The sequence below is a fragment of the Adelges cooleyi genome, unplaced genomic scaffold (assembly GCF_023614345.1).
Source record: "Adelges cooleyi isolate 19-005CV unplaced genomic scaffold, UGA_ACOO_1.1 ACOO_flye_CR_arks_rails_tigmint_CR_PRNA_574, whole genome shotgun sequence".
NCBI lineage: Eukaryota > Metazoa > Arthropoda > Insecta > Hemiptera > Adelgidae > Adelges > Adelges cooleyi.
This window is the reverse complement of record NW_026096268.1, coordinates 14,335,751-14,624,108: the sequence shown is the minus strand read 5'-3', so window position 1 is coordinate 14,624,108 and position 288,358 is coordinate 14,335,751. Positions and strand designations below refer to the sequence as shown.

The window sequence follows — 288,358 nt, the reverse complement described above, 5'->3', positions numbered from 1 at the left end:
TCCAGTTTACGTCCAAGCATTTTCTTCTGCATAACAGGGACTGCATTTTCAAATTATTAAGCAGATAATCATGTTTAATTTCCCTATTGTTTGTCCAGTGAGATACTAAAGTTAAAAATCGATGTTGTAACGATTCAGTTTTATTGATATCACCAGCAAAATATGTAGACCATACAATAGATCCATACTCCAAGATAGACCGAACAAGTGCAATATATAAGGTTTTTAAGCATGCAATATTTTGCTTTGTTACAAATATATGTGATGTGTTTCGTAAAAGATAAGTCACTAGATAGAAAAACTCCAAGATCTTTAACATGATTTACAGCAATGAGATTTCAGTAATTTATTACATACTGGTGATAATTTTGAATTTTAGATCTAGTAAAAGTAATTTGAAAATATTTACTTTCATTAATTTGCGATCCGTTTTTAAACGACCAATGGTAAAATGTGTCTAAAGCAGACTGTAGTTTACAAAAATAGCTTGTCGGCAAATAACAACAAAGACTTACAATGGTTAAACTTGTTACAAAGATCATTTATAAATACAATAAATAAAAGAGGAGACAAATGCCCATCCTGGGGCAACCCTTAAGATATGACGAAAACCAATTTATCATCGGATTCCCTATTCCCAACACTATCAAACGCTTTTTTTAAGTCTGTATAAATGGCATCAACACGCCCCCCTTTAGAGACTACGGACATTAAGTCCGTGTAATATACTAACAAATTAGTAACTGTTGATTTGGATGATCTAAGTCCATGTTGGTTCTTAACCACAACTGGATGAAATAAGTATGTAAGTTATGGCTCTAATAATTTTTCAAATAATTTTGGTAATACACTTAGCCTAGTTATCGGTCTGTAATTTCGTACATCTGATCTAGGCCCAGACTTAAAAATTGGATAAATGTAGCTAGTTTTCCAACATGATGGGAAAGTACCTGACGACAAGGATAATGAAAAAAGGAAATGCATAGGGCGAGTAAGGGAATAGCAACAATTTCTAAAAAAAAAACTCAGGAATTTGATCTGGACCAGCTGTAATATTCGCACGTAGCTTCAAAAGGCCATTGAAAACTTCCGGGATTGTAAGAGTACATTTTCTTAGATCGATACATTCAGACTGTATGTTATTAAATGATCCATTACTAATGTTACAAGAAGTTGAGTAAACTGAACCGAAATATTGACCAAACATATTTACTATATCATTTAAATTATCAGATTGAGAATTATCAAACTCTAAAAAAGTAGGTAAGCAATTCACCAATAAGTCCAAAAGTATTTTGGATTGGACATTAAACTCATAGGTGCAAATACGGGAGGGCTAGGGTGGGCTTAGCCCCCCCAAAAAATTAGGTTATGCACACAATTTTGAAGTACAAAAATATATTTACTTAGAATACATTTTAAAAAAAATTCCTGCCCCCCCCCCCAAATTAAAAATTGAAATTGCGCCTATGATTAAACTATTTTATACCTTACACAAATTATTTGAGTAACAACTTTTTGACAAAGTCTTGCATAAAGCCCTTGTTTCTGAGAATTCATTATAGATAGACGGTGAACCATTTTGCTTAAATTTCTTATGAAGCTTATTTTTTTACGAATTAATGATATTAATTCTTTAGAAAACCAAATTGGAAAACCATATTTTTTTGTATCTTTTATATGATTTCACCAATATAATACCACACTATTATTCAATGATATTTTGTCAGTCATTTAAAAAAGTATTTCCTACAAAACGGTTGGTTCACAACAAGCTAAAAAGTAATATATTGCTATGTGACGGTTTTGTAAATAGGTACTAGATACATTTTTTGTTTTTGTCAAACGGCAAAACAACTATTATTTTTATACGATTGATAGGCTATAGCCACGATTATTTATTTCAAAATTTAATTTTAAACTACATTGAACAAACAAAATTCATATGCGTTTTTACAACTTTTATACTTTTTACACTGAAATCGCTATGACAGAAGCCGTTTAAAAGAATAATAATCATTTAAGTTTTAAACAACGGCAGAACAGTATTCGAATATCTTTAGCATTGAAAAAAAACACACAATAATGAATTATAAAAATTGTATATTGTTTTTATACTTGATTGTTCATTTGTATACAGCAAATGCAGGGATTTGCGAAGATCCGTCGGTAATTAAAATTTTTTTCTATCTAATTATATAATTCATTAATAAAAAATGTAATTCTCTATAAAGCTATTGATTAATATAATAGTAAAAATTCGAGACACATCAATTCTAAAAAAACAGTATTCACATTACATATTAAAAATGTTAATAATTTTAGGAACTAGCCAGACTTTATAATAGCATTTTAGATCAAGGCAAACCTGTTAACAAGAGTACAACAAAAGATTACATAACGCAAGAAAACGTGCGCAGGGAATTTGATATTTCTAAAATCGATGACGATAAGATACTTTATTCCGTGTGGAGTACGTTGAATAATAATAATAATTTATTAATTGATATTGTAAAATATATATGTGAAATGTGAAAACTAATAATCACTTCGGTGTTTTACATAAGTAAATAGGAATAAATATCGATAGGTATTGGGTAGTGTGTTTTTTCCAACATTTCTGAGGGGTATTTATACTATTATGAAAAAGGCGTCGGTGGTAAAAAATAAAGTTTTTCAGCCGAGTCTGCAATCACGAAAGAGCATTTTCTTGTCTCGTTGAAGTACTGAATAAATTTAGAGTAGTGGTGTAATTATAGATAATGAAATAGTATATTAACAAGCTAGTATCTAAGGTTAGGTTAGATTAAGTTATCTTATATTTTAGAGTTTTCATAATATCTGGCATTATTCTCACCCCCAACTCCATTCCCACCCACAACCCAATTCCCACCCCCAATAATTTTCTACCCCCATTATTACTGCCCAATTATTTTCTATCCCTATTATTACCCCCCAAGTATTTCGGGACAAGTTTTTCATGACAAGTATTTCGGCTTTGTGTCAGAGCTAAGACATGAAAATGTCAAAAAAAAAATGCAGAAGGTGTCTGTAAAGGTAGTTAGGTAGAACAAGTTACTATAACAATATAAAACGCTTTTATCTGGGTTTTTTTACAAGTCGTGTTAGAATAGGAAACGTTTTATAATAGTTACACTAATTGTAGTAATTATTGAAGCATTCATATACCGACATTCCCAAAGAATTTTTTGTTGTCAACGCGATTGTAGTTTGTTTGAAAACTGAACTCCATTCGTTACAGCATATTATAGTTTAGTAAATTTTAATGTGAATACTCTTTAAATGCTTTCTAGGTAATACAATGTCACAAGATGAATTTATAGCAGTAATAACATCAAAATTTAATCTTTGGGTAATTATGATTTTTTTTTCATCCAGTATCCTAATATATGATATAATTAAAAAAAAACATTTTATGATTTTAGCAACTATATAATATTTTTACGGATATCCACAATTACGATTCAGTTAACAAGAGCACAGTTAAAGAGTATTTACGGAAGACACTAAAACTGGAAGAAATCGAAGTGATAACTGAACCATTAAAAGGTACGTAGAAAGAACAAGTTATAAAAATGTAAAACGCTTTTATCTTCTTTTTCTACGAAATATGTTACAAAACAATTTTATGACAATTAGACTGATTTTGTTTGATATTGAAGTATTCATTTTTTAACATTGCTCATGAAATTTTTTAACATTTTCATGTCTTAGCTCTGGCACATAACCGAAAAAGAATTACCAAAAAAAAAGTTTTTCAGCCGAGTCTGCAACCACGAAAGAGCATTTTCATGTCTCGTTGAAGTACCGAATAAATTTAGGTAGTGGTGGAATTATAGATAATGATATAGTATATTAAGATGCAGTAACATGCTAGTATATTAAAACATCAAGTTTCTGTCTAAAATTGTAGTGTTTAATATTTGGCTCAAAACAATTCATAGAGAATTTGGGCCCTTAAACTATTTTGAATTGATCATTTAGTTCCAATTTGAACGTTGAACGTACAACATATCTCTTACCTCATACCCCTATCTCCCAACCCCTATCTCCTACCCCTATCTCCCATCTCTATCTTCCACCCCTATCTCCTATCCCTATCTTCCACTCCCTGTCTCCCAATTCCTATCTTCTACCCCCTGTAACGCTTTTGTAATGCTTTGGTACAGAACGCTTTTGTTAAGAACGATTTTTTCGTTACGCTTTTTCGATAACGCTTTTTTCGGTTATGTACCAGAGCAATTACATAAAAATGTCAAAAAGCGTTACGCTGTTATCTGATAAGAGATAGGATATATTATGTTGTACGTTCAACGTTCAAATTAGAACTAATATTATAAATTCAAAATATTTTTAGGGCATAAATTCTCTATGAATTGTTTTAAGCCAGATATGAAACACTAAAATATTAATCAGAAGCTTGATATGTTTCCTAGCCACCTTAGATACATGAAAATGCTCTCTCGTGGTGTCAGACTCAGCAGAAAAAATGCTTTTTTGACACAATTTTAAATTATTCAAAAACTAAATTATTGATTTAAGATGGCTTTTCATAACACCCGTCATGGCCAAACTTTGTACATAAAAACGCAATAATAATAATTGCAACCACTCGACTCGTTACAGCATTGTATAGTTTGATAAAATTTAATGTAAATACTTTTTAATTGATTTCTAGATGATGGTATGTCATGGGACGAATTTTATAGATTAATGGTTTTTAAAAAATAATGAATACGCTACAACACCGGCCGGTGGTGGATTTAAACATTTACAACCCCCAGCCTAGTAAAATGTTCACCCTTACACATTTTTTGTTTATTCCTCAACTGAAGGATATTACATTTTATATAATTTTACATATTGTGTTATTATTATTGCATTGTTAATTTATTTTTATATCAATATATTAGGGCTACAAATTTACTACAACATCCAACATCCTATCGCCGTTCTCTATATTAAAAAATCAAATTAAATTTTTAAATTTAAGTTTATTTAAATACAAATTCAAGGTTTATGTATTAATTTTTAAAACTTTAGGGTGTGTGTTTTTTTTGTGTTAGTTGAATATTGTACTTTTTGGGTGATTTGTAAAATTGTATTTTTAAATATTATAAAATATAAAAATGTTAAATAACTAGCGTATTAAAATTATAAATTAACCTTAGCTGCTCCGTCTTAGTTTTTGATAATCAATATAGTATACACACACACACACATATATATACAACATTTAATTAGAGTAGTGTCAAAATCGGGAAAGGTTAGGTTAGGTTACTCCTTTAATATTTAAGAGCTGAAAATTAGACTGGAGTTATAGTCTAATCTGAATATGTGTTTATTTATAATACATTGATCAAAAACTAAATGATACATTAAAAACAAGGACACAAATATCCGAGAAAAGTGAATCAATGGTCAAATGCAAAAAGAAACAACTGTATTTAACCGTTAAAAACTATTAGTTTTGATGCCTCAAAAGTATTAGTTGTAACACTGTAGGTACATTAACATTTTATTATAGGGCGGTTGTGTAAACAAGTAATACATTTTTTGGTTTTGTCAATCGGCATAACAACTACTGCGTTTATAATTCGTAGCCCGTAGCCAAGATTATTTTTTTAATGAGTCATACATTTATTGGTCAGTTAAATATAAATAAATGCATTGAATTGACTTATTTGCTTTCAATAATCTTAAAATATATATTATTTGAATTTTAAATATATTTTTTCGCACTTTGTAAATTAAGTGTTAATATATATGAAATGGGGTATCAAAAATGAAGATGTTATAGTTATAATAGATTATTAATTATTTATCAGGAATGTAAATCTCCCCGGAGACAATGGCCTCTAAAATACCTAAAGGTGTAGTAAATAAGTAGAAAAATAATGCATGGTTAAAATAATGAAAAAAAACGTTTTAAAAGACACGGCAGGAATTGAAATCTGTTAAGATAATTTAAATTCTGCGTATCGATGAAACTCGTATGTGGTAAATTATGATGGCAAACTATTAGATACAGCGATGCCTCTGATAGATCTTAAGTTGTAGTACATAAGCAGAAAAATAGTATGTACATGTATTGTGTAAATAATAACATGTTTTCATATTGAACTGAAAAAATATGAAGATTACCTATAAACAAATTTATCGGTTTAAAAAAAAAACCAAAAAGCAAAATATATAATATTACTAGTATACATTTTATAAAAGCAATACCAAACGATCAGATTAAATATACTTTACGAATTCTTTTTGATAGGATACTAACAAATAACCATGTTTTATTTAACACCGAAAATATATTTTAAACCATGAAAGCCATGTATATTGTATAACAAAATTGTTTAGGGAACCAATTTTTTATATCAATCACAAAACATATCTTATCATCCCATTGACATGTTCTTAATCTATTTTTTTTACACGTTATCAGAATATCATAACATTTTAACGGTTTAATCAAAGTATTTTGTAGTTAGGTTTAAAAAATACTGTACATTTTATAATTATTTTAAAATGAGTCGTCAGGAATTGTAATCCATTATCAAGCTGTAGTACATAAGCAGACAATTTTTTTACACGTGTATTGTTCAAATAATAACATGTTTTCATATTTAACTAAAAAAAAATGAGAAGCTTCTTTAAAAAAGATTTTATCAATTAAAAAAAAATATCATGCTTCTAGTACACATTTTATAAAAACGATACCAAAAGATCTGATTTAGCTATACTGATTAATTCTATAAAATTACAAATATATATTTTATGATGAATATACTTGATACTTATATGAACAAGTGTATTTTGTATTAAACTAAAAACGTATGAATTTAACTAAATATGAATATATTAGTTTGAAGCGATACCAATAATTTTCTTATTTAATAAACAATACGAATACTTCTCGTTTAAATACTAACATTTAGGTAACTCATGTATAAATATATCGGTTTGAAAAACAACAGAAACTGTAGGAATGCCTACACATTTTATAAAAGTTATATAAAATCATCTGATTTGAATTTACGTTGAGTTAAACTTAGTTAAGAAAGTAAATGGTGTTCAAAAATAAATACAACTATGAGTGATTATATTATGAAAAATTTGATTCGATGCCAATCGAAATATTTAAAATATTTGTATGGAATTATGAATTGAAGTATACGGTGTCTAATAAACCTTTTTCGTTTAATATGTTATGGATACATAGGAGTTCTAACTATTGGCAAATTTTCTACTTAAAGGTCCTAAAATTACGGTTAAAAAACTAAAAAAACTTGTACCCCCTAGGTGGGTGGAAAATAGGTGTAATTAAAATTTGAAACAACTGACGTGTGCGGGCATACCGAAGACATCCTTCATTTACTTCCATGCCAATCTATAGGTGTCACATGAGGAATAACTAATTAAAAAAACCAGTACAGTGGGGTCGGGGCATAGTGGGGATGGAGCATAGTTGGGTGGGGGCACAGGTTTACAGGAATTTTTAAATCTGAAAGTGATAAAATCACTTTCGAATGATTTGATCAATTTTTTTTAAAGATTTTAGGTGTTTTTGTTAAAATATACGAAATCTGCGAAAACACAGTTTCCCGGCAGTTAAAAAAAAACTGTAGTGCCGAATTTTTTTCTCGTTTAATATGTTATGGATACATATGAGTTCCAACTACTGGCAAATTTCCAACCCAAAAGTTTTAAAATTACGGCTTAAAACCCCAAAAAACAAAAAAACTTGTACCCCCCCTAGGGGGGTGGGAAATGGGTATAGTTTAAATTTGACACAACTGACGTGTGCGGGCATACCAAATAATTATTTCTTATACATTTCAACTCGATCCGACCCTTTTCTCGAAATTAAAGCCAGTAAAACTTCTACCTTAAAAACTCGTACGGTTTTTTTTTTGTTTTTTTCAAATTTCGTGTGTGAAGAATTAAACTTTTTCAACTTTTACCCCCCCAAAGTACAAACTAGATAAAATTTGTGATTTATAGAGTTGCTATTCGAAGGAATTGGTCTAGTATTAAAAAAGTTACAGTGTATACAGCGAAAAAAAAAGCCCACATCAGAGTAAAACGACCTTCTCGCTTTGCATCGAAGTTAAAATCTATTTATTTATTATGGCTCTTTAAGTGCAAGGCTAGAATTGAGCAATAAAGTAATTGAGTAATTGTGTCTACAATTATATGAACATCGCTATTAATGTTTTAAAACACATGTCAGGAATTGAAATCTGTTAAGATAATTTAAATTCTGCGTATGTATGAAACTCGTTTAGGGTGAATTGAGATGGAAAATTTCAAGACAGATGCCTCTTATAGATCTAAAGTTATAGTACATAAGCAGACCTAAATCCCTTGAACTTTGTTTGAAAAGTGAAATAAAGAATAGGGTTTTAAAATTGTTTAAAAAAATCGTCAGATATTGAAATCTATTAAAAATAATTAAAATTTGGTGTAATGCTGAATCTCGTTTTACTTAAGGATACCAAAATTGTATGTAGCAATAATAAATAATGCATGTTTTAGCTTTGTAGCATTTTCGATTCTCGGCAAGAAACCAATAAAATGTCTTATTAAAAAAATTCAAAACTACAGTTTTTTTGAAATAACATTTTGGTTATTTTATAAATGTTGTTGTTTATTTATGACCGAAGTGTTCATATCTAAGATATTATTTCGAGAATTGAAAACTATATTGTTATTATCAAATGGTTATTTGTATAATACAAATTTTAATTAATTAATAATCCTATCATATAATATAATAATTAAAATTTATATGTATTGATTTCGTACATTATAAATAATGTGTTAAAATTTTTTTTTTTTTTTAATTATTTTTTAAAAACATTTACAATCTGTACATAAAATATTATACAATAAGCAAATATGTTAACAAAGTAAATATGTGACTTGGAGACTTTGGGTAGGGAACCTATCCAGTGATAGGACCCTATGACATGTTACGGCTAGAAATTAAACGGTAGCATTACAATTTAGGAGGTCTCGACACCAACGTCTTTTAAGACGACGAGAGGGGTTGTCCGGGATAGTAGCTGTGTGCTGGCTTGCTATTAAAGGATTCGAGTGGAGCAGTAATCTAGAGTGGAATTTTTTATAATGAGTCTTAACTAAATTTTCAACTGATTCGATGTGTAAGTCATTGTGAAGGGTGAGGATGGAAACATACCATGGAGCGGACGTGATTGTACGGAGGAAAATCGATTGGAAAGCTTCTATTCTTTTTAGTTGGGATGGTTTGGCACAACCCCATATTTGAGCTCCCTATGACCAAATTGGTTTTAACATTGACTTATAAATAAGAATTTTGTTATGAAGCGGGAGTTTGGATTTCAGTATAGGACGTAGTAAGTGCGAACGAGTATTTAGAGACTTCCTTTTTGATTTTAGGTGGGGGCCCCAGGTTAGTCTTTTATCTAAAATAATACCTAAATATTTGACTTGAGACAAGGAAGGGATAGGAACTTCTTGGAGGGTGAGAATAGGCGTATTTTTTTTATTGAGTGTAAAAGAAACATGTACAGATTTTTCTGCATAAATTTTAATTTTCCAGTTTGAGGACCATTTTCCAATTTGATCGAGGTGTTGTTGAAGAGCATTAAATGCTTCGGTGGAGTCTCTATTGGAGGATAGAATAGCTGTGTCATCGGCGTAGGTGGCTAGAATAGTGTTTTGGGTGTGAGGGATGTCTGAAGTGAAAATGTTGTAGAGGTCAGGCGAAAGATCACTTCCCTGAGGAACTCCTGGTAATATAGGAAAGAGGGAGGAAAAGGCATTACCATGACGAACTTTAAATGTACGATTTTCAAGGTATGATCGAATTAGTAAATAAAGAGGAGCAGGGAGGAATAATTTGATTTTATACAACAATCCGGTGTGCCAAACTCTGTCAAAGGCTTGTGCTACATCCGTGAAGACACCCGGACAATACTTTTTGTTCTCAAAAGAAGAAGAAATTACATCGACTAGCCTGTGCACTTGTTGTATGGTGTAATGTTTTGCACGAAATCCAAATTGCGCATTGGGTATTACATTTTGTGTTTCCATAATTGGTCTTAATCTTTTCAGGACGATTTTTTCGAATAGTTTTCCGAGCACTGGGAGTAGACTAATGGGTCTATATGAGGTTGCTAGATTGGAGGGTTTACCTGGTTTGATTATGAGAATGATTATGGATAATTTCCATACGGCGGGGAAATAAGACAATCTCAACATTAAGTTGAAAATAAAAGTTAAGAGGACAATTGTTTTTTTAGGAAGATGTTTTAGAATCTTGTTCGTTATCAAGTCATGACCGAGGGATTTATTAGGCTTTAATCTTTGAATCGCATTTACAATTTCATTTGGGGAAACATGTTTAGTAGGAAGAGACATAGGTAATGGAGCGTCAAGGAAGTTACTTAATTTTTCTAAATGTATGGTATTTGGAATAATGTTAGGATGAGGTATAGAGAGGTGTTCCCCAAACAAATTGGCTTTATCGAGGTCTGATAGGGCGAGCGACCCGTCTAATTTTTGAAGAGGACAGGAAAATTCTTTTAATTTGAGCAAGTTTTTTGTGGTTTTCCATAATGACCCATCCTGCGTGTTTAAAGATTTGAATTTTCTATCAAAAAGGTCGTTTTTGTATTTTTTAATTAAGTTTTTAATGGTGTTTGCCAGATTGTTGAAAGTAGTCTTGTCGGAAGGAAGTCTGGATCTTTGCCAGCGGGAGCGGGCCCTGCGTTTTTCAGCGATTAATGCTTTTATATTGGGAGGTAAAAGATAAGAATTATATTTTGGGTGACTGTGCAGATTAGGTGGGTAAGAACACTCTTTAACAGCAGACTGGATTGAGCTGACTAGTTGGAGCGCTGCAGATTCTATTTCATTGCATGTTTTAAGGGAAATTTTTAAGTTTGTATGATTTTCTAATGTCGTAGAAAATCGTTTCCAGTTGACTGGACCTTTGGATAAGGAGGGACGAGGAGGAATAAGAAGTGGAGGTTCCATAATGCTTAACATAACGGGGGAGTGATCGGAAGATAGGTCGCTTATGTTTTGAATAGTGTGATTTATGTGGTTGAGAATTGACGATATAAAAAAATCTAGTAAATCGGGTTGTCTATTCGAGTGAGTAGGCCAATAAGTAGGACCAGTGGGTGAAATAACTGAAAACCCCTTTACCTGTATGGAATTATAAAATAGTCGACCTCTAGGATTTTCAACCCGACTACCCCACAAGAGGTGTTTGGCGTTGAAATCTCCCCCGGCAATAAATGTACGCCCTAATGAGGATAAGAACTGGTCTAAATGGAGCTGAGATATACATGGCCGAGGAGGACAGTATACTGCTGAAAAAGTTATAGGAATATGATTTATTGAAATTGAGACACTTGTTGCTTGGATGGTAAGGATTTGAAAATACGGTAGTGGATGGTGTTGGATTGAGGATGAGATTAAAATAGCGGTACCCGCGTGTGACGTACCGTGTTAAAATTAAAGATTAAATATAGCAAATGGGTTATCAGCAATTTTGAAGAGTTTATAATTATTTTGAATAGACTTCTTAAAAATCTAAATGTGTAAAAAATAACGTGCATAAGTATTGTTCAAATAATAAACACATGTTTTTGTGCTTAAGACAAAAAAAATATTAAGGTTACATAATATTTGAAAACAACTACTTGTTTTTACGATTCATAGGCTGTAGCCACGATTATTAATTTTATAATTTCAACCTATATTGAAAAAACAATATACATATGCATTTATTAGGTTTTACACTGAAATCGCAAAAACATCACAGCCAGGCTAGAGCAGAAAAATATTTTGCACGTGTATTGTTCAAATAATTACCTACATGTTTTTGTATTAAACTAAAAAAGTATGAAGTTACCTAAATACGAATTTATCGATTTGAAGCGATACCAATTTATCTTATCTAATATACAATACGAACAGAGGCCTCTTAAAGAATAAATAAAGGTATGCAAAATAAGTAGAAAAATAATGTGCATAAGTATTGTTCAAATAATAAAAACCATGTTTTTGTACTAAACACAAAAATAATAAGGTTACTCATATACAAATATATCGAAATTTTAAGTTGAGAAATATGTACATATTTTGAAGGGGAAGGGGTGGATTTTGTTATTATTAGCCAAATAAAGTACCTACCTTCTTGTTGAGCCATCGTATTATCCAATAAAGGATATTATAAAAAAAAAATCCTTTCAGGTAGTATTTTATTACAATAATCCTAAAATAGATATTATTTGAATTTTAAATTTATTAATTTCGCACTTTGTAAATTAAGTGTTAATATATGTATATAAAATGGGATGAAATGAACCTAACCTATAGTAAATAAGTAAAAAAATAATGTGCATGGGTATTGTTAAAATAATGAAAAAAAACGAATTGCTACTGTAATTTTGTGCATGGGTAGGGATATAAAACATAGGAGAAGAACGAAGCGATACCTGTGGAACATTTATGGGTATCTGATTCAACATTTCTGGACAGTCAATTTTATTATTAAGTAAATTATAAATCCAGTTTACGTCCAAGCATTTTCTTCTGCATAACAGGGACTGCATTTTCAAATTATTAAGCAGATAATCATGTTTAATTTCCCTATTGTTTGTCCAGTGAGATACTAAAGTTAAAAATCGATGTTGTAACGATTCAGTTTTATTGATATCACCAGCAAAATATGTAGACCATACAATAGATCCATACTCCAAGATAGACCGAACAAGTGCAATATATAAGGTTTTTAAGCATGCAATATTTTGCTTTGTTACAAATATATGTGATGTGTTTCGTAAAAGATAAGTCACTAGATAGAAAAATAATAATATCAATATGGTAGTAATAGATACATTTTTTGTTTTTGTCAAACGGCCAAACACCTACTGTTTTATCAAATGTATTGATTTCGTACATCATAAATAATGTGTTAAAATTAAAGATTAAATGTATGAAATGGGTTATCAGAAATTTTGAAGATATTGTAATTATTTTAAATAGACTTCATAAAGATCTAAAGGTGTGCAAAATAAGTAGAAAAATAACGTGCATAAGTATTGTTCAAATAATAAAAAAATATGTTTTTGTACAAAACACTAAAGAAAATATTGAGGTCACATAATATTTAAAAACAACTGCTGGTTTTTTATGATTCATAGGCTGTAGTCACGATTATTAATTCTAAAATTTCAACTTATATTGAAATAACAATATACATATGCATTTATTAGGTTTTACACTGAAATCGCAAAAACATCACAGCCAGGCTAGAGCAGAAAAATATTTTGCACGTGTATTGTTCAAATAATAACATGTTTTTGTATTGAACTAAAAACGTATGAAGTTACCTAAATAACAATTTATCGATTTGAAGCGATACCAAATTATCTTATCTAATATACAATACGAATACTTCTCGTTAGAATACTAACATTTTTTCTAGTTAAAATAAATAATGATAATGACATTTTAGCTTTGTAAGATTTTCGATTCTTGGCTGGAGATAAATAAAATGTCTTATCGACCAAAATACAAAATTACAGTTCTTCTGAAATAAAATGTTGGTTATTTTACAACTGTTGTTGTTTATTTATGACCCAAAAAGTGTTTTAATCAAAAATATTATTGACATTTTCATGTCTTTACTCTGGCACATAACCGAAAAAATCGTTCATTACAAAAGCATTACAAAACCGTTACAGTGGGGTAGGAGATAGGGGTAGGAGATAGGGGTAGGAGATAGGGGTGGGAGATAGGGGTGGGAGATAAGAGATATGTTGTACGTTCAACGTTCAAATTAGAACAAAATGATAAATTCAATATAAATTAAGGGCCAAAATTAAGTTACTTGTGGCCAGATCATATAAAAATTTAGATGAGTTGTAGGATTATAATGAAAAAAAATATTCCATGGAGCTTCCAGTTACAGCATATGGTCAAGGAGATTAAAAAATTATGTACAATCAAATTTCTGGCTAATATTTTAGTGTTTTCATAAAATCTGGTTTGAAACAATTCGACCTGTTAAATTACATTGAATTTAATTTTGACATTTTCATGTCTTAGCTCTAGCACATAACCGAAAAAGCGTTGCCAAAAAAGCGTTACCAAAAAAGAAAAGGGGTTGGAGATGATGTTGGGGGTGGGAATGGGGATGGGGGTGGAATTAGCTGTGGCAAATAACCGAAAAAAACATAACGAAAAAAGTGTTACCAAAAAAAGCGTTACGCTGTTATCTGATAAGAGATAAGAGATGTTGTACGTTTAACGTTCAAATAAGAACTAAATAATAAATTCAAAATAAAGTAGTTTAATTTTGAACATTCTCTATGTTAAGTTACTTTTGGCCAGATAATAAACACTACAATATTAGCCAGAAACTTGATGTTTTAATATACTAGCTCGTTACTACTTCTTAATATACTATATTATTATCTATAATTCCATTACTACTCTAAATTTATTCGGTACTTCAACGAGACTTGAAAAATGCACTTTCGTGGATGCAGACTCGGCTGATAAACTGTTTTTTTTAAGAATTAAAAACATAGTTATTATCAAAGGTAGTTTCTAAAATAAAAACTTGAATAATTCTATCATATATACTACTTGAATTTCAAATCTTCTGATTTCGCACTTTATAAATAATGTGATAATTTTAAAGAATATATATATATATATGAAATGTTTCAAACCTATGTTGTATAGTAAATAGTAATATTGTTCCTAAAACGAATGATTAATATCGTCCCAAATGATATAACTAAACATCAAATTCTTTATAATTAATTTTTTTTACAAGCTCATACTTATAATTTTTAAATAATTGGAGTGATTGAGTAATCGTGTATACAACTACTTATATGCAGACGGTTTTTAATATGTTAAAATGAATCTTCAGAAATTGAAATCTATTAAAATAATATCAAATTCGGTGTAGTATTAAAACTCGTTTGGGGTGAATTGAGATGGAAAATTCTGAAAGACTTTTCGTGTATCTTTTCACCAGTACAATACTAAACTATTGTCCAAAGATAGTATGTTCAAACCTTGCTTCATTCGTTTAAAATATAGAATTAAAATCCCGGATTCCTAACTTGGTTAAGTTTCCCATTGTAATCATATGAAACAAACATAATACAAATAATAAAACGTCTAAAATAACAATATCAATTTGGAAGTGATTTGAAAAACAAAATTTTTCTATAACACATTTATTCTTCAAAAAGTTTAAAGACGGATGAGTAAACAAGTAATAGCTAAATTGTTTGTTTATGTCAAGTGGCAAAACAACTACTATATTTTTACAATCCATTGGCTATAGCCAATGGATATAGCCACGATTATTTATTTTAAAATGGAATTTTAAACTACATTGAACAAACAAAATACATATGCATTTATACAAGTTTTATACGTTTTACACCGAAATCGCTACAACAGAAACCATTTAAAAGAATAAGCATCATTTAAGTTTTAAACAACGGCAGAACAGTATTCGAATATCTTAGGCATTGAAAAAAAACATACAATCATGAATTTTAAGAATTGTATATTGTTTTTATACTTGTTTGTTCATTTGTATACAGCAAATGCAGGGATTTGCGAAGATCCGTCGGTAATTAAAATTTTTTTCTATCTAATTATATGATTCATTAAAAAAAAAATGTAATTCTCTATAAATCTATTGATTAATAAAATAGTAAAAATTCGAGACACATAAATTCTAAAAAAACAGTATTCACATTGCATATTAAAAATGTTAATAATTTTAGGAACTAGCCACACTTTATAATAGCATTTTAAATCAAGGCAAATCTGTCAACATGGCTACAGTAAAAGAGTACATATTACAAGAAGACGTACGCGTGGAATTCGATTTGTCTATATTCGATGACGATAGGATACTCAGTTCCGTGTGGAGTACGTTGAATAATATTTATAATTAATTAATCGATATTGTAAGATATAAGTGTGAAATGTGAAAACTAATAATCACTTCGATGTTTTACATAAATAAATATCGACAGGTATTGACACAGGTAGTGTGTTTTTTCTAACATTTCTGAGGGGTATTTATAATATTATGAAACAGGCGTCGGGGGTAAAAAAAAATGCAGAAGGCGTCTGTAAAGGTAGTTAGGTAGAACAAGTTACTATACAAATATAAGACGCTTTTATCTTGTTTTTTACAAATCGTGTTAAAATATGGAACGTTTTATAATAGTTACACTTATTGTAATAATTATTGAAGCATTCATATAACGACATTCCCAAAGAATTTTTTTTTGTCAACGCGATTGTAGTTTGTTTGAAAACTGAACAAGCGGACAGTTAAAATTATTGTTTTTAGGTCATTTTGATGTGTAGTACCCTCAATAACCAAAGTTAGTTCATAAAAACGCAATAACAATAATTGCAACAACTCCATCCGTTACAGCATATTATAGTTTGGTAAATTTGAATGTGAATACTTTTTTAATGCTTTCTAGGTATTAAAATGTCAAAGGACGAATTTATAACACTAATAACATCAAGATTTACTTATTGGGTAATTATGATTTTTTTTTTTATCCAGTATCCTAATATATGATATAATTAAAAAAAAACATTTTATGATTTTAGCAACTATATAATATTTTTACGGATATCCACAATTACGATTCAGTTAACAAGAGTACAGTTAAAGAGTATTTACGGAAGACACTACATCTGGAAGAAATCGAAGTGATAACTGCACCATTGAAAGGTACGTAGAAAGAACAAGTTATAAAAATGTAAAACATCTTTATCTTCTTTTTCTACGAAATATGTTACAAAACAATTTTATGACGGTTGGACTGATTTTATTTAATATTGAAGTATTAATTTTATAACATTCCTCATGAAATTTTTTTCGACGCGATTTAAAATTATTTTAAAACTAAATTATTGATGGCTTCTCATAACACCCGTCATGGCCAAACTTTGTACATAAAAATGCACTAATAATAATTGCAATCACTCGACAGCATTGTATAGTTTGATAAACTTTAATGTGAATACTTTTTAATTTATTGCTAGAAACTGGTATGACATGGGACGAATTTTATTCATTAATGGTTTTTAAAAGTCATCCTATACGCTACAGTATCGACCAGTTGAGGATTTAAACATTTGCAACCCCCAAGCAAGTAATATGTTCACTCTTACACGTTTTTGTTTTTTCTTCAACTCAAGGACATTAAATTTTATATAATTTTATATTTTGTATTATTATCGTATTGTTAATTTTTTTTTTTTATTAATATTTTAGGGCTACAATTTACTGCAACATCCTATCGCCGTTCGCTGTATTGATAAAATCATACTTTTTAAATTATTCAATTTAAGTTTATTTAAATCAAAATTCAAGGTTTATGTATTAATTTTTAAAACTTTAGAGGGTGTGTGTTTTTATTGTATTAATTGAATACTGTACTATTTGGGTGATTTGAAAATTGTATTTTTAAATATTATAAATTTATAAAAATTTTAAATAACTAGTTTTCAGAATATTAAAATTACAAATTAACCATATTTGCTCCGTCTTAGTTTTTGATAATACATATAGTATACACATACACACACACACACATACATATATGTATATATAACATATTCAAATTAAACTAAATATATATTACAGAATATATATATATGAAATAGGGTATCAGAAATGTTTAAGAGTTTATAATTATTTTAAATAGACTTCTTAAAGATCTAAAAGTGTAAAAAATTAGTAGAAAAATGACGTGCGTAAGTATTATTCAAATAATAAAAAAACGTGTTTTTGTACTAAAAACAAAAAAAAAATTAAAATCACATAGTATTTTAAAAAAAAAACCACTTGATTTTTACGACTAGGCTGTAGCCACGATTATTACTTCTACAATTTCAACTTATATTAAAATAACAATATACAAATGCATTTATTAGGTTTTACACTGAAAACGCAAAAACATCACAGCCAGACTAGAGCAGAAAAATATTTTGCACGTGTATTGTTCAAATAATAACAAATTTTTGTATTAAGCTAAAAACGTATGAAGTCAACTAAATTTGAATTTAATAGTTCGAAGCGATACCAATAATTATCTTATCTAATAAAAAATACGAATACTTCTCGTTTAAATACTAACATTTTTTCTAGTTAAAATAAATGATGAGTAATGAAATTTTTAGCTTTTTTTAAGATTTTTGATTCTCGGCTGGAAAAAATAATAATATGTCTTATAAACCAAATTAAAAATTACAGTTTTTTTGAAATAATTTTTTGGTTGTTTAACAACCATCGTTGTTAATATATAACCGAAGTATTTATATTTAAAATATTATTTCGAAAATTAAAAACGTTATTGTTATTATCGATGGTTATTAGTAAAATAAAAAGTATTATAATCCTATCATATAATATACTACTTGAATTTCAAATGTATTAAATCCGTACATTATAAATAACGTGTTAAAATTAAAGATTAAGTATATAAAATGGGTTATCAGCAATGTTGAAGATGTTATAAGAATTAATTTTCCTAGGGACTTAAAGATATAAATTAACTGTGCATTGTTTTGACACTTTACTATTTTTTCGTATATTATACAAACGTATAAATAACGTGCATAAGTATTGTTCAAATAAAAAAAAAACATATTTTTGTACTTAAGAGAAAAAAAATATTGAGGTCCCATAGTATTTGAAAAACACAACTTGTTTTTTACGACTAGGCTGTAGCCACGATTATTAAATCTAAAATTTCAACTTATATTAAAATAACAATATACATATGCATTTATTAGGTTGAACAAACAAAATACATATGCGTTTATACAAGTTTTATACTTTTTGCACTGAAATCGCTATGACAGAAGCCGTTTAAAAGAATAAGAATCATTTAAGATTTAAACAACGGCAGAACAGTATTCTAATATCTTAGGCATTGAAAAAAAACATACAATCATGAATTTTAAAAATTGTATATTATTTTTATATTTGATTGTTCATTTGTACACAGCAAATGCAGGGATTTGCGATAATCCGTCGGTAATTTAAAATGTTTTCTATCTAATTATAGGATTCATTAAAAAAAATGTAATTGTCTATAAATGTATTGATTAATATAATAGTAAAAATTCGAGAAACATTAATTGTAAAACAGTAGTATTCACATTGTTTACTAAAAATGTTATTAATTTTAGGAACTAGCCAGACTTTATACAAAGATTTTAGATCAAGGCAAAGGTTACCAAGGTGTTACCAAGGCTACAGTGAAACAGTGCATAATACAAAAAAACGTGATCAATGAATTTAATATTTCTACAAGAGATGAAAATAAGATACTTAGTTCCGTGTGGGGTACGCTGAATAATAATAATAATTTATTAATTGATATTGTAAAATATATATGTGAAATGTGAAAACTAATAATCACTTCGGTGTTTTACATAAGTAAATAGGAATAAATATCGATAGGTATTGGGTAGTGTGGTTTTTCCAACATTTCTGAGGGGTATTTATACTATTATGAAAAATTCGTCGGTGGTAAAAAAAAAAAGTTTTTCAGCCGAGTCTGCAGCCACGAAAGAGCATTTTCTTGTCTCGTCAAAGGACCGAATAAATTTAGAGTAGTTGTGGAATTATAGATAATGAAATAGTATATTAACAAGCTAGTATCTAAGGTGGCTAGTAAACACATCAAGTTTCTGGCTTATATTTTAGTGTTTTCATAATATCTGGCCTTAAACAATTCATAGGAAATATGACCTGTTAAATTACATTGAATTTATTTTTCAGTTTTAATTTGATCGTTGTGAAATGTAACGCTTTTTTCGATCATGTGCCAGAGCTAATTCCCACCCCCAACTCCATTCTCAGAACAAGTTACTATAAAAATATAAAACGCTTTATCTTGTTTTTTACAAATCTTGTTAGAATGTGGAACGTTTTATAATAGTTACACTAGTTGTAATTGTTGCGGCACGATAAGAATAGCAATAGCTGTACCCGGCCACAACCGGTCAACCAGCCCATCCCGCTACTAGCCGCCGCACTGATAACACGTACGATCACGTACACTGCCGGTCAGCTGTTCACACACACACACACACACACAGACTGACCGGTAAGTTAGAGCAATTGGTGACCCAGTAAGCGGCCTAATACTGTTCGCCCTGGGTCCGAACAGTAATAATTATTGAAGTATTCATATAACGACATTACCAATGAATTTTTTTTGTCAACGCGATTGTAGTTTGTTTGAAAACTGAACTCTATCCGTTACAGTATATTATAGTTTGGTAAATTTTAATTTGAATCATTTTTTAACGCTTTCTAGATACTACAATGTCACAGGAGGAATTTATAACAACAATAACATCAAGACTTACTTTTTGCGTAATTATGATTTTTTCCTATCCTAATATATGATATAATTAAAAAAAAAAAATTTTATGACTAGCAACTCGCTAATATTTATAATGAATTCGACACAAACTGTCCAGTTAACAAGAAAGCAGTTCAAGAGTATTTACTGAAGAGAAAAGACTATTATGAACTAAATGTCGATGATATCAAAGTGATAACTAAACCATTGAAAGGTACGTAGAAAGAACAAGTTATAAAAATGTAAAACACTTTTATCTTCTTTTTCTACGAAATATGTTACAAAACAATTTTATGACAATTAGACTGATTTTGTTTGATATTGAAGTATTCATTTTATAACATTCCTCATGAAATTTTTTAACATTTTCATGTCTTAGCTCTGGCACCCCTATCTCCCAACCCCTATCTCCTACCCTATCTCCCATCTCTATCTTCCACCCCATATCTCCTATCCCTATCTTCCACTCCCTGTCTCCCAACTCCTATCTTCTACCCCCTGTAACGCTTTTGTAATGCTTTGGTACAGAACGCTTTTGTTAAGAACGATTTTTTCGTTACGCTTTTTTGATAACGCTTTTTTCGGTTATGTACCAGAGCAATTACATAAAAATGTCAAAAAGCGTTACGCTGTTATCTGATAAGAGATAAGATATATTATGTTGTACGTTCAACGTTCAAATTATAACTAATATTATAAATTCAAAATATTTTTAGGGCCCAAATTCTCTATGAATTGTTTTAAGCCAGATATGAAACACTAAAATATTAATCAGAAACTTGATATGTTTCCTAGCCACCTTAGATACATGAAAATGCTCTCTCGTGGTGTCAGACTCAGCAGAAAAAATGCTTTTTTGACACAATTTTAAATTATTCAAAAACTAAATTATTGATTTAAGATGGCTTTTCATAACACCCGTCATGGCCAAACTTTGTACATAAAAACGCAATAATAAGAATTGCAACCACTCAACTCGTTACAGCATTGTATAGTTTGATAAAATTTAATGTAAATACTTTTTAATTGATTTCTAGATGATGGTATGTCATGGGACGAATTTTATATATTAATGGTTTTTAAAAAATAATGAATATGCTACAACACCGGCCGGTGGTGGATTTAAACATTTGCAACCCCCAGGCAAGTAAAATGTTCACCCTTACACATTTTTTGTTTCTTCCTCAACTGAAGGATATTACATTTGATGTAATTTTACATATTGTGTTATTATTATCGCATTGTTAATTTTTTTTTGTATTAATATTTTAGGGCTACAATTGTACTGCAACATCCTATCGCCGTTCGCTGTATTGATAAAATCGTACTTTTTAAATTATTTAATTTAAGTTTATTTTCCAATAACTAAAAATAATAATTCATGCATAACTGTCTGAAATCGGGTGAAACTGTAATTTTCAAAAGATATTAGTTTTTAGCTATAGAATTGAAATTTTTGGAACTTCACATTGCACCTAAGAAATATTGTAAGCATTTCAAAATTGTCCTTATTTTATTAATTACGTATATTAATGACTACGAACTGTCTGTTTATAAGTCTAAAATATTGTTAAAGTCTCCAAATACATTATAAGTTATAACTATTATTTTAATAAAGTTTCTTTTTTACAGTCTGGAAATTGTTTTCTGTACTTACTTACAACTAAAAAACCAAGTTCTTAATACTTGTACATTTGACAGCAATATACTTCCTGATATTTAATTTGAATAATTATTAATAAAATGAATGTTCTTAGAAATATCCAAGGAATCAAATGTCTATTTGGAACATGAAAAAATGAGTCATAGCGAATGTACACGTCATTATATGAGCTTTTTTTACACCGTCTGGTGTTGACAAATAATTGTACTACAATTTTGAGAACGTTAGGTTTTTTAAAGCCATGTCCAATTAAAGTTGACGATTGAAAACCGGTAAATTTTTTTGGGGGTTTTTTTGGTTTTGAGGTACTACACGAGTAAATTGGTTCACATAAAACAAATGTTATCGTGTTAAGAAAGGTATACAATAATAAAAAAATAAAATATGCTTTGTATTTTTCTAGCAAATGTATCACGGTTCTATCGAATATATTATCCAAGAACATAACAAAACATGTTTTGGCAAAAGCAACACTGAACCGTGAAGAAAATATTGTTTTACTGTTCATTCGTCATTCGTCTATGGTGCCAATAGTACTACAACTATATTTAATAGAATTCTTATTATAATTAAAACATTTTTTTACATAATATGCATTTCAAGAGCGCCATTATTGTCTGCGCGCTGTATTTCCTAACGTCGTCTTGAAAAAATGAAATAAAGAAAAATATTCTATCCCTTCTGGGGGAATGGGTTTATATTTTTTTGTTTTGTTAATGCTAAACGATAGTACTATGTTTGAAGAACAATTCATATAAGTTTGGAACTTTTTCGACTATTTTTAAAAAAGTTATAGAGCACCGTAATTTTAAGTTGAACAATGTGTACATCATAATCAAAGAACGAAAGACATGATTAAAATAACAATACTTTAGGTCACTGTCAAGAATGTAATATGATTTAAACGGAATATATTCTATACCGTCAAACGTTGTTAAACCAAAAACATATAATAAACCAATTCCTTGTGACGATGGGGTGGGCCCTTTTCTTTATATCACTTTTTTAGATTAAGTTTTAGGTTTAAGGTTCTGATAATTAGGCCGAAGGTAGATTTAGAGTGGGACTATAATGTATACCAATTTTTTTTTTAAATCTGTAGTCAAACTTTATTAAATATAACAAAAATTATCCGATGAATCATTATGAAAGGCAGACGAGTATTTTACGGAAAACAAGTGGTTTTTTCGCCATTTATTAGTTGTAGTTTTGACCTGAGACATTTGTGAATCTTTTAAGCCACAATACAGCCCTATTAGTGGGATATTTTTTAAAAAAATTTAGTTTTTTTGAAATTTTTGAGCTAGGTCGAAATTTTGGTTTTTTGTCAATTTTGACAATTTAAATCACACAAATGGGCAATTTTACCGGATTGTCTGATTAAAAACAAAATTCTCTGTATCCTTGGTAACCACAACAATGGTAACCAAAACCGTGGTAACCTAAGTAACCATAACCGTGGTAACCTATGTAACAATAACTGGGTAACCTTAGTGACCACATCCATGGTAACCTAGGTTACCACAACCATGGTTCTTCACAGTACAGTCCTAAAAGTGGGATATTTTTTAAAAAAATTTAGTTTTTTTGAAATTTTTGAGCTAGGTTGAAATTTTGGTTTTTTGTCAATTTTGACAATTTAAATCACATAAATGGGCAATTTTACCGGATATTCTGATTGCTGACAAAACTCTCTTGAGTTTGATCTAGGTGATTTAGTGTAAATAAAAAATTTCAAAAAATACCGCGCTAATAGGGCTGTACTATGGCTTAAAAGATTCACAAATGTCTCAGGTTGCTTTTAACGGATACATATGTGTAAATTAAACAAATATTTTTACAAAGCAAGAATAAACTAGGTTTAGCCAAGGTATGTCCAACACAAATAGCACACTGATGACTACTTAAATCCGCTCAAACCTAGATCAAAGTCAAGATAATTTTGTCTGCTATCAGAATATCCGGTAAAATTACCCATTTGTGTGATTTGAATTGTCAAGATTTACAAAATACCAAAGGTTCGACTAAGCTCAACATTTTCAAAAAAATGCATTTTTTTTCCAAAAATACCACACTAATATTTTTTAGACATTGACTGTGGCAAAATTTTAAAATAATTTTTGTTCATTGATTATTTTTTACATTGAATTAATTAATTAACTAACAATAGTTTTGAAATTGTGCCATGATCGATGCCTTGAAAATGTTATGAAGAAATTAAATGTTTTTTTTTAACTTAAAGCGAAGTATTCTTAGGAACAGTATGAAGTAGAAGCATATGTTTTTGTACAAAAATAGATTGTACACGCGTTATAAATATTGAAAAAAAATTAAAAGCTCCTTCTTTCTCATGGTATTATTTATGTTTAACAATTTTAGCTTGTGTTAAGTTTGAGTTAAAATTGCCCATATAATGCGCCTTAATAATATGCTATTTTTTTGAGTTTACTGAGTACTATATTATAATAATATAGTGTTTTCAAAAATTCCACACATGCCCAGAGAGAAAATTCAAGGAAATAGAAATACAACGATTCAAAAAAAAATACAGGTATTGGGTATTATTTCTTATCCTGCGCCGTTGCCCCAATGATAGGGCGTGACCTATCGGACAAACGGTGTACCAGCAATATGGAGACAGTCGCCACCTGACGGTGGTAAGTACATTGCTTAAAAAAGATTTCACATCGCTTTTTATTTTCAGATTTAAATTGTCTTAAGTTAAGACTATTAACTATGTGGCGTGTTTTAAGACACTGGTCTAGTCCGATTGACTACTATACTATACTAGATACTATACTAGATAAAATTCAAAATCATGTTTATAATTATTTTATATCAATTCCAGAGTTCTGTCATACAACTTTTTATTTTTCATTCTGATTGTACAGATGGCGCAACTGTATTAATATAATATCTACTATGATGGTCGTCCGTAAACAGTGTACCACTTTTCTTAGAAGAACTTCTACTTCTTCGCATTTTCTCATACAAAAGGGGCCAAATTCACTTCACAAATTTATCTACTACGATTACTTTATGATTTACAAACATCTGCTTGGCTTTATGACATCCAGCCACTTTTTTTTCGACTAATCTCTATCACCAGGTTTACTAGGTATTTTATTTTCCTTCCTTATTTAAAAATTGTATTCAATTAGATAGTATATAGAAATAATACGGCTATTAAAAGATAGCTGACAACTGCATATACTTACATTGCACATCCCACATGACAAATTTTATTTCAGATATTTTAAGGCGGAAATAGGAAAGGCAATTTATTGATATTTTTGCGAAGTCTGTAAACATTAGGAAACGGAGTCTGTATTTTTAGCCTTTAGGTCATGATTGTGCAAATACCATCAAACGATATTATTTGTTAAGGTTTCATGGAAACGGTATTGCGAGGAAAACGTAAAGCCGTATTTTTTAACTATGTGAACAAAATACCATACTAACTTTCCCATCCAGCAAACAATATTTTTATCAAACTTCTGTCCTTCCGGGTAAGAACTTCCCATACAATTGAAGACAACTATTTTCACCCGCCACTTCGGGTAATGAGGTTTTGTAAAATATTAATCTGAATGCGTTTGTTGCGTTTGCCTGATATAAAGACTATGTATACAAGTGATGTATGAGCTGCTATTATTTTATTTGGGTTTTAACAAAAACAAACCAATTTAAATCTTTTACCTTAACCTGCGGTTTTAATCCTCCCTCTAAATAACAGCCATAATTAAAAACAGCAATATATACATTTTCACGCTTGGGTTAAAAAATACTGATGAGATACGCAATTCGCTACAACTAATTTATGCGAACCATCTTCTAAATTTTTCCCGTTATAAGCGCCACAGGCCGCTTCCAAATTTTCTCTTATGAACCCCTTTTTTAGTTTCTTAACAATTTCAAGTATGTGTAATAGTAATTTTGTTGAATTTAGCGTTCAGTTAAGTGAATATATTTTTGTACTTCAAAATTGGTGCAATATTTCGTTTCAGTTTACTCAACTTCTTGTAACATTAATAATGGATCATTTAATAACATACAGTCAGAATGTATCGATCTAAGAAAATGTACTCTTACAATCCCGGAAGTTTTCAATGGCCTTTTGAAGCTACGTGCGAATATTACAGCTGGTCCAGATCAAATTCCTGAGATTTTTTTTAGAAATTGTTGCTATTCCCTTACTCGCCCTATGCATTTCCTTTTTTCATTATCCTTGCCGTCAGGTACTTTCCCATCATGTTGGTAAACTAGCTACATTTATCCAATTTTTAAGTCTGGGCCTAGATCAGATGTACGAAATTACAGACCGATAACTAGGCTAACTCATTTCTATCTAGTGACTATCTTTTACGAAACACATATATATTGCACTTGTTCGGTCTATCTTGGAGTATGGATCTATTGTATGGTCTACATATTTTGCTCGTGATATCAATAAAACTGAATCGTTACAACATCGATTTTTAACTTTAGTATCTCACTGGACAAACAATAGGGAAATTAAACATGATTATCTGCTTAATAATTTGAAAATTCAGTCCCTGTTATGCAGAAGAAAATGTTTGGACGTAAACTGGATTTATAATTTACTTAATAATAAAATGGACTGTTGTTTTTAAATTGGTTAATAAGACATATTATTATTTGTTTCCAACCGAGAATCAAAAATCTTTAAAAAGCTCAAAATGTCATTACTTATTATTTATTTTAACTAGAAAAAATGTTAGTATTCTAACGAGAAGTATTCGTATTGTTTATTAGATAAGATAATTTAGTATCGCTTCAAATCGATAAATTGGTATTTAGGTAACTTCATACTTTTTTAGCTTAGTACAAAAATTTGTTATTATTTGAACAATACACGTGCAAAATATTTTCTGCTCTAGCCTGGCTGTGATGTTTTTGCGTTTTCAGTGTAAAACCTAATAAATGCATTTGTATATTGTTATTTTTATATAAGTTGAAATTGTCGAAGTAATAATCGTGGCTACAGCCTAGTCGTAAAAATCAAGTGGTTTTTTTTTAAATACTATGTGATTTTAATTTTTTTTTTGTTTTTAGTACAAAAACATGTTTTTTTATTATTTGAACAATACTTATTCACGTTATTTTTCTACTTATTTTGCACACCTTTATTTATTCTTTAAGAGGCCTCTGTTCGTATTGTATATTAGATAAGATAAATTGGTATCGCTTCAAATCGATAAATTCGTATTTAGGTAACTTCATACTTTTTTAGTTTAATACAAAAACATGTAGGTAAATATTTGAACAATACACGTGCAAAATATTTTTCTGCTCTAGCCTGGCTGTGATGTTTTTGAGATTTCAGTGTAAAACCTAATAAATGCATATGTATATTGTTATTTCAATATAAGTTGAAATTTTAGAACTAATAATTGTGACTACAGCCTATGAATCATAAAAAACCAGCAGTTGTTTTCAAATATTATGTGACCTTAATATTTTCTTTAGTGTTTTGTACAAAAACATGTTTTTTTATTATTTGAACAATACTTATTCAAGTTATTTTTCTACTTATTTTGCACACCTTTAGATCTTTATGAAGTCTATTTAAAATAATTATAATATCTTCAAAATTTCTGATAACCCATTCCATACATTTAATCTTTAATTTTAACACATTATTTATGATGTACGAAATCAATACATTTGATAAAACAGTAGGTGTTTGGCCGTTTGACAAAAACAAAAAATGTATCTATTACTACCATATTGATATTATTATTTTAGACGTTTCATTATTTGTAGGTTTCTTTCATATGATTGCTTACCCAAGTTTAGAAAGGAATCCTAGAACTTATTTCCACATTTTTTTTAACGAAAGAAACTAGGTTCAAACATAATATTTTTGAACAATAGTTTTATATTATAAAATATTTTTTATTAACTTTTTAAATTAGGAATATTTAACTAAAAATTTTGATTGGTCGACAACCAGTCTTGAACCACAATTTTTAAATTTATGAGTTTAAAAATTAGGACAAGTGCGAGTGGGAACTGGGAAGTATGATAAAAAAATCACCCTATATATATGACGTTTAATATAATATTATTGGCCTAAAAACCAAATGTTACACCTAAAATATCGAAAAAGATGTGCGTGGTCAATGTTATATGATTAAAACATCTATTAAATTTCTATCGTTCACTGGTAGAGACTGCAGCTGATTTTCACTTCGCTTACATTGAATTTGTACATAACAATAGAATACCTAGGTGTTTGTTTTTACAATAATGTTGACATTTTTCATACAAATTCGATAAATTGTTATAATTTTTGTAGAGCAACCATCATTTTCCATGATTGTAAATTATTATTGTTTTAGTTTGTATATAAATAGATACTGGAGTTGTCACTGAATAGATTTGTAAATTTATAAATTGGATAGAAACGCTATTTTTGCATATTATTGCTTAAAACAAAGCGCCAGACCGACACTGTATTTCATTAGGTTTATTATGGTTATTATCTCATCTAATCATTGAGCTGGGTAAATCTAAAATTATAATCATATAATGTTGGAATATTACAACATTACATTTACAATTTTTATAGAATATATCAAATACGTTAATTAATATTTTAAAAACCAATATACTTGGTCAAATGAGATGGATCATTACTATTTACTCCTTAATAATATGTGGGCTGGCCGCAAAACAAACACCATCGTCTGTTGTATACAAATATTGTGAATGTTGGCACGACTGAGAGGCGGTAATGATAACAACAATGCATTGCAACAGCTGTTTCGAAAGAATTGAGAAAACAAATTTATGATAACAATTTTCTTTTTTTTGTGGTTAACTCGCGGCCTGTGACGTTTCACACGTTAGCCATACGTTAAAATTTGCCGACATCGTGTGTGTGTGTTCCGGAATTTTTGTACGTTGCACGTTGTAGAGAGAAAAAATTTGTACAAACCCTATAAGAAAAAGTAATACACAAAACGACAGTTCCATTCGTTGGTTCGAACAAAGTGGACCTGTTAAGAAGTCCAAAAACACGTAAATTTTCAGAGTTTTCCACAATATTTTTACTTTAGAAAAAAACTTGTGTGATTTGATGGGTGTTTCCATTATTTACATAAATGAAAATATAGTAATCGCCTTAAAAATATTTTTTTACACGTTCAAAACTATAACAACTGTAAACATTATTTAGATACACATACTGGGCTAACGTTGTAATAATGTGCACCTATCGTTGACAAAAACAGGCAATTTAGAATTTCATGGCCTACCTGACTTATTGTCGATTTTTTAAAATTATGAAAAACGACCTATGTGGATCATTTTTGGTTTTTATTACACAATAGCATTGTAATTATGTCCTCCTTTTGTTAGAGGTTTAGGGAGGGATGATTTTTGTATCTCTTATTGCAACCTTGGCGTTCTTCTTAAAGTAGCACTTCAAGGGCATACGGAGATCTAAACTAAATTCATACCGAATGGCTTAAAAATGTTTTATTTAAAAATAGATTGAAGATAGTTCTATAGTGCGGCTATAACATATTTCATTTTCTCAACAACAAATGTAGTCGAACATTATGGAAAAAGCGAAAAAAGCAATAGTTACATTTTTACCGTAGTAAACTTCTATGTTACTATGTATTAACGAGTTAACAGTCTACTAGTATCCAAAATATAGCTTCATTATGTTGTCGAATGAACGAATAATAAGGAAAGACAGACGAGCAACCCTAATCGTATGCACTAAAAAACAAACTAAAAATTCAGTTTTAAGCGAATTTTTGCCTATACAATGATTTGTACTTTTAAAAATGTATTGCTTTTATTTTAGAAAAGTACACCACTCTTTGACAGATTGAACTGCGGTCTTCGGTACTTTCGTCTGTCAAGTGATACTCATCTCATCTGACAAATCTTAAGTATGATTTCGAGGAAGTCCGTGGTCTTGGCACTAGGTCGGAGTCCCCGGAATGATTCTCGATTAGTTATGAATACTTTTTCAAATAAGTACAAGTAATGGAGTAAGTAGTGAAGAAACATTGACACTATATTTGATTATATTACGTTGATGTCGTTTTTGAGATCTTTAATTAAAGCAGATTCGTGGAAATTTATTTCTTTTTAATATTTTTAACATTTACAAAATAACTGAACGCAGTACTTCAAACGATCGATCAATTAACCAAACAATCAATCACTAGACTAACAATTAATGTAGACTACATGAAACGGATTTAAAAAAATCGGCATTAGTTTTATTTTTAGAAGCTTGGATAAATTGTGTTGTATAACAAATGTGGCGCGCATAACCAATATGTAAATTCGTGAACATTCTTGTAATAGGTATTTTGATTTTTTTTTTTTAATTAAAGTTAATTTAATTAAAATTTTTGTACTAAATTAAGTTAAAGATATTAAGTCTTCGATCAAATTTAAAATAATATATATAGGTAACAATTATTATTATAGAAACATTATTTTCACCGTCCATTTATATTACCTATCCAAAGACATTGCAAAAACCACTTTGATCGCTATTGACTAAAGCTACGAGACAGAGTTACCCCTTTGTCTTCGCATGGAAGAGAAAACGACATATTGTATTCATTATTCAATGTTAATAATTAATACTCGAAAATCACCTTTAAATATTAAAATCGTTGAGTTGACAGTTTTCTGCTGTCTTCCAATCTTGAACCACTCAAGTTTTACTTGCACTCCTTCTACCTATCTTTCTTATTCATGGTTTGACTGAGCTCTTCTCTCTGTAACAGCTTACTCTGTATTCTTACTTTGCTTATAAATACACATACACACACATATATATATATATATATATATAACCATCATCATAAATAATGTACCGCCAATGCAAAGCCAAAGCTAAATCGCATATAACTATTGAAACGAGTACATCAAAGAAAAAACTGATGAAATGAACTGTTTTGAGACCTTTGTAATTAGCAGTACTAACTGGATAGCGTTACATTATTCCACTAATGAAAATAACAACAATATATACAGTACACCTAAATGGTAGAAGACAATATTACCAACTATTAGAAGTTGGTTTAGACTTTGTAGGGTTATCTGTGATTGGTTCAAATACTGTGGTGGTTTTTATTGTACTTGGTTTGGACTATGGTGGGCTAGACTGTGCTGGTCTGTAATATGCTGGATTTTTTTCGACTCAACTTTAGTAAGGACGTGACAAAAACTGCAACTACTCTCAAATGCTGCTATTTAACAAAAAGCTTTCATGTCAAAAAAGTACGTTTAGAAAAATCTCATTACATACAGTCATTGTAGAAAAACATTACAAGAGCTTAGACAAATTAACAGTACCTTCGGCTAAACCTCAACTTAAGCTTTTTTCCTAACCTCAAAACGGATTACAACAGCCAACCGTTGTGTGACACATTGAACACACACAAAAAAAAACAATTCGTGTTTAAAATCCCCTTTTTTTAATGGCCTACTTAACTCTTGGTAAAATGCAGTTAGCTTAGTGTAAACTACTTTAATATAACAGAGTGTAACATAAATTCAGAGTACTTTTGGTGTGGCATTAAATCTGTCCTTAAAATATAAGTCTTGAGAGTATCATTTAAAAGATGAAATTTCTTATTAATGTCATAATAGGTAAATGGATAACACAAAGAGCTCAACAGCGACAACCCCATTTCAACGACTTCAGTAAATTCTGCTTTCATGTATTGTTAAGACCAATTTGTTATTAGAACTTTTTGATATCATCGAAACTATACAAGAAAAGTTGTGGACGCATTATCTAAACGTTTCAGTCTATTTAAGTTTCTCGAATACCACAATATGCAGTACTTAACAACATAATTAAGTTTCCAATGAAAATACAGGAAAACTTTTCCGGTTTGCTAAGTACCTATAATCCCATACAAGATGCTATAAAGTTTACTATACAAGTTGTAATAAAACACGGTTGTTTTAAATATTTACAAGGACAATTTTACGAAGGCTAAAAAAAACCAAGAAGAAAGTTAATTTTTTAAAGAACATCAAGAATACTATTCGAAGGATTCAAATCCAAACTATTCGATTATTCGAATGTTCGAATATTTCCCATCACTAGTATGTACGTTTTAAAGTAAAATATTCAGTTGTTTTTTTGTTAGTTTTTTTTTTATAAAACATAGGCTGTTTAAAAAATAGTTTACGATTTTTGAAAAAATAGGGTCGTAGCAGATGTTCTGTCTTGTACTACACATAAAAAAGCAAAATAAAAAATTCTATCTGGGAGTTATAATAATTAGTAGTAGTTTAACATATAGTTTTCTTATTAGTAGACATTTTTAATAATTCTGTTTGAACACAATTAAAATATTTGAATTAAAAGATGATAAAAATTGAAGTTTTTTTTCTGTATAAACCTATTTGTTTTTTAAGACGTAGAATATTAGGTACTACAACTTATTGTCTGCAAAATATTTGCTCAGCCCCATAAGTTGTCCACTTCATTTTTCTTTTATTCATATACTTATCGTTTGAACAATAGATCATATAACAAAAACATTTGTTTCATTCGATTTCGAATACACATAACTTATGCTAGAACAATATTTGTTTACAAACTGATAAAAAACGTAATCAAATAATACTTATATACTTATACACCTAACTAAATACTGATCTTTTGTTGTATTTGTCAGAACTAGGGAATATCTTCTCTACTTGTTTTTGTTTTGTATATTGTTATAAAGCACTTCATCGTACAACTAAACGGTATTATTCCAAATTACAAACTTGTATTCGTTCAATATGCAGAAAATCTATTTTGTTTTTATTGTAGTTATCATACTGGAAGCTTCATTGGGTAATATGGATTATATTATTACTAGTAGCAAGATCACGTAGTTTAACATTCGTTTAATTTTTCTTTACTATTTAATTTTATAAGCAAACAAAGATTTAACTTGTTTTTTTAAATACGATTACATTTACATTTACAAAATGGCCCTGCCAACGTTCTGGGAGCCTTTCATATTCAATCTTGAAGGCTGAAACTTGTAAACTCAAATTGAAGCCCTGAAACCTTGAAGATAGAAGATGAAGTGCTTACGAAACGTTGACAAATCCATTTTGTAAATATTATGTGTTTAAACGACGTATGTGTAAACCATAAGTGTTTCTAGTAGCCTTCACAAACTTAAACCAATTTATATTTATTAAATTATAATAATTTTTTTTCAATATTAACACTGAACCATACATGGCATTATTAACATACAAAATGACTAATTAATATAAATTTACTTGACAACCTATAATAAATCACTCATAATCTTATGTATGTGTACATGTAAAAATTATATTGATGTTTAATATATTTTATATATAGTCACTCGTGGCCTGCCGACATCAGGTAAGTCACTATTATGAATTAATTATATATGTCGTGTCAAAATTGTAAACTATAATAATAAGATACAAATGTATATTACATACAGGTACCTAAATTCAATAATAATAAAGTCAATAAATCTTTCAATTTAAAAGCATTTAAATATTTAGATACTAAAATTCAAATCTATAAGCTTATACTTAAACTAACTACCCACTTCAGACTTTTGGGTCAACTCTATAATATCTTTCAAGCTTCCTTGAATTTTCTAGTATTTTTTTGCTATACGTTCACATCTATTCTAGGCATTTTAGGCTTTTAATAAGTAATATAGTAATGAAATACATTTAAATGGTTCTAATGAGGGATACAAAATTATTTTTGGTAAAATTTAGTAAATTAATTATTAAATTTTAAAATATACCTACACCTTGGTAAAATGATAGGTAAGACCTATCTTCAGATTAAACTATAAATGTACAAAATACAATTGATGGTATTAATTTCACGCCTCTTAATATTATTTTTTAAAATATAATATATAACTATATATATATTAAGGTGGTTAAAAAAACCCTAATTTATTATGTTTTGTTCTTCTCTCGAAAATATATTAATCATATTAAACAAAATAAAAACTACTTTATTTGTTTGTGCAGAGCATGAACTGGTTATTATCTCTGATAATCGGCTGGTAAATAAACTTGCTAAATTGTTCGGGATATCAGGTTTGAGTATTAATTTATTAATAATTTTTTAGTATAGCACTTTAATTATTGAAACCAATTAAAACGCATTTAATATCGAAAACTAGCATCAATTATTAAAAAAAAAATGTTTAGGCAACAAGGAAGGAAGTGGATCAGGCGAAGGAAATGGATCAGGTGAAGGAAGTGGATCAAGTGGAGGAAGTGATCCATGGCCTAATGATTAAGCGTAATCGGTAATATTTGTATTAAGAAATACAAATTAAATTTATACTTCTAGAGTCTATATTTGTATTAAATGTTGTTCTATTGTTGCGATTAAAAATTCAAGTTGAGTTTCCTCTTGTGATAGTTTTATTTTCAAATTTAATTTTTATTTTTTACAGGAAATCAACAACTACGTCTCAAAAATACTCAATTTTTTCAAAATAAATATATAATAATAATAAATGTAATATTTAAAACACAATTGTTAACATTACAAAATCATAATAAACTGTTAAAAAATCAAGCTGTACTATTATGAGTTTTTCCTATTCCTGTAGAATTATTTGTTCAGTATTGTAAAATTTATTCAAATGGATTTTTCACAACTTTATTCCGATTCTACTATTATAATATATTATAGGTATGTAATAATTAATTATTGATAATCTAAAAAATGTGAGAAACGAATTGCAGTTTAAACATTACCTCACTATGTTGATATGTTATATTACCTTGGGAAGACAATACGATTTAATGGATATATGTATTATAAACGTATAATAGCGTCGTAAAATATAAAAGGAAATTGGCCTACATATTTTTTTCATGACATAATAATAATATATTATACTTAATGTTGTATTATCTATAACATCCTATAAGCAATACATAGTTTTAGCTAAACAACCTGTGAAAAAATATGAAAAAATATAATACTATAAAGTTTTGCTTATACTTGCCGCAATCAGTCTTTCCGTATCATTCGTTCATTCGACAACTTAATGAAGCTATATTTTGGATACTAGTAGACTGTTAACTCGTTAACACATAGTAACATAGAAGTTTACTACGGTAAAAATGTAACTATTGCTTTTTTCGCTTTTTCCATAATGAAACTAATGTTCGACTACATTTGTTGTTGAGAAAATGAAATATGTTATAGCCGCACTATAGAACTATCTTCAATCTATTTTTAAATAAAACATTTTTAAGCCATTCGGTATGAATTTAGTTTAGATCTCCGTACGCCCTTGAAGTGCTACTTTATGAAGAACGCCAAGGTTGCAATAAGAGATACAAAAATCATCCCTCCCTAAACCTCTAACAAAAGGAGGACATAATTACAATGCTATTGTGTAATAAAAACCAAAAATGATCCACATAGGTCGTTTTTCATAATTTTAAGAAATCGACAATAAGTCAGGTAGGCCATGAAATTCTAAATTGCCTGTTTTTGTCAACGATAGGTGCACATTATTACAACGTTAGCCCAGTATGTGTATCTAAATAATGTTTACAGTTGTTATAGTTTTGAACGTGTAAAAAAATATTTTTTAAGGCGATTACTATATTTTCATTTATGTAAATAATGGAAACACCCATCAAATCACACAAGTTTTTTTCTAAAGTAAAAAAATTGTGGAAAACTCTGAAAATTTACGTGTTTTTGGACTTCTTAACAGGTCCACTTTGTACGAACCAACGAATGGAACTGTCGTTTTGTGTATTACTTTTTCTTATAGGGTTTGTACAAATTTTTTCTCTCTACAACGTGCAACGTACAAAAATTCCGGAACACACACACACGATGTCGGCAAATTTTAACCTATGGCTAACGTGTGAAACGTCACAGGCCGCGAGTTAACTACAAAAAAAAGAAAATTGTTATCACAAATTTGTTTTCTCAATTCTTTCAAAACAGCTGTTGCAATGCATTGTTGTTATCATTACCGCCTCTCAGTCGTGCCAACATTCACAATATTTGTATACAACAGACGATGGTGTTTGTTTTGCGGCCAGCCCACATATTATTAAGGAGTAAATAGTAATGATCCATCTCATTTGACCAAGTATATTGGTTTTTAAAATATTAATTAACGTATTTGATATATTTTATAAAAATTGTTAATGTTATGTTGTAATATTCCAACATTATATGATTATAATTTTAGATTTACCCAGCTCAATGATTAGATGAGATAATAACCATAATAAACCTAATGAAATACAGTGTCGGTCTGGCGCTTTGTTTTAAGCAATAATATGCAAAAATAGCGTTTCTATCCCATTTATAAATTTACAAATCTATTCAGTGACAACTCCAGTATCTATTTATATACAAACTAAAACAATAATTATTTACAATCATGGAAAATGATGGTTGCTCTACAAAAACAAATTATAACAATGTATCGAATTTGTATGAAAAATGTCAAAATTATTGTAAAAACAAAAGAAAATATTTAGGTCACATAATATTTGAAAACAACTGCTGGTTTTTTATGATTCATAGGCTGAAGCCACGATTATTACTTCGACAATTTCAACTTATATTAAAATAACAATATACAAATGCATTTATTAGGTTTTACACTGAAAACGCAAAAACATCACAGCCAGGCTAGAGCAGAAAAATATTTTGCACGTGTATTGTTCAAATAATAACAAATTTTTGTATTAAGCTAAAAAAGTATGAAGTTACCTAAATACCAATTTATCGATTTGAAGCGATACTAAATTATCTTATCTAATAAACAATACGAATACTTCTCGTTAGAATACTAACATTTTTTCTAGTTAAAATAAATAATAAGTAATGACATTTTTAGCTTTTTAAAGATTTTTGATTCTCGGTTGGAAACAAATAATAATATGTCTTATTAACCAATTTAAAAACAACAGTTTTTTTGAAATAATTTTTTGGTTGTTTAACAACCATCGTTGTTTATTTATAACCGAAGTATTTATATCTAAAATATTATTTCGAAAATTAAAAACTTTATTGTCATTATCGATGGTTATTAGTAAAATAAAAACTTTTATAATCCTATCATATAATATACTACTTGAATTTCAAATGTATTAAATCCGTACATTATAAATAACGTGTTAAAATTAAAGATTAAGTATATAAAATGGGTTATCAGCAATGTTGAAGATGTTATAAGAATTAATTCTTCTAGGGATCTAAAGATATAAATTAATTGTGCATTGTTTTGACAGTTTACTATTTTTTAAAATATACTATCGTATATTATACAACGACAATTGAAAGTTTTAAATAAAACCTAAAACATTATCAATTGGAAACCCAAATTTTGGCCTCTAGATAAAGAAATCTGTAGACGTTAGGTGAATACGATTAGGGTTGATGGTCTGTCTATATAAATATATTGCTATAGTCATAAGTCTGCAGGCAAAGTGTTAGCGAGTTAATCAAGTATTGATTGTGCCGTGTGTGCGTGTAAAATAATAAGTATTGGTTATAAATGTGTGTACTTGAATATATATGTTGTCAATATGAGTGATATAAAACCTAAGCGAAAACGTAATAAACTCGAATGCTTAGCATGTGATAGCACATTTGATGATGATTATCGCCGTAAATACGAACAACAGGTGCATAATGGTCAGAGAATGAAGATGATCAAAATGGGTTATCAAAAATGTTTAAAAGTTTATAATTATTTTGAATAGACTTCTTAAAGATCTAAAGGTGTAATAAATAACGTGCAAAAGTATTGTTCAAATAATGAAAAACTAGTTTTTGTACTTAGACAAAAAAAATATTGAGGTCCCTTAGTAATTGATAACAACTACTTGTTTTTTACGACTTGGCTGTAGCCACGATTATAAATTCTAACATTTCAACTTATATTAAAATAACAATATACATATGCATTTATTAGGCTTTACACTGAAAACGCAAAAACATCACAGCCAGGCTAGAGCAGAAAAATATTTTGCACGTGTATTGTTCAAATAATAACATGTTTTTGTATTAATCTAAAAACGTATGAATTTAACTAAATATGAATATATTAGTTTGAAGCGATACCAATAATTATCTTTATTAATAAACAATACGAATACTTCTCGTTTAAATACTAACATTTTGTCTAGTTACAATAAATAATGAGTAATGACATTTTTAGCTTTTTTTAAGATTTTTGATTCTCGGCTGGAAAAAATAATAATATGTCTTATAAACCAAATTAAAAATTACAGTTTTTTTGAAATAATTTTTTGGTTGTTTAACAATCATCGTTGTTAATATATAACCGAAGTATTTATATTTAAAATATTATTTCGAAAATTAAAAACTTTATTGTCATTATCGATGGTTATTAGTAAAATAAAAAGTATTATAATCCTATCATATAATATACTACTTGAATTTCAAATGTATTAAATCCGTACATTATAAACAACGCGTTAAAATTAAAGATTAAATATATGAAATGGGTTATCAGAAATGTTTAAAAGTTTATAATTATTATTAATAGACTTGTTATTAAACACTTGTTTTTGATAAACAACGTGCCCTAAAATTTTGTATGGTATTATTTGTAAATTTAGCTGTGTGTTAAGACATATTATTTTGTACGTAACATTTTTTATAAAGCACGAGTGAATTTTTTTAAAAAATGGTTACTTATTGATATTTTAAATTTATACATTTAATTTGTAGATATTAAATCTATTACTACTGTCAAAAGTTGAAACCCTCGAAAAAAAGTATTCATCGTTGACATTATTGTAGCTCATTGACAATCAAGTTTATTTAACCTAAATTAAAACAATGGTTTTAGCCATTTTGATTGGTCGACAATCAAAATTTTTAGTTAAATATTCCTAATTTAAAAAGTTAATAAAATATATTTTATAATATAAAACTATTGTTCAAAAATATTGTGTTTGAACCTTGTTTCTTTCGTTAAAAAAAATGTGGACATAAATTCCAGGATTCCTTTCTAAACTTGGGTAAGCAATCATATGAAAGAAACCTACAAATAATGAAACGTCTAAAATAATAATATCAATATGGTAGTAATAGATACATTTTTTGTTTTTGTCAAACGACCAAACACCTACTGTTTTATCAAATGTATTGATTTCGTACATCATAAATAATGTGTTAAAATTAAAGATTAAATGTATGGAATGGGTTATCAGAAATTTTGAAGATATTATAATTATTTTAAATAGACTTCATAAAGATCTTAAGGTGTGCAAAATAAGTAGAAAAATAACGTGAATAAGTATTGTTCAAATAATAAAAAAACATGTTTTTGTACAAAACACAAAAGAAAATATTAAGGTCACATAATATTTGAAAACAACTGCTGGTTTTTTATGATTCATAGGCTGTAGTCACCATTATTAATTCTAAAATTTCAACTTATATTGAAATAACAATATACATATGCATTTATTAGGTTTTACACTGAAATCGCAAAAACATCACAGCCAGGCTAGAGCAGAAAAATATTTTGCACGTGTATTGTTCAAATAATTACCTAATAGGATATTATAAAAAAAAAATCCTTTCAGGTAGTATTTTATTACAATAATCCTAAAATAGATATTATTTGAATTTTAAATTTATTCATTTCGCACTTTGTAAATTAGGTGTTAATATATATATAAAATGGGATGAACTGAACCTAACCTATAGTAAATAAGTAAAAAAATAATGTGCATGGGTATTGTTAAAATAATGGAAAGAAACGAATTGCTACCGTAATTTTGTGCATGGGTAGGGATATAAATCATAGGAAAAGAACGAAGCGATACCTGTGGAACATATATGGGTATTTGATTCAACATTTCTGGACAGTCAATTTTATTATTAAGTAAATTATAAATCCAGTTTACGTCCAAGCATTTTTATTAAATTTATTGATATCACGAGCAAAATATGTAGACCATACAATAGATCCATACTCCAAGATAGACCGAACAAGTGCAATATATATGTGTTTCGTAAAAGATAGTCACTAGATAGAAATGAGTTAGCCTAGTTATCGGTCTGTAATTTCGTACATCTGATCTAGGCCCAGACTTAAAAATTGGATAAATGTAGCTAGTTTTCCAACATGATGGGAAAGTACCTGACGACAAGGATAATGAAAAAAGGAAATGCATAGGGCGAGTAAGGGAATAGCAACAATTTCTAAAAAAAATCTCAGGAATTTGATCTGGACCAGCTGTAATATTCGCACGTAGCTTCAAAAGGCCATTGAAAACTTCCGGGATTGTAAGAGTACATTTTCTTAGATCGATACATTCAGACTGTATGTTATTAAATGATCCATTACTAATGTTACAAGAAGTTGAGTAAACTGAACCGAAATATTGACCAAACATATTTACTATATCATTTAAATTATCAGATTGAGAATTATCAAACTCTAAAAAAGTAGGTAAGCAATTCACCAATAAGTCCAAAAGTATTTTGGATTGGACATTAAACTCATAGGTGCAAATACGGGAGGGCTAGGGTGGGCTTAGCCCCCCCCAAAAATTAGGTTATGCACACAATTTTGAAGTACAAAAATATATTTACTTATAATACATTTTAAAAAAAATTCCTGCCCCCCCCCCAAATTAAAAATTGAAATTGCGCCTATGATTAAACTATTTTATACCTTACACAAATTATTTGAGTAACAACTTTTTGACAAAGCCTTGCATAAAGCCCTTGTTTCTGAGAATTCATTATAGATAGACGGTGAACCATTTTGCTTAAATTTCTTATGAAGCTTATTTTTTTACGAATTAATGATATTAATTCTTTAGAAAACCGAATTGGAAAACCATATTTTTTTGTATCTTTTATATGATTTCACCAATATAATACCACACTATTATTCAATGATATTATGTCAGTCATTTAAAAAAGTTTTTCCTACAAAACGGTTGGTTCACAACAAGCTAAAAAGTAATATATTGCTATGTGACGGTTTTGTAAATAGGTACTAGATACATTTTTTGTTTTTGTCAAACGGCAAAACAACTATTATTTTTATACGATTGATAGGCTATAGCCACGATTATTTATTTCAAAATTGAATTTTAAACTACATTGAACAAACAAAATTCATATGCGTTTATACAACTTTTATAGTTTTTACACTGAAATCGCTATGACAGACGCCGTTTAAATAAATAATAATCATTTAAGTTTTAAACAACGGCAGAACAGTATTCGAATATCTTTAGCATTGAAAAAAAACACACAATAATGAATTATAAAAATTGTATATTGTTTTTATACTTGATTGTTCATTTGTATACAGCAAATGCAGGGATTTGCGAAGGTCCGTCAGTAATTAAAATTTTTTTTCTATCTAATTATATAATTCATTAAAAAAAAATGTAATTTTCTATAAATTTATTGATTAATATATTAGTAAAAATTCGAGACACATCAATTCTAAAAAACAGTATTCACATTACATATTAAAAATGTTAATAATTTTAGGAACTAGCCAGACTTTATAATAGCATTTTAGATCAAGGCAAACCTGTTAACAAGAATACAACAAAAGATTACATAACACAAGAAAACGTGCGCAGGGAATTTTATATTTCTAAAATCGATGACGATAAGATACTTTATTCCGTGTGGTGTACGTTGAATAATAATAATAATTCATTAATTGATATTGTAAAATATATATTTGATATGTGAAAACTAATAATCATTTCGGTGTTTTACATAAATAAATAGGAATAAATATCGATAGGTATTGGATAGTGTGTTTTTTCCAACATTTCTGAGGGGTATTTATACTATTATGAAAAAGGCGTCGGTGGTAAAAAAAAAAGTTTTTCAGCCGAGTCTGCAATCACGAAAGAGCATTTTCTTGTCTCGTTGAAGTACTGAATACATTTAGAGTAGTGGTGGAATTATAGATAATGAAATAGTATATTAACAAGCTAGTATCTAAGGTTAGGTTAGGTTAAGTTATCTTATATTTTAGAATTTTTATAATATCTGGCATTATTCTCACCCCCAACCCCATTCCCACCCACAACCCAATTCCCACCCCCAATTATTTTCTACCCCCATTATTACCCCCCAAGTATTTCGTGACAAGTTTTTCATGACAAGTATTTCGGCTTTGTGCCAGAGCTAAGACATGAAAATGTCAAAAAAAAAAATGCAGAAGGTGTCTGTAAAGGTAGTTAGGTAGAACAAGTTACTATAACAATATAAAACGCTTTTATCTGGGTTTTTTTACAAGTTGTGTTAGAATAGGAAACGTTTTATAATAGTTACACTAATTGTAGTAATTATTGAAGCATTCATATACCGACATTCCCAAAGAATTTTTTGTTGTCAACGCGATTGTAGTTTGTTTGAAAACTGAACTCCATTCGTTACAGCATATTATAGTTTAGTAAATTTTAATGTGAATACTTTTTAAATGCTTTCTAGGTAAACAAAAATTATCCGATGAATCATTATAAAAGGCAGACGAGTATTTTACGGAAAACAAGTGGTTTTTTCGCCATTTATTAGTTGTAGTTTTGACCTGAGACATTTGTGAATCTTTTAAGCCACAAAACAGTCCCTATTAGTGGGATATTTTTAAAAAAAATTTGGTGTTTTTGAAATTTTTGAGCTAGGTCAAAATTTTGGTTTTTTGTCAATTTTACCAATTTAAATCACACAAATGGGCAATTTTACCGGATTAACTGATTAAAAACAAAATTCTCTTGAGTTTGATCCAGGTGATTTAGTGTAAATAAAAAATTTCAAAAAACTGCATTTTTTTTCAAAAAATACCGCGCTAATAGGGCTGTACTATGGCTTAAAAGATTCACAAATGTCTCAGGTTACTTTTAACGGATACATAGGTGTTAATTGTACAAATACTTTTACATAGCAAGAATAAACTAGGTTTACCCAAGGTATGTCCAACACAAATAACACACTGATGACTACTTAAATCCGCTCAAACCTAGATCAAAGTCAAGATAATTTTGTCTGCTATCAGAATATCCGGTAAAATTGCCCATTTGTGTGATTTGAATTGTCAAAATTTACAAAATACGAAAGGTTCGACTAAGCTCAACATTTTCAAAAAAATGCATTTTTTTTCCAAAAATACCACACTAATATTTTTTAGACATTGACTGTGGCAAAATTTTAAAATAATTTTTGTTCATTGATTATTTTTTACATTGAATTAATTAGTTAACTAACAATAGTTTTGAAATTGTGCAATGATCGATGCCTTGAAAATGTTATGAAGAAATTAAATGTTTTTTTTTTAACTTAAAGCAAAGTATTCTTAGGAACAGTATGAAGTAGAAGCATATGTTTTTGTACAAAAATAGATTGTACATGCGTTATAAATATTGAAAAAAAATTAAAAGCTTCTTCTTTCTCATGGTATTATTTATGTTTAACAATTTTAGCTTATGTTAAGTTTGAGTTAAAATTGCCCATATAATGCGCCTTAATAATATGCTAGTGTAAAATAATAGTTATTATATATACATTTTAATATTATAATTCCCTGCTATTCGATGTTATGTATATTTCTTATTCTAGTTGATATTCTACTTCTGGACCTTCAATTATACAAGGCAAATTACCTTTTAAGTCTACTAAATTTAATGTTTTACTTTTCAAAGGATATCTACTCTTAAGTAATTAGATAGGTATATTTTAATTATCTAACACAGCTCCATTTTTAGAGTATCCTAGCCAAGGAGTACTCTTTGATGTTATAAAATAACTTTTAACAACATTTTTTTGAGTTTACTGAGTACTATATTATAATAATATAGTGTTTTCAAAAATTCCACACATGCCCAGAGAGAAAATTCAAGGAAATAGAAATACGATTCAAAAAAAATACAGGTATTGGGTATTATTTCTTATCCTGCGCCGTTGCCCCAATGATAGGGCGTGACCTATCGGACAAACGGTGTACCAGCAATATGGAGACAGTCGCCACCTGACGGTGCTATGTACATTTTTAAAAAAGATTTCACATCGCTTTTTATTTTCAGATTTAAATTGTCTTAAGTTAAGACTATCAACTATGTGGCGTGTTTTAAGACACTGGTCTAGTCCGATTGACTATCGTGGGCAAACAATTTTATCAACATTTTTCATACATTTTAGTTTAAAAAAATTGTTTTTTTAACTTTTTTTCTTATATAAAATACTTTATTTTAAAAGACTTGGTAATTTTATTTTTATTCCTTTTAAAATTAAATTTAAATACTTCATAATTCATTAAGATACACTAATTTATTTTTTCCGAGTAGTAGTTAGTGTAGGTAGGTAAAAAAGTATTATAAAACTGTACATTGAAATATTTGTTTAAGATGCATGAACAATTTTTCCTAATACGATACTAGATAAAATTCAAAATCATGTTTATAATTATTTTATATCAATTCCAGAGTTCTGTCATGCAACTTTTTAATTTTCATTCTGATTGTACAGATGGCGCAACTGTATTAATATAATATCTACTATGATGGTCGTCCGTAAACAGTGTACCACTTTTCTTAGAAGAACTTCTACTTCTTCGCATTTTCTCATACAAAAGGGGCCAAATTCACTTCACAAATTTATCTACTACGATTACTTTATGATTTACAAACATCTGCTTGGCTTTATGACATCCAGCCACTTTTTTTTCGACTAATCTCTATCACCAGGTTTACTAGGTATTTTATTTTCCTTCCTTATTTAAAAATTGTATTTAATTAGATAGTATATAGAAATAATACGGCTATTAAAAGATAGCTGACAACTGCATATACCTACATTGCACATCCCACATGACAAATTTTATTTCAGATATTTTAAGGCGGAAATAGGAAAGGCAATTTATTGATATTTTTGCGAAGTCTGTAAACAATAGGGAACGGAGTCTGTATTTTTAGCCTTTAGGTCATGATTGTGCAAATACCATCAAACGATATTATTTGTTAAGGTTTAATGGAAACGGTATTGCGAGGAAAACGTAAAGCCGTATTTTTTAACTATGTGAACAAAATACCATACTAACTTTCCCATCCAGCAAACAACATTTTTATCAAACTTCTGTCCTTCCAGGTAAGAACTTCCCATACAATTGAAGACAACTATTTTCACCCGCCACTTCGGGTAATGAGGTTTTGTAAAATATTAATCTGAATGCGTTTGTTGCGTTTGCCTGATATAAAGACTATGTATACAAGTGATGTATGAGCTGCTATTATTTTATTTGGGTTTTAACAAAAAAAACCAATTTAAATCTTTTACCTTAACCTGCGGTTTTAATCCTCCCTCTAAATAACAGCCATAATTAAAAACAGCAATATATACATTTTCACGCTTGGGTTAAAAAATACTGATGAGCTACGCAATTCGCTACAACTAATTTATGCGAACCATCTTCTAAATTTTTCCCGTTATAAGCGCCACAGGCCGCTTCCAAATTTTCTCTTATGAACCCCTTTTTTAGTTTCTTAACAATTTCAAGTATGTGTAATAGTAATTTTGTTGAATTTAGCGTTCAGTTAAGTGAATTCTACTTGGTGTCATGGTTATAAAAGAAATAAAAATTACTTTTGTTTTTTTGCCTAGATCCCAAGAAGGTATATTATGAAATGACTTTTATACTGTTAATTTATGCATGAAATAATTTTCGTGCACATACCATTTTTTCATGTTTCACATTGGTTGCCGATAAACTCCAAGCATATTGTTGGGGTTAAATATATTCCCTTCTTTAAGAAATTATGAAGGTAATATTATAATATACATTTTACAAAATATTTAAAATTCTACCGAAAAAAAGTTATCACTGATAGGTTAAGAAAATATAATTTTCTAAACCAAAACCCAAATACCGACTTTATTGAAAAACGGATAAGACATTCCATCTAAATAAACAGCGTTTTTCTTTTTCACAATAAAAGTTTTGGTGAAAAAAAAACTGATATTAAATATAATAGGTACATAATATAAGTATTAATAACGAGTCCTCGCCAATGTATACTAATAAATAAAAAGTTAATTTGATATACTCCAAATGGTAGAACTCGGTTCTAGCGGGTTCCTCAATATTAATTTGAGCAACTTAATCAAGTTAATATTAACATTCAACTCAAATGAGTATAAGAGTGATCGATGCTAATGATTTAATATGAGCTGTATCCAAATATAGGATCAATTTGGGTAGTTGTAAACGAGTGTGCCAAATGAAAAGACTCAAAAAATTTTGTATTATGTATGTACAGTAAGTACATTAGCATATTATAACTAAAAGTATATGGTTAAAATTGAAAATTGAAAAAATAATTTATTAAATATTATATTAATATAATGTGATAATGCGAATGTAAAGACTTACATTTTGTCCTTTTTCTTACAGTCATCCTACATATTAGACCCTACATGCTACACTTGTAACAAATTTGTGTACATTTTTTTTTAGTGGTTTTTCACTCAATTTTTTTGTAATTTTATGCTAAAAATGAATAAATTTAAATTAATGAAAAACACATTTATATACTGGGCATGTTTTCTAGTAGACTTGAGTGGCTGCACTGGTGGTTGCTTTTTAACGTGGCCACGTTCGCCGGCGATAAGGGCGACAGGGTGAAGTCGACCCCCTGTTGATGAGATACTGAACTAGAGTTCGGCGCCGGTCTTTCGGCAGTGTGCTTTCAACGGTCGGTCATAGTCGTTTAGAGTGCGTCGGTGTCGACGGCATGGCCAATATGATGCGAAAAATATAGTTGAATTTCGTAAAAAAAAAAAAAAAAAATCTACCCTGTGGATTTGTATGTAATATATAAAAAAAAACAACAATAAATATTTTTTTAACGGCGAGTTCCGACTCGCTTGCGAAACCCTTGGCGTGGTCACTATGACATAGTTGGTCAAATTTAATAATACTACATCATCATTATTGTCGTTCGGCTAAAAGACAAAAAATAAAAATCACCGTCGTTCATAATCCGGCGTGCCTATTTAATATGCCGATTTATTATCCACGACAAGCGGATCGCTAGACGAGCATCAAACGAGTGAGTACGGTTTGTTTTATTATTTGTTGCAATTTGTGTGTGTGTGTTTACTACACGCCCAGTGTTTTTTATACGTCATAAAAGACATAATAATACATACACCTACGGTCGTGTAGTAAGCCGGCCAATGCGCATAATATAATTTTCGGGGAAAAATAAAAAGTTTTTCAACAAAAAAAAAACCAGTGTCGCGATCAACAAAAGTACTACACGTTGCTCGTTGCAAACGGTTATGTTTACTTTAACCCAATTAAAAATGTATATTGTACAAATTTCTGGTTTTTTTATTATTCATGATTCGAGTATCAAATATCATTGAGCACCGAAAGGAACAAGGGCAGGCGGGACATTTGTCAATGGTCTTTCGATGTGTTTGGGCCCTCGCACTTTACATTGGTCTCGGCCCGTTTCACAAACACTGAAAAAACTCACCTAGGTCGCAGCGTTTTTATTTATTTTTTTTGATAACTTATACACAAACAAGCTATTCATTTGTAAAGATTGTATTTTTCTTTCTTTTTATTCGTTTGTTTATTAAAAGTTAGTGAGTTATATATATATATATATATATATATATATATATATATATATATATATATATAAAAAAACGATACGACACAGATAAAGTACTCTTTTTATGTATTTTGAAAATTGGGTAATTTTACTGAATACCTTATAAGTTAATCCCTCGATAAGCAGTTTTGATGAGAAAAAAAATTGTAATAATTTATCCTATAGATGTGACTGTAATAGTCTGACAAAAAAATAAATGACAATCAATAAAGAATCCTCATTACTGTATTAAGTAATTAAAAATAAGTATACGCTATAGTTGAAAATACATCTTGTGAAAAATTGCCTATACTTTACTCCTTAATAAATAGGGGATATCACGTTCAATTTAATTATTATTGAAAAGTAACTGCTAAAGGAAAAAAATATAAAAGCGACTTAACTAATGTTTAACCTCATTAAGCTTGTTGAAAGTTTAATTAAGTTTAACTTGTATCTGATACAAAGCAAACAATTTAACTTAATTAAAACAAGCTACTAACTTTTCGCAAAAAGATGCCGAAGGAACACATGATTTTTGGTAAGCTCAATAGCAGAGTTTGCCCGGGGCCTCCTAAAACTAAGTTACAGCCTTAATAATACTGTATAATGTTTTGAAACTAAAAATATTGCTAACATTTACTAACAATGCGAGTATTTCCTGTCGTTTGCACAAACATTATAAGTACCCAATTCATATGCGCAGAGCATTCACCAACATTAGTAATCAGCTTGTGCCATTGAGCAACTAATATTACTATAGCTGAAGTGAAATATCTAGACAATCACAAGCTTGACAAACTTTAGGAATTCTTGTATCTAAAAAACACGACCACAGCAGCTGGTATTAGGACACCCGAGAAATCAGAAAATGCACAGCGAACTGGAACCTAACCCGTAAATGTATACAGAGCTCAAGTGCTTTATGTTGCCACTCTGGCAATACTTTTGAGCCACGGCTGACGGGGATTCCACTAGACGCAATAGGCTCGTCCCCGGTTCCTTTGATTGATCAACCGATAAAAATATATTAACAGTAAGACGGCTGTCGTTTTTGAACGAATACAGTTTACCTACTGTTGAAGCGTCTGCACGTTTACGAGTTTTCAATGGCATTAATAATGCATTTTCAATTAAACCGTACCAATATACACGGCACTTAATTATTGCGCTTTCCTTTTACGACGGAAGATTTTGAATTTAAATGCAAATTAAGACTACAACAACAGGTACTCGTGGCGCTCTTGAATAATGCGATTATATTTCTATAAGCAATTCCTCTTGTCGTTCGACCTCTCTTGTGTTGTACCTCTGCCCATCGACCAGCTGGTGATATGCAAGTCTCGAGTCGCGACTAATAGATAACAAATATTGTCATCGAAGAAGTAAAAAAAAGAGAATTTTTATTTACTTAGCTGCTTGTTATTGTTGGGACGGCAAAGTTGCCAAATGGTTATTTTTGAAAATTTCACCGCCGTTTGTCACGCATAATGCTATGCAAATCTCGTAAATCGGTAAATATGAATCATTTCAATAGTAACATACAATTTACCGTTCTGCGGCGTTTCCCCTTGTTCTATATAAGAGGTGCCCATAAGCTGCAGGTGGTTGCGACGCGTCCAACTGAAGCAATCTATATAATATAAGCGAAAATTATGTTAAATGAATCGTACAAACGATTCGAATCCCTTCGACAATAGCTTTGGCACGTTCCTTCGCTTTTCCTTTCTATTCCTCAAAGAATACTGGCCTTGGCGTGGCGTATATTGTTGAAAATATTTGTTTACTGTTAACATTATGACAAATAATTCTACATTGTTTTTATAGGATAGCGGTAGTCTATACGCCGTTTCGTTTTGAAAATGGCTTTCAGACTTATATCCTTCAAATTTAAAATATAATTTATTGAAGTCTCGTTTTAAGGTTTTGTATTGAAAAAGTAGACAATATTTATTATTTCGAAAATAAAAACATTATTAGTTTGCGCTTTTGTTTTATTTTATTGATAAATTTCGGTTTTATACAAACAAACGGTATCATAAAAAATGTGTGCGTAATATCTGATAATTTATTTATTACAAAAGTTAACGTCGTACTTAAGACTTTATTTACTAAATTGTTTCTCTGGAATGTTTTTATCCGAGATGAATATACAGTTACAAGTGGTTTGCATTATTTTGAAAGTTCTTATTATTTATTATTAATAACGATTTCATCTGAAACAAGTCTCTACAGTATCATCAGTGCAAATCTAATACAAGTATAATATATACACAACGTTACTATTTTTATACTTTTTCGTTGCACGTGCACTGAGAAAAACGTCTTGTCATATCTTTTCAGTTCCTATTAGATATTTACATATATGTTGTACATAGGTTTTAACGGCTTTTCAGCTGTGATTAATTTATAAACATCTTGGCAAAATCAGAAAAAATCATTAAAAAAATACCTTCTCAGCTCGCATTAAAGCTAAACATGTCACAATATTTGATGAAATAAATGGGAAATCGGTTCCGAAGAGGACCTTTTAGTTATATTTTTTTAATGTAAAATTAATAAAATAAATTATAATTTACAAATTACACGAAAAATGCAAATTAATTGGTAATGTAAAAAATATGTATGCAAAAAAAAAATAAATGACACAAACGAATAATAATATAAATATTCCTATTTTTACACTTTGTCAAATGCGAAAAAAAAATTAAAAACGTGAAAATTGTTATACATTTATTTTAATATTTATATTAGGTCCTAAAAACATGAATGATGTTTTTTTTTCTATTTGCTGTATTTCGGAAATAAAATTATTATTACAAAATTTCGTTTTACAACGGTCCGCAACCACATAAACGTCATATAACCGGATATAGAACTGTAAAATAAATCAGTGTTGAGTTTATAATAATAGTGGCCAAAAACTTGTGTTATATTGCACCGTGATAAAACAAAACAAAAATCGGAAACTCTGTCCTATCTAGACGGTATTAATTATTAAGTATACTTAATACGTATAAGGTCAAAGAAGTGCGAAAAACGAGGAGGAATTGAGTTTGTTTTTTGTTAGGTAACGTTACTCGTGAAAACGACATAATATATCTCTATAATATATTTATGTATGTAGTCTTAACAAAAAAAAACGATACTTCTGCTATACAAAGGGTAAGATTTACACTTTCACCACGTAGTCCATGACGTATTATCACGTTATTACCGAATGTATAAGTATATATTTTTAAAATCAATATCACACCGGTGCGGCAGGTAATAACACATTCTAGTCGTGTTTGATTAAAATAGGATTTTCGTATTGGCCCGCAAGACAGATTTCGGTTTATCGCGTAAAATTGCACCCTCGAGAAATAGCTGTCCTTAATCTTTTACTCGGGGTGTAAAAAAGTATCTAAACTGTTAACTCGAAATCAACGATCGCCACCATAATTCAGTTTAGTCGAATCATCATTTTTTACGTTCCTTTTCGCGTTCAATTTTTTTTACGCTCTCGTGTTACGAGTTGAACGTTTATAGCGTTAAAAAAAAATATATATATTTACAAGAAACAACAAATTCTTTACCAAGATAAGAGATTCAATTAGTTTGTACCAACTGTTCGTATAGATACTGACAATTAGTGCAAAAATAATTGTGTGCTAACATAACAATGTCACCCGTCGTATAGTAAATAGGTTGGCACTTGAAAACCGTACTCAATATCGTTTTCAATGGTGTACACACAGTTTGTTATAATTTAATTTTACCCAAAACACTTGTTTCGTTTGTTGCAATCTAGAACGTTAAAATGCTTACATATTATAAACTGGCTATAATGAAATATTATAACAAATTGATCTATTACGGTCAACTTGATGGTTTTTTATTTAGATTGAAAACAGTTAAAGTTTAGACGTCAAGCAAATAGGAACTAATATTATTTTAATATCAATTAGTATTTATTTGATACCATTGAACTCAATTTTAACCAGTATTCACTTATCAGTAAACCCCAAATCTGTCGCCTTAGAACATCGTTTTGGGCTTTATTTATTTTTTATTTTATGCTTTTACCGATTTATGTACTCGTTTTGTTTGCTCGTTTATTCGTTTTATTTACTCGTTTATTAGATTTATTTACACGTCCCTCGACAAGGAGAAACATTTGAATCGTGTTGAATTAAGATTAGGAGTGGTTGGGTGCCATAAAACATACTAATGGTTCATATGTTTTACATTGGAGAGAAGGAAATTGGATTTTGTCTGGAAAAAGGCAGGCATTTGATTATAGTGTTTATCTATATAAAAATAACAACATAGATTTTTGATTTAGATAAAAAATAAAATGTTATATTTTTTTTAATGTATTATATAAAAAAAAATAACCAAATAAATAAAACATATTTCTTTTTTAATACGGAACACAAGCTTATGCTCTAATGAGAAAAAACTGATAAAAATCAACTACATTTCGTAATATTAACGAACGAATTAATATTATCCTTGTTTTGCGAGTTGAACGAATACCAAAAAAAAACATCTCTCCATGTCACCTGTTAATTATACACATATAATAATCTATTTCAAAAATAATATACTCTTTCTTTGCTGCGAATAATATTATATTACCTATATTTTGTACCCGGTATAGATGTATTTATATTATATTATGGTTAAAAACAATTAAGAGGATTGAGGAAAAATGGCGACCAGCTGCAAGTACGTTATTACAAGGTAACGATTGTGTTGTCGGTTGTGTGTTTTTATTTAATTGCACTTGAACGCCTCACTTTGTAGTTTGTCAAATACCTAGTCTTTTGATATTTTCTTTTGCACTCGACCCGAATGCGCGGTTTGTGTTCTATTGTAAACGAAGCATGTTAGTAAACCCAAAAACGTTTGAACAATGTACGTAGTTTACCGGATTTCCTCGAATGAACACAAACTCTTATAAGATTAGATTTCGTAATACGAACTGAAATTCCCCAGGGTGCCTACATTTACAAATAACCGTTAACGACAAATAGTACCTCACAAAGAACGCGGACTTATGATTTGATCGATACACACTTGTCCTTAGATGTCGTTAAAAGTTTTGTACTGTTGACGACGTTGTTGGTTATGTCGACGCTATAAACGATTATAATAAATTTACACTTGGTTGAAATTACAACTAATTCGGAACAATCAACAGGACATTGTTTTCTTTTATAATATTATCGACGATACGTTTTTAAACCATACTTGAACATATTTAGAACACAATTAAACTAACGAAAAACGAAAATTCCGGTGTAATATCGGCGTTTATCAACATAAAACATTTCTGTTTTTTTAGGGTAAAGATATTGTTTTCCTTAACGTGAAAATGAAAACAATATAATATAATTCAATTGAAATTTCGACAAAATAGAACAACACGGCCCCGCGCGGTGCAGTCGGGGGATGATATTGCGTTTTGGTGTAAAGAGGACACACCATATACATTTGGATTCCCTTAGGTCGTATTTGCTGTGCTGCTGTATAGAGTTTGTCAGTCACCATCTGTATAACGATTTCACGTCGCGCTGACCATATGGGGGGGGGGGGTGAGGGGAGGTGGATTTAAGGTAAAAACGAGTTTGTACATACCTGTGTATATTATAGTGTACTCTATAAAATATGCACAGACGTATTCACTATAATATTCATAAGTTTGTTTTTCGATTTTGTATGTAACGCAATTTTATGTTTTACGGTGCTTAGTGGTGTTTTTTTTTTTTTGCAAAAACCATGTTACGTTAAGTAAATGTTAAGATATTTAATCGTCGACAGCCATTTTTCCCCATTTCCGCGCACCGGGTAACTTATATAAAGCAAGAAAGCGAAATTATCTATGCGGATGTACGCCGACTGGAACAGGACGACTTTTAGGTGTTTTTCTGTCGACTTTTCCAACACTACTCGGTGGTTCCACTTGCCCAAACAAACGTTCGCGCGGCCGTGGGTCTGGACATTGTTTATCCCGTGGTAGATTGCCGGCCATTTCAAACGAACTACACTCGGCTTGTTTTCGTTCCCTTCGGATGCGGTTGACGACAACATTGATCCCAGCTATATATATATTTATATATATTGTTGTTTTGTATGATTTCTTCCCGTTCGTTTGTAGTTTTAGATATCGCCTTTCCCTTCTCGTTAGATTACGCAATAGTTGCGACCAAACGCCGTTATCTTCTTTATGTAAGCTGGTGGCATTAGTTTTGACGTTTTGCTCGGCGTCCGACATCCTAAAATGGTATCGTTTCTTTCTATGGTCGTAATCGGATATTTGTTTTGCATCGACGGAACGGGGCAAACCGCCAGTCAGCCCCAAGTCCTGTCCAAACAAATACTTAGTTGCGAATTTCAATGAGCCGAGGTTGTCGTTTCGTGCACTGCCGTTCGATATGCCACTTATGAGGTGACGTTATAAAAACGCTAAAAATCGTTCAATAACAGCTTTCCATAGTATCATATTATTATTGTCGTCAGTGTAAACGGCAATGTTGTAATGTAAAAATCGAATACCACACTTTTATGTTTGTGAATCCCAAAAAACATTTTCCTACGTCTGGTTGGAACGACCAGCACGGCGGCTGATGTTTTTCAGAGTAGTATCATATTATGCCACGACAAAAGCTCCAAGGTACTTGACCTACTACTAACCCTCGAAAAGTAACACATGTTTTGTCCGGAACGATGTTTTGATGGACAGTCCTCGTACAGTTCTTGAGTACCTATTTTCACCGAGCTATTTGTTTTGTATAGTCTCTGCGGTTTTATTGAACGTCGTGATACACATAAAGATTCCATTCCTTATGATTTTACGGAGGGACTGGTGTATCTATTTTATAAAATATTTTAAAACTCTACAGGAAAAAAGTCGAATTACTGAGTCGAGAAAATACTTTTTTTCTTAATCAAATGCCACTTTTTACTAACAAACATGTTTGATCGTCGTATTTCCAAGTACACGGTAGTTAAGTTATAAGTGATATAACACTCATATATTGGTACAAGTGATGCGTGTTCAGGTGTTCAGCCTCGTTGGTGGATTGCGCAAATAAATATGTAGGCAGTTAAGGGTTTTTTTGACATTTTTATGTCTTTGCTTTGGCACACAATCGGAAAAAATGACTTTTACCTTTTAACTACAGTTAACAGTTACCTATGGCAACGAAAGTTACCTAAAAACCTAACGGTCCTTATATATATCCTTTTCCAGGGCCCATACAAACGTATTAAAGCTTTCCGTCATTTTTTACTGTTGCTATGCCTCTGAAGAAATTAGATATTAAAAAAAAAAAAAAAAGGAATAAAAGTATTGCATTTTATCAAATAAAATAAATATATAATACAATCAATAATAAGTATTTTATTAAGTGATTCAATTGCTTATAACAATAAAGAAATATACTTAAAACAACACCAGTATAGCTATTTATACAGCGAGCAATTAACTTGGTACTTGGTGTGCACAGTTACAACTTATATAAAACTATGTAGTAGCTATTGAAAAAGCTAGCACAATCTAACATAGACATTTTTTTTTACTTATAATATTACCTAGAGAGCTCGGAAATATGTCTTGGTATTATCCAAACCTCAAGAAGACATAAAGAGCGATTTGTATTAATGCGAACCTATTAAATGTTTTTTTTTGATAGCGCGTAGGTACATGTCACGAACATTGTCATTTAATGTAGTAATTTATTTTATTATTTAATGGTAATGCGAAGACATTACGTTGAATCGCAAGTGATTAACGTTCACCGAACCGTCCCTTGTGGGGATTTCGTTCCTTATTTATAAATTATGTAACTTTTATTACTTGGTATAAAAAAATTAAATTATCATAAACAATATCTTTCGTTCTATGCATCTCGAGTTAAATAGTTAGATTCATATTTTATTTTGAAAACAAGTATTTATAGTCAGTATAATATTATATACGGTCAACCTAATTATTTGCTGTTTACTATTTTCTAAAATATTTTAATAATTGCGATTTCTTCACTGCACATTAAAGTTCAATGTTATATAAATGTCGTGTATGTTATTGGTTTAAATAATTTATTCTAATTAACGCTACCAGCTATCTATGAATAAAATATTATTATATTAACAATGTCTTAGTAAATTCGAGCAATAATTATTATATTATTCAGTATTTTACTTTGACTACTAATAACAAACCATTTACAGCCAAGTCAACGAACGGATATGCCACTGTTTTGTGAAAAATAAACTAATTAGCATTTCACTAAAAACTTAGTGAGCGCATTCATATATACATATGCAGCGAAACTGTGTGAGCATAAAAGGATTTACGGAATAATTCAATTTAAACATAGCTGGGTATTACGGAGGTGAGCTACACATGCAAACATAATATAAGTCGGGATTTTATGTCTACCGCAATAAACGAGCAAAGGAAAGGCATAAATCATTTAATTAGCAAAACGTTCAAATAGTGTACATTATGAAATCACTCTTCCTGTACCGTTAAACACTAGCAAGTTTTTACCTTCATTACCTCTCAGCCTGAAATCAATTTTCAAGTTAGCTGAAGTAATCAATCATTGTTTTACTAGTACTGTACTTTTTATATATTGTTTTTATACTTGTGTGACCCTGACCCTATATTTCAAGGGCAAACAAAAAAAAATGTCTACATTTACCCCTTCTAAATCAAGCAAGTTCCTAGATATCAATCATTTTCATATTACGGCACGATAAAACAGATTAAAAAAAAGTCATTCAAACATGTTTGTCAAAATTACAAATTTTACAAAATACAACTTGATAATAAGTACTAGAAAAACTTCCAAATTTTAATTGGGTATTTCTTAGCGTTACATATGAAAAACAATGAAATATGATTAACCTTATCACACACAAGTGTATTACTCTTGTTTATGTTTCAAATTTTAACTTGTTTATACAAGTTAAAATTTACTTATTAAGTCAATTATTTGACTGTATTATTGAAATACAGTATAATATTAAAATGTTTAAACTTTAAGAAAAAACGTATAGTTCAATGTATTTTCAAATGAAAATCGAAGGTTTAAAATTGTATCTAATATTATTACTAAATATTGATATAATGTGTACCTACTAAATTATAGTAAAGTGTATTTTTCTTAAAATACCAAAAATTGGTCGCTTTTTATGACTTTAATGTATTCAATGGCTCAATATTTACGACACTATTTTAATATTATCAGAATATGCGAATAAATATTAAATAGGTAACAAAATAAATATAGTTTATATATTAGCAACATAAGTGTTTATAATCGTTATTAAAACGATTTGTTTTTTGTTTGATTTGCTTTTTGTTATTAAGTACAATAAACTAAATTTAAAAATAAAATAATATTTAAATTTCGATATTATTGTAGAAAGTACAATTTCTTTAAATATAATAATAATAATAATAGTAGTACTATCAAATGAGTATTATTCCTATAAACCCTTTAACAGTTCAGAAAGTTTCGCACCATCACTACTATTTTTGGCTATTTGCCAATAGTTGTTTGATTGGTGTTTGTAACTAATAACGTTAATATTTATATCTTCTAGAATACAAATTTTATCTTTCACCGTAGCCTGAACTACAAAGTTATCTGGAAATTTAATACTTCTAAGGAATCCTAATAATCGACACATCGGCAATGAATCTTTGAAGTCTTGATTATCTCCCGCTAAAAAAATAAAAAAATTACCAAATTTCAGTTTATTTATCACTACTTTTCTTTATTTTCAAAACTCATGTATAACAAACCATAGAGAAATATGTTTTATTTCTCTATGGTTTGTTATACATACAGGGTGTCCATATTGTACAAACATGTTACTCCCAGTCAAACTTTTTTAAATACCATCTATATCATGATTACTCATCGAAATTGTAAACAAATATAGTTAAAAAAAAAAGAAAACCCACAGTTTGTTTCATAAATAAGTTTGTTAGAACTTGCATTTTTAAGTTTTACCTTGTTGAAGTGGATTGTATATTAAAAAAAAATGTCTGTTACCGATGACTAAATATTATTTACAAATTTATATTCTAATTATAATTTATTACGTGATTTTAAGAAGTAAAATTAGTTAAAAATAATTGACGTTAAAACCAAAAGACAATCAAAGAATAAGAACTAAATTGAAAATACAAAGTGCAATCATAATATTACCAAAAACTTATCGAAGGAAAAACGAGTCTAGTCAAATATAAATGTTGTGTGAGTTCTATAAATATATTATTAATTAAAAAAAAGTTTTTTTTTATTTGTTATAAAATTAAAATAATTAAAATGATAACAATACGTGTATTTAATTATATATATTATGTATTTTGTTATATATAAAACGGTAAAAATCTTTATAAATATTACCTAGTACACCTTCAATTACATTTTTTACAGCTTTTCCAATTACATCTCTTCTTTTCTCTCCTAATTCTAACAGAGTCTTTCCTTTAAATTGATCTTAATGAAAACAATAAAAAAACTCATTATATTCTCTTGGTAGAGTTGCATTACATTTAAAGGACTATAATGTTGCTAATTTTTTGTACAACCTGGTATTTTTAGCTATTCGTAGCCCACATTTTAAATGTTAAACTAAATTAATTTATTCGACAATTCAAAATTACGGTGCGCTATGATGTTTTGAAATGTTGTCGAATAAGTTCCAAATTTAGATAAATATCGTGTACATTTTCCCTCAACACGTGTATAGTAAATAAGCTTTGAATAGTGGAAAAATCACCACAACATTCATAGACTTACAGAGGCTCACAACACTGTTCAAACAGTGCTAGGCTACTGTTCAAATTGTTTAGAGCTATTTTAAAGTTATTTCATGTAAAACATTGTCCAAATCTAGATTAGTAGGCATATACTCGGTTACAAGTAGGAAATTAATATTTTAAAGAATGGTGTACCGCACGTTTCAATTTTTGCACCCCTTTTGATTAACTTGTACATGTTAGCGGTTACCAAGCTAAATCTCCAAAAACTTCATATATGATTGTTATTACCTTTAGATTTTGTCGTAGATGTATCGGAACCTTTAACCAAAATGTAAAATATCAAATAATTATACAGTTAATAAAAATCATTTAGTAGCCGTGGTTAGGTTAATGTTTTGAATGACGACCAAAAATAATATAAGATTATGACTTTTAACTTCAAACAAATATTTATCGTTTTATCTATAACCAGAAAATAAACTACAAAATCCCTTAAACAAGGGGTTCCCTTCTCGTATAATTCATGTGTTTTTATAAACCTTTTTTTATAAAAATGCTTATTGTGCAAATTGTACATGTGTGTATTATTCAACAAAATATATTAAAGCAAAAAAACTACATAATTATCAAACTCAATAATTATTCGTTTAAAAGGTTAAGTTTTATATTTACTTTCAACATGCGATATTTCTGATAGCACATAATACTGGCATAGTAACATTTCTAAAATAAAATAAAACAAAATAAACTTTAATGTACGTTTTACTTCAATACATCATTGCTTAAGGTAAAACTCATAATATGTAAATATGTGTTATTTTCAATACACTAATAATATGACTTTGTGAAAAGTAATGTAAGTATAAATTATAAAAAAGTGATTACGTCCTGAGGTGTCAGCTATACTTTCTGAAATTTAAGCAAACAAATAATATACTTAATAAATATCAAATAAATATGTGGACATATTAAAATTAAATTAATCATAAAATTAAAAATAATTACCCGGTACTACTAACATATTCGATATGTCCCCTGAAACATAAATGTATTATTTAATAACACTAGAATAATTTGTATTCTAATATAAATAATAAAACGGAAATTATGTAGAAAACATATTGTTTTATATAAAAACTTGTTTGGATCTATTATATTAAAATATGTAAACAATATGGTAATAAAATAGCTGAATTGAGGTAGATATGGCAAGTAAAATAAAATATAATAAAGAGATAGGTTAAATCAGAGTTGTTTGTCACAAAGATTTTATAAATTTGCATAAATAAAAATTGCTGTAATTCTTATACTGTTTTCAAAACATTTTTTTACTTGCAATCATTATCTTAAAATATTATTTTTATTATAGAGCTATAATTACTCATCGTATACTTCTGACTGGCACGAACAATATTTGTAATAATTTCCGGCAAGGGATCTAAAATAAATAAATAATGGTTTGAGCTATCGAAAAAATCTAGGAAAAACGTTCAAAGTATTTTTGGTTATACATAGTTATGAAAAAAAATATTATAGTATTTTAAATGAAATCCTGATAGGACGTCATACCCTTTAAAAATAATCGTAAAAAGTAAAAACGTGTTTTTTTTTTAATAATATTAAAACATATGATTGTTTTATGTAAAAAAAATGGGTTTCGATATTGAAAAAAAGCAAATTTAATATATTTACTAATAAGAAACTAAAATTTTTAAATGAAAATTGGCTTTCTATATATCATAGTAAAGTAGCCAAAGAATTCGAATCCCTTTACAGAACTGAAATTAGGTCATCTTAAGTAGTCGAAATTTTGTCTAGCTTTTTGACCTAAAATAAGCCAAAAGGACTTTTACTCATAGAAAAAATTATATAAATAAAAATAATACCTTTAGCTTATATAAATTAACCGGAAAATTATCTAACATGGTCATATTTATTAAAACCACTTTTTTCTTAAATATTGCCTTTACAAAACTCCTTAATAACATACCGCATGCAATCCCCTTAATTCAACTACGACTTATAATATATCAAATAATAGTATAATATTAAAAACTATATAATACTTAATACAACCAATAACACATTGTGTTTAATTTCATCCGCGTGTCCAGTGACACACAACATTTTTAAATTACTTTATTGATTTTGTGATATGGTTAATGTTATTAATTAAACTACAGTTAGAATTACTGTTTAAATTTATGTTTTTATTTAATGTAAAAGTGAATCTAATTGGTAAGATGTACCTACATGTAAATTTAAATTAGCGTTTATATCAAAATAAACAAATTAAAAAAAGCTAGGAAAGTGGGGTTGAGGAATAGGGGGACAGAGCATATTCTTAATATAAACAGATTAAAGAAACTATAATTTTTTAATTTGAACATCATTTGATGATCAGACAAAAATATAAAAAAAACAATTAAATTTTAGTATTTGAATTTTAAGTATATTTTACCTTTTACATCGTTGATACGATTGTCTGTAATAAATAGTATAAACAAAATAAATACAAAAAATTATTTCGTATGATAAAAATTGTTTACTTACTTACTATCTTAACCATTGCAACATATTCATCTGTATAAGAAATTGAAATATTGAGGTTTATAGTTTTGCACTACCTCGTATATTTTTTGTAAAAATTCTGATCGATCAGTATGATTAACATGGTTAAATTGAGATTCTCTACAACAGAGATCTGTGCTAGTTTTATTTTAACATCTTAATAACACGATTCATACGATTTTTTTTATTGATTTATTGTAATATAGTTATTTATTAACTATTTTTCTTTTGTTTTGTTTGATGTCAAATAAATATATAATTATTATAAAATTAAATAATCACCTAATTCAGCTACCAAAACATTTACCAAGGTAAACGATATTAAAATACATAGAAGTTTCATTTTTTCTGAAAATAATAATAAACATTATACATTTTTATATAAGACTCAAGTCACCATTTAATGATTAGCTTTAAAGTGGAGCAAGATGTTTTATTTTTGTGACTGGATCCAAAATATCTTTAAAAACACTGAATTAATATCATTATATTATAGGAATTATATAGAACAGAAATCATACTTAAAGGATATTTTCTTAAGGAATAAAATAGAACAATTTTACATTTTCTTTTTTAAAATCGAGGAAAAACTTAAATTTTTCATATTTTTTAACTTAAAATTACAAAAAATTAAAATGCTGTTCTTAGAAAATATTCAACATCAGTTTTTAAATAATTTGATTATATTTGAACAAAGTTAAAGCGTGTCGTATTTTTAATGACGTGTTGAATTTCAGGTGGATTTTCTTGTTATTTTTTAGGAAGAACTAACATTGTTTTTTTAACTTTTGGCCCTTTAAAATATAATTCACACTAACTATATGTGTAGTTAGTATGCTATGTCATCAGTATATAGTACTCATATAGTATATATATGAGTACTTTCTGTAATATAGACTTGCAAAAAGTAATCGCAAGCAGATACAAAAATAAATAATTAGTAAAACTTAATAAAATTGATAAAAATTAAACTTACATTGTTTGAAATTGTACTGTATTTCTTACTTAAATTATTGAAATAAAAATAACCAATTCGAACACCTTTATGAACGATTTGTTTTAAAGTGATTTTCTGGCGACTAGTGGATATTTTTTTATGTCGACCGTAGCATTAATATCTTGGTATTGTGTAGTTTGTGTCTATATTCAGTTATTTGCAAAGCTGTTGTTTTTCAATGTGACGTCATATTTACATTAACCCGACGAAAGTTTAGACTATATTCTTCTTAGTTTTTGGTTTACATTATACATTTACCCCATATGTTTTGTTGTGTACTTATGCTATTTTTTCGATTAAAATCGCAAAAAACGTAGGATTAAATATAAGTGAAACACAAGAATTCATTTTTTTCTCTGGTTATGATTAATGACCTAAGGCCTACACTTTCGTGTAATGATATCTTAAACGTTTCTTATCATTTAAAAAACTTACAATTATAATGTCGAAATGATTTCTTTTTTTGTACCAAATCTGCACTTGTTTGTATAAAATGAATTGTAACACGACACAAACTTATTGAAAAACCTAATAAATTGAAATGCGCTTCCATATTAAGCGAAATATTTTTTATTCGTTATGTGATTAAAAATCAATAGTTGTTAGTAAAATTCTAAGCCTCCTAATTTGTTTGTACTTATTGTTAGAATAATTAATTTTAATATTTTAATCTAGAAAAAACTGTTAAGCAAACTTATGGTTAAATATATAGCAAAGATATAAAATCTAATGAACCCTAAACCATATAAATTATACACTTCTTGCGTACACGTGTTACGACAACGATGTTGTCATCTTCAGCGCCAACAACAGACTGTTCGTTGTCGTAACACGTGTACGCAAGAAGTGTATAATTTTTATGGTTTAGGGTTCAAGTAGATTTTATATCTTTACTTAATATTTTAAGTACAAAGAGATAATATAATATTTTGGAAATGATGTATACTTATATGAAAAATCACAATATGTTTTGAGTATTTTCCTTTAACGTACCAAATATGTCTGCAGAGATCTCTTTTTGAGATTTTCTTTGGTGGTATAAACTTTTTGAGTTAGCTTTCGTTTTGCAACATCCTTATCTGCTTTGTATACCGACTTCATTCTGTGTGTGTATTTATTCATATATTAGCGATGGGCTGGATCGCATGAAACAAATTTCTTCGGTTGACTTTGTTGTCGCCTCCCGAATGTTGTTAATCAGGCTGTTTGTTTTTGTGTTGTATTTTGATTGCCTTCAAGGAACCAAACTTGAAACTTTTGGCGGCAGTTCCGCGTTGGACTTAACATACATTTTCTGAAGCTACCGAGTTCATTTTTTATATTAATTTTTGGGTCTGTTTATACTGCACGTGACAAGACCCGTATTTGTTTACTGATGATTGGCTTTATCATTCGGTTGTTCTCAGCGGTTTACTGTCATAAAAATTAGAATGGTACATATTTCGGTATTATGCATTGCTACGATACGTACCTACTATACTACATCCTACCTACCATTTTTTAATAATTGTGCCAACTGCTGTAGGCTTATAACTTTCGGCGTATGGTGTAAGATACTAAGCATTGATTATACATGCCATGTTATAATTATATAATATATTATAATCAATAATACTTAGATGTAAATCTGATTGCGGCAAGTATAAGCAAAACTTTATAGTATTATATTTTGTTATATTTTTTCACAGGTTGTTTAGCTAAAACTATGTATTTCTTATAGGATGTTATAGATAATACAACATTAAGTATAATATATTATTATTATGTCATGAAAAAAATATGTAGGCCAATTTCCTTTTATATTTTACGACGCTATTATACGTTTATGATACATATATCCATTAAATCGTATTGTCTTCCCAAAGTTACGTGACCATCATATCTAAAGGCTTGCCATAAACGCTACATGGATCACGATTGTCTTCGAAACTATGTAAGTTTGAAATATCTGTGTCGACATTTTTTAAAAATAAATAAACAACATTTATACCATTCACAAAAATATATCAAGTTGTAAATGCAACAATATTTTTACCTTCGCCTAAATTAGAAGTAATATTTCAAATAGTCATTACACAACATAATAGTATATGGTAATATAACATATCAACATAGTGAGGTAATGTTTAAACTGCAATTCGTTTCTCACATTTTTTAGATTATCAATAATTAATTATTACATACCTATAATATATTATAATAGTAGAATCAGAATAAATTTGTGAAAAATCCATTTGAATAATTTTTACAATACTGAACAAATAATTCTACAGGAATAGAAAAAACTCATAATAGTACAGCTTGATTTTTTAACAGTTAATTATGATTTTGTAATGTTAACAATTGTGTTTTAAATATTACATTTATTATTATTATATAATTATTTTGTAAAAATTGAGTATTTTTGAGACGTAGTTGTTGATTTCCTGTAATAAATAAAAATTACATTTGAAAATAAAACTATCACAAGAGGAAACTCAACTTGAATTTTTAATCGCAACAATAGAACAACTTTTAATACAAATATAGACTCTAGAAATATTAATTTAATTTGTATTTCTTAATACAAATATTACCGATTACGCTTAATCATTAGGTCATGAATCACTTCCTCCACTTGATCCACTTCCTCCACTTGATCCACTTCCTTCACCTGATCCACTTCCTTCGCCTGATCCACTTCCTTTGCCTGATCCACTTCCATCCTTGGTGCCTAAACATTTTTTTTTTAATAATTGATGCTAGTTTTCGATATAAAGATATTAAATGTGTTTTAATTGGTTTCAATAATTTAAGTGCTATACTAAAAAAATATTAATAAATTAATACTCAAACCTGATATCCCGAAGCATTTAGCAAATTTCTTTACCAGCGGATTTTTAGAGAAACCACTCTCTGCACAAACAAATAAAGTAGTTTTTATTTTGTTTAATATGATTAATAAATTTTCGAGAGAATAACAAAACATAATAAATTAGAGTTTTTTTAACCACCTTAATATATACATAGTTATATATTATATTAAAAAAATAATATAAAGAGGCGTGAAATTAATACCATCAATTGTATTTTGTACATTTATAGTTTAATCTGAAGACCTATCATTTTACCAAGGTGTAGGTATATTTTAAAATTTAATAATTAATTTACTAAATTTTACCAAAAATAATTTTGTATCCCTCATTAGAACCATTTAAATGTATTTCATTACTATATTACTTATTAAAAGCCTAAAATGCCTAGAATAGATGTGAACGTTTAGCAAAAAAATACTAGAAATTTCAAGGAAGCTTGAAAGATATTATGGAGTTGACCCAAAAGTCTGAAGTGGGTAGTTAGTTTAAGTATAAGATTATAGATTTGAATTTTAATATCTAAATATTTAAATACTTTTAAATTGAAAGATTTATTGACTTTATTATTATTGAATTTATGTACCTGTATGTAATATACATTTGTATCTTATTATTATAGTTTACAATTTTGACACGACATATATGTATAATTCATAATAGTGACTTACCTGGTGTCGGCAGGCCACGAGTGACTGTAATAAAATATATTAATCATTAATATAATTTTTACATGTACACATACATAAGATTATGAGTGATTTATTATAGGTTGTCAAGTAAATTTATATTAATTAGTCATTTTGTATGTTAATAATGCCATGAATGGTTTAGTGTTAATATTGAAAAAAAATTATTTTATTTTAATAAATATAAATTGGTTTAAGTTTGTGAAGGCTATTAGAAACACTTATGGTTTACACATACGTCGTTTAAACATATAATATTTACAAAATGGATTTGCCAACGTTTCGTAAGCACTTCATCTTCTATCTTCAAGGTTTTAGGGCTTCAATTTAAGTTTACAAGTTTCAGCCTTCAAGATTGAATATGAAAGGCTCCCAGAACGTTGGCAGAGCCATTTTGTAAATGTAAATGTAATCGTATTTTAAAAAACAAGTTAAATCTTTGTTTGCTTTTAAAATTAAATAGTAAAGAAAAATTAAACGAATGTTAAACTACGTGATCTTACTACTAGTAATAATATAAACCATATTACCCAATGAAGCTTCCAGTATGATAACTACAATAAAAACAAAATAGATTTTCTGCATATTGAACGAATAGAAGTTTGTAACTCGGAATAATACCGTTTAGTTGTACGATGAAGTGCTTTATAACAATATACAAAACAAAAACAAGTAGAGAAGTTATGCCCTAGTTCTGACAAATACAACAAAAGATCAGTATTTAGTTAGGTGTATAAGTATATAAGTATTATTTGATTACGTTTTTTATCAGTTTGTAAACAAATCTTGTTCTAGCATAAGTTATGTGTATTCGAAATCGAATGAAACAAATGTTTTTGTTATATGAACTATTGTTCAAACGATAAGTATATGAATAAAAGAAAAATTAAGTGAACAACTTATGGGGCTGAGTAAATATTTTGCAGATAATAAGTTTTAGTACCTAATATTCTACGTCTTAAAAAACAAATGGGTTTCTACAGAAAAAAAACTTCAAAATTTTATCATCTTTTAATTCAAATATTTTAATCATGTTCAAACAGAATTATTAAAAATTTCTACTAATAAGAAACTATAGGTTAAACTACTACTAATTATTATTACTATTATTTATTATAACTCCTAGATAGAATTTTTTATTTTGCTTTTTTATGTGTAGTACAAGACAGAACATCTGCTATGACACTATTAAAAAACGAGTTTTTCAAAAATCGTAAACTATTTTTTAAACAGCCTATGTTTTATAAAAAAAAACCACTGAATATTTTATTTTAAAACGTATACACTAGTGATGGGAAATATTCGAATATTCGAATAATCGAATAGTTTGGATTTGAATCCTTCGAATAGTATTCTTGATGTTCTTTAGAAAATTAACTTTCTTTTTGGTTTTTTTAGCCTTCTTAAAATTGTCCTTGTAAATATTTAAAACAACTGTGTTTTATTACAACTTGTATAGTAAACTTTACAGCATCTTGTATGGGATTATAGGTACTTAGGAAACCGGAAAAGTTTTCCTGTATTTTCATTGGAAACTTAATTATGTTGTTAAGTACTGCATATTGTGGTATTCGAGAAACTTAGATAGACTGAAACGTTTAGATAATGCGTCCACAACTTTTCTTGTATAGTTTCGATGATATCAAAAAGTTCTAATAACAAATTGGTCTTAACAATACACGAAAGCAGAATTTACTGAAGTCGTTGAAACGGGGTTGTCGCTGTTGAGCTCTTTGTGTTATCCACTTACCTATTATGACATTAATAAGAAATTTCATCTTTTAAATGATACTCTCAAGACTTATATTTTAAGGACAGATCTAATGCCACACCAAAAGTACTCTGAATTTATGTTACACTCTGTTATATTAAAGTAGTTTACACTGAGCTAACTGCATTTTACCAAGAGTTAAGTAGGCCATTAAAAAAGGGGATTTTAAACACGAATTGTTTTTTTTTGTGTGTGTTCAATGTAACACACAACGGTTAGCTGTTGTAATCCGTTTTGAGGTTAGGAAAAAAGCTTAAGTTGAGGTTTACCCGAAGGTACTGTCAATTTGTCTAAGCTCTTGTAATGTTTTTCTACAATGACTGTATGTAATGAGATTTTTCTAAACGTACTTTTTTGACATGAAAGCTTTTTGTTAAATAGCAGCATTTGAGAGTAGTTGCAGTTTTTGTCACGTCCTTACTAAAGTTGAGTCGAAAAAAATCCAGCATATTACAGACCAGCACAGTCTAGCCCACCATAGTCCAAACCAAGTACAATTTAAACCACCACAGTATTTGAACCAATCACAGATAACCCTACAAAGTCTAAACCAACTTCTAATAGTTGGTAATATTGTCTTCTACCATTTAGGTGTACTGTATATATTGTTGTTATTTTCATTAATGGAATAATGTAACGCTATCCAGTTAGTACTGCTAATTACAAAGGTCTCAAAACAGTTCATTTCATCAGTTTTTTCTTTGATGTACTCGTTTCAATAGTTATATGCGATTTAGCTTTGGCTTTGCATTGGCGGTACATTATTTATACATTATTTTTACAATACTGAACAAATAATTCTACAGGAATAGAAAAAACTCATAATAGTACAGCTTGATTTTTTACAGTTTATTATGATTTTGTAATGTTAACAATTGTGTTTTAAATATTACATTTATTATTACTATATATTTATTTTGAAAAAATTGAGTATTTTTGAGACGTAGTTGTTGATTTTCTGTAAAAAATAAAAATTACATTTGAAAATAAAACTATCACAAGAGGAAACTCAACTTGAATTTTTAATCGCAACAATAGAACAACATTTAATACAAATATAGACTCTAGAAATATAAATTTAATTTGTATTTCTTAATAAAAATTAAATGATTGAAATGCTGTTACAAAATTTTTAAATACCAATGTTTATAACATTTAACAAAACACGAATTGTATTGTTTAACTTAGATAAAAAGAAAGTGTAAAATCTATAATCCGGATGAATTGCAAATATGTTTAAATACAAATTTCAATCAGTACATAATAAATGTCAAAACTCGTAGCAATGTTTTATTCAATATTACGGGATTTTGCTCGTACAAGCTCCCACAAGAGGCTTGTGCAAGTGTATTATAATTTTGTAAAAGAAAAATCAACAAGAAATAAAGTTATGAAACATAAAATATTACCGATTACGCTTAATCACCACCCGATAACCAACTTCCTCCACCTGATCCACTTCCTCCACCTGATCCACTTCCTCCATCTGATCCACTTTCTGCTTCACCTGATCCACTTTCTGCTTCACTTGATCCACTTTCTTCTTCACCTGATCCACTTCCTTTACTTGTTTCACTTCCTTCCTCGGTGGCTAAACATTTTTTTAAAAAATGAGTGATTAGTTTTTATATTATTTGATTTTACCTAATAAATTAATTTGGATTATAATATCTTTTTACGACTAAAATAGCTTTTGTTGAATAAAGTTGAGATTTTTGACATTTTCATGTCTTAGCTCTAGCACATAACCGAAAAAAGCGTTACCACACGGAGATGGGGGGGGGGGTGGGAATGGGGTTGGGGTCGGGGGTGAGAATTAGACGGTATATAACCGAAAAAAAGTGTTACCAAAAAAAGCGTTACGCTGTTATCTGATATGAGATAAGTGATAAGGGTGAGTGATAGGGGTTGGGAGATAGGGTGGCAGATAGGGGGTAGGGGATAGGGGGAAGTGATAGGAGATATGTTGTACGTTCAACGTTCAAATTAGATCTAAATAATAAATTCAAAACAGTTTAAGAGCCTAAATTCTCTATGAATTGTTTTAAGCCAGATAATAAACACTACAATTTTAGCCAGAAACTTGACGTTTTATTATACTAGCTTGTTACTACTTCTTAATATACTATATCATTATCTACAATTCCACCACTACTCTAAATTTATTCGGTACTTCAACGAGACATGAAAATGTTCTATCGTGGTTGCAGACTCGGCTGAAAAATGGTTTCTTTTTTTCAAATGTTTTGTAGTTAGGGAACAATTGTGGTTTAAAATATAAAAATATGAATTTAAAAATTAAAAAAATCTAAAATATATCTTGATTTAAAAATACATCACTTACTCTTATTGTGGTTTTCATCCTTCGATCCATTTTCTTTATCAGAAGCTAAACATTCAAAAAAATATATAAATTATTGGTTTTTAGATTTTATACGGCATTGGATTATAACCCTTTTACGACTTCATTAGCTAAACCTTATTTAAGAATAATTTAGTAATTTGTTTTTACACTATAATAATCTAAAAATAACGTTTTTATGCGCCTAAAAAAGTAGAAAATAACCCTCCAGGGGTCTTGATAACCAAATAGGACAGGTGAACTAGAAAAACGTGGGGCGCATCTTTCTACTTAGATATTAAAACCTAAGCTTTCATACTAATGCATTAAGTTGTCTCTCATAATGCTGTCTCTCTAACCGAACGGATCAGAAAGTGATAGTATGACTTTTTATCGGAAATGAAATTTAATGGATTTCCGTGCCACTTGCCTTAAATTTCATTGCAAATTAAAAAGACTTAATTGCTATTCTTTTCAAAGTTTGTTTTATGTAGTTTGCATCAATTTTTTTGTTAACTACCTACTTGCTTAACATTTAAAGTAATATGGTGCTCAATTTTACATGGCATGTCATTAAGTATTATTTTATTTAGAAGAGAAAAGATGATTGTGCATGAATTATGAGTTAAGGTAGTTATTAATGAGAAGAGAATGTTATTATATATTCAGACGTGATAGCTAATCGGGAAGTGCTCGAAATTTGAGTTGCAAGATTCCACCCGGAACGACAAACAAGATTGTGAGTTCATAAAAACGTTATAATAATAAAAATACGAAGTTGAAAATGAAAAAAAAATTAACATCAATACCTATACTGCTGTGCTTATAATAAATGTCCTGTCTGCAGTTTTCTTAGAAGGGTCAGATAGGACTTTTACTCTTTGTTTAACCTAGAAAACTGTAGATAGGACGAACCTTTCATGAGCTCTAGAGACCTTTGTAATGCACGTAGAACGTTCCAAGTTGGATAAAAAAATAATACTCCCAAAAAAACTTCACAGAGAGCAAACATTTTCAAAATCGAATTTTTGTTGGTTAGGACAATTCTTCTTCTTAGCCATAGGCGCAATTTCAATTTTTAACTTGGGGGGGCTGGAATTTTATTTTAATTACATATATAAGTAAATATATTTTAAATTTTAAAATTGTATGCATAACCTAATTTTTTGGTGGGGCTATTTCTAGCATTGGGGGGGGGGGGCTAAGCCCACCCTAGTCCCCCCTTATTTGCGCCTATATTCTTAGCACGTCAGTACCATTGCATATTAAATTTGGTCTTTTGACACTGGCCATCTAACATAAGTTATTAGTTCGAACATTCAATTCCATTAGACATTATCGCAGTGTAAGTAGAATCTATCTTAAAAGGCGTTTCAAGGGCAAATGAACACTTAGGTGCTATCCTTATCGTTTTACAAGAAGTAGTCTCTCCCACTCCCGAAAGTGTGTCAAACGATTGACTTGATTTAAAATACATCACTTACTCTTATTGTGGTTTTCATCCTTCGATTCTTCCTTCGATCCATTTTCTTCACCAGAAGCTAAACATAAAAAAAAAATTATTGGTTTTTATATTATATACCTATCGTATTTATTTTAACCTTACACGCGGATTCGAATTATAACCCTTTTACGACTTTATTATTTATCACCACAAAATATTGACACTTTCAACGCTATCATTACATAAGCCCTGTTTAAGAATAATTTGGTAATTTTTTTCAAACAATAAAAATACGAAGTTGAAAACGAATACTTGGGTGATATCCTTATCGTTTTACAAGAAGTAGTCTCTCCAACTTTCGAAGGAGTGTCGAACGATAGACTTGAGTTAAAATACATCACTTACTCTTATTATGGTTTTCATCCTTCGATTCTTCCTTCGATCCATCTTTTACTTTTTCTGATTCACTTCCTTCCTCGCCGGCTAAACCTTTTAAAAAAAAAATAAATGATTAGTTTTTATATTATTTATTTTAACCTTATAAATGAATTCGGGTTATAATATCTTTTTACGACTAAAAAAATCCTTGTTTAATAAAACTAGTCGTGACTTTTGTTCAAATGTTTGGTATGTTTGGGAAACAATAGATTTGAATTATAAAAATATTAAATTAAAAATCAACATTATATCATTAATAGAATGATGACGCTCCTTAAGATATCTAATACGTTTCTGTCGCTGAACCACAAAAGAATTTCAGCTGTTATTTGTTAGCAGTGTGAAACATGCTAGTTTTTGTAGGTGTTTTCGATATGATAATATTAAATACTTTTTCAATAATTAAAGTGCTATACTAAAAAATTATTAATAAATTAATACTCAAACCTGATATCCCGAAAAATTTAGCAAATCCCGTTACCAGCGGATTATTATAGAAACCACTCTCTGCACAAACAAATAAAGTAGTTTTTATTTTGTTTAATATCATTTTATAATACATTTTAAAATGTCAAATCAAATTTCTATATAGCTATTTTGTAATAATTGTTATAAATAACTTTAAGTAAGTATTTGTTTGATATGTTTCATTTTATAGATTATTTTTTTTATTTTATTTTGACAATATTAAAATTATTAACATAATTACAAAACGATACATGTTATTTCTAGGGGCCACGAGTCAGCGGTTGTTAGCTCTATCCATTTATATAAAAAAAAAAAACTTAGAAAGTCATGTTTTGATTATCGGACCATGGCTGGCTATCGAACAGATTATCAATCGGTTTAATTTGTGTTAACTATAGAGAAAAACTACAATTAATTTTACTATAATGTCAAGACATACTAATATTATGGTTTTGATAAGTACATTTAGATAATTATTATTAATTGATGAATTGTACGTATTACTAGACATAGCACATACCTAGTATAAAAATATTATATGTTTTTATAAACGAGTTATATACCTGCTGCTTTTTCAGGAGGATCTAATAAAATATAATAGACAATCATATATTTAAATTATTACAATACGCAATATTGCTAATCTTTAATACATTTTTATTCGCTCTTTTCATACTCAAATTAATTAAGTATTTCATGTGTACTTGTAAATATCTTACTTTTCTTTTTTTCGTCTCCGGATTTACCTAAATAAAAAAATAGAAATACATTTAGTTCAATAGGTTTAACTATGTTACAAACAAAGCATACAAAAATCTATTTAGAGTAGAACTCGAAATAAAAGAGAGGTGTGAAATTATTCTATCAAAATATATGTTTTACACATACAGTTTAATTTGAAGACATATTATCATTCTTTATCAAATGATAATTAACATTTTTTATAATCAAATTTATGTAATTATTTTATGGAAATTTTGTAGATAACTCACTTGTCTTTTTTTCGCCTTTATGTTGCTCTACCAAAAAAAGTAGAAATATATTTAGTCAAGCCATACTAAACATTATGATTTTGATTATTACATTAGCTAATTATTATTTATTGATGAATTGCACATATTACTAGACTAGCAAATAACTAGAAACTATAAAAAAATATCTATATTTATTTTTAAACGAGTTACATACTTATTATTTTTCCAGCAGCATCTAATAAAACATAATAAACAATAATATATAAGACACATCATGAAATATTATATATTATATTACTTACTAACTATTAAAATGTTTATTAGAACGATTTAACTTATTATTTAGCTAATAATTATTTCTTGATGAATTGCACATCAAAAATTACTACACATATCATATTACTAGGTACTATAAAACAATTATAAATATTTTTTTCTAAACGAGTTACATACCTAATACTTTTTCAACATTATCTAATAAAACATAATAAACAATAATATGATATACTTAAATTATTACACTATGCAATATATTACTTATATTTAGTAAATGTTGATAAACATTTTTTATATTCAAATTAATTTAATTATTTTGTGTGTATTTGTTGATATCTTACTTGTCTCTTCTTTGCCTCTATTTACACCTAACCAAAAAAATCAAAGTATATTTAGTTTAATAGGTTCAAATAAGTTACAAGCAATGAATACAAAAATCTATTTAGTGTAGAAGTTGGAGGAAAATAGGGGCGTGAAATTAGTCTATCAACTTTTAACATTTATTCATAATACTTAATCTAAAGACATATCGTTCTATTAAGTCATACATTTAGTAATTTATTCACAATTATTAAGTAACTTTAATAGAACTAAAAAGTAAAAATATAAAAAAAAAAAGCTTTTATAAAAATATGCTTTCCTAAAATTTAGTAAAACAGTGAATTAAAAAGTAAAAAATAGTTTTACTACAAGAACAATTTGCCAATCAATTGTTGTTTTAAAATGTCAATTACTTTGACACAACCGAACATTAACTAAAATTTTAAATAATGTTAAACATCTTTAATTTTTGACTAAAACGAAAAGCGTGGGCCCTATTCAACAAACTCTAAATTCATTGAATTAAGTATTATGAAATATATGTGTCACACAATAAAATTTAACCGAATTAAAATAACAAAAAACTTACAATATAAAACATTATCTGAAATTTTATCTGAAAAATGTATTAGGGAATTGGTTGAATGCCCTATTCAACAAATTACGCTTTTCTTTTAAGACAAAAAAAAAGATGTTTAATATTATTCAAAATTGTAGTTAATTTTCAGCTGTGTCAAAGAAATTTACATTTAAAACAAAATGTGCTACAATTAATTGGTAAATTGGTCTTGTAGTAAAATTATGTTTTACTTTTTAGTTCACTTTTTTTACTATTTTTTAGAAAAGCATGTTTTTATTTATATTCAAATTAATTTAAGTATTTTGTATGTATTTGTTGATATCTTACTTGTCTCTTCTTCGCCTCTATTTACACCTAACCAAAAAAGTCAAAATATATTTAGTTTAATAGGTTAAAATAAGTTAAAAACAACGAATAAAAAAAGCTATTTAGTGTAAGAGTTGGAAGAAAATAGGGGCATGAAATTAGTCCATCAACTTTTAATATTTATTTATAAAACTTAATCTTAATATATATCGTTCTATTAAATCATACATTATAAGAACTACTAATAAAAAAATACAATGTCTATTTCATTTACTACACTTTACTACAAAATATTTTAGATCCTAGTTAAAACAATTGAAATTTAGTTGTTTACTTATATAGTACTTATAAGAAAAACCAAAAAAGTAATTTTCTGATTGCAGGACCGCGGCTAGATATAGGGAATATGTATAATATATTGTATATATATATATATATATATATATTTAAACGAATTACATACCTAGTACATTTACAGCATCTATTAAAACATAATAATTAATAATATAAAATATACATATACACATAAACTTTAATATTATTCTTTTATACCTACAGGGGATCATTTTATCGTGAACCACTTAATATCATATGTATATTAGGGTGGTTCAAAAAAACCTTAATTTATTATTTTTTGTTCTTCTCTCGAGAATATGTTATTCGTATATAAAGTTAATTGTTGTAATTTTTTTTAGATTTTTAAAACCATTTTTAGATGTGATTAGGGTTAATTTTATATTATATTTTATTGGATAAAAATTATCTTTCCATCCGAATAATATATTTTCGAGAGAAGAACAAAAAATAATAAATTAGGGTTTTTTAACCACCTTAATATATACATAGTTATATATTATATTAAAAAAATAATATAAAGAGGCGTGAAATTAATACCATCAATTGTATTTTGTACATTTATAGTTTAATCTGAAGACCTATCATTTTACCAAGGTGTAGGTATATTTTAAAATTTAATAATTAATTTACTAAATTTTACCAACAATTATTTTGTATCCCTCATTAGAACCATTTAAATGTATTTCATTACTATATTACTTATTAAAAGCCTAAAATGCCTAGAATATATGTGAACGTATAGCAAAAAAAAACTAGAAATTTCAAGGAAGCTTGAAAGATATTATGGAGTTGACCCAAAAGTCTGAAGTGGGTAGTTAGTTTAAGTATAAGTTTATAGATTTGAAATTTAATACCTTAATATTTAAATTTTTCTAAATTGAAAGATTTATTGACTTTATTATTATTGAATTTATGTACCTGTATGTAATATACATTTGTATCTTATTATTATAGTTTACAATTTTGACACGACATATATGTATAATTCATAATAGTGACTTACCTGGTGTCGGCAGGCCACGAGTGACTGTATATAAAATATATTAATCATCAATATAATTTTTACATGTAAATTTATATTAATTAGTCATTTTGTATGTTAATAATGCCATGTATGGTTCAGTGTTAATATTGAAAAAAAATTATTATAATTTAATAAATATAAATTGGTTTAAGTTTGTGAAGGCTATTTGAAACACTTATGGTTTACACATACGTCGTTTAAACATATAATATTTTCAAAATGGATTTGCCAACGTTTCCTAAGCACTTCATCTTCTATCTTCAAGGTTTCAGGGCTTCAATTTAAGTTTACAAGTTTCAGCCTTCAAGATTGAATATGAAAGGCTCCCAGAACGTTGGCAGAGCCATTTTGTAAATGTAAATGTAATCGTATTTAAAAAAACAAGTTAAATCTTTGTTTGCTTTTAAAATTAAATAGTAAAGAAAAATTAAACGAATGTTAAACTACGTGATCTTGCTACTAGTAATAATATAAACCATATTACCCAATGAAGCTTCCAGTATGATAACTACAATAAAAACAAAATAGATTTTCTGCATATTGAACGAATACAAGTTTGTAACTCGGAATAATACCGTTTAGTTGTACGATGAAGTGTTTTATAACAATATACAGAACAAAAACAAGTAGAGAAGTTATGCCCTAGTTCTGACAAATACATCAAAGGACAGTATTTAGTTAGGTGTATAAGTATATAAGTATTAATTGATTACGTTTTTTATCAGTTTGTAAACAAATATTGATCTAGCATAAGATATGTGTATTTAAAATTGAATGAAACAAATGTTTTTGTTATATGAACTATTGTTTAAACGATAAGTATATGAATAAAAAAAAAATAAATTGGACAACTTATGGGGCTGAGTAAATATTTTACAGACAATAAGTTACAGTACCTAATATTCTACGTCTTAAAAAACAAATAGGTATATACAGAAAAAAAACTTCAAATTTTTATCATCTTTTAATACAAATATTTTAATCATGTTCGAACAGAATTATTAAACATTTTTACTAATAAGACTAATAATAAGAAAACTATATGTTAAACTACTACTAATTATTATAACTATTATTTATTATAACTCCTAGATAGAATTTTTTATTTTGCTTTTTTATGTGTAGTACAAGACAGAACATCTGCTATGACTCTATTAAAAAACGAGTTTTTCAAAAATCGTAAACTATTTTTTAAACAGCCTATGTTTTATAAAAAAAAACCACTGAATATTTTATTTTAAAACGTATACACTAGTGATGGGAAATATTCGAATATTCGAATAATCGAATAGTTTGGATTTGAATCCTTCGAATAGTATTCTTGATGTTCTTTAGAAAATTAACTTTCTTTTTGGTTTTTTTAGCTTCTTAAAATTGTCCTTGTAAATATTTAAAACAACCGTGTTTTAAAACAAATTGTATAGTAAACTTTACAGCATCTTGTATGGGATTATAGGTACTTAGCAAACCGGAAAAGTTTTCCTGTATTTTCATTGGAAACTTAATTATGTTGTTAAGTACTGCATATTGTGGTATTCGAGAAACTTAGATAGACTGAAACGTTTAGATAATGCGTCCACAACTTTTCTTGTATAGTTTCGATGATATCAAAAAGTTCTAATAACAAATTGGTCTTAACAATACACGAAAGCAGAATTTACTGAAGTCGTTGAAACGGGGTTGTCGCTGTTGAGCTCTTTGTGTTATCCACTTACCTATTATGACATTAATAAGAAATTTCATCTTTTAAATGATACTCTCAAGACTTATATTTTAAGGACAGATCTAATGCCACACCAAAAGTACTCTGAATTTATGTTACACTCTGTTATATTAAAGTAGTTTACACTGAGCTAACTGCATTTTACCAAGAGTTAAGTAGGCCATTAAAAAAGGGGATTTTAAACACGAATTGTTTTTTTTGTGTGTGTTCAATGTAACACACAACGGTTGGCTGTTGTAATCCGTTTTGAGGTTAGGAAAAAAGCTTAAGTTGAGGTTTAGCCGAAGGTACTGTCAATTTGTCTAAGCTCTTGTAATGTTTTTCTACAATGACTGTATGTAATGAGATTTTTCTAAACGTACTGTTTTGACGTGAAAGCTTTTTGTTAAATAGCAGCATTTGAGAGTAGTTGCAGTTTTTGTCACGTCCTTACTAAAGTTGAGTCGAAAAAAATCCAGCATATTACAGACCAGCACAGTCTAGCCTACCATAGTCCAAACCAAGTACAATAAAAACCACCACAGTATTTGAACCAATCACAGATAACCCTACAAAGTCTAAACCAACTTCTAGGAAAGAAGTGGGATGATTTCGTTGGTCTTCATTTTTAAGAGTGAAGAAGTAAACTTTTTCAAATTTTACACCTCTATCCCCAAAGCGCAAACTAGACACGATTAATACTGACTGATAGGCTTGTTGATCAAGTAGGTATATCAATCAAGGGGCTTTAAAGTTAGATACAAACAAAAAAAAACATCAGCTTGTATTGAACTTAAAATTACTATCTAGAGAACAGAAGAAAAAATATTCGAATAACATTTATTCGTTATTCCAACTTTTTATCCAGATAGAGAAATATCAATAAACAATATAAATGTAACACCAATTTCGTGTTGCAAATATTAAGCTTGAAATTATTGAAATTTTGTTGGGTAGAGAAATAATATCATTTTTAACAATGATGCATTATTTTGTTTTTTACTTTGCTTATCACTTTATCAGAAATCATTATATTATAAAATAATATGTATTTGTTGGGTAAAGTTTATGCTTTCAAACAATTTTTAATATACAAGAAAAAAATGTAGGTATATTTGTTTGGAATGGTTTGTCTTGTATCTTATATCGTAGCGAATCGAAAACCACACAACAGTAGGTATACAATTTTGTTTTTTGGCTGTACGAAAAAATTAAACGTAGAATAACACCTAAGTAAATAATTATTGCCTTAACATGCGTCCCGACATAAAATTTAAGTTTCATAAAACTTGTATTTGTACTCTATGAACAAAACAATCAATTGTATTTCAACCGTAGTATTGTTTACATACTAATATTTTCTAAAAAATGTACAAAACACTTATGCATACCTATACAGGGTGTCCCACACAAATCTGACAATTAAACAACTATAGCATCGAAGCTAATATATAGAGCTATCTAACCTAAACGAATGGAGCTGCCCAGAGCTCTGATAAACATAGTGGTCAAATGTGATACCGAGAATCAATAAATAATTGATAGTCTTTTATGAAATAACCGTGGTGTTGGTAATATTGTCTTCTACCATTTAGGTATACTGTATATATTGTTGTTATTTTTATTAGTAGAATAATGTAACGCTATCCAGTTAGTACTGCTAATTACAAAGGTCTCAAAACAGTTAATTTCATCAGTTTTTTCTTTGATGTACTCGTTTCAATAATTATATGCGATTTAGCTTTGGCTTTGCACTGGCGGTACATTATTTATGATGATGGTTATACCGGGTGATTGGTTAACTATGGACCACTCAATATCTTAGAAGATATTAGACATTTTTAATTATTTTTTTTTTGTACTATTACAGTTATTAGGTAGGACAAATTTAATGTATTTTTCAAAATTTTAACACCATCCCTTATGCGTTAAAACCATATCAACTTTAGATTTTTAAATGGTAACCCCCAATTTTTTTTTGATGATCGTGTTTATTTTTTTTAAATTTAATTTTAGGTGTAAAAACTAGCTAAATCAGACAAGTACTTTTAAAGTTATAGCTTAGTACTACACTATTATAATATTAGCTTATATGAGATGCTTTTATAAGTTTTACAGCTAAAGAAAAAAATCGTATATCGCCGGATCTCACGTTTCACAAAATAAGATTGATTAACGATACGGTTGTAGATTAAAGTTAATAGTTGACGGTCGTCGGTCACAATGAAAACGAACTAATAATAAATCTATAATAATATTATATGGGTAATGTCTTCTTATCTGTTTTTTCTGTAGTGTTCCTAGCGGTGCGGTGTACCTGTACGTATTGAATATTAGGCATTAGCTGCTGTTAACAAACAATATTATAAGCCCTAGTAAATAGTTTTTTTTTTCAATTTCAACCATAGGTTACCGTGGTCTAATCACGGTCTTATATAAAGTGTATACCGTGGTTCTACCAAAACAATTCGTTACTAGCGTAGATTAATATCAACACAGAACAAATTATTATAAAAATACGACTACTTGAAAACTAATCAAAAAGTTCATTATTCTAATTTTTCAATTATTATGGTTATTTAGCGTCTTGGTTTTTACTTTAAATATTTAGCGTCTTGGTCTTAATAAGTATTACTTGTACTGGTGTCTTAACTAGTCAAATTATTAATTCTGTTAGTGAAAATATTTTTAAAAAAACTAATAAATAACATTTAATTTTTTGTTTTTTTAGTATAATATTGTATTACATACAGTTAATGGATAATATGTACAGAATATATACAGAAATAAACAAAAACTAAACTTAATATGTACAGAAACTATTTTAGCATTTTTGTTCGAACTGGTTTATGATAGGTACATAAGATGTCAAACAACATCTTTATAAGGCATCTATTGTGTTTATTAAAATGTTTAGATAACAAAGGATTCCATAAGAAATACGTTCATCCAATACTTGTGCACTAAAATAAATTTTCATTTTTATAATTTAAAGTTGTAACGCGTCAATTTTAACTATTTCTAGTTCAGTATTTTTAACTATTAAAAGCTGTACTTATTTATTAACTCTTTATTATATTACCACCTTAAGCCTTTACTGTATATATTTCATAGTATTGACTATTCTTACTTATTTTAATGTGTTCATATGAACAGTAAAAGTATATTTCTTATTTAATAAATGGTTGTTTTTTTTGTTGTACGAAGTATAAACAAAAATTTAGAGTGACAATGAAAAAGTACAATTTTTTTTGTTTTTGTATGGCTTTTTTAACAGTCATAAGCTTAAAATTCAATAATAATATTACAAACAAACATTTAAATACTATATTATGTTATGTTTATTATGATAATAGTAAAATAAAAAAACAAGTAACAAGATAAATAATACGCTTATAAGATACGAATAAACATTTTTATTTGCTAAATCATATTGGAAAACTAAGACTAAATAAAATTAACATATCTATAATTAACTTGTAAATAATAGAGGTACAACATATTGCTGTATATAGTGATGTAGTTATAGGAAGTTACCTAGGGCGGTAAAGTTTGTTTGATGATTTCCCACTAGAAGAAATCCATCTCCATTTACATATTTAAGTTAAAAAATATTTATAAGTATATTCATTCAGTTTACTTTTTTACACTTAATCCAATAGTTAACATTTTTTTTTTCTATTTTGTGTTTTATAATTTTATTTACTTTATTACTTATAAAAACTTAATCGTAAACCACTAGAAAATTGTCAATAAATTCTGTAATAGCTAATGTAAAAACTATGCCATCATGAAAATAATTTCAAGATTTGGATTAAGACAATAACATATTTTAGAAATATTAACATTCTCAGCAGCATTTTAGATTAAATTAATATTAAATAAAGAATTCAACATTAATAATTAATAAATAATGTATAATAATTATAGATATGTTAAGTATATGTGTGTTTAAATACTTTATGTCACTTTTAAAATGATAAAGTACTTTTAAATTATTTTATTGAATTACATTTTTAGCTGAATAAATAAATATATAGTTGTCTAATATTTGATTTGAACTTGTGAATTCATCTTATTCTTCTTACTGACTTAATGGAAAACCGTTATCTGCAATAGTGTGCCACAGTAACTAAAAAAAAAAATAATAATAATAATAAATTGTTAGTGATGAATTCATAGAAATTAACTAAATTATTGCAAGCTGATGATCTTATATATTTTACCTTAAAATAAAACACCTATAAATTTACTAAAAATTGAATACCACAACATTCGACAATGTATTGATGGAATTAGTTTAGACTGATTGACTACAATAATATAATACACCAAATTTGACGTTGGTAGTAGTGTAGTTGTAGACAATAACAAATATCAATTTAAGTTGAGATAGTCTATATTAATATTGAACATACTGAAACATATAATTAAAATAAATTAAATAAGTTTCTTATATACTTAAATAATCATATGGTTAAGCAACAAATATCAGTATACACATATATTTTTTATAATTATACAAGTATGATAATTTTTAAGTCAAACGTTAATTTTTAAGTAACGCATTATAATTAAACATATTAAGTATGATAAACATAAGTAATCCAAAAAATGTATTATGTAAAAACATTTTATATGTTCATGAATAATAAAAAAAGATTAATTATATTTTTCTAATAAAAAAATGTACTTATACAATACACCTATATCAATAAATACTTATCTTACCTATTATTGATTCAGTAAACGATGATTGAAGATTCAATTTTTTCATAAAAAATTTTATATTTTTCTTTGAATTCAGATACCAATATGTTAAAACACAAAACTACACATTTATAAGTTTCTCAGAACAAAGACATAATACTGTAAAAATAAAAGTTTTAATTAAAATATCATCAAGCATAATTCAAATTATAATAATATTTATTTTAAATAACATATTATTATTATAAGTACCTTTAATTTTGATATTTGATGTGCATACATTTTATAAGTAAGGTTTTAGGTTTTATAGACTTGTCACTTGAGCAAAACTCCATCTTGGTATTCACATTGATTATGGATATTTAATATCAATGTTATTATTTAAAACACAATAAATATTGACAAGTTCATAGATCTAGACTCTAGTAAGTTATGATACTATATTATTATAATATACTATGAAATTAAGACGTACAAATCGCATGAATAAACAAAATGTGTCAAATTAACCAAAACAAATAATTGTTAAATGCTGGAAAAATATACACAAGATATTGATAACAAATAAAACATACCTACTATTTTACAAAATAAATGTAAAAGTGTGTAGTGGTGGTATATTTTTCGGTCGATATAGCGGTTATCATTATTATTTACTATAGTTGAATTATTTACCTAAAGTAAATAGTGTTTGGTACGGTTATGATTTTTAAACGCTACTATAGCTATTGGCAAAGTTAATTGTCAATAAATAATAACAGAGAGCAGTCAAGTGTCACCTCAATATGTTAGCGTCTCCAAGATATTTAATTTATTTTTTACACTCCCTTTAATTTTAAAACTGTGTAGCTCGTTAACTACTCAATCGATTTAGCTAGTTTTTACGCCTAAAATTAAATTTAAAAAAAATAAACACGATCATCAAAAAAAAATTGGGGGTTACCATTTAAAAATCTAAAGTTGATATGGTTTTAACGCATAAGGGATGGTGTTAAAATTTTAAAAAATACATTACATTTGTCCCACCTAATAACTGTAATAGTACAAAAAAAAAATAATTAAAAAAGTCTAATATCTTCTAAGATATTGAGTGGTCCATAGTTAACCAATCACCCGGTATATATATATATATATATATATATATATATATATATATATGTGTGTGTGTGTGTGTGTGTGTATTTATAAGCAAAGTAAGAATACAGAGTAAGCTGTCACAGAGAGAAGAGCTCAGTCAAACCATGAATAAGAAAGATAGGTAGAAGGAGTGCAAGTAAAACTTGAGTGGTTCAAGATTGAAAGACAGCAGAAAACTGTCAGCTCGACGATTTTAATATTTAAAGGTGATTTTCGAGTATTAATTATTAACATTGAATAATGAATACAATATGTCGTTTTCTCTTCCATGCGAAGACAAAGGGGTAACTCTGTCTCGTAGCTTTAGTCAATAGCGATCAAAGTGGTTTTTGCAATGTCTTTGGATAGGTAATATAAATGGACGGTGAAAATAATGTTTGTATAATAATAATTGTTACCTATATATTATTTTAAATTTGATCGAGGACTTGATATCTTTAACTTAATTTAATAAAACAATTTTAATTAAATTAACTTTAATTTAAAAAAAAAAAATCAAAATACCTATTACAAGAATGTTCACGAATTTACATATTGGATATGCGCGCCACATTTGTTATACAACACAATTCATCCAAGCTTCTAATAATAAAACTAATGTTAATAGTCAATATTACATCAACGTAATATAATCAAATATAGTGTCAATGTTTCTTCACTACTTACTCCATTACTTGTACTTATTTGAAAAAGTATTCATAACTAATCGAGAATCATTCCGGGGACTCAGACCTAGTGCCAAGACCACGGACTTCCTCGAAATCATACTTAAAGATTTGTCAGATGAGATGAGTATTACTTGACAGACGAAAGTACCGAAGACCGCGGATCAATCTGTCAAAGAGTGGTGTACTTTTCTAAAATAAAAGCAATACGTTTTTAAAAGTACAAATCATTGTATAGGCAAAAATTCGTTAAAAACTGAATTTTTAGTTTGTTTTTTAGTGCATACGATTAGGGCTGCTCGTCTGCCTTTCCTTATTATTCGTTCATTCGACAACTTAATGAAACTATATTTTGGATACTAGTAGACTGTTAACTCGTTAACACATAGTAACATAGAAATTTACTACGGTAAAAATGTAACTATTCCTTTTTTCGCTTTTTCCATAATGAAACTAATGTTCGACTACATTTGTTATTGAGAAAATGAAATATGTTATAGCCGCATTATAGAACTATCTTCAATCTATTTTTAAATAAAATGTTTTTAAGCCATTCGGTATGAATTTAGTTTAGATCTCCGTACGCCCTTGAGGTGCTACTTTAAGAAGAACGCCAAGGTTGCAATAAGAGATACAAAAATCATCCCTCCCTAAACATCTAACTAAAGAAGGACATAATTACAATGCTATTGTGTAATAAAAACCAAAAATGATCTACATAGGTCGTTTTTCATAATTTTAAAAAATCGACAATAAGTCAGGTAGGCTATGAAATTCTAAATTGCCTGTTTTTGTCAACGATAGGTGCACATTATTACAACGTTAGCTCAGTATGTGTATCTAAATAATATTTACAGTTGTTATAGTTTTGAACGTGTAAAAAAATATTTTTTAAGGCGATTACTATATTTTCATTTATGTAAATAATGGAAACACCCATCTAATCACACAAGTTTTTTTCTAAAGTAAAAAAATTGTGTTTTCGGGTTAACGCCTAGGCAAAAATTCGCTAACGATACTTAAATAAAAAATCAGATTTATTTTTGTTTACTTTTGAACTCTGTGTAACTTTTGAAACACATGCGCCGATGTGCAAAATTATACAATAACTCCATTTTTTTACAATCAAAATAATTTACACGCGTATACAATATGGTCTTATCATAAATGAATTATCCTGTATGTCCTGACCAGTGGACTTATTGGTTCGTATTGACCAAAAATGAGCCGTAATCCGTTGAAAACTGGTCAGCTACTTTTAATGTTATAATTTAACATAATGCAGGGCTATTTTAAAATAATTATATAAAAACAAAGCATATATTTTGCATTCAAAAAAAAAAAAACAATCAATTGGAATAAACATTATTTATCAATACATTTATCAATAAAACCACTTTATTCATGCGAAAAACAAATACTGTCAATACGATAAAATATATTATTACTTTAATATAAATTGTAATAATTGATAAACAAAAACAATTTTTTTTTCGTTAAAAATCTTATAATAATGTTTTTATCAGAAAATTTTTGATTACAATATACTTACAACTGTTGCATTACTATGTTGATAAAACATTTATGGGGTCCATATAAATACATATATATATATATATATATATATATATATAATTAATCTACATTTTTATTGAATATATATTTCGTTGAGTGTGGTTAATAAAATATTTTACAATCTAACCGCAGTTGCCTGTTATGGACGTTAAAGGTCTTTTGCTTTAGAAATAAACTTCTCGTAGTAAGTAACGAGTAGTCCATTGTTATTTTGTGCAAATATTTTCACTATTATACATTTTATGTACAACGATCTTTGTTATTCGGGCATTTTTCATCCCGCAGTATTCCTGATTTACCTTTATACCCGGTATTTAATATTTTAGGAATTTTACTTAGCAAATACTTGTTTTATTTTTTTTAGTTGCATTCTTCATAAAATAATACAATTAGCGTTGAATTTAAAGTTATTGGATTTTCCTCTGAAATCAAAAACTGCTGGTTTGCAATCGTATACGCGTGTAATATCGTGTACTGGCCTTCGACGAGTTTTGGATTTTTTTTTATATATTAAAAAAAAATACGGTGAATGTTATGGATTAAAAAAAAAATATGTTTGAACAAACCGCCGCACGTTACTATGTTATGCAAAATTTGTACCTATCATAAAAGAGTTTTCCGGTCATTTGTTACACTATTATTTACACAACATTAAACAGGCGTGTGCGTAATATTGTGTAGTAGATCAACATGTTTCTACTTTCTTGTTTAGGTGTAACAATTATCGTGTTAACCGTTTTTCGGAACAAGTTTTTGTCAATTTGAATAATAAAAATCACTCACGTTATGCGGCTTTTGTTCAGGAAGTAAGCACAATAGTAATTATCGTTATCATATTATATGAAGCGGATTCGACACCCGAGACGAGGCAATTGAACGATCAGATTTTTTTTTTAAAACTGTTTTGGCGAGATCAAGATATTTTGGACACAAAATACCGATATATGTACATTGAATAACACATATTAAATTAACTATAGGCCGCATTCAAAGCGTTTGCTACTACGAAATGAACAGCTTCGGCCACAAATATACGTCTCTTTTTCTTCTTTAAATTCGTTCGACGTATTAACCGTGCAAAAGTTGCTTTTCTTAGCGTCATTTTCAGACAATGATAAACGAGAGTAACACTGCTAAGAAAACATTTATACAGAATAATATATTATATACATCACACGGAGATAAGAAGTTTTTTTTCCCCAGTTACTGAGCTGTTATTCTGACACGTCTTTGTTATAGTCGAAATCGTATGCAATATAATATGATACATTATATACATATACCATGGACTAATATGTAAGCATAACATAATAATAAGTACTTATGAACTTATGCATTTTTATTTTTTAAATCAGCAAATTATTTTGCCAATGTATAATATTAACAATAATTGTAACGTAACTCGAGGGAATTTTTTTTTAAAAATGTCAACTATTTTTTTAGACAAAAAACAAGAATTCGGCCATTAAAATGTTACACGGAAAATACATTACTGAAATACGAGTTTCTCGAATAATATTTTACTGAGTTTGCTTCAACACAATGCTGAGACCCGATATACTTTCTTTATTATTATAATGGCATTGTGTTTTGTTGAAAGGATATGCCATCTCAATCACCGTGTGATCCATAAAAGAAGTAACCAGCTTTTAGCTTTTTAACTATTATATCCGTGTTTAAATTGTACTGTACAATAAAGGATATTGCATTGCAATTATTATCAAACAGAATAACTTCTAATACTTAAATTATGTAAATCTTTTAGATTGACGGGTGATACACCCTGTACATTGCAATAATAATAGTATACGCGATAATACCATGTACCATATGCCATTTTATAATAATCAGCTCGACTTACAATGTACAGGCGAAATAGGCCGCATATTATTATATTATTTTTATATTTGTCGTTTAAGGGGTTCCATTGCGTATGATGACAGTCGTCACCTTGACTTTATTTTTGTAAAGTGCTTTTTTCAAGTTTACCGTATCACTCGACAAAGTTAATAGTCATTAATATATATAAATACAAAGTAAATAGAGAGAGAAAGTATATTTTATTTGTCTGAAATATCAAAATTGATTTGTTCAAAAAGTTTCTATGCTAAAAATAACCTAAAATGACCCTGTTAAAATATAGTCACATTAATCATAAGAGTATGTGATTTGACGTTAGGCAAACAGAACGTGACCAAAGTTTGGCTAAAACTTTATAGGTACCTATTTCGTGTATATATTACTGTAGGCAGCTAAATCATAATAATGCGTTAAACTAAAATGAACTTTTTTGGTATTTTTTAATAAGAAAAATATATATTTCAATTTGTGTTCAAATAATTTTCTATATAATTATAACCGTTAATAATACTGTTGACAATTACTATACTGGACTAAGATACTAGAAACAAATATAATATGGTTGTTGGATGAAAATAAGTATTAAGTGATAAATTGTACAGAAATTGAAACGTATGAGATTTGTGCACAAAACAATTATTTCCTTTGAAATTTTTTCGTTTAGTATTTTTTAAATTTGTTTTTATTAAGAACTATACATGGGCACATTAGTATTTAGTTTATCATATATGTATACCCGGGAGTGTTCATTATTATTTATTAAACACTCTGTTATAAATTCAATTGAAAGCCCTTTTCTTTCGCATAATATAATTTACATATTATTGTACACGTAGTACATTAGCCAACGCTACTTACAAAGACTTGCCTTAAAATTCGGTTTTTTCTTGTTTGTACAGGAAGCGTTTCCGAATAGAAACCCGTAAAATGGGAGTCGGCCATTCAAACAAACAAGATCGATCGTGTCCGCTGGACGGTGAAGGTAAGACATTTTTTTTTATTTACTCAAGACTGCGTAAAATGTGTGTTCAAATGTGTTTTAATGTGCCTTAATTTTAACTCGGTAAAAGTGCCTTAAGTGCGTCGTTTAAAATTCAATAAATTCTATTATAGATAATTGCATGTAGATTAAATTATTGTACAAATATTATCTCCAAATGTAGGTAGGTATATTTTTATTCCTTTAAAAATGTACGGTGTTTGTTTTTACAGTATCCGATATGCATAGTTTCTGTTTTTGAGTAAACCGGTACAATGAAAGGAAAATATTATTGAGAAAAACTACCCAATTGAATTTGTATACACTTAAAGCTTTGCCGTTAAAGCGTAATCCATGTCTTAAAATCAACACAGCATTATAATCCGTAATTCTACAAACTGGTATTTTTTGTGTTTATTTTTTTGTTTACAAGTAGGTTACACGTGCTACTAAGAACTACGGTTCATTATGTCGGTGCCTTTTTAATGGCATTTCGTTTAATATCCTGTAGCGTTAAAGGTTCGAATTTTAAATGAAGTGTTTATCTTTTATTTATTAAACGGTTTTTTACTTTGCTATTATATTTTACCAAAAAAAAACTCATTAAGAATATAAACAGCTGTTAATTTCAGGCTAGACCATTATCCATTAGCGTTATAATTACACGGATTTCTAAGATAATAAAAAAAAAAGAAGAAGAATAAACCCTTAAATAATTATTTCGATTACATAACAAGTGTTGCTTACAACATGTTTAGACACAGCAACTTAAAAATGTATAATGTAATGTAATGAACTTGGTCGCGTCACAGAATTTTTTCCATACGAGGCAAATAGCATGACAAATAACATGACAAAATGCTCCATCAGTGTACAACTCATCACACTTCGTTAACTATGAAAGGTCGGCAATATCCTCATTGACACCAAATCATTTTGTTGAACTCTGTTGGGAATGTGCTTTTAATCCATTTCGTCCAATGGCGTGAAAACTAGGTCAAAAACATTGAACATTTATGTCCTATTGATAGAGTAAACTTTTTTGATACACGAAACAAACAAAATATTTCTCAGCTGGACGATAAAGACATGGATTGAAAATAAAACTAACAACGGCCCGCATGCGCGAAATAATTAATAATAATAATAATTTTATCCACTAATGGCAATCTAATGGCGATAAAAAAAAATATTTAAGAGAAAAAAAAACAAAAATATCATATAAAAACTACGTTCGTCAAAAAGCGAGTAAAATATTCTTGTCGAGAAAACAATTTAAAGTTAGAAAATATAAATTAAAAGTTAGAAAATGTATCCATGTTAGGTTAGGTATACAAATTACCTATATGGCTACATTATTATGTGTGTACTTGTTCGACCCAAACGTTTCGCTTATTTCAAGAGACCATTAGCAAAATAAAGCGTAGGTTGGAATAAGCTATTGTTTCACAAAAATGATATTTTGCAATTTATCATTTTTTAAGGTACACAAACTTCAGTGTTGTTATTTTTTATCCATCTGACCTCCTACGCAGAACATTATTCATTTAAAAAGATTTATTTGTTCGTAGTTTTAAGCACAATACTAAACAGGCTAAAATTATCAATATAAACGAGTAAAAAACAAATTATGTTTTACACAAAGTGTGCGTTATAAAATAACAGGGTTTGACTTAATTTGTATTTCTTTTTCTCGTAAATATGTACAAAATGATTACAACTTAAGTAGTAATTTTTGTTTATAAAAAAAATTGTAAACTAATTCTACTCGAGTACCTTACTGTGATTGATAGCTGTTTTAGTAAAATATTATGAAATATTTTTAGATGCAATGTTGAGAAAAACTATAGAAACGAAAAAGTTACCGTACCACGCTATTCTCTACGGTCATATATTGCGGTTAACGGGAAAATAATGATTTGATCTATGACAAAATTAATGACCGACACGTTTAGAGAGCAAACGTTTTAACGTTTCGGCGTGGCCCGTTTTTTTATATTATTATTTACCGTCATGATAATCTATTATGTTTGCGCGTTTTGTTTTTTGATGCCTACGACTGCTTCCGAGCTATTGTGCCAACCCCTAAGTAAAAACCAAAATCTTAATATCTCGGCGAACGTTAAATATTTAAATTTCGGTATTATTAAAATTATGCAAACCTCTGGCTCTTCGTTTCGAATTTGATACATTTAATTCCAACCGAGCAATATTATAATTCAATAAGTTCTCCGTTTGTTCGTTTGGGGGAAAAATAAATTGTTCCTTTTAATAAATACAAACCATTCCAATTCACAAATGATAAATGAAATTATAAGATAAAAGTATAAACTAGGGTAGTGATTTAAATAATCGGAATAATCGTCAGTCGAATAGTTCATAATATATTCGGATTCAAATACTATTAACGCTATTCGAATCTCGATTATTATTTTATTGCTCATTATTAAAATTATAAAGGCAAAGCCAGAAAAAATGCGGCTGAGTGGAAGTCCTATGTACCTTCACGACAAGTCGTTTGTTTGCAAGAAGTTTACTAACGAATTTAACAACAAGATAAGTACAAAACGACCGGACTGGGAGTTGAATCAAGATCTCTGCGTTGTCGAATTGGGGTAGTCGAGGTCTGAAGAATAATTAAATTAAAACAATTATTATCGTACAAATAAAGTAAAACAATAGTAATTATAATTATACTATACAGTAGTCAATTTATCTCCGATCTCCCTCGCACACCTTAAGCGGTGTACCTATCCTTATCTGAGTCCACGAGAATAATTATTATCTCCCTCTTGATAAACTGAACTGAGTATTAGAGCTATTGAACGCACAACGCATAATATACAGCGTAAGTACTATTTGACTGTACAAGTTTGTGGGTGTTGAATTTTGAGCTCCACACAGCAGCCGTATTATATTCTACCTATAATGGCGGACAAAACGCTCGTGGGAAATTACGATACAATTTTCGCATTGAAACCCACACGAGTGTTTCAGCCGTGGGATATACATTTATAGCTGATATCATATTATAATACACGTCCACGGGCGTTAAAGCCCGAAAACAGTGAATGGGCTCGAGCACGAATAGCGCAAAAGCTGCGTGTGCCACCGCTCTAAAGATACAATAATACAATGAGTCGACTTCCATTACCGAAATTGCACGGCAAGATGATTAGAACTAATCGGATACGATTGTCAATGATATAATTACTACTATGGATAAATCGCACCGGGATGTTGTTCTTAACGAAAACCTCATTTGGACATTTTAAGAATCCATGCTCGTTCTAGAAGAGCACTCCGTGCCATTAAATGCCCAGACTTATATAACAGCTATACGGGTTTACGGGCTCTAGCACGACGGTAGATCTGATTATGTTTTCAAGCGTAGGATCAATTCCACGATGATATTGTATAGTGTAGGAGACTGACAGATTTTGGGTGTAATTAGATTAAATAAAAGGGATTATTTTTTATCGCTGACATACAGAAACATATAGACATGTTCACACGCTATGTCTCGTTCATAAATTTACATTCGCTTTCTTAAATATTCTAACATGTGACTATTTTTTTATACAGTTTTTATAAGAGTGTAACAAAACACTAAATTAACATCTTGCTTTATGTTATTACTCGCTTGAAAAAGTGTCAGCTCGTTAAACCATATCAGTCCGTATCATCTCTTCTTCGCCTTCCATAAAGCCATAATAATTGTTTGGTTTTATTTGCCAATAAACGCAATCACATCGTTATGGCCATAAAATGTAATAAAATCGGCAATGGGGGAATTCGAGAACGTCTCTCGTCCATTGTGTATATTATTGTTATGATAATGGAGTTAGCAAAAGTAAACTTTTTTTTTTGTATACATAACGACAAGTAAAAGTTTAGAGATTTCATATCCGGAATTCCAAGAACGTTAAGCATACACGCCGTAATACTTTTCCAACCAAACCGTGACTCATATAAACGGATATTTTTTTGGACTTAAGTCTTTATGTTTTGTATCGTTTGCATCATACTTACAATATATGTCCCGTTGAAACTTGAATTGTTACCATTATTCGGTTGCAATGGATATTCACATGCCTCGATCGATTTATTAGTTAGATATCAGAGGTATAGTTTTATTTAGAAAAGATTAATTCATTTATCAAATACATATAATTAAAATTATATTTTGACAACAAAATTTTTAAAAATTAATTTACGATGCAAACATTATGTTACTGTGCAAGGATTTTTTTTATTTGCTAAACAATCATTAAGCTACATGAGTTTGTTTTCCCTCTGAATTTGATAACTGTTTTAATCTCTACACTCTAGTTGATATTTTAATTTTGTGATTTCATTTTAATCTTTTGTTTATGTTTGAAACGTCAAATGGAATCGAACGTATTTGTTTTTTTATAAATATATATATATATAAAGTACAAACAGATCGAAATAACCTGTATTTTGATTTATTTTTTCAATGCGAACACATTCGGACATTTTCAATACTTTTAATAATACTCAATGTGAATTGACGCTATTGATGTTTAATTACTAGTGTTTTCTTCTAATAGAAATGTTTAGATATGAATATACTATTTTAGTGCAAACAAATTAACTTGAACACTACAAGTTAATTTATTTCCAGTCATGGTACCAAAAGATCGGTTCAACCTTAATGATTGTTTTTCATTATATATATATTTTTTATTATGTTTAGTAGAAATTAGTACTGATATAAAATACTTGAGAATTGAGGCTATCGTGTTGTCAAATTTTAATAAGTTAAGTTTTAAGATTTTTTAGTATGTAGTTGTAGTATCAATTATGTACATACTATATTATGATTCTTGCCTAGTGGTCACATTTAATTGTGTAACGCTATAATTATTATTTATTAATATACAGAATAATGATGATCTGTAATTGGTAAACTTAATATTTTTTATACAAAAGCTAAAAAAGATGATTTTTTTTTTAGATGGTAAAATGAAAACGACCTATTGGAAAAACACACTCGTGGATTTTAAATGAATACTGTTTGAGTACAATTAAATAAATAAACGATAAGGGAAACTGGTGGGGTCGAAAAGTGTATGAGGAAAAAAATTAGTTGTTTTATTATTAATATTAATAACTTCAAGAGAAACAGTTTAAAATTAGTTACCGAATCTTTTTCTTTGTAATTAATTTTCATTTTATAAAAAAAATTTTATTATATGGAGAAATACAAAATATTATATAACGTTTTTTAAAACCACTCAGAAATATTTTTTTTTAGTTTGGCAGTTTTGTTTCAATAATTAAAATTCAATATTATCATAATCAATTTTTTTTCAGAATTTTCTTGCAAAATAATTATTTATAAAAAAATAGTGATTCATAAAATAATTTTTCTAAAGACCTCCTGGTAAAAAAGACTAGGTACGCCATAGTTTATAAGTTTTATAAGTAAGAATCGTCAAACTTGTTGATTTTGTTTCATCTAGATATTCAGGATAAAACATAAACTAAGGTTACCTACATTTTAAAAATAGTTAAGTTTTTAATTATAATACCAACATAAACAGTGCCGCTTGATATTGTACAAACTAGTATTTTGTATACAATGTTTCAGTGAAATAATCAATTTAATTTAATTTTCGTGGAACATGTTTACATAATAAATAATAAGATGTTGCGTTGTTTTTTATCTCGTACTGTTGCATAAATAATTTAAGTCACGTACATTATCTCATAACTTTTGTAAACGAATTATTATGTAGTATGGTTTGAAATTATGCAGGTGTAAGGTTGTTTATAAGTAATCTAAATAAATATTTATTTACCCTCTTAAAAATATACTGTTTTTTTATAATTTTAAAGGTAGAAACACTTGGAGACTTGTAATAATATTTTATTTTTATGGTATATTTATTATAAACTATACACCCTTACTATTTCTGACAAGATGTTTTGACGCTTTAGTTTACTCTTGTTTCCTTTTTTTTTTAACTTTTATTTTGCATATACAAGAGTTTTCATGTGGTGTACTTCACGATTCCATTAATATTAACGACGACCGGATAAACTAAACCCAGACCTAGATGACCTAGATTCTAGTAACTATAAAATATTTACTGTACAGCCAAGCGATATGTTCATATGATTATCTAAAAGTTGAAAATAAATATGGCTCCAAATGCCCATACTTTTCCCCTCTAATTTTGTGTAATCACTAAATTCAAAATGTTTAGTCTAGTAGCTTAGCTGTTTATTTAGTAGGTCATTTAGTATTCATCGAAATAAGAATAATATAATAGCATTTTTAGAAGTATATTATACTTGTTAATAATTTAAAAAAATGAAATAACGCGCTAAATTACTTTTTCAAATTATAATAATTTATGAATAAGCAGCAAGTTTTATAAGAAGTGAGTAGTAAAATATTTTATTTTAAATCCCATTTGCGTGGTAATTGAAATTCGAACTAAACAAATATACTTACCGGATTTGTAATCTTGGCATGACAAAAAAACGTCGTGAATTTACCAAATTAATAAACTTAACATTTTATTATAATGCTCAAGGTTTAACGATAATATTTACCTATACAATTTTTTTTTAAATTCAAATATTTACGGAAAGACTAGAATAATAAATGAGGCATAATTATTAAAAAAACAGATTTCTTATAAACGTTTTATTTGCAGTAGAAAGGTATGGCGTAGTAAATGATTTCAAGGATTTTATACTTCAATTTTTATCTCATTCGAAAACTTCCTTTTGGTAATTTGTCTAAACAAAAAATTAGCGATACTATTATAGCTCATGGCTATAATTAGGTGTCAAATGACACATTCGAATAAATCCTAAAAATATATACCTATATATTATGTTTGCACTCCAAAAGTGTTTGCATACATCGACTAACCGTCCGCGTGCGTCGTTCATGAAAAGTAGTCCATTACGTGCACTTTAATACCTTCGCGAAACATACGGTCGTAGTGTTTCGCTTTTTTTTCAACAAAATTCCAGTTAGTTTCCGCTTTGTGCCGACTAGTGTGGGACATCTACAAAAAGTAAACTGCCTGTAAGTATTTCCGGGAGAAAATTCAAATGTTTATAAACTATAATAATAACAATAATAACTAAAGCGATTAGTAGCCGAAACTTGGTGCGCGCGGGATCACGCGTAGTCGTTAAACGTTAATGCGAATAGTTGGGTTTCTCGGTATTAATTAAATTGGACTTAGGGACCCAAGGCTTAGGCGGACCTTTCACGTTGCCGAACAGCAGCTATCGTACACACACACACACAGTTCGTCGAATATTATAATTCAACAACTGTCGTCGGTCCAAAAGTATTTTAATGAATTGTTTCGGCCGAACGATAATGAACGCCGCTTATTGTAGACGATATTATAATATTATTTGTATACAGTACTGTTGTGACGGTCATGTGTGGTCACCGTTTTCTCGACGCGTGCAATTATTGCGCGTTTCGGAGGTATCAAAAAAAAAAAAAAAAAAAACAAATACTTAATCTTGTCTTTGGCGATTTCGCAGTTTCTCTATTCTTCGGTGTCGTCGTCGTCGTCGCGCAGTCTGCGTGCAAAATCGATTAAACAAATTAAAACGATTGTCTGCCAGCGGGTCGTAAAACCGTAGGGATGAATACTGACGGGCGCCCATTAAATTGGCCGCTGAACCCTTTGTGTGCGCACTGTGTTTACGCCGGACAAAACGATCCCCATAAAAAAGTTTTCGGCCTTGGGACGGTGTGAGTATACATATATATATATATTGCGCACATATTGAGATAACGAAAAACAAAACAAACGTGAAGAAAAACATCCCTGATCCCAAGGTCGAGCAGTTGGCCGAGCTGTAAGAAACGTATGAAATTCTTGGCACAACGCGGAAACTCAAATGATAAAATCCGAAGTCGGGTCGCGCCGTATGAAATTTACAAGTCGATTGAAAACTTTGTTTTGACATTATTTTTTTTATAAAATCAACCATAGTACGTTACAGTTGAAAATAATATTATTGTCAGTGCCGGCATATTGAGCGAGGCTGTTGTCCAAGGCCCGGCGGTAGGTTACCCGAGCATCTGACAAAAAATAAATTACAGCCCCATTTAGAAATTCAGAAATTGTGTTTACCTGTCAGCCTGTAAAATTTAGGTAATTATTGACCAATTTCTCCTTACATAGTATTCTTAATGTTTAATTATTCAAATAACCAACTATGAACACGGGTGTGTGATGGGTGATGATCTATAGTGTCGACTAGGAAATGTTATTTGTAATGCTTTATTGTTGGGCTTATGAAATCAAATATTGGGGCCAGCTAAACCTTCAACAATAAGACCAATACAGGCGTTCCAAAATATATCACTACGAATGATTACAAATGCCCCTTGGTACATAAATAACAATCATTTACATAAATACTTACAAATAGATACCGTGTTAACGAACTTGCCATATCACATTACTTCAGATTCCACTTAAAACTCAATTTACACTCAAATCCGCTAATTAAACGTATGTACACGACCAGTATACCCGACAACCCCCACGCAGACGACTAAATCGTAACTGGAATAGAAACCTACTAACATAAAATAAATAACTTAATAACATAACTTAACTTTACATAGTATAGAGGTGTTACCAATGGGCGGCTTCCTTTTCAAGACTTTCAAGCTTTGTAATATAATTTTTAAAAAAACTTATCGTACATATTTCTGTATAGATTGTTTTTTGTAAAATGAAAAAAAAAAATGCTTTATTATTAACATCAAGTTGAGCATAATAATATTATGTCTACAGCCATGAAGTACAACAAGTAGTGCCTGTATAGTTAATTTTTCTGTTTTGATATTTTGAAAGCCTCGGTTATGTGTGTAACGCGAAAGTTTTTTTCCAAGTAACCGACCGAGCCTTACGGCTTATTATACAGTTATATTGTACTGTATAAAATAGAAAATTCGCTCGACAGGGCGGCACACCGTGGTTTTATGCAGGAAAATAGACAGGCAATAAAAATTACGGATCATTTATAATCTTTCCAAGGTTCACACATACATACGTTATAATGTATTCGGATTCGATAAAAAATTGCTTGTACGCATAATCCGTTCTGTTAGCCGGATTTTTTACGGTCTCGCTTATGGCAGTAAAAAGTATGTCCGCCGCGTTTTCCTTTTCGGGATCCCATCACGTTCTCGACGGAAAACCGAATAATTGTCCATAAATTGTCTAAAGTACTTACATACCGATCGACCCAAACGTAACCTAAATCCACAATGCTGTGCACGTGGCTTGAAGAGACAAATGGATCAGCGCAAACACTCTTGAAAAGTTACTGTCACGTTTGCCAGTATTACTAAGAGTATTTTTTAAAACATTCCAATAAAATACATTCAAAAGTAATTGTAAATTCTAATTGTTATCAAATAAAAATAAAAATAATTCTGAAAATGTGTACCTTATTTAATTATGAACTAGTTTTCGCTTGCAATTTTTAGTTTGCAATTAAACTACCTAATCGAACCTTACAGTTGTTCTTATAAAACTTATCAATCTAATTTTAACCCTTTAAACAAGTAATTTTTATTTTTTAATTCGATTTTTCCGACAAGAGGTCCATTTTCCCTGTTTGCCTTACATATACTAAATTAATCTACTTTTAAATAAATATTAATGTATTTTTGATGATAATTTGAGTTTTTAATAATAAATAGTTATCAATCATGAAGTATTTACATTTTAATTAATTTTATATTTTAGAAAAAAATTATGTGCCTATTTTAAATAAAATCAGTTCGGTGTGTTGATAACAATAGTAATGATAGATTTTTAATAATACTATTATAGCATTGAGTCATGTACACGATGGTTATGATTGTTATGGTGAACGTATAATATCAATGAACTTTCGTTTGAAAATTGAGCCGTGTAGGCCTATTAACGTCGGATTCTAGCAAAGTCATTTCCGACGCATAGCAATGTCTCGACTTGAAGTGATTTATCGTCACACCGAACTCTCGAGAGCAGTTTTTATCAGCTCTTTTCGATCTAGCTCGGTACGAATCTCGGTTAAAGGATATTCTTAATTTGATTCAAGTTCAACCCCAAAGTTCGTTGGCCGGCTATGATATCATTAAGAGCAAGAGAGAACAACAACGACGACTAGATTGGATACAATTGAAATAATATTATCTAATGAATGTTTTATATTTTTAATTATCATCATATAGTTGTTTAGAATAACGTTTTAATTTTATTAAACCGACATAGAATATTATTTTATGTAAAAAAATTAAACGGGAAAAGAACCGTTAAACCATATTTTTAATGCGTTCGAGGTAAATTAATAATATTGTGACAGTTAAGGCGTGACACTAGAGAATGATTTGTGTAACATAATACCAAATAGGCTGACAAGCTTAAATCTGTTTAGGGGAAAGTGCGAAAACATTGTTCTATGAAAAAGATTACATACGATCGTTATGCTTCCATTAATCACAATTAAATATATTTTTTGCTATAGCAGTTTAGCGTAGTTAAGATAAGAATGTAAACTTAGAACACATTTCATTTAAAAACAATACATCTGCAGTTGTTTAAGTATGATGTGACAATAATAGTAATACTGATGGTACCTTTTGTTGGGTCCATTTATAAATTATTAAAAAATAACAGTAGTACAATGATTTTGATAATCGTAGTTTTAATTAATTTTTGTTCTGTATAAAAAAATTAATTTTTAAAAATATCATACTTTGCTGCCCTAGAAATAATTATAGTTCTAAATAATTGTTTTATTTCAAAACAGACCGTCAAGTAAAAAACACTTTTTTTTACAACGAAGTTTTACTTTTGTGTGGACACTTTTGAATTATAGAAAAAAATTACAATGGAAATTTTAAAGTTTTTGTGTAATAAAAGTAAAACGTTTAACCCGGTACCCAAAAGTTGTTAACTCTTTCGAAACTTAATTTATCGTCAAAGTTAGACAGTAAAACAGTTTTAAATACGTTTCAAGACTGTTTTTGTGGTATTTAATTAAAAAATGATTCAATCTCTTATTATTAAAAAAAAGTTCTATGATACAAAATATTCCGTTTACATAAGTAATTATAACGTCTAGGGTAACAGTGCCAGTGATTGGCACTACCCCAATTTTTGGCAATATAGTGTTTTTTGTATCAGATAGTATATAGAATAAGATTTTATATCAGACAAAAGATATTTTATACCATTGAGATAAATTTGTTAAACAACTCATTAAAAAAAATGTATCTGATATAAAGAAAAACACTGCATTGCCAAAAGACTGGATTATAGTGTCAATCACTGGTACCGTTACCCTGTATTATAACTTTACTATAACATTAATTTATACTTATAAAAATGTATAAGTATTATGTTAAATTAAGTTTAATATAATATATAGCGTATAAATAATTAGTTAAATAACCGAACCGATGAAAATTGAAATAAGTCTTTATTATTTTTTTTGATAGTAACACAGATGTTCTACATTAGCTCTAGCTGTATAACGAAACGTTTTAAATATTTTATACGTTGTGCTATAATTTATGTTAAAAACACATTACTCTTAATGCCAGAAAGGCAACAAACCAGTGATTGAATCATTTCCTAACTCATTATTTGATTTATGTAATTTAGTATTAATTTATTTAATTCCACAATTTAATCTGATTTCGTCATGATTTATTCTATGGGTCTTTTTGTTTCTTTGATCTGTCGTTAAATTGCTTTAAGAGAAATATGGTATGGCTAAACTGTTTTTTGCAATGACATTAAGTTGCTTACGGTTTGCATAGACAGCTAAATTTTAAGTTCAATGCGTGTATAAAATAGATTTAAGTTAGTGCCTTTAATAAATTTGGCAGAAAATATTTTTAATTTGATATTTTTAGGATTCTATAATGAAATATTTTATTATTTGTATTTCCGTATTATCATTATCAGTAAAACACTTAAATTATGGATTTTTTAAAATCATATTTTTGAAAGTTTCTGAACAAATTTATTTTTTATTTAAATTATGCGTCCTTGTATAACATTATATTAGCAGGTTTCACGTTTGGTAAGACAAGCTTGATTAATATTAATGAATCATGATATTATAAAAGTCTATTTTGGGAGATCAAAAAAAAAAGTTTGGTAAACATATTTTTACAGTTAAATACGTATGACTTTCACGAATAGTCCGTATTCAAATTTATATTCTATGTATTTAACCTGTATGCTAATGTATGTAAAATAAATTACCATTTCGTGTTAATTAAATAGTCTTAAAATTTTGATGGAAATATGTTTGTCTACATATCAACAATGCAAAAACTACACAAAACCAACCGGCAGTGTAAGTAACAAAAAAAAACAATTTAGGTTAAAAAAAAATTAAATAAAAAAAAGTTTTGTTATTGTGAAGTTTTACGTTTTTCTCCAGCGCACCTCAGCTATAACCATATAGTTTCTAAAATATTTTATATAAAATAATATGTCCCAGGTACATAATATATAAAGTTAAGCTACTATTTTGATTCCATTAAAAATGTATAGAGGGTTGGTCCGGAAAACCCTTACGAAAAATCGATAACTTTGTTGCAATAAAATTGTGCTGTGTAATATTTTATATAATATTATACTATATTATGTATCTATATGAACTAATAAGCGCCTATCTCATTTCATGTTTTACAAATCTTCATAGATATTGTTTGTTATATACATATAGCATATTTTGTACAATCAGCGTAAAAACATAAATTACGAATTCGGCTATAAATAATAATAATATATTTTACAAACAAAATTCTATTATAGAATTATAATTTTCACTAATTTAGAAAAAAAATACAAAATTAAACATCATAATATGAACTCTGTGTTCAGGTTATGAAACTAAAGACCCTTGCTCCTTATTTTTAATACATTTTTTTTTTATATAATACTTTACAGAACTTAATAGTTTTCTATGGTTATTCAAATAACATTTTGAAAGAAACGCCAAGTTATTTATGTTTGTGACACATGACAGACTTGAGGACTCTGGTCTTACATTATGAGAATGTAACTGTTTGGATTTCTATTATAACGATAAATTATGTTGATCTAGTGAAGTACATTTTTTTTAACCGACTTATTAATACGGTTAACTATGAATTGTTTACACGATTAGATGTATACTTGTAATATATTAACGATTGAGTTTTCCAACTTTGAAAATTAGACTGAAGATATATCTGATGTTCCAATAACGCATATTGTCTTTTTTTTTAATTTGTACTTCATTTTTTTAAATATTTCAAAGAACTGAAAACAAAATATTTAACACTATGGTCACGTTTTCTTGAGAGGGCTTTTATCACATTCCATTATAATAATTCCTACCGGGTACAGATTACAAAATTGTCATCGCCCCGATCCCACTACGTACCGTTTTCACCAAGCTGGCTTTTTTTCAAGGCCTTTTTTGTCTGGACAATTATTGATTATTCATTTGTACTCGAAGACGAACGAAAATACAGATTTAATAATTTCAGTGATAATAGTTACAAAAATAAATTTTTTTTTTTTTATTAGAAACAACACAGCTTGTGTACTCACAACCAATGTCGAGACTTGCTCCGATTTAGCGACCAAATGCTATGTCCCTTCTGTATAAAACAAATTGAACTTGGTAAAAACTGTTATATTTTATAGCAGTTCAATTTCCATGATAAAATAATTTTTTTTTTCGTCAGCCTGTGTACATTACAATATTGATTAAATACCCGTTTTATGACAGAAAGGCATTTGCATTGTGATTTTTTTTTCTCATTATTCACATTGAAGGTAAAACTCTCTTTAGAGTGAAACTTGAACGGAAACAAATAAAACGGTCGGCAAACAATATTTTCCACAGTGCCGGTCGCTCCTATACCTTAGAAAAGGTCTGGAAACTAAATAAAATCGAATTAGCGTGTTGCCGCAATTGTTTCGCTTTGTATTGTCAAGTTCGACAAGTTATTAGATAAGCACAGGTAAAATGGCATATTCGAATATGTTGCTTTATTTTACTCGGCGAATACATTATACCACGCAGCCGTCAGCGATTATGATGTATACACTGTAAGTAGGTAGGTACATATTATTTGAGCTGTGTGGCTTATTCGGCTAAACTTGATATTGTAGCTCACGGGTAAGTTTTTTGATAGCGGATGTATATATATATATATTGTGTGTGTGTGTGTAGCGGATAATAAGAAGTTCGGTAGGTTATACGATAATAAATTAGAAATGCGCATATTTAATGAGAGCCCATTAAAAATGGTATTCAATTTATTTTCCGAACCGTCTTTGTTAGTAATAAATTAAATGTTTAAAAAATTCTTTTGTAGACTTTTAAAACGCAAAACCATTTATCTCTCAATAAACGAAGACAAAAGACATTCGCAATACCAATTCGTGTGGTCAAAGAAAAATTAATTCACATTGTCAACGCGCTTTGAATCGCATTTTTTATTCATATAATTATTGTTATATGAATGTAAAAAGTAATAATTTATACAAAATGATTTATTCACGATGTGCTTGCTTTCTTTTTTTTTTTAACTGACGCACAAATTATATATAGTTTTACGAAAACATATATATGTATATATATTTATTAAATTATTTTTACTGGAAATCAAAATATTATATGAATACAAAAAATACTTTAATAATATTTCTGTATTTTACATTTAATAGATATGCATGAATTGTTTTCATAACTTAACACCAAATATTTATAATTCCACACGTTGCATGTTACAGTCGAGTGGACGTACCGTGTAAACTTTTGAAAGCTGATGTCACAAATGAAAGTAAACCGTACGTTTCGTAGACATTGAATCTCTGGAGACATTATGCTTGTCGGGGATTTTATGAACCCAGTCGAAGTTGATGTTGACATCGTTTCGCGCACAACCTATACCGGTATTATTGTCACGTTAGCCTATGGCAAAGGAAGCGGAGGGTCGATCGAATATTGAGTTTTTCCATTGGGTCGGAAAAATGCTATTTTCGTGTGTATCCAAAAGTTTTGTGATTCTCACCTGCTGTGTACAATTTGAGGTCCAATATTTGAGTGTTGGTGAAAAAAAAAAAAAGATAAATCCTCTCTCCATTTTTCGAAGGACATAACTCACAATTCGTTTCTATGATAGTACCTACACTATAGTTTATTATATAATACGCCTTACTACAGGTGCAATATGCTAAATAGCTCTTTCGCCCAATCCTTCGTGTATTGTATTGTACAGTTTATTTTTCCATAAACAACGAAATATGACTTGATTGGATTCCGCTCTGCTCACTCGAGCGAATAAAATAAATTTTCAATAATTGTACTCTGTAAAAGTAACCTCTCGAAATTTAGCTTTTTGTTTTTATCTAAACAAATAATTATAACTATAGTAATTTTACTAGTTACTGTAGTTTTAGAAACCAAAGCAGGCTTTATAAGTATAGTACGCTTAACGGGAAATTATTTTAAATGTATTAATAATCCGTCCAGTATCATAAGGTATAATAGTGTAATACTCTTGCTAAAAACATTATGTGCACAATATAATATTGTAAGTTTATGTACAAGATTTATGTAACATCATACTTCTTCTTTGAAGTCGAACATAAAGGTAAACATGATATTATGTTTAAAAGATTAATTGCCTTTGTCATAAGAATACCTAATTAATAATCTTCGTGTTACGAGTATGTGGGTGTTCAAAGACTTTTAATAAATCATATCTGATATCAACGTAAGGCGTATTTATATACACACAAAATCAATAAAACAGAATTATCGTTGAACAAAACAAATAATAATCTATAGTTCTCTTGTACAGCTCAACACAATCAATTGAATTCCAATTGATCGTGTGGATAGTATTATAATTGTACAAACCTAACCTCCTCGGTTTTCTTTACCTAAAACTACGCTCCCTAAAAAATAAGTTCCTAAAAAACTAGTAACTTTACTTATAAAAACACTTCTTCGCATAATTACGGTTTTTTAACAATATGAAAAATTATTATCAATTATTTTGCAATATACCTATTTTTAATAAAATATTATCTAAATTTATGTACCCACTTAAAGTTACACTACGACCTATGTATAATATTTCTGCGAAAATCAATATTCGTATAATTCATGAGCTATCGACGATAATTAGGTTAAATAAATAAACACTATTATGCTGTTCCTTGTTAAGTGGAACATTTAATAACTACAAAGCACTTGTATTGTTTGAACACAGAAATTAAATTGCGCTGTGTTATTATATTAATTAATTATTTAGTTGGTCGGCGTAGTTGTATAGTCTGCGTAGTATAATTGCGTTATTACTGTTGTCTGTTAAAAAAAAGGATCATGTTCTTTCTCTTTGAATAATTGATAATACTTTTTACCGCTTGGAAGTATGCACGCTGCCAGCGATTAATAATTTATACTATACGTCCTGTATATTACACAGTATTTTTCAAGGATTATAGGAATATCTTCAAAAAAACTCCCCAATGTTAAAAAGTTTTGGGTTTCTCGGTTTCAATATTGAAACTTTACGGCAAAAAAATGGTATCTAATGTGAATAAATGCCATTTACAGCAGATTGAAGCACGTTAAACTTTTGTTGTCATTTATTAATATTCTTGAAGTGAATTTAAATTCTCTCGAGGAATCTGTGTGTGCATAATACTTTTGAAACAGTTGATATATTATATAAACTGTATTTTTATTTTTTTGTACAGCTTTTATAAAGTATATTTATTTATATATATACTAAAAACTACGGAAAATATAACATTTATCGTATTATAATACATTTTCTAACGGGGAGTAAAATTTATAAATATTAAAAATAACGATATATTATTGTTTTATACCTAATTGATTCAATATATCTTCAAAAAAAATGTGCGAAATAGGTCCAGATATGTGTTTATTTTAAATTGTAATGTAATGTAATGTATGTGTTTTCTGATCATTGGGAACAACTGATAACGCTTTTGGAATTCATGGAGTACACTAACATACAATTTATGTAACAAATATAATACAATATATTATATATATATTATTTTACATTCATAACGATGAGATAAGATCGGCTTACGGAAAAGCAATTTTAGATAACAGTAGACTGCCTTACAAATAGCTGAATTACCCTACCGAGAATACAACAAAATATATCAACCTAAGTTACTTCAATGATCAACTTGACATTATCTAACGAAAAAATCGGTCACACCAATGCAATATCGTTAAAGCCAAAAGGTCACCTTCGCGCACAGAATAAAAAATCTTAAGAAAGCAAAACCAAATTGGTATCAATATATATGTTAAACCAAACAAAAGTACGTGACCCGAGTTATGCAGCAGGTTTTGGTAATATATTTTTGAATTAATTTCATTGCAAACGATTGTCCACGCCCAACTCGAAATGTGTTTATTTCATTTTATTTGTCGGTAAACTGTTGATTCGTTTAAAATGCTCTTTTCGTTACAAATGGTTTTTGTTTACTCGTATTCAATATAAGTGAACATAAATAATTCTACGAATGCGTTGACATGGGTGAAATCTAATAGTTTTTTAATCAAAATATATGGGCATAGCCTTTATAGGTATTCGCGTTACATTAAAACTTGATGATTTTGTTGTATGTATTCCTTTTTTTCTAGACCATTAGTATACAATACACTTTGACAAGTTTACAATATCAGTAAAAATCTGTAAAATACATTTTAATAGACACATATAGATTACGTAATGACAAAACAGTTTGTTTTTATGTTAACCATTTTTTCAAAAATGTATATATATATATATATATATATATATATATATATATGTATATTACATATATAATTTACATGGAATGGAATTTCATAATCAAACACCAATTGCATTTACATAAAGATCAGTATTCAGTTGGTAATCCAGAAGTAAATGAATATTTAACTAACCCGCTTTATGTGTGGTTAGTCTTTAAGTCAACCATACATAATACATCTCATTAAAATCCACGGTTTCGATGCATTTTGCCATATCCTTCATCCTCTAGAGTTTTTGGATTGTTACTTCAAAATAAATACTATATTTTTCTGTTAACAAATATTTAAATAAATATGTATTTTTTTGTAAGTATAACGTTTTATTTAACAATTTCAATGCTCAGTTACGTGCATTTTCATTATAATCCGTTTAATGAATTATTAGCCATATTTTAGTGGTCTCTCAAACACCAAAAAGTAAGTACTAATCCGTAATAATTGTTACAATTATTTTTTAATTAAATAATTGGTCGACGATACAGTTAAGATACAGTATTTTCTGTTCATCACACTCATCGCACTTAAACCACGTAACACGATTATTTTCTTTATAATTTGTAATTAAATATTTGTTAGAAATTTTAAGCTATTTTTAAACTAAAGAACAACTGAAAAAGTTCAAGTTTATGATCGAGTCGTCAGATTTTGAGATAAGGATAGATGTAACTTTTAAACAAACTTTTTAAAGACTTTTTTTTTTACATATTATTTATTATGGAAAGATAAATTCTATAGAAAAATAAAGTTTTACCCCTTCTCCTAACTGAGGGGGTTTTGAAATGTATATTGTACCAAACTCTCAAGTGCATTATAGTAACTAAATTTAGAAAAAATAACGTTACATTGTTCTATATAAAAAAGTATTAAATAAATAAAAAATATATACGTATATAAAACTATAGTTCATTGTTTAATGCATTTTGAGTAGCAACTAACTCTCTTGCTTTTTTTTCTCTTAGTGTTTTCGTAGCCTGAAGTAGAATAAATCTGTTTTCTTTTATATAATACAAGAATACAAATAAAATTTACATAACCATATTATTTCCCTAATATTGAATCCATCAAATACAATTATTTTATTTGGCTTGAAAGAATATTTAGTCTAGTCAATAACACGATTATTATATTTGAGTTTTTTTGTTGGATTTAAGAATTTCTACTATTGCTAAACATGACATTTGTTTTTTAATAACAATAAAAAAAGTATTATCCACTGACAAAAAAATAATGTAGATATTTTTTAATTCGATCTTTAACTAAAAATATTCATGTCTTGTTTGTCCGTTTAAAAAAAAAAATCTCATAATAGCTCATTTTTTCTTTTAGTTAAAATATTTGTATTACACTTTTTACGAGGCATCGATTCGTTCAATGAAAACGAATAAATCAAAGAGCTTTACTTATCAACTTTATCTACTTCATTTTTAATTAGTGGAAATTTCTTATGCGAAACGTTAACGCTCGAATAACAGCTGTATTTGCTTAATTGCGAATTTGCTTGTATTGTTTAAGCGCTGAAAGAACATACAAATTATTCGAACATTGAATGTTATTTAACTGCACTAATGATTTTGTCTTTAACTGTTTATTGTGGAAAAATACAAGGCCAGGTCGTCAGATTAACAACGTTTAAGTACCTACCGAATTTAAAATATGAAATTCCGTAGGTAGAACGTTTTAATTGGTTTCTATGCAAATCCGTTTGAGTTCATAAATAATACGAATGAATTACACGACTTGCCCTTTATGACGGCATTAAATGTCGTATTAATCGTAGAGTAACTTTGTAATTTGTGTTACTTCGATGTTAAAACCCGAAACCAGCGAAAGTCGTGTGGTAACGTGCGATGTGCATAAGAGGGTATAATTATTTACTATTTAGAGTCAAGCCAGACTCTATTGAGTGTTGACTCGAGTAATTTTAGTGACCCAAAGCACGCTAACCGTCTTGAGTCCAAAATACATGTGACCTATATATTTGAGATTAGACAAAGTTTTAGTTATGTATGCACGAATAATTAAGTCTGCTATTTCAATTCAACGCTTTTAATGTATGTAAAACAATTAAATTAAAATGCTGTGATAAAATATTCTCGATGGTTTTAACCTTTAATAAAGTTTTTTTTTAATAAAGGTTCTAATGTTGTTAATTGTTTGCTTAAATATTAAAATATAAATTGATATATGTGTAGTAGGTTATATTATATTATTATCGATTGTTAACTCAAAAACCGAAATATTATACATTATATTGTACATTTATCATAGAATATAATATTAAATTGTACACAACACATTAATTGTATATATATTTTTTAATTTATTTAGTTTTATATAAACATACTTAATCCAGCCACTCCACTCGCACGTTAAAGATCTTATTTGGTTCCTTTCTTTATGTTCTTGGCAAAAACATTGTTAAGTTTTTACTGGTTTATTTTGTTTCTTCTAAATTCATTGTTTTTTTGTAAAGCTATAAAGGGACATTTGGATGTCAGTGCCCGAAATAAATCCTTGCTCACAAAACCGTTTTATTTTATTGTTAGTAAATATTGTTATTTACATATGAATTCATATAAACCAGTACACTATTACAATAATTATTCGTGTTGTATTTATCGTTTCAGTCTAAAAGGACTTTGTATGAATACATTTCACATAAAGGGTTTGTAAAATTATATATAGATACATAATTACGGCAGCAATGCGTATCTGTTACAATTATCTTTAATCACGCCAACCCTCCGAAATGGATCTAATTCTATATTCAAATATTTGTTGTAATGAGAAAATGTGAATACCGAAGCGAAAAGTTCTGCCTCGTTAATATTATATATAGGTATATTATGATGTTGCGGTTATCAGCATTAACGAGGTATGTTTTGGATTTCACTAACCCAATTTATATTATATAGGTAGGTTTGTTTTTCAGCTTCCTTTTTTTTTCAAATAAACTTTTTACCGCTACTTAAGTTGTAAATCAATTTACAATCCTGCTCTGCATACTGGAAATTCAGATTTCCAGAATTTCAAAACCACTTTAAACGCATTTTACACTCGAGAAGTCTTCCGCAAGTATCACTCGTGTATTCTCGTGTAACTTTTTTTTTAAGACTAACGATCACACTATCATTTTACATACTTTTTTTTCAACACAAGATTTATAATATAATCTGTATTTTTTAAATTAAAGTAAATATGACATAATTATTTTAAGAACATCATTTTTATGTCCTTAACATGTTATTACTTTCACCTTGATGTGTTCTTCAATCTATACAGTATGACTGTATGTGTGACCTGTAGCCATATAGGGTCAGGTTAAATCAAACTGTAATAATCCCAAAGTCACAATGTTTGTTTTGTAAAAAAAAAAACCCGATGAATTTTGTGGCAAAAAACATTAAATTTTGGATCACTATTTGATTGATGACTTTTGTCCACAAATATAATATAATATACAAGCAGGATTTTCCTGGCCTTGAAAATCTTGCCTAAGATCCATATAACGTTAGGATTGATTTAAAAAGTAACTGTTATAGTGAGGCGCAATAATTAAGAACAATTAATGTTGTCCCCCATTATTTAATCACCAATCAAACTAAACCAGTTAATAAACACAAATGACCTAAAGCTTAATATATTTTATTGATTGATAAAATATGTGTTTTTAGGTACAAAAAAAAACTCAAATGGCGTCGCAGAACGTCACTGATCTCGGCTGCTAAACTTGAGCTTAATCTTATGTGTTCAGTATGTTTGATATAGTTATAAAAGACAATCAGGTGGACAGAAGAAGTCATATACTTATAGTTTATATTGATGGATATTAAAACTTTGTATTAACGGTTGTGTTAATAATTAATTAAACACTTTATCAACACTCCACACTCGTTTGTTTAATTAACATCTACTGGTTAGCGTTTAGACATTTTCTGCCGTATTTTAAAAATCCATAGGATTTCTTCAGTAAAAATTACAAATCACAACGTTTCGCTGTGGGAAAATAAAAAACGGAAAACTTGCGGTAAAAAGACAAAAACTTTATCGATTTTATGAAATAGCTCCGAAGACTTTTTCCGGCCGTCACTTCAATTACTCGAACGTGATCTATTTGTTTCGGTTTTTGCTGGTAGCACAAAGTCTTACAAAACACCACCAGCTGATACGAATCGCCCTATAAGTCGGTGTGCTTTAGGCAAGTATAAATGTCAATTTTTTTAAAAAAAAACCCAGTTTTTTCTCTTTGAGAAACACGATAAGAAGTTCTATTGAAGAGAGAGAAAGAGAGAGAGAGACATGATATTTTGTTGACTTTAAGCAACGTCGTTTGGCTGACAACCATAAATAATTAAATTATTAACAAGTGTTATTTTTTTTCGTTTTTAACGCTATATTCAATAACTTCTCGTTGCCACGAACCTAACCTTCAATCTATAAGGCGTATCGGTATCATAGCTTTTGGATTTATCTAAAACGTGCGCCAAAACCAAAGTGTCGTTATTTAAACACAATAAAAGCAATAAAAAATGTTATCATCGAAGTCCTGTTTTCATTAGTTGTCCAAAGTATAGCAGATGTTCTCTATTGTTTTAGAATTTGTACATTGCATATTTTCGCATTTGTTCGGAATACTCGGTTTTGAACTTTTACGGCAAACTTCCGTCATAAATACAGTTATTGCGGAAAAGCGGTATATGTATACGTATATTTGTTTTTATTAAAACTTAATTTATGCTCAAAAGCTTGGCATCAAAACCCCAGGGTTAAATTCCATACATATATATGTATACATGTATATAATATAGTCTCATTATAGTGCTTATCGTTATGGCCACTACACGATTACCACTTTGGGCGACGCCAATAGGTTTTCCGTGTTGAATGTTATTTTAATACGGCAAAAGTAGGGATTTTGTTTTTTCGGTGGACGCTGAGCGGCGATGAGTCGTGTGACCTAAATAATTTTATTTAAGTTGTACGACCTTAACCATTAGTGCACACTACGGCACGCATCCCTCTGCGAGACATAATTTATAAAGTATCCCGGTTGGCTTTTAGCCATTGTTTGATACAAAATCGCTGTGGTTAAATTTCTGTAACAATAAGAGCTGTGCCTTTGAATCTCTTGGAAATTGTATACTATTTTATGTTACAAAAATCACAAAGCTGTGTGTATCAACACTATCACTAAACTGGAGTCAAGTGTCAACTAAGCTTAATTGTGCACAAATACTATGAATATCATTTCACACGCCCGTCGCCAGTTTGATTTAAAAATAAGTACCGACTTTCTTCAAGCGCGTATAATTAAAACCGAAAATAATAACTATTAAATACCTAAAAGCTTTGTTAAATTATTTAATATCTATGATGATACTAGTAATCAGAGGCAAGTTAGCATATTTTTTGTTATACTATAACATTAGGTTAGGCCGTACAATAAAATGTATTAATATTTCCAATAAAAGTAAAAAAATAGTATTATCTCATAATAATAATATTTGAAGCGATTTGAATTTAATATTCACATTTTTTATAGCATGAGATTATATTTTTTTTTTTAGGAATAAAATTACTTTTACAGTTTGTCCATCCCTATTCTGATGTTTTTATTACCGGCAGTAGAGCTATAGAGGCGTTTAATTTTTTTTTAATGAGTCTGTTATAGTTAACTTGTAATGCCCATCGACAACCTGCTTTGCGCAATTTAGTTTTCTACTTAATCGTTGACACAATGGTTCAGATCTCAATATTATTTTCGAATAAAAATGTTTATTAACTAAAAGCAATCGATTAATGTTATAAAAAATAATTGAAATTTCTATTGGACTAAGCACTATACACAGTTGTTTGAGATATAATTTTAATAAATGATTGAGATCAATATTATTTAATTACAGAATAATTAAAATATGTTTCATTGCCAACGTTTGTAAGCTGATTAAAAACGACACAAACATGACATGACAGGATTTTAATGGACTATTACTATTTGTTTTGCTGGTTCATAATATTACAGAAATTCTCGGAAGTTGACATAAATTATAGCACAGACAACAGAAGACTGTGAGTGGAGTTTGCATTATCAGAAGTATTCAAACTACAGCTGTAGTTGAAAAAAATATATATCATTACACGTTGGAATCATGATTTGTTTTAATTAAACAGATTCCACTTAAAATATGTGGAGATTTAAAAAATAAAAACATTACATTTTTTACAAACTCAGCAGTGAAGTATTTTTATGTACATTTTATTACACTACAATGATATCAGTTTTTTTTGTTTGGAGTTCACGGTAATCGTTATTCATATGCAAGTGCTTCGATCGTTACCTACTGTGCACACACGGTAAAGTAACCAAACATAAAAATATTCCAAATATTCAACGAAATCGGCTTACGGTTGAAAATGGATGCCACTTACAGTGGATATAGAGATTGTGGTCTGTAGTCGATCATAGTCTCTATCGTCGTGATAGTTTGTAGACCCTTTTAGATACAATAAGCGGATCAATGTTTTATATAGCTTTGTCAGTGCATGGTTTAAAGATTGAGAATGATCATCAGGGCAATACGCCCGTAAAGGTACAACAGTAGGAGATACGAATCGCCTCCAAACGAATGACACTTAATAGTCACATACATTTATTTTTCAAAAGAAACTACAGTCAATTTTAGAGGTCCCCGTCATATAATAAGGCTTTACACAGCAGGGAAAACCCTAATACCCAACAGCTACAATCTTTGTTTCCCTCGTAACCACAATAACCACATATTTTTTTAATTAATGTCTCACAGAAACACCCACACGTTTTCCGTAGCTTTGTTACTACAATTTGATTAGTATTTTGAGAAAAAAATTATTCTTTTCAGTACTAAAAAGTACTCGGTCCGTCAACATTATTATCCATTCTTAAACGTGTTTCCTTATACTACTGTTTTTATCACCATTATGTAAAAAAAACATACTTAAATTGAGACTTGGGCATAAATTTTGTTTTCAGAATTTTTCTTCCATAACTCTTAACTATTCAAAATATTATTTTCATTTAAATATTTTAAACATTAGCTATTGTTATTAATGAACTTCGGCAAGCTAAAATAATTTACTTATATTTTAGATTATATACATAAATATTATAAATTCGTTCTTAAATTTTGCCTTTAAAGTTGTATTTTTAGTCCGTTTTGATTTATTATTCTTTTTCTCACGAAATTGATTAATTATATTTATCATTTGAGATAGTTTATTTATTAAAATGAGGACATTATATACATTGGGGCCACTTTCTAATTAATTTCAGACCTTCATGCATAAAACTGCGTTCAAAATAATATATTCACAATAACAACTTTTCCTTTCTTTCGATTTTTGATCAATACAGGGTAAGTATAAAAGTTCCGGTTCAGCGATTTCAAAGATATTGTGTTCACAAACACACAGATACACCCAAATAAAGGAAATAAAAATAAAACACTTCTTTCTGAAACCAATACCATTTTCAGTTGCCGCATCGAAACTATACAACATTGGATTTTGAACAGCTATTTTATAATCAACAAGTTGACCAACTAAAGTAATTATTTATCTAGCAAATATGAATTACATAAAACTGTTTATGTGTGCAACACACAGATACACACAACAACAACACACAGCAGAATATAATTCTTTCAGTTCATCATCGAAGGAAATATATTACTTTAAAACAGTCTAAACAAACTTTGTTTTTTTTAAAAACAAAGTACTTTGTTATTTTCTTGTCGAAGAAAACCCTTAATGCTTGTGAATTATACACCTCCTTCACTAGCTTTACTTTTCCACTTGCACATTTAAGATAAAACATATATATTCATCAAGTTAACCCAGTTAATTAGTGATATAAAATTTAGTATATTATACAAGGACTACACTATATTAGGTTATACTAGGTAGCTTTGTATTCCCTCTGGCGCATTACCATTTCAAACTTAATTAGTGTGAAGTACCTAACCCGGTATAAAGTAATCACAGTACGTTGCAGAAATATGATACTTAATAATCTATATCGAGTTTGATTGTTAATGAATACTTCAATCTCGCTAATATTATAAATAAACAGTAATACCATCAAAGCACTTGAACACTTGTTATTGAAGTATTAGCATTTTTTTAGTTCTATAATATATGCTTTATTAATACAATGTATGCTTAATAAATTGATGTAACTTTTTGTTGGTAAATTTTTAGGAGTACAATTTTACTTAAAAAACAACTCTTCAAATCGTATAATTCGATTTTAAGAGATTAATTTTTCATTATAGAATAATATTCTTAGAAACTTAAGTATACTATAGCGAGTAGGTATGGAATTGAGCATTCAGTTTTTCAAATATTTTCACATCAACAAATTAACATACAATAATATAAGTTTTTTTAAGAAATACTTCAAAATCTTAATTTTATATTAAAATGAATACAAATATAATGCCCAAAACGCCCACATTATGCGATTAAACATAACGTCAATTACTATTATAATAACACGTTTTTTTTAAATTTCTGTTTCAGTGAACTTCAATCATTTTGAAATATTGCGGGCAATCGGCAAAGGAAGTTTCGGCAAGGTAAGTTTCATGTTAGTTCGTTAGTGAAAAGCCTAGTTGGCTTAAACCTTTCAACGCCAATAGTTTACTGAAAGTTTCTGGTATGAGAGGTCTCGACGAACTTGTGGTTAATTAATAGCATTTAATTATTATTAATTGACATTAACGGATCAATGACTCGGTTCTACACTATAAACTTTTAAATCAGTCACTCAAGTGTACGGCGCAATGCGTATTAGGTACAAATTATGTATGTAATACGAGTTCTAACTTAAAACCTTGTATTGCTAAATGAAATCTATTTTATTATTTAATCATCATTTTTACCGCGTACGTTTGTTAAGGTGTTTTATTTTTTTGTACTAGAAAATAATATTTGTACAACAATGACAAATTAGGGTGACTGTTCAAGTTTGTTTGGGTTATAAATAATATGTTAAGCGTGATATGTTATACTCGGTGATGAATTCCTTTCGCTGACCGAATCGATTAAATTATAATTTATGTAAAAATATGAATCCCGTTAAAATTAGGTTTATACATTTTTCATGGCAGCACGTCCACGGTCCGGCAAGGCATTCATAGCTGAACCCCGTTTTAGTTTCCAGATCACGCATTACACAATTTTTTTTTTTGTGCAATAAAAGACGGCCGAGTGGTAAACGATTATGGTGGTCAAAACACCCAAGTCGGGTTTATGGTAATAAATTCAACTTACTTTTGAAACAAATCGATTTTACGACGGATAAAAAAGATAAAAACATTTCTCACAAATGTCTGTTTTATTTTTCAAATGACTCTTTTTCCTTTTCTTTTTTTTTATGCACACCTATGATCGTTATTTGTTTACCCGTAGCGAAAACTAACGACAGAAAATATGGCCTAACATTTATTATAATATATTCTTTGAGGAAATTTTTCGCTGAAAGAAAAGTCCTAGTAACATAATAACAAAAAAAAAATGTTCATTTTTATTTTTACAGGCCATATTAGACTCTGTGCCAGGATTTCAAATTGCTTTCATTTATATTGTCTATCTTTGACGCTGTTTGATCTCCATTTATTTTAAATTTAGGTTTTCCCGACTCTGTCCGTCTAGCGTTCACCTTTGTCTGGGGCGATTGCTAAGTTCCTTCGAGTTCAATTTTTTCATTGCTCCTTCTGACCTCTACGCACTAAATCAAATGCCATCATCGCTGTGCTCGTTAATACTTGATAAGTGTTATTACCCCTAAATACTTCCTGTTAACCGGCACTTATCTCAGTTTTATCTATACGGTATAATTATGCAGATCCAAAGTCATTGTTACTTACATACATATTTCTTTAAATCAACGTGTATTTTTATGTTTACCTCAATTTTTACTCGAGGAAGTTTTACTGAATATATTTAGTAAATACTATACATTTAATACAAAAAATACTATCTGAATATTTATTATAAATAAAACTTGAATAACATTATTTTGTGTTCTATACAATTAACAACTTAAACTTCATCTCTGAACTACCAATTACCTACGTTGTCTTAACTCTTAAACATTGCGAGAGACAAATAATCCATTTAAGCTAAACTTTGCATCATTAATCATGTCTGATACTATTTGCAAATTAAACTTTTAACTGAAGTCCTTTGTCAGATTATGCTTTGGGCATTTTTTTTTTAGGTGAGCGAAGAGTTTTATATTAAAATCAAGCTACTTGTTTAGTTGAAAAAATATAAATATTTATACATTAATTGTATTCATATACAATTTCTTGTATTATGATATTTTGGATTGAATTTATGCATAATGAATGTCATTAAATATTCAGAATAATTACTTTGTTTTGTATTGTAATTTACGACTAAGGTCAACAAAGTCTCGCGTTAAGCCATTAACCTGTACAAATTCAGCAAACACTCAATGTAAAGTAGACAGTAGTACAAATTTGTATGTAAATTTAGTTTCCTAAATTTAAAAATAACTATAAGAAAAACAAGAAATGCTCAACTATAAGTACAGTAAGAAATAATAATACAAATCAAATAAACTTTTAAAAATGCATTGATCAAGATCGACGGGGAATACTAACCACGGTCACAGATTGATATTCTTCAAATGTAGTATGTGTAAAAAGAACTATAAACAAATAATAATATAAATTACGAATAAAAAAAACAGTATACGACTGATATAATGCGGTTACTAGATACTAAATTAAATTTTGTTTTAAATTAACTAAATAACTATAAAGATTAATAGATTTAGATATTACAAGGATGGATTGGGCTTTAAGCATAATACATAAAGACTATACCTATGCAAAAGAAAATCTTTAACAAAACGTACGACGATCAATAATTCCAACACAATAGGCTAATCAAATAATCTCTAAAGCCGACCTGTTATAGGCACTACGTTTATACGACGGCAACAACACCGCACATTATTTATCATAGTTTCATACAGATTAAAATGATTAATTGTAAATATTTGTTATGTAATTTGTAAATTTACTACAATATAACACGTCATATTATTTTAAAAAATACGTTGAAAAAGCGATATTTGTATAATCTTGCTTTACTTTGTAGATTTGTATTGAGTAATTTATATATTGTACATAAATATGCAATGTTACAACATAATACATAAAAAGGTATAAATATACTACTCCTTTAAGCATACGCTTGTATGTTTATTTTTGTTTACCATTTGAGTTTTTCTTTGATAATACTCGTAGTTTATGAATATTGATTTCTTTAGAGCAAAGTAAAGTAGTGCGTATTGTTAAACCTATAATATAAATAGAGCCTAATAGTAACTATTAACAATAAGCAACAAATTAATATTTAATAGTTGTGCCACGATTGAAATGTTTACAAAAACATCATTACAAATTGAAAGTAGGTCTTAGGAGTACAAAACTGAGGACTATAGAACTCATAGTATCGAGAAAATGTCATATTATTATATATATATATATATTACAATATGTACACGTGTGTATATATTATATATAATATATACACACACATAAAAGTCTCTGTGGAACTACAGAACCGAGTACATTATTTGTATTATTTATGATGGGTATAGAGAACCACAACCGATATCGATTCTTTAGTTTAATAAAAATACAACCAAATGATGTGATACTTGAATGCGCTTATTTTTTTATTTACATTATTATACTTGAATACACATACTACAGTTATTCGTTAGTCCCTAGAGAGACCTTTCGACAGCACACATGTGTGACAATTTCCCCTTCGTGGCCAACGTGTGTTGAACCAGGTCTATATAGGGCAATCCCAACGGTATGCCGATGTTGTAGTGACAGGTAAAAACGAAAGGAAAGACAAGCTGATGATCGCTAGTCTGGCTGGTATGCAATCGGCAGCGTTCCACTAACGTTTGCTTAATATGTAAATTTTCACGACACTAAGGACTGTCGGATTATCATATTGTATGCGAGTATAACAAACAAGAAGACAACAAAGAATCGCATCGTAAGTTGGTTTACCAAACTAAGGAATCGATATCGACCGGTGCCCGTACAGACTGTTTCAATTTGATAATCGCCTTCTTTTGTATAGAACGCGAATAGTACTTACCGGTATTTCTTGATCAAATTTTAGGTTTGCATAGTCGAAAAGAAAGATTCCAGACAAATGTACGCAATGAAGTACATGCAAAAGAGCAGATGTATTGAAAGGGACGCTTTGAAGAACGTTCTAAGGGAAATGGAAATATTAACTACGCTTGAACATCCTTTCCTAGTAAATTTGTGGTTTTCGTTTCAAGGTAAGTTTTTTCTTCATATAAATAGACAATATTATTACCCCTATGGTCACGAAGCTTTCAAATAATAAAAAAATCTCTATTAACATTCGGTCTTACTATAAAACAACAATATTATACTTGATGGTGACACAATATCATCAAATCATTAATTATACTAGTCAATTTTTATCTCTATACTATCGAACGTTGGGCGGTCCGATCAAAGCGGAAAGCCACGAAAGCATAACACATAATGAACGTTACTGAATTCAATACTAATATAAAACGGCGCCTCGTGTAGGCAATTTTGCTACTTGAGTACATTTTGTCGTATCGCACTTCATTTTGCGATTTATGGCACCACGTTTACGCCACTATTCATTTATTTATTTAGGACCCGGGATTAAAGTAGGTAGGAAATTCTCCCTAAAGCCAAACTTATTATACTCATTTAACACGGAGACAAAGAGAAAATATCCGCATTAAAGGAACGTTTCCGATTTTTAAACGCACGCCGTTTTTTCAATTCCAAAAATACCTGTATTTCGAGAGATATACGTTTTCTGCGAGCTTTACCGTCTTTTATTACATTTATATTTTATTTATAAAAACTTTGGTTGAAATGAGCACTATTATTTTTGTTAGGTTTCGTTTAAAATTGTTAGTTGGGTGTTCTTAATTTATGAATTTCAATTATTATTGGTACAAGCAAAACGCTCGTCGCATGTATACCTACTGTTAACAATAATTATTACAATGTAAGAAATATTTTGATATTTTATAATAATAACTATTGTAGACGAAGAAGATCTTTTTATGGTGTCTGATCTGTTATTGGGCGGTGACCTGAGGTATCATCTCGGTCAAGACGTCAAGTTCAACGAAAACTGTATTAAACTCTTTGCTTGTGAAATCGGTTCAGCATTGGAGTACTTACAGAGTGAACGAATTATTCACAGGTAAATATATATGTCAACTGTATTGTACTTAGGTGAGTTAAGACAGAATATGTTTATTTCATACAAAAATAATATATTATCAAATATGTTATAAGCATATTTTAAATTAATATTATGTGATAATAATAATTCTGGCCGTGTTCTAGTTACTATCGATTCTTACTTCTCTTAAAAATTTGGACCGTTATAAGTATTTTGCTTCTAAAGGTATTCAAATAAATGTTGAGTTATTGTATGTTATTTTTTTTTTTAATTATAACGACTGTTTTTGAGTAACTTGCTAAATTGCGTTATTTGATTTTATATTTTCAAATGAAAGTTAATTTTAGGTTTTTATCGAAAATGGCAAAATGTCACTTGTAATCTTTTGGTTCTCGTCGATTCACAAACAAGTATTGTCGTTTCTTATTTCGGTTTTTTGGATAAATTATTTATCATTTATTTTCTGATGTACCTACGTGTCATCTTCAATCAGGATCTACCATCTTGTCACCAACAACTTTAGTATAAATGTTCGCCATACGCGACGATGCTCTCACGCACGTTTTTCTACTACACCACCTATGTGTCGTTAGTAAGATGATTAATGCGTCTGAGTTTTTAATGATACTACCACTTCACGTTATTTTAGACACATATTCTAGGTTGTCCACAACAAAAAAAACCGGCATCATATTTTATTTGTTGATTAATTATGCACGATTCTTCAGGATTTTTCTGGTTTTCGTTATACTTTACTGTCGTCAGCCAAAAAAAAAAAAAAAAACTCCATGAAGCTCAAAAATAAAACGACCCGTATCATTTTTTTGTTTAAATACGAGTCATCTGGAGTTCCTTGCTTTTTTGCACGACAGGAATGTAAAAAATAAACAAAACGACATGATTTATTTATGTTTTTAATATGAAAACGTGTTTCAGGGATATTAAACCGGAAAACATATTACTGGACGAAGAGGGTAAGGAAAATATAATATTTTATTGGATTTCTTAAACCCGCATGCATCAAACCCCCGTGTAAATCGTTTAACGAGATAATAACCTTCTTAAATGTCCAAAATGATACTTTGAAAAGTTTTTAGACCTCTACAACTTATTGTTGTTGTTAACTAACTTATTTTATTTGGTTTATTCAATTCTGTCTTTATAGTTCAAAACAAATAATACATCTGGCCGTGTTCTTATGCGGTCGGACAATAAAAAGCACGGAAACAAACTTATAACGATTATTATAATAAGTTAACATTGATATGAGAATTTTATCCCCATAAGATGACAAATATAATATGGAATAATATTATGTTGGTGCATGTTACCAAAAAAACCTCCGACAAAGTAACTGTGATAAATTATTTTTTTTATCCATTCAGGTCACGCACATATCACGGATTTCAACATAGCCGCTACTCTAATCGATAAAAAAGTAGCGACGTCTTTATCTGGAACAAAACCCTACATAGGTATTATATTTATATTTTTTATAATAGAGTGTACATTTAAACATATTCGATTACTGCTAATTAACATTATGTCTTTCAAGTATTATGAAGCTTGAATAAAACATGTAATACTTTACCATGTGTTTCCAAATTAAATGTTAAACTGTCTGGAAAAACATTTGGTGTGTCTAAGAACATACATTTAATCCGATTAGCTGTTCGACGACTACGTGACTTTTGGATTTAATATTTTCGTACTTTTTGTATTTTTATTTCTGCATTTCCAACCAACAAATAAGAAGTTTTAAAAACATGGAAAAGATTACAAAAAAAATAATTACACATTTTACAGTGTTAAATAAAAATATAATACATTAATAATATATATATAATTGATTACAAGCAAGTAAACGTGTATAATTTAATTTAAACAGTACATTGTAGATAGTTTAATTAATATTATAACTAATAGTATTGGGACACTAAAATAATAAATGTGTAAAAAACATTTTTTAAATTATTTTTTTACTTTCTTTGATTATTTTGTTATCTTTTATATATATATATTTTTTTTTTTAATTTCTGTCATAGTTTGTATCAATTGTATTATTATTACTGTACTTTCAGGTGTATATAAATAAATAATACGACGTACGAATAATGAGTATATTTTTATAGTTAATATTTTTACCATAAAAAACTAGTTTATGTTTACATTTTTTTCTCCAGCCCCTGAAGTGTACTTGTGCTCGTTGGGTGAATGTCCCGGTTACTCGTATGCAGTCGACTGGTGGTCACTAGGTGTTACCCTTTATGAAATCATGTCCAGATGTCGACCGTACGACATACATTCAAATACATCACCTCGAGAAGTTAGGACTATGATTATGAATTCAACTAGTACTACACCAATACCACCGAGGTGTTCCGATCAATTGGGAATACTCTTTCAAAAGGTGAGGCTTATCAGTGATGTAACCAAAAACTGTTGGAAATTAAAATTGTGTAGAATACTGTGTGCTGGAATGTATTATTATAAGACAAATTATCGTTTATACAAATTAATGGACTCTAAAAAAAACTATACATTTTTTTACAAACATACTATAACTTTCCATTCGTCGAATAGCTTTATTCGTAACTTTAACTAAGATGATTTATACATTTATTGTTTATAGTTTTTTTTTTATTATTGTGATTAACTATTGTCTAGATTGACCTAACTAATGACCGTTTTCGAATTTTTTTTCATGCTCGGTTTTCATGACCGTATAAAATACTTCAATTAACTTTCGATTATCTGTCCAACGCAATATATCTGATTACAATAGACTTGGACGGCAATAACCGGACATATAGACTGTACATTAATTATGGTGGGTATATTTTCATTAGATAGGAGGCAATTTACGGCAATAAAACATAAGGAGAAACTATTTAGTTTTCGAGTATAGAGACGATAAATGATATATTATTAATAACAATATCAAGTACTCTGTACTCTGTACTCTAAGCCTAAATGCATAATAAAACAATATAATAATATTTCGTTGTTTTCCATAAAACAGCTGCTGTGTATAAATCCTGAAGAGAGGATTACAAATGTAAAAAAACTGAAATCGGTTCCATGTATAAGCCGATACAACTTCGGAATGATTTTGGAAAAACAAATCAAACCATCTTTTACGCCACCGGTAAGATATTCTAGACTATATTATTTTTTAAATTTATAATTTACTACTTACCCGGGTTAGATATTAGGTATATGGTTCTTAAATAAAAAATAAAAAATTCTTATTACTTTCCTAAATAAACGAACGATGAAATGTTTTTTGTTATTTCAAAAAAAAACATTAATCAAGGATAACAGTAGTGTTAAGTACAAGATAAATTATTTTATTATAAATTAAATTAATTAATCGTTAAACGTTGTGAATTGGTAGCTTAAATTATGCAATAAATTGCTATTAGCGAATATATTGGACATGTTGATAGGAGGTATATTGTAGGTATTCTAGGTACGGTACAGGTAAACCAAGTAAGTAAGAGATTAGAAGTAAGCTAAGTAGATAAAATCATTTTTAGATAGAAAAGCCATTGCCGACTGGTTGACTCAATTTGATTAGGATAAGGCGCTGAAGAAGACAAATAATAATTCAGAAAAGAAACTTCATAGACCTTAAAGTCTAAGACTTTGCTTTAGTGTCATAATTAAAATCAATTCGACGTACGGTGTCCAAATTATTGTCCAACAAAGAAAAACATTAAAAAAAATATATGTCATTGTTTTTTTGTAAAACTATCTACTCGGTTTTACTAAACAATTTTAATTTGAACATTTTTTTTTTTCGTATTACTCAGCTTTAAAATTCGTTCATAATAATTTAATTCTGCGTGACAGAATTTTTACGGAGCAAAAAAAATGTGACAACGGTAGCTGTGCGTTAGTGTCAGCATAATATTATTTAGATATATTTTAGCAATTTAAATAATGCGGTAGAGTTGTATGATAAATGAACAATTTAAAAACTTTACACTATCCGATTGTGTTTGGCCGCGGCCCTATGAAATACATGAAATAAATTTAATACAAAAACGACGTTGTTAACAAGTACATTATAACGTTACAATAGTACTTGCTTACCTTTACTTTTCCACACTATATTACTAGCAATCATTTCATAGAAATACAAGCCAATCAAAATGGTCAAATTTAGGCACAATTTTTCCTGTCAAAAAAAATAGTTACTGTTCAATATGTATGTATATATTTACAGAAAGATCGGTTAAATTGCGACCCGACGTTCGAACTCGAGGAAATGATCGTCGAGCCCAATCCATTGCACAGAAAACCCAGAAGACTGGCCAAACAAAGGTCGTTGAGGAATTCTACTTCGAGCGAGGTAACTTTATGCTATTAAAATGCGATAACCGGTTTCATAGCCAAACGTAGGGGCCTATTCGCCGTGTACAGACAAATTTAGTCCCAACATTTTCGGATCATGCTCTATGATAACTTAACCATAAAATTCACTCCTATAATTTATCCCACGCAGGACACGGAAATCAACCGGCAACTACAGCAGTTCAAGTTTTACAACCGCGAGAGGGAACTTGAAAGGCGAGAAATGGAACGCAAAGAGCACGATTGGGAACAGGAGCTGATCAAAGCCATGAATGCTTCGACGATACCCGCAATGTACGTCACGATATTTAAATGCCGTTACTATACCTCTCGTACTTAACCGTATACTCGTGTAAAATGCTGCAAATATAATAATTGGTTTTCTTGGTCAATCCACAATAAGTGTGATTTTTGTAGCGAAAACGTCATCGCCCAATTATGATCGTCGAGTTACGTTAATTATTGTGTACAAAATCCGTGTTTTACAAGCTTAGAAAAAACAAACCGAAATACTTTTTCTCGGAGATTTAAACTTTGAATTTAGACACATATCGTTATCCTGTATTAATAGATAAATCATAAATTAATCAATTGCTGCTCAACTTCCGTGAGGCTTCTTATCAACTATTTGATTAAACGCAAAGTTTAATTGGAAACGATTAAAACGTGATATGACAATAGCTGTTCAGGACGTGTTCCGAACTAATACAAATAAACAATTATACGTAGACATTTAGGCATTATGATTAAATAACGTGCATCGAAAACAATTACATTTGTAAACAAACTCGTTTACAAAATGTCATCACTCCAAACATTTGAAGCGTTTAAGTAACAAACGGATTTCGATTGCAAACAGTAATTATTTTCTATTGAAATAATAATTTTTTAACGGTGACGTAATCAAATAGAAAGTACATTTAAATCAAATAACGACGTAGTTACTGTTAAATACAATCATAATATTATCGTCCAATTAATAAGTGATGAGTCATCATCATCACTGATGACAATGCATTTAATGTGTAAATTGTGTATTCGTTTATCTTTTTAAATATCCAAAATGAATACTAGCAAACACGATAAAAGATAATTATATAATGGGACGTTTTTAATAATTCCACGTACAATTAATATGCTACTAAATCTAGAAATAAACATTATAGGCAAATAATATATGATTCTGATTTCACTAAAAAAAAAATATGCAACGTCATAACACCCGAGCTTTTTCAATAACTACAATATGACTTAATGTGCTAATTGTGTCGCGTTTTCGATCCACAGAGTTCCCACTATGGTGGTGGGCACGGACAAGGCTGACCTGCTAACGGTACCGATGATCCAAAGCGAGCGGCGACGGTCCAGCTGTTGCAAGTTGAACATCAGTCCGGTCAGCATTCAAACTAGGCTTTCGGCAACCGCCCAGGCCGAAAGCAGTTGACAAAAACACGACGAACCGACAGAATGATCTGGCTTACGGCCCGTCTCGTATAATAGATTGTTATCTGCCGACTGTATTTTTGCGACGCCCGTCAAGTCTATTGTGATGAATATTGTTTCTTCTAGAACAAGTATACAGACACTCGGGGATACGACGACTGTCCCATTTTCTCCCCCTAAACGCTTTGACAAATCACAGCACAATATCCGTGCAGACTAAAATTAAAATTACAATTGAACAATTGAATCGTTCGTTAAAAACGACTAGGAAAAGTCGACTCGTAGTTTTTTTTTAATTTAAATTTGTTTAATTAAATCAAATTAGTTTCAACACGTTACAATCTATGATACACAGGTGTTAGTACTTATTTCGAGTACCTAATTATTTTATAGCACTGCCATTATTACACAAGATATACCTACTTTTCTAGACGTATACACGTTTGAATGTAATTTTATTACATACGAATTCTGTATATGTTGAAATAAAGCTAGATATATATATATATATATATAATAATTGAAAGTGTTAATAAACCTGTTTTAGAGATTTAATCTACTGAAATCAATATTTTCTTGTTCCGTAATTTTTAATACGCTATAATACCACAAAAAAAAAAAAATGTCAATATTGTTTATGCAAATGCATATTTACTGTAAGTTTTATATATTGTGTATCTATTTGCTATTCTGCACAGACCCTATAATATGTCAAATTAAAATAAACTGTTATAACATAATAATATTCTCGCATTGTATGTGTACCTACATAGTATTATACTTAACATTTAAATGTGCAATCAGTATATTGCTGTAGGGTATAAATAATATCATTAGGGAAATAAAAGTATTTTTTTCCAGTAGGACCGAACATGTGGGTTACTACTGTCATGCATTTTGGCAGCCTATGTCATTTGGTACCTGTATATGCTTATAATATGTTTCTTAAACCGTTTGCTACCCCAGTGTGTTTGTAATGGTGTATAATATAGCGCAATACCATAGCCTGGTAACAGCATATGGCTAAAACAAACTACCCTCTTATAATCTTACGCTTCGCATCGAAACTTAGGTGACACACACACGAAAGCTGCGACTGTGATAAATTGTACTTTTATTGTGTATTAAAGCGGCAATTGATACGAAAGGGTAATCATGGTAATGAATTCGTGCGACGCATCATAAGGTTTCGAAAAGTCTGAATAAATATTGCAAACGGGTGATGGTAATTGAACTTTAGTGGGCTTTAACGACGGACGGAGGCGTCAAATTGACTATATCCAACATATGATATGTACTTGTTGAGCTTTATATAAGAGCTATATTATTTTCATGATTTTAATCGTTTTTGATATACTTATACATCTTGTATAAGTTTGATGTGCACATCTCGAGAAGCATGATGTATTTTTTAATAATAATAATAGTAATTCATTTTTTGTTTGTTTTTTATTCACCGCTATACCTCATATTATTAAGTATTTTAGTTGGTTTTTAGTTGGCTGCTCAATTGCGAAATAAAGATTTATAGCGGTCATAATGCGCATAGACAAAGCTTCAAATAAAATAACAGCTTTTGACGCTATAAATAATTCGTTTGTTAATTTAGATTTATGTGTATGCAAAGAAAATGTTTTATAGAATTGCCGTCACTGTTCAGCACATAAAAAACCAACTATTGTTTGCCAGTTGCTTATTGTATTCGTGGAAATGTGCCCGTCGGCCATTATTTTTCGCCTCACCGTGAATTGTCTCAATTTTCCTTCCAATCGGCCTTTCTATTCGCTGAAAATCATTTTTGTATACACCAGCTGCTATCCACATTATATAGTCGCTAAACATTTGTCTAGCTTCTCTATGATGTTCAGATTTCACCCTGGCGTTTAGCGTTCATATCAGTGATAAAATAAAAATACTTAGTAAAAAAAAAAAAACGCTTCGACGTCAATTCAAGGATTTAACTTTTTACTCTGCTGGATTTACACTACCTATCCCGGAAACTTAGCTGAGTTGTTACATTTAACCGCCACTATCTTTACTATGTATTAGCATTAAAAAATTGGTTAATTATATGTATTTTATTAGCGCATAAGTAAATGCATATTTCAGTTGTTTTTAGAGAATTTACGGACCCTAAAAATAAATAATGTAACAATGTGTGTTGAATGTTGAGTGGAATGGATCCAGATAAAGTAAGAACTAGCGCGAATTGTATAGAAATAATTATAAAGTAATAATTAAAGACTTATTAAACACTGTTAGCTTGCTTACATGAAAATAATGTGAAAGAAAGATACCCTCCGGCTTCCGATAACCTTTTATATAAGACCAAAGAATGTTTTAGATACAATATTGTACAATGACAATATTACTATTGAAGTCGATTAACACGCGATAAAATTGGCCGTTCGACAAAAAGATTTTAAATTAAAAAACAAAAGAGTACAAACAAAGTGGTGATTCACTTCAACAAGTAATTTGTATATTTTTGTTCCCGTCTGTCATAGTTCCCAATGCATAATTTTTCGCATACATAGATTTTGCTAAAAATTAATTTAAAAAATACAATTAAATTGTATCATACACACTATGCACCACTTTAAGATTCTAATGAGTTACCACTGAACTCGCCCAAAGTTTAAGAAATAATAATATTTTCCAAATGTCTGGTAGAGAATTTGTTGTTATAATTTTTAGTATATATTTTGTTTGATGATATACTTTTTAGCTGTACAAATAACTAATAATTGTTTAAACACAACATTATTTATAACATTTTTCAAATAACAATATTGCAGTAAGAAACTAGTATAACAATTATATGAAATACATTTTGAAATTATACTGTTAAAATAATGTAAATCGCGTTGGGTTCTATCACTGGATTGCCTCCCTCCTCATATTATGGCTCGTAGCATAAGTATTCTTTAAATAAGAAAAATAATTATAAAAAATAATGAACGCTTATTTGACAGAATTAGCTGTTGTTAACGTATTATTTTTTATTCGATCAATTATCGGTCAGATAACCAATAAAGGTTATCCTAACAAATAAACAGTTTTTTATGTTTATTATTATTTTTTATAGTACGAAAGTGGGAATTTATTATGCTCGAAGTCAACCGCTAAGTATTCGTAGTTAATGTTTTACTTATTGCTCAAGTGGTCGGCATTAGTTTGGTTAAATCTTACATTAATAAATATAAAGTTTAAAAGACGGTAAAAAAAAATGAAGTTTTTTTTAATTATTTTGCAATTACTGTGTTTGATGTCGCGTTTAGTGTATTCGTCAAATGTAAATTCCGCGGCAGACCTGATCAAGGAAAATCCGGCCACTAATGGAACATTTTTAGAACCAGAGACTACACCAGTCAAACCCAAAGTAATCTATCCAATATGTACACCAGCACTAAATAGGCTCGGCGAATGTTATCGTCCGTTACATAATATATAATTTCATTTGTATTTTTCTGAATATTGTTTTTAAATAATAAATAATAAAATATACCATAACATTTGTTTAATTTGTATAAAATACCTATCACCCAAAGTAAATGAAAGCAATCGGTGTGTTTCTGATCAAATTTAGGTACATATTAGGTTTAGTTTTCCTAAACTGCTCTTATATTTTAAGTAAAGACGGTAGATGGTGCAAACGGCCATTAGTGGCCTGATTTTGTGTGTCATATAAACTTGAAGATCTGACAATATCGAAATTAAAAAAAAAAAAATAGGTACCTAAATCCTGGGATGACTAATGTGTAAAATGATTTACTAACGATAAATTACTTGAACACGGGTTTTGTACTGTCGGAATAACGTTGTTTACCAAGCTTGCACACACATTCTATAATGGTCATGTGATTCTTGACCGTTGGGCGAGTTCAGTGGTAAAACTCATTAGAACCTTGATGTGTGCGCATGACGTGTAACATTTTAATTGTATTTTTTTTTTTTTTTGCAAAATCTATAGTTGGGAAAACTTGTACTTAGACAAACGGAACAAAAAAATATACAAATTGCCAATTTGTAAGTGTATAAACGTTCGTCCATAAACTATGACGGGGGTACCTCCGTTGCCAGCGGGAATCCCACATGAAATCGGTCGCCGTTTTTGTGTACATGTGCAGGTACTAAAATCAACGATAAGACCAAAGACTGTACTAGATACAACATTGTACAATATATTAGTACTTTATTGTATTAGTCGCAGTGAAATATATTATTGAAGGAAGTGTACGTTATTGGAAAATGGAAATATACTTTACAGCTTGCAGCCATATACACTAAACTGGACCATACAATTTTTTTGACTATTTTGACGGTTTTAGGTGTTTTTATATTATGAGTACTACAAAAGGGTCTAAGTGACATTGTTCGTAGTTTTCAGTAGAGTTAAAATACGTTTTTTGGTGATTTGAAAACGATTGTTTTCAATTAATATTAACCTGAATAGTGTAAATATTATAAACCAATAAATCCTACTAATGTTCTGAAAATACTACACAATTACTATTATTTTAAAATTTAATAAATAATGTTTCATAAGTTAAATTGATTATCCTGTATGCGCGAATAAAATGTTAAATATCAACAAATTCCAAGACAAATTCAATGTAAGTAGATAAATATCAACAGGTAACAGTATAAGATTTAATAACAGTTATTTATTTGTTATCGTAATATTATCGCTGTTTTATTAGTATATTAAAAAAAAAAAAACGTTATTAGGACCACGTTAGATCTACTTACAGTATACTGTATAAATATCAGGCCTAAAGTTTAAAAATTATGACTAGAAATGGGCATTATCAAATTCAAATACAAATGTTAGGACATCCGTTTTTTTCAGATAGTTTTCTGATGGATTTTAATAAACAAAGGACAATTTTCATTTAGGATAATTAGTGTCTGTTTACTTTTCATAAATGTATCAACGATTCTCAAAGTCCTCGTTCGCCTCGTGTACGAACACTTTATTTAACATTTTATAACTATAGTGAAAACAAATATTTTTCAAATACCTAGTCAAATGGATAAATATCATAAGTCCAAACTCCAGGGACGGCGCTAAGGGGGGGCGAGGGTGGGCGGTCGCCCCCTCATAACAAATTCTTACCCTTCTCTCGCCCCCCCCAAATATTTTGCTAAATAGTATAATTTTAAATATTTGATTATTATTCCTAAAACCTAGATTTTGAATAACTGTATTTTTATATATACAAATTTAGTTATTACGGAAATTGTGAAAACAATAATTGTTGTTTTGATTTAAACCTGTTTATCTATACAAATTTAATTATTAGTTATGACATTGCCACCAAATGTGGCCTTTTTTTATCAATATATTTTGAGTGTTTTTGCAATCGGTTATCAATAATCCGTCGCCTATATAATTATGTGTTTTAGTGTATATATATATATATATAATTATAATATTTACGTTTGTGTGTGTGTTTTCCAAAAAATCAGTGTTTATTGACGGATTGTTTTGGTTTAATAGAATGTAGGTATAACACGATAACTATAATCTCCACTGACTGGTTGTTGGGCGTTTTATAAGCCTTCATTTTTACTTCGACTTTCATAGAGTACAATAAGAGCTATATGATGGCCGACAGGTAAAAATAACGCTTATTTAAAAAAGCTGCCTTACTTAAATTGTACACTAGTATATATTGTCCCTAAATCTGTAATAAATTCATATTTTATACTATTTCACTGATAAATATTAAAGTCATTCACTGATAAATCATTATAATTGTTTTTTATTGACAGAATTAGGTAAAATTATTGTGGTTGCTCCTCCATAAAATTCACTTGACCTTTTCCGCCCCCCTAGGAAAAAAGTTCTGGCGCCGTGCCTGTCAAACTCCAATGAAGTATGAACGCATCCAATATTGCATTACGCCAGTTGGGATAAAGTAGATACCCGGAGGTACAAGTGGCTTTTAGTAATAGTGTATAATAGTATAAAAGTCCATTGAAATGTTGTGGTTTTTGGTGAAAGTGGCGTTGTTTCTTATATTTTAGCGCTTTGGGAGCCCCTTGTCGCTCTTATCATTTATTGATAACGCACGATTTATCTTATATCATGTGCTACCGGGTATTATTTTTTTTATTGAAAAATGTATGTAAAATTAGGTAATAAGTAGTCATCGTGATTTTATAATAAATTACAATATTAATTAACTTTGTACTCCTGACTAAATTTAAAATGTATTTCGGTTTAAGTATTATTGGTAGACAAGCTATTTTTAAAAAATCTAATGTGTGGTTACGATGCATGTGCAGCGTTTCAAACAAAAGTGATATTAAACAGTTAGAATATATTCGTAACATTGGAATTTCAGCTCATATCGACTCTGGAAAGACAACGTTAACCGAACGAATTTTGTATTACACAGGTAAAATATCTAAAATGCACGAGGTCAAGGGAAAAGATAATGTTGGAGCTACAATGGATTCTATGGAGTTAGAAAGACAAAGGGGAATCACCATACAGTCAGCTGCTACTTATACAATTTGGAAAGACCATAATATCAATATTATAGACACCCCTGGGCACGTAGATTTTACCGTTGAAGTAGAACGTGCACTCCGAGTACTAGACGGAGCAGTATTGGTTTTATGTGCAGTGGGAGGTGTTCAGAGTCAGACATTAACAGTAAACAGACAGATGAAACGTTATAATGTTCCGTGTTTAGCTTTTATTAACAAATTGGACCGACTAGGTGCCAATCCTTATAAAGTATTAGCCAATTTGAGACAAAAATTGGGTCACAATGCTGCATTTTTGCAACTACCGATTGGAAAGGAAAGTAATGTTAAGGGTATTGTTGATTTAGTCCATAAGAAATCGATATATTTCAATGGGGATTTCGGTGACATTATTGAATATGGCGAGATTCCAGAAGATATGACAAAAGAAGTAGAAGAAAAACGTCAAGAATTAATTGAACACGTATCAAATGTCGATGAGAAATTGGGAGAAATGTTTCTCGAAGAAAAAACTCCTTCTGAAAAAGAACTAATCGATGCTATTAGAAGAACTTGTATAAGTAGAACATTTACTCCCGTTCTCGTTGGTACCGCATTAAAAAATAAAGGGGTTCAACCATTGCTGGACGCTGTGCTATCATATTTGCCAAATCCCGGCGAGGTAGAAAATTATGCTTTAAAAGAGATTGAGGACAATAAAATCGAAAAAGTTTTGCTGAATCCTTCTAGAGATGGTAAACACCCTTTTATTGCATTAGCGTTTAAATTGGAAGCTGGTAGATTTGGCCAATTAACATACTTGCGATGCTATCAGGGAAAATTATCAAAAGGAGACACTATTTTTAATTTTAGGACATCCAAAAAAGTACGCTTGTCTAGATTAGTTCGCTTACATGCAGATCAAATGGAAGAAGTTGATGAAGTTTACGCGGGTGATATATTTGCGCTTTTCGGTGTAGACTGTGCCAGCGGCGATACCTTTATTGTTGACAAAAAGTTAAATCTTTCACTTGAATCAATTTACGTTCCAGATCCAGTAGTTTCTATGGCTATTAATCCGGTAAACAATAAGGATAGAGATAACTTTAGCAAAGCAGTCGCCCGTTTCACTAAAGAAGATCCCACGTTTAAATTTCAGTATGACACCGACAACAAAGAAACTATTGTGTCTGGCATGGGTGAATTACATTTGGAAATTTATGCCCAAAGAATGCAAAAAGAATATAACTGCTCGGTCAGTTTAGGAAAACCTAAGGTCGCATTCAGAGAAACTCTAGTGTCTCCGTTTGAATTTGATTATTTTCATAAAAAGCAACACGGCGGACAAGGTCAGTACGCAAGAGTTATAGGCGTTTTGGAGCCATTACCTTCGAATGAAAATACAAATTTAGATTTCCTCGATGAAACGTCTGGACCTAATGTTCCCAAACAATTTATTCCCGGCATAATTAAAGGTTTTAAAATGATGGCTGAAAAAGGATTATATTCAGGACATAGAATATCAGGTGTACGTATGAGGTTGTTGGATGGAGCTCATCATATTGTCGACTCTAGTGAACTGGCGTTTATATTAGCTACTCAAGGAGCTATCAAACAAGCATACGAAGAAGCCGCTTGGCAAATATTGGAACCTATCATGGAAGTCGAAGTTGTGGTCCCTACGGAATTCCAAGGAGCTGTATTGGGTCAGTTCAACAAACGGAGTGGCATCATAAGCGGTAGTGAAGGAACGGCCGATTGGGTTACTATATATGCCGAGGTACCATTGAACTGTATGTTTGGCTTTGCGGGAGAACTGCGATCTTTAACCCAAGGTAAAGGAGAATTCAGTATGGATTATGTTAGATATTCGCCAACGACACCAGAAACACAAGAGAAAGTATTGATGAGTTATCTAGAGAGCACTGGTCAGCTTCAAGCATTCCTTGATGCAAAAAAGAATAGTAACAAATAATCATGATTTATTTAGGCAAAGGGTGGAAAAAAACTTTGGTTCTCTTAACCAACACCAGTGTTAAGTTATCAAAATTGTTTTCTGTTGTTAAATTAAACAATATTTGTATAAAATTGTAATATAATAGTAATTTAATAAACACTTCTATTAAGCTTTTGTTTTTCTTACATTTTGTTTTCTTTTATTTAAAAATAATAATTTAAAAAAACTATAAAAATTATACTATTAGTTATTTATAGTTTACACTATTAAACCCATTTAATACTAAAATATATATTTAAACATAATAAATAATAGGAATACATTTTTTTTGTTAGTTTTAACACATAATGTGAATAATTTTTAGAAAGAGCGTGCACATAAATAAATAATAGATAAATACATATTTGAAGATCATAAAATACATTTATATGCTATTTAATAGCAAAAAAGTTCTGAATTTAAAATTAAAATATAATTTGTTTAAAATATTAGGAATGATGTTAATAACATCGAAATACAAACTGATTGTACCAAATACGTAATCGTCTGGATGCAACTTCCACATGAGTCTCTAAACAAGTAAGGAATAAACAAATGTAAAGTTAAATGAGATATTTTAAGATACTTTATATATTACCTGAATATCATGTATTAAAAACATAGAAAATAACAATGCACCAATACTAGAAAATAATAATTCATACGTTGTACTACCCAACAGTATTTGAGCCATAACTCCAGCAGAAAATATTGTAATGATTAGTAAAATACTAAAAAATAAACATATTACATCAGTTACCTAATTATTAAATTACAATAATTATCAAATAAAACTCACAAATATTCGGTCAATGATAAGCAGACTTTATTGGTTTGGCCTATGTACAATGTGATTGTAGTCATTGCAACTAAAGTTAGTAATAAAGTTTGTAGAAGTGAAAATAGGTCGAACGAAGTGACTACAATACCAACACTACAAGCTTCAACCACCGTCTGTAAAAAAACAAAATAATGATAATAATGTTTGATGAAATTTAAAATCTTAAATTTATTTACTCACAAAAATAATTAATAACACAAGATTCGTTGGATAATTTTTGCGTTTCATATGCAAAACTATGAGAATAATTACATTTAGAACTAATGTAATTGATACCATGTAATCACTAAAATTAAATTTATAATAATAGTTAACAACAGGATTTAAACATAATGATGCAGTTTTGAAAATATAATAATACCTACTTACAAATTATAAATAAAAAATCTTATTTTTGGTGTGAATAAACAAAAAAAACCCATTACGTTGTAAGAGCAAAGTTGAAGTATTAGAAGTGTAAAAACTTTTTTCGAAAATGCTAAAACAAAAATAATATGTTAAATAAATTGAATAAAAACAAGTAAAAAACTTATTATTACCTTGGCATATTCTTAAAGGTTGTTTTTCCGTTTCTTCAGATTCTAATAAGTGATATAGAGTAGTTGTTTTATCACTACTTGCATTGGTGTAAATCATTCCACAACTGTTCGTGTATTCATTATCTAAAAAATATAATTGTGTACAATATTGCTTTCAATTTATTAAAAAACCTATGATTCAATATATAGACATTTTTGATTTCCTTGGATAATTAATCATAAATGGACTGACAAAATTTAGTATTGTAAAAAATCGATTTTAACTAGTTGCACAGTTCTACACTTCTGTATAACTAATTTTAAGTGTTTAGCAATTAGAAAACCTTGTGTGTTCCGAAAAAATGAAATACATTCTAAAAAAACTAAGTATGTATTGTACTATGTATCTAATTCGCAAACAGCTCGTCAAATTACATTGTTAATTATTAAGTATACTGGGAACTTTATTTTTAAAGTAAAGAAATACAGTAAACACAAACTTACCTCTGTAGTCTTCGTCCATGTCAAATCCGATAATAAAATAAGTTCATCCCTGAGTTAAAGACTTTGCAAAAGTTATTTTTGTCAAATAATACAATAGATAATAAGCAACACTTTAAATTAAAAACGGACAACGGTACTGCCTATTTAGGGTTGACCTATATGCTTATAATAAGTTTAAAAAGCATACTTGCAACTTGTCATTCAGGAAAACCTAAACGCGATAAGGAAGTTATTCTTTATCTATTATTTATCATCACTCATCTTGTCTAATTGTTCATAATTCGAAATTTTTTTTAGAATTATAATAGGTATAAGTATTTTATTTTCATTGGTATAACCCCATTGTTAACGTTTGTTTAGTTGTTTTGTTTTTATATTAGACTCATCTAAAAATTACAAATGATTTTAAGCAGCACATTCCTAAAAAGTACAAAATTTAACAAACACCTAGGTATAATATTTTAAGAGATTAAAATGCCGGGCGTGCAATTTTGATAAGAATAACGTGATAACGTTATGGTTATTGTCATAGATAATATATTATATAATCAATGATTTAATATACTAACACAGAATAGATATTAATATAATAATATTAGTATTTATCTTAAGTTTATTGTTGGGTACACTTCAAAAAATATAAGTGCACGTTTTTTGTTTTGACTATTCTAGTTTTCTAGTTTTGACAGTTTCTACTTAATACCTACCTTCTTAGTTCTCAAAAATCAAAATACCCTGGCAGGCAGTCATTAATGTCTGAAATTCAAGTCAAGATAAACTTATGATTTTGGTTCATTAATATTATCTCAAGTTTCAACAACTCTAGTCAAATGTACACAGACCGTTGTTTGTAAGAAATAATTTGAACGTAAGTTAAAATGAGTATGCGGTACATAACGTTCAATAAGAACGTAAATGTAAGAAGTGTATGGAATGTAATTATGTTAAAATATAATATTCTTCAACATATAAAATATACAAAATGTATAAACCCAAAGCGGATCAAGTTTAATAATAAGACTTATCAATCAAAACTATTGGTTAATAATGTAACTAAGAATAATGAAAGGGGTCAATCCTGGAAATGGTTGTTGGCGATTTCGTCTGTTTACGCTGGGTACAATAACCAAGGTAAATAATACTGTAATCGGCAAATGTAGCAGATCCGATAAATAAATTATTAATTTAAAACAGTTAAATTTTTCTACTTTTGTTTTAGACATATTTGAGCTAATAGATAATGGAAAAGTCCTAGATTTAGTTAGGTAAGATTGTTATAATTTGTTTTAATTTAAATACTATTTGACGTATTCAAATTTAGGTACCTTAAGGATAATCCTAAAGAAGTCAACAATCGTCATAAGTATGGTTGGGCTCCGTTGCATGTCGCTGCTGTAAAAGATAAATATCGCCACTTAGAAACTTTACTAAAATGTGGTGCTGATCCAGACATTGGTGATGGATTTTCAAACGTTTTCAATGTATCACGTAAATTTAATGAACATAGTACAAAAGGTAGTAGTATTATTAAAACATAGATGCATTATAAGGTAACTCTATAAATATATTATATTAAATGTTTTATATTTTCAGTTAGTGCTGCGAGGCAAGATGATTTTCCATCATTTTTCAATCCCAAAGCCACGGTTCAAGGTTTTACTGCTCTTCATTATGCTGCATTGTTGAACAACGTAGAATCATTAAGGGTACTAATGAAATATGGAGCAGATCCTTTCTTAAAATCAGTAACTGGTCATACACCAATAAATTTAACAACGGATGTCGAAGTTTATCGGATGTTACAAGAATATGAAATAAACGTAATTTCTTTCTCTGATGTATAAAAAAATATAGTTATTTAAAACCATTTGTTTTTCAGTTCGAAAACATTAGAAAACAACGTGAAACCGAAGAACGTAAAAATTTCCCCTTAGAGTTACGTTTGAAACAAAAAATTGTTGGTCAAGAAAGTGCGATCAAATCTGTAGCTGCGGGTACAGATTATTTTTATTATAATTACCTGAACAACACAACATAAAATATATTATACAACATTATAACATTGCATATTTAATTGAAACTTAGCGATACGGAGAAAAGAGAATGGATGGATGGACGAAGAACATCCGTTGGTGTTTCTGTTTCTTGGATCATCGGGCATTGGTAAAACAGAATTAGCTAAACAAATAGCCAATTACTTGCACAAAAACAACAAAGATGGTTTTATCAGACTTGACATGTCCGAATATCAAGAAAAACACGAGGCATGTACATTATTATTTATCGTACTCCTCAGTTCATAATTATATTTATAAAATATAATGTCCAGTAGTTGGCTTTATTTTTATATAGAATAGTATTATTATATGTTATGTAACTACTAATCTATCATTAACTCTTTGCTAAAGAAATCCTAATGATAAATATAATATTAATGGTTTAATTAAAAAATGTTATAAGTACATTTTTGGCTAAAATGTGTTTACTTTATAATCGAATAAAAAATAGAATGTTTTTAAAGGTAAGTAAACCAATAAGTTTCAACCACCAGAAAGCATAAAATAATTGCATCAAGTACTGTAAACAAGTATAAAAAAATATTTTAAAATGCTCTCCTGTAAAATTATTAAAGATGATAACTATTATTATATTCTAACGAAAGTAAAAAATTATAATTTGATTATTTAATTTATAGGTTTCCAAAATGATCGGCTCTCCTCCGGGCTATATTGGTCATGACGAAGGTGGTCTGTTGGTAAAACAACTAAGGAAAAATCCAAATGCCGTTGTATTATTTGATGAAGTCGATAAAGCCCATCGTGATGTGTTGACAATATTGCTACAGCTATTTGATGAAGTAATTTTCTATAGAACAGTAAAATCGTCACGGATAAGTCTACCTACTATAGCGATAGACTTACTAGTTATCCTTATCATCAAATTGTTATGCAACCTCATTGGAGGAGGCCATAATTTTAAAATCTTATTTTATTAAATGGTTAAGAAATATGTTTTTTTGTTTTTTGTTTTTTTAGGGGCGCTTAACAGATGGTAAAGGAAAAACAATTGAATGTAAATCTGCTATATTTGTCATGACTTCCAATTTAGCCAGCAATACAATTGCAGAACATGCTTTAGAATTACGTAAAGAACAAAGAGAAAATGATCGTAAGATTTCTTCAAATTTTAACAGCCTAATTAATTCATAACAAAACGTTTGGAAATATTGTTGTATGTTCATTATTTGTTTACTTGAGCATTCTCACTATTTTAGGTCTGTATAATAATATAGTTGAAAATAAAAATGATCGTGAAATGTTTATATCGAGAAAATTCAAAGACGAAATAGTAAAACCAATTTTAAAAAGACATTTCCAGCGTGATGAATTTTTAGGACGTATCAATGAAATTGTTTACTTTTTACCATTTTCGGAAATGGAATTAAAAGTTATTGTACAAAGAGAATTGATACAGTGGCAAGAAAGGGTAATTATTTTGGTTGTCTATAATATGTATATTTTTTTAATGGTTATTTTATGTTTATGTTGTGAATTATGTAGATTAAAACTGATCACTTTATAAAATATCTTCTTTAAATATTATTTATGTTCCTTAAAGTTTTTCACAAAAATACATTTATGCCTCTAGATGAGTACAGTACGACACTATAATATATTTTTCGTTTTTTTTTTCATAGGCAATGAAGAAACATAAAGTAAAGATTGAATGGGAAACTGCTGTGGAACATGTGTTAATGTCTAGCTATGATATAAGTTATGGAGCTAGATCTATTAAACACGAAGTGGAAAGATCCGTTGTATCCTTATTGGCTCTAGCCCATGAGAAAGGAGTTATTAAAGAAAACGCTGTAGTAAAACTTGCCGCAGACTTGACCAAAGGGGATAATGGGATGATTTACCTTTTAGTCTTACACAAAAACAAATTTGTTCCTCTAGACGAAGTCATGAAAAATTGATCTTTAATTGTGATAATTTTATTTTGTAAAATTTGAATATGTTTTTTGTTCGTTCAGTTCTTACAATATATATATCAATATGCATTTAGATTGTTGATTATGTACTTTAACATTTTTCTAATTTAATAATATGGATTCTGATAAAAATGAAAAATATTTAGGATTATTTAACTGTAAGGTTAAAAATATTTGTTGTTTTAAGACTTAAAATATTAAAATAAAATCTTTGTTTCAACAATACATATTATTTTTAATAACAGATTATGTTAAATTAAGAACAAATGGTTAAGATATAAAATAATTGTTTTATTATAATCACAATTCACACCAATTTCTTATTTAAATTTACTTTTAACAGTTCAGTACCTCGACAAATTTATTTGGAATACATTTTTTTTTTTTAATTCTGTAATTAAGTAATAAAAATAATAATTTAGTAATTATTTTGGTGTATTGTCATTAACGCCATTTATAACGATTCCCTAGTTGTAGAAAATGTATTAGCCATTAGATATTGCCTCTCGGAGCTCAGAGGGAAAAGGTAATTGGTTAAGTACCTATTTTGTATTTACTCTTTAAAACAGAGTATTCCTTCAAAGTAATACTCTATAAAAAAAAACTGTAAATATTTTTAAAAAAGAAACTCAAAATTTTAATTATTTACATCGCAAATTAGAGTCTTTTGTTAGATACCTAATCGATCACTCGGTAAATATACTCAAATATATTTCTTAGCCCAAAGGTATAATCATCTGAAAACACCGAAGCTAAAAATAAATCACAACTGATCATACTATTTTTTCAAGAAAGAATAAGGTCACGAAATGGGCCCGTTGCCAACATTTCCTAGTTTTCCAATTTTTACCTGTCAATGTTCATTGAACTGTGAACAAAATGGAGATGTTTCTACGGTTCACAAATATTTCCAAGTGGCTGAGGTAGTTTACGCTATCTTAAACCGCAAAAATACAAAACATAATGAATACAACTAAATAGCCAGCCTTGGATAGGACCTTATTACTAGAATATTACTTAGGTTTATATAATTATTATAAATTGTTAATGTTTAAGTATTTTTGGCCGGGGCGTCAATATCGATAATTTATGTTGTCCCCGTCACAAACCATTAAATATTTCATAGGTAATAGTTTTTGGCTATTAGTTGTCAACTTTAATTTAATTAGTTAAGTTGTAAGATAGTGAGGCTAAAAGTAAAGTACAGACGTGGGTGTTGGCTACTAAATAAGAATGATAATGAGAAAATAAAAATGAGAACGTTGAGATGGATGTGTGAACTGCGTAGGTTAAACAGATTAGGAAGAGTATATAAGAGGATACTATTTAAGTTGTTCGGTCTGTGCTTGGTTTTTTTTAAAAGTGATTTTATCATCCAGCCAATTTTTTTTTGTGATTAGTTTGCACTATTTTTTGTTTTAGATTTGTGAATGAGCTCGGTGAACGCTTCAGTGACTTCAGATCTCTAGCTCAACTCTCGAGTACTTCACGTGTATTTTTATTTTTCTATTAACACAAGGGACATTTTAGTAATTAATTTAAACAATTCTAGCTTTAAAAATTTTACAATAAAAAAAAAAAAAGCATTTAACATCATTAATTCAAATTCAAATTTAAATACCTGAAAAATACAGAGCTTAATCACCCTCAAATTTGTTATTAAAATTGCGCATATGAATGCAATATACGCTACGCTTTATAACCGGAACTTTATTTACCAATAATTTTGCTTATACTTTATATCAAAGTAATTATAAGTAGTACAAGCTTTTAGAGTAGGTACTACTTTCCAAGCACTATAGTCTACAATAGTTATAATTTGATTTTCTACAACTACATACTGATATAACAAATAGTCTATACTCGACAAAATAATTTAATTATTTTATAGCATAATGCAAAGTAAAACTATTTGAATATTTAAATAATGTTAAAGAATGTTCTTTAACATTCTTAATGTTTTAAGAAATATTTTTTAATTTAAATGATCATCACAATAATTTAATTGTAATAGTTCACTTTTTATAATGGAACATGGTCATTTAAAATAATGAATGGTAAATTTAATGACTTAAAGGATTGATTTTTAAAATTAAATGTAGGTATTTTATTAAAATATATTTGAAAAAATCACACTATCGCTCAGTTAGAATAAATAGCTAAATTTTCAATTTTAAACGCGTTCATTACGATAGTTTATTTTTAAAAAAAGCAATTTAAATCAAACGTAGATCAAGCGTTTGTATTTTGAAAACATTTTATTTTTGCTCTACCTTTTTGTGTAGTTTATAATATTAATTTGAGTCTCCCGCAATATTGTTACCAATTACGATGGCGCGCGTTACACCTATGTATTTATCTATTATATTGTTAATTATTACAACACATTATATTGGAGGAGGAAGGTTGAGTATAAGTATAGTGCATGTCATGTCTATGCGTTTCATAGAACAAGTAAAATATTGAGTATAGGTGTACCTATGCAGTAAGAAAACGGAGAAGCGAGACGCGAAGACAAGAAACTAAATCGAAACAGGCAAATGCTCCTACCCGAAATGTATGCGAAAATTCCATTCGACCTTTGCCCCGAGCATATATCATATATATATATATATTTTTTTTTATAAATTGTGTGATAGTCGACGGGAAAAGGGTGTATCGTTGCGGCTATGCTATAGATCGGTCGATTTACATACGATTTGCTATAAATTCGGCTATGCAAGTGCCATTTTTTCGTGCCCGCAACCGATAAGAATAAAGAAAAAATAATAATAAAAAAACCTTGTCATCCATCTGACACCGCGACGGTCATGTGCCCTGGTTGACGTGCACGTAACAAGCTCAAGCTGTATAACTGACACGGGTGATGCGTAAAACTGGAGATTAATAAAAAAAATGTATTTACATACATATATGTTATATTCATGTATAGACACCCAATACTAGACACCCAATACTATCCGACCGGTAACTTGTCCTTTGACGGGTAAATTTGGATTTTCCCTGAAGTTTAATAGCATCTAATATTTCATACTAGGAAAACTAAATTCGAAAATGTACACGGCCGCACTATAGTGGACACCACGAGTAAATTAGTTGCTGAGTAGTTTCTGAATCCTATTTCCGCAGTACACGCAGTACTGTTCAGTATTGTAACGACCGTCCACCGATATATACAGCCATAATCGATTAAATAACTTCACTGGGTAAACTCACACAATATGTTGTCGTCCTCATGCCCACAATAATAGTTACATTAATACAACAGCTGTTTAAATACATGTTATATATAGTCACCGTCGTGCAATGTTATATTTTGTAATTTGGACACGGTTTGTTTCCTTTTGAAAATACACCGTTGTATGGTCTGTTTTTGTTCTCTGCTAGTCTTCACTTCGATTCTAGAGATGGTTGATCGCAACATACTATACAGTTATTAAACGAATTCGGGTCGTTGGATAAGACCAAGACGGTTATCGTAGCATTCCACAAGGCTTTTTGCCCGGAAAGTTAAATTGACCCGCAAAACGCACCGAAACAAAAACAGACGAGTAAGACGACACAACTATGTAAATGCTTTTGTAGGTGCAAAAGTATTCGGTTTCGGAAATAGAATAAATTAGAACAAAGCGCAATACTTGGACCGGAAAGACAAACCGGTAGATCACATTCTCAAAGTGTTTACCGCTTATATTAACATTCCACTATACTAACTCGGGTAGGTAAATTGATTTGGGTATTTTTGAAAATGACCATAAAATTGAAACATCTACGCATATTTGTTTAGTAGTTTTTTTTTTTAAAAAAGGAACGTTCAATACATTGTTATCCCGCCGTACCTACCTCGAGTAATCAATGTAATATACACCGTGAGATAATATATTTTATAATTGCCCGATTTCACGTGTTATTTAAGATACACTACAATAATAGCAGGAAGGTAAATCAAAGTTAGTAAGTACAGTAATTAGAATACACAAGGCTATTAATTAGAAAACTGATATATCATATTTTATAGTACTTCGGCATAGCCAGCCTGGCATGGTTTATTAGCTCTTGACTTCGCACTGTGACTTTTGAACGCAATAATAATTAAACGCAAACCCGTAATAATATAAACATCTTAAGTGCAGCTCTATATATAAACGTATAGCGTTTATGATATAATAACGCTGTAGGTGCTACAGTTATAATATACTATAAGGAATAATTTAATTAAAGTTTATTTTTTTGTAGAAGCGTTCTAAGCTTACTAGTGAACAAATACAAATTTTAGTGTTATAATATGTTCAAGAGGAATTCAAATAATAATGACTGGCTTCCCAGTAGCGAGATCCTAGACTGGGACTTTTATGTGGCATAATATACATACATACATTGTAATGGAACGGCGACTTGTGTAGGCAATTCAGCTACACTACACAAAATGAATACTTGTACCGTGAAAAACGCATGACAGCACACAGTTTGAAATTTTAATTGTTGTTCCTAGACGCTTAAAATTTGTATTTCGCTCTTTCTAGAATTTTATATATTTTTGTATTAATATTCACTTACATTTCGTGTTAATACTTATGTTTATTTCCTTGGCGTTGTGCCAAAATCTACAATAACCCTATCATATTATTATATTATATTAAATATTATTATATTTTGGGAAAGCACACTAAAAACAGTTGAGCAAGAAAGATAATTGTGAATTATTTATGTCCATTACACAAATCTGTCAAGGTAGTTTGATATGATTTTTTAATAACATGATAAATTCAAAACTGACTTCTGCCATGACGACACTGATTTGTAATTATTTTGCCAATAAACAAATACCGGTTGCTTTATGAAATATTGTGTAATATGTGTTGGCCTCGGTTAAAACTATATAAAATTCAATATGATCAATATAAAGGTTAGGTAAGAAATGTGGAAATTACTTCCACAACGGTAGACAGTATTTAAATAAAAATATATTTTAAAACCTGCAAAAAATTGTTTTCTTTTTTTGATTAAGTTATTTGCGTAGAAATTGTATACCTTTTTTTAGGTACACTATGGTACTGTATTAGGGTTTTAGCCTATTAATACATTTTATTTTATTAAAATATACATAATTTGCTATTAAACTGTTGAACTACAATAAATTATATGATTGCGTGCTAGCACGTTTACGTCACGGCAAGTACCTACTTGAAATCTAGTCTTGAACGACCGCTTGAGTATTCGTAAAAACGACAACATCGTACTTGAACGAACAAAAATTACAATAATAAGCCTAAACGTCTTATGAATAATATGCTTATAAATTGGAATTCGCCAACGTCTATGGTACTCTTGCAAAAAAAAAAAAATATATAAATAATAATAATATTACTACATTCAAACTGAAAGTTATGGTTTGGAGTTTTAGATTCGTCGTGGCGTTGAAAACTTATTTTGTTTTTGTAAACAATTTTTTTTAACGAAATTGGACCGAATTAGATTGGTAGATATTAAGCACACTTATTTATTCGTATGTGTTGTATTGGAGTTTGGTGGTGTTATTATACATTTTTGTTTCCAATAGCTGCTGTTGGAATTTTCGAACAATACGCAGCGGGTTTTATTTAGACTCAGTCCGTCAAACACATATTGTATTACTATGGTTGGGAGTCGTTGAAGAAATCCAGTAATAACATCCCGTCAACCGCAGTAGATGTGTACGTATAGGCGTTCGTGTGGCCTTAAATAGAGCATAGAAGTTTTAGGAAATCACGTTCAGGCCAACACCAAAACGGAGAACAAAAATCTAGTTATAGAAAAGTCACGTTTTGGAGAAAAAAGTTTCAGAACGGTCATATTTCAAATATAAGCGATACTTAATTTTATTATAAAAAAGAAAAAGTAGAAAAGTGTTTTTGTTCAGTGTGTAACATTTCGGTGTTCCGTGAGTGTAAGATTGCAGTTTGCCCTAATAGTAAATTATTGGTGTTAGGTTTGACTGTTTGAGACATATTCCTAGGATGTTTCGACATTGTCTTTTGAACAGTTGTCAAGTGTGTGCAGAAGTTTGCGGGTTTTCTTTACACATCTATTCGAAATGACGTCTCAATTGTTGATACAATAATAATAATTATAAATAGTGTGGACAATAAAATCCCTTCCAAGTACAGTATACCGTACAAATCGATAGTACTTTGGGGAGCTATTATAATATTATTAGTTTACAGTTTACATGCAGCGTGTATACTGTTTAGTGTGAAAATACCAGTTTTGTAAACTCAATTAGTTTACATTGTAAAACTTAACAGGTGCGACAATTTAAACTATAAAGGCGTACATACGTTCAATACGGTTTGCCAAAGTTTTGCTAGCTATACTTACACAAGTTTTTGTCAAAGGAAAGACCTATTAAAGAGGATAAGTACGGAATGTTTTTGATTATGCTTGCACAATCGGTAAAAACGCACACACACACACACACAAAACACACCGACATATTTTTTCATCATCATATTTGTAACTGAAAGTCTTAAACATAAATATAATAGTACATTGCAATATGACTAGATCGACTTAATATACTAGTTAAATGGTAACAAGGAAGATTGACTATAATATTATTATGATATATAATATATTTTTTATACAAAAACATAAAGGAAATTAATAATAAAACAATCACGTGCAACGCATGTCTGAATAAATGTTGTGTTATCAATTACCATTAATATAACAAATACAATATGCGATGGATGTTTTTTCTCCTACTACTAACTTATTATTATTTAATAGTTCATAATAACATATTATAATATAATATGAATAATATTGCACACACCGAAAAAAAAAAGTATGTTTCAGTCGAATACTACATTCAAGTAACATGATAATTTAATTTGGCGAGTTATATAAATAATTAATTAATAATAATCATCAGACGGTTGTGTACTTAAAAAATGTGCATTTTTTTCAACTAACGGGTTAACTAATAGTTATTATAATATTTTATAGATATGATCGCCCGAGGATTTAGTATCGTGTTTTTACAGTAAAAAAATATTTTCTTGAATTTAAAACAAACATAATAAATAATTATCATTACAACGTGTGTGACTTGGCACAATAATTATTGGGTCGATCAAATTAGGTACATTATAGCTTATTTAAAGACTTAAAACAAGATAAATAAGAAATACAATATGTATAATGACGTGCAATTTAAGGTTAAAAATAAATGCATCAGTTTTCTTTTATTACAATGCGAGGTATTATTTTTTTATATTAAATAAACAATGTTTGGAGGTAATTTTTATAACAATATCTAATGTGTTTCAAATCGGATCGGACGACGTTAGGAATGCGGTAATATTGGCAAATGTCAAGAAAAACGGAAAATAACGGAAGTAACCGCAAAAGATAAATATTATTTTTCTATAAACGATAACTTATCGGCTTTGTATTGTTTAAAGTCGAGAGGTTAAGGTCTATATATATTTTCTCTTTCTCTTTATTATTATTTATAAAGAAAAACTCATTTAAGAAAAATTAAACTAACCATAGGGTGGTTTGGTAAACGTATAATACTGAATAATAATGATAGTAAGAATAATTCTGGCATCATTCTGATATTACTGCTTTTTGAGTATTATCTATTTTTATTTAAAACCGTCGTTCTACTTAGCTATTATTATTCATGGTAATTAATGTTCGAAAATGATTTTAAACAATTCTTAACGAAACTATTTAAAATTGGTTAGTTTTTTGGAACAAAAATTGTTTTTTATTTTAATAATCATTTTTGCGGATTAGGAGTTTTTGAAATGGCCAGGACGGCGTGGTGGGACATACTATACTGTAGACTGTAACTTAACATAAATTTAGACAAATAACAATAGCAGGTACTCGTATAACTTAAAATAATACAATAGTAGAATGTGACAACAGAGTAACGGTGTATAATATAATATAGTAAAAGAGTTTTAAGGAAAAATCCGGTTTAACAATAAATATCACAATAACAAATCATAACAAGAATACTATACACTGGTGGTGAGCGTGGGAGTTTGTGCAGGCCACAAGGGACATGCACACTGTTGATATTGCGGTCGAATAGAGGTGGTGACTTGATTAGCATTATAAAAAATACCAGAATTGGGGTTGGTTATTGCTTAACACGCACACGTCTTGCGGGCAACGGTGCAAAAATGGGTATGGCTATAATAAGAATATTATCATCATGCTATATACTTATTTCATAACAACGGTGGTGTCTAAATCTAAGCGATAAAATCGCATCATCGATTTGTACCGGTCTACAAAAAAAAAAAAATGAACGACTCAAAAAAAGCCAAACGGTGGCCAAAAAAGAACTCGTTTTACGTTCGAGTGAGCTGAAATCGAATCTGACATGATCCAAAAAAAAAAAAAAAAAATGGAAAAATTAGTTGGCAACGTACTGTGTCGTAAAGACGTATCTGTCATCAGATTAGACTTAGCGTTGAAAGTAGTGGTTAAAAAGAAGTCTGGATTAAAATGTAGGTACTATTTTCTGAAAAATGTGATTTTTGAACCGTGTGAGTTGCAATTTCAGCCCACTCACTTCTCCCAATCGAGTACTTCACATAGCGTGTAGCGACTTACCGTCTAATTTCGTTCTTATGTATACACACTCGTTGGGTTCTCCGAATCCACACGCAAGTATTAAACTTAAGTACTTTTAAAAGTTTACACATTACAAAATACACAATATATACATACAATAATGTAGGCCCCCGCGTCTAAAGCGGATATAACAATATACAATTTATACATACATACGTTTATACACATTATCATAAGCACAACGACACACACACACACACAAAATACCGTAGTGCGATATCGAATTACTACTGTATTTACTTTGGATGTATTTTGGAGATTACACCAGCATCGTTTACGGCGTTTTGAAAATCAATCAACGGCCACCCTTTCTCGTATGGCGCTCGTTCCTCACAAGCTGGAAACCCGGTGCCCAAGAAAACGTTAATCTAGAAAATATTATGCGATCGAGTTACGGGGTCGAACTATATGTTAGAACCGCTCCAAGATAGACGGCGTATCCACCTGCCGTTGAACTATTAGTATTAGTAGAACGTTATTAGTAGTACGTACACAACAACAGACTTAAGTAATATTTGAAGAGCTCGGGCTAACTACATAGTATTTACAAGGAAATCCAAGAAACAGAGTTAAGTTCTCGATAAAGATGTAATGCTTGTTGCGGAATAAAATATGTTTGACGTCTGTACAGAACTTTTATAAGTAACTGTTTAAAATCCCTATTCGGATGGTCCTTCGAACCTTTGTGGGATCTTCCGCTGTCAATTGGACGGTATTAAAATTACTGAAAAGTTAATGGCAAGACATTGTAATCCACGGTACGACCCGGTTGGTATAGTTCAACGGGTTCAGGGAAACGCGTCGGCGGTAAATGGAAATTCTCAGAAAGAAGGTCAGACGTTTTTTAAAGTGCCGTTGGTTCGTTTTATTATGGTATCTATTTTTTACTATTTTAATATCATTGAAACTTCTAGCGTGCTACATTTTGAAAAAATCTCAGAATCTCAAAAAAATGGAATACGTATAGTGATTTTTTGCCGCACCGCATCAAAAGCAAATCATAAACGTCCGTCGTTTGGAACAAGATGGGGTTTTTCTTAACCGATTTCATACTGTATTATGAATCACACTGTCGTAGGTATATTCAAAATAAATAATATTTTTTTAAAAAATTCTGTGAGAATTTGTTTTTACCTACCATCAGCTGATTGTATTTTATCCGGTATAGTTATAACTTATAACGGTATTATCTTATAAAAGATTATTATATCTTTAGTGTAAACGTCTTTGGGGAAACAATTAACTGGTTTGAAAATTAGCGATTTCGAGGCAACTGAATTTATCCATTTGGAACCATAGGGGATCATGTTGTAACACAAAGTATATTAGTTACATATCGCTACCGAGAACCACGTGTCGACAAATACATTGGACGTGATCACACGAGGTATTCGACCGGGAAACGAGGGATGTCGTTGAGTTGATGCGGTCAGATGATGCTGGTCTCCTCGGCCTCTATGATCACCTTTTCGGACGAATTGAGTCGGGACTGCCTGAGTGAGGCCACGGACGACCGGGGACTGGTCAAGGCGCCGCCGCCGGCGGCCTTGCCGTTTTGTTTGATGGTGACGGCGTTGACGGTGCCGACGGACGACCCGAAGTCACAGCCGCCGCCGGTCTTCCGGCGGTGTCTGAAGGACGTCTCCGAGTTGAGTACCACGGTGCTGTAGCCTTTGCAAAAGCACCAGTCGGGATAGTGCGTGGTGAGTATGCGGCGGAACGCGTCCCGGAATTCGGTGTTGAATATGGAATAGATGATGGGGTTGAACGCCGAGTTGGAGTAGCCCAGCCAGGTGAGCACCTTGAACGCGGCGTCGGGTATGCACGTCTTGCAGAACGCGGCGATGATGTTGACGCAAAAGAAAGGCACCCAGCACAACAGGAACGTGCCCATGATGACGCCCACCGTGATGGCGGCCTTGTGGTCGCTCACGTGGTACGGCGACGTGTGGTGGTGGACGGCGGTCAGCGTGGACGACGCCATGGCCGTCGTGGTCGTCAGCGGCCGCGTCACCGCCCTGATGCTCTGCACGTGTTTCTGCGCGTAACAGTACAGCCGGCAGTAGATGCCGATCATCACCACGCACGGTATGTAGAAGCTGATGCACGACGAAATCACCGCGTACGTGGGCGTCAAGTCCAGCGCGCACGTCATGTACTCCGCCTGGCCCGCCTGACCCGCGTGGAACACTATCGGCTTGGGCGGCCTGTGGATGCTCAGTATGCAGATCGGGACCACCGAAACGAACGCGGCCAGCGCCCATACTCCGGCGATGCCCAACAGAGCGTTCCTCCTGTTCAAGTATGTCGTGTACCTGTTCAACACAATAAATGAAAATTGTCAATAACGAAATTCAATGTAAAATACCTTTAAAAAAAAAACATGATGATAATTTTGTCACATAAATTAATATAAGTTATAAGTTTAACAGTATATTAAATCATATTTTGTATTTTAAGTGAACTGCATTGAACGGTTGATTGTAAAGAGGGTAAGTTGCGGGGCCAGCTCCATTAGAAAACGGATGTATGAGCGCGTTTAAATTACTTCCATCCTGAAGAGAGAAGGACGTCAATGTAGGTTTACTTGACAGTATTTTGAGTGGTGGACGCTTAAGGCGACCGACCCGAATAGCTGCTTTGAACAGTGAAAGAAGATACAAAATATATAAAGTATTATTATGTTTTACTGTCTATATAGTATGCCACGCGTTTCCATTACCTTTGAGCGCTCACAGCGTTTCTAATCCACACCAAGATTGTTGTTGTTCGTGCTTGCCAATAATGCCAAGGTCATTATTGGCCACGTGTAGTTTATATTTTAATCTATGATAATATTTAAAGCTCAGAGATTATAATGTTAATATTATACTCTCTAAAACCAATGTCGTGTAGGCGGTTAATCCGTGTTACTTTTTTCACGCGTGTATTGCTATACAATTATTTTATGTCCATCTAATTTATACCAAACAAACGCAAAAGCTGCTATCTACTTAGAGAGATCGATGCGCGCGGATTTCAAAGGCCAATCAGCCGTTAAGTGGTGATTATAAGAAGGAAATATAAAGGGAAAAAAACCGTTTTGCCGAAATTCCAACCCACCGTCGACGGCTGGAAAGCGTGACTGTTTCGGACGTGTATGGCATGATTTTATTTTACACAATTCGATACTGTTTAACGAAAAGTCAGTTTTTATTTTTTTTTTTGTTAAATTTATTCATAAGTTATAACGTAATTTTGTATAAATACTGTACACGGTTTTGTGTGCGTTTTCTTCCGGATGACTTTTAATATTTACCATTATAATATTTTACTTAGGGTGTAGTGCAACAAGTTTGTTTGTATTCCGTCACCGCGTGTTCAGCTTGTTGATTCGGCCCTACACACACTCGGCACCGTACAAATATAAATATTTATAACTATTACGTTTCTGAATTATTTTCCCACAGTCCATAAACCGGTCGAAAATTCGTTTGTCGCGGCTTAGTTATAAGATATTGGAGGAATCCGCTAATTCTCAATCGGAAAGAGCGCAATGAGACAATGTGAAAACGATAAGATGTGTATGACTATGTAGAACGCATAAATGACTATAAAACCGTATAATTAAAGGGCCGAAAAGACATTGGCACAACGAATGAAGTCCTATCTGATATGCATTTTCTAACAGAATCAGATAACATATTAAGATGATAGTGAGAAGTGCATCAGGAGCTCAAATAAATTTTCTTTGCTTACTTAATAGCATCTAAAATGAATGGAAAAAATATAATGTTATATTTTGTGATTTGTGTGAATGAAAACCAACCACTTAGCGACTTGTGGTTTTTACTTGGCTGAATTAAAACCGAAATGAGGTCTTGGAAATAACGAGCGATCGAAAGGTATAAATAAATAACTCATTGTATTATAAGTGGTCGAGGTTAACGGCAAGGAGGAAAGTGTGGTTGGGCTGTTTAAGTTGAACGGATAAAATTTATATCAGTTTACTTCCGTCGCTTATGCCTTTTAAGTATTTATTCAAAATCGACTATTGTCGCTTTGCATTTTGTTATTTCATTATTATTTTCGTTTTAATAAAACTTATTATTGTTTTAATTTCAAAAATTAATAAAATCTTTGAAATAATAAAAATGTCAAATTTGACTTGGTTGTATACGCCACGGTTTCTCGTCAATTAGAATTGTAATTGTGTTTAAAAAAAAGAGGTTAAGTAAATATATTGTGCGTAAAATGAGTTATTCAAACAAAATTCAATCAGTATCGCTACTTAGTAAATGTCAAGATATGGTTAATGTTCAGTTAACATAATAAGCAACCCAGTTTTTATTGGGTTGAACGACTATTAATTAATGTGATTATAGTAAAGTTGACCGGTACATTTTGTGGTTTTCAAACAAATTTGTGCATTAACTGATTAGTCAGTTGTTTTGTTGAACCGTTATTTTTGTGATAATTGATTAATGTCTGCGTCTAGTAACGCACTAAAAAAATTGATGTTTTTTTATATCTAGGAGTTTACCGTAACCTTAGCTGGAGTAGGATTTTTACCGTGATCCGTACATCGGATGCTCACTGTGAGTGTGCAATTTATTTATTTAAGTAGAAATTTATTCGAATAATGTCCAACTATGGGGGCGTACAGTGTTTGTACAGTAAGTCTTAATAAAATCCAATAATATTATGTATTGTCATTTGTAAATATCGTTCTCTCGGGATGAAAACGTTACACACTGTTCGGTTAGCAACGTCGCATGTCTCATGACGTTTCGGAAACGTACCATCTACACCATATATTATTATTATTATACCGGGGGCGAGACGCGAATTCGATTCGATTTTTATTTTTATCATCCGACAAACGATATTTTCCTCGAGTGGAATGTAAACGCGGCCGCTTGTGTTCTCCCCGTGTGTGTATTCCTTTTATTTTCCCTATAATTTTGTTTGCCAAACGGTGTATGGAAACCGGCAGCAGGGATACGTCCACGGGAGCCGCAACGCCCTTAATATGTAAATACATACAACCGCAAACGACTGGTGCAGATATACATATATATATATATATTATATAGTATTAAGTATGTTTAAACATAACGTCGGTGTGAACAAAAAATATGCCTGTCGAAAAACACACACGCACAAAACGGGGCAGGGTTCCATGGGGCGGTTTGGAGGGGGGGGGGTGTACAATTTGCACCTTGTCCGCGGATAAAACTACCCGGGTTTGTAAGTACACGCATACGTGCGATTAAAGTAAATATAGATAATATGCTTGTTAACGCGATTCACGTTAAAACCGCGCAACGAGAAAACTTGGCATTTGCTCATTTGCATTTGTCCGAATGCGAGATTGGCCTTTTTGAACCTAAGCCGCACAGCTGATATTCAACACGGTCATCCATTGTTTCGGGGGGGGGGGGGCTAAGGGTACGCGATTATATATATTATAATATGGACCTTCTGGAGAATATTAAGTAGCCGACCCTCGCCGAGTTACCGAATTAGGTAATTAGTTCCAAGCGTCTGTGTGGGACCCGGCCAAAATCTGCACAGGCTTTTGAAATTTCATAATGGCTCGAGGAATTTCCTTCTTTTTTTTTTACCTCTGCTATTATCGTGTAGTGAAATCAAACGTTTGGGGTATTGAAATAGTAAAAATAATTTTCGAATCTACACGGTTTTGTTTTCAAACCAGAACACCCAGCAAAGGTCAACTATTTCGTTAAATACCAACGTTTTAATATGAGCGGCGTGTATTTACTACAATGTGCTGATAGGCATGACAGTTATTCGTCGACTATTTTTAAATGAAAATAATTAATGAAAATAAATATAAACCTTTAAGACAAACTTTAAGCCTTTATAGGGATCAAAAGAACAATTTACTTTCTGTGAATATTTGGGCGCAGATTTTCGACAAGGGAATATATTTCCAGGTATTTCCAGTTACTTCAAATTCAGACAAAGTAAAAAGAAACAACACAAAGACTGTTTAATGAATTCTTAATCGAGCCTTAATTTCCTTGAAAAAAACCATAAGTCGTCTGTGGATTTTTTTCACTTCTCTGTATATTCATTTAAAAATTTAAATTTCAAATAAATGCGGGTTTCATACTTCAAATGGGTTGTTTTTTTATCATAAGTGCTACCGTTTTATAAATTAAATTTGAGGGTTTGTATCTTATTGACCGTTTGGGTACGACTGTATATCAACGAAATTACCTTTTTCTCAGTGTAACAATAGACCATAATAGCGAAATGTAGAAGTGTATACCTACAGTATATTTTATTATTTTTTTCCTCATAAAAGAAACGGCACAGGAAGGATAAATAACGTTTATAAATGGTATAAAAAAATATATTAGCGTTCAACTAAGTTTACAGGTATTCGTTATTTATGTTACCCTATTTCTAACGTAAATGTAATATATATTTTAATGTATATTACTTGAGATAATATATTATTATTATTATATATATATACTATAATAGCTGTTGTAAGTTCAACACGATTCGTTTTTTTTTATAAAAAAATCTACGTGGATTGCAAAATATAAAATTACATCTTGCGAGGAGTCATATTTTCAAAACAAGCCAATAGGCCCAAAAGTACTGTTTGCATTTTTTCACTATGCAAATATGAAAATAAGATTTAAAGGTTTTATATCTATCTACATATATAAATATATGCTGAATCACAATCAATTACAGATGATCCCAATGGCTTTCTTCATTAACGCCTATTTTGAAAAAAGGAACTCCAACAGGTTTTGGTAGTTTTGTTTTAACGAGCAACTCGTGTACGGTGTGAAAAATTAAATCAAAAACAAATTGTTTTTGCACGTTCAGCAGTTCGTTTAGTTTTTGAGCAAATTCTCGAAGGAGTTGGGTGCCTTTTTCTTCTTCTCGGGGCAGAGATAATGGAACGCGACGACGACGGCGAAACCGTTACCGAGATGAATTCAAAGCTTACCAAACGCAATGATGTAAAAGACGTTTTTGGGGGCAGGGGCCCCCCGGGGGGGGGGGGGTGTTCGTTTGTTTGTCTCGCCAAACTTGCTATTAATGTAAAACGAAAACGACACAACTGCAATAGTAATTAACGCGAGTTAATGGGCTATGAGAAAACACGGTTATTGCACAACGCTGAAATTATATTCTAGACACTGTTTGATGACAATTATTGTGAAGTACACGCTACGTGCTACGTACAAAAGTGTATCCAATAAGGACAACAGGGACGAGGGACTTGGTTCGTTTGCCTGTTTTTTTTTTTTTTTATGAGGAGTAGGTACCCTGTAGAATCGTCGTAGCGCCTCGGATAACATACACTTTTTTTAGGGAATTGGGGCTTTATTTTTTGTGTGTGTACGTTTGTGTATTCGACGTTTTTAAAATGCAAATCGCGTCGTTTCGCCGATGACGATCATTTTCTCTGGAGACGCTATTTAGACTCTCAGACAATTGGACCGGCAGACCTTTTCGACCCAGGCCGCGCTATACAACGACGCTGTATATTATCCTACAAAACGCACACGCGACAAAGTATAGATACATCTCTCGGATCTTCGGATTGGGAAAGAATATTGTGTGCAGGCAAATGATTATATTATTATATTATGTTGTATTATCATAATGTGAGGCACAAAAGGAAACGGCGCTGAAAAACAACAACGCAGACGATAAAAACAATCGCATCGCTGTAATAAGATATTTGTCGCCGGTCGACCGTAAACCGCATTATCTTATCATTGACTTTGGATCCACACTTTGGGCATTTACTACTATGCAAACACACAACGGGCCTTTGCAGGGACGACTTAAGTGTTGCAGGTTAAATTCGGTCGTAGAAAACGGGTCTCCAGCGAGACGAATTCACCCGGAAACACTTGGCGGGCGGCCAAGTTCACTTTTCAAAACTCCAAAACTACTAGTCGTTACGGTTTCGCCGTAGGTGTACGTAAGTAAAGGTATAAAATAATCAACCCGTAAAGTTGTACCGAGCTTAAAGCGAGCCTTTCAGGATGTCCCGTGTATCAGTTTAATGCCCCTCAAATACGTTATAATTACAAAGTTAAGCAACCTCGACGTGTATCTATACTTATAATGCACGTCATATTATAATGTTATATTAATAACTCGTCCATTAAAGTTATAAAGATAAAAATATCCAAAATTTCTTGAAATATTTTTTTACTCTTGTTATTTTATTTTTTTGTCAACAACAAATGTCACAAAAATATATAATAAAACAAGTTCGAAGGTACCAACGTTCAAGCAGTAAAATTAAATAATGTTTAAAACTAATTGTTCCTGAATTTTTAGCTCTAATATAAATATAGTATGTATAATTGACCAATTGATACCTGGTAATATTGAATAGGACACCTTGTATCTATATACTGAGGTTTGGGGAAGGTAACTTTGGTTACCTTGGGGGGGGGGGGCGAAGAAACTGGTTTTAATTTCATATAGGATATATATATATAACGCGTTGTCCGCGCAAATGTAATTCACCGTATTATATATATATATATTTATTTATATATATTGTATAAAGTAGTATTTGATCGAGTTTGGCCTGAATTTTGGCTATCGGACAATAGATGGGTCGATGCGGCTACCGTATGTACGGCATAATGTGCTTTTAATGATTTTTCAAGTCATTACCAGGAAAACGGAACGTGACGAAAAAAAAAAATCCTAGTCTGACCTACAAAAAGGGTTTTCTCGCAGCTAATATTTTTAATATCTCTCCATAAGAAAACGATAATCGTTTATGTGCATATAGACAGCCTCGGTTATATAATATTATGTACTTGTACCTATAGTTGACGCGGGACAAACTGAAAGTAAATTTTAGAGTATTGTCTAAAACGAGAGGACGGTTTAATAATATGTTACTTTCGTTGCAGTAAAATGAAGAAAATCCACACAATATACCGAGTTAATATCCACTCAATGATATTACACATACCGTGTTCTGGTTCATTTAACATATAAAATATAAATGATGCGTCGCGAAGAAAAACAATGCGGAAATTAGGAAATTCTACCGGGAAAAAACTTACTTCTCGCTTATGGACTTCACATTCGGCACAAATTGAAGCAAGACCTATATTGATTTTTTCATAATACTTCCATGCACACTGTGCGCCGTACACAGCCGTGCGGAATAATAACGGAAAGAGTTATTGATCAACAATCGTCGGATGCAATTTATTTGATTGTTTTTATTTTGCAAATTGTATTATTCTCGCTCCACAACGTTGAATGCGCGCACAATGACTTTATCTGTTTTTTTCCCCATCTTAGGTTATTATCGTTCAACCGGGAAACGGTGTAATCCTATTAGGTGCATCCCGTATACGTTTCCTATGTATCGTTTGGTACTATTTATTGATAATAGTATTACAAACGAAAACGCCGTATACTTTTCTTACTCTTTTTTTTTTTGTGTCTCTCAGCACATCAACTTCGATAAACGTTAAGTTCAGACGGGTCGGCCCGGACGTGATCTATTCGGTCGGATCTAAGGGAAACTTGTTTTGGCGTCGCTTGATGTCTCAAAATCGATATACAAGTCCGGCCCTGTGGTAATCATAATAATATACAGGCGCCTTGAAATTCACCAGCGTGTTGTATTGCGCAGTGTATAAATATTTAGTCGGGAAGGGCAGATAACGTTGATTCGAAGCCAATTACGCAGGAAAGTTGATGAACAAACGTGACGGGCTTACTAAATACTGTACGCTAGTAGTCCGTCTCGGAAATTGAAAATAAAGTCTGATTATCGGTCCGAATTTTATTTTGTTTTCATGTTAAATCCACTTGGATACTCCTGGCGAGAACGTTTTATAACGCTGATATACGTGATACGACTATCGCTTAATTATTAATGAAGTTTCCCGTATTATTATACCTTATACAGTACACGGTTTAACACGGCGCAATTAAACCCAAGACGGTATTATCACGGTAATGGTATTATGTACAATATGTATATATATATAGATGTTATGTTTAAGTATAGGACATGGCTTTTCTGAGAAAAGTTTTCTCGACAATACTGTACAGATATATGTATTATATGATTATTGTTTATATATATTATCGTACCAATGAGTATTTTATTATATTTATTGATCTTTAAATTTTAATTATGTCATTTTGGCAGACAAAAAACAAAAACGAACAGCGAGTATTCTCGATTGTATTTAGTAGTTAATTATATACTCGAGTGACACTTTGGATTCGCGGCTCGGAAAAGTCTGTCTCGTTGTTCTTAAATTATGAAAATGCCCTAAAAAAAAAACATTATGTCGAAATCGATACATTCTCAGCTACGCATCGCAACACAAAAATGAAAAGATTGTTAAGTTTAAGTAAAAGTGTTTAGGAAACTTCATAGTTATTTCTAGTAATTTCCTGAAAAACAATAAAACTTTATATATCTTGTTGTTATTTTGTGAGTGCAGTTTTAAAGACACGAGTTTTCGAAATTAAACCGAAGGTAGATCTAATGTGTACAAAAACAAGTCTAAAAATATGTGTTAAAACTTTTTTTATTGTGGAGTACCTATAAAAACTACTAAACACCATTAAAACTTGATTTTATAGACTAAAGTAAATATTGTGTCTTTACAGTGATTTTAACTAGCTTATTGAGAAATGTTTTTGTTAAAACATGTGACTTGCATTGAATGGTTTCACATGAGGGATTTTTTTTAATTTAGAATGTAATACTTTTTACAAACTACTAACTTCTCGAATGTCGACCTTGTAATGTCGGTGTATTTTTTTAGAAAACCTTTACAGAAAAAATCACTATTAAACCTGACATTTATTTTTGCGCTAAAAATGTTTAAAAACAGTGTAGGCGTACTTTAAATACAAAACAAAAACAGTGAGAGTTTTGATAAGTTTTCCAAAGTTATGATTTCAATGTTTGTATTATATTTTGTGTTAAAATTTACGATGAAAATAAATAATCGCAATATAACAAAGATACCGAATTTAAAAAGATACACTGTAGTACATTGTTTTGTGTTTAACTGTCAACAAGCATTATATTTTGTATTATTTGCTCCCTTCGAAAATGTCCGTTTCATATCTTTTGACGTATGTTTTTTTGATAAGACGTCTCGAGCATAAAATAAATCCGAAAAAATAAGGTTATCGAATAAAATCCAATGCTTACATATTAATAACCGCGAGAGCTCATTTGTTACTCATATGTATACTTGTAAAAAAAAAAACACTTACCTGAGCGGATCTTTGATGTGTATGTATCTGTCTAACGATATGGCGCATAGATTCAGTATGGACGCCGTGGAGCACATCACGTCGATGGCTATCCATATGTCGCAGAACTTGGCGCCGAACATCCAGTAACCCTGCAAGTCGTTGACTAGAGCGAAAGTCATGACTAAGGCCCCGACGAACAGGTCGGCGATGGCCAGAGACGCCAGGAATAGGTTGCCGATCCGCCGAAGACCGCGGTCCGTGTAGATGGCCATGCACACCAGCACGTTGCCGGCGATCGATAGGAATATGACGACCACCAGAAACGAACCTGTGCCGATGACACCAAATCAAAAGAGTAACATGTTAAATGTAAATTCGTGCGAACCATTAGGTATTATTATTATTATTATTATTATTATGCATTCTATCCATGTGTGACTAACCGATGCAGAACAACGGCAGTGCGGTCAGAGCGTCTTCCGCGTTGTCTTCGTAGTCATCGTTTTCCAACGTCCCGTTGTTGGACGTGTTCGGTACTGACTTGGCATCCTAAAAGTGAAAAATCAATCAATCGATTAATTAATTAAACGAATAACTAACGTGGCGTAGGTTATTGCCGCGAAACGAGGAGAGCGAATATAAGGGCAAATCGGCTGATGAGAATAGTGATTGATACTTGACTCGCTGCAAAACAAAGTCCTATCAGACTTAACCGTCATAACCGACGCCCCACTGACACGCCATGTATATTGTGTAAAACTGAGCCGGACCCACCGGGCTAGTCTCTATGGCACTGAACTTTTCCGCTGAAATTTTAATACTTCTTGGGCCGCCCGACGATTTAAGGTCTCACGTGCAGACGACATTCAGATGAACAAAACGGGCTCGGATCACACGAGTGGAGACCGAGACGACTAAACTTGTTAAATAATATAACAAGGGTGGCCGACATACGTGACATGTTGCTATGCGCGTGACGAAGGTACCACGACGGTTTTTTGAGCTTTAAAAAAATATACATGTTTGCAACAAAATGAAAAGCTTTTTACTTCTGCCGTGCTGGAACCCATTTCTTTTCCCGTCGTAGATTTTAACGCTCATGATCAACATGATGCATTACCCGCGTATTATGTGTTGTTTTACGCTGTAGTTTGTATACAAAAAAAAAAAAAAAAAACGGCCCAAACTCAAGGAGTAATGCTAAAATAGAAAACTTACACACGTTGCGTTGCGTTTTTTTTTATTGTCGGACATAAAGTACAATGTGTCCTAAGTTTAATAAAAAGGGCTCGAAATTTCAACCGACGAATTACTACGCAAAACGTCATACGTTGTGACTGAAGGATTATTATCAGTAATTTCTTGGGACACTTTACATAATTCACAAGCGCAATTTACACTAATGGCTGCTTATATTATTCATACTATAATATTATTATATTTGAAACGCTCGTTAAATATTAAACTTGCCCTGCGGTAGTCGAAATACCGACACGTCAAAAGAATAATCAAGGGCAAGAAAATTACAAGAAAATTGTTGTTTCAAGGTAAACCAAAAAAAGGAACTGCTCATCCGGAGAATAGTGAAACCCTCTTTACTCAAAATATTTGTCACGTTTTATCTAGCTAAGTTATGTAATAAAAAAAAAATATACTAGTTTCAAAACTAAATGTTTCTTTGTCAGGTTGTAGATATATATTTTTGAAATGGCCGAACTGAACTTTCCGGATGTACATATTATAATAATTGTCAGGTTTCCAACGTATGTGTTCGTGCGGTCGCTTCACACTGTAATCAGTTCAAACTGATATGAACATATATACCGAGCAAAGCATCCGTTATAGTCATATTCGATCTATACCTACTGGGTGTGTGGTACAGGTGCATCGTTTAATCGGAATACCGTGCACTAACTACAATAACAAGACTTCGGCGTGGGGAAAAACTAATGGTTGGTAAACAAAAGAAAATGTATTTTACCGCGAAAAAAGTCGTCTCCCGGGCTGTTGCTCAAGGCGGAAAGTGAAAAGCAAAAATACTCATATAACTTTCGCATATACTAAGCTGTTTTATATTTGCCACCTGAATTTACAAATTTTCCTCGGCGACGCTGTCCTGGGTACCAATTTGTATGCGCAGTGTACCCGCGAAAACTATCGCTCGCTCGTCAAGAATATTAAAAACCCATTTTGCCGAGAGTCGCCGGAAAGCTCCAAGTATTAACCGCTTTCATTTAGTTGTCCATTAACTGCGGGTATACGTGCCCGAAAGTGCTAAGCGCCGAGGATGAGTTTGTAAGAGAGAAAACAAGCAGTTTTAATTATAAACAAAAACAAAAAATACCGCAACGAAGCTAAAATATTAATAATATACAACAGAACCCCTTAAAAAAAAAAAAAAACCATAATATCGGATATAATGTATCAATATTTATTCAGAAATACACAAACACTATATATATATATATATTCGAATGTCATATTATATTTCGCAAACTCAAGACAAAAAGTGCTCAACACAAATATATCATAATCAAAACTTTTTGGATTTGTTTTCGTGACAGACCATTTGATACGTTGAATACAAATTGATCGCTTGCCAAGTTGTGTTCACCGTTTGATGGATTCGTTTCAACGATACCTGTTTTATTGTAATTCCGTGAAACCAATTTTATCGGATTCGACGCGATTCTGCTAAGGTATTTTTTTTTTTAATGTTTATGTATTGCTTTTATTTTTTTTTTCCATAACGTGATGAGCACCGTGAATTTTTTTTATATAAAAACTGCATAATATACAAACAATAATACGCCGTTTTGAGTGTACCTACATGCGTGTGTTTCTTAAGTCTAAATTTATATATTTTTTTTTATGCTATTAAAACTTCTCGAGGAACGGATATTTTAATGAAAACTCGGCACAACAGCGTCGAGTGTTTAGTATAAACTGTTTGTTATGTGTTAATTTATACAAAAGTTATTCTAGTAAAATTAAAACGAAAAGTTGCACAGTAAAGAAACTTAATGACAATTTCAAAGAAAAGCTAAGTTATACAATTCCAGTAGTCGCAATACGTTTTTCTCTTTGATCATGAAAAGTATCAAACATCATTGAAATAAAGTGAGAAATCCAAACGTGTATTATGAATAGTGGAAAAAAAAGTAAGGCAATTGAAAAATATGTATAAGAAATAGTTAGAAATTATTTCAAATAAATTGTGAGGTGTCTTGTGGGTCATAATAACACAAAAAGAATACATATTTGGGTGGCTGCGGTTCGAAGGTAATGCAAAATAGATAAGTGATTAAGTTACTTCCATGAAAACTTTTCAAAGTAAGAAACATGCCTGATCGTTGGAAAAACATTTTATTATCACATTATAGTAAATAGTCCCACACAGAATTTCAAAGTAGGTTCTACGTACCGAATTGAAGCAGTTTTACAATGTTCCACTATATTATTAGATACGTTTTGAAAAATGTAGGTATAATATAAAATTACATTGGTATTTCGACATAGCTTTCAATTTCTAGCTACAGTATTTCATCAAAGCGATTTTCTTAAATGGAATTTTATCATTTTTAAATGAATGGTCGCAGCATCTCATTTCTGGCTCGTTTATTTAATATAATATATATATATATATATTAAATGATAAATGCTATATATGTATAGCAGACCGTTGCTGCTGCCTACTTTTCAGTTTTCAACTTTTAATATTCGCGTTTAATTAATTAACAGCACTTTTCAGAGAAAATGGATTGTTTTGCACGAGTTCTGGATTTCAGGTTGTAATTTATCTTATAAAGGCATTAGCTAAGAATAAAAGTTCAAATTGTTTTCTACACAGCCACAGAGTGTTTAATGCAAAAGACTTAGTGAATATTGTTTTAATATATGAGTGTAATGATAGTACACAAGTGGTGAACTTATGAAATCCTAAAGAATGATTTCGTGGACTCAAACAGTGGTGAAGTCGGGAAAATTTTCCATCACTACCCAGTTCACTTACCTTGACCTTTTCGCAACCATATTGTAATAAAAAAAAAAAAAAAAGAGTCCGAAAATTGCATTTGAACGCGTTACCGCTGCGACGGCATTTTATTTGCAAAAGACATTGTATGCGAACGCGATTAAGCAACGAACCTTCTGAATCAGCATATTGTGGCAAAACTGAGAAGATATTAATATATATCACGTGGAGCGAATAAAAAAACGGTGACAGAGAGAGTGATTTTAGATGACCAACCCCATTTACTATAAGGGGCAAGGTGAAGAAAAGTCAACAAAACATTTTGTATTTTATTTGACCTAGTATCATTTCAACACGGACCGGAGTCCGGCTAACCAATAGATACGGAGCCTAACGAAAGTAACCGAGCCATAGTCTCGACCAGAGAAAATATTAATACTTTATTTAAATTAGGTCATGGAAAGCTTACACTTATAATAGCTTTCTACGCGTTATGTGCAAATCTTTGAAGGAACTATTAAATTGTTTGCTGCTCAAGGCCAAGTTCATTAAATACGAGAAATTATTTTGGCTGAGTTATCAAACACTCGATAAAAAAAAAATACTATGAATATGAAATCCGCATTTTTAAATGAAAACACTGATTATTTGACCATTGGGTCATTTTGGGTTTGCACTTGAGTTATTTTTGCCAACTCCGGATGTGTATGATTATAAAACAAAAGTGCGAGGATACGTCCAATGCCATAATCCTTATAGAGACAAATTGTAATTCAATAGAAATATTGTTACTCAATATAAACGCTCTCACAAACGACCTACGGGTTCACTAACGGTTTACGCACGACGACGTGCAACGCAGTCACGTCCGTTATGTATAATATAAATATTATATTATGGTACTGTATAAATATATATATATATTAATAAATGTATACACTATACACAGTGGGTGGTAGGCGTCCAACGCGTTAATTAACAAGTGCCAAGGAAATCCGATTAAACGTCGACTTGTAAACGCGTAAACACAAATTAATCGACGGCCGGCGCTGCCAAACCTAGTATGTATATCCTATGCGCTGTAATTATCCAGTCCTTAGTATGTACATACAAATATAAGTATATAAGCCGATGCGACTTCCGAGTTGATTAAATACCGAAGAAAAAAAATAGAGAAGAAAGAAACAAGAGTGATAGATGCTTTTATTAAGCTGCACGTCAATCGAAAAAAATCAATGGTCTTTTTTCCGGCGTAGGGAGAGATATAATATTGGAATTATTTCATTTAAATTCGCTGTCTGTCAACGGCGCGTATGATCAACCCCCCAAAAGAACCAATTTCGACACCATTCCGCCACCGTCTTACTCCGACGGTACTTACAATTTATTCTACACAATACATACATATATATATATATATGTGTGTGTGTGTATGTATATACGAGATCGATGTATGTGCAGTGTTGATGGTGGTGGTCATTTATTATTATTTTTTTTTTTTTTTTTACTTTGCCGACGCTTTTCCGAAGTATACAGTCTGACATATAGTATCAGACCGACGTGTTTCTTTCACGACTGTACGCCACGAGGAGGCGACGGCGGTTAGATTTATTATTACGAGATGGAGTAGACTTTTATCCACAACTACATCAGTGTATCACACCAATCCGCACACGCACTTCTTCCGCTTATATTTTTACACACAACCCGCCCCACCTCACCCCCCCCCCCTTTTTTTTTGCCTTCACCCCGTCACTCTCGTTTCTTATATCTTGCCTACTACTCGAGTATACCTGCTCCGTTTGCTCGAGTTGCACCGAATTCTGGGTTTTATATAACATTATACTATAGCGTCGACCGCGCACGCGCCAATTATTATGAAACGAGGCTTTTCCAGTTTCAAAACCAGCTAAAAGACATTTTAAAAACATTAAAACGCATATTTTTTTTTCTTAAGTGGACACACTGGTGTTACGTGGCGTGTAAAATGATTATTGAATATGTCAAATAGAGATTATTTAATTTTCAACAAATTGCTTTAGCCGGTTTTGAAACTAGACGCCTCAAATATACTATCATACTCTTGCTAAACGTCACCTAGTTCTATCCGAAAACGCAACTATGGTTTGGGCGGAACTATAGTAGTTGTAGACTACTGGCATATTTTACCTTTTTGGGTGATTTTAGGTTACAACTAGAATGGGCAAAAATAGTAATAATATGTTGTACGATATAGTTAAATAGAAAGTCGCAGGCACGTGCAAGTTTCGAGCAGACAATTAAGTTTGTCTATGACAGTTATTTTTTTTAATATGTGTTGAGTTTGTATGTAATCACCCTTAAAAACAAAACAAATCTAGATTTAAATGGTAAAACCAGCTAACCAAGAAAAAACTCTGTGTCGGCAACTAAGGGAAATAACTTATTATTTTTTACTATAATAGTCATGATTACCATTAAATCATATTAATTAAAATAATTATATTCAAGACTCCAAGTTTGTGACCCCTTTATACGAAAAGATATACTTGATATCCGACTTCATGGTTACCTAAACTTTTTTGTTAGCCTGAAAGTCTGTTTCCGATTAAGTACTTTCAATATCATTTTATTTGATGTCAATATAGCGTTATAATATTGTGTGGAATAAATTGTTTGTTGCTCAAAAATTAGACTATAATATTAATATTTCTTTAGAATTTTGGTCGTGAAATGAGTTCGTGCACCAACAAAAAACATATGATAATATGATGTATAAAATTAACTAAATTAAAAAATTAATTAAATTACAAATTTAAGTTTATAGTCGGAAAGTTTCAATGTTAGATCCGTGCATGAAAGTGTTAGGGTCTCAAATTTAAACTCAGATTTTAATTAGAATTAATTTCCAGTATGCCTATACAATGTAATATTATCTTTGTATTTTATTGTTTCACTGTATATAATATATATTCTTGGTGTTATTGTAGGTAACGTCGCCTTCGCAGACTATACGAAACCCCGGCAGTTTGTTATCATAATTAATATGGAAATCTGATTTAAATTAAAACAACGGTTTGCACAATAGGCGGGGTGAAGCGGAGGCAGGGCGGGGCATAAGTAATCTGTTGTCTACGCAGACGGCATTTTAAAGTGTTTATGTGTCCTTTCACGATGGGCGCAATATTTAAATTTGTTCAAGTGACGGCCCCCGCATGGTCTCGTTAACATGCTTGTTGTACAAAACTTACCCGGAAGCCCCAAAATATACTTTCTTAAAAACTCCTTCTCTCCGCCGTGTCGAAATTAAAGCCATTGTAAAAAAATATTTAAATTTTCAGTCGGCTTCATCAAACTCAAAGTGTTATTTTAGAAAATTGTCTACCTTTAATTAGAACCCGGCGTTAAGAAGTAAGTGGTACAACAAGGAAAACTGTTTGCACATTTCGGTTTTTGGAAAAGCATAGTGCATAATCACATAGTGGCTGCCCACATTGTATGAATATGCATACAACGATCGGTGGAAGAACGAGGAGGATCGTGGAAGCCGTTAGTTTTGATAAACATTAGCCATTAATCGTTTTGGAAATAGCAAATTGAGAGACTAATGCCAATGGGTTTATTTCATAACAGGGCTTATGTATATCTGAGAACCCACGGCCTTCATACATAACATAATTCCCCGTTGACCGGATAAATTATACGCGTTGTGTGTTCGGTATCTATCCAACCGCGTCCCCCAGTCAAATTTTAAAGTCAACCTGAACAATGCGAACGGTCATCTGTATGTACTTATTATTATTGATTCAAATTATTCAAAGCCGCGTGTACCTAATTTTAGTTTGATATTGTACCCGGCTAGAGTGGTATAATAATAAAAAAACGAATACATGTTACGATGCGTTTCCGATTATTAACACCGATGCCGATTTGGTACAGTTAATTAATACGATTTTAACTGTGATTGTTTACATTAGCCGATTGGCTATAGACTGTTATCGATATTTCAGAACACATTTTTAACTCCCATTATACTCTCAGTGTAGTGATAGTACAGTAGAGAATATTAATTAAAAAGAAAAGAGTTCAAAACTTTGTAGTGTTATACAATTATGTCCGGTAGGTGACGATAAAAAGAAAATTATTAAAAAATATATAATTTTAAAGAGTATTATGCGTCATCTGATCTTTAAACAAGTAAATTAATAATAATGAAAAAAAAAACGCTAGCTAACAGCTTCTGTAAACTTGGCAATAAAGGTAAATTAAAAAAGTTAGACTTTTATTAAAGCGTCTTTTCAGTGTCTCTTAGTTTCTGAATCTCTGCGTTGCTAAAGACATCGGTAATTACACAAAAGTTACCATGATAAACTTTACCTTAACGTACGGTAAGATAATTAATTAAATCTCTAGTTGAATCCATAAGTCCGTGTAAGAAAATACCACGTTCTTAGAAGTATTTTCAAGTAATGGATCAAGTGTTTTCATTATACCTAACCTATATAAGTATATAATAACTTTATAAATATATAACATTATGTTTTTTTCTTCTTTTAATTTGGTATATATATATATTGTTAAACCCAATCTCAATTATGAGACGAGCGTTTTTGTAATTATTTAACAAGTTTATTTGGTGGTTATATGTATAAAAAATACCTCCAAAGTCCAAACCGCTCTATATTATTATGTTCTTAAACTATATGCGGTTAACAAAATATGTTTAAAATATAAAAATGTTGGAACAACGTTATTATATTATTCTCCAACCTTCATATTTTATTATTTCGACACTTTGTCGGTAAGCTTAAAAAAAGTTATTTACATTCGTAATGGGTTTGTATCGTATCATGAATAATAATAACATAAATACAAAAAAAAAATGCACAATGGGAAAGGTGTATATCGAGGAGGAAGGTCACGGGTCCACAAAAATTATTACAACTGAAAGTGATATAATAAACTCTTCGATGCGAATCGCTGTAGATGATAGAAATACAAAAGTAATGTTATAACAATAACTTGTTTCAAATTGTATTTCTAAAGTTAGGTTGGACATGATTAGGATTTATTTTTTCCCAACATAATGAAACTATTTTTCAGATATCTGTTGACTTACTCTAACGTTGCAACCCAGACTTTTGACTACTTTCAAAATGTTTTCCTCTTTTCGGGTTTTTTCTTAATAAAAAAAAAATTTCTCTCAGATTTTGGAGTAAATGATTTATGTTTTATTAGCTCATCTCTACATCTACCTTTAATCAAATTTGTAGAACTTTAGCTAGACAAATTATAATACCAGCAAGACATTTTAATGGTTTGGTTTGTACCAAGTATATGACTCACGTTACCCGATCATTATTATTAAAGGTAAAACGGTATACATTTTTATAGGATAATATACTTTTACAGGTCAGGTCAAGTTATATATTTTTTGTACCCTCGTCAACAATATATTATAAGACATATTGAATAGATAATATCGTGACGTGAACTAGACCAATGTTGACTTGTAAACACAAGGGTGAATTAAATTTTTGTTGAAGTTGGTGGACAATACTATAAGTTTGTTTGAAGTTTTTAAAAAAAGTTAAAGAATATTTAAGTTTATTATTAATACATATTTTTCGTTATTAATATACGATTCTTTGCCAACATTTGATGCAATCATATTTTGACAATTATTTTATTTTTCAATGTAAAAATTATTAAAATATACTATAAAGTGAATAATTTTATTTTATAACTAATTTTATTAATTGACGAAATCAACTACCACATGTCCACTTAATATACAAACTTCACTCACCAGATCAAGACGCTGAACAAATTTATGAAGAAGTCTTTTATGTGATACAATTTAAACACGGTGATCTCATCTCGTTATGTCTTAGCGGTGCTATTTTGTGACAAATGTTTGATGGCGGTGGTTTGGACGTACTTATTGACCTCATATAAAGTCTAAGCCAGACTGCTTGCTAATGGGAAATTGATGATAATTATTTGGTTACTTAGAGCGACTGCACTAATGTTTTGCATGAAATTAGTCAAGTGTCGCCAATACATCAGTATCGGATTTGCCAAATCGAATGTTTCATTATGTTTGCCGCAAATCATCAAATAATAAATTATTGTATTTTAATGGGTCAACGATAAATTAATATTGATTGCATTACTGTACTTTAGGATTTAACTTAACTTTAAATACATATGAAACTGTGACAGCATAATAATAATTAATAATTGCGTAGGCACACTAACAGTATATTATTAGACATAACTTGATGTGACTAATGATTGTGTTGTCGCATAACGAAAAATATATACTGTATAAACACGAATGACGTACACGCTCGGTTGATGCTCAATGATAACATTATTGTGGTAGTTAGGTTACCTTTAAATTTCAACTGTAATTATGCAGTAGCACTAAATCCACGAGGATCCGCTAAAAAAAACTTAAACCACAAACGATTAAACGGCTTTTTTTCCGCTTCATACACACTGAATCATAATGCCATAACGCCAAGTTTTTATTATGTATAAATATTTTTTAACCGCCTTTTTATTATTTATAAATACCCGGGACTGACAATGTTTTTGGTTAACATATTATACACAAATGAACGTTATATGTTAAAATAGAACAAAATTATTTATTTTATTCTATGGTTAAATGTTATTTTCAAATAACTAACATTCAGAAACGTTATATTGCATCAAGTTAGATACGTTTTCAATCCCTGATAAAAACCAGTTAAGTTTGATTAAATTCGGCAAAAGACCTAAGCATTGAACGAGGTAGGCTTTATGTGGGAATCTCATTTAACCTTTTACAATGCCGTTATTTTATACTTTTAGCAACCACCTGTGGCTTCAGAGCCACGGCACTGAATAAAATAAATGACACGAAGACACTTCAATTGAGATTACTCGAGAAAAATATTGTGTAAATAATAATAATATTCTGTTTGGTCGTCGCTTTTATGTATAATTTAAGTTAACGACGTGAAAGACTCAACCAACCAAATGAATTCTTGTGGCAAAAAAATAGCGAAATATCTGTAGGTATGTTATTAATGTATAATTCATCTCAACTGAGCCTATATACATTTTGAAACCCTCTATTTATGCAAATTAATATATTTATAACACAATTTTTACGTGGTGTCTGTGTTTATATTGTAAACATAATATCCAGTAAGCGCTTTTACCTAGTTAATGTAAATATATGCAGTATTTGTGATGGTATGCATTATAAAATACTTATGAAGTAATAACATTAGTTTTTGAATGTATTAATGTAGTGGCGCTTAACAGGGAATAAACTTCTACTTGTTATTCATATAGTAGTAGTGACATTTCAATGGTACAATTTAGTCAACCATTACAATATAGTAAAATGTTGAAGATGCGGCAGTTATACAATGGTGGCGCGGCGCAGTGTATAGGCATTTGTCGTGCACCCCTGTCGCCAGGTTCCATTTTAGCCAATGACCGTGTTTATTATCACACCGATATATTATAATCATAATAATACAATATTATTATCAAAATGTCCTAATAAATTGGTCGCGAACACAATAGCCGGGCATTTGAGAACAATAATTTCTGCGCGGTCGGTCTAATGGCTTCCAACGCTCTATTGTTTTTGCTACTCAACTCGTGCAATAATAATTCATAACAGCTGTGTAATTCACCTGTACAACACCGACGGTTTACGATTGTCTCGGTGATTTGTACGCGATGGGAACATAAGGATTGGCCTTCAAGGCTGCCACAGAAGGAAGAAGTGCTATTTTCCGAGTTGATTTATCGTACCGATGGCCGTGGCGCCGAGACGGGCGGGGGTCGTCGGGAATAACCTGAGAACCGAAAACTTTTTTGAACCATTAATTTCAGTTGGTTTAATGCGAAATAATGACTTGACCGGTCTAGGAGTTTTCAAAACTCTGATTGCATAAGAGATAAATGAGCGGCAGTTGAAAGTTTACATATTAAATTTCCCCGGGAACGCGGGCAAGCGGACTTTGGGCGCGTTAATCGTGTCTCAAATACTGTGAGGGTACCGCGTAACGGTTTTCATTCAGGTCTTCTCTTTTCCGCGCCCAAAGACCAGACGGTTCAATGGCTTGGCCGACTGGGACTTGACCAATTTTTTACCTTCTTTTCGGTTTTTTTTTTTCATACAAAGTAACTATTTTTTGCGGTAATAAAACGTATAAGTTTTCCCCGTCGTCGTCGTCGTCGTGCACTGAACAAATATAAACTTCTTGAAAATATATAATAAGAAATAAAGAACGCCCGTCGCCGTTTTTGCTTATGTACGAACGAGTAGAGTCCAGCCAATGGGTAAAAAAAAGTTATTTTCGAAACGGTAACCTTATTTTATATTAATTTGTTTTCAAAAAAAAAAATTCAACGATGTTATAACAAATGAAACGCATACATAGCAACTATATTTGCTTTTGAAAAGACAATGTATTTAACGTTATAATTTGTTCAAACGACAAAAGTTATTTTTGCACTCGGTAAATTTATATTTTATACAATCATATTGCATTACAGATTTTGTAAACATATTTCAATGCAATATATTATGTGAATTGTCTGGATGAGGTTTGTTAAAATAATCTAAACACTGCGTTTAAGTGCATTGCAGCTTTACGATGAATACAAATTAAATTACAATTAAATGTACTTATATTATAGTATTATGAAATTTATATTCAGTATTATATTTAAGAAAATAGAATAAAACATTTATCTTTTTTAAACTACCGGTGTAATATTTAACCGATACTACTAGGTATAACGCAACGTCAAAGTATAATGTAATGTACGCCATTACACTACTTTGCGGTGAAACGGTGTGTTATTAATAATTATTATTATTATTATTATGCCGATATTATACAGGCTCCTGTGCACACTAATGGATGTAATACATTTTATCGGTTCTAGAATATTATGCGGAAAACAAAAGCCAACATGTTGGTGGCAATCTCTGAAAATTTTAGATTCCCGCATAGGTCACATATTTTGTCGTTTACCTGTACACACGATATTAGGCGCATTCACTACAAGGACCCGGACCCGTATTGTCCTTGTTGAACCGTCAAAATATCATTATTAAACCCTAAACAATAATTTTTCTCGAGTTTCTCCGCAACCGCAAATCCTTAGCGCTGTTAAATAATTACACAGCGATCCATTAATTTACCGGGCATTCTCGTTGGTCGGTAAATCATATTTGCGATGGTGACATTTTACATTAGATATTTTACCGAAATGTCAATATACCTACTACGGTTGACGGTGCAACCGAGTGGGATGAACGTCCGGTGTACTTAAGCAAGGCAGTCGGTTCGACTTTCGGTGCCTGGCAGATTCTTTCTCTGACCACCACCGACTAGATAAAGTGGTAGAAACGTCTCTTCTTCTTCCCAGGACGAAAACTTGTTCGGTCAACGTTAAGTCGACAGCCGCAGCTGTAATCCCAACCTGACAAATCAAAACCCCATCGGAGCCCGTCTGGCAGGGATTATTTATATACATATATATATATATTTATATATTTGGGCGTTGAACGCGAACAAATGACTATTTACAAATTACTATTAAAAAAAGGACAATCGAATGCCAATCTAATTTTTTTCTTAAGTAGCGAGTTCATTTGTCTCTGAAAACAAGTTAATAATAATAGTAAAAAAAGGGAGTTGTATATTTTTTGTCAGTGAAATTAAAATTAAAATGTATGTATCCATAAAAAATGTTGACATGATCCGATAATCTTTTACGAAGTTAAGCAACACGTCTTGTGGGCTTATAGTAAAGAATACAATATAAAATAAGGGTCTTATAAAATATTTATAAGACCCTTAACCATAAAAAATTAATACACTTTAACGTATGAGCATATATTTTCAGTGGCAATTCTATCATCAGAGCTTACAACAGACAGACCGACAGCAGCGTTATACCGGAAGTGAAGACTCTTCGTCAACATGTGCTTGTACAAATTTTAGTAAGATATTAACGCGTGGACAGAAACTTGATTTAGCTGTTTAGGTTTGATGCCATTTTCGTATGGGGGCTGAATTTTACAGATGGCTCAATATCCGAAAAATGCTCTGGTATCTATATCGGTAGTATATCAGATTACCAATATTATTATGATACATTATTGTCGAACAGTTTACATACTGTTCAACATACCATAGTATGTGTATAACGATTTTCAAAGCAAATCCCTTTGCTTTCCTGAATATTTTATTATATTGTTTTGACAACATTTATAATGTGCCGTTTGCTAGGTATAATATATAATATATTCTCTTAAGTATGGCGTGGATAATTTAATGAATCACGGCAGTACGGGGTAGGCATGTTTGATGTTCACGAAATCTTGTCGATGCCGAGTATATCGAACCCATCACAGAGTATAAATCAAGCGGTTCAATTTGTGAGTACATAGACGTACTATATTGGAGCTCGTTCATATTATAACAGGCTATATTTGTTGTGTGCTGGTCGAAGGGAGAACACTTACGATTTATTACGGTTTCGGCCACCGCGTCGAGTTCTTAATCTCGCACATACGGCTTTATTGTGCGTGTCTATGTATATGTTTTTTTTTCCAAGCTAAATAATTATGATTAACCCCGATGGCGATGCTTCCAGTTCATGGCGCGGACAATTAGCAGATATATAATATAAGCAATTCATTACTGGAAGGTTTTTTTTTTAAATTTGTCGTGACGAGCAGTAAAATGAAAAACGGCGATGGAAAAATACTATACTATGTTATATAAAAAAAAAAAATATCCAAGCTAATAAAGCGCTACGGTGCAAACTGCGAACTGGCGAATAGTCCGTACCCGGGATTGTCCGTTTTTTTTAAAGCTAAATCAAGGGATCCCATCAGAAACGGAAAGCTAAAGCCTGTATTTAGACTAAAATATCCCCAAAGACTCTTTTGGAATTTTCGTGGCACCGCCCGAAGAGCGAAATGGCGTTCAATTACACTAAATTAACCTCAAAATAGCACCGAACAATATTAACTATCAAAAGTAAAGCTACTCTAAAATAAAACATAGTATGTATTTATTATTTATTACAGAAAGAACACACTGGATATAATTCACTTTCCGAAAACGTTTGAGTAACAAAATGTATTTAATTTCGATTTGATCTGAGTTTCGCTGATTCAATTTATTATTTAACAAATTCAACAACAAGTCACAACTGTTTGTTGTGAACAAACACATATGTATTTGACAAGTTTAAATGTATATTTAATGTAAATGGCTTTGTGTTTATTTGGTCAGACCGTTTACACTAATAGCGTTGTCTAACTTCTGATGTAGACAAGGAGAGCTTTGGTCTTACAATAATGATCGACCGACGGTTTTAGCGATGCATTTTATTATGTGGTACAGTATTAGAATCTAGTTCAACTTGTTTTTACATAGCAACCCGGCGCTAGTGAAAAGTTTTGTACTTAAATTGGTTTTTGACAAAACAAACAAAATATCTTTCTACAGAACAAAATATGTAACTCGAATTTACCGGCCAAATACTTAACCATATTATTTATTTCAAAAAGTTGTGTTTATCTGACCAGAAATTACTTTTCATGAGTAGTTTGGGACGAACGAAAACGCAATTATATATTATGTTTTGAAGTAAAACCGGCCAAAGCAATAATTGATTATAGCTTATATACTAATATCATCTACTTATCATCTAATATCATCCTATTGAGTAAAGTGATAACTTATCTCGGCGGAACTTAACAGCTGTTAATAATATTTTTTCGATAAATATTGTAAGTAGTGTAAATCTAGACTTAAATTTGCCAAACTTTATTTATTATTCTCAATTAACATTTTTTTACTCTCAATCATGTTTAGATTCGTCATACTTCACCGGGTTTTAACATACGTTATGTTTATCTAGTAGGTATGATTAAATTTATATCAAAAAGGATAAAAAGGACTCTGAGAACCTTCGAGTTTGGTTTTTAAAAATACATTATCAAGTCAGAAATTGTTGTAGACTGTATAACAAGATTAAAATTTCTGCTACCCTACAGCACATGACCCGTATTTGGACGACCTAAGCTGTAATTAATCATTAGATGATTTCTCTCCAAAATACAATATTATCTAACCGCGTCACGTTCATTTATCCTCTATACTATCCTTCTAGTCACTTCTATCTCGTCCCCACTTTAAACCTCTCATCAAAGGTCACAGTTTATTCTAGCCGGACACTATAACTTACTAGTACATTCAATTTCGGCACACAATATTTTGTTAGCGAACAACGACTGGCGTTTGTTACAATTGAAATAATATTTTTTTGTCACCAATATTGGTTTGTATTTTTTGTCAATTATATTATTGTAAAAAAAATAATAACTGTATGTTGTTTAGGGTGATAAAGAAAAAAAACAAGAGTTGTGTGGAACTGAAAAATGTAAATTGCCAGATAAAGTTAATAAATTAAATTAAATAAAACTATGAAAATGGATATGATGTTGAATCTATAGTTATTAAACCAAGTTGCAGTTTAATAAAGTAATATAATTACAGTTTCATTTAATAATAAGACACAATTTGTTTTTCGATATATCAATAACATTTTAATAACTTTAGACAGATGGTAAGTAGACAGAATGACGTTAAATGCTTCTTTGCATAATCGTTGTCAATTGTAATAGGTAAAACTAGTATGAACTGTTCAAACATCTCCAATTATTATGTTTTTATATGAATATGTCTGATAGTTATAAATTATAGTCTCTATTGTTATAATGAGTACGGCAAAATATACGAAGCAATTGTCTATAAAATCCAGTACATTTATAATGATAAGTGATCAAATTTGTGTTCATATGAATAGGACAAAAGATTAGTTAGTATGTAAAAAATATTTTTCTTTCAAGAAACTAAGAGTAGACTAAGGAAAATATAAAAAAGAGGCTTTTTGACTTTAAAAACAAATATTAATCGGAAAACTTAAAAGACAGCAGATTAAAAATGGAAATATTTTCTAAATATTTTAGTGGGGTTTTATAGAAAATTTTAAAAAAGTAAATAAGAGTGTTTGATGTTTTGAAAATAGTTCTTGTACACACATACATATTACTTATTTCCTGTCAAAAATATGATGTAAACATATTTTGAAACTATTCTAAATGCGTTGGCGCAATAATTGTTGTAAAATTATTTATCCATTTTCAATGACATAATATCATTAAAATAATATAATGTAATTTCTCTTTTTTTTCGTGCCGCATGACCCGGCTTACATTTAGATATTAGATACACTAGTATTAATCACAAAAGGCAGTCACTATTAGTTATCACTTATAATCATTTTTTTATGGTTAGTCATCGATATATTTTTGCATTGTATATTTTTTTGATATATTTATATTATGCAACTGGAATGATAGATGATAATAACGCAAAGTCGGCAGCAATGAATTAAAAATACGTGATGGTTATATCAGTTCTAATGTTACACTTGGGAACGATAAACTTCAGTGAACCGCTGTATGCTCGTTACTATGTGTATCGGGAATTATTGCATTTTGATAGCGCACAATTTATTGTGTGGCCAGGTATAGCGTGGAGCGTCGAGGTATATGTGTGTTGAACAAAATATATATGGTATGGGACCCCCTAGATGGTTACTGTATATAACAAATTAATTTTACAGTACTGAATAGGTCTAATTGTTTGGTTCAAAAAAAATAGTTATGCTAGCCTTGTATACGATTCGTACAAATACGCTTATTTAAAATATAATAATTTGTAGATAAAAAAAAAAAAGATATTCGCTGAAAAAGTTGTTCAAAATACTAAAACAAATGAAAAAATCAATAGAATTTCAAAATATTTAATAATTTGAATTTTAAACAATTTTTTCGCGAAATAGTTCTATTTATTCGCTGGTAGTATTTTTTTTTTTTTTTGTAAAACTAGATTTTGAAAGACCCATTTTTAATACATTCACATAATATATCACAATTATTATGGTCCCAGGCGAACGAAATTAAATTAAGGAAAATAATTGTATACCAGTATACAGTAATTAAACATGTACGAGTTGTCATAAAATAACAATATGATACAAGTTTTATGTGTTTCGGTAAGTTTAATAACATGAAGTATTTACGATGTTAGTAATTTTGCAATTGTGTTAGTAATTCTACAAAACTCCACTGGAAATAATTGTCCATGTCAACACAATGTCAGTCACTGTCAGTTTAGAGTTTACTGAAAGTGTACAATCCCCAATGTCTCAGAACGCATAAACTTTCAGTCGTTGTTTCACTTGACGAATTTACACTTTAGTGACTTTAAAATTCAACAATGGTCTCAAGAGAAGTAGTTTTTATTTTTTAACAAAAGATAATTATGAATATAATTGTAAATATCAAGTTAAATGTGTAACCAATCGAGTAAAGTCGGGTTTTTCATATCAAAATTTGTAAAAGGTGTTTCAGTGGTAGCTGTTAGTTACATATATAATGTAATTATACAATAAACATTCAATTGGATTATTCCAACTGGACCCCTCATCAAATTGATTTGACATATTGTTATCATTATTGTCATTATTGTTACCTAAAAAAATGATTTTAAGCTTCAAGACAACATCAACATATTATGCGTAAAGTGTATAATAATGTTATGTAGTTTTTGTTATCGTTTTGCTCCGGTTTGACTTGGATTACTTCCAAAACTGAACCCTACTGGATTACAGGTCCAGTGAAACACATTAATGCACTTGACATATTGAGCATCGCATGTGCGTTATTTAATCTGAGATTACCCGTAAATTAATTTGAAAATATCGTTTTTTGTAGTTCTTTTAAACAACGAAGTAACTCAACGCCAGCGTGACCGCCCTCTGCAAAATTATAGTCAATTCCGTTGAACAAGAATCATGATGTAAGATACCCTGAGTGAGCTATTAAAAAAAAAAAAAACATTAAAAAACAAGTTTAACTTACAAGATATAATATAAAAATATGAGATGTAGATTGTTCAATAATACATGCGGCTATTTAATAAAACAAAATAGAAGTGTTAATAAACTATGCTAATATTAATAATAAAACAGGTCGGAAGTTGATTAAAAATTAGTGAATGCTATAATTTTAAGAAATGTGAGCAAATCGTTGGGGAGGCATAACATTTTTGAGACGGCGAGTAACGAAAAGTTTTTTAGGAACGCCGCTTGTTCTAAAAGTTTTGGAACGTTATTTAAAAGATGACTGGACGTTTGGAGTGTACCTATTTTCGAAAAACTGAGAAAACTTTGTAGTTGTTTGAATGATGCCGGTCTTTAAAATTATTATATTTCTAAAATAAAACCAAAAAAAAATCAAGAAATTAATTATGGTTTTAATTACAAATATCATGTAGTTGGATGGATTCATAGCGTGGAGCAGAACAATGCAGAAGACAAGATAGATAAGAGGAAACACACGATGTTAACCACACAATAGGGGCCGAATGGTTTAAGAGTAGATGATAAAAGTAATGAACTGGAAGGCGCAATTGTGATCACTGTAGTTAATTACTTAAATCTCACTTGACCCGTATTGATACGATCATAATGTAGGTATCTACAACGCGAATCTGCCAATTGTATCTTTCGGCTGTTTTGTAATAATAGTCTGTTCTTTTAATCAAATAGAGACGCTTCTTATTATAAATACTATTTTATAGAGGTTATATTATACTTTATTTATAATGTATTTAGTTTAAATTGTTTCCACATGTTTTTACAAGCATTTTTGTTTTAGAGCTTAATAATATATTTACATATGAGAGTAAGGTTTATATAATTCAATTAAATATTTTACAATGGTTTATGAAATGGCCTCATTTCAAGGAAGATTCGTCGGAGAAAAAGACACCTTGGGGAGACGTAGTATCAGGCGTCTATTTGTCGTTTTCTTTTCTGTGTAAAAGTGCTTTGCTGCAATTTTTTTGATGGAAGTTTTTAAATTGGGTTTTAATCTAATCAGATAAGAACGGAATTCCAGTATCATTGTGTATTTGGCTATTTCACATGGGAACCATGGGGCTTATATTCTTGGACATTTATTTTGGAGGGCTGTAGTTTCGTTATTTTTTATTGGAGCTGCAAATGACCCGACTGGACAGGCAAAGCTATTTGTTGAATGGAATTATAGATATGTACACAAAAGTATTACTGGTACTGTGTGTCCGAAGGTCTACAAGGAACCGCTGGGCAATGGCTGGGAGGCAGCCATTCTGTATACCAATTTCATGGAAAGTAAAAATCCTACGTTATTACTTCCCGCGGTACATATTAATCGGCTGTATACGCAGGTACTTAACGGGTACGGAGATATTGTGTGTACACAAACCGACATGTTATTATTTAAGTGATAATCGGGCAGGTACGCAATAAGGAGTAACTGGGCGTTCCGGGAGACCACCGCCACACTACGGCGCGGCTGTGGGGACCCTTGGAGGAGCGTGACACGTTAATTGATGATTGCGATGTGTGCTCGGTCGTTAATCACCGACTGAAAGGCTTTATAACGGTGACAATTGTACCGGCCCGACGCCGTGTGAGAGTATGAGCGCGTCTGCCTGAGTATGTGTGCGTGTGTGTGTATATCTACGCCAAAGTGTCTCTTTAAAAGCTCTCCACGCGTTTTTGGATTTTCCGCAGTTGGCTTTTTGATACCATTGATGAGAAAGAATGCCCGTGCGATTCCCACCTTTTTTTTTCCCCGGCAAGAAAATTGTCTCTTCACTTTTTGTACCCCTCGTGCGTCGTCCGCACTGCGTGTCCGGTTAGGTGACTACCCGACACTTGTGTCCGCACACGCCTCGTTCCCACGGCGAGTGGCAATGACGCGCCTAGATCAAGTATGATGCACTCCAGTAGCGCGGTTCCTCAGACATTCGGACCGACACACAGTGCCAGTAATACCTTTAATCATTTCTGAAGTATATCCGAATTTAACGGATCATCCGGGGTTTCGAATGTAATCCGCTTAATCCGGAAATTCACGTAGGAGCACTTTCAACTGTGACGCGCACGAGATAGCTATGTTTTAGTTGAAAACTATCTCAGAAATGTATCAAAAAAATTAATTAATGATAATGATAACGAACAATTATTGTCATGTTCTGGCGAGAAATGAACCGAGATGCGTGTTTTGGTGTTAGTTACATTGTATTATTTTTATTAGATAACACGTGACAAAAAAAAAAGTGTTCTTTCAAAGGACTGCGTGACCGAAAGGGTTATTGATGATACATAAAATACAGAATAGAATAAATACATAAATTTTGTTTTTGTCATGTTAAAACTTTTATTAACAAAACCATTTTTAAGTTAGACCCCGAAAATATGGCGAAAACCCGTGAACACTGTCTTAACTTGAAAAATATACTTGGTTTTTATACAAACTAGTTTTGATGTAATTTTTTTTGTCTTTTTTTACGACATATTAATTGAGAGTAATCAATAGTGTATAGTGAGATTTAGGTCATTGTAGGTGGCCATAAAGTCCAGGATTCTCTAAGGGGACCCAGTTGGGATTTAGTTAATAATTTACTTATAGATCCTACCATGCTATGACGCTATATGCAATAATATTATTACAACAACATAGTAACAGCGTAATGACATGTTAACATTTTATGTTTTTGGTTAACAAGAAAAACAAGCTATATATATTTTGAGAACATATTGTATACCATGCATTGTATAGTAACAATGTTGTGGTATTTGAAATTAAAAAGAAATTCATGTTTGGTTGCAACGAAAAATAATCAAGTGGGTATTTAATTTCCTATCTCGGATTCTATACAAAGGAGTTCTATTATTTAACGTCAATCGACGATTGCACAGCGATAAATGTACGTTTCCTAGGTATATATATTATATAGTATATTCATTTATTCTATCTTAACAATATCCCTCGCGGGTTAAAACGATCATAGGCCTTTGAAAAATGTTTCTTCGCCAACATTTCCCCATAAAATATATATATATTTGTTTCCTCTTTATTCCATTTGAAAAATCCCGGTTGACAAATGTTTGCACGCAATCACGATTCTCGCGATATCGGTGTATACATACAAACACACATATAATATATATATATATATTATAAATACTTTTTGTTGTTAAAGGTCAAAGCGGAAGAAAAACAAAGGAAATTGTTTGTCTTGGAAAGTTTTTTTTTTGCAAGATTAACGTTATACTAATAGACATGAACAATATATATATAAATATATATGTATAATATGTCATGAATTATTTTAATAAGAAACGCGTTTAAAACAGGGCTTACTTAAAGTTACTGGTGGCAGTTATATAGCCAGAAAAGCAAACGTTGTTAAGTATTGAAAGTTGTGAGTGTTTTTTCAATGCAAGCTGCAGCTGGGTAATAAATAATATAGTTTTTGCCACTTACAAACTTTGTAACCGATCTAATACATCGTGTATTAGACAAGGCTTAGCGCAAACACCAGTTTCTTCTCGAAACTTACATTACAACGCACATTTTTTTTTATCGATATAATGTTACACCGAAGAGAATACGAGTGTTAAAAAAATATAAATTTTCTGGTACTATTTTCTTATTTTTTAAAACGTTTTCTGAGCATTTGAAGTCAATTATTATACAATTTATGCAGTTGTAGCCAGACTTTGTAAAAATGTACAAATATTATAGAACGTGCCCACTTGCCTATTATGTTTACTTAATTATGCCTCGATTCAAATGCTGTAAGCACATTTTTAACTAAATTGTCTGGTATTGTACCGATAATCTGATAAAGAAGAGGAAGGCTATTGTCGTGCAAAAACGTGCCAAGTAAAATTATCATTTTGTACGTACAACATTTTTTAATTAAACGTTCGACACAAAGTTTTGTTTTCTACAATGAATTGTTAAAATTTGAACAGTCAATTTGTTAGTCCTTTAAAAAAATATATATAAATTGTGCTGAAGTTAATCGTTTTTTACCACATAATATAACCAATATAGTTAAGGACAAAAAAAAGGCAATGCAATTTGTGAGCAAGCAGATGCATTTTGATGTCGCCTCGTTACGACGGCCTGAAGTAATGGAACCCTCATCGTCCCTTTAATCCTCTGGACATAATCTAATCTATCTTTAACTTGGATGTAATGCCACGTTGATTAACGAAATGCAAAATGTTTCCGGAAGCCGGAGTTCAACAAGAGATAGTCAAAGTTTGTTAGACATTGTGAAGTCCTAAACTTTTTAAGTACAAAAATACCCACCTCACAATAGAAATGTTTTCAAAGAAATTAGAATGTCATGATAAAACGATTTTGTTTATCTAAATTAAATAAATGGGTACTGTATAATGTATACCTTCTGTTATAAAAGTCATTAAAATAAAAAAAACCTAATCGCATGTATATTTCAATATTTGTATACAAAATAGCCTTTTTGATTTATTTAGTAAAAACCGTATGGTATTGTTTAACGTTTATCAAATAATTAAATTGGATATTTTTAAAATCTGAATACAATAGGGGTAGAATTCGTCGGGCAATCGTTCTAAAGGTAAAAAATAAGGAACATCGAATGGTTTCATTTCCTATAGTTTAGAGGTAGTTAATTTATTAATTGCTCTTCCTCATTTATCACAGAGTGTTATGAATGAATCGTACAAAAATGAAAATCGTATTTTAATAGTCATTTTTATAAAATAATTTATTATTTCATTTTGATTTATTGCAATACACCAAAATCGAATTGGACGGTTACCATTATTCTATAAAAATAACGATAAATATTATTTTTTGTTTATTCATTGTTAATACTAAAACAATACAACTCAGATACGTATCGAGGCTGAACATTTTTTTTTTATATTAATTAATATGTGTAGTATATTTTTAAAGAAATTGCGTTGCATTATTTTACAGTGATTTCGTAACTTACAAGAATTTTAAGTAAAAATAAAAATTGTCTTTAAAGTATTTACAATAAATGGTTGCTCAACTTTGCCCAAAGAACATAAACAATATTTGGTCAAAATGTTCAAGTATTTGTATCAAAATCATCAACAACATATTTTAACTTTTAAGCAAAATATGTTTTGAAATATTTATACTGTAATAAGTTATAATGAAATACAAGCAGTTGGTTCGTTTTTAACATGAACGTTATGGAAAGATGTTTATCATGTCTGTTGTGCTATATATTAGTATAGTACACGAAAAGTGAATACAAATAAATATAAATATTACAATTTAAAAATAATTTTAAATTAGTTTTGGTTTATCATAGTAATTTTAAGTGAGCAACTTGAAAATATTTTGTCACATCTGAATGGTTCTATTTGTTTGTATCTAGTAATTTGTTTCTCTACTTAGTCGCACGCTGTATTGGTTTAGTTCTTATGTACATACGAGAGTACTCGTATAACGTTTACTCGAGGAAAAAATGTACTTCGGAAATTTGTTGCGTTGTTAATTGATTGATAAGATTTATACGTTTTAAAAAATCGAGTTACTTTTGTGTGTTCCTATTTTCCGTCGAGGATGGTAATTTTAGTGTGGTTCTATTGCTTTCTGAAATTTGTTTTTTTTTTACCGCGTCAGGTCGTTTACACGCGGTTGCTAAAAAAAAAAAACATTCGACGGGTCGTCATTGCGGTACACGAATTTCGACCTAAACAACAATATAGTGGAATTTGTTCGTACACTTTGCCATGCCGAACCCTCTGCAACGCCGACCCCCGTTCTATTCGGCCGTACACTACTCGTCGTGCCTAAACTGACATTCTTGCGTGCTTTTCCCGGCCAAAACAAACGCACACAGCGAACACGCGGACATTATTTATACAAACGTCTAAGTAGATCTTTCGCCGAATGCCCTCCCGTGTGTGCGCGAGTGGCCGCGTTTTATAAACAATACACGATAAATCAGCTTGCCGTCACCGCACCACTTGTTGGGGTTTCGCGTTTTGGCGGAGACACCCGACGACAGCCATCCATATTATTTATCAACCCGACAAACGTTGTTTTTTTTTTCCGCTACCCCCCGCCCCGTACCTACCCCTAACTTTTTCCACCTTCCTTTACCCGCTCCGCTGGTTTTTCCGTAGTTCTCCGCCGGTGTCCTTGATTGCGTCGGCCATCTTTGTTCCGCGACCATTAGGAAATTACCTTCTATATAATGTATATACATAATAATATATATATATATATATATTTAACGTTATACACACACACCCCCGAGCACCGGCCAACTTGTAAATATAACGCCATCCGTCAGCGGTAAATTGCAATCACGGTGCCAGCGCTTGCAAAGTGGTCTTACGCTATAACATAATATTAATATGTTTACATGTTGTTGATATAGTACTGTGTAAGTTATAACTCGTCCAGTTCATGTTGACACCTAGCGACCTAGCGAACGGTTTTATGCTGTAGTGGTCAGCGAAGAAGTTTTAGTGAAGAGGTGAATTTTCGAATTCTATTTTTGAACAGGTAACACAGTGCGGGAAACTTAATCTTTATAATTTCATCTTATTTTTCGATTTTGGTTATGTACGAAAGGAGAAAAACGGAACGAAACCAAAAAAGACCTTTTTAAATTAACATTTAATATGAAAAAATATGTATACAGCTTAATTGCATAGTTACTTGGAATTCGTATAGAAAAAACCAGTAAAGTAAGGTAATTTAGTGAGACGGATGGGGTCGGGATACATGTATTTATTATACATTATTATAAATAATAAGGTCGCCCACCATACTAAACCACCGTGGTATGACACAGTGGTCACTCCAGGTGAATCCAGGGCATCTATATTTATGCTGCGTTTGTTGGTGCTCGACTCCAAATGAGTGGTTAACCACCGGACAAGAAAAATAAAACCAATAAAGCTATTGGCCATAGTTGCCGAAGATGTAAAAAAATAAATGTGTAATTTGTTATAATTCCATTAATTGTAAATGAATGTCTTAACGTAATATCAGCTTGGTTATAAACTAATTAATAATATTTTTTTAATAAGGAACAAACTTTCCGATGTGGAATAGACAGACCGCTTAATTCGGTCGCCTAGGAGGAGGACGATACTGTCGTCTCTCTCCCTTTAAGAGAGTGTCAAACCAGTGACAGGTAAATGCTAACTTGTCCTTTATTTTATTCTACTGATTTTCAATTAACATTAATAATATATTGTAATTGCTGCTTGTTAGCACTATCGAGACAGTAAAATAGTACTAAAATTTGTATTTCTACCACTGAATAAATCGATCATTTTTACCAGATTTACATTTTTCAAGGTAAAAATTATAATTATTTAGATTAAAAAAAACTCCCGTCGTTCACTACTCAACTACATTGGATTAAAAATTATTTTCGCGCAACACTGGCGATCGACGGCCAAACATATTCCATGCCAACATCTTATAATTTATATTTCAAAAGCAATCTGGGATTTTCTTATACATAGATATTAAGATATGGTGTGTGTGTGTGTGTGCATATCCGTAGTATAACTCATTATGTATATATATATATATATATATATATAGTCATTGATAGCTATTCAATAAACCTCGATGAGGGCGGTAATGGTATGGCGGTGGCGACATAACAAATATATCCTGGTGGCTTTGTGCTGCAGCTAGGCGCTGTAGTGCACGCAGAAACGACGAGTGCTATCGCTGCTAATCCCGTCACATCCACACCGCCGCCATCGAAAACACCTCGGCATTTCGATTAACCGTATATAAATAACGATTTTACCGCGGTGCCGTTATAGACACAATAAATTGATAGCGCTATACCGCGGTCGGTATTAATCAAAAACCGATTTGTGCGCCGTTGCCGTGATGAATTTTCACGTCGCGCCCGTTTCAACCGCATTTTGATTTTTGCAATTTATTTGGACTTCAAACGCCGCCGACGACGAGCATTGGTTTTCTTGTACACACATATATATATTGAATATATAAATTATATTCAATATAATAATAATATGTCGAGCAATACAACGCACTAAGCGACGACACCGCATTATTATATTTCGGCAAGTGCCGCGAGTCGCATACTCAAAAAAACCGCGTTATACCGCCGCCTGTAGAATGTTATTTGACGCGGTCTTGGTGATCGTCGTCATATTGTATTATATTATACATACCACGCTCGGGTCCAAAAAGAAGGCGGCTAACTTTGATTTTCGGAAAATAATTAGACCGTGTAAATTATGAAAGCACCCTTATATTTATACTGGACGTCAGGACGACATTGCCAAGACGATAATTGAAAAATAATGACAATTTTTGTAAAAAATTTAACACAGTCTTGTGGAAAATTTAAAAAAAATTGTTCAAAGCTCATTTGTCAAAACATAAAAAAAAAAGGAGTACCTATTAAGGTACAAAAAAAATATTATTGGTGATCGGTCACAACTGATACAAGTGTATCAAACCTTTAACCTCATTTGAATAAATTTAATTAATTCTATAATATATAGGTGTAACGCGTACTTTCATTGAAGTAGTTGGTAATAATAATCATTAAAGAAATATGAGTGTTATCGATACACATGTGTTGTACTCGTTGTTAGTTTATTGATAATACATAAGTTTATTCATTTTTTTAAGAATCTGAAGTAGCAATAAGGCCACTATTTTTAAGTTGTTTTTCATTGTTATTAATAAATCATAACTCTTGTAAATTACTATTACTTAGTTTTTACTGTTTGTATTGTTTTGTATTTAAAGATACCTCAGTATATAAAGACTAACTAAACTCAATTATAATTTTGAATTGAGCGTATGTTATTTGAAGTATACAAAATAAGTTATTATTATTATAATTAGACAAGTATGAGAATGAATAACGTTTGCGGATCATTAGCAGTAGTAGACATTTGTGTCATAATATTTATTTACGGCTTGCTTAGAGGGTTTTTAAATCAAAGATTTTCATTTTAAAGTAGAAAAAGTTTGATATTTATTTTATGACAATCTGGAGCAAACGCGTGCCACCAAAAAACTGGGACACTATCTTCACATATGTGTTTAATTCGGTTACAAAGAATAAATTACATATCAAGACATGAAATGTTAAGGTGGTTGCTATATATGAATAAACTTATAAACTAATTAAGTTATAAATAAAGTTAGCTGGTATTATCCGAACATTATATGTTAAATAAATAATTATCTAAGTACAAATTTTCATTAAATACGTTATAAATATGTTTTAAAATGGCACTTTAAACAAACAATATAATATAATATATTTGATATCGATTTTAATTCCTAAAATACATTTTTCATAAGTGATAAATATAACATTTTGAATATTGTATAAACATTTTTTACTAGCAAATAGTTAAATTGTTTTCGTTATTGTTAAAAAAAGATCTATATTTGTATTTTGAATGTAATTTTTAACAAATATTAAAAAAAAAATTGTAATGTTTCATTACATGTTTTATACTAATTGGTCGCAATTAAATACGAGTATGTGTGCCTAATGAGTGTATAAGAATAATTCGTTAGTGCATTTCTCCAGCACTTGTTATTCAAACGCATTGTTTGTTGAACCGGTTGTAATTAATGTGGTCGATAAACATTATATGGACCACCGGGGAAATGTAATTTGTTAATCCCATTAAAAAGAGCGCTACTTTTTAAAACACTACTTTGTATTTTCAAACTTTTACGAATTATTTCTCACTCAAAACTTGCGAAATCAGTAAAGTTTCCCGTAGAAGTGTTTGAAGTTTAAGCCTTTATTGTTATGTAAAAGTATAAGGGAGGGTACCAAGCGATAATCAAATAATGTAGCCCGACTTGAACAAGTTGTAACGCCAAGGTAGGTACAATGGTTTTGTTTGACGCGCTATTTTATTTATGAATTAAAGAAGCCAATCACAGGCAGTAATTATAAACGCAAATAATTTAGAACCATAAACATAAACGATGCAATATTAATATTATAATTTATTTCCCCGCAAAAATGCCTTATTCAATATACGTAAGAGGACGTCGTCGTACAGCCAATTTTCCAACGTTAAAACATACCTGTCCAGAAGAAAGCGTTTTACTCGCTTCATGATGATTTTACAGCGAAAATGATAAAAACAAAAACAAAAGCTGTTAATATTTCGGAAACAATAGCATATTATCTGTTTAAATCGAATTTTTTTTCCTTTTTCAAAAAGCTATACATTTTTCCACGTTTTTGTTTTCAAATTCGGATATAATATTGTGTTAAAAATATATTGTTATCTTTTGATTTTATAATCAGTGTTTTTCATCTAAAACAAAAACACGGACTCGGTAAAACGCATTCCGCGCAATGTTTAGATGGAAAAAAATATGCAAAATCTAATAATATTTCGGTTTTTATTTCTAGACTTTAGAACGCACCGACAAGGTTATCCGTTTGCGCGATAACTTTTTGATGTTGAATTGACAATGACACAAATGGAATTTCTGTGTGGAGGGGGGGGGGGGTGATAAAGCGATAATAGATTTTATTCGACCTTCATCCCCCCCCCCCGGCGCGTCACAAGAATGGGTCGACGGGGACGTGAGTGGGGCGGTTAACTGTGCAATATGCAACTTTGGTAGAATATAGAAGAGAATAGGTGAAAAACGGTTAGGTAAAGCGCAGAGAAATCCGAGTAGGAATTACATGCAAATGATGCCGACGGAAAATTTGCCAACGGAAACGGAGAAAAGGATGACAGACCATCTATCACCGGAGCCCAACAATGTATCATATAGCCTGTAATGTCACGACCAACTTGCCGCTTACAATATTCGTGGGTTCGATGCTGTAATTCAAACTTTGCAATGTCAAGCAGCCGTGACGGTAGCGAATACAAATGGCAACTTTATGTAATTTTTTCCCTCTTTATTAATACCAATTGATATAACAATACAATAAAGCGAATTTAGGCGATTGATTTTTTTCTCGGGGGGGATAATTTGTTCCTCTTATAATTTTTGGAATATTGGTATTCCCTGACCGCACGGTCAATGACCACGGTTAGTTTTGACTTGAAGATTGATTGAAATGAATTCAAGTTGGTCAAAATGAGTTATTGATAATTCTAAATATACAAATAATTGTACAACTATAGATTTTTAGTAATAGTAATTTTTTGCACGATTATTTAAATCGTATACAATATTATGTTTTTATAAAAAAAGTGAAACATTTCAAGTTTTGATAGGTCCGCGTAGTGTAAACTTAGGTAGGGTATATGTAGTAAAACAGATATTACGTTTTTAAAAAGATAACGTGTTCATACGAAAAAAACATGACTATTGTTCGTATTTGATACAAGTTTTCTTATGAGAATTGTAATATGATATTTGGTTTGGTGAACACTATAGCAGCCGAAAGACAAATGTTAAAACATCAGTGTGCAGATAGTATGACTAATTCGAGAATTTTGCCAACTCGTGGTTTATAAAATATTTGCAAGTGAGAGTTATTATTTTATAAACTAGAATCATGTGTGAAAAATGTCATGTATTTTTTTTATGAACACCCAAGCAGTATAGCAGTTAAAAACTAAAAACATCTGTGTACACCAATCCTAAGGTAGTTCGCGTGATTCGTGAATTTGTCTAAAAACGGTTCACCTTCAATTTTTTGAAGGTTGAAGTTGAACAATACGTGCACACAAGACACAAAAGACAACATTTTTAGGCGATGAACATTATACATTGCTAATTTGAAAAAGATAATCGTTTTAAATGATTAACGAAAATTCGTACATTATTTATTTAAAATTTGATTTACATATGTACAAATGCCTAATAATGAGTTAAAAAAGCCAGCTCAGTTGACGTGGGACAAAAGCACACACATTTTGGAATAACATTTTTGTTTGAATTCTTAATTTGTGTAAACTATCATAACTAATTGATGATATACTCAACCCAATATCTATCTAATCACACAAATTTTCTTAGTAAAAAAGATTTTAGGAAGTTTTCAGGATGTATTTGTTGTATTTAATTAATTAGATTCAGAATAAAAAATGTTTGACTCATCGGTTTGAAAATTGACAAATTCCTAAAAGAAGGCTAAAAACTAACAAAATTACTTCAAAACTACTATTATTTAAAAAAAAAAAATGTTTTACAGGTAACTAAGTTTTCCTGTAAATACGGCACAATTGAAACTAAGAAGATCTGTATATCATATAGTTTTATATTAATAATGTCACCACTTTTTAAGTAGGATTTGCATACAATATTTTTCGAATGCTTCAAAAAACCTACTGGATAATTATAAATTAAAAAATAGAGCCAGAGGATGTGAAAGGAGAATTTTGCATTTCTTAAAGATACTTAATTAAGCAAAAAATAATTAAAAATAATTTAACCCTTCCATTTCAACATTTTGAAAAACATACAAGAAAACAAAAAAAAGTATGGCGCCCTAAACTTGTTAAAAAAAAATAGCCGAAATACTTTCATATTTGTAAGGTATATTCCTTGGGCATAGTACTACCGATATACGTTGACAAATCGAAAAAAATGTCATAAACCTTTTTCCCTCAAAGGGAAAACTTTGTTTTTTATTAAGGAAAAAAAAGAAAAGTTTTACACTTTGGCCGTAGTAAATTACAATGCTTTTATCGATATTTGTATCGAAACGTTTAGTTTATTCATCACTTTCAGTTGTAATAATTCATCAGGCCCCACTATGCTCCGACTCTCCTGTCCTGGCTTTTTTTTTTTTGGGGGGGGGGCTTAACTATTTATAGTTAAAAAAACTTTATGATACGAAGGACAGACTTTTAAATGTAGGATAAGTAATTGCAATGGTCAATCGATGTTCTGTCTCAATATTTTACACCAAAAATATAGTGTAGTGGGAAATATAATAATATGTGTTGTGTAAAGGCATATTAAATGAACGTTCAAAAACGGTTTCTCTGTACTCGAATTTGGAAAATCATCCATGCCAACGGTCTAAAATAAAAAGCCCATACATGTTTTTTTTTTTTTTTATTGATTTAGTAGAAAATTTTACACGATTTCCGATCGGGATATTTTACTTGACTATAAATCGATATTGCAAATAAATGAAACACAGTATTTTCTCAAAATGTATTTTTTTGTTCAATTTTCTAGGATCGTGAACGATTTATATCATATGCATAACAATAGTATTATACTAAAAAACGTCAACTTAGGCTATCCGAACCATATGTTTACATAAAATTCCATTAATTATGCGCGTGTCTTCAACAAGTCCCTATAAAACCAGCCATTGTACAGCATTGAAACCATTATGTTTGTTTCATTTGATCCCATTTTAAAAACGTATTCTAAAGTTTTCAAGAAGTAACAATGGAAGCAAAATATATATTCCTTTTATGCACCGCAATGAACTACTTGGTAATTCAGAGTGTTGTGGCCGATACCACTGAAAAATCGGTAAGAATCTTAAACACAAATTTAGTTGCTTTATAATTATGTTAAAAGACACGATACATTTTATTTCATTTTTTTTTTTTAATTAATAATTATTTGTAACTTTTGTCATTGAATGCAAATCCATTTAATAGACAACTTGTCCTGTTATATATTTTTTTTACCATACAAATGCATAAATATTGTGTCGAAAGATTTTTTTTTTTTAATTATCCCCCAATTGATTTTATTTATTTATTTTATAACCATGCTAGCTGATATTCCTCATTAAAAAAAAAAAAATTTTTTTCAATTTGTCGTTGCTTGCCGTCATTCCAAGTGTAATTTTTCACTTTTGTTTTTGTTTCATAATTATTTTGTGGCATTACCTGTTAATGAATAAATTTATGTTATACAAATTATTCATGTATACGAATTACATTAATGGACCTCCATAATAATTAGAATTTAAGATATAAAAATTAATTTTTCTGTCAATGTTTAATTTTTGAAAATTATATAATATTTTTTTTTCAAAAAGCTGAGAAATGTTCACATAAAATATCTTTAGTCAAGTTAGGATCTATTTCTATTTGGGATATAATTCATTTTTTCCCCTAAAATACAGTTTTTTATGATATATTTTGTTGATTCTATAAATTCTTACAGTGATCCTCATTTGAGTGAGTTATTTTGTGTAAAATTTTCTCAAATATTTAAAAAAAATATTTTCAGATGTCACAAACTTATACATTGGTCAAAAAATTAATTTTTATATTCTTCACTCAATATTTTTTTTAGAAGTTTATAAATTGTTATTATTATTTTTTTGGAAAGCTGATCTATTTTTATATAAAAACAAATTTTTTATTATATTAAAGATAATTTTTTTCAATTAATTAATTTTTCAAACAATATATAGTGTGTTTTAAATCTAATAATTTTTTTTTTATAAATCAGTTTCTAGGGCCTAGATTTTTCTTTAAATTCTAATTCACTACTTGAAATCCAGATAATTTTTTGTATTAAAAAATAATAAAATTCATATTTTAACACAAAATATTCGTATAAAAATTCTTAGAATAATTTCTGCTATTACTTTTCATACAATTTATTTAGAGTGTTTAAGTTAATTCAGTTTAAAATTAATTATACAAAATCTTGATAACGATTATATTATGTCGTACTTTTTATTATAAATATATATTGTTTTATTAACCTATAATTTTTAGTCGGATAACTTCAACTTTTATGAGACTGTAGATGAAGCTTACAATAGAACTATAGAATTTCATAAGCTTCCTCCTAAAAGTAACCTTGATGTACAGCAATTCTTGTGGCTTCTGAATACCAATGATGAGACCATATTAAGCGATAACTGCAGTGCTGATGAATTTAATAACCTGGTAACAGGTAATTATTGAATACCTTTATCGTATAATAATAATTTGTTTTAGTTTTAAGGTAGTTATTTGAGGAAATAATTATTGTCATTCACTTTTAAAAATATAAAAACGTATATCTATTACTATCTATTTATTTTTTTCTCTAAAAAATCATAAATAATAATAAACTTTTACCATTGTAGAAAATGTATTATAGATTTTAAAAAATCTCTAATTAAATGTCTATCTCATTCATGTTCTCTATCTCTATATGAAATTAACTCATACCTAGGTGGTCCGAAAAATGTAAAAAAAAATCTAAAACTATAAAATTTGAATACAGTTTTTATCTTTATGAAATACTTAATATTTAAAATAATTTTCTGTGTTCCGAGAGTTAAACATCTAATTTAATATACTAATTTTAGCTCCTAGTCTAGAGTTAATTGGAAAATTACTAATATATTGTCTATTAACAAACACATAATATATCCCAGCGCACAAGGATTGAAAAAGTTACCAAGTTACAAATTTTAAATTATGTTTTTCATTATTTAGTTATTACTACAACAATTGTTGATTATAATGATTAACAAAATAATATTTTAACAGTCTAACTGAATTTGAACTTGAACAATAGGCAACATTTTAAATTAAGTTATGTACTTTGTAACGATGTAAAATATTGTTCAAGAACGTTACCATCGTTTTATCAGAATACTATTAACCATTTTGATAAGCATTTGTTGTAGTTATAAATTATAAAATATTGTAAATTGTATCTTAGGAACGTTTTCAATCCCTGACAGGGTGCACTTTCACTTGTCTACCTAATAGTGTATGTGTATTTCTTTTTTTTTAGTCGGCATAAATCTAGACGAAATTTTGAATATTATCAGAAAAATTTGCCGTAACAGAGACCGGGATTTATTTAAGTGCATGAATAAAATTAACGAAGATCTGAATAAAAAGGTAGCTAAAGCTAAAGGTAAAATGGCTGTGTAAGCGACGCCGGCACTTCGAAAGTGCCTTTATTTTGAAATAAAAACACGGTATACATATTAATATGTTGTCTAGTTATTATATCCGGTCCTTAATCATCTCCTAATAACTCTTAACTAAACAGTCAACAGAGTTTATTTCCTAAAATGTGATAAATGCTTACTGATCACTTGCTACCGTAAGTGACTGCGTGTCACTAAATATAAAAAATTTGGTAAAAATGTTTTGGTCTTTTTATACAAAAAAAAAAGGACATTTAAAAAGATACAATGTCAAAGGGTATTATTTTTAAGTGTACTCAAGTACTTTTTAAGTACGATTTCTGTACTACAGAGTTGCTACATGAAGAAATCGGATTAGCGGTTTAGAAGACATCGTGGGTCAAGGCAAAACAAGTTAAAAACACATCATTGTAAAAACAATACCCTCTCAGCTCCACATCGAAGCTAAAAGGAGTTGTTGATTAATAGTTGAACAATTCGACATTTTAGAGTAGTTTAACAGGTATATTTTTTAAATCCTTAAGAGTAATACATAATATTACTATGATTTAAAGGCCTTCGTATAAAAGTAATGTCCAATTTGTATGACTTTCCTAAGTAACTTTACTAATAATTTATATGTATACAGTATACACCGTTCGGTTTCGATATTCCTTATTTTTCAATATCAATTTGAATGTGTTTCACGATTTCACGGTTAAAGTAGTACGTTCATTTAGACACGTTGAATTTTTCTTTTACCATCTTTTCGAATTCGACATGCACAAAAAAGCAAATCAATCTAATGAATTGAGTGCCGGTGCAAAAAGGAATAACGAAAAAATCACAAAGAGTGCAGTCTGGTATAAAAAATGAATCTTTACGGCTGTCCTATTTTGTGAGCATACATTTAAAAATCGAAATAATAAATCAAAGGCCGTTTCGTAAAGTCTAAAGCAAAGAAAAAACGATATAGACAAGAATATTTAAATAAAGTGTTTTTTTTTTAAAAAAACATAACTTATCGTAGTAATTTTTAAGAGGACGCCACACCGCCCATTTTTAAGGAGTAAAGTATAGGCAATTTTTTACAAAATCTTAACTTTAAGTTTAAACTGTGAGCTCAGTAGTTAGGACTCTTTTTTAGTTAAATTATTTTTCGGACTAGCACAGCATCATTGACAGCGATTTAAAAAAAAAATTCTGTTGAATTGAGTTTTACGCGGATTAATTTTTCTCAGGCTTCATATATAGTTAAAGAAAGAAATTAATACATTTTATTTATGACAACATTATCTGTGTTCCATCGTCCGTATTTTTTCGATATATCTATAATACAACCAACGCTATATCATTTTTTAAAACGTCAAAAAAGTCCTTTCTTAGTTAATTAATTATTCATTAACTAATCGAAACAAAGAGCGATGGTAGAACACAGACAATGTTGTTGTCTATTTTATGTGAAAATTTGGTTTCTTAGTTTTGATTACAGCCTTTGTAAAATTAATCCACGCAAGGTGGGTTTTTTGAAGAAAATAACGGGTGTGTCCGGCGCTCTCTTAACAGTTGATACTTGGTGTTAGTAAATAAGAGTTTCACACTATCGACGTGTGGTTAAAGATAATATGATAAGGGTTCGTTTTTTTTTTTTTTGAGTTTAGTATACTTGGTAAATACAATAATATTCAATAACTATTTGACACCGAGTAATAATTGAGTACAACAAACCGACGAGAATTCCCATTCTCGACAACCGGAAAAGTCAATACACGTTATATGTATACAATAATATGCATAACATATCGTTGTTAAACTGTCCTATACAAATATGAAAACACTCAATAAATATACCTATTATAGCGTTAGGCGTTTAACGCTATCGTTAATGTCATACCGTGTCCTAAACACTTACATTAATATTACACCATAACGATGTTAACTTAATAATAATACTAAAAAAAAATACTAATGAAGACTTCCTGTAAGGTCCGCGTAAACTATGATTTCTAAAAGTTCATTATTTCTATGCGCTTTCATTAGATTTTGAATTATCTGTTTAATCAACTAAGCGTTAACGTTTTCTCACTTGAGCAATTTTTCTCGGTTTTCAGGTGTTCAATGTTCAAATTTTCACCAAATAAATATTTATATCCAAAGTCAAAAAGTATTATCTTATTTTTCCATAAGGAAACCAGAATAAGCCGTTTAAACAGAAGGTTTAAATAGAAGGTTTTTACAGGAATCGGATAAGTGCCGAAAAGAGCAACAAATCTTCAATGGGATTTGTGATATTTTTGAACGTAGATCCTTACAGTTGATAATTTTGACATAAGAATTTCCGGAGCGTTTTATTTTTTTTAGTTTCGTTCCGATACTTAGAAGGTATTGGATTTTAGAAGGTAATGTTTTTTTTTTTTGTATTCGACCTCCTGATAACTTTTTAGATTCTGGACGGATATTTTATTTATTTTACAATCGCCATAAATCTTCCATTTATCACCATTGGTTCTATAATAGTATCGTAAGTTGAAATAGTTCACCCTTATTCCATAAAAACTGTGAACAACATTCTTAAAGTTGAAATGAATATTGTTCATGCTGTAATACGTTCCGATAATCAGTTAAACATTATTTTTTCTTTAAATATAAATTTACCGTCACACTGTCAAACGTAATCAAATATGTTTTAAAAAGAAATTAGAATGTTTTCTTAGGTAGGTGTAGTCTTAAGATTATGTGAAGTAAGATGGTCAGAAGAGATGAATTTTGGTCAGATGATTTCAAAATTATCCACTGCAACAGCATTGGAGACCAAGCAGCTGTTTCAGTTGAAAACCTAAAACAACTTGGGAAATACGATTTACCAGCTACATAACATACAGTAGCAGACTCATCATGATTAAATTTGAGTTACCGCCTAACGACCTAATAATAATACAAATATGTATAATATATATGTATGCCTACCACGAGAGCAGAAGATGAAGATGCCGAAGAAATATAGGCAGGAATTGAAGATCTGCTAAAATTGACCAGACCACATGGCAATATTATCGTTTGACAGATTTTAATGCGACAGTTGGAGAAGGTAAAGAAAGTAAAGATGTAGGTGAGTACGGGTTGGGTACGAGAAATGAAAGAGAAAGACTAGTAGAGTTCTGTAGAGATAACAGATTCGTGATAAAAAACGTACTAGTTCCAAAATCATCCAAAAAGGAGTACAACGTAAATTTATTAAAAAACAAAAAGACATATGGAGAATATAGAAGACAATTAATAGACGAAATATAACGATTAAATAATAAAAATAACTTCATAAACAAAAAATTAGAAAATATAAAAAATACACTCAGGGATGTTACAATTAAAAATGAGGGTAAACCGCCCCGTAAAAAATGAGTAAATACAGAAATAACGCAACTAATAAATGAAAGAAGAATTTACAAGAATGATAAGACTACAAAAAGCCAAAGTGAATACCGTAAAATTAGGAATAAAATTAACAAGGAAGCAAAACAAGAATGGTTGGACAAACAATGTGAAACAATAGAAGAGCTCTTTAAAACAAACAGAATAGACGGAGTTTAAAAAAATGATTGTAAGTATTTTTTACTACAGACAAAAATGGTCAACTACTGCTACATGAAGATAATGCGATTAATCTATGGCGAGAATACTTTGAAGAATTGTTAAAATGGGGACGAACAGCAAGATCAAGATAAGTGAACGAATTCACTTATTTATGAAGTAAATAATACTCGGTATTGTTGGAAAGTTGAGTAATTAGTGTAAAGTATATGGAAAGCATCTTATCTGTGCTGTCGACTGTGAACGGGACGATAGTCGGTCTTAGGCCGCAGTCGAGCGTCTAGGAGAGCACGAAGAAAAATACAACTAAAAGGTTAAGCATACCTACTCATTGATTGGATCAAGGTTAATCTTATAAACTCAGTTTATCTTCAGTTGAATATATATATATATATATATATAATTTGTATATCCTGTGCTTTAAAAGGACGACTGATACAGAGTAAACATAGGTGTATAAGGTGTTTCTATAAGAACTCAAGTAGTAAATTAACTTAGCCAACGAGAAACTACTACTTCAACATCGTCACTGGACAAATAATCGTGGACATAATTATCATAATCACATTTAAGTAATATAATTATATTAGAACTAAATGATAAAATTCATTTATCGATAAAACATATTATTCTTCATCACGCAATTACCAACTACTAGACCATAGATTACATGAATATTATGTTTTCTAACATATTTTACTTATGAATTAGTCTTTTTATTAGTCTAATCCCTCATTAACGTAACATACTTTTATTTTAACGAGATGGAATTATATTAATTGCACTTTTTCCTTAAGAAATAAAATGTTTGTTACGACGCTATTACAAATAGCAAGGACTTTACGGAAGCACCGGATGTTACAATATAGTGACGGAGATATTTCCGGTGATGTGGTTTAACGCAATATTATTATTTTTAAGTGTACAGTGTGCACTCGACTGAACCCGAAAACTCATTTTGTCAAAACATTTTATTGTTTACATAATGTGGAAATCGAAGAACGCTGTGTCTAGAATAAGACATTGTCAACAAAAATTTATTATATATACCTAAAAACAATTAATAAATTAAAATCATTTTGTTTAAACAATTTCTCTATTTTTTTTTTTTTTATTATTATTTCTCAAGTAGGTATTTTAGCATTTAAAAAAATATTTATACATTTGTGAATATAATTTGTTAATGCTCACATGTGTCTAATTGAGCACTTCAATTTGTATAAAACAAATACTAATAAATCAAATCTTACGTCTTTTGAGTTTATAATAAGAAAATAACACTCTAAGTTAATTGTGAACATTAAGATTTTTATGTTTTGAGACAACTGTGCGAGAAAATCAATAAAAATAAGGGAATACAGTGTAATCATATTATTTTCCCCGAAGAGATGATATCATTTTATTGTTATTTAAGTATGCTCTACACAAACACAATAATAATGCGATTTTGCAAAATGCAAATCGCCGGCTAATTTACATTATTCAAACGGGTAATCATTTGTTTATTATACATTTGGGTGACATAACTACGCTTATAACATACTGTCGTATACTTCATGTACTTCAATATAATGCACTATGTGTAGCTTATATAGTTAGTAATACAAATAAAATTGTTCATACATCTTATATTGCTTCGAAAAACAAACCTTCAGAATGATGCGCAGCGATCGCAATACATTTTAATAGTTATACGCTTCACATTTTGTAAGTTTTACCACTTTTTATTTCATTTGTGGATTTTATTGCTATCCATTTCCGAAATTGAATTGTTTTTTTTTGTTTTTGAAAGCGTTTCGCCGCTTGGTTATTGAAATTTTCTTTACACAACAGATGTTGCTTTGTTTGTTGGTTGTTATTCTCGGTTTGTTGTTTTTTTTTTATCTTTTCGTGAGCTACACTAATTGTGTATAGAAAGTCGAGTACAGTTTGTCCTTCCATTTAATGTTGTTATTTGGTGTTTTTTTTTTAATGGCCAATAAGACAGATGCATTATTACATTCAACTTAGATTTTAACTGAATGCTTATAAAACAATTAAAATCATATTAATCCGAGACAAAATAAAACGTTAATTTATTATAATGTTTATCTAGCTGTGGTTTTCGTCAAGTTTAAAAGTCTAACAACCGGCTGTTAGGAATAGGAAGGATAAATTATAGTTGTATGTCTTTTTTTTTTTTGTAATTCAGATCGCTTACCGATGAAGATACTGGTATAGGTAAAAAAAAACATTGCATGGTAAAAATACCACATTTTCCACTACAGCAAAAGTTATTAATGGTTGATATTATATATTTAATGTTCTATTAAGCATCGTTGTTAAAGTTAAAAAGGGAAGGCGTTTTTTCATCGTTTTAATTTTTTGAACGCACGCAATGTTTTTTATGAACTATGTTAAACGTTGTTCTTGTACATGTTATACCTAAAACTAATTTCTAAATAAAAAAGCTTGTTTTGTATTTAAAGTGGATGTCTTAATAATTATTTAACACTAAAAAATACTATTGATATTTGGTTCGCAGGTTAAATAACAAAATGTAAAAAAAGTTATAGCTTTGCGAGTTTTATATATTAAATCATTTTGGGACCATCTTGCCTTTGAGTAAAATAAATTAAAATGTTCAAAGATGTTTTTGTATTGAAGTTAATCTAGGAGCTTAAATGAATACACTTAGAATAAAGTGAATAACGCAAAAGCTTCCGAAGGATCAAAATGGATAATTTAGTTGTGACACGGGCAATTTGCTACTTCCGGTATGAATGTCGGTCATGCGGTATAGGGCAACACAATTAGCTCATATGAATCCATTAGACATGATATCTAGATAGATGATGTATCTGACACATCCCTCTAAGAGAACGTCTTCCATTATTCGATATGCTGAAACTTATGTTTGATTTAAAAAAAAGTGGGACCTAAATGTCTTTTAGGGTTTCTTATAGTTTTAAAAATATACATTTACTCTGGTTTGGTAATTAAGACAAAATTTTTTCATTTTTGGGGTAAAAATAATGCACTGGGCATTGTTTATTGTTATTATAAAAGTGAAAATATGTTTCAGGCAAAAAATGTAATTAGATACATAATACATTAGCTACATAAGTACATTAACTATAATGTAATGTAAGTTTAAGTTTATGTTGGGCAGTTTCTTATTGAATTTTCGCCGTAAACAATATTCCGGTACTTTTTTTCCACACAATTTTATAACACAATTAACGTGATATTTTCATAGTATAAAATAAAACTAAGATAATAAGTATATTGTTTTTAACCGAAACAAAAATTAACTTTAAAATAATAATGATAATTGAATTATTAAAATTCCATTTCGTATTTTACGGTTTCTTTGAATGTCAATACGGAACTGAGAAGCCACTGGATTCACTTGGAGTCAAAGAAGGTAGACAAAATAGACAAGCTTTCGGAAAGGTTAGAGCGACACGTTTCAAAATCGTTATCTGACAATAATGATTTATCACATTGAAATGTACACTTATCGCGCAGAAACCGCGATGAAAACTTTGATCTGATAACACACTAACACCGCCTGCACTGACTTTACTGTGTGTCTTTTTATTGTACATTTTTTTTTTTACTCAAAAATACTTATTATGTAGGATGTCCCAGGAATTTCCCATATTTTGTCTCACAATGCAGGTTCTTTGTTTTGAGATGAGAAAACAAATAAGCTATTATAACAAAACGGCACAAGTGTAATATAATATATTATGTTCCCTAATATTAAATGTAGTGTAATGTTATGACCAGAAATCATTTTTAAACCGCATTGAAGAAACCGTATTTATTTATCTAGGAGATACTGCGATGCATACTAGATAATTTGTACGTATGCAACCGACCTTAGTAGAGGCATCCGTGGTGTGAAATTGCCTATCCACCGAGCCGAATTAAACAGACAGATAAATAGTGTTATCAATGCTTAATACATTAACGTGATATTGTATGGACCGCTCTGAAGTTTTTCAATATTTTGTTGACTATTAATTATTCAAATGCGTCACGAAGCTAGTTATGCCACTTAATTTATATAACACATTCGGAAATCCCCATAAGTCAAACGAGCATATTTTACAACGAGACTTCCATGAAAACTTAATCATGTTTGAAAAATCACCAGCTCGCCTCGTTAAAGCTCGCGACCGTTTTAATTAGCGTTTTGTTACAAAAACGAGCAAATCCGGTGATGTATTTATTATTTGTTTTTTCGACCAACAAAAATAGGTGTGCGATGGAAAACAAATTCAAACAATTCAATCATGACAGAATAGTATGCGAAAACACGCATTTTACATTACCTTAATTTTGTCTGCAATCGATCAAAATGATTAAAAATGTCACTAATAACGTTGCTGTGGGCTTAGCTAAAAGTTATATGAATATCGATTGTAAAAAATTACGATTTTTACTGTCGGTTGGTATATATGTATGTATAAAAAGTGAATTAGCGCTTACATTGAACCAATATGTTCCTCAAAGGAATAATATTTTGGGGACGACAAGAAAAAAATCTAAACGCAAAACGAGTCATCGTGACTTGTTTTCCCAAAAATAAAAATCTAACCAATATTGAAATGAGAATTCCGCATCAAAATGCAACAATCGTCCGTAATATACAGACTTTTACACACGTGCAGTCATATTGCCAAAAAATATGTAAATTAGTTTTTATATACATGTATGTACATAGACATGCTAAATTATGATTTGTAATTTATGATGTTCATTGCGAATTACATAAAATAAAATAAAAAGACTAAAAATTCTATTCCGCCTGACAATATATAGAATTCTACTTAAGTGTAAAATTGATTTATTTTCATTTCGTTTTTACTGTTAAGAAAATAATCAACGAGAGATCATAATGATTGCAATGTAATTGACTGTTATTAAAATTTATCATTTAGGCAAAAACAAGTAAAGTAAGCAATACCGTTAAATTATTATTATAATATAAAAATGTATTTTGATGCGAAGCCGAGAACTAATTTAAATATGATTATTTATATTTTTGAAATTTATTATAATATAGATAGAAATAATTTATGCGAGGCAAAAGGTAAAACTATTTAAATTATTATAATAACAACACCGAGGTAAATTGTAAAATACATCATACATCTAAAACAATCATATTTTAATCGTTTCAAAATAATAGGATTGCAGATTACAATGTTTTCAATTATAATTTTTTTCTAGCATAATAGTTTGCAATATGTAAATTCTTAAGTTAATAATTTGTACATTGATAGATGACTGATCGAAATTTCGCTTAAACTATTTATACAAAATTCATTTTCAACGTTATTAATTCTTTATTATTTGATATTTATGATTTATATTAATAGTTATGTATGTATGATCAGAGGAATTTATAATAATATTTGATTTAAAAGAGGAACATGCGTTGTAAAACTTTTTTATTGTTAATATCTTAGATTAATATAACGATTTTTTTTTATTTGGATTCCGATTCATTGCCAGCGGCGTTTTGCCGGATAACCGATTTTACGTTTAATTAAATGATTAATCTGATGAATTATTACATTTGCCACGGTACGACGATGGTAAATTACTGTTAATTTTTTCCCGAGTTAGTCGCAGCACTGTTTGCTGCAACTTACAATCAGCGAAATTAATTCGGACCTCTGACAATAGAATTACCATATCAATTGTTCCGAGGATATTTATGATTTGATCTTTGTGCTACTCGAAGACGAATGTAAATAATGGTCGCTTGGACAGTTTGAGTAATACGAATAATGTATTTCCACCAAATGTGTCTGCGCAACGAACGCTATCGTTTTTATTTATTTTTTTTTTCAAACAATGTTTGACAAAACGTTTAGCGCAGCTTAAAAAAAAAATACTTAATAACGACACGACAGTAACAAAATATTATTATCTATTGTGCTCTATGTATTATTGTGTAGGTTTTCGGATAGCGTGTAACGACCTATATAAGCACACAGCTAATGTCAACAAAAACTTAACATTTTTATTTTAACACTACGATTTCAAAAGTACTCTTGCTGTCGTACACTAAAACACGAGTAGTGACTTGACAGTATTACCGAAAAAACATTCGCCAATAATATTATGAAAAACGCAATATTCTCTCGTGCTCAATTCGCACAAAAACCGTTTCTACATCATGTATCTGATCGATTTATTCCAAAGACGAATTCCGACGTAACACTTGTCGAAAATCAGCCACACGCGTTACCGCAACGACACGGGACGACGGTTGATGGTTTTCGCCATAATAATGAACGTTTCCGTATAGAAAACCCACGGTGTAGGCCAAGGGCGATAAATTTAACATTTAATATTTTGCCAGCGCCACGTACACACGCGTGTGCTGGGTAGATGCGAATGCATTATAATACCCTGTGCATAGTATTATATGTAGCAATATAACGTAAGTGTGTGTGTGTGTACGGCATTCGGCGCTAACCGGGGGGGTGCCGGTGTCGGCAAGCAACAAGGGGCGCGATCGTGTGGCCTTTGTGTGTGTGTGTGTGTGACATTATTATAAAACGGCGATTTCGGTGGCGAACGAAGGGTAAGGGGATAGTGCGATAAAGGCCGCCGTGAGAAATAGCCAAGATTTATTAAAAATGCTACGCGAAATGGACTGGAAATGTAAAACGCGCACAAAACAGCCCGGCTGTAGGGGCAACGGGCAACGTGTTTCTACCGGATGAAATTTGGCAATGTACCGAAAAAGAAAACCGGTGCCATATAATATACCGGAAAGAAAAAGGCTCTACCGCGCGTGCTAAGATATTGCCAGTCGTGAAATGTATAAATTCCTGAAAACTCGACACGGGTTAAGTCTAGAGCGAGAGAGAGAGGAGAGAGACGGAGATCCAGCTATATCTCTCCGGTATTACTATTGCTAGCCGCGTTAACATTAGCTTATGATATTTATCGCATTACGATCACGATTCTCGTTTTCAAAACGCTGTCTTCCGACATTACTCTCAAACACTGTTGTACTTGAGAATTTGACATGTCACCCAGGTAATTCTTTTAACGCCCTGCGCCAGTTTTCTCTTAAATTTATTGCGGTTTTGTGGGTTTTCTTTTTCAATATTGCACAGTGTTTACTTTTTTCATCTTATTTAGTATTTTGAAACTTAAATGGTCACATAAATATTTAATTGAATTTTTAAATTAAGAATGATTTGTTAACAATTTCGACTGGTCGTTAACCAAGGGTGGAGTGTAGGTTTAATTTTTCCTGTTCGCATTACTCAACCTCACTCCATACTCCGTCCTAAATATTAAACTTGAACAACTTTAAAACTGTTTGTTCAAAACTGGTTATCGACCAGTCAAAATTTTCAGCAAAGTATTCTTAATTTAAAAATTCAATTAAATGTTTATGTTACCATTTTAAGTTTGAAAAGTTGATAAAGCTCTAAAACAAACTGGTAAAAGGTAAACATTTAAATATATTGTCTGTTATGTAACTACAAAAAATGCTATTATTTTAAGAGTAAACTAATGTAGGGCGTTAAAAGAGCACATGGTATTTTTTTTTTTACTTAAACTGTTACATTAACTAATGTCATCGAGAAGCACAAACAATATAATATTGTCCCTTAAAATTCTGATAACACCGAATTAATAACAAAATTAATATTGTGATTTAGTCGCATGTAAATAATATAGTATTGTTTTAATAAAACGTCATTCTGTTTTTTTGTGTCGTTTGTTGTGTTGTGGTTGATATATTATTTTATGGTAATCGCTCTAAAACATGCTAATCGTAAGCCGCATATTCAACGAAAAACTGTTTATAATTTTTGATGTGCTGAAAATATAGACGAATTATTAAAATGAACACGAAAACAGTACATACTAATGACATTACCACAGTACATTAGATAAACAAATGGTATTATTTTGCTGGTGAAACAAAATGTTATGTAATTTTAGTCTATAAAAAAAAAATTCTGAAGCCTTTATAGTAGTAAAAACAGAATATAAAATAGTAAAAAAAGAATAGAATATTAAAACATACCCTTGACCGTATAAATTATACACTTTTTAGTATTCGTGTCTTTCAGTTGTAATTCTATCATCATCATCAGCGGTCACAACAGACTCCACGGAGAACCTTCTACATCCAATTTGTTGCCAGTACGCTGTCGTTAAGGGTGTTTTATAATATGCTATTATTTTATTTACTTCACTGTAATTTAATACTATGACAATTTTTAAAAAAAAATTAATCTAAAATTTAAGTGCCGGACGCGCATACGCTGTTCGTTGTGTGCATTGATTAATTAATTTCGGCATTCACTTTATAAGTTTGAACAAAAATAGAGAGTTATTGTGTAACTTATTGAGTTATTGTGTTATTTTGTAATTTAAAACTTAAATTTTTAATTATAGAACGGCGGCTGGAAGAGGCAATCTCTTTGTTTGTTTTAAAACTAGAGCACAGGTGTTGTAATTAATGTTTTAAAAAGCTACCATTATTATCATTGTTTAGTTTTTAATTTAAAACAACAAAGATAGTGATAACCAGATACAATTTAATCGGGTTAAGAAAAACTAAGTTTTAAAAACAAAGTTTAGGAGAACCAAGCAGTAATTTCAAACTCTTAGATACTGTTTTTGCGCATAAACTTGTAACAGATAATTGAGTTTTACAAATGTATTCGAAGTTGCAGTAAATTTCATTTTTTAGCAAATTAATTAAAGCTATTTCAAAATATTGATATATTTTTTTTTTTTTTACTTTTTCAGCATTGCATTAACAAACTTAAAATCTGACGTGTACGGGGTAGCGGTATAACTTGAACAAGTACTTTTGCACTAGACAAATACCATAATATTACTAACGAGCCAATTATTGTAAAAAGTTATACCATCTTAATAGGTATAACATAATATTAAAACATTATAATATTTATGACCTTTATTTTACCACTGAGGTAATTTATGCAAATTCTAGTTTAGTATAAAAAGTCGTTCAACCTTTTAAAAATTATCATCATAAACTGTTTAATTGCCACTCGCTGTACCTAGTCAGATAATAATATATAAGTGAATTATAAATTGGTTAATTAATTTTATTTTGAAAGAATCAAAATATCAAGCTATGCACGCTGTTATTATTATTTGTAATTTCTAAGAATAATATATTGTGGATTGGATTTTGATGGTAACCGTCATAAAGCACGTTATATCAGATAGTGACGTCGTTGAAAACTTAGAAAAGCGTTGCCACGTTAATAATGATGGATGAATAGCGACATAAGACAAGTGAGTGTCAAGTAATGATCACAATGCATTCTTACGGCACGACTTTATATATATGATGCTATTGTTTCTTATGCTATCATTTTTTGGAATTTTAATTTGATTTAATCCACCGCAAAGTGAACTCGCCGTTAGCTCTGATTCGTCCACTGCTACAGACGCAAATGACAGCACAAATTAAAATTATTATTCCACGCAGTGAAGTAAATAAACAAATATAATGAACTGGGAAAAAGTGTTAATCGATTCTAAAACGTCCATTAAAAAGTCATTATTATATTATTGTTTTTTTTTTTTTTAGAATACGGACAAAGGGTAAACATAAAAGTACTTAAATATAAACGTAGGTCATATAAAGGGTTTCTTAGTAAACATATTTTTGGTATCTAGACAGAATATATAGTATATTTTTTAAATATAATATTCTATTTTTTTTTTTATGTTTGCAACAAAGCGGAAATGAAAGTAAACATATAAGTTTCTAGTATAAACTCGTACTTAGTATTTTTTTTTTTTTTTTGTATCATATTGGATAAACGGGTTTCTATATTGTTTTATTTAATGCATATATTAGCAAAGAACACAAATCAGTTTTGAACTACATTGGTATCACAAATCAAGCGTGTCTGGTTGAGTCGAACGTCTTGTAGGCAATTAAGTACATATAATATATTTTATCCGTATATATTGTTGTATGGCTCTAGGGATAGTTTTGGTTACATTGCGAGGGGACTAGATAAAGTAAGCATTTTATGAAATCTATAAAATTGGTTTCAACCTTAGTAGGAATATATTAATTATTAATGTTTACAGACTCATGAGAGGATTGTACGAATAGTAAAGACATACATCATACGAGCTTCAAGGAAATGGTGTTATTGTTTTAGTGTATAGAATAAGAACCTACTCTGTTGAACGTTGTCGGCTGGTCAATGAAGTAAAGATTAAAACGGTACTATATTCTCGTTTCCTAAAAAGAGATAGCTCTTTACTGAAAACCTAATGTAATTATGTTTAATGCCGAGATTCAATTACCTGCTATTATGGTAAAGAAACAGTATTCCAGGATATGATTTTGAAAATAACAAAAACAAAAGTCCTAAAATTGTATAATAGAATTGTTTAGTGCTATGTTACCAAAAAAAAAAAAAAATGTATTAAAAACTATTTAGTACTCAGCATTGTCAAGCGGTAGAAGTTTTTTATAATATACTTTATTATTATGATCCATATAAATATGGTCAAAATCGACCGTGATGTAATTATGTTAATGTTATAAAATGTTTTGATAGGCCTGTGCAACTGATAAATAAATAGTACACATTCGTAAGATATGGTAAAATGAAGTTTATTATTGCTGTAATGCAACTATATTATAAACAATACTTTAGCATACAAAATACATTTAAATACACTTGCTAGAGGCTCAGAGTGACATTTTATTATTATTATCATCGGTCATATATAAAACATAAGTTAATTTTAAATATTTATTATATTATGCATAATGTGTTTTATTAAAATTATTATTTGCTTAATAACAGAGATAAAATAAATTGAATTTGTATCTGAAATTAAATTAAACTTATTTTTTAATTATGTCGAGGGCAAATATTTCTCTGGGGTTTTGTATTTTTTTAATTTTTTTTTTTTTTTTACTTAGACATTGTAATAATATTATATTGTATACAAATAATTTATACTGCGGATATTTCGGTGACACTTTGCTGGGAAAATCGGGCGTGTTGACTCTGAGGCGATTGTTTGGCAAACGAACAAAATTATTTCGGTGTTAACCGTGTGCTGAAAAAGGGTTGTGGTTGCGATTGTGTCACAATGCAAAATTCGCTGTAGTCGAAACTTTTGTAAGGGAAAAATAAAATAACAAACCCTCCGTCGGTTAACGTTTGCAAGTGGCGGACGTAAATCTTCAACAGTTTGAATTTCGCTAGCCGAATTTATTACACCGCAAATAAAACCGAACAACGGGCAATGCGGTGTTATGACGATAATAATTATGCCGGTGCAATAGTGGAAAACAATTGTGAAAACTAAAACATGAAAACCTCGCCCCATCCCATTCCTGTTTCTAGTGTGTTTTTATTTGTCGCTGGTCTTGTCAAAACACCAATTGCAACGCGTACAATGTTTCTGTGAGCTCTTGTAGATAATATTTTGTCGCGATGATTCGGATAAAAAAAAAATTACAAGTAAGACCGCAAGAGATTTGTATGAAGAGACTACTATGAAACAGTAAAATTCGTAGGAGACCTACACAGTTAATGAAACAATAATATAAAAACAAAGTTAAGAGACAATAGAATGTATATATTTATGTGATTCGCAGGAATGAGTTTAGTTATCGATTTACCTAATTTTTTTTTATGTTAGGCTGTCAGTCTGTTTGCTCGTCTATTCGTCCTTTCAAAACAACTTTTAAACTTTTTGTATAATATAAACAAACATATGTAACGTAGTGAGCCCGGACAACGTGCTCTTCCGCACGGTGTTTTTAATAGAGTGTTTATTTTTACACTCTCAATATTCTCAACACATGATTAATATATTTATTCCAGATTTCTACATGCTTTCTTTGTATGTGCAAGCTCAACAAATTTTTCACGGGTACGACCGAATTTTTAAATGATTTTAACAGGCTATGGCCCCAATTTCTATGGCTACTTTGGGCCATTGACCCGTTTTGTACATAAATATTAACATTTCTTTTTTTTTTCCTGGTACAGGACCACTAAAAAATTTAATTAAAATATAAAACTAAACCGTGAAACGAGTGAAAGGGTAAGTACCATCGCTGCGACGACGACGACGACGACCGTTTTGAACAAAATAAAGTATATTATTGTTATTTTTTTTTTTACGTATTTTTTGTTACACTATCCAAACAGCGTGCTCACGTCCTATTTGGAATAACGAAGTCAACCGAGCTCGTTTTGCTAACATACGTGTTGCGCATGTTGTTATATTATTATATTACACTCGACCAAGCCCGGGGGCTCGTAAAACGTACTGTAGTAAAGAACCTAGCCAACGTATCTACGGCACACACGAATACAGACAATAAGCTGCATCTTTGACTCTAACAAGGTCGGAATTAAAAGTCGCTTGCTCGTGTTAAATTTTATTGAAACGTAAAACGCAGCTGACTGTATGTTATTAGATTAAGACAATAACACGACGTGTAACTGAAAATTCACTTGCACAGTGGCCAAACACTGCGTCTTGTTAATAAGCACCGAAACGATCCGGAGCTGAGAAAATGTATTGTTATTTTAAAAATATGTGCTTTTATTTTCAAATCCACATTAACTTTTCGACCACTAAGCCGATTTCCTAATGCAACAAGTGTATAGATCACGCATTGCACACAAAAGGTCCAAAGTTGAACAAGTTCGATCATTTCCTTGTTTGTCCAGATAAAAACCCTAGACATTTACTTATTTAATTTGCATTAGAAGTTATTATAGCGGTCGGATAGAGAAATATGGCGAGATAGTATTTCAGCAGCCGACCCCGTTTGTCCAACGGCAAATGGCAGAGAAAAAATAGAATCGCGAAAAGTGCATAGTATTACTAATGGTTTTCGTGAAATATACAAATTATAATTGATAAATAATTCCCTTTCATATATTTTTAATCGCTAGATTAAACCTTAAAAACGAATAAATTTCACTTACAATTTTCGTCAGTACTTTTTATGTTTTAAACTATATCTTTGCAATCATTTACCTGCAACAAAATAATATACAAGTTTTAATTTACATAATTTAATTTAAAAAATAATTATTTTGCGTTGGTTTTCTTTTGAAAATGTGTATAGTATTTTTTTCGCACTCCATTAACTCTTGTTGAATACACTTAATGTTGGTGTTGGATCCGATTTATTTTGCTAATTGCTTTTAAAACACCAATCCAGCAAACAATTATAAATGTTTGCTTATTAATTCATCTATCTTATATTTTTTCCATGAAATTATTATTTTTTGTAATTATTGGTTCAAGTAATCTATAAAATGCCGGTTCTAGAGAAATCGTTTTGAATATATTGTAAGTCAATTGTTGTCAGAAACACAATCTTCATAAAACAAAAATTAAAAAATATTAATAGTAAATCTACCACTAATCGCAATTTTTGTGAATTTATTTAAAGTTTGTGAACTTTTCAATGATATACTTTGGTTACATTATTTTGCATGACAAGATAATTTTAACATAACATAATTCTGCATCTCGAGTGAATGATACCAAATGTATACCTAAATTATTTGTGGTTGTAAATATAATATTCACTCTATCTATGGACGTTTGATTGTAATTTTTCACAAAGACAATAAAAAAATGTCAACGAACTAATAACTATATTTATCCATTTTTTATCTTGTTAATTTTTATGTATTTTTTTACAACGTTACTCGGCATTAACCTTATTTAATTTTTATATATACAATAAATACACAAGTTAAAGCAACTTATAGATTTTGATCATGTTCATTCATTGTCATTTTCTTTTATTTATGTTTTCATTAAAAAACACAATACTAATATTTGTGTTTATATTATCACAACTTTATTTTTAATTAAAAAAAACAAGAGTAAGTATAAGTTTTGTTTATAATTTCTGACCTTTTTTGTTTGTTGGAACAAACAAATTAAAATCATTTTCTGCTGGGTGAATATTTTACAAAAAACCTTAACAAGAAAATCAAAAATAGTAAACTTTAAGTATATAAACTAATTAACTATAATTTATTGACATTCGAAAGCCACATTGAGATGTACTAGAAATATGTATATCAGTATAATATGGATTTCAAAATGACAATTGTAAATCTATTTAAAAAATACACGCTTTTAATTACACGTTAAGTAAATAATATGAATTGCTAGTGATTGTTGAATATAATACATATAATCGGCTAAGCCATTGGGATTTTGTGAGGTAATATTGTAATCAAATGGGGTGAATGTAAAGGCAATTGTTTTTTTTTTTATAAAAAAAGGTCTAAAATATTCAAATGTCTTACATAATACATATCACATAATTTATTCGTTGTTGGTGAATTGAGTGAATGTTATTTTTACATATATATACCTTTACTAAATCCGTTGATTCGAATCCAGCCTAGCAATTGTGGACTTCACGCGAATACCATTTAATTAATTGGTGGGTTTGATATAAGTTTAGGTTAACAGTTAGATGCCTGACGTTATGATGTTTCCGCAAATTCATTTTATTACAACTTAAGTACAATGGATTAAGGATAAAGTGCCTCTACAGTTAATGGGTTACCGACGGAACTCAGAGAAGGTGTGTGTATAAAATTGAACTCGACTAGTTTTTACGGATTTCTCAAAAGCTTCCAAACGTTTCTCGCACAAACCCCATGTTCATGCTGCAGCATAATAGCATTTTAAGTATCCACATTTGAAAGATAATTACCTCATTAATAATTCTGCCCTAATCGCAGCATTAGCGCGAGTATTCGTTATTTCACATGTATGTGTATATAATCTCATAATTTCAGGCAATGTTAAAGTTTCATATTTGAACATACTAAACTGTGAAACGTATGCATTGCAGAAAAACAAACAAAATGTGATTAATCAGTAAGAAAACTTTAATATTGTGGATTTTTCTTTTTATTAGCGTCTGAATAGTTAGCGAGTTTAAAGATGATCTGAAATTTTAAAAATTTTTTTTAATTAATTGTACAATAACATTTATATGAAAGCACTTTTAAATTTATCGTTTGTAATGGTATATATTTATAAGACATAATAATAGTGTAATTTTATTCAAATTGCCGTATTTTGTGCATTTAAAATTCAAATTTAGACTATTGTTATACATTTAAGCAAACTATAGTTGTATTTACAATGCAAAAATCAATCATAACGCTTATTAATTGCTCTACCTGATTGATTATTATTTAAAAATGATTTAAAATAATTAAAAATAGTTGTGAAATAAGTTAAAATAGTAAGGTCAAATTGCGATGACTAAAATGTTTTCGTAGTGAGTGTCATTGCTTTTGTTTATATTAAATAAACATGTTAAACGCAAAACATAAAAAGTAACTTATCCTATATAGTTATCAATATTTGAGCCGAGACCATACAGGTACGTAAGTATAAATTACTTTTTATAATATGAAAAAATAATTTATTATTCTTTTTTTTAATTCCGGGGTTTTATGAAAATGTTGACAGGTCGATAACAAGTTTTGTAAAAAATCTTTCGGAGTTATTACCGCTTAAAAAACGTAGGCGGGTAAGTGGTGTAATGAATTATTATTTATTTTTATCCGTGTTCACTACTCCCCTGATATTTACCTTCCGCCTACATATTTAGACGCTAATTACATTATATTAACAAATTACACCATTAAACACTATTAATACGACGGATACAGTAAAATGCAGTACATACAAGTACGTTTAATTCATAAAACAAAACCTTCAGAGAGGAAAATATTTATAAATGATTTTATGAGAAACACATCAGGCGAATTGTAAACAACAGAAACGGTAAACGAGATAAAAGTCGAATGCAGGAGAATGTTCTTTTGACCCGAAGGGACGAACAAACGATAAGAAGGTGAGAGATGTCACGTTTGAGGAGGTCATGGTGGCGGGTACAAAAAGGACAACCGTGTAAGGGTAGACAGGTAAAAGCAGTGTGCATGCAACTATATTATGGCAAGAAATAGGAACGATATGAAACCGAGAATGTGAATGAATAGAAGGACATGTCAAACAATAAAAAGCGACCCAAAAACTGTTGCATTTCTCGTTCTATCGACGGTTATAGTATGAGAGTGTTGATGAAAGGCTAAAGTTCAGCAAAAAATATTTTCGTATCAGTATTTTCGTACCGCGAACTCGTTTCAAGAAATTCACTGCACAGTTCTGCCTAGTAAGAGAGTTCCAAAAACAAAATTTCAAAAAATATCAATTGCCCTAGTAGATATTTCGAGTAGTGGCATCTCGTGGGACACCCTGTATGTACATTGTATATGTATAATCAGATATGTTTAAAAAAAAAATCGTGTACTCCAAACACAGACTCGCATTTTAAGAATTTCATCCAAAAACTATTACTACACAACATTGTTAATCAACAATAATGTTGGTTTTTTTTTAAGCCTAACCGATGGCGTTTCATATTTGAATGCATTGATAATTTATCATGTTGTTATGAAAAAATCCCCACGTTTGACTTACGGATTTTTTTTAATATTTGGCATGTGAAAGTACAAAAAAAAAACATGTCAGGTGTCATTATTGGCGCTTTCAAAAGCGGGATTGTAATTTTTTTTTTACAATCGTGTTTTTGAAAACCGAAATTGGCATAAGTATTACGGATAACAAAAATACATAAATGTTTCATACGCATAAACTATTTGATATAAATCATGCTAATCGTTTGATTGAGGACGTAAATCTTTTTTTTTCCTCGGTAAGTACAGCAGTGAAAAATGCGATAATATGCGCTTGAAATATTCAATAATTTATAACTTTGATGATTACAAGTGACACACCCCCCCCTGCCCCCAATAAATCTCATATTTATATGTTGGTAGTTCAAAACACACATAGTCGTTACTTAAGTACAATCGTTTCTTTGCGGTTCTCGAATATCGCATCCTACACGATAATATGTGTTACGGTAACTTGTATTGGTTAATTACTAAAAAATATAATATATATATTATATTTATGTAGTGTATGAACTATGATTGATTCTAACCGCTTATAAATGTGTACAAAGGATACCGCGCAACAGCTATAATACAAGGTCTGGTATTGATTATACTATGATAACAGTGACATAATGTCTCGTTAATACTGTCACAACACGTCGCAATGTTTGCACAATTATGTATTGCACAACCCCTTCGAATTTGATTAATTATATACCTAAAAATAATATGGTTGGGATACGGTACAAAAGCTACAGCACTACGAAATCGGCTTTATTGTAGATATCAAACGGTCAATCGGTCGCCTAATATACATAGTATTATTAGCAAAATATATAATAAAAGCTATATGCTTTAGTTGTTTTTGTTTTCTTAGCTTCCGAGAAACTTTTTTTTTGTGTAAAAAATGCACAGTAAAATTGTGTTTTATGTGCCGATTAAAGATATTTGTTTAATCTAACAATTGACAAATTAAATAGGGTCGAAATGCGTTCCGTGCGAATTGCTTACTTTTTTATTCCAGGCAATAAGGTAAATAAATACCGACTTTTGCACTACTCCGTTTCGGTCAAATGGCTTTTCAAACGATTCCGAATTCTTTTTGTAACATATATTTTATTTTTAAACCGTTGCATTTCAATATTTCTCCAACCGCCGTTTTGCATATCGTATACTGTTTTCTTTATACCAGCGCGGCAGGCACTTGTTTAATTTATTGCTTAGAAAAATTGTTTTTTTTTTTTTTTGTCGATTAAATCAATGAATTATCATTGTTGTACCAATGATCTTTTGCGCCCCAGTAATTGCAGTTATAAATCAATAAATCCCTAGCGGCCACGATAAGCTCCGATAAAACTTTGAGTTATTAAATGGTTTGGCCGTTATTGTTTTTTTGCGAGACGATTCGCATCTGGTTGTGATTAAATTTACAAATTTCACATTACACTGGTCGGTATAATGTTATGATTAACGGTTAGAATGCGTTACTGGAAACTACAGCTGTACTTCTTCTGTAGACATTGCAAATTATCGCGATTGCACCACCGGGTTATATTTCAAGTTTACCGGATTGCTCTCAGCTAAGTTTCGATGCCAGTATTTCTCTGCGGGTGTGTTCAAAACCGACGCAGTCTTCGTCGCCACTACTCACTTTAGTTATATATTAAACAATAGAAAAATTCTACATGCTATACCAATAACGTTTCTACAACACCGACATTGACCAGTGACAATATATATTTTTTTGTACCCTTATTCGTATGATATTATTGTTATTGGTTTTACTAAGCTAAACAATTGACACAACTCGTTTTATTTCAAATCAAACAATATTACCTTTTTTTTTTAGTTAATAAAAGTTGCTAACAAACAAATATATGTACGGATCGAAAATAAATTTAGAGTTCTTGATAAAAAATATAACAGTTTTTAGAACACACTTTATTTATAAGGGATTTCTGTATATGTAACTGTACACAAAATCCTAAGTAAATGATACAACTACAGCGTATTGTTATTAGTACAGTAAGAAGACATTGTCGTCATGGGTACTTATTTTTTTATCATATGACCATTATAAAAAAAAACAATACAGTCCGTCAATTCACAACACAGCTTATAGAAAAATGTGTATATAGAATGGTTTTTTAGCTTATAAAAGAGAAGCAAAATTAATCTATGTCCTATTAAATTACATCAAACGTTTGGTATTTCTTTTAATAAAATAATAAAATTGGTTTTACACTACAGAAGTAATGACTAGATATGTTATTAATAAAGCACACGGAAATGAATGAAGTGAACAGAGAAATGATGACAGACGGATGAGTTTGTGGAGAGAGAGAATTTGGCTGGTGGATCCCTTATTTGTCTGGGTTAAGATAAAGAAGAAAAGAAAATGAGATAGATTTTTAAAAATATGTATTATTGCTATGCGGGATATAAGGTTAAAAGTATTGACTAGATAAGTCTATGCAATAGTCCAGTACTTCCGGCCGGACTCGAAAGCTAAATAATATGATTGTACACATTAAGTAGATTAAAATTCGAGTAGTCCACAAAAGAATCAGTACCGACAATTTATTTTACAAATCATATTTTAACAAAAAATAAATAAACAAAAGCCTACCACAAATTAGACATATCTACACGATTTTGTCTGATTCTTCCATACGCGATGAGAGTGCTTTGTGTAAGTACACAGATGTACATACGCATAAGTACATCTGCTCATAGGCGGTGTTAGCAAAAATGTATAAAATACACGAACAAAAAATAACACGTTTAATAGCTTTATAAAACGGTAATTCAACTTTTGTATTTTTCTTTATTACATTCCCCACAGACCACAGTAAAATGTATACAATATGCATTTAATGTACACCTATGTGTAATCCTTTGAACCGCGGCTGGATACTATTAAATTAATCGCTATGTACAATACTATTCATAGCAAGCAACGACTCTTTTACAAAGTATAAACGTTTTTACCGAATTTGTTTTTACAAAAAAAAATAAAAAACACCTGTGACAAGTTGTACAATATATTTTTAGATTGCGTTGAGTACATTTTTCTACTAACCGGATGTATTGCCATATATTCACAACAAAAGAATATAAATAATATACCTAATGTAAAGTCAGTTTAATGCGTGATGCACATAATATATTTAAAGGTTTTTTTTTAATTTTCTAATGAACAAATGAACCCAGTGCACCGTATAAAATTAACGGGAAAAAAAAACATTTCTGTTTTTCCATTTGAAAAGGCAAAATGTTTTACTTTGGAAATGGTTTCCATTAAAATGATAACGATCGTCCGAGCCCCGAGGTGTAACAATATGATAACTTCTCACTCGGCGAATATATTGGAGAATTTTACAAAAATTCGTTCAAATTAAATGTTAGGCTTTTGAAATAGAGCGGCTGATATTTTCATAAATCAGTTTGAACAGTTGTTTCGCATCGACAGTCCAAATTGATAGAAGCCTAAGAATAAGACGAATGCCAGTAAATTGTTTTCGCGCGCCCGTAACTACCGCAAAAGGGGTGGTTTTCGGTGTTTTATATTTTTATTCATTTTTTTCCACGAGGCACGAGGTGTGTTTCCCTCCGACGCGAAGAGCCTCTATTGTAATTCCAGTTGATTCACTCGTGTTGCGGTTTTTCTTAAAAATAATTTTGCGTTAAGATGAATATTGTTGTTTGTCCGCGTGCTCGTGGGGCTATTTATTAGTAGTGCTCGGTCCGAAATTAACGACGCCGCCGGCTCGTCTCGCCGGCAAAACGCAATTAAACCAACTTCTCTAAACACACGCATTGTCTGTGTACAGTTTTTACATTGTTACCCCGTAATAATTATATATGTAAATAAACACAGGTTCGTGCTGTGGCTGCAATGTACAAACGGCGCAGACGGGGACAAACCGCAAGTGAACAGCGGCCGTTTGTGTACGTTCAACGCCAGAGAGAATATTATCGCTGCGGCATTACACTGTATACGTCATAAGTTTTTCAATTCATCTCCGAGACTGCCTTGCCCGCCACAGCTCTCGTGGAACGCCGGCAAAGTTTTAAATGGCTATATAATAATTATTTATATAAAGTGTTATAGTAGCCCTGCGATAAATAAATTCTACGGGTGACGGTACAAAAACCGCGGTTCCTACATAGGCGGTACTGTTATATTCGCGTTCGTAGGTTAAATAGCAAATCATAATTCGTCCAATGCAAAATAATAATAGAAAATATTGTTTTGAAAAAATATAGCGGTTGTCCGGTACTCTATATCGTTGCTGTAAACGGCGCAAACCTCATCGCATCTCCCAAGTAGTATAATTTAATATACACAAGACGTTTAGGGATACCAAAACGCTGATTTCACCCGATAGTATCCCAATCATGATAAATCAAGCTGGTGCGTGTCCGACAACGATATTGTTATTGTTGTGGACAACGCCGTTATGAAGGCTAAAACGACCAAAGTACAAAACAATCATAGAATTTATTGTCTAAGACAATGGTCCGGTCAAGTGTCCAACGCTTCAAACATGAAAAAATATTTTTAAAAACAATAGTCAACCTCATACATCAATTTTGTGCGCAGATTGAATGTTAGCTTATCGTTATTTTGAAATCACTTAAGTTATTTTAAGTTTAACATGCCATAATATATATATATATGTTTTAAAACCTTTAATGCCATCACATTTGTCGAACAAAACATGTGAGTGATAACGTGATACGTGTGTATTGGTTTAAGTAGTATCGATTAAGTCCAGATACACATTCCCTCTACGAATAACCTAGTCGGTAGACACATGGCATACGTTCAAGCCAGCTCGAGTGTGAATGGAACGATATTGGTCGACACAATAAAAGCAATTTAACCTACAACGATGACGCGACGCCGGTGGTACACAGACGGCTGCATTCACTTTAACACACAGTACACTTGAAAGCATCTATGTAGTATATATATTTATATATTGTGGTACAAACGGTCGCTTTGATGGAGTTTAAGTCAATCGTGCGTTTAAACGGATATAGACCCCGTTTGAATTATTTTAATAGTGTATAAATACGATAAATGTATCTATATAAAAATTATAACAAAATTTTGTCTACAAAAAAAAAAAATACATATATTACAAGAAATGTTAAGTTAAAATTCTGATGAAAACAGTAGAAACTTAATAACAACTGTACGATAAAAAATATATATAAATGCATTAACTGATTATGCAAAAGAAACTTTACACGTTTCGAATCGACTTGACTACTTGTGATGCGGCAATGTAAACAAACACAATAAATCGACATGCGAACGGCTCGATAGCAGCCACTACACGCTGTAAACTACATAGCTGAGATGTTAAATGAACTATAGAGATTATAAAAACACTCGAGTTTGGCTTTGATCCAAATAGTGTAAAAGGCGCTCAGTAGATTTCCAGTTATACTGAAACAGTAATAAAAGGTAACAAATCACACCTATGAAATACGACACGAATGAAGCAATCGAAATGTATTTTTACATTAAATATTATTTGAGAATCTACAAAGATCTGAGTGGTTTTTTTTTATTATTTAAAAGCATTTTAATAGCCGAATTGAAAAATAACAAGTTCAAATAATTATACTTCAAAATAAGATAAAATTATTTCTATTTACAATTTCTTACTGATTGAAATAAATTCTGAGAACAAACATTACAGAGAGTTTTTGGTATTTTCTGTAGTATAAATTGTAGTTCGAAAGAATTCGTTAAAAGTTTACTTCCCAAAAGAATGTAACTTAAAAACTTTTCCCGACCACGTAAAAAAATGATTGAATTTCGATAGTACTGAGTAGTATGCAAAAGTAGCTTACTAATAAAACTTACCTAATGTTCACTCTAACTGGATTGGTTTTGATTTATTATAACTATGTTTTCAAATCAAAGTTATATTGTTATATTTTTTTTTTTTTTGAAATAAAGAATTTATCTACACTTGAGTTTTACCACTTATGGCCTACAATATACATGGTTCTATATTTTTGAACTATTTTTATACTAAATAAAAAAATACAGTTCTTATATTAATTATTATTGCTAAATAACATCAACATTATAGTAATATTCCTATCAATACACGCTTTTTATTTTTAACTTTTGTATATAATTAGTCTTAATATATATAATGTATAAATACTTTTTAGAATTAAAAATGTAACTCATAAGATTAAATTACCAAACCATCTTGATTGAAGAAACGAATTACAGTTATAAGATAACTGGTATAACTTTTGAAGAGAGCATAAATTGAGATGAATGTTTTATACAAATATTTATCATTTAAATTTCATGTTAAAAAAATAGAAATGAATATATTAAAAAATGTATTTGAAACATAAAAATTTCTATAAAACATATCGAATGTATTCAATTCTCGTAGACAATGTCATATACAAAATATACATCTGAATCCTGATGTATATAAATGTGTTTTAGTTAGAAATTCTGAATACCTAAATTTATAGCTATTTTACACCTGCTAGTATGTAGTGTATTTTGTTTCATTTTCGTTATTTTCAAATGTTGGCCAAAACATGTAACTTTTTTTGCTTGTTTTTTTTTAATAGATTGCCCACGTGGACATGAAAACCACGGTATAAGTCATCCCTACAACATGATGGTCAGGGTTCAGCTAATCATGCACGGAGGTAAAAAAAATAGTCTAAAAAGAGGTCAGTGTTCCGGAACAACGAGTGTCCCAATAATCGACACATACTGTGTGGAAACACTGTGCTTGGTCACCTGCGATAAAATCTGACGCCATATTTTACTAAACAATAATGCTATATTAAGAAAACGTTTTAAAAATTATCATCATTCTCCTTTTTTTTTTTTAATAACATTGCATTTTGGATAAAACACTAAGATTTAACAATTTAAAAAGTATTTAAGCTAAATTAATTGTTTTGGTACATGAAAGTTTTGTAATATAATGTATGCATTTTAAAATATTATACTTCTTGAAATTATTTGGTTCTATTATGATGATACATTTTTGATTGAAATAGTAGTCTTAAGTTTAACGTTGTATACATTACCGTACAATACCTACCACCAGATATAGTTATTAATTGTGAATATTTTTTTCCTCCACAGTAGATGGAAGCTGGTTTCTACGGTAGTAACGGTGAAGGTATTCGGTACATCAGTATGGGAGTAGAGTCATTAACCTCCGCGGGTGGTCGCCACGATAATGTTTTTCGTATTTAATTAGGTATTATAACAATGAAGTGGGGAGTTTAGGGTACTTTGGAATTAACAGAAAACCGCAATTAAAACGCTCACCGCAAATTGCATTGTTAAGCTTTTGGAACCACACCAAAAATATTTAATTATCAACCACGTTCTAAATATATACATTATATTATGTGTTTTTTTTTTGTATAATTATGTAATGTGATACCTTGGGTGGAGGGAAAATAATCATATATTATATATAGTCTTCTTTATTTATCATCGGTGTTTCCCTTCAAAGATGGTTTACTAGGTATTAATGGTTAAATCACTCAGTCTTTGCAAATATGTTGTTAGGCCGAAAAATAAGATAAAGGTGTGTTTCATTTTATTATTATTTTTTTTTTTTTTAATATCCGTTGTATTCCAAAATGCATATATGTATACATTATTTTTCCTAAAAAAACGCAAGCTATTCTATATATTGCTTGCACAACACCAAACAATTTAAATATATACGTTTTATAATCACAAAACAAAAATAGTTGTTTTAGTTTATACATGTAAAACCACAGGTTAAACAATTTTTGAAAACACAAACGGGGGAATAAATAATCTTGTAAACAGATCACAGACACAAGAAACACATAACATGTGTAATATCTTTGTAAGCCCATTCAGCTATTCAGTTTCGCATCGAAGCTCAACCATGATAGTCTTGTGTGTTTTTTATCCACCGACGCATACAATACCTACTATTATTTTGACAGTGTAATTTATTTCAAACGAAAATCGTGTTCGCCTGTAGTCATAGTACTTTGTGTTCCACGCATTTGTTGTCAATAAATGTACGAACATCGTATTGGGTCATTACTGTACATTTGATTTAAACTAAATTTACGAAATTGGTATTTTATTTTTTAATCGTCAAGTCTTCAAAATGGAATTTCTCGGTTATGGTCCTCGACTGTAACCACCATCAATGTACAGTTTACTCGTACAGGTTAGTGGCCACGGGGGAGTAGATAAACCGCGTAAACAGAAGGTAGGCAACGCTAAGAACGCCCTAACACACTGCAACCGACACCCCTGTTGACGGTCGACATCACCACCCATCACTGTGGGTACGGTTGCCACTTGTTGTTACTGCTTGTCACGAACACTTGGAAAACCGTGCAAAACCAAGCGAGCATAATTAATATATGTATTAAAATTCTCGGCCACGTCTGCCATTGACCAGAAATAACGACGGTGGCCGTGTCAAGCCCAGATTTCCTAAGGTTATAATAGTAATAACAATATTTTAATCAGTCTGTAGATTAGGCCCGTAGAAATACCGTAAGGCCTACTATATTACAAGCCTACTAGTTCAACGATTATTATAATATTACCGGTATTCGATTGCATCGAAATCGCAGAGCACATATTTAACACACCCGTGTTGCACAATCGCGCAAAGCTTAAAATGTACGAATGATTATCACGGTTGATTTTGGCTGTTGCACTTTCTAAATAAACTTTAAAAGCAAAGGCTCATAATTTAGTATTATCAAGAATCCCTTAAAACCAACACACGAGCCTAAAAAGCCACTTTTGGATTTCTAAACAAAAAAACAATGTTATTTAATTTTGTATAAACCACCATCGTAATTTATTATGATAATATTATCCTGCTGTACCAACTGTAACTTGCCCTTGCAAAGCTCCTTTTTTATAATTAAAAAACACAGTCATTTACACAGATACATTTGATGTCTTGCAGATAAAAAAATCATGAAAACGGCTAACTGATGTACGAAATGATATGATGCGTCGTAGAGTAGACTTTTGAACGGGCATGTGCATTTTGCAGATGGTATAAGAGAGAAAAATACTATACTCGACTTTTTCGTGCTAACAGTTGCGGAATGGGTAATATTTAGGACATGAAAGACAAGTGAATGACATACGTGGAAATTTCGTGATTTAATCAAAAACGGAAAATGTAGCTTTTTGAAAAGAGAAAAAGATTCCTCAACAAAGAATGCTTGAAATTGTGAGGAACATATTTTGTTCTGCCAGTCTGATTGACGGCTGTATACATAATGTACACTAGCTATAGAAACAATAAATGCATAAGAGAAGATTTATTTAATCCAATACAGAAATATAACAGAAATTTGCTTTTAGACAATTCCCACGTTATTCAATACTTTTAAATGCTTATATATTTTTATTCTTGAAATAATATCAAACTTACTTGCAACCGTTTTACTCGTCATGGTATACTCATGGTATATTTGTAGTTGTCAAAAGTAAAAAAAAAAGAAGGACCAAAAATACAAAAAGTTGCTGGTACAAAAAGCGGCTGTAAACACAATACAAAACCCGTATTTATACAGCCAGATACAGTGTATAACTGTTTAAGTAGTCCAATTTACTGTTGTAATTGTATCGAATGGCTGTTGCTAACAATAATTTATGCTAACTAGTTTATCCGGTATGGCAATTCGTATGACTTTGACCTTTGTCGTGACACTACTACAATTACTGCAATCAACCCTTTCTGTAGTTTACGATGGCGGTTAGTTCACACCGGCCTAAGAAGTTCGAGCCACCTTGTAGATTAGATAATATCACGGTTTACGAATTACGCATCACACAGACCCACCGTGGCCGGGCGCGTTCATCTGTTGTTGCGTGAATATACAAGTTTACCAGTGAGCGATACATCCACTCAAAGTTTCCGAGCTCCCAATTGAAAACATTTACGACGGTGTAAAGCATGACTTTGGAAAATTGGACAATGCAATATATATGGTATGTGTGTCAAAAGAGATAATAGCATTTTTATGTACACTCCCAAGACCAACGTCTTAGGCGCCCGCGGCGATGGTTTCAACGCACATTTGAGCGCGCGTGTGCCGTCGACAAGTTTTAGGTCGAAAAGTTTTAGCACGTGTAACGCAGGTTATTTGACACGATTCCTTTTGGTCGTGCTCATCTGCCACTGTGATTTCCTTCGACACACTGACGCGTACGTTAAACTTTTCCTATGTACCATGTAATGGCTTAATATCCTTTTGAATTAAATCACGCTTCCCCCATCGGAAGTTCTTAAATTTATGATTGAGTGGTTTGTACGTGCGTTTGTTATTCAATTTGTCACTTTCTGCGCGAGAGCCGACTTAAAATAACTAAAATTACTTAAACAATTATTATGGTAACTGCAGACTTGCCATACGTAAAAAATATTTATTTTTGTAGATCAATTAAAGAAAATCACACACGAGTGTACTCACAACCGTGCAAAAAATATAATCCGCAATGTCCGTACGTATGATGTAAAATTACATTTATTTTTCAATAACACGACATTTCCGATATAATATTTTTAAAAAATAATTGTACGAAGACCTAATGCAGAGAACGGAATAGACGGTAACCGAAGAACATTTGACCCTAATCAGGATTTACTGAACCGTCTTACTGGAAAATGTAATTGGTCTATATTGTAAGGGAAACCCGTATTCTTTTTACTATAATATAATAATAAACCTATAATATTTTTTTAAAAATATATATATATATATTGAGACTGAGTTAGTTATCTTCCATAAATATGAAGGCAAGTCATTATTACTTAAGAAATTCTAATTTAGTTTTCGTTCCAACATAACAATTTATCGAATGGGCCTTAAGTTTCTGGAAACAAATTCCGATCTTTTTTTTAGTTTCCACTTATTTACTATAGCCATAATATGTATACAATATAAATTGTACATATATTACAATAATAATTAAACTATAGGCTACAATTGACTAAAAATCTTAAATTGTGAAAATTGTAATATTACATTATTAAACAACGTTAAAAAATTAATAAAAAAACGATTGCATATAAACACGAATCATTACCGGAAATGTATATTTAAATTGACTTTGTTGTATTTCATAGATTTGACGAGTATATTTTAGAACTCAATCTGATAAATTGAACTACCGAAAAAATCTGTCTCCCTTGAGAAAAAGGCTTTTTTTCCTGATCTTGGATCATGAGATTGGGTCATGTTAAAAAGTGGCCAAAAACCACTTTTTTTTTTTATATATTTTTAGATTAAGTTTGAATTTCGATTTTCAAAAGAACGAAACGATTTTTTGTTGTTGTTGACCAAAGTTACAGAGGTAGTCGCCAAAAGTTTTAGTGCCCAAAAAATCAGTATAAGAATTACATATGTTTAGTTCCACATCTAACCTTTTTGGAAATTTGGCGTACACGAATAACTGAGAAGTTTTTTTTTCAAAGTCTAACTAGCTGTAAAATACCTATCTGAGTACTAATACGAGTTTACTTAATAAAATTAATGTTATTCTAAATATTGATATAAATTAGAATTCATACAACTCCTTTTGTTGTATGATTCAATAAATACCTTGTTGACCTCCAATTTTCTTTCTTAATATGTCACACATTTGTAATACGACAATTGTCACAAAATAAAATAAATTAAAGTCGACACCGTTTAATTATCAGAAAAACAAAAAGCTAATTCGAATTAATAATTAAAGGGATCCAAGTGGTTGTGTACGCAATTGCCAACATAAATCTGTACTTAACGTACAAAACGTCAATAGTTCAATATAAGTTTGGATATATTAATGGAAATATCTAACTATGACGGTATAATAGTAAAAGTAACGTTTTTAAATATTAATACATTTTGTACGATATTTGTCTTCGATATAAAATAATATGATTCTCCTATATCTTGTATATACACATAATTATAAATGATATAACTCTGTTTCTTGGGTGTAAAAGAGGCAAAGTTTTTATTTGCCATTAGGCTCTATTTAAAAACGTTTATCAAACCCTTCGTATAAGCCATTCAATTTTTCCCTCGGTGTATCCGTTTGTTTACAGTGTATATTAATGTATGATTTTAATTTTCTATTCAGTGGACTAACTCGTTTTCGTCCAAAATAATAATAATTGTCTTTGGCCCTCTTAGGCGTAAACGGATTTGTGTGTAATGCGCATAGCCGTAGATGATCCGAGTTGATGTCTCATTACGACGCTGTCTAAACATCAAAAGAGACCTGATGATTTGTCAAGTGTATAATAATATTATGCATGCGTTTGTACGATAGATGTCGTCGTCATCATCATCATCATCATCTCGGGACGCGTGCAATTTGGCACACCCTGAATAAACAAGACGCATATCAATCAAAATATTGTATAAGTGCGCTATAGCGATTTCATATTTATTAGGACGGCCGGGCGGCAACCGGCGAGGGTAGGCGAACGAGCTGATTAATAAAACGAGAAAATAATAACGGCGAAAATTAAACCGGCGAAAGAGCTAATATAATGATACCGAGAGCAAGGCGAACACCAGTGAACGTATTAGAATTTCTAGAGAGACGATGATTGATGGTGGGTTTCAGCGGGTTTATACCCAACGTCCAATAAAATCTGTCTTATTGATCAAATATTCCACAGAACAATCTACACAAGGCAACAGTGAATGAAAACACACTCGCGGTCCACTGGAGAAAATTTGTTTTTTTTTTTATGATTGTTGGCTTTTTTTTTTCACTTAATAATATCGGCAAAATTTTCTTGAAATGCACCACTTCAATATTATATGATTGGGTAATAATAACATGTGTTATCCGATTACGACATAGCAAAAAGCAAAAGGAAAAATTATACATATTCTCTGTTTTTTTGTCAACGCAGTTGCAACGGAGCGATCGACTTGGACGTTTTTACTTTTCTGTATTAAAATTTATTACTTGAAATCGTTCCATTCGTACGCTTTGTTTCGTCGACATAAAAAACATATTTTTTTTATTAATTGACAAAATTAATTGTTTGGTTTCGAATAAAATATGCAATACAACAAGCAGTTCATCTTTGCACTTTTTTTTTTTTGACATTTATGAAACACCCTAACTTTAAAAACAGCAACATTTGTGGTACAACTGTTTTTGTTAAAATTAAATTTTGTCGGTTATTTTAAGAAAGTGAAAAGTATATTATAACAACTGATGTGTATTTTATAAGTGAACATAGTTTATTTATGTTTATCAAAAGTTTGTGTTTAGTTGATTCGATTCGAATTTAGTGTATGATGAAAGTCAATATATGTTCTAACTAACTGGAAATACGAATTTAACCCAAAACTATTAGTAAACTGATACGAGGATCGGTTAAGACGACTCTTGGCCTTAAATATGAAGATGATCCAAAAAAACAATTCACGTAAATAAATTCAAAAAACACACGAAACTTTATTTCTACTTTTTTGTTTTAGCCAGAGCACAAGTGCTGAGAAAACCGTAAATCATTATCAACCGAGTGCTCCAAAAAAAAAACATTGCATTCCCTTTTATGCGTTATTTGATGTTGTTGTTTTAACATAAATTCATCCGTTCTCGTAAGAGAAATACCACAACTGTACACGATATGATAATATACATTATTATTAATCTAACCCTGAGAACGAGGAAACGTGAGTAATTCACAGGTTATAAATGACTATCTATATTGTACAAGTCGGAAAATGTGCGCTCATATACCCTTCGAGATACGATTTCCCGTATTTGAATTTTGATTACTATGAATAATATAACGAAAACACATTAAATTAAGTAGTCGGAATTTCTTGTGCCACTGCCACGCGTAAGTGTATTCAGAATTCGGATGCGCCAACCAAGAGTTAGGTGTATCGTTTATATAATTTTATCAGACATATTTTATAAATCGGAATCTCCACTTGGAATATCGCCTTGGACATCCCGGAACCGTTCAACATAAGCACGTTACACTAACAACAACATTGTAGTAATTCCAAATAATTAATTTTAGGTATAGGTTATACTATTTTATTAACCGGACAATGTTAACCCAAATCGGGCTAAATGTAAATTTGTAGAATTTTTCTCCTCGTACGAAAATAGTCCATTTCGGGTACTGTTGTTGGAATTTTAGTATGTACGGTTAGCGAATACCATTGAAATAGAATAATAATTAAAAATTGCTCAAACTCGTCGCAATTGGTATTAAATACTTTTTTGTACAATTTAACCCTTCATTGCATACATTTTTTTTTTAACCATATGCTATAAATGTACTTAATACTACTTAAACAAATTTAAATACATTTTTTTTTTGAGTTTTGGTTTCATGAAAAACGCTAATTAAAGAATTTGGAACATTATGGAACATTGTGCATACAAAGATGTATAGTATGAGCAGATATAAACAATAAATACAATTGTTCCATGTATGGAACATTATGCAGTGAGGGTTAAATGTGTAGTATTTGACTCGTGCATATGTGAGAGGTTTACAATGTTTCCTTCCTATATAGTTGACATAGAGAGTTAGTATGACGCGAAATATATAAAATTTATATAAAATAATTTAGCAACTATATATATTTATATATATATATATATTAGTGTGTGTATATGACACTTGTGTACAGTTGGCTACTTCGGTTGCCGATTTAGTCAAAGAAATTCATTGGTATTCGTAAGCGTGATTCTGCGTTTGAAGAATAAAAACTAGCATATCATTTGCCGTCCCTTTCCCATAAAGACCGAAATTCAGAAATAAAATGAGATTTCTTTTTTCCAATATACATTGTGTCTATTCCTTGTTCTCTCACGGGACTTTTACCGTTTTTCAATACACACACAGAGTAATAAATGTTCTACTTAAACATAATATGGGTTTTTTTTTTTAATTTTAAAAATCCGGATATAAATTAAAAATATTTCCGTTTCTGTCAATGTCTGAATGTACTGTATCTGTGCGGTACAGAGTCTATAGTGATTTTTGAACAGTAGTTCAAAAGTAATTGAAAAAGTAATCCGAAGCTCACATTCCTTTTTTGTTATACCAAAAAAAAAATTCTTGGAAAGCCATGAGAGTTATGTCAGAAGAAGAAAGAGAAGAAAAATTATCATGAAATTATGACTAGACAAGTACGTTGTTTTGTAAAGTAATATCTTTATTTAATAACATACCTAACTCAATGCTTTATGCGCCGACATAAAAATATGAAATTAATATTTAAGTATACCATCGAAGGTAAGAATATCATGAAATTACTGTAGAATTTATTTCCACTAGACATTTGTAGATAATTTTACTTTTGCGTTGTATTTGATAATTCGTTTTTTTCTTATCCGCTAAAAATACTTACCTTAGGTAACCTATAACCGTGTAAAACCTAACAGAACGGTCATATTGGACTTAGACAATGGTAATACATTTCATATTTTAGTTTCTACGCACCAAAAACGTTCTCAACAAATTAATTGGTTACACCGTGAGGTGAGTTTTGGGTTTCAAACGACAACTAGGATTAAAATCGTTTAACACCGACTGTTTGTTCTCTAATCGCGCATTACGGATGGTTAAGATTTTTAGTTTATTTTTTTTTTTTATTATTTCTACACCACCAAAGCAATTTACATATGGAAATTCGGAATATAAACCTTAACGAATGCCTTCGCCGTCGACACTGTCGCGAGCACGCGCGCGATTCGCGTTAAATAATAATTAATGAAAAGCACAAACTCGACGATAATCTTTTGCGGCTCTTTCGCCTGTTTTCCTTCACAAAAAGATGGAAAAAAAACCCAGGAAGAACAGGTAACCTTTATCGTTTATTAGACATACAGTGATGGTGGTGACTCACGCGGTACATGTATGCGAGTTGTCTGTTATTTTTATGGGCTATCATTTTGATACCATTAACTTATTTACAGTGCTAACGATTCAGACTTACGCTCCGCAAAAGTATGTGGTTAAAAAAATATTTTGAGAACATTTCACGCTTTTGGCCACTTTTTATTTGTGGTTCCTGCCCACTGCGCTTCGCGGTCACCCGGTCGAGTGCGATTCTGTTGTTTCGGACAACTCGATTAGGTAACCTTGTATCGACAACGACAGCGGTCCCGGCCGTCTGAGGGATCTAATCGTAAGACGTCCAGGCCGTTAATTAAATTTCTAAGGGATCACCAAACACTTCCGTTATTTCCTGCGGCCAACGCGTATTCTTATATATATATATATATATATGTATTTGTATGTACATTCATGGCACTTACACGGCTGGGAGCTCGAAATAAAAACTAATCAAACCGACACTTTGACCGAAAATCGAAACCCCACAAAAAGGTTAACGTTAATTCTATATGTATATAGTGTGTAGTGGCTGTCGACAAAAAAAAAAAATATATATATATATGTACCGTATTGGGCGTACAGTACCTCTCTTTTGGCATTAATATAACGCGTTAACGATGCGGTGAAACAAAAAAAAAAAAACAAATAACCGTATAATCCCATCCGTCGAGAAGTGTTTATTTGGATTTTAATCGTCTATCCGCAAATATAACGGTTATTAATTATTTATATTGATCGCATTTCATACTTGTTCGTTATGTATTTCTGTAATAACCGACGAGTTTTACATATTTTATACATATATATATATATATTTTTTATGTAAAGATTTTAACTCGGAAAACTGTTTCAAAATATGTAATTAATCAAAAAATAAGACGACATTGTGATTTTTTTTGAAGTCAACGTTTTTATAAAGTGAAAAAAAATTATTTTTTTTTCTTTTCAGTAGTAAATCTATCAAACAATACGAAAAAAAAAATGTTTTAAAAAACTTCAATCTTTATTTAAAAGATTCCACGGTACCATTGATTAAATGTAAGTATATATATACAATTGTACAGGGTGATTACAAAAGAATAAGTCGGTTTCGAAAATCTGTATTTTATAAACGGTACAAGCTACAGAGCTGCTCGACCTCTTGAAATGGCCGCTGTAACCTCAAGTTAGATTAGGTTACCGCTAGGATAATTTGGGGTGAACAAAATCCACACACAACCCTGGAACATTTAAGAGACTCGCCAAAAGTTAACGTGTTTTGCGCGATGTCTCATGAGAAAGTGTATGGACGATTTTTTTTTTTAATAAAGCCACTGTTACAGGCTACTCTTACCTTGAAAAATTGGCCATGTGATTTTTTTTTTGTAGGGATACGTAAGGGAAAAGTCTTTGTGCCGCCATTGCTTGTGAACATTGAAGATTTGAAGGCACGCACGTATAACTTTGGCTGTGCAGACAGTAACTGCTGACATGCTCCACAGAGTGTGGAAGGAATTTGCATACCGACTTGACATTGTTCGGGTTACTCAAGGAGGACAAATAATGAACATTTATGATTTTTTTTTTTTTTAAAAATACATGTAGCTTTGTAGCTCGTACCGTTTAAAAGTACAGATATTTGAAACCTACTTATTCTTTTGTAATCACCCGGTATTTAATCAATGAAATCTCTGCAAGCACAAACAATTATTGTTGTGTAGAATTGTGCTGAATAGACACAACAAAAACGTCTCATTCGGCCCCTAGATAAAAAAAAAATGCGCTGCTCCTGTTGAACGTTTTTTTTCCTTCCGTTTAGCGTAGGTTTAAAAACAAACCCGAAGAAACGGTTCGAAATTAATGTGACTCGAGTTCCGAAAATTAATCATATTGGTATGCACGTGAGGCATTCGATAAAGAACGCGATAAATAGTTGTTGAAACCCGTTTAAGAATTACGTGACAATAGCTATGTATAAGTAGATAATCGCCTTGCATACATGCCATAAGTATTCTACATTTTTTTGGCGGTTCTAATCCCAAGTATTTGGATGCCGCATCACAGTATATACATATAAGTAGTGTTTTTGGGTAGGTACCTTTAAAGCCGATAATATTCAAACAACGTGCTCGCGACGACCGAGACATACAAAATATAAATAAAAATACTTCAGAAAAATACACCTAACCATAGTTTATCATAAGACTGTTTTTATAGCAATAATTATACTTTAATCTAGTGACAAGCCTCGTGCATGTCACCGTAGTAATATAATTTATCACATGTTTTCCTTGAAAATTCATGTAAATAACGTGTAAAATACTATTTTCTTTGGTGCTTTTCCCTAAACTGTTCCCAAAAAAAACGTTGTCTTCTTATATTATAATACTATATATTACATTGGTAATGACTCCGATAGCAGAACATAAACCTGCCAATTCTATATTGTAAAAGTTCCTCTAAATATATATAGCTCCTAAATTAATCGATTATATAATTTTTTATTTTACCTATATGAAACACCTCATTTTACAGTAGTTTTACTCACTCAAGTCCCGACCGATTTCACAGTATTTTCATTTTCATCGTTACCCCAAACTTATAATCTCTGAAACACAAATAATTACTGTTCCACTCTGGTTTTTCGCTTTCGAACCTTTTATATAATTATTTTGGATTTTCGCAATATCGTTGTGATTATTGTATTATCTCCCTGATCATAAAATCAAAGTTTAATCCAATATAATATAACAATGGTTAATACTATTTATGCATTCGTTATGGGAAAACAGCACTGGAAACCTATCAACAATAACCGTATTAATTTGTAGATGTGTAATTCAATTAAAAATAATACAACATAATATTATACTTGTTCAAACTAGTGGTTTTACGGTTTAATGTGTAATTCGACCTGGTGTTTACTAAACATTTCAATTAATAATAAACTGTAGGTTATATAAAAGTAATTTAACACTAATTAAATGCACCGCTTATGCAGTAAAAATACATTTCAAAAATTATACGATTATGTAATAATGTTTAATAATAATCATTTTCAGAATATTTTAACATTATGTTTTAGTGAAAAATCAAATAAATATATAGCTGTATTTTTAAAATATAATTTTAGAATCTTTAAAAGAAGAAAATATTTATCTAAAAAACGATTTCTTTATTTTCAAATTACATTGGAAACGAAAACATGTTATTAAACACAACTTTTTGGTGTTTTGTGTAAAACTATTTGTACTATGACATGTAATATTAACCCAAATCTACTATCTAAAACCTGATGCTGTTTATTCCATGGCCGAAACCCAACAATTACTAAATGTACTTAAATGTAAGTGCAAGAACAAGAGAACCCCAGGTGCCTAAAAAAATATTTTTCTTTTTAACATTTTCTTTATTGCACGTATTTGGTTACTGCGCTGTTGCTACTAGTATATTTACATATTCTATGGACTTTCTGTTTTTTATAAAAAGTATATTATAGAAATAACTATAAGTATATTTATGTATATTATACATTTTCGAGGGCTTTTAAAAAGTTTAACGGTTATTCTAAAACCACGACCAATTAGTTTTCTTAGCTTACAACACAGACAAGTGTTAAAATTTAAATTTTCAGTAGGTGTATGCCTGCAAAGAACACCTTGAACGCGCGTTGCGGCCTACCAATAATTAAGCGGCTCGTGGTGTCTGATCATAATATACAACAATCGCGGTTATTTAATACACTAACGCGGTGGGTTGGTAACATCATCAATAACACAGCACGACTCGCGAATTATTACATTTAATTAATTCAACTCAAACTACCTGTATAATATATATGCATGACTACTTTATGGAACCGATAAAAAAATATATAGAATTGTTGTTGTGTTTTTTATGAAATACAACCAAAGGACAGGCTTTTGGCCAAAGCCTCGCGCTATTTTCAGGGTATTTTTTTAAAATTATTTGTAACGTTTTGAAAGGAAAAAGCGATTTACTGCTCTCGGCCCGACGGATCTAAGTGAACGGACGGCAAGAAACTGGAGTATTTATAAGTAACAAGTTACACACGGTAGAGCGGTGACTGTCGCCCTGCGGATAAGGTCACTGCTTACAAAGCCGCCTTCGACCGACGGTTCGATATCGTCGGAAGGGTTATAGTGACGGGATCTGCTTAAAAAAGATTTACAGGGAATTCGATCCGGATTAAAAAAAAATATATAACGAATTTCTTTGGGTCTTAAGCAGCGGCCGCCGGGCGAGAAATCTTGGGAAAACACAACACTGTATTCGACAGTGTTGGGCAATATCTAGATTTTTTTTCGAATAAGAGATAAGACAATTATTCATATTATCTTAAATATTAGAATAAAAAAAAAAAAATGATCTATAGTCAACATTTAATCGATTCTGATAGATAAAAATATTACCATACTAAAAATGTGTTCAATTTAAAAAAAAAACAATATTACTTGTTCGGTAATTATTTATTTTATTGGTATACATGTCATGACACAGTACTAGATACTAATAAACATATAGCTTATAGAAAAAATTTACCATAAGCGTTTATATTTTTTATAGTGTCCTAATAGCTAATTAAAAAATCCAGCCTGTTAGTCTCCATAAAGACTCTTTTTGTACGTTAATGTCTGACAAAATTACGCTTACTTAGGATGGTCCGATTTCAATTCTGTAAACATATTTGAGCTTAACAAATATTAGATTTCTTTTTAAAATTTCACCATATCCGATTTCATAATATGTTTAATATTTCTCAATACCTATTACCGGCCGATATCTAACAAAAACTGTACGCATTTTTGTAATCTATAAGCTAATGATTTATTAGAAAACAAATGTATACCTATGTAAATCTTAGGGAAAAGGAGAAGGGGGTCTTAGTTTTTAAGAGTGAAGAATTGAACTTTTTTAAATTTTACACCCCCCCTTAAGCAAAGCATAAACTAGACACGATTATCACTGATCGATAGACTTGCTGATCAAGTAAATCAATACAGCAGTGAAGTTAAAACTACTATTTAGGAAACATAAGCCATACAAATTTATTCGAAATATTCGAATAAAATATAAAAATTGTTTTATCATTTATTCGTTACTAGAACTTTTTTTCATCTAGCCAGACGGTTAGGTTAGAAAACAATAAAACGATCGCGTACAAAATTATTTATGCGTGGCCTATTTTTAGGATTCATTTTTTTTTTAACCTTCGCCGCGGGACGACCGAAGGCACAATGACCGATACAATGTGATTTTTTTTTTTTTTTGGTTTTAAGTTTTGCGTTTAACCGACATCAGCGTCGCCGGCCTGTAACGCACGCCCGCACAGCCACCTCCGCCCTCGTCTCGCCTCGGAAGAACAAAATAGCCCGCACTCCGGTGCAGATCAGCCATAAATCTTCCTGACGTATTTATTATGGACCTGATGTCTAAAGGATTTCCTCTCGGCACTTTCGGGGGTCGGTATACATATATATATATATATATATAGAGCGGTAACCTGGCCGGGAAGAAGCAGTGCAGGAAACAGTCCGAGGGATAGTGTACCTGTTTCAATGCGTAATCCGACAAGCCACCGCCGAGAGGCAAAAATGAAATTTTCTTTTCCCAAATCACCGTTTTGCCGGAACAGTCGAGTTAAAAAACAAAAACGGAAAACCAAACCGTCAAACGGAGAAATTCCTATGCTCGATAAAGCCACACCGAACGAAACGCACGGGCAAATACAGCAGTACCTATAGATTAAGCATCAAAGTCAACAAATAAGAAGGTACAAATTTAAATTTATACGAAAAAAAAAAAAAATACCCAAAATATTATTCGTCAATTGATATTCATTCGCATTTTCTTGAAACACGTCCAAAGCGATTTATTTACTGTGATTATATATTATTTATAAATTCAAAAGATATCACAATATTTTTCCGTCCGTTATTTCTACTATTACTATCAATTATTACTTATTACTGGAAAAAAACGCTAATTTCAAGATATTAATTAAAAAATTAGCATACATTTTCACCGTGCTACTTGGGTTTTTAATTAGTCAATCTCAGTGTATTTATAAAATCACCACACTAATCCAAGTTTTCTGGCCGTTATTATAATGTGTGATTGTTAACAATGTATGTTTTTTTTTTTTTGAGTTTACAACAACACGCTACTTCGCTACTAAAATGTTGATTTTTTTATGATTTACATAGAATAATTTTAAAATATTTGCAAAAAATCACACAAAAAATAATTGTTTTTCAACTTTTCTCATTTTTTGTCAAAGATAATGCGATATAGATGTTCACCATTCAAACAAATTAAATTTAGTACATTTACATGAAACGTGGTTAAAATGTTTTGGAAACTTATTAAAATCAAAACGGATTAATACCATACAAACAGTTTGTCGAACTGTTTTAAATGTTAATAGTACGCTTGCACTAGGTAGATTAAGTGTTTCGCAAGGTTTTAAAGTTCAATCGCTTCACGTAAAGTGAATTTAGTAATTAAATCAGGTGTTTTATTTGCTAAGTCGTCATTAAAATAAAACATCGAAACTGAAAGTAAGATATTTTAATTGTATACTTAACATATCCAAAACCGTATCGAAATGCTTATAGCAATTGGATTTTTTACTATAACGGCGCCAAAGAAAGTTTATTTTCAGAAAATGCATCATTAACACCTAGGTGATTATAATATTAATCTGTTGTTGTAAACTGTAGTCTGTATAATATATAGTATGTAACACGATCATGTGCCATACATGCATAGCATCAAATTGACTTAAGGTCGCCAGTTTATCGTGATACGCCCTGTATATCTTCTTATATGTGGGCGTGTGCGTGTGTTTACATTTCAGCCAATGTCAACGTTACAAGCCTAGTGCCTTGCATAATGAGTATTATTATTTGTTTACTGGTGCACAATTTTATCTTTACCAGGCTAATGTTGACACTTGACATCGACCAGCCATGCGTGACTAGTAGTATATATCTATATATATATATAAGCTGATATTTACTCAAGAAAATGTGTCTTACAGCTAACCAATTAATAATATTATAAGTGATGAGGGTATTTTTTTTTTTTTTTATAGTTATGTATCATCAGTATCAACAACAATAAATTCCTCTTAGCTCTCGCTGTACACTGTGTACAAAAATTGAAAGCCAAAGATTAATTTTTCTGTCGAAAAGAGACCATTATTATGAGTTCATTAAATACATAAGGCTTAACAAATGTTTTTATTTGTTTGTAGTAAAATAAAAAAATTAACTAACCACACCAGTTTTTTACACTGGATAATACAATTGTTTTTTTTTTTTTTTAGTATTAATTTTAGAAATGTATAAAAAGTTAAATAGGTACATATTATATTCATTCGGTATTGTTGTTAAATATAATAATAATACCTATGTCTACAGTACACTTCCATCGAAAACTTTTTTAAGTCAGAAACTTTTTCTTGGTATTCTTTTTAACTTTAAAGACTTTAAATCTGAACAAAGACAACACAGTGGTGTCGAAACATAGTGGAGACGGCCGACGGGGAGGTCTACAGGAATTATTGTAACCGAGAGTAATAAAATCACTTTCAAGCAGACACTTCGATGTGAATCTGTGGACACTGGACTTCACTTTGGTACTTTCTTACTGTGTTAGGTTCGGACTGTACTCGGTTTGAGCTCTGCTGGATTCCTAACACACACAGATTCGCATTGAAGCGTTTATTTGAAAGTGATTTTATCCCATGTCGATTAGCGTACAACCGACGTTTACACAACACACGACAAGCGCCGCAATAGCTTATAGCGATGAGTTCAAGCAAAGTTCAATTTCTGGAAACGGAAGGCCACCGTAAGTGTGCGACATCACTTTTTGTTTGCGATATCGATGCGCAAACACTTGAAAAATGGAGTTCAATATTTCAGTTAACAAGCCCAGCGTCGATAATCCAGTTTTGGCCAGTTTATCAGCCGCGTACACTGTACTTATAAATAACTTTGGGAAGTTGGCTCTCGTTACAACAACAACCTATTGAGAATGAATAATCGGTAAAATTTCAACTCGCTTGCCGTGTACGCAAAGTTTTATATGATTTACAAGAGTGTCACAGGAATGTAGAGAATAAGCTGGCAAACGGTATGTACCGAATACAGTGCATCTGATAATACATTTTCCGAACGAATGAGCGTTGTAATCTACACCGTAGGGTCATGTAAGGTAATTTGTAAACGAATGCGGAAAATGTAAGTGCAATTTTTTTTTAACGAAAATAAACCAACAACGTTTGTGTTTCGTTTAACCGTACAATATTTTATCCTCTATTACTACCGAACGAATTCGGTAAAAATTTTAAATTCTTAAAAGTGGGTAACTGATAAATTGCAATTAAAAAAAAAACAATCGTATTACTATGTACCTCGATACACACGAAGAAACTAAAACGTTGTGTAAATAAAAAACGGATAAAAAAAAGGTCTGTAATTTCATATATTATTTTTATTTTCAATGTTTAACACATCTGACTACCACTTGCGATATTCAAATTACGTTGGTCGTATCATATACACAATTTAATTACCATCGTGGGACGAATGACAATATTATAATGTAATTTGCATGATAAAATTGTCATTATTTTTCATGCGTTCAACATAGCATAGTATGGATAATTAAAAATAATAATACGATTGTCCAATTAACTCGGTAAACGTTAAATTCAACATCCTTACAACGGCCTCGGTCCATAAATAACAGCTACTGTCGACCGTGGAAAACCCAATTTAAACGTATTGTCTCGCGGTTTTAGCCGGTGGTATGTTAATCGTAATTAATTTGTATGATTTTTGTGGTTGCATAAGGTATATTTTTTTCATCCGCTTTATTAATTCAATTTAAAACCTTACCGTAAAAAATAACGGTACACAAAGACCATAATATACGTATAATACCTATAGTAATTGAGTTACACCACTGAAGCTGTAATTCAACATTACACTCTACTCGACAATATTATCATACATTTACCCAAACTTTTTGTTAATTTTTTTAATGATATAGGAAAACCCTTTTTGGCTTTGGGTAAACCTACGTATCGTTATTTCGAGTGCTGATCCGTTGTTAAAAGCCTTTGAGTATCTAATGCTAAAGTTAAAAAACGATTGTCATATCAAAAGAAATCCATTTTTTAGGACAGGACGTCGGCGGATTTTTCAAAGTTGTATTTGTTAAAAAAGTTAGTACTAACGTATCATAAAAAAGGGATGGTACGTCCAAAATTTGGTTTTATACAATTAAATGATAAATGATACTATTTTCAAGTTTTAAACAAATACGATATCGGGTAGTAAACCGATCAAAAAGGAAGGAATGGACTTTTTAACTTTTTTGACCCAATAAAGTACCTTGCATGTACGACTTTTGATGGATAGGCCTATTTTGTGAGTCTAGACACAAAAATACAAACACATGAAAGTATATATTTTCAGCTCCACGTCGAAGCTGATGTACTATTATTGTGTAAACAATAGTTACAGTTTTCATTTAAGATTTTTCAAAAAAATTACTCTATGCCGAACTCACTGTTGCTCACTTCGAAGTAACAATTTTATGTTATTTTTTATGGTTTTGTACAATATTATTATTATTACTTTTTTTTTTTTTTTTTATGGGGATTTTGCTAGTACAATACAATAATATTATGTTACATTTGTTACAGCTGTTGATGCTGAACCACGTTTTAAGTCTTGATTTGAATAATCGCCAATAAACAACAAACATACGATTCTCATCGAGTTTTGTATTCCACGTACACAACTTTATGATTTACCTGCAACAGACCAAAACAAATAAATTACACTACTCGTTCATTTTTAAAGTACTTTCCATATACGTTTCGTGTATGGCAACGACAACACATAGAATGCGGTAATCGAGCAATATAAATCACATCTGGCAACGACTTTATTAATAATAATTTCAGATCGGTCAAACAGGCCCACTTGTTTTTTGTCGTCGTCATGATCATATTATATATTCATGTGGTATAAAGAAATAAGTGAACTATATTATTGTACAACGTATACTACATAAAATGTTAAGACGACGGAAAATAAAACTGTTTTGGCGACTCAAACGAGTCTCGTATTAATTAGAGCATTAGTCGTTTGATGCCGTTATTTTTAATTAAAATAAATAATACTTCACAAACAAAAAATTAATCAAGCCAATGAAAATTCGTATTGTCTATACGAATTACATTTTTTTCGGAGGCATGGTCGAATATTTAATAAGGAATACAAAGTTGAAAAAAATAATAACTACAACGTTCGGTCTACAAAAAGCCAATCACCAGTATTTAATTTGTATTATTTTAATTCTAACGATTGATAAAAATTAAATTACAGATTTAATGTTAAATAAATACACAATTCAATTTAATTCTAAAATCTCATCCTAGTAAAAACATTGATTTGTTGAAATGTTTTTAATTAAATGAGTTACAAAATTACTCTTTGTTGCTTAGGGTGGAAAATTAAAAATATTTTCAGTATCCCTCAAACCCCAGGCAAAAATTCAAATAATTTACAACTATTACATTTGGATTATAATATGAGTTTATTATATACACATGAAAACATAAAACACTCTCTTCTTATGAATTTCGTATAAAACAATAAAAATGATTCTATAGTTACCAAGTTGTGTGATGGTTGTCGCGGCACAAAAAAAAACATTTTTCCAGCCATAAAACATTTATATGTTAAAAAAAAACTGATATTTTGACATATTGATCATAATTTATTTTGTATTATAGGATTTATAGTATTATTTTGCTAAAAGTATATTTAAAAAAAAAACCCCCGATACCTATAAATACTTTATTCTTACACAAATATATCGTATATTTTACTGTCAGCTATAATATCGTATATCATTTATTACAATTACCCGTTACAGAAAATAGAAGAAATGCCGGTATAACATAATTTTGATTGATAAACGGGAATGCTATTTCTATTGACAGGTGGCGTGTCAGTGCATTCGTCAGCGAAACCGAATAGTTTCAAAAATAGTGTTTAAATACTTTATAATAATTACCTAGAATTATGCCGTCCATTTCCGCAAATGTATAGAGTACAGTTTATAATGTCAATTACCACTTTCTGCAAAGTTTATGTACATATTGTCTCTACCACTTTCTGTTTAGTGTTGCCTATATAGTAGGAAAATTGAACCGCTTAATTAGAACCCTCGAAGCGGTTTAAGGGCTACTAATCAGCGAACACCGAAGGCATTGCAGATAGTTAGAAAACTCTTTGATTAAAGTTCCATCAGTCGTCGTTACCTATAGGTTTTGTGTACTTTTTACCCGACCACAAACAACTCTTCCTTTTCAGACACAAATATAACCCCGTTTGCGTAGCAGACAGCAAAACCGATATATTTATATATTTAGAAAGGTTAATGATGAGCAAAATTGAATGTGTCCATCGCATACACCATTCTGATACAAACACCTAACATAAAACCTGGGGTTTGATTGAATCGTTCAATAAAGTAAAATAATATTTCATTTGTACTGGAATTGAACAATATACATGATACCATAGGATTGTAGACAATAAAGTTTTAAGACCCAAAATATAAAAAAAAGTATAAGCAAATATAATATAACGGTGAACTTGAAAAAAAGGTCATTGGATTAACCAGCCTATAGCTTTTACAGAAATTGTTATTTTTCTATAGATGAATATTGAACAATTTAAAATACAAATTATTAAAAAAAACTAAAATTAAATTGAATCAAAGTTCTTAATGTAATATTTAAATTAAATAAAAGTTCTTCTTGAGAATTTTTTTGTAACACCTACTCGCTGTCAACTACTTGAATTTAATTAAATTTTTCAACCTTGGCGATTAGAGGTTTAGTGAAAAATATTGGACACTTAAATATTTCAGAAAAATAAAACAATTCCTAAAGTTCAATTAAAAAAACAATTTTAGCTCTTTTCACTTGTTGTAAAATAAATACTTAGTGGAAACAACTAAAACTAATACAATTAAATTCTTGGAATGACACAAACAATAATAAAAAATCCCTCTTTTTCCGACCTTATTTAGCTTATTCAAAACTCATATCGAATATGTAAGGACGTAAAACAAGACTAGTAAAGAAAAAAACATTTATTTAAATGCGTTTTAAATTTAAAACACAAAAGTATCGCAAGACGAATGTTATCGTTTAAAATGTCATATTTAAATCTTGAAAAAATGTATACATAAATAGTTGTTTTCAAGGCTACTGCCGCCGCTTGATGAGTAAAATCAGTTGTAAGTAATTTTCCGTAAACTATTTACGAGATAAGTTCAAAAAATGGTAAATAAATATCTAACCGGATAGAATTTTTTCAAGAACGTTTGGTAATTCAATTGAGGACATTAAATACGGGCATTGTAAGGAGTTTTGTTTAGGTAATATTTAAGAGCAAAGTGGTTTTAATAAATTTCGACTATGACAATTTATTTTCTGGTTAATTTGTATTAGCTTCAAGGATTTTTTTTAATTTGGACAATTTTGTAAAATCTATTTTGGTGGTAAAAAAATACATTAGTTGTGACATAATTGTGTGACTTTGGCTGGTCCCATTTCAGTTCTACAAAATTATAAGAATTTAATAGGCTCTTTACTGAGTTATGTTGGAAACCGATTGTCATTTAAAAAATTCATCGCATAGAAGCTAAAATTCCTTTTTTTTTTTAATAATAATATAATTCATTGACAAGCTCCGAGCAGTTTTATTGTACGTGTAAATTATTCATTTTATTTGGAAGTTTAGCAACGTAAATTGTAAGTTTTGTTTCAAATACTTATGATATAAGAAAAAAATGTAATAGGGTGCATGATAGAATGTAATAAAAATGAATAATGGAGTTTAACGCTGGTTGTTATTCATCGTACCGAGAATAAGTTGATGTTTACTGAACGCAGATTGACTAAGAAAATTGTAAAATATTCATGCTACGTTGGGTTTTTAATGAAATAACACCACCTCTGGACTGAAACTAAAAATCACTGTAACCCGATCGACAGTAATTGACCGAAAAGTCATGGGAATAATTTATTGTTCTATAATCATCTGAAACAACATTTTAAGTAACAACGGAAGAACATAATATTTTATACTGCCAATAAAACCAAAATGAAATTAGATCATTACAATAACAGTTACCACAACATTTTAAAGTGCTGCGTTCAAATATTAACCGTGAACACAATTGACCACTTATTGCCACTAATAGTATAAATAATGTTATCAGACCGGAAGCTCATAATAATAACAATAACAGTAATAATATTATGTGACCCCAACCAATGTACCCCACATTCCAGAGGATTACCATTGTGCACAAATCAAATGATATCCTGGTTAGTGTAGTATAGAGCTCTGTTTATACCGCTTACAAAATAGTGCTACCGTGGAAGGTATACAAATTGTTATCATTATTGCTTTAAACATGCACATTTTTGTATGCATAAACAGCAAGATTAAACTTGTTACTATTCGCCAATTGTATATGTATAGAGTTTAACCTTAGTTAATTTAGTTAACAGTTATCTAAATTCACGGCCTTGAACCCACATTAAAGTGGTATTGCTAAAACCCTAAACCAAATAATACCCGTACTAAAAAAATTGTCTGTTAATAGTTTTTATAAACACCAAATAATCAAAAACCCTAAACAAAATTTAAAAATCGAATAAAGTAAATAGGTGGAAGTGAATGCTAAAACTTAGTGTTAACTTAACTTAAAAAAAAAAAAATACCTACGTGCAAACTTTGACCCTAGACGTGCTAAAAAAAATTCTGATTCTAAAAAAGGAAATTTTACTTTTTATATTTAAATTGTATTTTTCAATCGCAAAATCGCAGCTTTGCAGCCAATTGTTTCTCTACTATAATAATCACAAAATAGAAAGAAACGAATTTTTTTATTCAAATCAAAATATGAAAAAATGTAAATAGCAAGGCGATGAGCAATCCTTTATGCATTATGTTACAAGACGTCTATCGGGTAGTATTTTCCCGCAGATTTTGCGGTACACTGTATAGCTCGCAGCTTATTCAGTGAAGTACATCATAGCTTCGAGTATAACATTCTTTATAGGGTGTAATAATTCTTACAACGGATTCGATTTCGTATAATAAAAAATATATAGTGATATAGTTATGAACCGACCTGGCAAAAAGGATTTGCCTGTATACGTTTATACCAGTGATAAAACTCATCCCTGGATATGGGCGGCGCTAATAATATTTTAGTATTTCATATTATAACTGTGTTTATAGATTATTATTATTATTTTTAGAAATATTTTAATTATTCGATAAAGTATTATTAATTTGACCAAATCGTTTATTAAAACAGGGGTTACCGGTAAACACTTTATGCATTGTAGATACTTATTTTTGTTACAATTGAATTGGAAAATAATTAAGAGGTATTAATTTTTAATAATTATTTTTGTATTTGTATTTTTTAATTAGTAACTAATATAGTTAACAGTTACATATAAGAAATGAGAAAACAATAATTTTGCTGATTTTTGCCTGCATCGTTTCGGCTATAATAAGAGTAATATTTACTTTAGTAAATTGTGTAATTATTAATAATCATACTATGAAACAAAAACAATCACGTTGTTATAAAACCATTACCGTCATTACGTTCCTTGTGAAACATGAATTATTTATTAATAACGATAATTTTTTTTTTGTAGAAAGCAGAGTCAAAATAAATACCTAATTGTAAACGAATGAGGCGAGTGTAAATGACATTTTTTTTTATACACAAAAATCGACAATGTATTTTATTCACCGTTTCAACTAAATTAGAAAATTGTCAAATATTTTATTTGAAAAAACGTCATTAGCCCGGCCATTTCCTTATGAACCTTATCTCATTTCAGAACGAAATAGGACTGTAAAAATATAATAATTCCGATCGTTTCGTTACCGTTCTTCCAATAACGTTTTTGATAATTTTTTTTTTTTTTGCAATAATGGTACAAAATATGAAAAGTTTTTTAATCCCTGAATATTGAGCTCAAGTTAATCGCAATTGGCATAGCGATATTGATTGCTTCCACTTTTTGAAGACGTCGCCGCCAAATATGTTCACGTACAACAGTATACTAGCTAGTGCCTACAATAAATCGCCTTAATTTTTAAATGCTTGCAAGTTGGTATTAATAAATTACTCAATATTTTACTTACTTAGAAATATTACCGGTAATTTACTTGAGCAAGTAATTTAAAAATAAATAACCGTTAGTTTTGTTTTAGGTTTTTTGTAGAATGGAAACTTCGCAGCTATAGCCGAGAGCCCTCTAATAGTAGTAGCCTTGCGGTATAGTATTTTACCTGCACGGTTTCGCTATCTGGTACTTTTGAAATTCTACATGATGATTTCCCGACAATGCCGAATTTACCGGATAGCCTTTTCCCGAGAAACTAGAATTTGTTGCGCTCCCGTTCTGACGTATACAATAAAAATAATAATAATAATAAAAGAGATTCGGTCTAGGTCGTCTTTGGGGTTGCTCGTATGGATAGATAAAGGTCGCGGTGACGGTATCCCGTCGGAGTGCAAAAATGAAAGAAGAAAAAACGGGAACGGGATATACCTAATGGAGGAGAAAGACCCCGTGGGATGGAGGGGAAAGAGAACCACGCACACACATACACAAGGGTGAGGCAACTAAAAACGACGATGGCGGGGTAGAGTGATAAACGTTTTTCGATATGACGGCGGTAGAGGTGGCGGCGAAGAATGCTTTGGAAAATTGATGTTTATTATATTGGTGGAAGCGATTTGGTGTATTTTTTTTCCCACCCGGACCAGTACGACCGGACGATCGGCTATAACACTTTAATATAATACAAATCACACACACACACACAATAACCATTGCTATTTTCGCTGTTACTATTACCGACATTATCCCACAAGCCCGAAGGTCGCGTGAAATTCTTCATCCGATTTCGCCTCTTCTCCAGCGAACTTAACTCTCTTATTCATATTTAAATTATCGTCGTATTACGGCCACGCATATTTTTTATGTGAACGCCACCAGCCGTCGTTTGAATGCTGCTTCGGAAATGGGAAAAATGTCTAAAACCTCGTTTTCAATATCCCCGTACTCTCCTCCCGCCCACAAGCCTCTTACTGCGCCTTTCACAGCTACCACTACTACAACAATGGCTATTTTCCCGTTCACTATATCTCTAAATACACCCTTCTTGGTTTTATTCGCACAGAAGTCGAATATATAATAATATATATATATATATATGTGTGTGTGTTTGGCGCAACGAGAAATTTTTCTATTTCATTTTCACACAGAGCCGAAAACAAAGAGCCCGAGCCAGGCCCTTCAGATGCGCTCAGTGAACCAAATATTTTCCATTGTGATAAGAAGAAGCTTAGTAGAACGTAAACTTTCTGAACGATTGCACATTATAGTATATACTTTGATGCGATCCATAAAGGTGCAACTAGTGCAAAGCGGTGTTATTGATGAAGTAATAAAACAAATCACCATTTTTTTTAAACAGTCGATACAGTTAACTAAGTTTTTTGGACACATTATAACACATAACACGTTAATTACAAATATTACGGAAGGGAAGATACATAAAGAGGACGGACGGCCGAGAGAAACAAATCTGGGGAATATGAAGAAGCTATTATCTCTAGCAAGTTATGAAGACGTGAAAAGACTAGCAGATAAAAGAGAAGATTGGTTGAAGCGACAAGGCGAAGCCTTTAGACAATAAAAAAAAACTTTACCGTTTACACTGGTAAGTGATAACTATAAACCATTAGTAACGAAATAGGTAAAAGTGTAAATAAAAAATACCATTTTATATAAAGTACGTGAACTATTGTTTTTTTTTTTGTTAAAACAAAAAAAGGTTTTTTCTCTCTTTACTAAAACGTCACAAAGCTTTTCCCCTATAGACTAAAACAAAATAAATCAAATCAGCATAAAAATTATTACTAATGACAAAACTCCGGTACAGTTCAAACAAAACATTGGTACATATTTTATTTCATGACAAAAATCAACCTTTGGGTAGATGATAGTTTTGTTAAAATAAGTTTATATTTTCTTTCCCAACAAGTGGAAAACATAAAGTACATCAAAGTGTATAAACACATTTTACGAAAGCCATTTTTGTGGATTATTGGTCGATATTACGGCAATGTGTGCTTAAGCAAAAAATAAAGCTGATAACATAATTTAACAGATTAGGTACTTAACAGCATTGAGGTACACATTTTTAAAGCACATCGATTATTTCAATAATTATGACAAAAAGTATACATTTCTCTCGTGAATAATTATGTAGTAAAAATTGTTAAATGTCAACGAATTCCTTCATCCGAGTTCCTATGGTTGAAAATATATTATTATCGGTAAATGTATGGTGTAACTTTCTAGGTGTTCAGCTAGTTTAATTGTTGTTGTAATGCATATACATTACTTCTTCTATTTATTAAAAGAGAAACACTTATACTCTTTCGACATTTATCGCCTAACCGTATACCTAAACATAATTTTTTTAATTATCGATAAAGCATGTTTTAATGGAAAATAGTTCATGAACAATTTTTGAAAAATAGGTATTTATTTTTGTTCTAATACTGTTTGTGCAACGGCGAACGACCGTAGTCCAGTTCTTGAAAATATTATTGTATATAGACAAATAAAGCTTTAAAACTATTATCTTTCCAAAAAGTATTTCAATAATATTTTAATGGCACTGTAACAAATGCAATGTATTGTTATAAATCGTTCGTTCATTCGTGAAAATAAATTATTCCACTCGATGTACTACTTGGCTTTTGTTCAAAAATAGCTAGGACGTTGCTGACAAATATTTTAGACTACCGAAGGTAAATTAAAGATTAAACTTATAATTTTCACTGTATCCAGTAGCAGCTAAAGGGAAAATCGAAAGACAGTTGAGACGTATTCGATAGTTTGTAAATATTGTCGACCTTTTCACTGTGCAACAATCGATCTAAATATTAATTTTTGTAAATCAATTTTAAACATACCAGTATTGTTTATCAACATTACATTTTGTGATTCCCCCTTTTTTTTTACTTTAAACGTCGATTGTGCAAATTAACCCATATTGATTTCACTTGCCATTTTTTTTTGTGGATTTTATAATAATAATTGTATCGCTGTGAAATCTAGAAATATGTTACGCTAGTTACATCATTAGTTTGTACTATTTAAATTTTAGTCGTTAATTATATTTTATTACAGACCCAAACGAAAGAAACATTATTTTTTTTGTATTTCCACATATGTCTTACTTTTCCTCGATTAGTTCAATAGCAATATACTATGCCAGTAATTGCCCCCATCCGAGTTTAAAAGAAACTAAAACGCCGAGCACTGTTATTTAATATTAATCGAACAACTATTGCCGTTACGAAAGCCAGATTAAAATCGAAATTTAATCAAATTAAGTTTTCGCAGTGGTATCGCGCCTGTGGTCTTACGCGTTACTGCCAACGTGCAACCCTTTCGCAAACCGTATAATTTCCGCCGGTGGTGAATCCATGTCTGTGAACCGTGCGTTGTTTCGGTACGAATTCGTATTTTGTAAAAACTTCATTTGGCCCAAGCCCATAAATTACACCACGGACGAGGAACACCTGGAGTCCTCGTGGCCGATACAAAACGTCACCCTCGTTCCCACCCGCAAACGCTGCGACCCTGATCGACCTACCTAACGTTTGACCGAAGTGTCGTCAACGATTTCCCAAACGGTCCTGGTACGTGTTTACTGGTTTTTTTTTTTTTTTTTGTACATTTTTTATAGTGTTGTTGACATTTAATCCCTGAACGACAATCCTCCCCGATGACACACTTTTCACGACTAATTTGCATCCGGTACTCGAATTTAAATTGAAATATGATCTCCAAAGAATACGCCGTATCTCACTTACTTATTAAGTTTTATACAAAAAAAAAAAAAAAATCGAAAAATATAATCCTCCCAAGATCGAGAAGGAATTCTACGCACGGTTCAATATAAAGATCATAAATCAAGTTCACTAATAATAAACATTTCGAACCATAGGAAATCTACACATATTTAGTATAGTTATCGTTGAAAACGGACTCTATGCATTTTTTATTAGCGACATATTTCATTATGATTTGTAAAAACAAAAAGGACAAGTACCTACTGTGTAGTGACATAGCCTGCAGTATATTGTATAAGTCTTGAATAATTCATTTATAATCAAATGCTAGTTGTTTGACTTTTGGCTTAAGTGATGTACGAGTGCTGGAGCAGATCAAATGTGCACTTCACGCATCATAAATGGTTTATGATGAATTGTTTTTACTCCACATTCCATATGATAATATTAAGGTTTCACTGTACCTTAAGATAGAATGAAACGACACTTAATGAAATGTATGCAATGTGATTTATTTACTTATCTACGTTATAAATTATTCATTTTCCTAATAAATATTTACACACAATTGTAAATACACCTTAATGCATAGACAGGCTTCCCAATGCTATAGTTCAGCATGATTATCCCCACTCTCGTCTTATGAATTTATTTTATTATTTTAAATAAACTTACATTACGTACTAAGAATTTGGATCTGTGCAATGGTACATGTTAAGCTATTATAACAGCTTATAAATAAAAGCAGGCGACAATTCAATATAATTTTACACACCATTTTAAGTTTACCACTTTGTATATAATTTGGTTACATATTTTTATGAAAATCTTATTCGCAAAACGTACATAAGTATTTCCCTGAATTGTGCATTAACAAACGATTTGGTTCACATACACTGAATTCACTGACAAACGCATTCGTGTTGTGGAGTTGAACTTAATAGTTTCATCCAGAAACCGATGCTGATGAAGTTTCTACAATGGTCTCTTTCAAATAACTTTCCATGAAATGTGTCACTGACATTCAATATGGCCATTAGCAAAATATAATCCCTTTTATATATATTTTTTTTACATAATATGTTGAGAAGTGAAGTATTGTTTGTTTTTGCTTAAATTAAAAAAAACTAAAGAATCATTATCTTTAATAAAAAATATTGTATTCATTATACTAAATTCCCCATCCCTCTCCGCAAAAAAAAAAGTTTAAAAACTTTATTTGACTGGACACAGTAATATTAGAAAAGAAAACAATTCCAAAATTATGTTCTGCATATAATCTGAGCTTAAATTATACCTCTATTCTGCCAAAGAGAAACTTATTAAAGGTAATCAGGATTTGTTCTTAAAAGTATTTAATTTGATGCAAAATGAAATTCAGAAGCTCGGACAAATTACATAAAATCTTTGTAGGTATTTAAGCTATATTGTATATAATTTTTCCAGGAATAATATTATAATATTATGCTGAACTAATTTGAAAAGTAATTTAAAAAAAAAACTGATCTACTTTCAGTTGAAAGCCGGGGGCCACAGGTGAACTGGGTGGTCACGGGTTTTAAGGTGGTTGAATATATTTACAATGTGATTAAATCAGTTTAATAACATTAAAAAACCTACTACGATTAGAATCTCTAGATAACGTTAAAAATGGTTTTGGATTGAATTACCGTATAGAACAGAATTTGTCGCTGTAGAAAAACTTATTTTCAACAAAATAATTACAGACTTATTTGTAATTTACTTATCAAGTCAATTTCGGTTTAATAACCGGTTAGAATAAGAATATAGATAACCTTTTTAGTTCCAAAAATTACCTTTCGAAATATTATTTTATAAATTATTAAAATTCATGCTTACAGATTGTCATGATTGTTACTCAGAAATTGTTAGATATCAAAATCAAATTATACAGTCCAAAAATATATCATGCATACTACAGTAAGAAGATAAACTACTAAGCTATAATACTCATGAAATAATGATTCATTAAAAAAAAATCCCCTGAACCAGAGAGATCAGAGGGTGTAGCGACTAGTCATGATTTCCGAAAACAAATCTTCTTATTTTTGATTTTAGCTTCGATGCGGAGATGAGAAGGCAATTTCAATTATGTGTATAAGTACTAATTACGTTTATTTATAATTAACTAAAAAATATAAGAATTTGATTGAACGCTGAAATTAATGTTAAAAGGCCGAGTTTGGAAATTGTTAGTTTCATTTTTACCCTATTAATATAATGAAAATTAATATTTTTGTCCAATCACTACTCAAAGAAGCCCTTAATTATTATTTATTCTTAAAACCTAAAAGACAGCTGATCAATGATTTGGTGATAAGACAACTGTGATCAATGACAAATGGAGGGGAGGGGAGGTGATTGTAGATAAAGAGAGGACAGGAACGTGAGCATGAGTATGTAGACTCCACATACTATATGGACACATATTTGAAGTGTCAGGGCAAGGTTTATCTGTTATATTTAAAATTTCTTATTTTAATTACCATAAGACATATTCATGATCCAATGTTTTTACTTCAAGGAAAGGTTTTAATTATTTTTTTTTTTTTTTTAAATAAACGATTTAGAGAATATTGTTAAGGAATACCAAATGTATATTGTTATTTATATTTAAGCCTCTTCGGCAAACTTTAGCAATAATAATTGCTTTCAAACGTCGAATCTTAAAATTGGTTTTAATACACGGTGGTCAGGTTCTTATTAGTTTACGGTTCGGTTAGTTTAGCTGTCTGCTCGGGGCGTCGTAAAATTATTACAGTGGAAATCTAAAATCGTTTTTTTTACGCTTCCGTTGATCCGGTTTTGATTTTGCGACGGTTTTTTTTTTTGTTATTATCACAAATAGGCTATAACGTTTTGAACCTTGAACTCTCCCGGCAAACTCTCTAAATCTCAATTGCTTCGGGGAAGATTTAGAACTTGTAATATATTGTCTTCATTTCCTTCGCGAAACCCACGGTTTATTTAATTTAGTATCCCCGGGTTACAAAGTAGCCGTTTTTAAGTAGCTTATACTGTTGTATATTTTAATTTACGCTGTTTACACCGAGGTTATTTCGTAATAAATAGTACTGCTTTAAACCGCTACCGCTATTACGTTTATTCATGGATAACCTCTGCTAATACGCACATGCCCATTCTCGATTCATTGTTGGTTCTGGCTGAATATATGCATTTTTATTATGTTCTCGAACGTGTGTTACATTGTGTAAAATTAGGTACAAACAATGATATTGTAAAGTTACAGTATACATACACGAAAACAATAATAGGTACTTGATCGTTTGTCTGTACGCTTTTTAATGTATATAATATTCAAGTCACTTTATACGACCATTGAAAAAGTACCGTCAAAATTACAAATTATTAGCCTTCAGCTTCGACGTCAAGCTAAGGGACTGATAGATCTAAGTTTTTTCTAGATCTAATGAAACTAAAAGACATACGTCTTGAGACACCCTTAGTGCTTAATATGATCTCTTATCATTCATAGCTTATCAGCCGGTATCGTTTATCGATTATATTTTATCAGCTTATATCGATTGGCCCTTGTGGCTTATCGCCATACCAACCCTATCCCCGGTTTGTTTAACATCCTCTACAAAGTGTTACAAAGGAGTTTTAAAAAAAAAATGCGTCATCAACATCTTCGACAGACCCTCGGCTATAGCCTATAAGATAATATGTTTATGATTTGTAGATTTCTGTCTAGGCATCGCAAACAAACATGCATACGAAGCGAATAATGTTTGTAGATATTTCATTTATTACCTGTAGGCAATGCGGTTGAAATTTGCAAATGTTAGTTGTTCAAACCTCATCGGTTTACATACTATTTGAATACTTGATGTATTTACTGTTTACTTAATATTTGAACAAACGCCTCTTAAGGTTTGTTCGCAAATATTGTCTCACCGTAGCCTATTTTACGTGCGCTAATTTATGTCAAGTATATATTCGTCGCCTACCTCTTCCTTACCGTTGTCGAAAAGTTGAGCAGACGCTTCACACTAAATATAATACTTTGCTTAACTCGGTTATAAGTTTTCAAACTAGTTTTGATAATAAAACGTTCTTAGACATTCCTTTAAAACTTACATTTCACACCGGCGTCACGCGTAGGAGTTAAATGTACTATTCTAATGCATTTTATTAGGCCCACATCCTGGATTCTTCAAACACCTTACGTTATTTAATTTCGAACGCAGTAAATAAAAAAAAAATGCAATCTGTATAAAATATACAATAAGTATTTGCGATAAAACAATGTATACATAACTTCAAATATCTTTTGGAGAGACCGCCCAGTGGCGGAACATATTAACACTTTTTATTTATTGTTGAAGAAGGTCTTTACGCCAGGATCTTTTTAGGCGACGAAAAGGGTTATCAGAGATTGTGTGGGAGAAAAGATTTTTAATTAGAGGGTTTAGATGATTTTGGAGACGGTTGTGAAAGTGTTTACGTCGAGATATAGCAGTTTGTTTTACAGTTAGAAGGTGAATGTCGTTATGAATTGTTTCATTTGATATGTAAGACGTTAAGAATTCGGTGAAGGCACTTAGATTGGAGACCTTGAATTTTGTATATATATATATATAATACAAAAACACATCTTCGCTTAGCTGTGCAAAATCCAAATTATTTTCAAAAATTATATTCTTCAAAGAAAGCTCTTTATAAGTAAAAAGTTAATAATTAAAATAAAACCTCATATTTCAAATTGATTCAAATGTTATAAGTACACGCTGTTGCTGAATATATATATATATATATATATATATATATATATATATATATCAATCTACTAGAATGAAAAACCCTAAAAAAACTCTAAAATATAAAAAAGATTAAATATTCTATCACATTTATAAAAAAAGTAGTGCTATAATAAATTACAACCCATTATTAAATTAATCATACGAGAGTATTTTTTTCTTTGGTTTATTTTGATACTGAAGAATTTTTTTCTCAAAAATGGGTTTTCACGCTTAGCAACGACACAAACATAGTTATGTTTTCTTCACATTTTTCGAGTTATAGTGAAAAATATTTTAGATTAATGTACATTTTTATATTATTAATATTCAGACGATATTATTGAAATTGTATTTATTTGGTTAAAATATTTTATTTCCCGCTAAAATACATGGCACGATAATTTTATCAATATACGTAATCTAGATAAATGTTATTAGAATTATATATTATTGCTATAAAATACATCTGTATTTTATGTAATAATACTATATGTCAAAAAAAAAAAAAATCAGAGAGAGAAAAACAACATAATACAATAATTATTAACTACGTTTTATAATATGAGCTGTGTGTAATCGCGTGGTATAGAGTCACCGGAATGAACTCGATTATAAAAATAATAATAATTAAACGAGTGGCCGAAGTGAAATATGCAATTATAACGAAAAAATTAATCTTTTCAACATAGTATAATTATCCACGAGTCGCTTAACGGGCATGTTTTAATATTATAACTAGTGGAGAAAACAGCGTAGACCGAGCAAAATAACGGCGGAAGCAGAGGTGCAATATTTTCTTCTTTGGAACAACTGGCGACTCCCTTAAGTCGAAATCTGACCTCCTACCGGAATTCCTCGACTCCAAACGACTGTGCCAAGACGGCGGCGGCGGCGGCTGTTATTAATTACTGCCCGTGTTGGGCGACAATTAATCAATATGTATACACAGTGCAATTCCGAAATTAATCCGAGTCGATTAATTTGAATTCTCATCACCTACACCTCTATCCTTGTAGGCGTTTTTTTTTTTTTCGGAACCTATTATTATTTTTCCACTGATTTACCAGCCGAGTCTACTCTACACTATAGCACTACTACATAACAAGATATCTTACCCACCTAATACCCTATAACCTATATAATATGCCGTATTGTCGAAAACCGCACGCCCGGAGTTAATTAATCAAATCGAGGGGCGATCGGATTTAAGAAAAAGAACCGCGCCTCCCCTCCGTTCTCTTTTAATTTCGACACCTCTTGTTAAAGGCTTCGAGCTAACGCCGTCGGGGCGCCACGCTCGTTTTTTCTTTCTCTTTTCCGGATTATCGCTTTTTTTTTTATTAAAATACAATATTATTATAATGTATTATTATTTTCCGACTTGGACGAATCCGCGTGTATAAAGTTGCCAGCCAGTCGACGATGACGGCCGTTGAAATAATATACCATACGCCCGGGAAAACCCCGGGGAATCCCCGTCGTCGGGACACGATTAACAACGACGCTTATCGTCCCGCGCCGCCGTTGAGACGGTTTATACAAGAAAAATATATAATATAAGACCACCTGTTACAAAAGTTGGATGGGCACTCTTCTCTCTGTCTCGGGTCTGTGTGTGTGTGTGTGTGTGTATTTTTTTTCACTTCGTCAAATCTGTTGACGTGAAAACGATTTATAATAAAAAAATATATCCTGGTAATAATACCAAGGGATTCCGGCGATATTTATCGGTATCCCCACTCCGGTATAATATTATAAATTTATACATTTCTTTATAATACAATGTAATACACCAATTACCGTGATTAGTAATATGTTTTCGGGATGGATCGTAGAGTAAATATATATATATATATATATACACACTGCACCTCGCCTTTTCGCTTGCTTCATAATACTTTATTTAGATACAAAATCTCTCTTTTTGCCTTACGTCGTTCAATGGCCGAGTCTGGTGTGGTTCGATCCCAGGCCGTGAATCTAAACTTTTTGCACTTTTTGTCGACCGGTTATTCTCGAATTGTAAACTAAAATTATCTCTTATCAATTGATGCGAGTCATTGATTGTCATGGCGTTTATTTAGGCAGATAGCTACATCGAGGAAATACCAAAAAAAAAAAAAATCCATCGTTCAATGTTTTTCCATGTAGCGGGGAAAATTTGTCTTTTATAATTAGTTCTCGCCAAATTACATAATTGGATAGAGGTATTCCCTACACGCCCACTACAGGCTGTAGCTTATATAAATTAAATGCCCGAACTAGCTCCGTAGTAAAAACAGTAGTAAAAACAAAACTAGATCCTCGGTGATAGCTGTTGTTGATTTGTAATAAAAAAGTAAAAAGAATATTAATTAGTCTAAAAGGAACGTTTCAGCAATTTAACACCTGCATTTTTAATAGCCAAATAAAAAAACAATCTTGTAAACTTTCCATCTCTTTGACTTCCAAAGAATAATCACAAAGTATTTTCTTTTAATTAAAAATCCAAATTACGATTTGCATTAAAACGAACGTTGAACTCTTTTAATTAATATTTTCTTTTAATATTTTATGCGATGTAAGTATAAAATATTACTCAACAATATTGTATGGACTTTATTCAGAAAAATGTTGATGTATCGCTAAAAAAAAAAAGTCGTCTCAAAGTATCTTTTTGACAACAATATGTGAAAATTATTATCTCGAAGGGCTAAAGATAGAAAAGTTAATACATTTTACGAGTTAACCAGACCGATTAGCAAATACTACACATTCATTTCCTGCTAATATATACAGCGTATACGTTATCTTTCCACATGCTTTGCCTTAAATAATTACCAAGGCAAATGTCTGAAAGTTTTAGACTTTCCCTCTTGTTATTTAAACATTTTCAAGATAAGTTTTCCGAGTATATTTTACAGCCATAACCACTTGTTGTTGCGTGTGTTTAGCGGCAACTTTAAAATTCGATTAAACACAATACATATTGTGTTTAATACCTAATGGAATATTTACTATAATTGATTGTAAAATGTACACATATGCACATTTGCATATGAAACATCTTGTTGACCAATTCAGTTTTATTGTCAAAGGGATGCAAATTTCCCAATTTTAATTTGCGAGTCCAAAATACTACACCCGTCAATAGATACACATTATATGATTATGTTATTTTTAATTAAAAAGGTAATTATTACCTACTACCAAGTTGTATGTTAAACCTAACAAAAGGGCTATGGACCCGATAAAACCAATAATATTATCTAATATATTATAACAAGTCTATTTTTCGTGTTGTATCGCGAAAAAAAATTGGTAAATGTGAGTATACTAAATTTAGATTACCTTGATTACTAAAACACTTGTGTATTGTCGTGTTCATCTAGTAAAAATTGTCTTACCTAAAAAAAAAACAAAAAAAAAAACATTAGTTCGAGTTCTAAGTATAAAATCTTAAATCTAATGCCGTATGAATAACAACACATTTACGAACAGCCACAAAATCTTAATTCAGCCAATTTGCACAACCCAGACAATAGTAAACGCATTTTTTAAGCTTTCCTGAAACGATAACAACTAAAACAAAAGTCAAGGATTTTTTAAATTATTTAATCATTGTTTGTGTTTTCTGCAACATTATCTCTATGCGCGACAACCAGTGTTGCTGTTTTTTTACCTAATTACAGTCGCTGTTGGTTGTTTGTCAACTTTTTCTATTTGATTAAAATCAACACAACCGGAACCAAGAATAATACAAATTGGACTAGATGGTTATTGGATTGGAACAAATAATAATTAAATAATTATATTACTCCAAAACCTTCATGACGTGGACCGTCATTGTGCAATTAAACTGTGCGAGTATTTTGTTTGTAACTGCAACTCAAAGTTTAACGACTATTGAGTAATTTTTAAATAAACAAAATATCTTATCAACTTGTAGTAAATAAAAATGTTATGCAAATTCACATATATCGTTTATTTCCTTCATCTTGTATACCAACTGGGTGGTGAAAGAATATACTATCCTACTTTGCCGATGGTAAGTAAATAAAAACGTTGTACAAAACAATTATTAGGTACTAGTTACATAAACCATTTTTATAAGATTAATTTTACAAAAGAAATATTAGGTACGTTTAATAGCTGGGTTTATGTTAGACTTAATGGGTCAACCTCAATATTATGGCTTGTTTACATGTATTGTTTCTACTCTAGATTATAATACACACATTTTGACAGTTACAATTGACAATTAATAAAATGTTTGCGTACATGGTAACCCACAAATCGTTACCAATTGCCTTTTTTATGGTCGTTATTACCAAATAGGCTTAACATTTAAGTATAATTTTTAGTCTATAGTTTTAGTATTGCTATGGATACTTAATAAGTTTTTAAACTAAACCGATGCACCATGCTTATGAATGTTTACTTTTAGGATTTATTAAGAACAATTTATTTTCTTGGGTCAATTACAATTGTTTACATATTACACCATTTTATTTTTAAACTGAACTTTCTTTTTCTGTATAATATGCAAAATATACTTCCTTAGCTACATTTTGGAGTCATAAATGATTTTCAAAAATACCTAACTTAAATCTATGAAAATACATTAATTGCAATAATAATAATAATACGTTTTCTACTTAATTACCTAACTTTTTCCTACCTACGTCGCCTAATTAGATAATACAATTTAAATGTTCTAGGGCACATACAAATTTAAACCGCGTGCTGCATACATATGTAATGAAAGTGCTGACTACCCAATAGTTTTTAAAGTACATACGTCAAGATTGTCCAAAACCACTACGGCCTTGGTTGGAAATTTCATCATGAACATCCCCTTTGATGATTCCTTAAATGTAATGTAAAATTGACGTTCATCACAACATAATACACACATGTTATACAAGAAGAAATGTGTAAATAAACTTATTTAATACACATTTTTAGATAAATGTAAATATGGCCGTACAGGATAAGATCGGAGGGTGGAAGGACAATGCGTACATTTACGCCCACGATAAGGGATGCTCAATTTTACAACATTTTATGGGAAACACTTGGACTGTGTTTTTACATAGTCTGAACATAAATCCAGTCGGTTGTACGTTACCCATAGTATGTATTATGTGGTTGTTGGTATAATAAAACGTATAAAGGATGATAAACTATGACCAAGGTTAACTGCAACCAGTTTCTTTTACAAATCGATTAAGTTTTAATTTCTTTCTTTTGTAGATTTCCGGGACAATCGGTGTCCACTCATGGGCCAAACATGAGTTCCTATAGTCATTATTCTTTTTAGATCAATATAGTTAAAACGAAATTATTAACGAGTATAGATTGACTCTGAATTCAAAGTTGAAGGCAATAGAAATACAATCAGATAAAGTGATACATTTGCTATTCTTATTAATGAGAAAGTAAAACTAGAGAAAGGGTCATAGTTAGGCAACATAATATGCAAAATGCTTCGTGTATTGCAATGATAAGTACTAGTACTAGTAAAATCCACTTGAAAAATGTGATCTATTATTTTTTCCAGGGAAATTATACATTGAGTGGATTTGATTTGGCGTTGGTTGAACAAATGAACTTCCCTAAACAATTTTTTTATGGTACCTACAAGTTTAAATTGTTCTACACCAACAAAAATAACGACATTGTTGGTTGTTTCGTTGTCGTATCAGACTTAGTAAGACCATGGGAATTTAATAATAACTAAATGAAGATGACAAAAATATTAAATACCAAAAAATAGAAAGTAGAGTGTAGATGCAATTATATTGTACGTTTGTGTTGTATTACTCAATAAATAAAAGCTTACTACAGATTTCAGCAAAAATTATACAATTTTTTACCAGTAGTCTAATATTTAGATCTTAAGTCCGAAACTATGCTAAAAAAAACTTGTATTTATTCTAGGATGAAAGATCCACACAACAGAACTTTATGTTTACAAATTACCATTTGTCATTGTAATTGTTGTATATCATTGTAATTTTTTAATTAGGTTTTGTCAGGAAATGAAATATAAATGACACAAATGGTTTACAATAATTCCTTAACATCTAAATTTAAATACACAAAAAGTATTATTGAATTTATTTGTATTGTTAAAATTTGATTTGCTGTCAAAATATAACCCCACAGCAAAAATATAAGATATGTATGAAAATTTCGTATAATACATTTTATTACACGTTCTACGGTAGGCACATAACAATATTTTGACAGATTCCAGACTTATGAACTAATAATAACGTAAACGGTAAAGCCAGTGACAGATTTGACGATTTTTAATATTAAAAATTACCCCCATTTGACGCGTCTGGGGTCGTCTAATCCATCCGTCTATGCGTAAATTACTTGAACCGCATTAGGTATAACGTTTGCTTAAAATGAAAAATATATAGTAAAATATTATGAAAACGAATTCGGCTAAGTCGAAATGGAATAATATTATATGCTTGATCGCAAGTCACAAACGAATCAGAAAATATGTATTATAATTTTTTACATGCATATACATTTATATATGCGGTTTGTGATTTGTCTCGTGTCAGAACAAAGTGAACGGCTCAGTAAGGAGTAGTGTTTGTAATAAGCAAATGTTGGCCACTCTGTCAAGTCGATGCAATGCCATATTACACCGTATCTCTTTGGTGGAAAATCGCTATCGATACTGATTGTGTTTGTACTTGGAGATTCGACAAGAGGTTAGATTGGACCGAATAGAGCTGCAAAAAGAAAACATTTAATTTGAAATTTCGGATACACATGATGAACATCATTAGTACGCGATAGTGATGTGTCTGTGTCGATGGTTGTAAGTTCAATGCGGTACACAAACCGGCAAATAACACGAAAATAAGCGGATTACATCAACCCGCACAAAGTTTGTAAGGTATTTGTTTAAATCCACGAACAACAGAACTGAAAAACAATAACAGTATGTTCGGTAACGGATTTGATATGTATTACGAGTAGGTAGTAATAAAATTGGCAAAGCATGTTATTTCCAATGAGATTTAACACCGATTGTTCTTTTTTGTTTTTTTTAACTATAACGGATAAGTGCACATATATCAAGGTCTGTAACAATTATAGAGAAACTATGCACTACCGGTGTAGTGAACAGTTGGTTATAGCAGAGGCAAACAAAAATGTCAGTATCGAAGCATACCGTTCGGTTAGTAATATTTTATGAAATTTAAAATGGGAAAGTTCTCATCGGGGTAAACCGATATACAAAAGTTCATTTGCGCATTAAGCTTAAAATCGGTATAAGCTTACCAATTCCAACCTGTTATATATGTTATGGTTATGGTTATGGTAACTTTTAATTTTAATAATTTGAAATCGTTTTACCAAAAGGGTAGGTTGCCGTATGTGTTCGTATTAATTGTTACATTCATAATTATATGCACACGATTCATTAAAAATTAATATTCCAGTTGATATTGCTTGGTTTACCGTTAATGTATGCACAATGTATTATGCAAATGAGAATTATTGCAAACAGTCATATCAATGCTAATTTTCATTCTACGTACATATTAATATTACTTATTACTGTATTGTATATATTATACACAGATATTGCAATAAATAAACGTGAAAATAATTGAGTTTAATACAATATCACCATAACGCCTTTGTAATTATCATTGCAGCGCAGAATTCATACGAAATGATGACATTGTAGTGGTATTGTAAAAAAACAAAACCGTTTGATGAATACAATGTTTGCTTTTATATCATTCGAAAAATGATTGAGTAATTTTTTTAAAAGGTATAAAAGTCATTTGTTACAAAATATGACAATCGTGTGTACTTCCGGTAGTACTTATGCATAATATTATGAATATACGTATCACAGGAATACGACTGTCATTAATAATATTACACAAACATTATTGAAATCTGACTTCCAGAAATATCACAATCAAGGCACTTTAATCTATTTCTATGGTTACAAAATTTGTCGTTCAAATATTTGTACTCAAAACCCGAAATAAAGGCATTTTTTTTCGACTTATTTTTTGTAGATACGAATAGGTATTGAGCGAAAATTATAATTTATACGTTGAATATATAAAATTTATGTAAGTATTATTGAACATTGACAAGTGCCATTTTTGTATGATTACTTTATAAATGATTTTTACGTTTGGTAATATAATATGTTGTATAAGTTAATGTCGCTATTGAAATAATATATAATAATAATATTATATACAATTTAATTATTATATATATATATATATATATATAATAAGTATTAAGTTATACCATTACTACCTATATGTATGGCTAGGAACCTATGGCAGCAACCAATTGGTTTATTTTCCAAATCTCGAGAGGTTTAACAAAATGTAATTTACGGTATAACTCTAGTTGCGTGAAAAAGTAATAATTTAAAATCTTTATTAGGTAGCACCGAAGATAAAATATATATATTTTTTAATTTATTTATACTCATTTCTTATTTATAAAAACCACTAAAAAAAAAACACGGTTTGTATTGCTCTTAACTGTTTTACTCTTTTTAATTATTTTTTGTGTTACATTTTTTTTTTTAAATTCAAGATAGCCATTTTATTAAGAATAATTTACCGAGAATTTAGACTGGTCGATCACCAGTTTCGGATAATTACTTTTTAAGTTATCAAAGGCTAAAATTAAAGACAAGAGGACGTGGAGTGCGGTAAAATGATTTTTATCTGCGCGCATTACTCATTGTAACAGACATTTATTTTTTTTGAGAATATCAATTCAAATATTTAAACTCAGTTATTCTCAGATTGTAATACTTTTGTTACATCGCATGTAAGTACTTCAGATCTATTTTAACAAGACTGCCTGAACGTTTGTCGTTTGTATGCGCTCTTGTTCGCAATTTATTCCTCGTGCAATCACGAGTCCGCCAACACAACTTTGTTTTGAATTGAACATTACATTCTTACATAACGGCTTAATACTAAATAAATGTTTGAAATAATATAACCAGTAACGTTATCAATCCCTGTAATGTACTACCTACTAAAAACAAAATTAACTAGTTACACGGTAATTGGACTTAGTTTGCATTCGTCTTGATTCATAAATAAGTGACATGAACTGAATTAAATTTAAACACAATGATAGGTATCTACTGTAATGATGTTCACTGAGATACCTAAATAAATAATTATACTAAATTTATAATCGACTTGGTGAACTTCAGTACGATTGTAAATCGATAAGAGATGACGTCACTTCAATGTAGACAATTAAAAAAAATATTATGTATATCGGTAAGGTAGGTACCTACCCCACGGCGGCTTTATATTAGTTTATTATAATATTTTGATTTTAATAATACTTTTTCTTGACAATACTTGTCAGTTTTGTGTCGGAGTTAAAAATACACGTCGAGCGTTCCATTGAATCAACTATATTATGTATACTCTATAAGGAGAAATTCAAAAACTCGAAAAAAATCACACCTAAATCGAATATTGAGTTATCTGTAAAAGTGACACTATTACATTTGATTTGATTTTTTTTTTTCACAAAATATGTAATCTGCTATATTATAACTTCTTAGCTCTTATAAATCCTATAAACCTTGGCAACTAGTATATTTTTCTAAGTACATAGTATTATGAATCATAAAATAAATATGAACACATTTTTAAGGAAATGTGCTTAAATGTTAATGAAATGCCTATTCCCGGCACGAGCATCAGTGGTTCAGTGGTAGAATGCTCGCCTGCCACGCGGGCGGCCCGGGTTCGATTCCCGGCTGATGCATAAATTTTTGCTATTATTTAGTTTTAATCCCCTGTTTTGTAATAATAAATTCTATAGCCAGTCAATATATGATGTCGATATATTATTTTATAATACACCAAAATTAAAAACCACAATAGCAATACATATGTTTAAAAAATTAACCCTTAACTGGTCACCTGAGAATAGTTACATAGAGAGTCACGTCGGGTCATAGTGACCCGTAGTTTGAATTTTTTAAGTTCCAGTTTAAATTTATTGATGAAAAATAACTTCACTTCATAAATTCTTTATTTTACGTGTTGTTTATTGAACACAATAATGACACAATTTTAATGTATAAAAATAATAAGTTTACTATTTGTTTAAAATTAACCATTTGATAACTGGATTAAACATTATACTATGAAGTGTAATAATTTATTTATTAAAAAAAAAACCTGTCAAACCAGTTCGAATTGCTCACAAAAATGGATAACATTTTTGAAAACGTTTTTTAAATAACTTTATAATACTATGAAAACGAAAAATATAAAAGCCAATAGGTATTGGAAAATAAAACATAAATTATTAACAAACAAAACAAATGTGTACACACATTATAATTTAATGTTTTACCTAAATTAATAAACAAAACCTAAAATAATAAAAAAGTTTTTCATTTCTGTTAAAATGATTATATTTTTATCAGGAGTATTACATAATAGCTAATAATATCTACTTAAATAATATAAATATTGATTTCGTAAGTGGTAGGTATAAAATAAAAATAAACTATTAGTGGCTGACATGTCCACCCAAGAGGTATGAACAAAGAAATTACCTTGTTAAGCAAACATCAAGGATAAATTGCATTCTGCGAATAATATCACTGATGGATGGATAATATTTAGGAAACCCTCAATTTATTTGGAAGTGGTACTCTATCACTTTGCGCTAAAAGGATTCGTTGCAAATGACACTTTGAATTGTATACCCACCCACTAAAAATTAGACCATCGCAATGCAAACAAAATAAGTTACAAAAAATAATATAACAAGATTGTGAGTTCATAAAAACGTTATAAAAACGATGCAATGTTCAAATAAACTATTATCGCTTGGAAATGAAATTAACAGCATCCACGTTTACAGACTGATGTTTAGCCTTAACGCAAACAATAACCGTTTTGGTGTCTGACGGTTAATTGCTGAACAAATATTCATTGGGTTTTGCATCGTTAGTTTTGTAATATGTGACGTTATTGAATCAAGCCACAAATTAAAACAATGAAAAAAAGAAAATAGTGAAACTTAAGATGTATCAGGTTACCATAGGTCTAAATAATGAAGGGGTAAGTACTGCCCTGCAGAAAAAACCGATTGTTTATCTGGTCGTATAGACCAGATGAATAACCGCTTTATTTTAGTATTTTGATAGTATATATTAAATTGTCCATTTTTTTACCACTATTAATTTTTCTAAATGTCCAACCCCAATAAAATATTTTATTTCGCAGAACACACCTGTCTTACTGTTAGACAATAAATAACATCCCTTGACCTCTATTGTTCAGGTGCACTGGGTGTGCGTGTTGTAACGATCGCTTTATATAAGAATGACTGAATAAAGACGACGGCTGACATTTATGGCTGCGATCGGTAAGTTAATTAATGAAAAAACAATGACTATGTAAATAGACTGAAGTAAACCGTGATTAATCCACGTGAAAAAAAGCCACGAGCTCTGTTTTTGTTGATTAGAAATGTGCAAACTTCGCAAAGGAAAAAAATAATACTTCCAGTTGGCGTTCACGAATAATAATTATTTTATTACAATATTAGATACTCATAAAACATAGTTATTAGGTTTTCAATAGTTTTAATTAAAAGTGCTACACTGTGTTACTCTAAAGTGTAACTGTTGCCGGCTTATATTCACATTTTAATAATGACTTTCCTGGTAACTAGAAAATAGGATAAACAGAAACATACTTATTTGTAATTTGTCGTCTAAATGTAGCAATAAATACACGTAGGTAGCATCGATCAATCGAATACAAATCTGAAATATATCCAAAGCTTACGCGATGTTAAATAAAAAATTTCAATTTCCTTCGTTTTTCTCTTTACACACATTAAAGAAAAAATATATTCCAGTTTTTTGAAGTCAAACTAAACCTTTGAAAAAATGATAAATCGGTTAGCGCTACAATTTAATTTTTAACAAAATGAGTTGTGTAAACGCTGATTTGAAGCGTTAAAAGAATTTATCTGTATCGATTCCTTCGTTGCTGTACAAAATAGTGTATGAGTGGGTAGCATATATTTCAAAGGAACCGGAATTTAAAAAAAAAAAATCAGCTATAGCATTTAATTTTGTTGCAAAAGAAAGAAAATTCGGTTCTCCTACATATTACCTATAATATAATAAACGATAGGAGTATACAATTATGTAACGAAGAACTATTAATCAACCGGACATATTCTTCAATAGGTCCGTTTGGCGTTCTGTTCAAAATTTTACCACAGAACTAATCGATGACCTTTTTCATTGATAATAGCATTTTTTCCACACCTAAGTCTGAGTCGAACGGTTGTGATATATTAGAAATGGCATCCTCAATACACTCGGCTGTAAATGAAATAAGTCCAGTTGCTGTACTAATAATTATAAATATAATTCTATTATATAAGATTTTTGGAGTCGTATATTAATAACATGCCCTATATGTGATAATTTTCCATATCGGACACGCGTTACCTATAAAATAATAATTATTTTATATTATATTGTACATCGTAAATTTGAATAAAGACAATATAAACTTTATTAGGCTATAAAAGTAAGAATAATACATACAAAATATGTGTAGGCACTACCTTGATAAGAATGAAGTATCAATTCAAACAATACTTATGGCCTGTTTTTATTTTAGACAAATATTTGCAAACGGAATGAATTTAAATCTATTTATTTATTATTCAAGTTGGTGCTACAATTGAATGATTTAAATCAAACATATATTGAGTTTTATATCATACACTAATACAGAAGCCCTTTCAGACACTAGTAGGACCGGTTAAGGATTGAAAGAGATTTGTTGTCCTTTGGATAAAATACAAACGTTCAGATGAAAAATAAGTATAATATTAAGTTAACATTTTTCGAGATTAAAAATATTGAAAATATCTAGATCTAAAATCTCAAAAAGTTTTAAAAGCGTAACAGACTAAACAATTTTTTTTAAAAACACTGTTAGATAGTTTGTTTTATAATTAATTTTATATACGCTGCGACTTAAGTAACATTATAAGCGAACGGCTAATTGAGTTTTCAATCAGTTTTCGGTTAATTATTTTCATGTTCAAAATTAAACATGCGCAGAAAATTAAAATTTCCAAATTGATTCTGTATTATTAATAATAATAATTCTTTATTTACGGAGGTAAATCTCCATTTTACATAATATAATTATTAAATAACAGATTTATGGGTATAATTGTATTTTGGTTTTACAAAATTTATAGATTGACAAACAAATAATTACAATATATTAATAATAATATAATAAGAAATAAGTATTATAATTTAATTATTTTCAAGATTAATTTAAATTGCTCCAGATTTTAAGATTAAAAATATCAATATTTAAGCTATTTCCCATTGACATAAAATATTAGCGAGAGAATTATTGATGATAATGTTATTAGTGTTTTCTGCATAGAATGTATCTTTCACTCTAGTATTAACTGAGTGTACTTTAAATTTAATTTTATTATGAAGATCTGGACAGTCCAAATTATTATTAGGTCATTAAGAATAAAGTCACTCACATATTATCGTCTACCAAAAATCGTAACACCGCTTTATTCCAAATAACGCCGTAGGTATGGCATAACTTGGTAGTTTTTTTGGCCATTTTCGGTATACCTATTGAAACACCGAGGCCACAACAATATATCGGCTAGTCAAACCGGTAAATTATCGTGAAACTTTCGGCATTGCTTTTATTGTCTATATTTTTTTTTCCGTGATAACAAAAAAAAACCAATGACAAAAGTACATTAGACGACAACGGTAAAGCAAACGTGATATTGCGTACACCGAAAGTTTGAAATATACTCACTTTTCAAAAAAAGGATTCGACCGCCCTTATTTCTGGCGGATAAAATACATTTTTTAACTAAGACGATATACTGTAAAATCGTACAATTCATAATTTTGTTAGATAACGACCCGAAATAACAAAAACCATAATATCAGTTCGCCCGCGAGACGCTTAGCCGAGTTAGAACAACAAAATACAATATAACCATAATAATAATATAGTATTTTTTTAAATTAAAAAAAAATACCCACTCAGTTTGCAGTCATTTAATAAGCACAATTTTAGCAATTCCAGTACAGAATATTTATAAATATATTAAACTACTAAACCAGAGGGAAGAGGAGGGATGAATCTTGTTTTGAATCAAGAATAAATAAAAACATTCTTTTAACAATCATTTTTTTTTTTTTTTTAATTATTCGAATATTAAAGATGGTCAGTTTGTATTTTTTCATTTTTTCAAATCTTAAGAAAAAGTAATTAAATACTTTAGTAGGTATTTTTCACAATGTTCGGCGTTATAAAACTGACATTAAGGTAATACTGTAATAACTAAAAAAAAATTATATTAATTGAGTTGTGTCCCCGAACAGTTATTATGACAACACTGATGATAAAAAATATATATTTATAGCGATAATAATTATTATTTTATTATTTGATATTATAAATTTTACACATTCTTAAAAATAGTGATGAATACATTTTTCTATGAAACAGTTTTATCTTAAATATTAGTAATTTATTACAAATAAGTTAGTTTAAAAACATTTTAATTACTATTTAAATACTCCTTTTTGATTATGTTTAAAACGTATTTAGAATAGCTAAAAATTCTCTTTTAATAATATAAATATTTATTATTGTTTATATTCAAATACTTTCTAAAACTGTTTTTTGATCTTTGTGGATGATTTCTTCGGTATAACAACCGAAACTAAATTATCAGATTGATATCTTCATTTAATTTAGTAAGTGTTATCTATTTATTTTGGCATTTTTAAAACGGTTAAGTAATTACCACAATTAATTTACAGTTTAATAGTTTAACATGTTATTGCAGTAAATAAATACTGATACCTAGATGAAGTAACTCAGCCATTTCTGTATAAATTATTTGTTAAAAAAATCAAATCCCGCTCGTGTACATTCAAACGATCTTCAGAGAATATTTTTAATTAATTATGGCGGTTAAAATGTTTTTTTTTTTAAAGATCCGTTCATTAATTACAGCCATTTAAAAATTTAAGACGAGAGAAACGCGCCGCGCCGCAATGCATTACAGTAAATTCACATTTAACAGCGCAGTGCCATCGGCCATTATGGTTCGCGTTCCGTTCATTAAATAGCCGTACTTAGTGTAATATAAATTAAAAAATTAAAAAGTTCAAAACGATTTCAGAAGTATGCCGTTCTCGCCCACGCACAATTATTTTTTAATAGTCAAAACTATTTTTTTTTTAAACGGGTGCACCGTATTGGTACCCACTATTCCTGAAGATTTTTCAATGCTGTCACGGTGTGCAAACGAATTGTACATCTTAAGGTACGACATTTGTTCGGTGTCGATCACTGCAATCACCATACGGGCATGATTGAATGCTTCGACAGATTTCCGGTTGCAGGAAACATCATTTTCGCCAAAAATTTGCAATCTTCAATATTGTCGTAAGTGCTTTCTGCGCTCTCTCACATTTTACTAGAAATCGTTATTCACAATTTGAATACTTCTGTTTTTTTTTTACACTTCGACAATTTGCATTATGAAAAAGCGAATAATGTATTTCACTGGCACAAAGTAATGCACGAATAAAGAACAGAATAGCTACTGGTCCTCGACGCATTAACGCGGGCTAATATATTTGTTAATACATTTTACATCGACCTAGTGTTACTAATTACCGTTTGTGGTCTCATTTAACACCATTAACTTACCATACTAATTGATTAACACGGTTAGGGGATAATATATATAAAAAAAAAAAAACACCAAGTCTTTGTAATTTTTGTAGTTTTATACGGACTACGAATGTCCTTAGCGTGTTCATTATTTTTGTACTATCAATTTTTTAGAAACATTCTTAAAAACTTGAAGAATACTGACAAAAAAATATGTTTTTGGCAAATTGTATTATTTTCCACATTTTTAAAACAATAAAAACACAAAAAGTTTTGTGTTGTGTATCGATTTCAAAGAGATTATCCAATTTAATTGTTAGCTCTCAATGTGCCAATGACATATAAATGTTTGTTGGTTTATTGTACACGTGTTTGTGAGAAAAAACCGGTTTAATAATTAAAAATTCATCATTATAAGTCTAGATAAAAAAAAACCTCATTTACCCTGTAAGCTGCTTTAAATTAAAACGACTTACTTCTTATTAACTACTTCGTAGTAGTTTTTAATTTCCCCTAATCAACTTTATCTATTGTTGGGCCTCATCGCACAGAAATGCCAAATCCAATTCGTTTTCCAAAGTCTTTCTACATCTTTCTTACCCGTTTTACTATTTTATTTTGCTATATTTTCTCATATGTCGACATTATTCATGTATTTCATTTTTTGGGTATTTATTATTTTTAAAGTAGTTGAATTTTAATAATTGTATGAACTATTATACTGTATAAATTGTTAAGTTTTTGTTTGAGAAATTTCATTAAATGTTTAGAAATATTTTAGGTGGAGGTATTAATTAAAATAATCCGAGATGATATTATTTAAATTTTAGATTTTAATCTGAAAATCGAATGGATGAAGGTAAAAAATGTACGGTATTTAATAGGGGAATTCTCAGTAGCGAATATTGTTATGGTATTAGGTTGGTCTTTACATATTACCAGCTCAAAATAGTTTTCCCGAACAAGTTTAACCCGTGAAACATGATTCCCGAATTTCCTAATCATTTAAAAAATATGCTCAACGCCGTCGCTATCGAATAATTTACAAAGTACCTTCAGTCCCTCTTGGAATATTCGTCGTTCACCTTCTAGGAATTATTATCCGGCAAGTAGGTACTGAGTAGCTGTGCAATTTCGAAGTGGGCACTTTGGTAAACTCATAACGTCGTGCAAGATAAACGTTGATAGTAACGAACGATGACACCAAAAATAGACCGTCCTACCACGGCCCAAAAGGCACACGTGACACATCATCACCGTATAACGGTCTACGAGGGTAAGTAGAAAATGTCTGTGGCACATTTCGACCGCAGCCACACTCCTGTAGTAGCTATCATTTATTTTCATTCAAGTAATTTGTGACACTTTCAATTATTGAAATTTCAAGTTGACCCAATTCCGTTATAGCTACACACAAATCCAAATGATGTAATGTACACAAGCGTAACAGAATATTAATCATAATATATTTAACAGCGCGTGTGAGTGTGTGTGTGTATTATAAATAAGATTTAATAAATAATATTATGTTGGTTTTATTTTTAATGTAATTGAAATTGACTCCAACACCGTTGCAATACACGACGGGCAAGACAAGTAAAAACGCTTTAGCCGACCGCGTTTTGCTATTAGTTTAAGACTAACTTGACGGTGTTCGAATTGATAATAGGTTACTTAACATATATTGTTCATTGGACTACGATTACAAAATATAGTTTATACCCGGTAAGTTTATCAAACTTACCGTTAAACATAATAATTGTGTTAGGGCCATGCTCGAGGAAATACTTTACATATTATTATTATTATTATCTTATCTGTTCCTAATATTAAAGAGCACAAAGTGTAAGCCGTTTGTCTACACTCTGTCCAACGAGAGAACAGGCCTGCGCAGAAACCAAAACGCATTGCTCTCGTATGCGCCTGCGCAGACAAAAGTAAACAGGAGCTACGCGTTTTTGTTTCTGCGCAGGTCCGTACTCTCGTGGGACAGACTATATCGCAGCCCGATTGAAACATTATTATTATTTCGTGTACCAACTACCATATATTGTTTAGAGTTTATTTTTTGATAAGCTCTACTTCGCTGAAAGCATTTCTTCGGTACATTATATTATTTTCTTATTTGTAACTACAAATAAGAAAATAATATAATGTATCGAAGAAATGCTTTCAGCGAAGTTAATGCTTAGTTTTACACGTCGAATCGAAGACTATTTAAATGAAATAATTAAACTTTGAGCATTACATGATAATCAATATTTTGAATAGGAAACAAGCAACAGACAGTCTGCGTACAAGGCGTTGAAGCGTCGACGTATCTATATTTGTATTTATATATTTCGTATGAAATATTATAAATTATTCTCTTGCCAGTGGATAATATCATACAATATCGCCACCTTCGGTGTAGTATTCTTCTCGTTTGTACGCATTTTGAATAAATATAAAACAAAACAAAAAAAGGTTGCCGCCGCCTCGTTACGCTTGCAATATAATCTATAGACGGACGAACAGCCTGGGGTCGGTCTCTGGTAGTATTTACCTCTATTTATTTCACTGTGAAAATGGTATTTCAATTTACCGCCCTATAATTACACCATCGGACGACGGACGTTTTATTCCGTTAACCCCGATCCGTTAATTTGTCAACGGACGTCCGCTTTTCCAATATCCTGGTTTTGCACAGCAGTGCAAATCATATTTTTGGAAATTTAATAAAGTACCTAATGTTAAAAACATAAAAAATTCAACGCGGACGATCGCCAAGAATTTCGCTTTTTTTTTTGTGTGTGTGGCTTGATGTCTGATAATTAGACTGAAGGTGCCCAAACGTTTAACCGTATAACATTTGTCCAGTCTGTACTGGAACGTTTATTTTTCATCGAAAACCCAAGAAAAAAAAACACGATTGCAAATACAACATTTGTTTTATACATTTTTGCCTGTTGGTGTTTACTTATGTTGTGCATTTTGTTGATATTCCACTACATAATATGTTTACAAAGCGTACCGCACGATACAGTTTTATTTTTTATTTTTATTTATTTCAAAATATTTAAAAACAATATACAAATATCCGGAGCTCTACTCTTCCATTAATACTCAATGATTTTAAAAATATTCAATACTATTGGGAATTAGATGTTTATGCGAAAATGCCATAAAGGACGTTAAAAAATATAGATTTTTTGTATTTTTTTCCTTCTTAAAAATTGTAAGTTATAAACAAAAAAGGAAAACTGTTCGTGGCATGTCCGAAACAATTTTCTTAAAAATTGGTTCTAAAGGTCTGTGACCTCCTCGTCGACCTCACTATGCTCAGTTTTTAGGTAATATCTTTTTTTTTACTTCGCTTTTAATGGACCGCTTTGGGTTATTGCATCGTGTTAATCCGTCGTTAATTGCTAGTCCGTTTTTATCTTCAGGTAATATAATATATAGGTATACACATTTGTCGACCGCCACCAATAAATCAAATTGTTTAAATTATTATCTATGCTGGAATATTTTACTCGAATTTTAATTGACACGCCGTTTATATTATTGGGGTTATTTAAATGTTTGCATTCTTTACGTGCATTTTATATAATATATGAAAATTGTGTCGTTTACCATTTACATTAAGTGACGTTTTAAAATATATTTCTAATAGATATCATTCGCCAAACATAATTATGTTTTTGTTTTTTCCGGCAATGGCAAAGAAACATATTATTTTGGAATAAAAATAATGATTACAATATTAGATTTAATAATAAATTATCAAAAGCGCTTAATGAGTTCGTCTTTTAATGGCTGTATATTATTATGGCACATATTGATTTTCATTAAAACGCTATTTTAATGATGCTCATTGGAACCTATAAAACCGTCAGGACCGTTGGATACCTATTTATTTCTCAACGGTTTAACGAACACCCGTTTTATAGTCCATATGATATTTTATTCTATACAATAATTTGAAAAACGCTTTTGTCTTTACCACCAATACCCGTGATAGCGAACTAAAGGTATTGTCTAACAAACCGCTCGTGTATTCCCAATGAACGTTTAACAGCGAAAATGTAATTAGAAAATTGTTAGGTACACAATTTTTGCATTAACACTAGAAAATGTATATCATAAACGGTTTTGGTACTACACACAAAATATTAATGTAATAAACTTTTCCAATTTAGTAAGTTTTGCTTCCCAATCTGTTATTATTTTGCATAACTATTCCGAGTTTAAGCGATCGATTAATTACCACGAGTTTGTTGCCTTTAAATTGTACTATAAACTGATTTGTACGATTGATTGTTACAAGAAACAATATTCGCCAAGCAGCACCAAGTGTTCAAGACAAAACGAAACCGTACATTTTATGCATTAGGATGTGCGTTCAACGGGGACTTGTTTTTATTGGATTTAACAAAACGTTGATCACCTGTAACAAATAATAAAAGCTCGAAAAACTCTTTGTCCTTCGAAATATTTAATATTTGTACGGTTCGGGTTCCAAAGAGCCGTGTAAAAAGCTCTTCGTGTTCTCAAAAAGAAGATAAGTATTGAATAAATAACGCGCAGTAAGTGATCCTCCGGAAATTCGATAACACACCTTCGTTGTAATATTGCTCCACCGGATAGTATTTTTAGGCCCTAAATAATTAATTTGCAAAGCTCAAATAACTTGAATTCGCATCCCGTCTGCGTTGAATAGATTTGTAGCAAATACAAGCGAGCTTAGACCCTTCAAAACGCCTTCAAGCACCCTTCCGCCCTTCCTGCAAAAAAATTAAACTTCCAAACCGATATTATTCAAATTTCGTCTGTGCTTATACTGCGTTACTTACAGTCAATGATTTGGGATACAGATCACAGACCACAAATTAATTGTAAGGCAATTTGTTTTCCGTTAAAGCTTCAATTATGAACGCTTACTTCCGTTTTGAATACATACACTGCCAGTCGGGCGTTCCGAATCGAGAAATGGGTACGAGATACAGCTGATGCTATTTTATAGCTGTATAATAATATTCAGTGAACGACGATTCCTAAAATGCTTTTGCTTAAAAGTGTTGTGTGTGAAACGAATCGGAAATTGTAATACTTCGATAGTAAGTGCACGCTATTTACCGTCAAATTACTTTTTTGCGTTATACCGAAACGTACACACAACTTAGATATACCAAAATGTACGTTTCATCTGTCTTTTGGGACAACATTCCTTAGAAAAACGTGCATGGCAGATAGAACAAAGAAACATTGACCTGACTTCATAGAGCTTTTCACCTTAAACATTTTCCCCGTTTTGTTTTGCTCAACAAAATTCGTTTATTTAAACATTACCACCAAAATGTACGTCTCGTGCAAATGTCTAAAAATGATCATTAATTAATCAGTAACAATTAATGTCGATCGGTAAAAAGTTTAAAAACCGCCTACTTTGAAATATTCGAAGTATTGAAAACCCGTTTAACTAAACTTGCGTTGATTTTTCAAACGTTTAGTTTTAATTCAAATCTTCTACTTGGAATTCGCGACGGCTTTATTGTAACTTGTTGGCGGGGGAAATGAAACAGATGATTACCGCGCCGTTGTTTGTTTTTTCAATAAAAACTCTAACACAATGCATACAAAACTTTTGAAGTCATTATTATACGGTTTGCTAAATATCTAAACAAAAAAAAAAAAAAATAAAAATGTTTAAATAATTAAAACTTTTCATGTTCAAAAAAAAAATTGTTCGTTTGCATTTAGAGTGGAAAACGAAAATCGAAAAGTAATGTCGATTTAATCAACTCGAAGAAATCAAAAAATATACAAATAACTTTTTATTTATTTAACTTGAACATGTTTAAAAGTTAAAAACAATTTACATTGTTTGTATTTTATTTAATTTTATTACATAGAAAAACTAAACTTTCCACGTTTAAATTGTGTTGCGTGAATTATGAAAGAAAAAACCGAAAGCCTGTTGTTAAAGCTTTCATGGATTAAAATATTATTAAACTAATAATCTTCGGATATATCCGTGTCTTTGTTAATGTTGTGGATAGATCTAAAGATTATCAAGTTAACATTGAAAGCCGTAATTGACATATTTGATTTGCCAAATCGACGAGACCAAGTTGATTAGATAGTGTACTCCTCTGAGCTTTGAAACGACAATGCTATCAATTTTGATTTATAACCAATTATTAATTATACAAATAGTTTTCCATTTGAGGTTCTACGAAATCTTGTGGTAGCATCATTAATTATTTTAGTCAAGAAACTACACGGTTTCCTTCGTTTGAACTTCAACGTTTGTATAGTTTTCTCACTAAATTTGTTAATGTACGCTGATCCGATAATATGTTAGCTTTTGTTCAGAAGTATTATCTATAAAATTCCAATAACAAAAACAAATGGTTTGCTATTTGAAAGTCTAACGTTAGCAATCTATACGGCTTAACTTTTAGCTAAGACATAATACGTTATGGAACATTTCAAAGAATTCAAGTACACGCATGATCGTACTTCCTCGGTAACGATATATATATAAAACTGAATTAAAATAGTTTGTCTTCAAGCGTGGCAATCGGGATCGTTTCTAGTATCCTACAATTCCTAGTAAGTAAACAGGAATTTTGTGGTATTTTCATTTCTAGCCGTAGCATTGCGAGAACTCGGCTGTGATCAGTTGCTTTCCGGTTGTGTACATCCAATATAAGACAATAATGCTATGTTTTAAAGCAAAACGTAATTGTATTTTTATGTCGCCATGGTAATAGTGTTGTCTTTGAATATACTTTAACAGTAATATTGTACGCGAAACCGGTGTACACTGAACACAATAATACAGAGTAATTTAGTAACTATAAACCAGTCAATATCTTTAAAAATATTAATTTTTTAAAATTAATTTTTTTTTATACTTTCACAGTTCTTAGTTTGGCCAATTGTAATACCTTGTTCAACTATATCACCACATCTATTATGTGTTAAAACTTAAAACAGTATGAAATTAAAATATGTAGATGGTAACGTATGTCTTATCTCAACTTTTTAAACTAAGAATAATTAGCTGAAAATGTTGACTGGACGATAACTAGTTTTGGGCAGTTATTTTTAAAAGCTATTCAAGTTTAAAATTTAGGACAGGAGGTGGAGTTCGGTAGAGTTAATTTGTGCGCGGATGCCAATAATACTTCACTCTACCCTTCCTCCCATTCTAACTATTCAGAACTGGTTATGAACCAGCCAAAATGTTCAGCAAATTATTTTTTATAATTAAAAATTGATGTTTTTTTAACACATAAGGAATGGGTTTTTATTTTTGGAAAATGTATTAAAATTGGGCGAACTATTAACTATAAGTGTAAGATTTTCAAAAAACGAATATCCTCTGAGTTATTGATTGGTTCATAGTTGGTGAGAATCACCCTGTACACGTTATTGAAGAAATCTCCGGGTATTGAAAAATATATATCGGTGAAAATTCGTAACGCCCGTTCGATAGCTGCCGGTATAACGTTTCTTCTGTAATATTAGTATTTATTACTATAACCGATGCCTATAGCCAGTCTTGTGCACCGTAGCTACTGCGAAGTGTATATTGACAAGTCTTGCAGAAATCTTATATACAACGTTATAATAAGCGACGACACACAAATTGCGCATCCGAGTAAAATCTTCTCCACTCGTTTGTAATATATATTGAATGTTAGGCACACTGTGTTTCAACTAAAAAACATGCTACAATTTTCCGTTAAACATTACCATACAATATAACGTTATTATGATTATTCTCGTGTACCACTGTGTCGGAAGTGCAGTTTATATATTGTACTTATGACAATACATCACATTGCCTATGTCAAATATTGTTGGCTAAAACACTGGTTGAGCGTACCGAATCGTTTTTACCAGTTTTCGAATGCGGTAAGTGAACCTAACGCAGTTATCGAAAATAATCTGCTGGATAATAATTTCAAAAAGAAGTTGAACTAGTGCAATCATCGTCAAGTCACGTCTTTGTCGCGTCCTAATGGTGTTCAAATTATTTTCCTTCCAGTAAGATCCCTTCTAAATGTATCCACCACTTAAAGTAGAAAATTATATTATTTGACAATACAATACGGTCGGTTTTTAGTTGACCAGTTTAATTGTAAAATATTTTTTTTATTGTATTACGTTTAAAACCCCGTTTACACTTCATTGACTGTGTTATTGTCCTATTGAAATCGACTTAAACTCTTTTGACGGTAATAATATTATCATTCAGCTTAGAGTGCCTTATAAAAAACAAAAGAACCAAGTGGAATTCTCGTTCCGGTCTTGAAGAAATCGACTATCATATTTCCTCGATTTATACTAAGGAATAAAATTAACTTCTCGGTTTTTAATTAAAAAAAAAAAAAATACAACAAACAAAAATCAATTGTGTATTGACTATACTTGGGATGAGACTTAAATCCGGATTTCTGAAGTTTTCAAACCGAATCGAATCAAATCCGGATTATACGGATTATCCGGATTTTTTTTGATACTACAAGTTAAATAACAAAAGTTCTGTTACGAAACGCGTACGTACGTTTGTATAAAACAATATATTTATTATTTCTGGATTAGATCTAATCTGGATTAGATTTGAACAGTAAAAATGGGTAATTCAATAATTATATACCTATATATATACAAGAATATAGACCTGAAGTACTAGGGTTTTGTTCGAGTATATCTGAATGGGAATTTAGTATTTATTAGAAAATATACCTGTTTAATTACCTTAAATTTAAGTGTTAATTTCTTCTGATTCCGACTTACGCGACTCGAGTATAAAGTCACAAAGAACAATGACAGTCAATAAGTATTAAGTACCAACAATAGATAACAAAATATGTTTTTCAAACTGTTTTTTCGTTATTTGACTTAATATAACAGAACAGCTGATATAATGTATTGAAAAATATAATTATTATAAACAAAAAATTATACAGATTTAGCATTATGTTTTTCTCGCGGTACTTTATTTGTCAACGTTTTTTTTTTTTTTTTTTTGTAATATCATTAATGTAATGTATCTTATTGTTTTTTTTTTTTTTTTTACACATCATGGATCCGACCTTTTACATTAACGATGTGAATTCACACATGACAAACAAATCATGACAATGTGTGTACACTATATTCAGACCGTTAAATCATTATAATACTATATTATGGTTATTAATTCCGGAGTTGCCTTAACGGATTATTTTTTGATCTTATCCCCGCGTTAATGCGGCAGCCTTGGGGCGGAATACAAAATTGAATTTTCCCGACACCGGCACTTATATTATAATACCCGAAAACCGCGTTACAGCTCACGTGATGTACACGGCGCGTTCGTAAATCGTTCGTATAGGTACTTTTTTTTTTCTTCAATAATAACTATATACACACTTTTTTCTCTCTTCTCTTCTCTCTCTCTCTCTCTCTCTCTTTTTTTTTTATTTCGGTGGATATAGAGTGGTTAAAAAAAATAACCCCTTCCCGTCCCGCGCAAGTTTTATTAGGGCGTCAATATAAATTCTCTGAACCAAAACTAACTCTATATAATATATATATATATATTCCGACATTTATGCTGGCATGTTGTTGTCGAACAACTTTTTCTTTCTTTTCACATCCTTCACGGATTTTTCCCGTGATCTTGCATTTTGATGCTTACACGGAGAACCCCCCACCCCCACCCCCACCCCCGCCTCGGCGTCTTTAAGCGTGTACGGAAACCGATCCGAAAGTGCATTATATTTAAACGAGGAACAAAAAAAAAAAAAAAACATTTATATTAATACCAAAAAAAAAGTATTCGGCTTGGAATCGAACATTTTCTTTAAGAAGTTTATTTTGCGATATTTTCCTTATTTTCTTTTTTTCATCGTACAAAATAATATAGGCGTGTTTATCTATAATGTGCATAGGTGGATGGCCCGACCGGGATACTGGGCAAATCCCGGTAGGCCCTTTTCTCGGGCGGCTTTTTCTATGTTTATATACCATAAAGGGCGATTCATAAAGGATAAATAAAGGAACAGTATAATTTTCCCTTTAAATATTTGCAATTTTGTAGTTTTCCTTTTTGGAGGCAATTTAGTTTTACTCTTTTACAATATTAGCGACATTATTCAAAAATGTTTATATATTTTTTATTTTTTCCAGAGTTCTATCAACTTTTAAAAAATAAATGGTAAACTGAAGTTTAAAATTTAGGACGGGAGGAGGGTGTACAGTAAAGTAATGAGCACATATAAATACAACACTAAAATCCACCATTCCTCCCGTCTTAAATTTTAAACTTTAATAACTCTAAAATTAATTATCCAAAACTGGCTATGGATCAGTCAACATTTTCAGCAAATTATTCATAATTAAAAAAATGAATAAAATATGTACGTTATTATTTAGGTTTTAAAATTTGATAGAGCTTTGAAAAATACCAAAAAAGGTATATATTTAATAATTTTATGTAAAATATAAAGGTAAAAATAACAATAGCTACAATAGTAGTCTATGATTTTTTTATTATAAATGTTTTATTCATGAAAATGTATGTTTAAAAAAAATGTATTTCTGCCAGTGGCGTGTCCTTAAAAGTAACTTTGGACCTTTTTTTGTATATTTTCCGGTTCAAAAATTTAGTCTGTCCTCCTCTGAAAACCCTGTACCGGAAGTGTGTGATTTAGAAAAAAATCAAAATCCAACGTTGATATTTTAACGGATACATTTTTCTTAATTTTAACAGAAAAGACAATATTTTCAAAAAATGGTACGTTCTAGAAATCAAAAATATATCATATCTTAGACAATCGTAGCTATATCTTAATTAAAAATCTGTGCTCGAATACTTTCTTAGGGATTCCAGGGTCTTAAAAAGTTTCCTACGTGGAGAGTGTCTATATTCATAACTTCGGCAGTAAAGTTACAGTTATTGAAGTTTAACAGCAGTGCATTTGCTTCGGTACGTGACAGAGCAATATATTTTATGTTCTTCACGATCTTTGATAATATATATTATTTAGTACCACTTACTAAGAGAGCCGAATCAAAAGCTTTAAAAGCGGATCATGCATTACAATGAGTATTAAATCTTGATGAATCTAGCCAATAGCCTTTTTTTTTTTTTTTGGTTGACTTCGTTTTAAATAAATCGCTCGATTCTCGTCACGGTGAAAAAAACAAAACAACAATTTATATTTATAGAATGGGTACTTAAAAAATAACTTTGCCCGTAAGGTTTAATTTTTTCCCCTGATGACCAAAGCGAAGAATAATAATCTATATGCTAACGTCAATGTTCCGGCGCAGTGGCGGTATATTGGTGGTTTGAAATTACTTTTACTGCCGAAAAGTGTCAAGTATATTGGTAATATTTTTAGAGGTTTAATAACAAAATCCCGACGATAAAAATAAAATAGCATACACGTCGAATATGGCGGCAGAATATTATCATAAAATATAATATATTACATAAATACATTAAAAAGTGTCGAAAAAAAATGTTTTACCAACCCCGCCAATAGATGGTTGCCTACTCAAATAAGAAATACCCAAAATTTCAGGCCCAATCCTAAGCATTTCCTCGAGAATTTCTATTTTTTTTTTCGTTTAGATTTGTAGTTTGTAATTTTAAAAAAAATTTACTTGAAAACTAATATAAAAATGTTTACAATTTAAAAAAAGATTCTTAAATGGTAATGTGATCCATGAAAATCTCTCGAAAACATGATACTTGATATTTCAACAATTGAAATCTTGATGAAAAATGATGTATCGGGAAATATTAAGAGATAGGGAGGGATTATAGTATACTAAGATAACACATAAGAGAGGAATTTTAAATGAAATATTTCAACTTGAATTTTTTTTTTTTGTAAAATGCAAAAATATTGTTTAGTTTCAAAGTTAGAATTTATTTAATGAAAAATACAAATTTCCCAAGTAAGTACTTGAAGTTAGTGGTCTGAAATTTTGGAAATGTCTTACTTGAATAGACTTACTCTATATTATAACGTACATCACGTGAGGTCACCGAAAATAGATTGAACAGTGTAAATGTATACATGTGTCATGTGTGTGTGGTGCGAAATTTCGGACGAACAACAATAAACGTTTGTAAATAATAATTTGATTAAAAAAAAACGCCAAAATAAAAAAAATAAACCGTTTAAAAATCACGGCTAAACGGATAGGCAAAATAACTACGGTCTTGTAATGGTTACACGCGAAATTGCATACACAACCGAATCGAAACGGTCTGTAATCGTTTATTGTTGTGTAGTAAGTACAAGCGGTTGGGTGTATTATAATAGTATATATGGTATGGTAGTTTTACAAACGACCGGAAGATCTAATAAAATTGATTACCTTATTTTATGATTATACTGTACTATAGTGGTTTGTATACAGAAAAAACACTCGACGATCGCATCGAATGTCTCGGGTACAACAATACAAGGGAATTAATAGTGAAATAAAAAAATACCTTCTCAGGTATTGTTAGTCGAAGCTAAAATACACTTTTACAAAAATCGTTTTTTTGTAATTGAACGAGTTAATGTTATCTGCGAGAAATCAAGTAACTTACCCGTTACTTGAAATGTATATAAATAAAAAATTAACAATTGGGAAAACAATGTTTTTTTGAACCAATTTACATAAATATAAAGGTACAGTTACAAAAACCAGTAGCTTTGTAACTTTCCCATTACTATTAGCTAATTAGTTACACTGCTTTGATCGAGTATTGTACTTGTGTTATAACGTTTATTGTACAAAATAACCTGCTATTGCAAACCGGGTATAATTTTTTTTCTCTTCAAAAACCACTATATTATTTTAAAAACTAAGGTCATGTTTAAATTTGTATCACAAAGAGCTGTCAAACCAACTCAAAATAAACACGGGACTTTGAACTTTACAATAAATCAGTGGGTTGTAAAAAAAAAAAACAAGCTATAAATTTCGATATCCTCATCCCGGTAGCATATTTATTTTGAAAATATAACTGATGTGACTCGATTGTCAACACCGCAATGACCAATGTTGACGGTTTATATACAAAGATGATGATTTTCAAAAATGATAGCTGGCAATAAATGTGTGCTTACGCGGGGATAAGTTTAATTTTAATGTCACGTCCGCACAAAATAATATTCAATGTCAAAAATGTTTACAGATGTTGCTAACAAAAGTTTGACAATAAAAACCGCACAACCGAAACGCACGATTGTTTTATGTTTACAACAAAAAAAAAAAGAGATATAAAACAAACTTGTGCGTTTGAGAATCTTATGATTGGCCTGCTTTCTTGAAAATCCGGCTACGGTGTATATATATATATATATTTGTTCTCACGGAAGTCTACTTCTTATATTTTATTTTTATTACGAGCTAATTTATGTATTAATCTACTTAAGTACCGTCGCTAATTTGATTTAAGACAATGCCGCTTCCGAGTGGTGAATTTCATTATAAAAAAAAAAATGTCTCCGTGCAAAAAAAAACCCCAAACTTAAGTACAAAATACAGTGTGATCTGTCTTTAACGCAATTAATGTTGCATTATTTTTGTAGTAGTCATAGACGCAAATCACCCATTAAATATACGAGGGGGGGGGGGCTTAAGCACAACAAATTTCAGGGCTAACAGACTGGCGAGGGGTTTCATCACACTATGATAGTCGGGTGGCTCAACTGATTTTAAAATTGTAAAAAAACATTATGATATTAGACGAAGAGTGCAAATTTTAAAACATATAATAACTGATACAAAATATGATAGCTGAACTGTTTCAAGAGCCTAAAATCCTAATACTACAGGCTACAGCTGTGTACATAACTAGTTACATTATTTTTTAATCTTTAAGTTTTTTTCCATCCAATATAGTATTTTCACGAATACTCATTATTACTTTTACATAATAGTATGGTATAGCAATGACGCTGTTAAACATAAAGCATAACAATACTTGATAGGTACACGGGTTCGTATAAGTCATAAGTTAAGTATAAGTTTATTGTTGACATCAAGAACAATGTTTTAATTAAAGGTTTTTTTTTTTATTCGGATTTCTCTTGGCATAGTATTTTATAAGGTTGTATTTAATATAATAGATCTATTGAGAAAAAGGCAAAACGATTAAACATTTTCTGAAAAGATTTTAATTTGGAATTAAATAAATTACATAAATACACGTTTTAAGTTTTTTTTTTCTATACACAATTTCAGTGACAGAATGGTACTAATCACTTTTATACAATTAAAGAAAAACAATTAAAACACATACAAAACAACTACGTTTACTTATAATTTATGTATAGTTTGAACGCCGTTAGTGGAAAAAAAAGGTCACTCGAACCCTTATGGCTCTATGCGTTTTGAATATTAAATTTACAATTTGTGTCTAAAGGGACTAATCTAAAATTTTATCAGACATATTGACAAATTAGTATCAGGTTACAGTTAATTGGTTTAAGTTTGATTTTAAACTTCCTTTCGGTTTTTGTTTTTAGAATTACAAACTTGGACAGCAAGTATTTGGCTGTTAGCACCATTTTATCAATAAATCTACACTTGCCTCTTTTGACCCAAAGCAGCAAGATCCTCCTTTTGATATTACATAGTCTCCTACAGATTGGATGTTAAAGATGCCAATTTTCCTTTCTAAAATATAATATTATGTCGAAAGTTTATTTAACTTACACTTACACTAATTATAAACGTCGTTCTTGTAAAAATGTTTTATAAGAACATTTATATATTCTTTTCACAGTTGAGTGCTTCCGCTTAACAAGCTACTATTTCCCAAGGCTATATCTATAGGGTGGAAGGGGTCCATATGGTGTTCGCTCAACATTTTTTCAACATCTTGTGATTTTTTTATGAACTATTGTGTTTTAAATTTAGTCTCGCTTAAAATTGTAAGGTATACTTTTTACCTCGTCCGAAAAAAGTCTACATACGGCATTGCTTTTTCGTGGCCGTTGGGGGGTTAAGTTTTATACATTTTTTTTAAAAAATTTTTCAAGTCGAATTTAATGATATTAATAAAAAAAAAAAAAAAAAATACACAACTTGCCGGCCCTTACCTGTAAGAGGACGTACACATCCATTTAGTCGGACGGGCTTCAAGGCGTTCCGGACGATTGTCGTGACATCCGGTCATTAGCGCCTCATTACAGCGGTCCGCGTGACGTCTACAGGTGACGGACGACGGTCGTACAGGAAGCACCGGGATAATAATAATAATAATAATATCAAAACGGGATGTGCCAGAAATCCTGCGGGAACGGGCGCGCGAGACACCGGTTCGGTGGCCAAACAGGACAATAGTGTGCGATGTGATGTATTCCGTGTGTTTACGGATGACGGTCGTGCTGGCGGGACACGACGGTCGTCTCTCTGTCGCACGCGCGCGCACACAACAATCGCAACACCTTGTACGCGGCCGAAACTTTGTGCTTTACTGTCGCTCGCGGTGACGGCGACGTCGTCGGCGGACCGTTGCGGCGGCGGCGGCAGCGGCAGCGGACCAGTAGACAATCTGGCGGCGTTTCGGCACACGCACACACACACGCCCGCACGGTGTACAAACTTACACGTGGACACCCGCACGGCGTACAAACTCGCAAGCGCGCGTCGGTCAAACGGCGGACGGACACCCGTTTTCGGACGGGGGCGACACGTCCCCGTCAGATGGCGAGCTATTTTTGGGCGGACATAGTATAAGTAAATAAAAAAAAAAAAAGGTAAAAAAAAAAAACAAAACAATACCTACCCAAGATAAACATTCTGTACTTTGGTATATATATATATATATATATATATATACTTGACCGTAGGCCGAAAAACGTTGTCTTATATAACCCAAACAAAGATTTCGAGTAGCAGCGAAAAAAAAAAAAAAGAAACAAACTATCCGGGGCGGGACGTCCTCATACGGGATTACCGGGGTTTCCTGGAACACTTAAGCTTCCCGGTAGTCGCTTTTTGACTCTTTCTTACGCCGGGTTAATAACTCATTTCGATAGTATCGCCGGCGACGGTGTGGATTATTCCTGCGGAGACGCGCCAACTACAAGAGATCAACCCGACCGCAGTGTAGTAATGTATTCGGCTATCTGTGTATTCGCATCGGCGTAACTAGGATTTACAAGCGACGGAGGTTTAAGCCCCGTCGTTAAAAAAATAAGGAACTTCGTTCCAAAAAAATGTAAAAAACCTATTCACGAATCGAGCAGAAAAGAACAAATTCAGACTATTATGAGTATAGTCATGAAACCGTCTCACGGTGGCAGCGTTGGGCCCCGAGACCTGTTAAACTAGGATGGACCATTTGGCTTGCCATGCGTGATGCAAAAGTGAACGATGCTTAGAGAGAAGGTCAGAGGATGGTATCTTAAAATGTGAGAAGTGCAAAACAACATTTTGTAGCAATAACAAGACGATCAGCAATTTCATTGCCTTCAATTCCGGCATTACTTAGAACCCAGAGAAACTTTACAACTTTACTTTCTGGGCTTGTCTATCGACAAGATAGAATGAATAGAGATTTGATTAGGAAAACAAGCGATCAGGTAGTGAGGAGTGAAAATGATTGGAAGAAACAGCCAGAAGGCTAACGAATCAGAAGCAATAAGGATATTGCATCGAGAGAGAGTAACCAATTTGTCCGCAAATGGACATTTTAAATATTGGAATAAAAAAAGAAAAACCTGCTGATCTGGAGGAGGCGGAATCGTTTTTAATTCGATGTAGGTTTTGCCACACTTATTATAATTGATCCCAAATTATTATTCTAGTTCTAGTGTAGCTGTTCGTTTAGCAAACTACCGAAAGTACACCGTTTGTGCACGTTCGACTGGACCGCGACTGCGGCGGGGACTTATCGTTAATTATTTATTTTTGCTTAAGCGCAAATTCCAGTGTCATGGCTGGTGCATAAGCGAATCGAGGAGAGACCGCATGCTAATATAATACATACGGTAAATCCTGTTTAATGATTTATTCCCTTACTGCGTTAGGTTCCCGTGGTAGTTTCCAGGTGCAAACATTGCGGCGAGACCACACGGTGTAATTCATTTAATGTAACAATATCCATTCCTCCGTTTACAAATTAACACATTCAACTCAATACGATAATCGGATACACTCTAAGAGTATCTACCATATTATGTTATACACTGATACACACAACATAACAGTTTACAATAATTACCCGAGAACCGTATTAACACGGTAAAATGGTAGAAAAAATAATACATACCTATACATAATTACCATACATCATAAAATAAAACAATGTTCAAAAATATAAATCTGTCTAGGAAATTAAAACAACGAACGTATAATATACAAAACCAATTGAATTTACTTTTTAATTACTTTTTTTTTTAATTTACTTTTTAAGATTTTTTATTCAACACAAATTCGTGCTTTTTAAAATTGGTTTGTGATGGAACCGAACAATAAAACCAATTGCTAACGTAATGAGAATATACCATAGTGATTTATGCAAAATGTAAAAATGACTAGTAATTTTTTTATTAAACGGTTTTCCCTTGTTACATATTTTAATGTGCAATCAAAATATTGGAGAGTGAAGCTTCTACATAGAATACAGTATATTTATAGCTAATTTGATATAATATGTTTTTATAAACGCATAAAATACGAATAGGCACTTAAATTATTCGACTAAAGCGTAGAATAATTTTAATAATATTTTACGACTTTTAGATGGTGTAAGCATTGTTTGAATTCGATTAAAAATATCGTACGCCGTTGAATATTATCAGAAAAGTCACCGAACGCCATCTTAATAGCTATGCACTTATATTGCCTATCTATTACGCCGGATATACAAATTTTAAAGGATTAACTTCAAATAATATCAAAAGCGGTATTAACCTAATTCAACAGAATTTGAAGCAGCGATAAGAATATCTACCTAACCGATTCTCTACATTTCAAATCTCTCCTTATATGAGCCTCCTTGAATCTCCTCATAAGCGATTCCCAAAGAAATCGGCCGTTATTAAATCTTCCATTCACGCAGGCTGAAAGTGTATCTAATTTAATGTTAGAGCAAGTCCTATTAAGACGGTCGATCGTGCATAGCAAA

General features: G+C 30.4%; 8 protein-coding genes, 3 long non-coding RNA genes and 1 other non-coding gene across 15 annotated transcripts; 6 read left to right on the top strand and 6 right to left on the bottom strand.

Annotated features, from left to right (window-relative positions):
• Positions 1–2,130: 2,130 nt before the first annotated feature.
• On the top strand, positions 2,131–17,533 carry LOC126843326 (uncharacterized). The gene is made up of 6 exons (XM_050580767.1): positions 2,131–2,169; positions 15,843–15,990; positions 16,560–16,618; positions 16,693–16,816; positions 17,131–17,236; positions 17,363–17,533. Exons 2-5 carry the CDS (start codon positions 15,894–15,896, stop codon positions 17,217–17,219), a joined length of 369 nt encoding a protein of 122 aa, XP_050436724.1. The 5' UTR covers positions 2,131–2,169; positions 15,843–15,893; the 3' UTR covers positions 17,220–17,236; positions 17,363–17,533.
• Positions 17,534–18,991: 1,458 nt separating this feature from the next.
• Positions 18,992–21,632, top strand: LOC126843329 (uncharacterized). The gene is made up of 5 exons (XM_050580771.1): positions 18,992–19,129; positions 19,285–19,441; positions 20,421–20,479; positions 20,544–20,682; positions 21,506–21,632. Exons 1-5 carry the CDS (start codon positions 19,046–19,048, stop codon positions 21,556–21,558), a joined length of 492 nt encoding a protein of 163 aa, XP_050436728.1. The 5' UTR covers positions 18,992–19,045; the 3' UTR covers positions 21,559–21,632.
• Positions 21,633–46,915: 25,283 nt separating this feature from the next.
• On the top strand, positions 46,916–126,053 carry LOC126843372 (serine/threonine-protein kinase 32A). Of its 3 annotated transcripts, none has more exons than XM_050580876.1 (12): positions 46,916–47,268; positions 88,552–88,634; positions 115,074–115,129; positions 118,734–118,899; positions 119,678–119,837; positions 120,756–120,793; positions 121,205–121,294; positions 122,003–122,229; positions 122,842–122,967; positions 124,051–124,176; positions 124,330–124,472; positions 125,466–126,053. In XM_050580876.1, exons 2-12 carry the CDS (start codon positions 88,580–88,582, stop codon positions 125,620–125,622), a joined length of 1,344 nt encoding a protein of 447 aa, XP_050436833.1. In that variant the 5' UTR covers positions 46,916–47,268; positions 88,552–88,579; the 3' UTR covers positions 125,623–126,053. The 3 variants fall into 3 exon arrangements, with proteins under 3 accessions (XP_050436833.1, XP_050436832.1, XP_050436834.1); XM_050580875.1 differs by lacking the exon at positions 46,916–47,268 and adding an exon at positions 54,389–54,481; XM_050580877.1 differs by lacking the exons at positions 46,916–47,268; positions 88,552–88,634 and adding an exon at positions 114,029–114,099.
• Positions 57,147–62,458, bottom strand: LOC126843373 (uncharacterized). 2 transcript variants are annotated; one of them, XM_050580878.1, is made up of 11 exons: positions 62,142–62,421; positions 61,448–61,513; positions 61,148–61,177; positions 61,056–61,079; positions 59,976–60,032; positions 59,600–59,629; positions 59,480–59,503; positions 59,267–59,317; positions 58,883–58,912; positions 58,236–58,328; positions 57,150–57,545 (listed from the first exon to the last, which is right to left on the bottom strand). In XM_050580878.1, the coding sequence occupies exons 2-11, from the start codon at positions 61,506–61,508 to the stop codon at positions 57,307–57,309; spliced, it is 639 nt and encodes a 212-aa protein (XP_050436835.1). In that variant the 5' UTR covers positions 61,509–61,513; positions 62,142–62,421; the 3' UTR covers positions 57,150–57,306. The 2 variants fall into 2 exon arrangements, with proteins under 2 accessions (XP_050436836.1, XP_050436835.1); XM_050580879.1 differs by lacking the exon at positions 58,236–58,328 and having other exon boundaries at positions 57,147–57,545; positions 62,142–62,458.
• Positions 64,561–66,340, bottom strand: LOC126843375 (uncharacterized). Its single transcript, XR_007686418.1, has 5 exons — positions 66,234–66,340; positions 65,686–65,709; positions 64,998–65,057; positions 64,739–64,875; positions 64,561–64,588 (listed from the first exon to the last, which is right to left on the bottom strand). It is a non-coding gene; the product is annotated as an uncharacterized LOC126843375 (long non-coding RNA).
• Positions 74,642–76,592, bottom strand: LOC126843377 (uncharacterized). Its single transcript, XR_007686419.1, has 4 exons — positions 76,488–76,592; positions 75,983–76,006; positions 75,086–75,103; positions 74,642–74,670 (listed from the first exon to the last, which is right to left on the bottom strand). It is a non-coding gene; the product is annotated as an uncharacterized LOC126843377 (long non-coding RNA).
• LOC126843374 (uncharacterized) lies at positions 81,653–82,869 on the bottom strand. Its single transcript, XR_007686417.1, has 4 exons — positions 82,668–82,869; positions 82,437–82,574; positions 81,932–82,122; positions 81,653–81,837 (listed from the first exon to the last, which is right to left on the bottom strand). It is a non-coding gene; the product is annotated as an uncharacterized LOC126843374 (long non-coding RNA).
• A 5,660-nt stretch (positions 126,054–131,713) lies between the features above and the next one.
• On the top strand, positions 131,714–134,243 carry LOC126842933 (elongation factor G, mitochondrial). The gene has a single exon (XM_050580173.1). It carries the CDS (start codon positions 131,839–131,841, stop codon positions 134,074–134,076), a length of 2,238 nt encoding a protein of 745 aa, XP_050436130.1. The 5' UTR covers positions 131,714–131,838; the 3' UTR covers positions 134,077–134,243.
• Positions 134,244–134,354: 111 nt separating this feature from the next.
• Positions 134,355–136,377, bottom strand: LOC126842935 (protein lifeguard 4-like). The gene is made up of 7 exons (XM_050580175.1): positions 135,961–136,377; positions 135,478–135,600; positions 135,308–135,416; positions 135,119–135,224; positions 134,897–135,051; positions 134,696–134,828; positions 134,355–134,629 (listed from the first exon to the last, which is right to left on the bottom strand). The coding sequence occupies exons 1-7, from the start codon at positions 135,977–135,979 to the stop codon at positions 134,483–134,485; spliced, it is 792 nt and encodes a 263-aa protein (XP_050436132.1). The 5' UTR covers positions 135,980–136,377; the 3' UTR covers positions 134,355–134,482.
• A 148-nt stretch (positions 136,378–136,525) lies between these two features.
• Positions 136,526–140,024, top strand: LOC126842934 (caseinolytic peptidase B protein homolog). The gene is made up of 10 exons (XM_050580174.1): positions 136,526–137,091; positions 137,180–137,225; positions 137,282–137,475; positions 137,554–137,780; positions 137,840–137,954; positions 138,046–138,224; positions 138,656–138,817; positions 138,996–139,128; positions 139,235–139,446; positions 139,658–140,024. The coding sequence occupies exons 1-10, from the start codon at positions 136,839–136,841 to the stop codon at positions 139,934–139,936; spliced, it is 1,800 nt and encodes a 599-aa protein (XP_050436131.1). The 5' UTR covers positions 136,526–136,838; the 3' UTR covers positions 139,937–140,024.
• Positions 140,025–148,347: 8,323 nt separating this feature from the next.
• Positions 148,348–285,683, bottom strand: LOC126842884 (dopamine receptor 1-like). The gene is made up of 4 exons (XM_050580097.1): positions 285,324–285,683; positions 160,282–160,387; positions 159,857–160,166; positions 148,348–150,903 (listed from the first exon to the last, which is right to left on the bottom strand). Exons 1-4 carry the CDS (start codon positions 285,345–285,347, stop codon positions 150,018–150,020), a joined length of 1,326 nt encoding a protein of 441 aa, XP_050436054.1. The 5' UTR covers positions 285,348–285,683; the 3' UTR covers positions 148,348–150,017.
• Positions 264,186–264,256, top strand: Trnag-gcc (transfer RNA glycine (anticodon GCC)). The gene has a single exon. It is a non-coding gene; the product is annotated as a tRNA-Gly (tRNA).
• Positions 285,684–288,358: the final 2,675 nt, after the last annotated feature.

Bases quoted from the DNA above. Each gene is read 5' to 3' on its own strand.
- LOC126843326 (XM_050580767.1), top strand. From the start codon at position 15,894: ATGGCTACAGTAAAAGAGTACATATTACAAGAAGACGTACGCGTGGAA. The intron at 15,991-16,559 runs GTACGTTGAATA...AATGCTTTCTAG, and splicing joins GATACTCAGTTCCGTGTGGA to GTATTAAAATGTCAAAGGAC. The intron at 16,619-16,692 runs GTAATTATGATT...TTATGATTTTAG, and splicing joins CATCAAGATTTACTTATTGG to CAACTATATAATATTTTTAC.
- LOC126843329 (XM_050580771.1), top strand. From the start codon at position 19,046: ATGAATTTTAAAAATTGTATATTATTTTTATATTTGATTGTTCATTTG. The intron at 19,442-20,420 runs GTACGCTGAATA...AACGCTTTCTAG, and splicing joins GATACTTAGTTCCGTGTGGG to ATACTACAATGTCACAGGAG. The intron at 20,480-20,543 runs GTAATTATGATT...TTTTATGACTAG, and splicing joins CATCAAGACTTACTTTTTGC to CAACTCGCTAATATTTATAA.
- LOC126843372 (XM_050580875.1), top strand. From the start codon at position 54,435: ATGTTTTTCAGAGTAGTATCATATTATGCCACGACAAAAGCTCCAAG. The intron at 115,130-118,733 runs GTAAGTTTCATG...ATCAAATTTTAG, and splicing joins GCAAAGGAAGTTTCGGCAAG to GTTTGCATAGTCGAAAAGAA. The intron at 118,900-119,677 runs GTAAGTTTTTTC...TAACTATTGTAG, and splicing joins TTTGTGGTTTTCGTTTCAAG to ACGAAGAAGATCTTTTTATG.
- LOC126843373 (XM_050580878.1), bottom strand. From the start codon at position 61,508: ATGAAACTTCTATGTATTTTAATATCGTTTACCTTGGTAAATGTTTTG. The intron at 61,178-61,447 runs GTGATTATTTAA...TTTCTTATACAG, and splicing joins TGTTTTGGTAGCTGAATTAG to ATGAATATGTTGCAATGGTT. The intron at 59,318-59,479 runs GTAATCACTTTT...ATTTTATTTTAG, and splicing joins TATAGCTGACACCTCAGGAC to AAATGTTACTATGCCAGTAT.
- LOC126842933 (XM_050580173.1), top strand. From the start codon at position 131,839: ATGTATTTCGGTTTAAGTATTATTGGTAGACAAGCTATTTTTAAAAAA.
- LOC126842935 (XM_050580175.1), bottom strand. The intron at 135,417-135,477 runs GTAATAATAAGT...TTTTTGTTTTAG, and splicing joins ACCTTTAAGAATATGCCAAG to CATTTTCGAAAAAAGTTTTT. The intron at 134,829-134,896 runs GTGAGTTTTATT...TTTATTTTTTAG, and splicing joins TTATCATTGACCGAATATTT to TATTTTACTAATCATTACAA.
- LOC126842934 (XM_050580174.1), top strand. From the start codon at position 136,839: ATGAGTATGCGGTACATAACGTTCAATAAGAACGTAAATGTAAGAAGT. The intron at 137,955-138,045 runs GTACAGATTATT...ATTGAAACTTAG, and splicing joins GATCAAATCTGTAGCTGCGG to CGATACGGAGAAAAGAGAAT. The intron at 139,129-139,234 runs GTAAGATTTCTT...TCACTATTTTAG, and splicing joins AGAACAAAGAGAAAATGATC to GTCTGTATAATAATATAGTT.
- LOC126842884 (XM_050580097.1), bottom strand. From the start codon at position 285,347: ATGGATGTGTACGTCCTCTTACAG. The intron at 160,388-285,323 runs GTAAGGGCCGGC...TTTCACTTTTAG, and splicing joins ATGTGTACGTCCTCTTACAG to GATGCCAAGTCAGTACCGAA. The intron at 150,904-159,856 runs GTAAGTGTTTTT...TGTGTTGAACAG, and splicing joins CACATCAAAGATCCGCTCAG to GTACACGACATACTTGAACA.